The following is a 223,876-nucleotide window of genomic DNA, read 5'->3' as shown; positions in this document are numbered from 1 at the left end:
TCTTATCAGCAGCCAGGCTTTGGCAGGGCCAAGGTGTCAGTCCCCCTGCCTGGGGAGGGCAGCTGCCCGAAGGTTTGGGTGTTTGTGCAGCCTTGCTCCTGCTCTGAGCACCTTTCACTGCTCTCCTGTAATTTCACCATCCTGCTTCTTGGATTTCACCATCCTGCCTTTGCCCTAAGAGGGAGGGAGGTGGTGGGGAAAGCCAAGAGCAGATTTATCCAGGGCTGCTGGGGTTGTTCTCTGCTTGTTAGCAGTGCTTGGCAAAGCACAAGGTCTTACTACCTTGTGAGATGCTCGCTGAGCAATTCGCAATGCCTTTGCAATCATCTGCGTCTGTTCTGAGCTTATTGCACCCCTGATTTTCCCACTCGTGTGCAAAATTCCCCTTGCCATAAGATTGCATCTGCAGGAATGGATTGTGAACTTTTTATTCCAGCTTTGCACAGCATGGGCTGCTTTGCAGCTTTTTCCCTTAACTTGGTTTCCTGGGAAATCTCCAGTGCACATTAGAAATAACATCTCATAGAGGTGACCAAAAACTTGAAGCATGGAGGTCAGAATATTGTTCTTTGTTATTATCTAGCTATGTTCCACTAAGTGGCATCATATCCCTTGTTTCTGTTCACTCATCTTAACTCTGTCTCCAAATATTGAAAAATTTCTTGATCAAACAGGAAATAATAAGGGAGGAAACACAGTTGCCAGCTGAATGGGAGCACATTCTTGGAAAAGAAATCTCAGTCTTTGGCTGAAATTGGAGAGAATTAAAAAAAAAAAAAAAAAAAAAAGGAGAAAAAAAGATTACTTTGGAAAAGAGGAGAGAAATATTTTGTGTAAACTCTCCCCAGATCTGAGCCGTCTTTAAGTGGGGAAGGAGCCCACAGCCTGCTGATGCTGCAGGTTCTCCCCTGTTCCCCTCTTGGCACGGGGTTGGTGCCGTTCTGGAGGTGGCAGAGCCCAAAGTGTCGTTTGGGTGCCAGCACCGAGACCTTCCTAATTTGTGGAAAATGGTTTCAAAATGAAATTTTCACAGCAAGCAGGACTTGGCACCAGGAAGCTGGCAAAGGACAGTTGTATGTTTTGGGGGCAAGAGCCTTAAATGACATAACGTAAAGATGTCCCAGTGGCCACTGATGGCTCTGTTTTGCAATGTGACCCTCTCTGTCCAATCCAGAGAGCACCAAAATGTTGCAAAAGGATCTGTAAGGCAAGGGGTCATGAGAAATGTCTGTCTGGCACCAGCCCCCTCATTAATCTCATACCATGCTCTTCCCTTTCACCCCGTTGGTTTAATGTTCACATGTGAACAGTAATTACACCCTCTGGCTAACGAAGTCCTGGAGTCAGGGCGTGAGCCCAAGCTTCTGGGCGGCCAATGAAAGTCTTGGGACTCCTGCTAGGTGAGAAAGGAGGGGGCAAGATAGCAAAAACACATCATTTCTTCCTTATTTCTGACAGTGGAAAAAATGCAAAGAGAATCAAGATTTGGACAGAGTTGATCCGAGCAAGACAAGGAGCTAAAAATACTCTTCCAGAGAGGTATTTTGCATGTGCGATGAAGGCAAATTTGCATCAGCTGAGCTAGGGCTGCTGCTGATTTGATCTTTGTTATCCAGGTATGTCAGGAAGGGCAGATTTGTATGGCAAGGTGTAGCTGCTGGTGGGTGGTTTAGGATGGGACCAAGGAGGATCCAGTTGTGCTGTCCCCACCTTGGTTGCATGCCATGGTAGAGGGCTGGTAGACCTGCCCCGTTGGGTTGGGTGCAGCCCTTGGGCCATACCCATCCCTGGGCCATGGCGTTGGTAATAATGTGAGGAGACATTTCAGACAGACATCTGTCTATAAACGGGGTTTCATCCTGTTCACTTCTCCCTGAGCACCCTGGGATGTGCAGGATGAATCCAGCTCCTTGCCTGCTCGAGGGACCGGCCGTGGGCTCCCGATGGAGGCGAGGGATTGTGGCAGCAGCTCTGTAGCCTTCTCATGCAGAGCGTGGTTGAGAAAGTAATTTTCATTGTAATCTTTTATTTTGCTTGTGAAGCCTTCCAGACTCAGGGAGTCTCTTGGCTCTAAAGCCGGGAGCTAGTTTTTGGGTTATTTTTTTGTTTTATTTTTTTATAAAGCACTCAGCAGGAATCCAGGATTTAAGAGACGAGAGAGAATTGCTCACTCTGCAGATATTGGCAGCGAGCCGCTTTTCCAGTTTATTTCCCTGGAAAGAGGGAATGAATACATGGAAATAAAGCACAGGCAGTATTTTAAAATCCTCCAGACCAGCACCTTCACCTAACGCAGGTCCGGGCTGTTTTTTTGGGCATGCAGCCTTCCTCTCCTGGCAGACCCTAAGCAGGGGGCAGGCAGGGAAATCCACGGCTGCTTTGGAGACCTGTGCAGTGAGGTGTGTTGGAAGGACAACGTGTCTGTCAGGAGGGAACCCCACCCCAAATCATCCAGGTGGGGCTGAATTCACCCCAGCCACTCCGAAGGTAACACCGAGTTGTTCTTGCTGCCAAAAAACACGATTCTCTTGGAGTTTGCAATTTTCCAGTCTACAGGGGATGGCCACTGGACATGGGTTACCCATTGATCCACCTAATTTAAAAGCCACAGACCAAAATCTGCCCTCTTTGTGGGTCAGGACCGTCTTGTGGTTCTGTTTGTACAGCACATCAAGTGTTGGGGTTAGTGTCTATGTGATGCTGCTCACGTCTAGGAAGTTTACAGCAGTCCCAGCCTGGGAAGGCTTTGTGTTCTGGGGTGGCCTCTAAGAACACGAGATGTAAATAAGCAAGAGCGACAAACAGGTGATGCTTCAGCATGTCTTCCGACGTGGAGATCTCTCTAACACTAAGATTTACATGAAGGCAAGACGTCAGGGTGAAAAAAGGAAGAGAAAACTGGGATTCTGACTTCCCAGCTGGGTCTGTGAGTTAAATCACAGAGATCTGGCATCTCCTGACCTGATAGGGAGCTGGGGGGATGATGCCCGTGTTTCTTGGATGCTCTCATTGCAGGGACTTGGCCTCACAAGGCTTTACCTGCTCTCAGGTGAACCCTTTCCATGGGGCAGCACCGGGAACAGCCGTGACGTGTTGTGGGAAGACTTCCCGACGGGCAGGAGCTCTGGTGTGGCAGAGCTCTGGCGGAGTTGCTGTGGTGCAAAGGTACATTTTAAGAGTAATACAGGAAATAATACATCAGACCTGTCAGTCACTGAGTTGTTTCACCTTATGTACCACTGTATTTGATGACGTTTTCCAAGTGCTTTCTTTTAATGAATTATTATTTTTTGCAGACTGAGAAAGAAACAGGGCTTTCAACAGGTTCATTACACCATAACGCCCTTCTCCTCTTTTTTTTTTTTTCTTTTTTCTTTTAGTATTCCTTTCAGGTGAACACTTGAACCAGAAATGAGTCAAAAGCACAAAATACCCCGCAGGGACTGGGCATGTTCTGCTTCACAAGCTCACAGCAACGACGATGTGTTTGATGAGCTGGGAAGAGCTGTCCCCTCTTGGAGCCCGCCTCCTGGCACCGAGCTGCCACCAAAAACCTTTGAAGCCTGGACAAGTATTTAATTGACATCACTGAGTATTGTCGTGCTGAAGACGCCAGGCTGCCACGAAGCGAAGGGACAAACAATGTAAGGGACCTTTTGTCTTTGGGGAGGCTGGAGTAGCACAGCCAAGGATGAGAGCATGCTTGGTCTTGGGTACGCTTCCATGCTTTGCTGCCCTGGTGTATGTCTGAGCTCCTCACTCATGGCCCCTGGAATTTCCCAAATGTCTGTTAAAGGTCTTTACATCTTGAAGGTCTTTACCCAGCAATAAAGTCATTTTTGGTGCTTTTTTTTTTTTTTTTTTTTTTTGTCTGGTGATATAGAAAGTCACCGCAGCATCACAGAACACCTTGATTTTGAAGGTAACCACAAGGACCATCGAGTCCAACTCCTGTCCAGCCAGGGGTTGGCTGATGCACAGGGTGCCACTAAAGTGGCCTGCAGGTCTACTGGGGAGAATGACTGGTTCCCATCTCCAGCTGCAGGTCCCAGTCTGGAACTGGTGCAACGTGAAAGACTTAGCAGTGCTTATCTCGAAAGATATGAGATGTTCTGGGTATCTAGTAAGGCGCTCAGTGTGGGATAAATTTCCAAAAATGAGTCTCGGGGAAAAGGTGGGGAAAATTTTGGACAAAACCTCTGAGTCCTTGAGATCTGTTTCCCAGAGAAAGGCATATTGTCCATGGGGTCCACGCGGATGCCACGGCAGTTTCCAGACACAGCGCTGGGTGTGAGAATGCAAAACAGATTTGCTTGTGCTGTTGCCTGCAGATCTGTCAGCAGAAGAGGCCAGATAATAACTGCAGGTGTAAAATGGGAAATAAGCATCCCAACCTGCAGGAGCAATGTTCTTCGTGTCATGTCTTCTAGTCTTGCACTTGTTCTTGTCTCCTTTTCACCCGCTGTAGGTCACGTCTGAGTCGGAGCGGACAGGGCAGGCTGTTACAGGAGGTGTACTCCCAGAAACATGCTGCTCGTGTCTATTTTCACTCGTCCCTGCTTTGTGGGTGGGAAGAACAAATGATCTATCCTTGCAGATTCAAAGGAAGGGAGAAAATAAACAATATTTTAATGTAGGATCTTGCTTGAAAACTAAAACTCCTGGATTTTGAGCTCAGAGGTGGCTTTGCAAGGAGAACACGTGGCTTCCAGACCTGGTACAACCACCAGGCAGGGGATAGCTCTGAGACGAGTTCCCATCCCACCTCCAGGAGTTTCAATGTACGATTTGCCCTCCACAGGAGCTCGCCCATCGACATGACAGGCTTGGGCTGTGCCTGGGCTGTGCTGCTGACTTTGCTTTGTGGCCTGGTGGTCCCAAAATAACAGAGAAGGGACCACGGATGCCATCTATTGGAGAGGTGTAGGAAGGGAGAAGACAGGCTGGCTTCATTTGTGTGGGTGATATGCTACTGCAAACAGACTGGCTGTTTCGGCTCAAAAACTCACTTCCATCTCGAGTGGGTAGATAACCAAGTGTCGTGTCTCCATTGCAGAGCAGAGAGGCACGGTCTGTAGCATGGGCTGTTCAACGGAAACATCGTCTCAGTCAAACCCTCTTGGGAAACAGAGCAAAAAAAACAGGACAACTTTTTAGCAGTGAGCGGTTGGTGATGCTGTGTCTGGGCAGAGGAGGAGGGCGAAGGCCACGGCTGGCTGGTTCTGCTCATCAGCTCTGGGGCCGTGAAACCAGAGGCTTGTTCCTCTCCTGGTGTGGGGACCCAGACAGCACATGTATGCTACTGACACTGTGGGACTGAGACGCAGGACCGAGATGTGTCCAAAGCACTCTTCTCCTGGTGGCCCCCATCAGTGTGGAACAGAACTACCGGCCGTTTAGCTGAGCAGAGAGGTGTTTTTACTGTTCATTTAAAATCCAGTTTTTGTAGTGCCTTGTTCTTTCCCTCTTGGGTTGTTCAGGGTTTCTGGGGACCCGTGGGTGCTGCTTAGTTTTTCCAGGGTGTTTGGCCCTTTCAGAAGGGCAATGCGCATACTTCATGCTTGAAGGCAATAGTCTGATTCCAGCTGGCATCAGCTGGGGATCCAATACACACACCCCAGAACTATTTTCATTTGGCTAATTTTTGTTGCTGGTGTAACAAGCAACTCTGTGATCATAACTCTTATTCTTCATGGATCTTCACGTACCCATTAAACCCCATTGTAATCTGCGGGATCCCTGGAGAACAAGAAAATTAATAGCAGTGCCTATGTATTGCAGTTACCACTGGGCAAAACCCAGAAATTCCTTTTTGCTGAAAAGCCTGGTTCTCTGGAATACAGTGATTCAGAATTACCAACTCTTAGAAAAATAGGAATCCTGAAAGAAAAGTTCAGAAATTATCCTCCTTGGCTACTTCGAGAACTGTCTGGGTGTTGAGCTTCTCTTAGAGAGATCAGACTCTCCTTCTCCTTTAATTTACTCTCGGTGTTATTAAAAACACACACACAGACAAACAAACAAAAAACCCAGCTGCTACTCTAATTAGTATTGAGCGAAACAGCTTCTTTTACCGTCTAATTCAATGTGTCAAACAATTCCCTTCCAGCAGCAAGACACACCTCAGACAAGCAGATAAGATGTTTCATTAGAACAGTAGCTGCTTTCAATATTGTGGAAAACTGATCACAGGCTAAAAGAAAAGCAGAAAAATACCGAGCCGGGCTGTCAGACAGGCAGGAGAAACCCTAGATGAAGTCAGCAGCCAGCCATTTTTCCAGACAGACTATTAGGTGTACTTCTTTTTTTTTTTTTTCTGGCAAGTTGATTGATTTCCAGGAGAAATTGCAGTCTTGCCGAAACTTCACTTTCCTGAGCAGCTGCAGCCCTGATAATGCTGCAGCCGAACAGGGAAGCTCAGTTTGCAGTGAAGCAGAGTGGAGCTCCTCTGCAGAGACCCAGGAGCTTTCAACTTTTCAGTTTTTCAAAACAATCAATTTTCTGCCCATTTTACAGATCAAGAAACTGAGGTGTGATTGACTGGTGTTTAATCACTGACCCATAGGAAATATATATTTCAAATAACCCAAGACAACTTACTCTAAAATAATAAAAAAATAATAATAAATCACAGTTTAAGTTTGAACATAACTAAGGATTAAATCGAGAGCAATTTCTGTACAAAACAACATTGTTCCTGTGTACAAATGAATGGATACTCCAAGGATACTCCTGAAAATCCTGAGGTAGGTGTGCCAGTGGCTCTCCAAGCCTTGCATGCAGTCCCTAAGGGGACAAGGAGGACAACATCCTTGCAGGGACACAGATGTAGAAAATGGCTAAAATAGGATAATACAGCAAATACTCTGTTGAAACACTAATTTCGGTGTGTGTTCACTATGGTGGACCTGGTCCTCTGCTTGGTTTTGGAGGTAGGGCTTGAACCTTGGTGTTTGGTGGTGTTTCCAGCATCAGAGGTGGCCACGGCTTGGGCCGGGAGAGGGATGATGGCTTCCACTTCTGGCTTGGACCAGAAACACTCCCACAGCCTGACAACCTTTCTGCTCAGCACTGTACTTTCCCAGCTTATTTTTTCCTTTTTTTTGACAAGTCAAGGTTTTCTTAAAATAATAAAAAAAAAAGGGGGATGGATTCTTGATCTCCTCCAACCTGTGATAGCTCCTACCCACTCGTGCGAAGGATGTGGGCAGTAAGGGTCGGAGGGTTTTGGGGACCAGACTGAGGAGAAAAAAACAAAGGTAGGAGGAAGCAGCGCAGACATGTTTTACCTGGCTGGGAGGTATGGGAGAAGCTGGGATACCATCCGGAGAGCTCTTCCCTATAGGAAGGAGGTGCAGAGTTTTCCAGCATCCCTCATGTAGGGCTGTTTTACAGCCCCTGCAGGTCTGACGGACACACACACATTTGCTGCTGGCTCCTGAGCCCACAGTGCTGGTGTCTGCAGGATAGCTGGTGGCTCTGGAGTGCTCTGTGTCCCCCTGCCGGGTCAGCAATGGCCACAAATCACCGTGCAACCACTACGGTCATCCCCATCCCTGCTCGGTTTTGTCCCCACGGGACAGCTGGGGACCTGAGGACAGCGGGGTGCACACCTCACATAAATCAGGGCAGCTCTGTGTTGCTGCGAGGAGCGAAGAGAAGTGTCTCTATATTGTCTGAGTAACAAACAGAGGAAATATCTGTAATCTCTCTTCCCCGCCACTCCTAGGGAACTATCTTGTTGCTTTTCCTGTGGAGTCCTCTGCTGCTGTCCTGCCTGTGAGAACGGCTACCCAGATGGATTATTTAAGCCTGAACTGCTCTTCCAGGGGTTTTACAGGATTCCCCTTTTTGGCATCTATCTTTCCTAGCAGGAGGAAAAAAATTTTAGTGATCTCTAGTTTGTGTCATTTTCGCGAGGTGGGGGTGAACTGGCAGCTCCTCTCCTGCAAGAGCTCAACTCGTAAAAACAAACAAACAAACAAACAAGAAAAAAAAACACAACAAAAACACAAATTAACCACCCCTAGACCCTAAACTGCGAAGTTCATCACTACTTAACCTTAGTTACTAGCACCTTGTTCAAGAAATGAACAAATTCTCGTTCAATAAATTGCACAAATGGGGACAGAGGGAAAAGCCTTGCTGTGGTGGAGATGGGCACAGCAGCTCGAAACGGCGCTGTTTGCATGGGAATGGGGGTAGGCCTCTGCAAAGCACCACTAAAAAGCCTTGTTTTGGGAGCCAGCCCTACAGACCATCTGCAGAGTAGATGAAGCCCTAGAAAGAAGACATTATTGGCCCCGTTACAGCTTCACAACTCAAGGCAGCAGGGAGCAATCCCATACTCGTGCCCTGGCAGAGGGACTATTGGTTTATGTAGGTCTGGGTGAGACCCTGCTGTCACGGCTGTGCCAGACATGCTTAATGCATCACGCCATAGCTGCAGGCAACCTAACCCATGCTTAAGCCATGGAGCCTGCAGGACTGCCAAGCAGCCTCGCTCCTCCTGGGGTAAGACCCCAGTTCACTTCCAGCCCATACTGGAAGTTTCCCTCAAATAGATTCCCCCCCTGTGAGCACTCTGCTCTCCTGAGCTAAACAAGCCCTCATCCCAGCTAAAACAGAGCTGCTTCCCTGTCCGGTTTTGGGAAAGCACGGTCCTTTCTAAGTGTCTCCTAGGGAGGTTTGGGATGACCCATGGTCATCCAGGCTGAACCCTTGCAGCCTCTCCCAGCCAAACTGCTTCACTGCTCTTCCAGCAGCACGCACCTGGGTGACAGATACCCTGGGAAGGAGGGGGAACACGTCTGTGCTGTGCTGCAGATTTGGATTTTGCTTTTCCTGCTCACTCTAGTACCACTACAGCATGTCTTTCCTCCACACGTGGTGGTTTGGGTTCACTCTTTTAAAATAACTATAATCAGAACTACTCAGGATGCTTCAGTCATGTTCTCACAAGTGTCTAACACAACAGCATTAAGGTTTCCATACCAGCATTGAAAGTACTTACCCAGTACGTCCTAGGATGATGATTTTCCACAGTTACTCAGTTACTCGTGTTATAGATTCCCCATATCTTTCTTCTCTTCCATTATTTCCAAACTGTATTTTCTACTCTTTCAGTGAAACTCTTTATCCCCTCACTGCACATTCCTGTACCTTGTTTCGTTAATTTCCACCCTCTTTAACTCTTAAACTCAGGCATTTTTTCATTTATTGATAATTATGAATTCTTCCTTCTGCAGTGTCTTTATCTCTTGTATCCACAGCAATCATCAACTCCCTGCTCTTCCTTTAGCCAAAGCTGTTACTGAAAATGTATATTTTTAGAAAGAGGCCCAATGGCTCACCTTTGAACTCCATTAGCAACTTTATTCCTATCCATCAGTTCTTCTCCCATCAAAACCTGGTGTGGTCTCCACCCATCCTCAGCTTGCTGCTTACTCACCTTTACAGTTTGCAGGCAAATCCTCTTTTTCAGGACATTACTGGGTAAATAAGGTGCCTGGCATGATGTCAGCAAATAGATCAGTGAGGTTCTGAAATAAAGGTTTCTCGCATTTCACTTTTCCAGTAAAAAACCTGTTTTCTGGCAATGGGTGAGGGGAGGAGGTACAGGAGGAAAATAGCCACAGCAGCTCCTGCTGTCAGGTAGCAGAGGACAGTTTTGAGTGATGACTGGACCCGCAACAGGGTTCATCCTGCTTGGTTTTCAACACCCATGGTGCAGACTGAAGACCCAACAGAGCTGCCTTGAAACCCTGGTGCCTGAGAACCCCTCAGCCCCCCATGGAGACCACCTTCCCCCTCTGCAGGCTTTGCCATGGCTCTGCACAGCAGGCCTGACATCGAGCTGCAGGATGGCCATCTATCCAGAGATCTTCCCAGAGCAAAGTCCTCAAGGGCTCGGGTCTGGACCCAGTGTGTCACTTGCTGGTTTTATTGATGTGACGCCAGAGATTAGTCCGTTCCCCGCAGCGTGAGCACCACAGCTGCAGCTGCTGGGAAGAACTGCTCCAGGCTATCTTGGCAAATATCTTGGCCGGTGAACGTTTCAAAGCTGACTTAATAACTCCGAGAAAACAAAAAACAAAAGCCACAACAATCGGCCAGACGTTGCTTATTTACAGGACGTGGGATGGGAGATGGCCAGCACAAGGCGTCTGCTGCCTGCTAGGTGTGCACAGCCTGGGCTGGCTGCGTGGCAGGTACCCCCAGCTGGGGATTCAGCAAATAAAACAGAACTGAAACAGAAAAAAATCGAAATATTGTGAGGTTACGGGCAGAGAAACTCATAGCCTAGCTCATCCAGTGTCACTGCCCTGATCTGAATTCAGCCTTATCTGTAACCTCGGTGATGTTTCACACCAGCTAATTCCCATTTTTTTGGTTAGGAAAATGATCGTATCATCCAATTCTTCAAATTCATCCTCCAATCCCTCCCTCTGAATGAGGGAGTTGAAAACCCTGCGGGTTTTATTGGTGCCCCTTATAAATGAACACAATGCCTATAAAACATGCTTTGTAGTTTCACATTTTCAACATCCCCACAGCACGTCAGTGTTATGCAGAAGCATGTTGTCTGTGTCTTCCTACTGCAAATTCAGACTTACTCTGGGCTCCAGATAAACTTTCCCACAAGGCTCTGTAGTCCCAGAAAGAGAAGAAAAGGCTAATGTGTGTCTGTCAAATGCAAGTAAAATGCTTGCTGGGGAGTGAACTAATTTGTAGGGTCAGAAACCCCTTGCTAAAGGTAAGATGAAATTTAGGAAAGTCTTGCTGGATTCCTCAGGACACCTTTTATTATTATTATTGTTATTATTATTCATTTTCTCTGCATTTACATGTTTCTGAGGGCTCCTAGGACAAAATAACCTTTCTAAATTTCTAGTCTTTTGTACTGAAAAGTCTTTCAGACAGAAGCTGAGGTGTGTTTTCTCACCGCAGGTGGAAAGGATGCAGACACCAGGGTAAGAATTTGTATTTTCTATTTCCTTGGATGTTTTCCTTCCAGGGCTGGCTTCTAAGCATTGCATTAACGAAGCCCACTCCCAGGCAGAATTGCCTCACCAGCCTCATTTGTGTGCTGCAAGATAAGGGAACGAATTTGGCTGGTTGTCAGTTAATTAACGCGCCGCTGATGAATTCGTGCCACCGGCAGCAGGGTGTTGGCACTCTCCTGGGCACCTGCTGTCAACAGGAGGTGGAGGACAGAGAGTTTCTGCAACATCCGTGCTACGGAGCAAGCAGCCCCTGGGGTCCATGCAAATCTGCTGAGGGCAAGCACTGTTGCTGCTCCCAGATACCACTAGGCAATGGATATTTCTAAAGGGAAAAAAAAAAAAAAAAAGAAGAAAAAAGAAAAAGAAAAAGAAAAAGAAAAAGAAAAAGAAAAAGAAAAAGAAAAAGAAAAAGAAAAAGAAAAAGAAAAAGAAAAAGAAAAAGAAAAAGAAAAAGAAAAAGAAAAAGAAAAAGAAAAAGAAAAAGAAAAAGAAAAAGAAAAAGAAAAAAAGAAAAAGAAAAAGAAAAAAGAAAAAGAAAAAGAAAAAGAAAAAGAAAAAGAAAAAGAAAAAGAAAAAGAAAAAGAAAAAGAAAAAGAAAAAGAAAAAGTAAAAGTAAAAGTAAAAGTAAAAGAAAAAGAAAAAGAAAAAGAAAAAGAAAAAGAAAAAGAAAAAGAAAAAGAAAAAGAAAAAGAAAAAGAAAAAGAAAAAGAAAAAGAAAAAGAAAAAGAAAAAGAAAAAGAAAAAGAAAAAGAAAAAGAAAAAGAAAAAGAAAAAGAAAAAAAAGAAAGCCCAGGGTGTGATGTCCCCATGTTCTCCACCCAGGACAGGACAGCCTGTGTGTACACCAGAGCTGTAATTATTCAGGTTGAACGCTTGCAAGAGAATAACCTTTTAATGTTCTTTTTTTTTTTTCCTCTTTTTTTTTTTTTTTTTCTGTGAACAGATGACCAAAAAATCCAGCAAGTGGAATTTGGAGTGCTCCCTTTCCTCCATCCCCAGCTGCCACAGGGGGTTTGAACATTTCAGATGGGGAAATAAATGAATGGATTTCTCCAGACCTCACTCCTTGTGCAATCCTTTCACTCTTCTGGGGTACCGAAATGAGCTCAGCCCAAGGGTCAGGGTGGGTTTCATTGAAAATAGGCAGCATCTCCCAGGGCTTGGCAGTAAGAGCCCATTGGCAGTGTGAGACACAGGACCTCACTGTGAACAGATGTGGTTTTGGGGAAATCTCTTTCTGGCTGCATGTTTTGGGGACGGAAAATCTTTTGTTTTGTCCTTGTTGAGCAGGAGGTAGATCTGCTTGCAGATGAGCAAAGAGAAAACACATGGAAGGGGAAGGCAATGTGAGCATGTCCAGAGGTTGATCTGAAATCAGGTATAAAAGTAGCAATAGACTTGATTTTTTTTTTTTTTTAGAAAACAACCCTTAATTCATCGAATACACTCAAAGAACATATTTTTGTTCTGTTTTTTCTCCTTTACTTCTACCCAAGAAAGAAAGAATCAGAAGAAATATATAAGAATCCTGAGTCATTTGGGGCTTCCATAGCATCTGTGTAGTGGTCCTACTCTTCCCAGCAGGTGCTTACACCAGCCCAAGAAGGTGTTTGCTATGAAGGGAGTGAAAAAGTTCTTCAGCAGAGGGTTTGGTGCCCTGCAAAGCAGAGCAGAGGGGGCTCAAGGCACCTTCTGAACTGGGCACAGGGTTAACCCTCAAAATGAAGTCAATTCTCCTCTGGTGCAGATTCTAATGGCAACCTCCAAGAACAGAGCCTGATGCTTCATACGAGTCCAAGCAAGATCCTCCAAGCATGTTGTCTTAGCCACTTCCCAAACTGTGATGTCTCTATGCATTAGCAATTCTCAATTTCTCCTCCATTAATTTGTCCAGGCTCCCTATGAGCCTACACCAAATGCCAGCATCTGCATGACCCTGTGGCAAGGAGATACATGGCTCAGATGTGAAGAGCCGTCTCTACGTGGTCCCTCACCGTCAGCCTTCTCTGCATCTCCTCCAGACATCCCAAGAGCTTCCTGGCAATGCTATGCCTGTTTCTAGCCAGGTCTGTGTCTGCAATAGACCTGGCAATGCAGGCAGAAAGCATCTCCATCACAAAAGTGTCCTTCAAAGCCACTCTTCCCATCCCACGCGGATGCCACCTGTACCTCCCCAGGGTACCAGAGCACAGGTAAGAGATGGGGTCATCGTGGCTGTGGGGTCAGATGGATCCCCAGCATCCCTCCTGCAGCCCCTGTTCGTCCCCCAGCACACAAGGCTGTCTGGCACCCAGCCCTTTCAGCTTGCTCAGCACCCTCTCTGCGGGGCTGTTCTCCTTCCTCAGCCTCCCAGCAGCAGGCTCAGCTGGAGCAGATTCACCGTGCAAAGCATTATTAAGCCCAACAGTTGTGTTAGCTTTATCTGGAGTCACAAATTCCAAGAAAAAGCAGGGCCTATGGTTTCAGCGTTGGTGCAACGTTAGTGCTGTGTTGCTAAACAGGAATTTAGCGGAGCCACAAGAAGGCTGAGAGAACAAAAACCCTGGGATTTCAGCAAAGGGTAAGTGTCTTACTCTTGTGGGAAACAAGTGGCTTTGCTCTCTAATTTGTTTCACCCCCTAAGCTAGGTGAAAGAGTGCATTACATCATGCAAGGCGGGGAATATTTCTGCAGGTCTCCCTCCACTCAGAAGATAATCCTCAGCCCTGTCTGGTCTGTTGTTTACTTTTAATCCCTCTTTAATTGAAGCTCTTCTGTAAAGAATTAAAAGCAAGTTTTTTTGAAGAAGAGATACGTAAGTGAACCCACACAAACCCTGCCCACCCCATTTGGGACTGCTCAGGGCTCTGGGATGAACTGCTGTGTCTTTTCATGTATTGAATTGCTTTATTAGCAATTTGCTCTTTGCTCTCCTGTCTCCTAAATGCATCTGCAGCCCTCGCTTCCGTGAGCTCTCTGCCAGGCTTGGAAATGCACCAGCTATGATGAAGAACCCATGGAAGAGAGAGCAGGAGATGGACAGGAGGCTCCCTGCCTCGGTGTGGGACCAGGCACCACGGATGAGCAATGAAATGAGGCAGGACTGACAAGGAGGCAGAGGTAAGGAGGTGGGAGGATGCTGTTACATTTGGGTAGGAAGATCTGGGGTTCAATGGAGGAGGAGAGGCCAAGAGAAGGGGAGCCGTCAGGGATCACAGCTAGTCAGCAACTCCCTTTAGCCCAGGGTCATCCGTAGTTCCAGCTCGTGGGCTCGGTGTGGGGGCAAACATCTGAAATTGTGAAATCCCCTCCTGTGCTGCCACCCGCGTGGACAGACCGAAGAGCCTTGGGGAGGCAATCTGTCCTGCACAGCCAAACATGAGAATAAATCAGGCTGCAGCATGGGCCAGGAGGCGCCTGGCATTGCTTGGAAAGAGATCTTCAAAAGCTGCCCGGACATGGTCCTGGGCTACCTGCTCTTGGTGACCCTGCTTAAGGAGGGGTCTTGGACAAGATGACCTTCAGAGGTCCCTTTGAGGCCAACCACAAGCATTCTGTGATTCTGTAAAACCTGGAAGGGGTCAGCCCCCACCGCTTCAAAGATGGGACAGCTCTTCCACCGACAGGCATTTGGTGCCTCCGCTGGTTTAGTTTCAGTTTATATCTAATAAAGCCTCTCATCAAGGTTTTAACTGCGTCGGAGAATCCAACCCCAGGCACCAGAAAGAGACGAAGGGCAATTCCTGCCTATGGCAAGGAGGGAAGAGCAGCCCTTGCAAGAGGAGGATGTGCAAGAACAGCCATAGAGCAGAGCAATTTGGCATCAATGTCTCCTCGGTTCGCATTATTGGGGTATCGATAGCAAGGCTAATAGCCCTATGGTTCCGGATTCGATGTGCAAGACTGTTTATAGCGTCTGCTGAGAGGCGGTTACTTTTACTCTCGTTGGCAAATCATTGTTTACGTCTCGTGTTTCGAAATGCAGCTGGGTTCCAGCCTTTCCTCACCAACTGGCGGAGCCGAGTGAATCCATGCCCATGTGCTGCTCTTTAGCAACACAAACAGCACAGCCAGATTCCACTTAGCGGGCTTTGCTAACCCTCCAAACACGCAAGGCTTGGCCACGAGCACGCCAGCTTGTTTCTGACGGCTCCTCAAGCTGAGAGCACAGCCGTGGGAGAGTCACAAGCAGGTTAAAGAGTGGTTGAGTGCTTGTGAAGTATCCCAAAATAAGAACGGGCTTGATTCTTGCATCAAAGTTGGGGTGTAATTTATCTTCCTGGCATGATCAACTTCCCTTCCGCTTGTGATTCTGAAGGCATCTGTTGACTCTTGTGGAGCCCGTTTCATTCTGGCCTTCTCTCTGCCTTTTCTGGGTCTATCAGCAACACCAGGTTGCTTTTGTCCAACCTAGAGATCGGTATGTTGCAAAAAAGACCCTGAGAGCCCAAATGGGATATCAATTTATGAAGGTGGAGATAAAAGGTTATAGCCCTGAGAAGATCTACGCAGATAATTATGGTCAGCTCGAAGGGATCACAATTCATCCATTTTGAGCTGCACTAAATCATAGAATCACCATAGAATCAGAGAATGTCCCAACCTGAAAGGAACCCACAAGGATCATGGATTCCAATTCCTGGTTCCACATGGGACCACCCAAAAATAAAACCATAAGTCCGAGAGCCCTATCCAAACACTTTTTGAACTCCGGCAGGCTTGGTGTTGTGATCACTTCCCAGGGGAGCCTAAAAAGCTTGAGTGGTGCACCACAGCTTGAGTGGTGCCCTAAAGCCACCCTTGCTGTGCTGCTTGTCCCAGCTTGGGTGCATTCTCGTTCCCCTTGAAGTTCAGTCCTCAGCGATGGGAAGAAGGGACAAAAGACATCATTCAGAGCTTTGGGAAAAAGGGACAAGGTACCAGTAGCCGTTATTGCTGGACTTCACATACTCAAGTCCTGCACTGCCTAGATAAGCCTTAGGTGCCTTTTTAGGCTGGGAGATCTTCCTTGCAGAACTCCAACAGTGACATTTCTGTATGTGCATTGGGACTTATGGTCCAACCAATGCTTCAGACGTTATCTTTAAGGTCTTTTACTCAGTTAAACTCCAAGGCTTAGACACACCTTAGAGGTGAAGACCAAGCTGAGAGCAATGCCCTGTTTATTGGTGTGAGAAGCAAATGAGGTGAGGGTGTGTGGAAACCAGAAGAATTGTAGCAGAGGTGTTACAATGACAGGTAAATGTTATATTTTACCCAAATAGGCATGAAGAGATCTGACAAACATGGGGCAATGTTTGAATTTTAAACAGAGAGAAATAAAGGTAAAGGAAGAAAATTAGAGGAAGCAAGGGCAGAGCACTAGGACAGCCCAAATCTTCTTGGATTATCTTATACAGGTGGGAAATTTGAGGTCTGGTGGCAATGCTTAGATCCAACTCCCAAGAAAGTGCATTTTGAGAGCTGGAGCTGCCTGGGGAAGAGTTTCCCCCTGCGGGGAGGCGGAAGGGCTCAGAGGAGAGGGAAGGGCCTGGGAGAAGCCTCTTCTTGTTTTGCAGTCTGGTCCCAGGTTCGGGCTGCTGATGGAGCGGCGAGGGGTGGCTGACTCATCAGGCTTTGTGCCGTTTCGCAGAAGCCGTGCAAAGCTCCTGACACCCTCTGATTTTGTGTTACATAAAGTAGATACACCCTAGTGCCAGATGTGCTATATCACATTCCTCTTTAACAGAATCCTTCCGCTCTCCAAACCATGTCATGTTTATGTAGACTCCCAAGCACCAATTATGCAATCTTTTCCCATTCTCTCTCGCCAACAAACATCCAATTAAAATGAGCGGTTGCCATGGTTTCCTCCTCACCAACCTAGGTAGTGATGAGACGAGAAGTTTGGCTTTGTGAAAAAAAAAATGTATTTTCTGGTTAGGAAATGTACTCATTAGGCTGGTGGTCTTAAAATGTTCTGTTCAGCCCACTTGGTGTTTGGGTGTTTTAATGGCATTCTTTTGTTGTTTTTTTGTTTGTTTGTTTGTTTGTTTGAGTACTCAAATCCATGGAAAGGGAAGAGCTTGGGAATGGTTTACTATGACAAATACATTGTTTTCAGAGTAAATTTAAGCAGCCAGAGACGAGGACTGGAGCTGGGGAATGTTTGCTGGAGTATATGAACGTGCTGTTGGAAATAGCTCGTTGTTAGTAAAAGCTGGGTTTAATTGTAGTCTCTTAAAATCCCCAAATGTCATATAAAGAAAAGATTTTTACAACAAAACATGTCTTTTAGAATGGAGCTGAAAATGAATGTGGAGCTTAGAAACAAACGGGAGTTGCCTGAACTGTGTTACAAACCCATTCTCCAGCGCATGCCTTTTGTCATGTCCCACTGTCCTGCCTCTCAGGATCCCTTCACCATGGCAGGAAATTGGACCCAAAGCCCTGGCTCCATGCAATACCGTAGGGATCAGGCAACATAGCACAACTAATTTCTCCAATTTTCCCCACAGGGAGAGCAAGAGGATGCTGCAAGCAGGTCACAGCATCTGCAGGGATGGGAAGAAGAATGTGTCAGTGATTTGGTGAAGTGGAGCTCACCTGTGGCTCTTGAGCCAGTGCAAAACTTCCTGAGCTCTGATGGAGACCAACAGCATGGTTCACAGCTCTCCAAGCCGTTGGCTCAGACCTTCCTTTTAAACCTAAGGGAAGGCACAGGGGGAAAGGACCCACAGAAACATTAGTAGGTCTGCAGAGACTAGCAATTGACCATAAATAATTGCCAGCAAATACGTGATAATAATGGCTGACCATGCCAAGCAAAGAAGTTGGCTAGGCCCTGGAGATTTCATCTAGATAGATTAATCAGATTTGGCTTCCTTTTTTTTCTTTCCCCCTCCATGATTAAGGAAGATGAACCAAAATGATTAGAGGCACAGAAAGGAAGTAATACAATAACATTAAAGGGAGACCATTCTTAAGAAACAGAAGAAAGAAAAAAATAAAAGACAAGAACCTGTCCTGACCAACATAAATCCATGAGAGTCTCCTGGAGAAGCTGGCTCTTCTACAAGGTGTGCTGCACCACTAAGTAGAGGTAATGGTTACTTCTGTTGTAGTAAAAAAAAAAAAAAAAAAAAAGGATGGAGAATGGGTTCAAAAGCTGTCAAATGGTCATCAGAATGGTTTCATCTCCTCAGGAGGTTTTGGTCTGGTTTGTGCAAATGAATGGTCTCCCTAATGAAGCCAGGGAATGCTGCAGGGGTGCATGCCAGATTCTCCCCAGTTTTCCAAGCTACTGCCTGGCTTTCCCCTGCTCCCTCCAAAGGGAAAAGCTTTGCAGTGCCATTCCTCATCCGACACTTTTCATCAGGGTTTGACCTTGAGTGGCGGGTCTTTGGTTAACCTGCAAGATGCAGAATGGCTCCCGGTGCAATCAGCCTGTGGCTACTTCCTGAGTGCATTTATTATATTTTATTATTATTTATTCCCTTCTGTGCTGGATTTTGCAGAAGGGAAACCTGGGCATGGAAACCAGAAAGGAGCTGTACTGGGTTATCACAGGCAAGACCTGGGTGCCCAGCCCAACGTGGGCACGGACCTGATGCTTAATGGAGACTGTCTGACGGGACACGGTGCTGTTATGCTCCAGGGCACCACTGCTGTGGGATTGAAGCCAAACCTTGCAATGATGCTGCCAGCAGACTGCACTGATCCTCTGGTTTTATTCCGGTGCAGAGTGGAAGCTGGCTTCCCTGATGTCCCAGGCTAGGGAAAAACCAAGAGGAACAGCTAGAAATCTGCACCCTAGCACATGTATCTGGGACTGAGGAAGCTCCTTCAGAGGGCAAGGCATATCAGGGTCTTCCAGGGGAAAGGAACTGGAGCTATCAGCAATCCCATTTCGATAGGCTCTCTGGTGAGCTTGGCCCCTGCAGTTTCAGCTCATGAGATCATCCGCTTCCCGAAGGTTAGGTTGGAACAACATTTCACCACTGATGGAAACCTCAAAGCAAAGCAAACCCACTGAAGCCATAATTATGTCTTTATTGTCCAGGGCCAAGCTGTGTGCGGCCTGGCAGCGTGCCTTTCATTCTGCAGAGACGATTACATTTATACTACATTACACATTGTGGGTTGGGGTTGGTAGTGCCGTTGTAATTCAGCGAGGGGCATCTCCATTCAGATCACTCGCTTGGCACTGCTCGCCACAGCGCTGTGAAGGCCATGTGTATGCAGATCCCATAAAGAAGGACTTTGTTGCCTTTCTCCCAAGCAAGTCCCTCCTGGCCACCACATGGGGTGATGTGAAAGGGCTTTGTGTTGCCTGTCAGCACCAACGCTCCAGCTGAGACTGAAAAGGGCATGGACGAGGTGGGTGCACACACAGAGACGAGGCAGCAGAGAGGGAGCAGTGCAGAGGTGGTTGATATTTAGGTGAGGAAGCGTGGGGCTGGGTCGTGTCTTGTGAAAAAGAAGTTTTGGAAGTGGTAAGGTGTACAGAGGAAGGTGCAAGAGCTGGAGGATGGAAGATGGATTTCCTGAGGAGAAAGCCTGATGGAGAGATTAAGGCCATGTGGGTGGTATGATGGCAGCAGAAGTGGAGATAGATACGGGGTGTGAGCCAAGGACAGATGAGTGATTGGGACTGAGGTGAAGGGTTCTGATGCACAGGCCCTCAGAAAAAAAGAGAGAGGCTGAATGAGAGATGCCTGTGGAGACTGCAGGGAAAGTGATGAGGAACAGGCAGACCTGGGAGTTATAGGGGCTAAGATAACAGAGTGAGAAGAAGAGGGAGCCAGGGGAGTGTGTGTGTTTGACGTGGTCAGCATGGGATGGGATACCAGGAGAGCAGATGGTTTGCCGCAGAAACCCCATGAACGTGGTGCCTCCAGGCTCTCTCCCTCCTGCAGAACTGAGTAGAGTGGTCCTTCCCTTGGGGCAGGGGTTTTCTTTCTGCTCCACTCTAGAGCAGTTCCTCTGGCACCTAACAGGGCTTCCTACTATGCCTACCCTACTTCCTTCCTCTCCTGAAGATTCCTCCAAAGCCAGGAGAATGCCAAGGGACTCTTGAATTGCTTGGCACTTACCTGCCCAAACCCATCCCTCACCCACCCACCAGAAGATGTGTGTTTCAAAACGCCAGAACAAGTAAATCCCAGGCTCTTTTTTTTTTTTGGAAACCAGCTCAACATCTCTTAAAAAATGATTTTTATGTTGGCCAACGAGTGGTGACGAGTGTGACAAGGTACAGTAATTAGCCAAGGGTATTCACAACCGCAAGGAACCCCATCTAATTTGTGGAGTGGCAAAGGACCACCTTTCAGCAGGGGATCTGTGGTTTGCCGTGGCTAGAGGAAAAGTCCAAGATTTGGTGAATTTGATGGGATTTGACAGTTCTCCTGTGTCTTGGTTCTGGTCAGGAGGTTGGTAGCAGTGGGTGGATCTCCTAACAGCAGATGTTGGGCTGCACTAGCAAGGGAAGGCTGACAAATTGGAACAGGCTTTGTGAGGGGAATACACAAGGTTTGGTGCCATGAACTGCTGGGCTGTGGACACGTGTCTGTCTCTATGCATTGAATAAATACTGGAATTCCAAAGTAAATGTTGACCTAAGCTAAAAATAGGACGTCAGCCCAATCCTCAGACACCAATGGTGAAGGGAAGGAGAACACCACACAAACCACACCGAATATTTAGAGTGGACGAGACCTCTGCTAATAACCACATATTATCGTGCCAATTCTGCAAAATGTGTTTCCTTCCCACAGCGAAGGCTGTGCCAACCTTCTGCCTCAGGAGGGGTGAACAGAAGCTGAATCAACTCTATGGGGCAGCAGTAACCCACCAAAGTCCCCAGGCTCCTCGGTGCTTCTTGGCCATATTTTGACTTCATGTCAGGAGACAGTGCCTTGTCATCTGCATTTGTAAGGAAGATCTGGATATGCAGGTATGGGAGGAGATAAAGTGCACTGTAATTCATCCTCCAGTGGGGTGTGTTAGGGGAAGGACCTAGGATGTGCTCTAAAGGACACTTGGGACACGGCTGGGACATGCTTCCATCTTCTAACATAGACACAACTGGAATGGTAGGAGTAGGGGAAAGCCCTTCACAGGAAGATGATGGAGACAGAAAGAAAGCTTAGGATGAAGGTGTGATGGGAAGCTTGTTGGGACCAAGACAACACATGGGTCAATGGCAAATTATATTTAGACAGCACAAGGCTAGCTCACTCACCAGGCTGGGACTCAGAGGCTCTGCCAAAGTTCCTTCATGATTTCCCTTGGAGAAATCATTCTCCCTTGGAGAAACCATTTCACTGCATGTCAGCTCAGTGGAATAGGGACTTTACTGCCTCCTTCAGCAACATTGCCGGTATTTCTACGTGTACATGTATTTCTATGTGGTCCTGTGAACCATAAGGTCACGGCAGCAGTGATGGAAAGCAATGGATCATTTGATGGAATTGAAAGGTGGCAGACCTAAATCAAATGAAAGGAAACGTAGGCACTGTAGCGTGTTTTTTTCAGGATATACCTGAGCTGAGGAGAAAACACCCACTGCAAAATCCTCAGAATAACTCAGTGTGAGGCAAAAGCCAGGGAGAAGTTCCATGTGGAATTGTCCCATGCTATCCTCCATAAGATATTTGGGTCTTCCTGGAGGCCTCTCCAACCAGTCCTGGAGGAAAGGTAAAGAATGAAGCAGCCTCACTCCTCCAGGCCATTCCACATCACCTAATCCGTGGGCAAGCACCCTTCCCATCCCCAGCTCTGCCTGCCTGCCATGGCAGGGAGGCCCCTCTGGTAAGAAAAATGCTTTATGCAACACAAATTCATTTTGTCACATTAAGGGCAGACTATTTCTGAGTATCTTGGCTCTTCCACATTTAAGGAAAAGATAGATTAGCATCCTGAGTTGCCATGGTAAATAATACAGCAGCACCTTTGCGTAATGCCACTCTGCAAATACTTTAATATTGAAGGACTGTAATTTTGCTTTGGAGCCTGGAAAATAGATTCTGAGACCAACTGAACAGTAGCTGATGAAAGTAATTTTGCAGCGGTCTCTTAAGCATCCCCTAACCTAGCCAGTGAGGCACAAACCAGAAAAATAAGAAACCTTATACTTTGATTTTTTAAAAGTATCTTGAAGCAGAAATTGGATTCAAGATGTGCTATCAATGCACTTACTGGGGATGTGGGTTTGCTAGTGATTAATGGCAGCAATGCCTTCAGTATACATCTCCGTTATTTATTAAGTATTGACAGTGTGTTTAGAGCAGCACATAGCAGAGGAGTTCCAGTTCTTAGTGCAGTCATTTCAGTAGCTCCTAGGAGTGATGCTGCCTTTTTTTTTTTCTTTTCCTTTTTTTTTTTTTAGGTTTGCAAAAACTGTTCCTCCAGGACCCCTCTTTCTTTCCCTGATGTTGTCTTCCTGCCTTCTCCTCCATCATCCTCTCCCAGCAGCCTGAACAAAAGCTCTGTGGTAACAGGAGAGCATAAAGTGTCCTCTCTGTGGCACAGAAGAACACAGTGTTGCAGCTCCATAAATTAGCCCTTGCTTGGTGTGCAATCTGTCTGTGCTTGCCCAGGCTTCTCGCCAGTGAAGATTCTTCATGCCTTGACTGCAGTGGAGAAGAAGGATGTCTCTAGCAGACCTTGCTGAACAAGGAGTCAAGGAGCTGGGCTCTGCCCTGTGCTCTGCCACTGATGTCCTGTCTCTCCATGGTCAGGAGAGACCTTTCAGTCATATCTTTGGGCAAGGAAGCTCTGCATGAATCCACTGTCCTACATCCAGAGATGCTGGTCTTTCCTGGCTTCACTACATCCCATGGCAGAACCTTAATAACAGAGCAGCTTCCCCACGGTCATTCTTCCAGCCTTCTCAGCACAGCACCTTTCATCATTGCTAAATGCGCCATGAAGATAAAACGCTTCAAATTGTCCCACTAAGACTCAGTTCAGCTGAAACTGTACCTTCTCCACCTGCCTGAACTTAGGCTGTGTGAATGAGAAAGTGCTAGGGACAGCAGAAAACCCTCAAAGACATTCATCCTGAAGAAGAGGCCATCTGCTTTCCTTCATCTAGAATGAGTTTGCACCATCAGAGCTGGAGGTGATGGCAGGGGAGGAGCAGAAGTGGGGACCACCTGCACAAGGCTATAGGACAGTAGGATCAGTTTCGGGTTGCTACCTCTGATCTGGTAGAAAGAGAAAAGCTTTGGGAAGGCAAAAAGGAAAGGAGCATCCGACTCCTCTCAGGACCAAGCAGAATCAGTCACTGCAGAGCTGGGCTGAAGTTTCCTAGCACCCTTTACACTGTGGAGGAGAAGACACCAGCCTCAGCTGGCTCCTCAGGCTGTGCTCTGGACTAAGTGGGGACCATAAATGCACTGGAAGGAATGGACCTAGTCTTTGCCAAAGATATTGGTCAGCCAACCAGCAGCCTGAAATGGTGGATTCTGGATTATACTCATATTCACTGGGCAGCATTAACAAAGCGAAATGCAGGAACCCTTCGTGAAATCTTCCAGCTCCCCATTGGATTAGACTCCTTGGAAAGTTTATGTTTGGGCACTGAATATCCCAGTCCCAAAGCCCAATGCATTTGAAATATATGGCATCTTGTCACATTGCTGAAATCAGCATCTCACAATAGGATAAAGGAGAAGCAGGTGCTGGCTTTTTGTCTCCTGCCTTTTCGCTTGCAGTCTTCATGATTTCAGCAGAGCACCCACCCATTTTCCTCATGCTCAGACATGAGCTGGGGTCTAAATAAACTGCATAAACACCCTCCTGAAACAAGAAAGTTCCTCTCCTGTACCCTGGTGTTGATAAAAGATGACAGATTTTTTTCCCTTGACACAACACCAGTGGTAGGTCTCAGAACAGCATGTTGGGACACCAGTTTCTCCATGAGATTTCTCATTCATTCACAGGGCCAAAATACATGGTGTGCTTCAACCACCAGGCAGGCTTGTGCTGTTGAGTTTTCATTCCTCCCTGTGGTTTTGGTGGCTGAGGGAGCTGGAAATCAGGATTACTAGATATTCTCCTACACAGCTCCAAATCTTCCTTCTCTTTTCCTGCATCAATCACTTCCTTTAAGAAAGCACCACCACCAAGCAGAGACACCAGTCTTCTTACAAACCTCAGAGCTGTCCAGAGACAGATCAGAAACAGGGACTTCAGTGGTGCCTGGAGCACTTGTGTGAAGGAGAAGACCTCATCTATGCACCTTGGGTGAAGACTTTAACAGCAGTAAGAGAATGAATTTATTTCTTCCTGAGCATCTTGTTGAATTTCCATACAACACAGCCTGACTCTTTGAAGGAGATGGCCTGTCATTAGATTGTACTTTAATGAGTTAATCAGTCTCCAGAAGACTGGGATGGACTCTCCATGTCGTCAGGACCATTTCCTATTATGTGAGTGTCCACAGCCCTTTAAAAGCACCAGAGCTGCTCATCTGCACCCTTCCTTCTGCAGAGGAACACTTTCCAAGAAAAGGGCACAGCCTTAAAGTTGGGTGTTTGGGACAGGAAGGGTCCTGGGGGAAGAAATAGAAAGCTTTCAGCTGCCCCTTCACAAGGGCACCCGCTGAGATGGAGGCTTTGGCAAGCTCAATGTGGGTCCCAGGAGTGTTGTTTCTGACATCTCTGATCCAAATGCTGGGCTGCCATGACTCCCAAACCTATGCAAATCTCACCGCTTCAGCGGGCTGCAGCGTTACACTCCCCATCCCTGCCCTCCCTCAGCCTCCGCCATCACTTGCAATATATTTCATGGCTTGGCCTTGACGATGTCACTCATGTCCTATGGAAAGGGGTTCCTCTTCTTCTCTTGGAGCAGCAGACTGCTCTCTGGGTTGTGGCTTGCACACAAAATCTCTCTGAGATTTCTTGAGTTGGCAAAACCTTCTCTCCTCCCGCAGCCCTCATCCCCCTTACTTCAAAGCCATCCCTCCAAGGTGAAATATGTCGAGAAGAGAAGGCTGTCACAGCTGCAGATAGCAATCCAGCAGCCCCTGCTTACAGGGGACATTTGCTGCAGGGATGGCTTTTAGGGCAGGTTTTCATTATGTGGAAAGTGTGTATCCGAGCCGTCCTGCAGGGTGGCGTGGTGCCTGTATTTACAGTGCTGGCAGCTTTCAATAGCAATCTATTTTTAATGAAACCAAGCTGGAATGTGGTGCCTAAACCCTTGATTTAAGGCAGATTTCTAAAGGGAAGATTTACGCAAATTTGCTTGATTGGAAATTAATTATTGCAACAGTCAAGTTTAGCTCAAATGATCTTGCAGAGACGGCCGCAGGAGTCAGATAATTCATGCTGGAGAGAAGACATCAATTTACATTCCTTACATTTCCATTTGGAGGGTTTCCTAATGCTGGAGTGAGCGGGAGGCATCGCAAAGGGAGAGCAAAGGGCCAGGGGGACTGGCAGAGGATTGATTCGTTCCCTGAAGCCCTCCTGTGCGAGGCACCGTGTGTGAATTATGGCAATCCCAATTTCACGAGATCCTGCAGAGCCATTCATTGTGCCAGCACTGCCGGATCCTCCCGTGAAGCCAAAGGGACGTCCGGGGGCCCAGGTGCGAGAGGAAAGATGCGTGTCAGCCTTGGTGAGTGACGGGCTTTCATTTGCAAGGTTTTATTGGTTTGTTCACTTTTGCATTGATTTATTCTGTTTTAACTTTGCTGTGGGGAGCCCTTATCAAGAGCAGGTTGGCTCCCAAAGTGGAGGGCAGGTGGGTGGGTGTTGTGGGGACGGGGAGGCTCTGCTGGGCACCAGCACGGTGCCGGACCCGCTGGCATTTCACAGTTCTCCCATTTCTTGACCCATTAGCCAAATTCAGGGAATGGGACAGGAACTGAGCCACCTCCAGGAGACAACATATGATGGGCATATGCAATGTTTCCTTATGTCACTGTGTTTCTGAGTTGTCCTTAGCAGCTTAAGCTCATTATTTCCCATTTAATTGCGTTCCAGTGCTTAAAGTATAATGGGAAATCAGCAGCCTGTATGCCTTCAGAGACATGAGTCCTCACCCTCCCAGGTAGGGCATGCCAACGTGCTATTACATTTATTTATGGCAGGATGGAGACGTGTGTCTCTCTCTCCTCCATCTGCATGTTTCACAATGGGCATGGTGCCTTCCTCTCACCTCCTCACCATGACCAGGAGCCCCCAGCACTCACTGGACCACTGGACTGCGTGCTCATAGCATCACCTCTGGGACAGGTTTAATTAATAGTGAGCATCTTCAGAAAGCTTGGAGGATATATTATCTCACATCCTGACGGGGGAAGACTTTGGTTTAAATTTCTGTGAGGTGCAAAATCTGCCTCTATTTGCAATGTCCGGATTTGAGCATCATTGCATCGGGGGCTGAGGCAGGAGGGAGGCAGCAGGGAGCAAAGGGTGGGCAGAATGGCATCAGGTCGGGAAACCCAGTGACGGCCCGGCGGGCTGCCTGCTCTCAGCCCGTCTCTCACAGTTGGGAGTGATTAACGAGATGAAGTTCTCCTCCTTCCCCTGCTGCGTCCTGCTGGGCTGTCCGGGTTGGCGGAGACTGTGGTTTGGGTTTCTCTTGTTCCCTCAGCTGAAATGCAGCCCTGGTGACGAAGAGTGAGGCTCTCGACAGATTACTTATTTTCAGCAATGTCTCTACCTCTGCAGCTCCTCCGCTTCCTCGTGGGCTCCCAGTCCAGTTTCCCTGCCTTCAGCACCCTGCTGAGCTTCAGGAAACAGACCGAAGATAGGAAGGATGCTCCAAATCTCTGGAATGTTGAAGGCTACTTTTTCTCTTTGAAGCTGGCTTCTTTTTCCAGCCCTTTCTAGTTTTCTTTTGGTCAATGTTACAGGATTTTCTCTGATCATTTCCTTAGCCCAAGAGGGAAGCAGGACATGTCATTCCTTCTCAAAAATGCAGAGACTTCTAACAGAGCTCTTGCTTGAAAATGACATACGAAATAGCCATTTTGGCTGGACTTCACCTTGCCCATTCTCTGCCAGTGGACTACGGGGAAGCTATGAGAAGAATTTAAGGCTGCAGTGAAAATCTCCCAAATACTCTCCCAACATCTAACAATTTGTCTAGGGATGTCCCAAACCACATTTTTTTTAATATTTAATACCCTGCAATGGATTCTTCTTCCCTGAATTTCTCCCATTGTGTTTTGAATACATGTAAAGCACTGCCAGGATCTGGCTTTAGGAAGCTTTGCGTCTTAACTGCGTGCTTGAACCTGTCATGAGGCAGTTTCAAAGGACAGTCCCTCATTCTTGTACCGTTATTCCTAGTTGCCCTTCCCCAAGCCCCTCCTGATTTTATAGGTATTTTCATCTCTTTTCCGTGTTGAAGAATTCTTGCGAGCAAAAAGACCACCATTTTAGCCAAAAGTTGAATGCTCAAAAGTGAGACTTAAGGTTGTCTGTACAATGTGAACCCAGCACTGCGAGGGTCGAGCTCTCTTAATTTAGGCTGGAGACACAAATTCTGCCATAGGCTTCCTTAGTGATGCTGGGCAAGTCAGCCCAAACTTTACCAAGAGAGCCACAAATTCTTGTTTTCAGTGAACGTGGCTTGAGCTGCTGAGGTCTCATCCACCATGGTGCTGAGGAGTCAACAGCACCTGGGCTTTTCTGGAAGATAACGTGGAATTTAATCAGAGCTAGCTCTCCCCCTGTTTCTTAGAATTGACAAGTGGCTTCAAAACACATTGGGGGGGCAAACAGATGGAGCATACCATCGAGCATAAACTACACCTCCTAAGGAGATCTGGATAAAAATAAAATAAGACTAAATAGTGGTAATATTAAGAATGATGAGTAGACAAGCACTTTGTTTTCCTACCATGGGATGCTATATGTACAATGAATAACACAGAGTATTAAATCTGCTGTGAGAAAGTGGCTGACAGCATCCTTTTAAGCTAATTAAAGTAATTCTGGGTAGCTTTTTCTTGCTTGAAATTAGTCAGGGTAATTTTATAGATATTTAGGTCACTCTTAGTGCACATACTGTATTTAGCAATGCAGGCTTTCTGACTAATGTGGCTGTCTTTGTCTGCATTTATGAATATCTACCAATTTTTCTTTGTAGATAAATTTATCCCTGAACGAAAGATGAAAGATGAAATATTGAAGATTGCTGCTGGTTGTTCTAGTCAATGAATATACACCCTCCTTTGAGCTTGAGGAAGGAAAGGATGGCCTATATTTTTAAGGGTGATCATAAATAGTTTTACACAAATGTAAAGATTTTTTTTAAGTTTTTTTGTTTTGTTGTTGTTGTTGTTCACCATGCTCTAATTAGTTCAGCATTAATGGGAATTAAATGTCCTACTTATCTGGAGTAGGTGCCCATGCTAATGTTATTAGTGCAGTCGGCTGTATTTGATATTTCTGAGCACGAGGTCCTGAGGAAAGAGCACTTTGGAGTGATTCTCTCCTTGCTGAGGAGTCCAGAGTTTCATGTCGAAGTGGACTTCCATGCAGGCACCAGAGGATTTCACGGGACTTTGCCTTCTCATTTAAGTGGCAGTGTGAGCCCTGGGAAAACGAAAGGCTATAAAAGAGGACGGGCTTTTCGGCAGGCTCATGACACTTGGCTTTACATCAAAGTTTTGGGGAGAAGTGGAAAGAATGACTCAGTGTGTGGGGAAGGTTGCAGCAAAGAGGGAAAGCAAACAGGCCCTTACGTGATGTGAAAAAAAAAAGCACTACCTATGCCTGAGAAATTCCTGACTAGCACAAACAAGGGGACAGGGGAAAAAAGGGACATCAAAATTTGGTCATCTGAAGTCCTAACTGGTTCGGTATGTTCAGAGTCAAGGAGGGGATGACTTGAAAAATGGTGGAAGAAAGACGACCAGTGCAGACTGAGCCATTCCCCTTTGCACAGGTCAGCAGGTTAGAGCTCCTGGATCAGGGAGGACAGCTGGAACATCGCATTTCACCGTCCTCCAGCAATTTGGAAATCCCCCACATTTATCAATAGGAAGCTATAGATTATTTTGTCCTACTCGAAATTCAAGATGTCAAGTTCCACAGGGCTGCAGCACATTTTCTGTAAAAATAGTGTTTGTTTGTGCCTGTTTGCTCATGGCTGCACCTTTGGCATCTTCGGTTTAAATTAAATCAGCATTTTCCCACTTTGTCACGGGCTTGCACCTTGGATGGATGGATCATGGTGAAAACTCTTGGTGTTCGACAAGCCGTACTCGTTTATTGTAACACTATTAGGTGTCCATAAACTTGTTTTTGTTTTTGTTTTGGTAGAGTATGTAGGATCTTTGTACTCACTGCTTCATTTTTGTCATTATGGTCCCAGAACTGTGTATTTATGTGTTTTCCCCTTCGGTATGAGGTGATACGGGTTCACAGTTAAGGATCCATTGAAGCCCTGGTAGTGGGCCTGCTGTGTTGCTCCAGATCTGTGTTCTCACTTACATTTAAGTAAAAAGAAGATCAATTCCATGAGATGTAGTTTTGTGACAACTGGGTTCAATAACACCATGAGGCAGCTTTGGTCCATGGGTACATCTGTTAAAAATAAATAAATAAATAAATAAAGCAAGGGCAGTAGCAACTTGTTCATGACTTACCATGAAACTTTTCCTCTTGGAAAACTTGATTTTTCAATTGAAAAGGTAAAACCTGAATATTTCAGTTAAAAAAAAAAAAAAAAAAAAAAAAAAAAAAAACTAAGTTTGGGCAATATCACTGAAAGCTGTCCCTTTGTAGGCCTTCTGCACCATTCAACTGCAAGAGCTCATGGTAGTTCCCATCCCAACTCAGGTTCTCCCCTCAGGGTGTACAACGAGTTCCTGTGGCCAGGGTACATCAGGGAATCTTTTGTCTAGCTGAGGACCTTTACATGAGAAGTGAAGCTTTTTTTCCAGGAAACGAGAGGAAAAAAAAAAATCATAATTTCTTTTGTCTGGTTTTATTATCCGTATTAGTGCAGAAACTCAAAGTACCAGTTGTGGACCCGGCTTGAGCTAAGTGCTGTGTATAGGATGGAAAGACAGTCCCTGTCCCAAATTGCTTACAATTGATGGGCAAGACAAGAGACACTAAAATGGTTTCCAGGAAGGTTCCTGACCGCTACCACTGCTAATGGAACTAACACCTTTGTTGGTGGATGTCACCGGCTCTTTTATCCAATTTATAGGGCTGTTACGGCCGGGAAAACAAAAAGATCGTCACAGTTCCTTATATTTATGACTAAGAGCAACCTCTCTCTTCTGCTGTCAGATTGCTCCCTTGGGTTAAAATCCTCTCGAGTTGTAATCACTATATCGTTTTGTCACCAAGGCAACCACAGCAGTCACTCTGGGAATCCGAGCACACATAGCTCTGGCTCTGCCTTTTGGCGCTGAAACGTTTCCTAAAACTGCCTTCTGTCTACTTCCACACTATACGAGGGTCCCACATATTTCAGAGGGCCTGTTTTTTTCCAGGGATAAGCCTTTGGAGAATGCAATTTTCCTTTCTGCACCCAGATGGGAAGTCCCTAAATAATACGAGAATGATTTAACTCTGTCCTGGCCTGCCGAAATCCTCTGAGGTTTAATTACTCGGTGACACAAAAACTGCCCAAGCGTGCCAGAACCAGTGGCCAATCTTCCTCCAGATCTTGCTTTTGACATTAATCATTTCCAGCTGTTTCAAAGAAAGATGTAAGAAACGCTACACTTGATAAATTATGCAATTTTCCCACAGGGGAAGTTTCATCCTAATGGGCTGTTGGTAGCTTGTTTGTGCTCTGCAGTACGAGAATTGATATCCTTTTCAGACCAATCTAACATAGCTGAAGATGCTCCATTAGCCAGATAAATGCCAATTTCTTTCCATCTCTTTTTTCTTTTCTTTTCTTTTTTTTTATTTCAATCTTGCTAACCCCTGAGCTTGCATAATATCTCTTGGTGATGAGTTCCACAGCTTAATTAAGCATTGTAATAACACATTTTAAATTGATGAGGTGTTCTATTTGCCTTTTGACTGAGTTGGGTGTTTTTTTTTTTTCCCCTCCCTTTTTCTAGATATGATGAAAACAGGGAAGGAAGGGATTCCCAGCCTGCCCTCCCAGAGACGTCCAGCAATTTATGCACTTCTTTCATGTCACCTCTCCTCCCAGCCAGCTGTGAATCCCCTAAGGCAGGAGGAAGCCTCCCTCTATTTTCTGATCCAAAATCCTTTCAAAACACGGGCAGAAAAAAGCCACCTTTCTCATTAGGGATATGAAGGCTGGCAAGAGCCAGAGGAAATATTGGAAGTGTGCTCCAGCAGAAGGGCTGGTGGCTCCAGGGGGAGTCCTGCAGGAGCAGCGCGGCTTCACGGGGGCATGTAGGGTCCGACTGCATTCGTCACGAAGGAAGATGAAGGCTTTCCTTTCAACATTTCCATTGGGAAGAGGGAGGAGTGAGGGGGAAGCTGCATTCAGACTTTGTCATCCCATTTTGTTTTGACTTCTGTGCTAAACCGAGTCAAAACAGGATGAAGCAAGACACTGTGAAGTAAAAATCGTTATTTTTTAAAAAATCTCGATATGCTGAAATTAAAACAATAAAATATCTGTGATAGATTTCAAACTTGTTGCTTGGAATTCCTAGTCCTTGAAAGAAATTTTAATATTTTTTTTTTTGAGGACCAAAAATGTGTCTTGCCCAGGAAGTCCAAACTAAAGCCTCCAAATGTCCCTATTGGGAGACAGGATGAATTATATTGTGGTTAAGAAAACTTGTTGGGGCTCAGGGAATGTGGATTTATTTCCTGGCATGGTTACAAATCCCCTCTGTAGCTCTGAATAAGACATTTGGAAATAAATCTTACCAAGGATTTAAACATTACAGTCCTGAGCACTTCATTACCCCTTTTTGAGGTGTTTAGTGCCTGGAATGGGACCGAAGTCCCCAAAGAGCGGGAACGGAGGCCAGGGAAAATGTCCATATGGGAACGGCAGATTTGGAGCATGCCAGATTTTCTCATTCAATATTTTTCATCTGTTCTAAGCTGGCAACCCTTTCCTGAAAAATGAACGAGCTCCCAGTCCCCCTGCAACTCACAGTGCAGGGCAAAATGCTAAGAAATACATCATTTCTTCATGCTCGGAGATTTGAGATGCTGGGAGAGGGTTTTTTGTTGTATTTTTTTTCTTCCTGTTTTTTTTTTTATTATTATTATTTTTTTTCCCTGCAGTCCTCATGGGATTTACAATATAGGAAATCCTGGGATCCCCTTGCTTTAGATTATTGGCGTTCTTAGTTTGGGAAGATATTTGACTTCCTTTCACGATGCCTCAAAAAATTACAAACTCTTCTTTGCTCTACAATTGCAAGATATTCCCTGCACTATTTTCTCACTGGTACGGGTCCCACCTTTCCCCAGACTGTTTTCAGACCTGATTCCCAAGGGGAGGTTATGCTTAGTTATAGGATGGCATGCACGAGATCACTCCCACAGCTCACTCCACTGAAATAGCAGATGGGGCTCTAAATACCAACAGAATTTTTTAAGGCTGATTTTTTTTCCCACTGAAAAATGTTCTTGGGCAGAAAGATGACCTGCAATGTCAGGTAGAAGAGGACAACCTGTGGCATGCCTGGCTCCTTCGTGCTCTCCGTGGAGGGACGCCACGGCCAAACCTGGGCAAGGCATGCCGGAGAACACCTCGGTCCTGCTCCCATCTGCGACCCAACATGCGATGGGGTCTGTAAGGAGGCAGTTCTTGGGCTGGGGACATGCGACCTGACTTTGCAGTCAAGGCAGGACCTCGGGCAGCTGTTTCTCCTGAAATCTGTAATGTGAACCAGAGGGACAGGTCCACACTCTTCCATGCCTCGGCCTGAGCAATGCATCTTGTTAGCAGCCGAGAGCTGCTGGGGGCTGCCCCTCTTGCTGAAGGGTCATTTAATTCAAAACTTGCTGCTCCGTCAGGACCTAGAGCCACCGATCCCCTGGGCATGGTGAGACCCATCTGTTTACCGAGCTCTGCACGTCCAGGGCATGACAAGGAACTTGGCCAGGCCAGGCTGAGGAGGCTGTTTTGAATCTCGCCTCTTTCTTGTGGGATTGCGTCGGGGGGGAGAAGTGAATCCAGAGACGGGCTTTGATGCTGCCACTTGCTGGCAGCGCGCTGCAAATGTGGACGGGTGGTTCCCGAGCCGCGAATGTGCTGAGGGCATGGGCAGTGGGCACAGCGACACTAAAATAAATTACATATTTCTCAGGAATGGGGTGGGGACATCAACAAAACCTCGGCCTTATGCAATTGCCGCCAGCATTACAACAGATTTAAAGCAGCTGCTGCTGGCTTTCCCTCTTTGCTTTCATAAAGGGGCTGTTTGTCTGCTTGCTGGATCCTGGTGGACACGGTGGTGGGGGAGGGAAAAGTGGGACGTGTGGGGGTAGCACGGGGTTGGTTGGGTGAGGGGACTGTGCCCAAATCTGCCATCTTTGGCCAAAAACTTCTGGACAGCTTGAGGGTCGGCCAACATTAAAGGGAGAGTAGTCTTCTAGTGGTCCGAGGCAAGGAGCGGGAGCTTAGGAGGTCCCTGGGGGGCCATAAAGAGGGAGTAGCAGGGCTGAGCCCAAAGGATGTTCCTGGAAACACCTCCTGGAGGATGGCAAGATGTTGCTGTTGAGGCCAGTTCCTATCCTCTGAGACACAGGAGGAGATGGGGGGCAAACCTTTGACTTTGAATATCTTTGAAGGTCTTTGACTTCCTTCTCAAACAGAAAGGGGAGGCTGATTCTTGAGGTTGCAAGTAGCAGAAGTGGTAAGATCTGGACACAGCCTGAGTGTGGGGTTGGGAGGAGAGGACCAGGTCTAGGGTGATGTTGGGGTGATGGGCTCAGGATGCAGAGAGGTGCCTGACCCCAATGAGCTTGGGTTTGGCCGTGCTGGAGGCTGAGCAGCTCAACAAGCAGTGAGGAAGAGGACGGGGAGGTGTGAGATCTGCTTGTGGCAAGGAGGGAGGACATGGCTTACTTGTATTCGATGCTGAGAGGAGCAAGAGATGGGACCAGAGAAAGCAGGAAAATAAAAGAGGGGGAGCAGGTGACATGGGGGCATCTATAACTGAGCACTCGAGTCCCTTCTTGTCCCTGTCAGCAGGAAAATTCCCCAATTTCAGATGCAGCAAGGCTTTAGATTCACTGGTTTGAGCAGCCTGCCTGAAACTCTCTGTAGGACAAGAGAAACCCCCATGCACCAACCACAGGCAGTACCTAAACTGAGAGCACCTGCCTGTGGGTATGGCTCTGCTTTCGTGCCCCACAGGGAAGGCCAGGGTGCACTTTCCGTCTCGCCTCAGAGACACACAGCACTGTAACAACACCCTGGGTTGTGAATTTAAACCTTTAAAATGAAAAGGAATAGATACCTCCTAGTCGGGCCCTTCCCCAACCCAAATCTACTTGCCTTCAGCCATGTATTGTTGCATTTATTCAGCCCTAGTATTCTCCAGTTTCTTTCTATTCAAATAATACTAAAGTATGCTCGTATGAGGGTGAGCATGCCTTACTTAGCATATAACTGGTGTTTCAGCAAAACCCCAGGAGCAACCAAATCATCACTCAAATAGAAGCACTCCAGCCAGATATCCACAAAGAAGTCTTTTCCATCATTCCAGGAAACCATCCCTCAGCTGTCTCCAGCAATCCTATTGTGAATAGATGTCTTTTGCCACTTTCCCAGAACATCCACAAATGCAGGGGGTTCAGATCCAGGGAGGACAGCGCAGGAAAACCAAGATTTAGTGTCTCAATGGAGGCAAAGAAGTTGCCCTGCCAGCCGTTTCTCCCTCCAAACTGAGGTGGAATGAGCTCCAGCCCCACCAACGAGGCAGAGAAAATGTAGTCCTGAGTTTCTTCTGGCCTTGACCAGCCTTTAAACATATAAATGGTGCAGTTTAAGTGCTGCTTGGCTTGACAAAGAGTCTCAGAGTCCTGTCCACGATGAGATTTGGAGACAGAGTGGCTGTCAAACACTGCAAAGGGGTTTGAACATTTATTTTCTTCGCGTTTGTTTCAAACACTGAGGTGGGTAAGGGGCTTATCACGGAGTGATTGCAGCAGAGAACACCTCCCAGCACCTCAGCTCCACATTTCCAGAAGCTGGGTTTTATCTGCAGGTCTTGTTCGGGACTCTTTGGGCTGGTAGCCACATGTGTAAGGTCTCCCAGTTTTGCACATTGCTCTAAGCCACCGGCTCATTACGGAGCTGCATGTTTCCAGGCTCACCACCATCACTGCATGCTAACAGAGGAGCAAACACCTGCACAGCCGCCGTTTCATTTCACTCTTCGAGCTTCCCTGCTGGGAAGTCGAAAGGAGGAAATGTTTGCTCTGTACACTGGGTTTCTTACCCGCCTGGTATTTGTTTCTGACTTTTCCTCGTTAGAAAAGCTTTGTGCAGGGAGCTTGTGCCTGCCAAGTGCTGAATCCTCCCCCGCCCAGCTGAGCCCCCCTTCCTCCCCACAATCCGGTGACCTTTCCTTTAGGAGCTGCAGGATAAAAGCCCAGGAGGATACTGCTCGCCCTCACCACGGTCCTCCCGAACCCACAAGGCACTCTTTCCCCAGGTCAGGATGTTAAACCAGGCGGGGATTCCTCCGCAGAGCTCAGTGGAGGTGTCCCCTCCATCTCTCTTCCTCCCTGCTGCCTGGTGCGGACGCGTTCAACAGACTCCCCACCAAATTCCCTCCAGGATTTGCAGTGATAGCTGTGCCAGAAAACAGGAACCTTCTCCTGGATCTACCTCCTCCCAGGGAGAATCTTTCCTGTCTGTTCCTCCCCATCAGCAAGACGTCCTGGCAGGGTGCCCCATCTCCTCAACCTGCCCTATAACTTTATTTTTTTTTTTTTGGTCGGGGTGAACAACTAGGAAAATTAAGATAATAAAAATGCCCTTGAAGACTTAAAACCCAAGACCTCACTTTTGGCTCAGGATGTCTTTGAGCTGCTGTTTTCTCTTTTGTTCTCCTTGGTTTTGTATGGTGCACCTTCCCCTCTGTTTTTTGTTAACATTAGAAACAGAAGCAGTGATATTTCTAGCCACGGTCTGGCTTTGATGTGAACGGAAAGTTTTCTTGTCCCTAAGGTGAAAGGAGAGCTATGCTAATTAAAAAAAATAAAAATAAAAAAAAAAATAAAAAAGCTTCCTTCTGCTAAAGGGGACTTCTGAATAAATGAAGATTTAGCTGAAACAAAGATTTATAAATACTCTGAATAGAAATTGATTCTTTTTATGGCAGTTTCATTCTTGCTTTAGTTCTAATTTTGCAGATGTCCTAATTGTAAGAAACTATGGCAAAACCCAAGGCTGAGGAGCCCTGTATTTCATGTACTTCATGTTAACAACATCGAGAGCAGCAACTGCAACAAAACTTAGAAAATCACATAAAAAGGTAAAATACGTTATACACATCCAAATTCTGGTGTGCTGGTCAACTCGAGGGTTGTAGGAAATATTCTGGCAGCCAACTGCTTCTTCAGCAAAGCAACGGTACAAGAGCTCTTAGTGTGACTTTGTCTTAGGCCATTGTTTTGTTCTCTGTTCATTTAGCATCTCTTTCCTTCATGTTCACAAAAGCCAGGGTTGAGGGATGCTGCAAGGGGAGGCTCTGGACTGCTTTAATGGGAGCCAGAGAGGGGCCGAGCCGTCTGAAGGGTTGTGCAAGAGGCGAGGCAGCTCTACACACTTCACCTGGGCTTTAAAGGGCTCAGAAAAAGAAAAAAAAAAATCAAACAGGAGCCTGCAGTGCCTTTTCCCTTGCAATAATATTGTGAGAGTTTTAAGGAGTTCTAATATAAATGAAGAATAGGGCTTTCCACATATTACCCACAGTAATTCATTACATATATATATGTAATATATAAATATATATAAAAAGAAATGGACTTTATATAAATAGATGGACATATATATAAAAGAGATGGAGTAAGAAAGCCCAGATACTTTTTACTCACAGCAGCCATTATTTGAGAACAGTGCCTACATATAAAAAGATTTTTACTTCAAATGTTCCCAGGGCCTTTGAAGCTAATTTGGTTGCTGGCTTGATCAAATATTCCTCGAACAGAAATAAACCCTTCCTTTTAACATCCAAGGTCTTACCTTGTGTACTCATAACACGCCTACTTGAGTGTTGAACACTGAGCGTGAATCAGTTCCATTTTTTCCCAGCACAGCGTTTGTATTTCTTTTGGATATATCATTTTCCAAATTGGAGTGTGAAAAATATATCAGCGGAAGATATTTACCCTGGGCATATACTGCAGGTCCGGGACACACTGAGAGTGAGCAGCCAGAAGGTCAGGGCTCCAGCAGGTAGCACTGGTCCATAGGAGGTGTTCAGTGAGGTGCCTCCATCAGAGCAGGACCACCACGGGGACATACCGCTCTCCTGCCTCCAGCAACTTGCAACCAATTTCTTTACCCTTAAAGAATGGGTAAAATTTTTTCTTTGTATTTAATAATGCATAATGGAGCTTCTCCCATTAAGCTGCCCAATTGCTGCTGGAGCTCTGGTAGTCTCTTTATGATTTATGGCAAAAAAAGTCCCTTCCCAGATGTGCCTTCTCAATTCCTCAGTGAGGATGGTTCTTCTGACCACCTGCTGGATGGCTCTGGGACTGCCTGCAAAGCTTCTTACACCCATGGCCCTGTAGGTCCTTGTGCAGGATGGTGTTTGTATGGCCACTGGTGCAGAGGCAGAGAGCCAAAAGCGACCCTACAAGAGCTCAGAGGTGAAAGGTGCAGTGATATCCCCGGGGGGAACAGATCAGCAGATCACCTTCTGCAGGTCCATGGAGCACCTTACGTGTCTTGTGGGGGAAACTGAGGAAGCCCCGTGGTCACAGAGAGAAAGGATGTGCGGAGAGATCGACAGCCGGGAGGGCTGAGGACAACGGGGAGTCTTTAAATGACATTGAAAGCCAAAATAAGTTAGCAATTGCATTTAGAATGGAAAAAAAGTGTTAATAATAATGAAGGCAGAAAAGTTCCATAAATATTTCTGCTCTGTACTTGGGAATAGCCAGATAATGTAATCACTGCCGAGATGGTGAAATGCTTTCCATTCCAACAGTAACCCCCTAAGGGGGGCTTGGGCAGCAGCTATTAATTCTTGACACGGCTGCATCTAGATAACTGCACCCAAGAGTTTTATAAGGGCCGCCTGAGGAGGTCTCTGGAACATTAATGATGTGTTTTTTCAGTTGTTTTGGGTGGTTCTGAAAGATGAGAGTCCGGCTAATGTTGTAACTGTGTTTTTCAAAACGTAAATGGGATATCCTAGGAAAGAGTAAGTCTGTTAGCCTGGCACCGGTCCCAGGCAAAATAATACAGAATATCACACAGGACGCAATAAATTAAAGGAGGATAATTAATAGAGGAAGGAAATTAAAGGAGGGTAGCAAAACTAAGGCCAAGTAGTAATACCATCAAGTGAATTTTGTGTCTTTTTTAAAAAATAAGATTGCTGATTTTTTAAAGAACTGTAACAGAGTTGATCTTATAGGTTTTGTCAACATTTTTCAGAAAATGGTGCTTCAAATTAGTCCTGTTTTTAATTTGAATAAGAGTTAGAATGTAAAGTGTGCAGAATTTGTTAAATGGTTTGCAAACTAGCTAATTAATAGGATTCAGAGGGTAATTATAAATGCAGTAACAAATACAGTTGCTGTGTTTCCACTGGGGTTGGGCAGAAAGCATTTCCATGCTATTTAACATTTGGATTAACGACCTGAAGAAAACATACATTCACCACCGATAAAACCTTTCAGATGACCCAAAGAGCAAGGAAGTCATAAAGGACAAAGGAAGGAATTCTGCAATAGAGAAAAACTATTGCTTCTTTTATTGCCATGCAGTGAGGATGCATCTGAAGGGGCCAAGCGTGCAGGCAGACGGCAGCGACATATGGGCATGGGCTGGCCCCACGGAGAGGGGCACTGGGGAAGGCTTTGGGAACGGGGGAGGCGGTGGGAAACGTGTGAACCCGGGCTCCCGCTGCCTTTTGGTGACCAGAGGGCTGATGTGATCATGGGGGTGAGGGAAATGGAAAGTAGGAAAGGGAAGACTGAGCTGAAAGCAGCACTGGAGGATGGCGGGCAGTTTGGGGAGTCACCAACTGGGGAGTCACCCAATGCTGGCTAAAAGCATTGACGGCTGGAGAGGGCTGGGGGAGTCAGGAGCTGTCACAAACTGAAGGCTTTCCTGGCAGCCAGAGACTGCAGGACTTCATCTACAAGTGAACAAACACGGCAGCTTCATGTTTTTGGCACTTGAAGCAGTCAGCAGATACGGGCCACTAAGTGGGCTCTCCTGTGCACCCTGCATTCTCTGCTGGTTGCAGAGCCTGAGCCTCCTAGACTAGGTACCCCCATCATTCCCAAATTTAAGAAACGGGAACACCCCCTTCACCCCAAGATGCGTGTTAAGATGCAATTCCATCCTAATCTCTGAGCGTCCCATGGGGCAGCCAAGGGAGACCTGACAGCAGCAGTCTCCTGGGTACACAACCATTGCAAAATGCAGTGGCTGGAGGGCAGGCAGGCTCGGACCAGAAGCCAGGGACATGCAGTAGGCTGCTGAGTCCTGGGTGAAAGATGGCAATACAGATCACTTGGCCAGCTCCTGCTGGGCATGGATTTTTTTTTTTTTCCATTGATGCCAGGGAGATGTTGACCATCAGGAGCCTGCAGCCCTGGCACCTTCTGCTGCTCCGCGAGGCTGAGGAGCTCCATGGCGAGGGCCAGCAAAAGGGAGGACTTGTCACCCTCTTCTTCATCAGGGCTCTGGTTGCTGCTGCCAAGGCTGCACAAGCTTTCCTGAAGGTTGCTGTTTTGCTTCGGAGAGGTAATGGATGAACGAGGGACATGTTGTGTTTTCTCTGACACATTGTGCTCTCGTCTGGGCTCTCCCTGACCTGAGCTCGCATCACAGCACTTTTGCTGTGAAATTCGTCTGATTCCATGAATTTCCAAAACTGCTGACATGCTGCCCAGGCCCTCTGGGAGTTGACCATTACACATCTATTTTCAACAAAAAAACAAACTGGCAACCTTTTTTTTTTTCCAGATGCAGCTATGATGTGGTTCCTAAATGTACCCCTTTGATATCTGATAATCTGTCTGTCTGCTTCCCTCCTTTCTGTGGACCTCCTGTCCACTCTGCTTCTGCCCAAACACCACCTTTCCTGAGAAGTCCAGAGGGCTTCTTGCCTTTCCAACACTCCCAGCCTTCCCCTAGAGGCCAGCTCCACCAAAGGTAAGTTCTCCCAACCCATTTTATTTTTTATTTATTTTATTTTATTTTATTTTATTTTATTTTATTTTATTTTATTTTATTTTATTTTATTTTATTTTATTTTATTTTATTATTTTATTTTATTTTATTATTTTATTTTATTTTATTTTATTTTATTTTATTTTATTTTATTTTATTTTATTTTATTTTATTTTATTTCATTTTATATTTTATTCTAGCCTGCAGTGCTGAATGGCTTTTTAGGTCACCCTTTCTTTGAGGTAGCTGTGGTGGTGGAAACCTGAAGCAAACTTGTGAGGAAACCCTTTTCAAACCCTCCTCTATGAGTCTGAGTGCAAGGTTTGGCATCCTTTCCCTTTTCTCATCTGATGTTTACCTTGGGAGGAGCTGTAACTCCAATACCCTAGCAGACAGATCCTTTGGGATTGGAAGAGGCCGAGTCCATCTTGGCAGGACTTTGGTGCGTTACCTCATCTTCCAAAACCTCGTACCTGCGGGCTTGCCCCTGAGCTATGTGGTCTTCATAAAACTTTGTCCAAATCTGCGAGTACAAACAAGATCTGAAAGGCAAGAAGCAGGTCCCCAGAGCCCATTGCAAGCCTGCACACAAAAGAGTAGTCTTCCCTGTTTTTATTGTGTTCCTGATTTTTTTGTTGGTTTGTTTTATTTCTTTTTAAAGATGGTATTTTTCATGAACGAAAATTAACCTTCAGACCAATTTGTGGGACAGTGTCAGGAAACAAGCTGCTTACATGTTCTTTGCTGCTTTCCTTAAATCAATAAAATCATAACCTTAAAGCTAGACAAAACTATTAAATTAGGAAGACCTGAACTCCTGTATAGCCCAGACCTTTCCATTTCACCCTGTTAGCCCTGCAAGGAGGCTGATAGCTTGCGTTTGTCTGGGGCACCTCTTGCAGAAAGACATTCAGCTTTGATCTCAAGAAGTGAAGCGAGAGAGGACTCCACTGCCCTCGGAGAATTTCATATTCACTGTGAAAAACTGAGGCTTCATTTCCCATTCCACTTTGCCTGGCTTTAATTACTGCTGGGAGAATAGCAAAGTGACCCGTGGAGCCCCAGAAAAAAATCCCCTTTCCTGCGTTCAACTCCATGCACAAGGCACGGTGTGCCGTGCTGCCATGCCCTGCTGCTCTGGCTCTTGTCATCCTCCCTGGAGAAGAACCGAAAAATCATCTTCCAAGCAAGCCCTTGCTCAGGCCATTAGCACAAAACAGCATCATTAGCATGGAAAACTTCTCTGCAAGGAAGCCTGATCCCAGCTTCTTTGTCCGGAGAAGCATGTCTTCTTCAGCTCTGGGTTAAACAAAGGCAGGAGTGACAGGGAACAGAATTTCAGAGATGGCATTAAATTCACCCTAATGATTGGACTAATTAACCAGCAGTGGAGCCTGCCTCCGCTGGGAGCTTTCCTCAGCCCTGTGGTTATTCATTATGGCATTTGTGATTTTCCATCCGAGATGGCCTCAGAATTAGGGGGTGGAGATACCATTTCCTAGACACAGCGTGGTTCCTGCGGGGCTTCAGAGGCAGTGGGGTGGGACCTGCGTCGCACGCTGTGACCTCCAGCCACATGTGAGTCAGGACAGAAATCCCTCTCTTCCTCAAGAGGAGAGCTTTGCCCTGCACAAAACAAGGCCAGGCTCACGAGGGCCACGAACAAAAACCTATGCTTTGCTCTTTTGGAATGCCAGGCAGGAGGAATGCAACTGTTCTGCAAACAACAGGGACGCCCCACTTTCAAGGGACAGGATATGCTGCTAAGTAAAGTATTTTCCCTTCAGCTTAAATTGTTTTTAGTCATTTTTTGTCCTGTTACTTTGGGATAAGGGAGACAGCTCTTTGCTACTAGGTGTTTCCTACCAGAGCTAGTACGGAGCAAGAAAAAGAGAAGTCAAAAATTAAGTATTTCAGCCTAGCATCCTCCCACATCAGCACAAATCTACAGAAACCCTGTTTATTGAAAAGATGCACATCAAAACGGCAAGATAACTACAGGATGAGGTTCGGTCCCATGCTTTCAAGCAGGTAATGGGCATTGAACTCCAGAAAATGACTTAACTCCAGTAAATCACCGAGAAACCTCAAGATTTACCCAAGATCAGGTTGCAGCCATGAGGGCTGGTTGCTGCGGATTAGTTCAGATGGGCATTCAGACGGGGGATTTGTTGCCAGGTTGCTTGATTATGTAAAGCAAAGACAAACTCGGTCGTTTGGCCTAAGACAATGTTTTCACTCCTCTAACTCACCGGGCGATCAGGTGTCACCGAGCAGTTATTCTTCATTTTCCTGAGGCCTCCCTAAAAGCACGCCAAAGTCTATAGAAAGACTTTGTGGGGTGTGGTAGCCTTCAGACCTGGTTGTGCTATGTGCTAGGAGATCACTGGAGCATGTGCTGGAGATGTTCTCTGCGGTCCTCCATCCCCCCGGGACAGCACTTCCTTTTGTTTGCTTATCAGATTGATATGTGTTATTTCAGAAATAAATTGGAAAGATAAGGCCATCGTAAGAGCCTTAATAGAGACAGAAAAGCAGTGGAGAGAAATGGAATGTGATTATTGTTTGCGAGAAGATTAATAAGCCATCAAACAGAAATGCTGTCAGATTTCTCAACCTTATGTAACATTTTTTGTGGTCACTGCTTTCTGGGACATCACAAAAGAGCTTTTGTCGTTGCCACCTGAAGGGCTTTTAGCTGCCTCCTTGAGCATTTCTCAAGTAAGGACTGTAATGGCAGGTCCAAATTTGCTTGACAAATTCTTTCTTGTGCTTCATTTTTTCTACGTGTTTTCTTTTAATAATGCTGAATAACATTCATCCAGCACGAGAGAGGGAGCAGGCAAACAGAGCACACAGCCGCAGGGCTGAGGTTGGAAGTTCAGCTCCAGCCGTGTCCCCGATTCACTCCAGCATGGGACAAGTGCGGTGGGGCGAGATGCATGTGATACTTGCCGAATTTCCATGAAATTTACGTTTTTGCCTCCAACAGCTACCCTGTGACACCCTCTGAGATGAGAGCCTTCACCTTTCCAGTACCTTCTCCAGTACGAACATTTCAAACAGCCCCATTGAATTCAGGGACAGAATTATCACAGAGCTATTCACAGCACTTGCTGACTGTTGTCTCCTTGTAAATTATTTTGTCTTCCCTAAAATATATGTGGGGAAAAGGGAAGCTCTTAAGATGTACAAGTTAAATAACGTTATTCGTTCAAAAAGAAACACTGCTGAAATTGCTCAGGTAGGATGACGTTGCAAGGACTTTGCAGTTAATAACTGCAGCTATCTCTCTCATTTTTTTTTTCAGAAACAAATCTCTTGGCCCCCGAGAATACGAAGACTTTTTGGCTGAATTCAGATAAAAAAACACCCCGCACTTTGTGTTTTAACCTTGATTCGCAATCAACTAACAATGCTAGGGCATCCTGAATTTGCACACTGCCGCAGACGGCAGCTCATCCTTCACTTCGTGAACCCTTGCAGGTGACACCAGGAGAGGGTTACACCCTCTTGTGTAGCAGACATCTGCAAATGTTGTCAGGAATGTTTTCACTGTGACTTCCTCCCTTTGATTTTTTTTTCTTTTCCCTATTGTATGCAGCTTTGGGATTATATGCTTAAATCTAATCACGGAATTAAGAGAACAGTTATCCTAATTGAAAGTTGATGACAAATCTACATACAGCCTCATGTGACCTCCTCTCCCACTGCCAGCGGAGGCTGGCATGGGGAGACGTCCGCACTGACGCATTCAGTCAGCAGCCTCGATGTGTGAGCAAACGTCTATTCCGGTTAACATAACAAAAGCAAATTCATTTTACTCTTGGGAGAAGGTACGAGTTTACAAGAAGAGCTGAAAGGCGGGTGTCTTCACTCACGGGCTGGACCAGGCTGCTAAGTGGGACAAATGTTGTTGGAATATAGTCGTACTAAAAGTTGGTGAAAGGAGGAGTTCGGGAGCCGCAGATGTTTCTGACATTCACTGTTTCTCCAAACCACATGGAGAGATGGTTTCTGTACTCCAAAGTCAGGGCACGTGTCTCCTGTGCTCCTTGCCAGTTGTTAGCCTTGTAGCTTTTGTTTTCCTCAGCTGTTTTCTTCAAGTGGGGGTGGTCAGCTGCCTAAAAGTATCTATCTACCACCAGCAGTGCAAATTCACCTGCATGGCCCCGGTCTTTCAGCACAAGTGTCGGCTTGGCCTCTTGATAACATTGGTGAAATCAAGTCTCAGCACTGACCTGGTTGTCTTATCGAGGGCCATGAATTGATCCCACGCCAGGGGGACGTGTTGAGCTGCTCTTATGGGCTTTCTGTTCTGCTTCCCAGTTGCTTTTTCTCATCTTTCACCCCGCTGGGCTCACGCTGGTGGAGCAACAGATGCCCAATGTACCTGCTGGTGCGGTCCAGCTCCAGCCAACCAAGATCTCAGGCTCTCACTGGGACCAGCAGGAGGGAAAAGTTATCAGATCTGTTTCAATATGCTTCACCGTCCGTTCTTTGTTATTGTTGTATGCCTCCCTGATTTCGGTTTACATTTCCACACCGCACAGCAGACCTCCCCGTGAAATAACTCCCAGCAGGGCGAAGATGTGGACAGATGCCAGCACTGTCACACTGCGGCATCCCTACAGCTGGAGATTTTCTGTGCATTTTATGCGGTTCGCAGAGAATGCACTCTACAAATCTGAAAATATGCTCTAGGAAAATGCCTCTGTTGACACGGAATGTTTCAGATGATGCAGTGTACTCAGCACGTCCCATTTCTGGTGGTCCCGAGCCAGCCTGCTTGTGTACATCGTGCTCCTCTCCCACCTCCAGCCTTAAGCCCACGTTGCCACCACGTCGACCAGGAAGGTATATATATGTCATGCAGGGTGTCCTGAGAGGCACACAGCCACAAAATGTCCTGGGAGACACAAACTACCTGTGGGCCGGGCAGCAGGTGAATGGGTCGAGGACACGGTGCAGCCATGGAGCAGGACATCAATATCAAACCATGCCACAACAGCACTGCTTCCCAAGCAATGAAGCAAGTGATCTCTGAGCTTTGACCCAGTCTGACATCCCTCCATAAACCCTGGCTCAAAACCAAAACTTGCCCAAAATGTCAGGCACAGGCCCTGTGTTCCCATTCAAGTCTTGCTCCAGGCAGCCAAGACATCCTGCTTACTGCACAAGCACAATTCAATAGCTGTAGGACTGCAATACAGCATGTAACTAACTTCCAGAGAGGCTGTAGCTTGCAACTCTGTCTTTAAAAACATATTTTACAGCTCAACATCCTTGATTTCCAGGAACTCATGAATAGAGAAGATATATTGTTCTTGGTAACTAAATAATATCATTAAAACCATTATGAATCCTGCAAAAATTATTCCTGTCTACCTAATTTAATCATGTAACAATGACTATTATTAACTTGTCTTCTGCTGCTGCCGTTTGAGATTATGGCCTTGGATGCATGGGTAGCTATTATATGATTCAGTTATTGTAAATGTGCATTGCTCTTAAGTGCTCGAGTGCTTATCCTTCAGTTATCTACCTGAATTTACTCATTCCAGGGCTGGATGGTGAAACTGAAGATGAAAATGAGGAGCTCAGGGAAGAGCAGAAAGATTAACACCTGTCCTCATCATATGGGTTAGTGTCCCATGGCTGACTTCTCATGTCCAATGATTCAAGGGATCCAGTGGAAACTTTTCCTATAACTCACAGTGAGGTTGCTCTGTATGGGTTCTCTATAAAAGGTTTGAGGTCCTCAGCATTTTGTTCACCCCCATGGGGCTGTAAGGAATGATACATGTTTGAAGCTATAAGTTTATATATATATATATATGTTTATATAATATAAGCCCACTTGGGCTCTATATCCTCAGGCTTTATCCTCCAAGTCTTCAACTGCAAGGGGGAGAAAATGAACCCCTGTCTGCTCCCATCCTCAGATCTTGGTTGTATGCTCCCAGCCTTCACTACAAACATGTGGCATGTTGCACAGAGGTCATTCCCTAGCAGTGTGACTGTCTGACCTCCCCCTCCACACACGGCTAATGTAATAGGCCTCATTTCCTTAGGAAAATCACTTTTAGGAAAGTAATAGTAATTAAAAAATAAATAAATCTCTACTTGTTTCTCCCCTTCCTTGGTAATAAAGAAAAAATGTATTGTTTCCCTGATCATGGATTTGAACTGAACTGGCCAAATACATTGAAAAAAAAAAAAAGAATAATGAACATAAACTCTGCCTTACTTTTGGATTCAATCTCTGTGAGGACAGTACCAGCCTCTGCATGAAGGCAAAGTCCCTGCAGAGAGGAGGATCTGAGCTGTGTCTGTAAGGTGACTGCCAAAGGTGCCAAACATGTCTCCACCTAACCCATTTCTGGGCTGCCAGCGTATTTCTCCTCCGTGTTACAGAAGCAAATAATGATATTTCCCACAGGCAGTGGGAAACATTGCTGTTTCTGGCCTCGAAAATGGAAAACAGGAAACGTTATTAGCCCTCTTTTCTAATGGGGTGGGATACACAGGAGCATCCTGTGTGTGCGTGTTACTCCTTCCCCCTCCCCTTGGTGTAACTTTTTACACCCTTGGCCAATTCCAACCTGACAGAGCCACAAAACTATTAATTAATTCCCTGCTGGTCTGACGGAAACAGAGAGCTGAGAAGAGGCGAGGGACTTCTCCCTCTCCCATCCATCCTTACTCCTACAGCAATTCTCATGTCCAGGTGGAGAGGACCCCCTGCAAAAATAGGAAAGCAGACATCTCTGTCCAGCTATGTTTAATTTTAATTTTTTTTTCACTCTGGTTTATGTAATCAGGTGGGATGAAGGATGCCAGATGCTGCTCATGCACGAGCAGCTCAGGTTCTCAGCTAGTGGGATGCGTGACTGTGCCATCCTGAGACACCACATTGAGGAGGTTCTCAAAAGAAGGATGCTCCCTCCTTGGTGTTAATAACCTCTTGGGAAAGTTACTGATGTCTCACCAGGAATGGCAAGGCAGATCCCAATCAGTGCTTGTAAACGAGGCCAGCCAGAGGAAATCCCTCTTGATGGGTGAGCTGATCTCTGATCCGAGCCCAATCACACCGCTGCGAAACGCTGGCACCAGTTTTGATGTATAGTACAACCTAGCTGTCAGGGCAGCATGTTTGAGAGCTGAGGTAATTTCCATGCTGGGTGGAAACTATTTTCACAGCAGAACGCTTGCATTTCATTAATTAGGCGTTATTTTGCAAAGCAAATGGGTTGGAGGATATCCCCTCTTCATTCCCGGGTAGCTGGGTAGGGACCTGGTCAGGGCACGGTGCCTGTCAAGGCAGGGGTGCAACGTGCCCCAAAGAGGAGTCACCTGCAGAAATCAGGGGCTCCTTTCAGCTCCCAGGCTCACTGCAGCAGCTGTACCAAGGAGTAATAAAATTAGCCCCTCATTTCATAGCCTCTTGCAAGTCTGGATGCACTTCTGTATAAAAACCATCGTACAGTTTGCTCTACAAAAAAGTCACGTCATCTTCAGAGCAAAACATGAACGATGAGCTTTGAGTAAGACCACCAACCTCACAGCAAGCATGGAGGAATTAAAAGAAATAGAAAATTACTTCCCATCTCGTGAAAGACCCCACTGGGAGGAGGAATCCCCGAGAGCTGTAATTGAGCAGATCAAAATGAAAAGACAGAATAAAATACAGTTGTGGCAAAGCCCATAACTTTCCAACTTTAAGATTTTTTTTCCAGCTTTAAGGATGTTTTTTCCAACTTGAAGGATGTTTTTCACTTATTTTTCCAGACCCAATATAAGGAACAGGTGATGAACATTTGCACCTGGTAACACGAGGGTTGTGTGACACAGCCTTAAGTCATATAACACGACAGAACAAGATCAAGTGTCATTTATTGTTAGTAGGTGTTTGGATATATATTTTTTTCTTGTCTCAGAAATTTGGATTAAAGCCTCAAATCTACCTGAGATATGGAATCTGTAATAACACTAACCAGCCAGTAATTTTTTTTCCCCAGATGTCTTCTTGCCATTTTCTACCTTAGTTACCAGGAGCCCAGTAATGTGACAAAGTATAAAGCAAAGTGCTCTGACACCAGGACAAGCAATTATTTTGAAGAAGTGGGGGATTGTGTCAGAAACCCTGGTTGCCTCCCACTAAAACACACCTTAGGGATATCGGTGAAAAAGCAGGGGAGCAAATAAAAACCAAACCAAGATGCTTTGGTTTGACCTTATGCTCCAAGCTCTCCCTATCAAACAGTCCCCAGAACTAATCACAGACACAAATTCCAATTTTTTTTTTGGAGACTTTTCTCCTTGCTTGTCCCTCAACCTGACTTCTCTAAGTCTCACCAACCCTTGGGAGATGCTCTTGGGAGGAGCTGTTGGGAAAGAGCCCTTTCCTGCCAGGGATGCAGCCCCTCTCTGCAGGTGAACCAGGTTCCCATCAGGCTGCCCAACATCACCTGTGCAACCCATCCCCATCCCCACCCCCAGCTGTGTTTTTAAAATCAGGAAAATTCCAGGAAACAGTAGCTAAAACTTCACCGCTTTCCCTGCCATCAACAGGCCACCAAGTTGTGCATCTCCATTTACACCTCCTTGACCAGTTTTGGAGGAGAAATATCACCTAGTGGGCTGGGCAAATAGTTCTTGGTTTGCCAGGTGGGTCAAGCTGGGTTGTTGGACCCCTGGGCTTTAACCCAGGGAGCTGAGGGGTGCCCCCAAGTGTAAATGAGCCTATAGGAAACAGCTGGGAGCAAAGGCTAGCGTGGGTGGGGAGGTCGTCTTCCTCCCCACCCTCATTAGAGGACCTGGTCTCCCCACTGTGTGCCCTCTTCTGGTCCTGGTGGTGGAGAGAAGCTTTTCCTCCAGGGCTTTGTGGTGGGGGTAATGAATGGAGCTAACCCCTGTGAGAGCCGCCAGGACGGGAGGAGAGGGAGAGAGTTATGCCCTCCATCCCCTGCGTCCTAGGAAGATGAAAGATGAGCCAAAGAAGACTGAGAACAATGGGAATGTGCTTTCTGTCCAGGAAGGTAAGCTGTGGTTTTCTGCTTTTTCTGTTTATTTATGTTTGTAGTTGTGAATGCTTGAAGCGAAGGTAATCAATGTAGGAAAAGCAAAGGGTGGTAGGGGTCTGTATGGGCATGTAAAGTGAATGAAGCAGAAAGCTCAGACCTTCAGCAGCTAAGAGGCATCTGGCTTATGAAGATCTTGGGTTTAGGATTTCTATTTTTTTTTGAAGGTTTTGGATTTTTTTTAATCTGTTCTTGAGGAGGTCTGGCCCTCTGTTTTCTTTCCTGAGGGAAAAATGATGCTTGGTGGTGATGACTGTAGAGAGGATAGACAAGCAAAGCTGTGGGGCTATGAGAAACCTTGGAAAGGACAAAGGTGAAAAATAAACCTTTTTTCCCTTTAATATAAAGGCTTATGTATGGTGGATACTGCTTGAAAAGTCTTCTAATACCAAGTTGTCTGCTGGTTTGTTATTATAAGAAACAACAAGAACAAAAAAACACACAACCAACGACAACTTTCATGCATGCTGCAGATTTTACTCTTAGATCTTAGAAGGCATTAGCAGAGAGACTGAATCACAGACTGGGGAGCGGGGAAGCCGAAGTGATGAAAGGAGGCATCTCTTCTCCCTTGAGCAGCGGTATCTTCAGGAGGAACAGGAGCTACTGCCAACAGCTGCTAGGAAGAAATTTTTTTCCTGTTGCTCATGGGAAGAGCTAAGAAATCTCTTGGTGCCTCCTGTGGTAGTGTAAGCTCACAGACAGGGTGATATGAGTTACTTAAGCTAATGCAGTGAGATCTTCCTCCCCAGGAGAAGTTGTGTATGGGTAGGAGATTAGGCAGTGATGGTGCCTATGTGCCTTTATTGAATTCCTGATGAGAGCCTGTGCTGGAGAAGGGTGAAGTAAGTCGTGTGTGGAAGGAGCTGTGAGCCCTTTGCCAGCAGGGGCAAGGCCATGAGCTGTGTGATGCTGCATGGGGTCTGTGGAGGGCTGACCCATACAATGGTGGCTCTCTCATCCAGTTGTGAGAGCAGCCTTTGGGTCACACACGTTACTTCTGGCTTTGAATGACTGCTGGTGGTGGAGCAGTGGGGAGACTTCTCCAGTTGCCCCAGAAATAAATTATCTTCCTGTATTTGCTGTTTCTCCTAGACAGACCTTGATGGACTAGGTTTCTCCTAAAGGGAAGGAATGAGGGTAGCAAGTGGGAATTTGTGTGTAAGAGGCATGAAGGGGGTTGGATGTTTGGTCCCTTTTTCAACCAAGACATTAAGCATGAGATATAAGTAGCAGAGATAAGCTCAATGGAAAATGTCCCTGGGTGTGAAACTAGATGTCTAGGAAAATCCCCTCCAGTTTCTGAGGCTGTGAGGAAATGGGAAGAGCCTTTTGGGTGGCAAACTTCTCTTCTGAGATGTCCTGCTGGACAGGAATAGGTGGAACAGTAACATCTTCCCTTTATCCTCCCACCAAGGGGTGAGGTGTTTCTGTATAGGTGAAAGGGCTTTGCCCTGTGTCTAACTCTTATGTTGAGGCACGATTTTTGTGGGGAGAGAGGGTGACTCAGCTGTGGGGTGTGCTCCTGTATAAAAGGATGCTTTGGGGCTGGTAGGCTGCTGTTTGGGAGAGCCTCAGTGTGGTTATTGGCAGGAGGTAATTCAGTTGTCTGCTGCTTGCTGCTGTATGTCACTCTTGCTCTGATCAGATATATTCTGCAAACTAGCCATCCCTTACCTGTTTCTGCTGCTTAGGACTTAAATCAAGTGAATCAAGGACACCTGCTGTGAAAAGTGGCACTGGATATGTCCCTGGGTCCCCTGCTCCTGCTGGGGAGAGGCTCCAGAAAGAGCTATCAGTCTGTCCTCTGTAAATCTTCTCTCTGCATGGCCCTGGGAGGAAAAAGTGGAAAGGAACTTCCCTACAGTTTAATCTTCAAAGCAATAACCTAATTTGCTGAGCAGCTGGGAGATATGGAACTGACCCAGAATATTAAGTTGCCTCCCAGTGAATGGGAGCTATGGTTCAAAAGCCAGTGGCCCCTGCCATCCCCTGGGAAGGAAGCTCCCTCCTGATATATGCCTCCTGTGATGATCTGTGGGGACAGCAGCTGGCAAGTGGTGGGTGGGAATTGCAGGGGAGCCCACAAGAGAATCTGGGGAGCAAAGGAGAGATTTTTTGCTTTCATCAGTCAATTGGTTGTTACAGGAGAGCCCCCCTTGGGGAAGGAATCTTCTCATTACTGTGCCCAGCTGGGCTTCTCTTCCTGAAGAGGCAGGAAGGGTGTTAAAAAGTGGTTTTGTTCTTTTTTTTTCCCCAAGTGGTGTTTCTTATAAAAAAGGGGAATTGAAACTCAGACCTTAAAATAATTCTTGCCTTTTCAAAGGGATAAAACCTGTGCATCATCTGAGTGTTCCAGTCCTGTTTCCTGGTTGCCCTCTGTCCCCTTCTCCCACCAAAATGCACTCCAAATCCTCTGTTTTTTTTACTCATTGACCAATCTTAAAACTCTATTCGGCAGGAGTTCATGTCTCAAAGGCATTCAGGTTCCATCTTATCCAGTGATGACTTAGTAGAAATAATAATTACAGAAGTGTTTGGAATAAGAGAAAATTTTAATCCCTGAGACTGAGGTTTTCTGCAGAACTTGTCAGTGAAGTGGGGAAATTGGAGCTGGCTTGACTTTATCCTGGATTGCAAACCCAGGAAAGGATTCCCCTGGCAGACCTGGGGGTGGGTGCTGTGAACCCTCTAATCTGCCCTGCCCTGCAATCAGGCCTTCAACACTTCACCCCAGCACTGAATCCAAAATACTGCTCCCTAGTTAGTGCCTTAGAGAATTCGGCAGCTGCGGTCACCTGCCAAAAGCTTCTACTTCATGCACACCCATGCATGTATGACTTGGCTAAAGCCTTGCCCAGAGAGCTGGAGCAGGCTGCTTTGCCAAGCCCTTCTGCAGTCCCATAACTCGCTGGTATTGGTGTGGAACCGACTGCTCAGGCTTTGCTCTCCCAGCAGAGAACGGGGTCAAAAGTAGGTGAAGTAGTGCATAACAATTATTCCAGCTGTGTTCATGGCAGGAATAGAGGTAAGGGACATGCTGATAGCCTCAGCCATAAAATATGTGAATATAGGACTCCAGCAGGGGAAATATGTGAATATAGGAGTCCACAAGGGGACAGGATGGGGAGATGAGATCAACTTCAGCAAGCCTAGTGGGCAGGGGAGAGAACTCTTCTCATACAGGAGACAGGCAGGACTCCCACTGTGTGGAAACTGTGCCTAGGACTACTCATTTATGTCCTCCTCATGCCTCCTTTCAGCCAAGCTGACCTGATGTCTGTTTGACATCTGCAGTTATCCCTTGAGCTGATGTGCGGTAGTTTGGCATCAGCTTGGGAAGAACTGGAACAGGATGGGAGGCACCTGCCTATGGTCTGGGACCTCAGTGGCCTCTCTGGGTAAAGGTGGATGATGTCGCTCTCATGAGAGCCCGAATAGATGGTTTCTGGGGGAAAAACAAGCCATGTGCTACTCCTCAACACTAAGAGGAGTTCAATTATACCCCACTGCTTTCTTTTTTTTAAAGTGGAGTATTCTAAAGGAGGAAGGCATTGTTTTTTTTGGAAGGAAGGTTGCTGTGTTGTAGGCTGCTGCATCTGGCACCTGCTGAGCTCTGCCAACCTACTGAGCAGTGAGAAGGACTCAGCATTGTGGCTGAGCAGCTCCAGTGTGTGGGTTCCTCCTCAGTGAGGAAGAAATATGGGTGTGGGAGCCTCCAGCCACACGCCTGGTGTGTAGACAAGATGATGTAGTGCTATTGGGAATTGAGTCTGCTGTGTAAATGCTATGGCAGAGCAGCTTGAAAGGTCTGCTGTAGCTTGGAGAGAGTCCTCTGCGCATCTCCCCCTAAGCCCTGGCAAGGGGCTGAATCATTCTCATGTCTGGGGCTTTCTGATCTTTGTGTGGCTCTCTAAAAGTTCTGTGTAGTTGGAACAAATGGATGTATGTTCCCAGAACAAAAAAATGACATCAGCTGTTCCCATAAATGGAATTAAGGCCAAAGCCTCCAGATGTCACGCATTGTTTTTATCTCCCTTTGACTATAGGAGTGCTTCCTTAACAATTTGCAGCTAATGAATAGCACCAAAAGCAGAAATCTGCACTGGGTTACAGGGAAATGAATGTGTTTTTAAAAACGTAATGCATGTTGACATGGGTGTGTTAAGGCTTGTGGCTGTATCCATCTAGGCAAGGGGTATATTAATAACACATGGTGGCTACAAGTGGTGCCTGTAAGACCAATCTAAAACAGCCTATAGGTATCCGGGCTTAAACATCCCTTCTCAGCATGTGCAGCATATGGTGACCCTCCTCCTCTGTGCAGCGCTCGTGCTGCCTTGCTCTTGTTCCTGCAGTGGCGATGCGATGTGTGCCGGAGCCCCTTAGCTGAAGGGCTGCTCAGGACCCACTGCTCCTGCTGTGAGAGCATCTTGATTGCTGACTTCCTGGTGCTAATCGAATCAGGCTTGTTGCTTAATTTAATTGAAACAAAGAGGGGATCTGATATGTGGCATCTGTCAGCAACCTCAGAAGGAGGTAGGGATGCGATTCGTGTGGTAGGCAAGAGCATCTGAAGCATTTCCTAGAATCCAATATTTCATGGGAAATGCCTTCAATTAGATTTGGATATTTCCACACTTCCTTGCCAGACTGGGAGCGGGTAGCTCAGCTCGATGCCAGTAAGGAATATCTTCTTTTCCGAGTTAAGAAAAGCTACCTGGCCAGGCCTTCTGTGTTCACAGTTGGTTTCATGGTATCTTTAAAGCGCAACACATTCATAACTGGTAATGAAAAAAAGTCCCCGTAGTCCCCATATAAAGAGGATTTTTGAGTAGGAGGGGATGAGGGGTGATTTTCCTTCCCATACAGAGTGTTGGCCAAAATGAGAAGCAGTGATATAAGGAGGCTGAAGGCTGTGGAACCTCGGTATCCCAGCTGATGTCTCTCTGGATCCAACCTCTGCCAGCTGAGTGTGGAGCTGACTCTTGCACTGAACTGTTGGCAACCAGCTCAGATTGCCTTCCTGGTTTTGCTGGCTTTGTCTTCCCCCAGTCTTTCAAAAGCCCGGAATTAATTATCTATTTCACAGCAAGAGAAATGCTGCTTCTGTGTCTATGTAACCTCCTGTTCTTGGACAGATGGATGAGAGGCTTGAGAGCTGAGCAACCTGCAGCTCTTGCAGCAGGGGCAAATGTGTTAGCGGCTGCGGTGTGTCTGTCCCACGGGCTTGAACTCGTGTGAGCTGTGGTGTGTGCTGGCTTCCCTGAGTCATTAAATACCAGCTGAAATTGAACTTGCATGAACCTGCTTTGAACTGAAGCTGGTGCAATGACACATGCCAGAGTTTAACTGGATGTGGGATTCTTCATCAAGTTGGTTCAAGCGTTGCTTTCCTCATGTGCTTCGTGGCTCCTGGTGTGGGGCTGGAGGATGCTGGTGGTTATCTGAGGATGGCAGGGCAGATGGATGCCTGAAAAAAAAAGTGCTGCTCTCAGCTGCCTGGCACACAGACCAATGTCTTGGGGCATTGTGGCAGCGTGGCTTAAAATGGTGCAGGGACCAGAGGCTGGTGTGACTGGGGCTTGGGAGGCTGTGAAGGAGCCACCAGGGCTGTGTGGAGCTGACTTGCTGCTGCTTGGTCCACTTGCACCAGCAGGTCTTTATCTTCCACATGCTTTGTAATGTCTGTGCTGTCTTCCATGTGTTTTGTACTGTCTGCATACCACTCCAATACCATGGTGATGGCACAGGCTTTTCCACTTTGATCTAAACTATCAAAAGGAAAGCTTCAAATTTGTACTCTAGTGGCTGAGTAGTAAGAAGAACTGACTGGGAGCAGCTCTGTCTTGTTTTATTCCTTCAGGAGGGTATTGCAGCCTGAAAGCTGAGGCTGCCCAATGTTTGAGATCGCTTGCATGCCAGAACAATGCATGAACTCACTGTTGTTTGTACTGAGATCCAGGCTGACTTGTTGGAGCTCCTGTTTCTTCTCTTCCCTGTGTAAATGTTTTATGAAGTGAGCACAGAGTCAATAAACGCTTCCTGTTTAACGTCTGCCCTGCTGCCTTGTGAAAGATGCTTTACAAAAACATCAGATCTCTCACCCGGCACATGGCTTATCTCTGGTTCCCTGCTAAGCATGATATCAAAACTCATCTCGTAAGAAAATATATTCCCAGCTCCAAGAGAAAATAAACTCATGTCTTCCTCTTAATGATGCTGCACAGATTATACAGCAGCACAGCATATTGAAATTGTTCTGAAATTGGATTTTGGAGCCAGCTGTGCATCAAATCCTGCTGGGAAGGCTCATGGGGAAAGCTGGTCTGCACCTAGTGTGGAGAGCAAGCACCCAGCTTGTTTCTTTTCTTGCTGCTTTTCAGCATGACAAATGAAATTTGAATAATTGTTATGTAAACTGAGAGCAGTTGTTGAATCTGAGAGGGCTGAAGAAAATGTGTGCTTTACAGCTTTGTTTGCTCTGTTGCTGCTGTCAACTCACTTTAATCGTGGCTGAAATTTTAATACTGTGGGATACGGCAAGCATCTCTGTTACAAAATTAAAAGGTACGTAGAATTAAGTTTTCCATGGTTTTATGAAGTTGCACTTAAAGTCAAACTGGGGAGAGGCTTGTGGCTGGTATCAGCAAGAGCTTCGTATTGCTAGCTCCTGTTTTCTGTTGGCCAAGGCAGTCTGTAGGCCAAAAATGGGTGCAAAGACCGGTGGAATGAGGCTCCTAACCTTGTCTCTGCTCTTCCTTACATGTGGTTGGCAAGTGTGTAGCAGGCAGTGGGCTCTGGGTTTGCTCTGCTTGCTCCTCTTGGCTTCTTAGCTAGCAGGGAGAATATACATTTCTCTTGTTTCCAGACCTCAGCAATGCTTTTCTCTCACTAGTTGAGAGTAATGGACCCTGCTAGATGTTATACCTACCCTTGCTCTGCTCCATCATCTGATGTGCCACCTAAAGGCTCCAGCTAAGGCACAAGTTACGAAGCAGGGAAGATGACTTAGTGAAGAAAAACAGACTTATTTTTTTCCTTAATGGTTGTTGAACAGTGCATGTGTCTGCATCCCATCTTAAGATGGTGATAACCCCCAAGCTTTCTGGTCCTCTGGAAGAAGTTTCCTGCCAATAGCAGTGCAGCTGCTGTCTTGCTGGGAGCCACCTCCTCAGCCTTTGAGGTGGACAGGCCGATGTATCTGTACTCCAGCACAAGAACCACTGTTGATGGGGTCAAAGGAAGTATCAGTAAGCTTCTAGAGACCTTCTGCCTTTGTTCCGCCTTTCTAAAAAGAAAAGCTCAGCCACCACTGTGGATGGCAGGATCTGTTGTGTGCTCTGAGGGAGGAAGTGCTAAACCTGGAATCTACTTAACAAAAAGTATCTTCCCCGTTACATTTTTTCTATCAGATTTCTTGCTGATCCCCTCAGTTCTGGGAGCCCCAGTGTAGGTGGCACGCTGAACTGCGTGTTTGCTGAATGTCTAAAGCAAAAGCCCCTCGCTGAGCTAAATGGTGCCCAGTGGAAGTGAGCTGGGATGTGGACTTGAGTTTTACAAGTTTTTTTAGCCCAAATATTACTGACAAATTTAGTGATTTTAAAAATCTAGTTTATTCTCCCCATGATCATGAGCCTTTCTATATCTCAAGACATTCAGTTGTCATTTCCAAGCTTATGCTCCTATTCTAGCATGGGCTGATGAAGCATTTTTTTTTGCTTGAAAAGCTTTGCTAGGCCAAATCCTGGTCTTCCCATGCTTTTTGATACTCCGCCTGCTCCTTTAGTGGATGACTGCATGGGATGCCCCTTGCAGGGGAGCCCCTGCTGCTCAGCCACGATGGCTGTTCTGATCTTACCTTACAGGTAAGGACCTGGGTGTTTTGCCCTGTGGGGGAAAGGTGGAGTCAAGCTGAATTTACCAGGTAATGTGTAACATAGATGGCATTTTATTTCTCTGAGGGTCCTTTGTAGTGTTATAGCTAAAATTAAGGGATGGACTTCAAGTAATGCCTTCCCCTCTGAATGCACTTTAAATGCCTTTTAAAAAAGGGGATGTTCTGTGAACAGACAGCAGCAAAGCACTCAGACATTGAGCTGTCAGGGTATGGCTGAGCATGCATGACTGCCTGCTAGCTTGTGCAGATCTGAACTGGAATGGAGCTGGGCTCTCTTGGTTCGGAGGATATCTGTTCGATAGCCTCTCAGATCAATTGGAGACAGCTTCCTATCTCTGAAGGGCACATGGAGGCTGGAGATAGGAGGTGCTGACAGCATCCCATCCCTTGCCAGGATAGCTCTGTGCAGCCATGGCAGGTCTGAGGAGATAAAATCTGATCCCCATTTGGATGTGGTGAGGTCATGTTGAGATGAGAATAGGCACCTGTTGACAGCAGAGGTGCTGTTTCACAACTCCTGTCTCATCAGCTCCCCATCTGAAGGCTGGGTGATCACACCAGGATGTGTGATAGCTGGAGCCTGGAGAGGTCTTGCTGCTGTGTCTCTGTGCAGATGCAATCTGCTGTTGCTTCTTGAAATGGCTGTGTGATGGTAGGGAAATGGCTTGGTCCCTTTCCCACCTGGAGGGAGGGAGCAAGCTGATGTGTTTAATACTTCATCCACCTGGAGCCAGTCTCCCTTGATGCCTCTGGGTGATAAGATCTGATAGGAAGGCTCCAGAAACCCTACAGCATGCCCTAGCTAGCTGCTCTTGCTGGCACTGGGTTAGCAAACTGCAGTGCTCCAAACTAATGCCCAAGAGACCAGTCAAGTGTGGCTCCAGGACAGAAAACAAGCCACAGTCTAGCCCATAGTTAACACTTTTCTGTTTCATGTCTGTGTTTATAGCAGCCCTCAACTGGGTGGCTGCTTGTGATCTTTGATCTGAAGTTGTGACACTCCCAGTGTGACTGTGCCCATTTTCAGAGGGCAGTTCATCTCTTGTTTCATAGGGCTGCTGAAATCTCAACTGACTTTTTTTTGGCTGGGATGGGGGGTTTATCTTGTCAGTGCTACTGAGTTTGGTGGCTATGGCATCTCCTGTTGGTAGGGACTTGGTAAAAACAGGTCATAAAAAGGCAGCTCAAAGGAAAAATATTAACTTGTGGGTAGCTCTTTCATTGAAAGACCTATTTCATTTGTGTTTTGGGACTATTATAAATCTCTCTCATTTGTCCTCAGCCTCACCTCTAGGCTTTTAACTCTTGGTGCAAACACATGGTCACAGTGGCAGTAAGAAAGTAAATGGTTCTTGTTAATTAGCCTAGTATGGCAAGGGAAGCTGCTCAAATGCTTCCTGAGCTCTTCTTTGGAAGCCACTGCTGTGCAGCCAGTCTGTTTCAATGGTCTACCTTGACTTGAGTTGCTCAAGTGAGCAGAGGCATTTGCTCCTGATTCATGTTTCCTTGCTTAGCAGTGCTCATCTCTTCCCAAAATTTCTTAGTCTAAGCAGAAACAATGTCTCAGGCTATGGAAGGTGACAAGACAAAGTGAATACACTTCCCTGCTGTCAGTATTGCTTCTTGGAGACTTGCATCTTGTTGTGCAACTTGTGAGTGGAGGATTTGCAGCCTGGAGTGCAAGAAAAAAATAAAACAGAGCCCACCAAAAAAAAAAACAAAGCCAAGAACCCACAACTTTGTTCCCGAAGTGGACTGTCTCTTCTTCCTCATGTACTCTTGGAGGATTGTGCTTTGTGTCTCTGATCGTTATCTCCTGGCCGGTGAGTCAGGGTTTGCTTTGATTTGGCTGCATTTAGAAATCGTAGTTCTGCAAGGAACGCTTGTGATCTGCAGCTGTCAGGAGTGCCTCTGCTCCGAGTGCCCAGAGCACAGAAGCTGGCATGGGAAGGCGCACAGGCTGCTGTGGCTGTTTGTAGCCCTCTTAAAAGCGGCTGGGAGGACAGGAATGGGACCAAACAGAGGGTGTTTGGCAGGGTTTGGATAGAATTGATATTCCTTTTCAGACAAACATAGCTATTTTTATGTGGGACTAGCTATTGCTATGTGACTGGGGAGGGATGTTAAAGTTGCAGGAGAAAAAAGGTGAAGCCTCTGAATTACTGAGGCCAGCTCATGCTGACCCAGCCTGACAAAGCCAACACAGTAGAGTGCTGTGGGTTTCTTCTGGGTGTGCTGACCTCCAGAAACATGCTGCTGGAGCCGTGGGTTAGACAGGAGTGAATGAGAAGTGGTCCTGCTGGGTTCTGAATCCTTTGAATTGTGCTAGGTCATGTATATCCACAACCAAGGCTGTCCAGAGGACAGCCAGAGCGCACAAAAACGTGGTGTTGGTGCTCTGTGGAGCTGTGCCAAAAGCTGGCAGGAGGCTTTGCACCCAAGCAGACCTCTGCTTTAGCAGTGTTTCACCTGATGACCTCTGGCGTTGAGACTCAGCTGAGGTGCCCAAATGGCCTTAGATGGAGCAAGCATGCACATAAATTTCTCATTCCAGTCTCACCTCAAGGGTTACCCAACCAGGCCAGCTTTCTTGTAGTGCCAATGCTAAGGGAGCAAGTATGTGAGATCTTTGTCTTGGCCATCTTGATACTGAAAGCCAAAAACCCGATGATGCCACCCCTGTAGCCCTGTTCTGCATAGAAGTACCTGCCTTGAGGTCAGTCTAGGTAAACTTTCAGGGCTGTTTTTAAGCCTCCCTCAGGAAAAGGAACAGTTTGGTCTCATTCTGTGGCATGACTCACAGGTGCTTCCAGCAGCAAGCATGGCAGAAATAGGTAATGCTTCTTTCAATGTCATCATTCTTGATTTGTTTGGGATTGCGAATTCTGGAGTGGAATTGTGCTTTACCTGTGTGTGTGGCTGCTGTCCTGGAGAGAAAGTGCTTTTAATTTCTTCAGTTGCTTGAGCACAAAACTAGAAGTCTTGGGTTGGTTTCAAAAAAGAATAGATTGGAATTTCTTCAGTCCGCCCCCTCACTTCAAGCTCAGCAACCTTTACAGCTCATGCAGGTTTATAACAGCTCTGTCCAGCCAAGCTTTGAGTACTTCCAAGGGTGGAAGACTATCCCACCTGATCTAGTGCTTAAAGACTGTCTCTAGGAAGTAAATACTCAACACTGAGTTCAAACTTGTAATTCTATAGCTAATGGTTGTTGTTCATCATCCCTTTGCTGTGTACCTGTGAAGTCTGCCTTCAATATCACCAGGTCAGGATGGATGTCTTGTCCAGCAGGTGATGGTTGAGATGTTGAGTAGCAAATCTGAATTTGGTTCTTGCTGTTGACTTCTAAGGACAGAGCTGCTTCTTTTAAGGTGGGGGTTAAAAGCCTTTTGGCACTGTGCAAGGGCAGTGTAGCTTTATAGGTTGGTTATCTGTTCAAATGTTTCTACTGATTTTTTTCGAGTATTGTGTGACCTAAAGAGCCTAAACCTTGCTATGTATATACAAAGGAAAGATAGTGACAACACTCTGCCTTGACCCAGAGGTAAGCACCTTGGGCTCTTGGTTGTCCAAGGGACAATGTCTCTATTGCATCTTGGTTCATACATCCATGTCAAATGGAGATGTTCACTGAGAGCTCTCACCCGTGATGAGCAAGCCTACAGTTTTAGCTTCTTCCCTGGATCACGTAGGATGAAGAAAGTAGCTGATGGCATCCTCTTGGATTTCAAGAACAACCAATAACAACCCCACATCTCTGGCATCAGTATGTTCTTTCAATAGTTTCAAATATTGGCATTTCCCCAAATAACTTCCTCCCGCGTTCCTTTAGGAGAGATGACGCACTTGCTTGTGAGGGAGGTGACCTGATGCTCAGGCTTGTTCTTGTCTTGCATTAAGGTGATAAACAAAAGGTTTAAGCCTACAGCAAGCAGGCTGCAGCTTGGTATCAGCTCTCAGCTTAGTCATAATTGTAAAGGCATAAAATTTTATGTACCAGCTGCTGCTTTAGCACTAAAACAATGGGCTTCTGCAGACAATTAGCCTGTTGACTCTTGAGTTGAAGGCTTTCACCTGTGCAGGCACTGAGACCCAAGGATTCCTCAGGTGATTTCCTGGATTCCTTTGTGTGTGGCTGGGCTCCTTAATGTGGCAACTGCTTCACTTGGCCCTGCTTCATTTCCTGATTTGGTGGTAACACTGGCATGACAGACACTTCTTTCAAGCAGCAGTGTCTGTATCTGAGATCTCATCAGGATTGCAGCAATGTTATGCAAATGCTTGTTATTGTCCTAGCATCGTGTCTGAACCCATGAACAAGGTCTCTTTTTTTTAAGCTTGCTTGTGCTTATTTTTGTCAGGAAGGCAGATTTCTTGCTCCAGGTCCAGCTCAGCTTTGATAGCAGTGGTTCAGGCATTTGTCTGACTTTTTTTTTAAAGAAAACAAAAAACAGGTCTATGTTGTCTTACTAAATTACCCTAGGCAGCTAAATGCAAAATAGCACTAGGATTGTCCTTTCATCTAACTTATGGAGTTGGGGTGGTCTTATCCTTGCAGATCACAAAGGACCCTGATGCACAAAGCTGCTTCTGGTTTCTCCTGATGTTTACCTAACACTGCTGCAGGCTCAGACTTTTTCCTGTCCCTCATCCATAGGTTTAGCCACAGTTCCCTTCTGTTCCTGGGAACTTAGAGCTGGTCCCTGGGGCAGAAGTGATGAGAGATGCCAGTCTCACCTTCCAACACATCTGAGTCTGCTGTTGACGATATCCCTTTGCAATAAGGTCTTGCATTGGAGCTTGACATCCAAATAACCACAGCCTCCATGTACCTACCCAAATGTACTTGTACACCAATATCTTTGAATGCCCACTTGTGCAAAATGATCCTTGGACTAATGCTAGGGCCTGTTGGTTAATTACTCTCTGGGTCCTTGTGTTCTCAAGGTTATGGCTCCATTCAGACAGCCATATTGTCCTCTTGAAAAGCAGAAAGATCTCTCTGTAGGAGAGTTGGGTCTGTACCCCCTCAACTTCATTTGAGAAACAAGTCCTGATCCATGTAACTGGTGTGTCATGTTGGCCGTCCTTCAGAGATGGCTGTCCTGGGACTGGTCTCCTGTCAGTATGATTATGTGACCATGTATGACTGCACGTGGGTAGCTTTGTGCCTGCTGCCATGTGAGGAGAACACAGGGCTGGTAAATAACATGCCTCCTAGGAGGGCCATTCAGGCCCCATCAGCTCGCTGGTATTTCCCCCCCTTCCCTGGGATGGGGGAATTAAGGAGTGTGTTTGTAATAACCCAACAGCACAGCGATGCCCTGTGCAGCAGAGATGAAATGGCTGCTTTGTGTGCTGGAGGCTTGTAGCTGACAGCTTGCTCAGCCTGGGGATGCCTTTTATTTTTTTGAACTGAAATAAAAAATAAATGTCAATCTCTTCACAAACTGTTGTTGTGACTGAATGAGGTACTTTGTCCTTAGCAATGTTCTCCTGGACTTATGTGCTGTGAGCTGTCACAGTCCTTGAAGAATTAAACTTGATTGAGCCCCCAGCCTTCTCTGCATCCAAATCTTGTCACTCCAAGATCTATTGTAGTTTCTGTGCTGGGTATTTGCAGGAGGCTAATAATGATGTAGGTGGTGCTCCTAGCTTTTCTTCTCACCCAGAGTAAGCTAGGCTTTATGTAATGGCACCACGTGTGTCTTCCTTCCAGCAGCCAGCTACAGCCAAGCTTGACAGGTATTCTCAAAGATCTTAAGCCTTTTACAGGACTAAGGAACAGGGTGTGTGGAGAGAAATACCCAACCAGCATCCATGCTAAAGGAGTTTCCTTGAACTATATTGAGAAATTTATTTTTTTAAATCCAGGGATAACTAAGTCATTTGGCTTTATTCTGCTCTCAAGGAGATGCATTTTTTCCCACCTGTCATTAGCTGCAAATGCTAGAGTCCTCTCCCAACTCATAGCCACATTTAGCTAGTCCACCTCTTACTAGTCCTTGGTGCAGGAGAGGGTTGGAGGCCTCCCTCTGAGTGTTCAACATGTTGCAGTCTTGTTACATATAGATAAATGCTGGAGGGATGTTGGCTAGATAGAACTTTTTGTTGAACTGCTTAATCTTTTATGGCTGGACTTTTTCTCCTTGGTTGGTGTATTTCCTGTCTTTGGGACCCTGTTTTTGGAATGCATTTACAAAGCAGTTGTGGAGACGTGTTAAGGGGTGCTGGCTGGCAGGAAAGCAAGCTGTTTGGAAGAAGGGTATTTTGGTGGGCACCACGATCCGGTTTCATGAAAACAGGGTACATCCAGGCTTTCTGAGCTCTGAGGGTGGGTGGATAACCCCAAGAGACTTTCCAGGTTTGAGAGGGCTGGCTGAAGCTTCCTGAAGCAAAGCCTTTGTGTGCACACAAGTACATGTAAAACCAAAGTAATGTGTGGCTGGGCTGAGAGCTGAACCTTCCCCCAAGACTGGTGCCGACTGTTTGCTCAACTTTGTGTAAGAAAAGCTGGAAGTGGATGTGGGTGAGGTTGTTCTCAACACTGAGACAACTTCCGATGATTAGGACACTGAGACGGGTGGCATTGCACTTCTAAGAAACAGGAAGGCAAAGGAAGAGCTCTGCAGCTGTCTACCCTGCAAGACAATGTGCAGTTAGGAGCTTGCACAAGCACAGAGGAAGTCATAGCTGGTTTAGTGAGTCTATTCATAAACCTCTGCAGCTCACACTCAGTTAATGAGGTGATGCTAAACAAAATGCAGCTGGAGGGAAAGGACCTGATGCCTGCTTCTCACTCCCTTATTGTAAAATAAGAAATGCAGTAGTGAGCTGCAGCGATCCTCATGGTGCTGAGGGGATGGAGGTAGGGTTGTTCATGTTGAATATGAAGCTATGAGTGCTCTGTGCATGTGAACTTGATCTGTACTTGAGGTGGGGGAAGGGAAATGTGACAAATGCAGGGAACCTATGCTAGGCTCCTTGAAGCTTGCTTAGAAGGCTGATTCTGAGGAACTGATATTTTCCTTGAGGATAGATTGGGATTTTTTAAGAAACAGAAGCTGATGTAGGGTTTGGGGATCTGCTGAGCAAAAATATTTGTGGAAGATGCCTATGGACTGAAACTGATACCCCAGCTACTGTCAGTGGCTGGAAGGCAAAGAGATCATCTTAACTGGATGCAATGTACTCTCAGCATCATCAGAGGGGGGTTCTTTTAACCTTTCTGCTAGGCTTACTAATTTCAAACTTACGAAGCTGGTTTTTAAAGCGTTTTGCCGAGGATCTTGCAGAACCAATCTATGTTGTTTGACTTTGGGTCTGAGCTGAGACCTCCTAGCAAGCAGACTGGGAGGACGATTGTTCTAACCTACCCTGCACTAAAAGCACAGCTGTCTAAAACACAGGATTACGGAACTGCTAATGAGGGCTGCCTAGTTTGGGGATCCAAAAGCCTCATTTAGGAAAGTAATTCCATTGGAAACAAGCTTTTAAGTGTCAGTAAATAGTCACTAAGCTTTCTGAACTTGAAAATGGTGAAACTGAACTGCAAGGGGTAAAATTTAGGGGTAGACTCCTATTCTGCAGAGGCTTCATTACCTTTCTGCAGGCTGTTAATTCAATAAAGCACTGTAACCGATCCATTTCTGCCTCACTTTCAGATGGTATCACATGCTTTTATTGCCTCCTGAATAAGGTATGGAAACCTGTGAATGGAAAGCTGGCAAGGGCTAGAAAACAAGATAAAAGCACAAATTTGGCCTTAAGAGTGTGGGCTGATGGAGGGGGAAGAAAGCTACTGGGGTCAGAACTGAAGGTGAATTTGCATAATATGTGCACCTCCAGTTACACTGAACTTTAAAAAAAAAAAAAACAACTTGGTAAAATTCTTCTTGTTTATTCAATCTCATTTTGGAGCTAAACTGAGGAAACCCAGTCTCTACAGCTCGTGGTATGTTACTCCTGGTCAAGGGTAGACATTCTGCTTTAAAGATCTGATGGCCACTGATTTAGAGGTGGGTATGCTCATCTCTCACCAACAAATTGTGAAGCCATCAAATATAGTAAATAAGCCTTTGCAGTCACATTAGCAGAGCTTCATTTTAAGCATGGGGTATTGCCCATGTTAACGCTTTCTAATTTGAAGCTGCTTTGAAGGAAGAGGATGAGATCACATACTGACTTCTCATACAGCCTTGATCATACAAGTGATGGCAGATTACTTGAAATGTGCGTGTATTATTGATATCTCCTTAGGACTGGAGATGCATCCTTTATCTGAGTGCTGTAGACCTCAGCTGGACAGGCATTTAATGGACAGACACTTAACTGTGTAGCTGTACTAATAACCTTTGCATCCTGCATAGCGTGTGTACAACCAATTTCAATTTCTTGGTACTATGTACATTACTCACTAGAGCTGGAAATCTCTGGCACAGTCTAACTGGTGGCAGAATCTGCTGTGGCTGACTTAATTCGGGAAGATGCAGCTATAACTCATTTTTCTTCCAAAATATAGGGAAGAACTGAATAACAATCTGATATAAGGTTATACAGAAGTTAAGTCTGACTCAGCAAGCACTGGTGTTTCAGATAGGTTTCCCTTGAGCACAATGCCCAAGACACAACTTCATACTAAGCTGTTAAAACGCACAGGCCACAAAGAGCAGCGCTCTAAAGCACAGAATAATGGAGCTAATGCTGACTGTTTTATGGTCAAATAATTAAAGACTGACTTATACTCTTTCACTCACAAAATAGGAAAAACTTGCAGAAGCTAATTCCTGCCTGCTACTGTGAAAGTGTTTCCCCATGTGCCTCTGGTGCCTGTGTTGTCCATCAGCAGGTTTGCGTTTCCAGAGCTGCTGGGCAGACTCTGCACCTTAAAATGATGACCTCCGAGAGAAAGTGACTTCTCCACTTGAGCAGCTCTAGAGATTCAAAATATGCTTTGGCCAGCAGAGCTTTCCTGACAAGGAGAGTGGGTGAAACAAGGTTTCCCCAAGATAATGTCTTCTACTGGTTCCACTGCAGAACAAGACTTTTCATGGTCTGTCTTGACATCTTGTTACAACTCCTGGGTCTTCCTAAGCTGCTAAGCCTACTGGCTCAAATGTGGGTTTTGAATCTTCTTCATTTACCAGCCCTCTTGGTAGCTTTCTCCTGCTGCTGCCAGTTGTTTGTTGGCTCCTGTTCCTTGTTACCTCCTGCCTGCCCTGTACCTGCTTCTAATTTTGCTTAGCAAAGCCAAAACCCTTGAGTCTTAAATTCTAAAGTCGAAGGGTTGTTGAGCATATGCAATTTAGTTGCTTTTTCTCCTCCCCTCAAAAGGCTTATAATTTGCCTAAATTTTTGGCGATGACAAAAATTAAATTTGACACAAAAAGCTACCCCCTGCTCATTAAAGTCCCAGTTCTAAATCATGGGTCCGAGGCTGTTCAAAAAAAAGTCACCAGAAATTGAACAAAACAATGTGTTTATTCCCATGCTGCTTTCTGAGAAGCAGTTCAACTCACATGTTCCAAAACAACTCTGCCTGAGGCAGAGCCGGCTAGCATGCAAACTCCTATCTTGAACAGCCAGGACTTGGTGAATTTATAAGCAACTGAAAACAGTACTGGGAAGGGTTAGGCAGCCTTAATAACATTGTCCAAAGATGCAGTCTTGGAAGGAATATTATCTCTTTAAAGTCTCCCAAAAAATCAAGCCCTGCTGAATTCCCCTAAGAACACGATGGATTTAATTCAGACTTGCCACACTCTTGCGCAGACCTCCACAGACCCCACATCATTCCTGTTTAAATAGCCCAGTATTCTTGAATCTACCACAATAGCACAAAAGACAAATGGAAGTGATTGTGTGCTTGCGAGTCTATTTTCTTTAATGGATGCGTTTCAGGGGTCATGGGCCATGTGGCCCTCCCTTAGATATACAATCAGACCCTGAAAGAACATTGTCTGCTGGAGAACTTCCTCTGACACACCACCCTGCTGAAACAGCATGACAACAGCCGTGTTTCATTTTTCAAAGAGCTGCATTCAGCCAACTTTGTAATTAGGACAATGAGGAGTACGTATCTCTAAAGCAGTGTGTCTTTTAATAGTTGATTTATTTTTAAGAATGGGTGTGATTCAACAACTTTTTAAAAACTTCATCTCCTACTGTCTGTATCTTAAGGAATAAGCCTGGTGTTGATCTAGTGGTTCCTTAAATGGAAGGCCACAGTTGGCTGACTTCACTGTTTTGGAAGTATTTTTATCAGTGTTATACCAGTGTCTGGGTTCTCAAGACTTGCTCCTTGGCCTCTCTATTACCGGCACTTTTGCAGTGTGTTCGTCTGACCTATTAAAGCGAGCGCCTTGTAATGGAGATGTTTCCTGTGAGAGGTTAGTGACATTTGTCTGGTCTGACAACTGTGCGCGAGCTCTGCGGTTGTCAGCACGAGTGCATGTTTTTGGGCTAGCCCAAGGGGGCTGTTGGCCCTTACCTTAATTTGGGGGGGGGGTGAGGGGAGGAGAGGTGGAGTGCTCTGCGGCTTCTGCTGCCTGCCCACCCCAGGTAGGGGTATGGTGCGTTGCTGGGAGCTTCACAATGTGCTTTCCAAGAGAACGCTTATAAAGTGTATTTTTTGTCCCTTTGGCCATCATTTGTGTAAGGGATGTAGCATGTTAATAACTTCAGTAGTCCAAACTCCACACAGGCATTGGAGGATCCTTGTTATCCCTTCCCTTGGAAAGAAAAGGGGGAAGGATGAAGAAATAAGTGGCTGTTGTGATGCTCATGTGGTGTCCCCCCATACAAGGGGTTCTGCCCTTGCTGCTTTTTAATGCTGTATCTCTAGTGCTGGAGCAAGAGGGCCTCCTGCACAGATTCTCTCCTACACTAGAGCTTTCTATCCTCCTGTTTCCCTTCTAGGAGGTGCTGACATGAGTAATTCTTTCTAAGCAGCAACTATAGACTCCTTTTCCCAGGAGCACGCAGCTGGCTGATGCTGGAAAGCAAGGCATAGTGCTGCCAATGGAGCTGGGCTTTGGGTTTTGCAAGAGGGAAGGCTGCCCACTGCAGTGCTGTATCTACTAAAAAGGTCTCTGTTTTGTCACTTCTCTCCCCATCAGAAGTGTCCATCGATGCTCCCTGAAATTTTGGTAGTTTGCGTATAGTGATCAGGCTATTGTTATAGGCAACTGCTATCTTTAAGAGTGAAGTCCTATATCTTGCAAGTGCACAATGTCATACTCTGCCTTATGCTTTTTCACTCATAGATGCCCTGAGCCTTAAGGGCTGTTGGACGTTTATTATGCAACGTAGGCTGAATGTGGGTGTCAAATACTGAGATGAAAAAATTTACTTTCCCCTCTCTGCTCCTTGCTACCTGGTCTCTTCAAGTAGAAGCCACATTTACTGATGGAAATTTCAGTTGCTCTTGGCATCTTGGGTGGGCTGAGTATCTCCCTGATAAGCCCTTGAAGGGTCTTGCTTGTAATAATGTTCCTCAGTGCATGGCGTGGGCGAGCAGCACTGAACTCATGACAGAGCTCCATGGTAACAAGCAACGAGATTAACAAGCAAAATAGCCAGTTCTCCTGCTTGCTAGCTCTTATAAAATAGCCTTGCAGCTGGATGAGCACATGCCTGGACCAGGTGTCAACCGGGTTCAAACTGAAGCTGTTACTGCCATCAGTTCATTGTGGACCTACAACTAAGTCTTGTTCTTCAAACATCCTCTCAGCCTGGGCTGGGTGGGGGATGCTCTCTGTTTTGCAAGGCTGCTGTGGAGCCTGAATAAGCTCAGCAGGTCAGGGAGGGGCCAAGAAAGAGCATGTTGTGTGAGAGAACAATGATGGGCATCCTGAGAACAGTGATGGGTGTCTATTTTATGTCTGCTCCAGGCATTGCTGACACCTGTTGGTGCTTTTGCTGATCTCCTTTTCAGCATGACCATCTTGAGGGGCTCACTACTAGCGTGGGATGAGAAGCAAGCAGAAATGAGTGTAAGGAAACCACGTTTTCTCAAAACCATTGTATTCCCATCCCTCATTATGGGGTGGCGATTCCTGACAAATGCTGGACAGTTTATCCTCCACTTTCAACAGTGTATCTTGCACTTGGAAGCTAGTTGCTTTCGCGGTAGTCCAAGTTCATGTTTCTTAGTGCTCTTGGTTTTTCCTCCTAGAAATGCTTAATTTCTGTATGGGAAGATTTAAAGATTTCCTTTATATGTGGGCAGACCACCTTGTCTACTGAAGATGCCTTTCCTTTCCCCAAACGAAAGGGATGTCATCCCTTACATTGTATACAAGGGTTAATGAATAATGTGAAAACAAGTAGGGTCGCAAAATACACCAAATAGCAGGTTTAGGTGCTGAAATCTGAGAGTGGATTTGTCCTGGGTTCAGGGTAAGCAATGTAGCTCAAGAGGAGTTTAGGCATTGGTTTCCATTACTGTCAGGTGTTAAATATGGGAACCTGCAGCCCCCTGAAAGAGGCAGCTCCTGTAACTCTGCAGTTACTGAGAAACACTAGCTTAAATTTCAGTCAGGAGTGAGTGTGGGCAAGGAAAGAACTATTGAGGCTTCCACAACATGAGGAGGGGGAATTATTCTGCACATTGAATTCCTATCAGAAAGATGGAATTCAGTAGCTAGTCACTAATTTGTTGTGCAGAGTAGAGAAACAGCTAACCTGAACGGTGGTAACTGACAAAATATTAAATCTTTGCTTCTGGCAAGCTAAGAGATGTTTTTTTCTAGTAATAAGGCTGACCGAGGAGCTACAATGTGCAATAAGAGTGCTCCCCACTGCATTTTGTTTAAATGTACATATGACTACCATCTTGATGCTAGCGATGAAAATTGTACAGATAAGATGGCCCTTCTGGAAAGGCACTTGAAGAGAGAACCTTTCTTTATGGGAAACTTGAATGGTTTTCCATGCTGAATTATCTGAACTTTTCTTAAAATGGCTTTTTTGTGTGCTTCATGATGGCACTTAAATAACATTTCATCTCAGAAGTACTGAGTATGCACTAAATTCTACTATAACTCTTAAGAAATAAAAGTTCTGGTGATCAGCAGAAAATGAATGCGATGTTTCTGTATTTGAGTCATTGCATCTAAAATAGTAAAAGATAGGGGTCTGAAAGGCAATTATGTAGCCTAAGTGTGACACACTTATCTACTAAGGAGACCAGTATAGGCACAGGCAACTTGAAATGATGAGCAGTAATTATCTGAGGCAGGTTTCTATTAACATGACTATTTCTTGAGTAATTTTCAGCTGTAGCTCTTGTCTGAGAATCTTTTACATGGATATATTAAATAGCACATAGTGTACCGGAGACAGAGAAATGTACTGGGGGACCGGCCATAACCACACTGAGCTGTGTGTTCTTCCCCCAGCAGACAAGGGTTTATAACCCAATTGCCAAAATGCAGCTGGAGACTAGCTGTGTGAGGATGCTACCTGTCTTGTTCAAGTTGCTTTTAAACAAAAGACCTCTTCCTTCCTTTCGCAGAGGGGAGTGAGGTATTTCTTTAAATGTTAAGGTTTTAGTTTAATTGGCATCCTCACAGTTCATCAGCACTGTATCTGTGGGTGACAGTGCCCTTCTCCTGAAGGAAGGATAGTGTGGGTAGTGGTTACAAACATGTTTGTTTTTCTTCATTCCTGTGATTTTAACCTCTTTTGACAGCTGATAGTCATGTCTTGTTAGCTTGCTTTATCTTTTTGAAAACACTATTTTTCAGCTGCTCTAGCAAACTTAAAGGATTCAGCATTAATTTGTGTATTTTTTTTGTTGATGCTTACTGATTCCCACATCTCAAGGGGGACTGATTTTCATTGCTGATTTCTTTGTAGGTACTACAGTGCTACAAGTCCTTTTCCATTTTTTGAGGTACTATTAGTTGAAAATATGAATTCACTCTCCTCATGCTGACAGATACATCAGTAAGTTGTCACTTTACTGCAGAACTAAAAACCTGTGCAATGCAAACCAGCAACCTAAGCTCAGCAGAGCTCAGTCTTTCTGTGGCACTCTTTACCACTGAATGCCTATACTCGGCTGGGTGCCCTGCTGTTCAACTCTTCCAGAGTTTTCTGTGTGCTGTAAGATCTCCTGTACCTTGTTTGTGGTCTCAAGATGTGGCCTTTGTCTGCTACCATTTCCTCCTAGAAAATGGATTGTTTACTTATCTAGATGTGTTGTTTAATATGCGGATGCCCTATGATGTTTCTCCCTTGCTATATGTGCACCTTGCCTTGGAGGCTGGTTAATTATGAAGTAAGCCAGTTCCTTTAAAATCTGATGGTGTCCCTTGGGAATGAGAACCCATGGGCGCATGGCTCAGAAAACAAAGCAGTTGGAAGCTGAGCCTCTTAAAGCCCAAGTGCTTAGAAATTAGCTTTGCTTTCACCTTTGAAAGGCAATAGGTGACAGCTTTGCTGGAAATGGTGTAGAACATCAGGAAACTGAAGACCGCAATGCTGCAGTGTCCTGGTGAGATGCTCTAAACTCAGTGTTCTTTCTATTGCCATGCTGATGTTGTGCAGTTGAAGTTCAGCAGAATGTCTTTAGAGGACTGGGGTTTGTGCAACATGACTTTTCCCCTTTGAGGTAGAAGTAGAGTCCCTTAGTAAAAAGGGTTTGCAAGACCTCTGCTAGAGGTCCTGTGGCTTGCTCAGGAAGACAACTGACTTAGTCCTTGGTCAAATTCCAGCTGAGTGTTGCCTGCTGGCAAGCTGCGAAGGCTCAGTCAGAAAATAGCTGTTCATCCTACACCACACGAATGGCTAGGTGTGTCTTAATGTGTTGATGTGGGACCAAAAATAGTGGAAGGCATGATGTAGGTTCTGTGGGCAGCATTTCAAGGACCCTTGGTGGAACAAAGGACTGTGTTTAACTCTGACCCTGTCTTAAAATTCTAATGCAGATAAAGATTAACTGGAGAATATTAAAATATCATGAATGTGCCACGGTCACTTGGTCTCTCCAGCTTTACAGATGAGCGAATGTGAGAATGACATGTTTTTGGAGGAGTCTTAAAGGATAGACTGCTTTGATATTTAAATATGTATCCAGGGAGGCGGGTAGTTGTGTGTGTTGGAGAGGAATGCAAGCTTGCTTGCTTGCTTGCTTGCTTGGATGATTGTTCAACCCACCACTTGTAGCGTGAAATATGAATTTGGAGAGCAACTAATAGAACGGCTCCAGAGACTGCAGGCAGATGTGGGGTGGGGTGTGCGGTCTTCAATGTGTATTTAACAAGCTCTGTTTTAAAGACTGGATATAGAAACACAGCTCTGCGTGTGTATCCTCTGTAACCCTTATGAGACCTTTGACTGTTGGATCCTTAATTGTGACTTTATACTGAGAAGGTTCGTGTGAAGGAATTGAGGGGAACCTTAAACTGTGCTGGATGGGAGGTCCTGGGGAGCAGTACTGCCAGTCTGGCCCTACTCCTCATTTCTCATCAGCTTTGGAGGCTTTTAAGCCTTATCTGTTGCTTGAATGGAAGCAAGGAGTATTGCTTTTACCTCCTTGGGGTGAGATGAAACAACCTTTTCCTTGGGGACAGCCATCCAGCAGTCCTTCACTCGGATGTTTCTGAGATGGGTTGATAGGATCTGCTCTACTTGACACTGGGCTGGAGGACCTTGTGGAAGTGCACCTTGAAATAGATCTGTAGCACCATCTCAGATGGAATATACTGTGTACGTGCAGTTTTAGCTGCCTTTAGAGTCCAGCTAAGAGCCAGTCTGGCAATGACAGCTTAAAAATCTGATGGATTTTTCTGTGCTATCTTATTGTGAACAAATACAACTTGTTTTCTCTATCCAAGTACTAGAAAAAGCAGAGTAGAAGATTAAAAGAACAAAGCTGCAAAGCTGTCTCCCACTGTATGTTGTCCAAAAACCTCTTACCAAAATAAATGGTACTGGGTGACAGCCTGAACTATCTGCAAATCTATTTCCACTATGGAGAAGATTGGATAGGAAGGAACATCTTTAGCCTTTGTTTGACTTCTGCAAAAACTGTGGACAGGGTAGAGAACTCAGCTGTGGATCCATCAGGGCCCTCAAGATGAAAGGCCAATGTCCACCAGTAGTCCCTCTGCCTAAAACCAACTCATGGCTTGTAGGTCAGTCCGTAAGGGTAGATTTAGAAGATTGAAAGCAAAAATATTCTGGTTGCTGTGGTCACTCGTATCTGAGGTAACAGCACTTCCAAAATTAGGAGATGTTTGCTCCTGAGGTTGGTTACTGTGATACTGGATGTCAGTGAAGTTTGTATTAAATGACAGATAGTGATGATCTTAATAAGTATGGTTGAAATTGCCAGTGGAAAAGTTTGAGGCAGTTAACATTTAAAACAATAACACTAATGCCAGCTTATATTACCAGGCATTATCTTAATATAAAAATGTTGGCATTATCTGAGCACTTAAAAATAAATTTTACCTCAGGGTCCCCACAGGGGAAGGCCATGTATCTATTACCTAGCACTTAAAGTAACTTAGGTATGTGAAATTCCCTGTGGGTAGATGAACCTTTGGTTCAACCCATGGAGTAATGGCAGTAAGAACTTGCCAACCAAAATTTGTGCTGATCCACCTTAACTAGCTTTTCTCTCAGTATCATCAGCCATCTGGCCTCTGGGGATATCTTGAGCAGATGCTTCCTTCTGGTCCTTCATCTTCTGGGGAGGCTGAGGGAGAAGGGACCAGCATAGTGGCTTGTGCGCTGTAGGTGTTCTACTGCTGTAGATCGGAGTTGTTCCTTGTTCTCCTCTCCTCTAGTGGTGCTGATGTGGCTTTGGGATGCTCTGTTCTGCCTGTGAACCTTTCTCAGAACCTTCCTCACCTGCAAAATGAGAGGGGCTGACTGCATTAATGAAGACTTTCTGTTACAGGGCATCCCTTTTGCAGAGAAGAGGGATGAGCTGTGGTTGTATAACTTGCAGGATCCCTCAGCTAACTAATGCACCTATTCTTGGTAGCCTAAAGCATTTCTTCTATCTTTGCTGGCAATGGCATTTCTTTCAATCCAAATGAACCTTGAGATGAAATGCAAAATAAGTCTTTGAAATAAAAGCTTCTTAGGCTTAAAGCACTGCAAAATTCATACTGGATTGTAAGATAGGGGGTTTTGCAGGTGCAGAATTGATGGCTTCCATGCAAGTAATTCCTGTTGATTTTAAAAAAAAAAAGTAAAATTAACACTTGGTATAAACATCCCATGAACTGGAAAGCGAACGTGTTTTTTTTCAGAGGTACCAAGTGTTTAATCCCTGAAGATTCTCACCCTCAAAACACAACTTGGCAATTTATAGCAGATCTGAGATTTGTTTGAACTTGGGCTCTGGCAATACTTCTTGGCTAAACATCCAGATTCACATCTGATGGCCTTTCAACTTGGAGTGTGTGAAAATAAATTCAGTACTTGCCCATCTGCAATCCAAAAGGGTAAGAGTTCAGGCCTGCTCGAGGGCTTTCTGTCAAGCCATCCTGCTTGTGGGTTCGATGGCCAATTCATACCGCAAGTCTGTAGGCTAAGGTGGTGGTGTAGAGGCAGCATGAGAAGTGTCTATGATAATGATGTGTGAGGTTGGCAAGGTTGCTATGGCTAAATTGTGTGTAATGTTGCAGGAGATTTCTCTATGAAACAACAGATGTCATAGCAAGGCCAAGAGGAATGCTGGCCAGAACTGAGCAGAGTAGACTGTGCATACCTATTCTGGACTTCATTTGGTTGGCTTATATAAAAGCATAGTTGTTGCATGGTGGTTGGGGTTCTTCCTTGTGCTGTCCTTGGCTTTGCTGGCTGTGCAAATCTGATGTCCCCAGAAAGGCCTCTGAAACTCAAAGGCTCTCGTGCTGGGAGATGTCAGCTCTCTAAAATATTCTTTTAGGGGAAAAAAAGCAGAACTCTGCAATTGAATTCAGTCAAATTCAAGATGTGCAGAACAGGAATCCTACAGTGTGGGACAAAGCAGGACATGCTGTGCTGTATATTCTGCTGGGGTTTCCTTTCTTATTAAATGACTTAACAGAAGGAAGTCATAACCCAAATGTTCCCTCTTTTGTCTGGAAGAGTTAACTCTGCTGCACAAAAACAATCCAGCACAGCAGTGATCGCACTGAGTGCAACACAAATCCATTTACTAAATGGTGGCTTTCTTGAGGGTTTTGCAGAGTGCCTCTCTGAAGAGAAACTCTTACGCTACTATGGCTTTTTTGATATAGCAGAGTCCATTTTGACAAATGCAAGATGCTTATAATGTGTGGCCTTGCTATAGCCTGCATTACATTGCAGCTACCTACTGAAATAGCCTTGGACACCAGCTTGGCTTCAGCTGCCTTAGGTTGTGTGAGGATGGTGTGGGCAGGGGGAGCTGGGTGTAAAACTGCTCACTAATGAAGTGAGCAAAACAGGCTGCACACTTTCCCCCAAAATCTAGGGAAAAAGCATTCTTAGGCTGTCTAGGCCTGATGGCTTTCCTTAGAGATCTCACCGAGAGGAAAATAACTAGAGTAACTGGATCTGGAGCAGAGCTGTAGCAGCAGTGGAGGCTGAGTACCCTAGAGGCAAGGCTAAAACCAGGACCCCAGAAAGGTGTTTGGCCCTGGCTGTGCAGGAGAAGAGAAACCCATGTGGCTTCTCCACAGCCAGCTGCTGTAGTGATGCTGAGCTGCTTTTTAAAGCCTCAGAAACTGGGGGAGATCTGGAGGACAACTCTGAAGAGGAATTGGTGGAAGAGGCCTCTCCGTAGAGAGGCTGTCTATGACAGATCAGGTTTCTTTTAGCTCAAAAATGTTTTTTCTTTGCCCAGGCAACTTTTTGGGCACCTAGAGAAAGTCTGTTACGGATGTAGATGCTTAGAAGTTGCAAATATTTTTTTGCTTTGTATGCCTCTGCTTTCCTTTGGAGAGTTGAAAACCTAGAGAGCAGGCTTCAAAGGTCTAAGGCCTACTCCCAGGCCTGCCTCTGTTTCTAAGAATTGAGTGTTGTGACCAGGCTGTGTCTGCACTGGGAATATTGTGACACTCAGAAGCGACGCCCTTAATTGGGTTCTGCCTTATGGACAGACTTGTTCAATAATAAAACACGGTGTTTCTTGCACACAATTCCTGATTTTTTTTTCACCCCCACCCCAGGCCAGGAAGCTTCAAGCGAATGTGCTGTTCTCAGCTGTGGCTTTGCTCCCTGCTGCTGCTGGCAGGGATGGGTTTTGTCCCAGCAGCAGCCCCTCTGTGGGTGACAAAGGACCAGGGACGGGGGTGTCAGGCTTGTCTGAGGGAGGAAGGATCACCCAGACACATAGCTGGGACAGAGGAGACTGAACTGTGCTCTCATTGCTCTATTCACCTCTTGAACTTGGACTAGCAGCTCTCTCTCTACCTCTGTCTCCAACCCTTTTGCCTTTCAGGCTGGGAGAAGGGAGGGTAGGGGGGGAAAAAACTTAATGCAGGAGCTGGGGCACCTCCCTGGGAGATGCTGAAAGGCCAAGCCGCTCTTTCGAGCATTGTTACTGCTCTCGTGGCTTCGCTGTGCTGCATGAGCACAGCCCCTGGGGCCATCCCTGCAATGGGTAATTGTTGCAAGCTGAGCCGAAATGCTGCGGCATCCCCCCGGCCGGGGCTGCCAGCACAAACAGCTTCCCCGGCTGGCCAGGAAGCCGCTGTGGGAGCGCTTCCCCTCAGAGATGTTTCCGGAGGCAGGGGGTCTTCCTGCACGGGGACGCCGGCCCTTTCCCGGCTACAGCTGGAGGAGCTGTGCAGCCCAGCCCTGTGTGATTCCTGCAGCATGGGTCCATGTTTGGGCTATAGGGGGTGTGGGGGGGGAACCCACCTCTGGGTTGGGATGAAGCAATGGGTCTGCTGGGGGTGAGGTGGTTGCAAGGTGGTGGAGTTGGCATGTGGTTTTGGTCTGTCTCCTCCCAAGCAGGGCTGATAAACCACCCTGACCTCAAGTGGTGAGGCTGGAGGCAAGGCTAGCCATGGGGAGTCCGCTTGGTTTGTGTCTTTCTGCATTCCCCTTGGGGTGAGAGGTTCTGAGAGGGCTAGGAGGCAGATGGTGTAAGCTTGTCCTAGTGCAAGTTTTGCACCTGCTTTGCAACTTGATATTAGTGTGCCATGCTATTGAAGATTAAAAAACAAGATTTATCTGTGCAGTGAGTGGGTTGGGTATAAGGTGCTAGTGATAGTGCATGTGGTCAGGGATCCTCTGGTGTCTGCACTATGGAGAAGTAGAAGGGATGGGAGGAGGACTTTGGGGATACCCTGGAGAGCTCCTGCACTTGTTGGTCCTGTAGTGGCTCCAAGGGAGTCATAACTTCATGCTCGTAGCACAGCTGCATGTGAAGCAGCCTGTGTCAGCAATGCCTGGGACTCCCAGCCCTCATCACCTCAGGAGCTGCTTGTGGAGAGTTCCTGGAACACACTCAAAAGCTTCTGGTCTCAAATTTATCAAGAGCTTCCAGCTCTGAGGAGCTGGCTCCAAAGGACACAGGTATAAGAAAGTTGCACATTAAAAAGTTTCCTGTGATTGTGCCAACAAACCATATTCTGAGAAAACAATCATTGCTTCTCCTAGTCTGGGTCTACCAGTCTGTTCTGTCTGTCCAGTCTGTTCTCAGGAAGGGCTGTGTGGAAGTGTCTGTGCATCTCCCTCTAGGGAAGCATTTAGCTGCAGGAGGCCACCTCAAAGTGTCTCAGGTACTTCCCCAGAGCTCCCAGTACTGTTCTTTTTGGCTGTCGTGCTTTCTGCCTTCCAAACCATGCTACTGAGTGACTGCAGTCACTGTGTGAGTGAATCTTGCTTGGGAGCACAGGTGCTATGCTTTAAGAATCAGACTTTCAGAAATCTTTCATGTTAGCAACAACTGTTCTGTTAGGATAATCAGTGGACAATTACTTAACCCCTTGAACTTTTGATTCTGTGGTGTTCCCATTCACACTGTTAATCAAATCAGTCTTCATTAAATCGGTGCTCCAGTGTCATTACTAGAGCATAATTCACAAAGGGAAGTGGAATGTAAACATGTTACGGAGTCCAGTTTGCTTAACCTACCTAAAATAACCTATCAAATTAGCCTGTGTTCCTCCAGGCCATGGCTAATTCTGTTTCAAAGCTGCTGAAGATCTGAATGACTTCACGTGATAGGATCTTTATGTGACTTAGGGCTTCTTGGTTACTGGAAATGGAGTGAAAAATTTGTGGCTTACCCAGATGATAGGGGAGGGAAAAAGCACTCTCCTCTGGGAGCCAAGGAGAGGTGTCCTCATCTCTTTGCTCCCCCTGTTCCATGAACCTGGCTTGTCTGCCTGTAACATGCAGTGCTCCAAAATGGAGATGTCTGTGCTGCTCTTCCAGCAGCCCTAGGCACCTCTGGGGGGTCAGAAAGGCAACAAAAAGGATCACAACCAGCTAGGAATAATAAAAACTTAGCTTTTTTTCCAAGGTAGAAAAGGTCACAGGGGAAGAGATCAAAGAGTGCAGTCAATGGTGGGAAATTAAAGGGTGTTATGCAGGTTATTGATTCAAAATCTATCAGAAGACAAGCTGTTCCCATGCTGCGGGATTTTGGAGGTGCTGAAATGCAGGTGACATCAGAATGACTCCTCCTGTGGAAGGGATGTCTGCTATGGAGCATGGAGGCCCACCTCTAACACTGGAAGTCCTTGGTCTTCAGACCTGCTAGAGGCCTAGGATACCCTGTGGGGCCTCTCTAGTATGGGTTGCTGGTGCTAAAGCTCTCTTTAGGTATTTGTTGGTAGCAGTTATCCAGGCAAGTGCCCTAATTTGGGTACAGGTTTTGTTGGTCAATGGAAGGAGCTGTTCTTAAGTTCTCAAGATGCTTTTGTGTTCTGCACCATGCCCATCACCAGCAATTCCCATTACATTCAAAGCTAGCGTATGAGCAGCAATAGAGCCCTAGGCTTCACCTAGCTTTCTCTGCAGGACCAAAACCTTGATGCTGTGTTTGTGGGGGAAGTGTGGCCAGAAACCCTCTGGAGTGGTAAGGAGGTGGGCTGTGACTTTAACTGTCTGCAAGCTGCTCTCTTCCCAAGTTCTTACTAATCTGTTCCTTATGTTTTTCACAAGACTTGCTAAACTGTTTTGTCATCATTTCTATTGCTTGTCAGTGATCTTAACCTTTCTTAGGGTGGAAGTGTACCAGGTGACTTCCTTTACCTTACAAAGTCAGATAATAGCCTTGAATCTGGCTAGGATGGTGTTCTCAGCGCTTCAATGTGCTCTTTGGAATTGGGACACTGGTGGTTAGTGACTTCAACCTTTCCATGAGCAAGGTTGAAAGCAATCTGGTGACTCAACCCACACCAGATCTAGGCAGTGATAAGTCTGATATAGACTGAAATCAACAGCAAATTGTTAAATAGTTCTGAGCTGGAGCAAGTACCTTGGGCAATAGGGATAAGACAACAGGTTTTGAACTTCTCAAGGGCTGTCAGATATCACTTATCTGGCTTGAGGTAGTTTGAAATCTAAATTGTTTTTGCTGTTGAGACAGAACCAAACTGTTTGAGGTGTGGACAGGCACAAATTTGTCTGGACACAAACTGCCTCTCCAGTCTCCTGCTGAGAAACAGAAACCAGATGTGTGGTGTGTAGGCAGGCTGTCTGGTGGAGGATTGCTCACAGTGAAGATATTTGAAGCTGGGTAGCAAGCTCAGGTCAGCCCTTCAGTGAAGATACCTTGCTAAAACTAACAGGAGGTTTTAATTTAGAAGTGTGGACCGAGAGGGATATCTTACTCCTAACCTGTTGGGCATTGAGTCCAATATCCTAAGGAGGTGGCAAAAGGCCTGGGAAGATGGCATTGTTCAACCAAATATGACCACAACAAGGCTATCAGTGCTCAGTAATCTATGTAGCATTGCTTCAGAGTAAAGTGTTTTGACTGATACTTTCTTGATTACTGGAACTAGCCTAACCAAGCTGTAGCACACCTTGACAGAAGATGGCTTGCAGTTACCTGATGTTTTGTTTTCTGGTATATAGCTGAAAAACAACAAAAACCTTGTAATGGTAGGCAAGCCCTCTATTCAAATGCACTCCAGGTATCTGCTTTTTGCTTCCAGGCTGTAAACAGGGCTGCAAAAGCAGCAGTCTCCCCAGATCTTTCACTCTAAATGCTGCTTTGATTTGCTCCCGTTTTTGCCAGCTGACAGCAGCACAGAGCCTGTAGCTTGGGCTGAAAGTGGGAGAAATATCTGAAGGAATAAAGCTATTGTTGACTGCCCCCCAGCTGGGGGAGTGATGGACAACCAACAACCACCTTGAATTGTGTGGCCAAGGAGGTGGTATATTTGCAATGTCTCACTTAAATATGTTTCCCTTTCTTTTAGGGAAGCGCAGAGCTAGTTATTTAACATATAACACGAGTGCTTGGCATGTGGTGTATGAAGGCAAATATACTTTTTAGAATTACTGTGGTGTTTTTGAGGTGTTTTGCAGATCAGCATATTGGGTACCTGGAAGGAGGTGGGATGTCACTCTTGTTGCTCTGCAGGAGGGATGCTCTGGGAAAGGCATTACTGGACCTCCCCTTCCCTAAAGCCTTGAGCAAGATGGTGTTACGGTAAACTTGATCACTTAAGGACTTCCTCTGCTCAGCAGCATGTGCATTAGTTGGTTTAATGATATCAGCTCCATGACCCTGATTCTAGTTACTTATTTGGTTCCCAGCAGGTCTCGAGTTCAAGATCTCAATGTTCAGAGACAAAATGATCCAAGGCTGGCACTGTCTCAGAGAAAGATGGGAAGCGATTAGCAGGTTTTCAGGAGGAATGAAATGCTGTGAACAGAGGAGCTGTTCCTAGCTCTGAACTAAAATGCTTCCAAAATGAAACTGCTGTCTGGCTTATGAGGGTGTAAAAAATACACTCTTGTGGGAATAGCAATTCTGGGATGGTCTAAGCTGAATCCAGCTACCTGCCCTCATATCATCTGTTGGATTTTCTCAGGTGGTAGTGGAGTTGTTCAGGAGGTTTAAGGTGTGTGATTTCTCTAGTATTTTTTATTAAGGGAGCAAGCAAAAACCTTTAGACTACCAACAGTATTGGGTGATGCAGTGAGGCCAAATGGTGGTTCTGCATCTCTAGCGAAGACAGTACAAAGGAAAACCCTCTGTGAGCAGAGCCCTAGATTTGGCTGTCTTGGTGTTGAGATCAGAAAGCCACTGAGCCTTCTACAGACCCGTCTTTGTGGTAGTTTGAACTGCTTGAACTCTCGTGGACTGGTTGCATAAGTGTCTGCTCCAGACACTTTACTCAGGCCCTTGGTGTAATTTCTTGTTCTGTGCTAGGTCTTCAGGACCTTCTCACTGGAAGGCTGGTAAAAGGGCAGGGCATGTGGGAGCTCCCCAGAGAAGGAAATTACTGTCAAGTTGCTCTCTGCTTTAATTTCAGTCTTTTCTATCTACTTCCTCAGCGCTCTTAGCCAGGAGCCAGCCTGTCTGCAACAGGAAACCATCTGAATGGGTGACAGCGTGCCAGCATTTCTGGGGGTGGCTTTTGAAGTCTTCTCGCTATCTTCAGCCAGGACACCCAAAAACCTGGAAGCAAAGGACAGGGGATAGGTGTTGTAATCGTAGCTGTCTGCAGAACAGGCTCCGCAGCTTGGCATACACAGGTCTGCCGTGTTGCACATCTCTGAACGCACTTCTCAAATAGGCAAGTAAGAGGTGGTGTCTTTCAGTCTGGATAAAACTCATTTCTGCTCACTGTTGGGGTGAATATTGTTACAGTAAGGCATTTAAAGGCACTTCACATACTTCTGCGACCTTGAGTGAAGAATGAGGCAAGGGCAGGGAGAATTGTGGAGTATGGCTGGGCATCTCAAAAAAAAAAAAAAAAGGCATCTCAAAATAAATGAAAGCTAAGTGGCAGAGTCCCAGAAACATTAGCCAAGTTTGAAAGTCACAACCTAGATGTCTTGTGGGTTAAGCCTTGTGCACTGAGGATGAATGTGGCCTATTCAACATGTAAGATGTGAAATGATCCAGGTGGGTTACAAACTCTTGACTAGGCAAGAAAAGCTCTTACCAGTAGAGCTTGTAATTGCCTTGAAGTGTTAGTGCACTTAAAAGTGATTATATAGCACTGTACAGACACAAGGTTTCGGAGATGAATCCTACACTGAATATCTTGCATCCTTTTACATATAAAGCTTTTTTCTGCCATGAGGAAGTAACTTTATATTCCTCTGGCACAGAAATAGAGGTAAGACACTGAATCCAGAGATAAGAACCACTTGTTTTCCTTCCAGATCTGTTTCTTCAAAAAAAAAAAAAAGCTCTTGTTTGCTGTATGGCAACCTTTGGGTTTTTCCAGTTTGTGCAGGAATAATAGTCTCCTGGGAGAGGATGGCTAGATTGCAGTCTAACTGGATTAACAGTTGAAAACTTTCCTGCCAGTCAGCCAAAATTACCTTGCTTGGTTTTTGTTCTGTTCTTTTCCAGTTCCTCAGTCTTGAAGCCTATCCGCAATTGCTTTCCTCACAGGTCAGTTTTCCGAGAAACTGTAATCATTTTATTGTTTGCTCTCAGGATTTCGTTAAGCTCTGCCAACAACGTTGGAGCGAGCATTTCCAACTGCAGTCCAAACCTACCTGCCCAATGCTTAATGCCAAACCGCGGATATCTAATGCCAAAAAAACCATGGATCTCAATTACTTAGGATGGTGACTATTAATATTCAGCTGCTTAATTATGAATATGAAGGGGACAAATGTAAGCCACAAAGTAGCTGTAAAAGTCTGGTGGTCTGTCTGCAAGTTTTCATGGAACTGCTTTTCCTTGAGCCCTTTGTAGACTGGCTGGTGACTTCAAGCTTGTTATTTGGGTACTAAATGCTTAGAAGTTTCCCCTTCTGCCTTACAAAGACTTAAAAGAAAGCTAGAAACCCTAGATAGCTCTGAAACAGCTTCTTCCTTTCATAAAAGGAAAAAGCAGGCTTAATCATCTCAAGAATGGCTTGTCTAACTGCGTGTCCTCCTTGAGAACAGCCCTCCCATGGAAAACAGAGCTGCATGGCTGGTGTTAGAAGGGGGAAAAAGCAGCTAGTGTGATGGTGGGGAAGGTGCAGGTAGGTAGGATCCAGCCTCAGCCAGGTAGATCAGTGACCTGTTGGCTGCAAAGCCTCTGAGCTCCTACAAGAAGGGCTTTTATGAAAGTTAGTTTGTCCTTGCTGGCAAGAAGCCTTGCTCAAAGCTTAGGAAAGCCCTGGCTGAAAATTGGTTGGGTCAATGTGAGCCATGGGTAACTTTCTGTAGAACAAACCACGGACTGAAAACCAGGCCAAGGAAGAAGGCCCTGAGCTTTGAGTTGACTCCCACCTACCCTTAAGACATAGTTTTGCAGCATGATTATTTGCGTTTTTCTTCTGGTACTTAATAAAAGTGTACATTCAAATGAAGTCTAAAAGTGTTGCAAATAGCCGTCTTTCCTGCTCACCCCTGAGCTTTGTTGCTACTCATAGAGGGAGTAGATAAACCCTTGGTGGTATCAATAACTAATAGCTTTTACTGCAAAAATATAATTATACTGGTATTGAGGAGCTTCCTAATGGCATTAAGGGCTTTATTTATCCAGTTCTCCAGGCAGTGAGACTGCTACTGGTCTAAACTAGTTTTAAAGAACAAGTACTACCTAATAGCTTGCATATTTGTGTCAGCTGGGCTTTTAACATCAGAAGAGCTTGGTTTTGTTTAATCCGGCAGTAGGGAGGGTAACTTTGGGAGCTGGGTTTCAAAATCTTGGGTTTGCTGTTGAGAGGTGCTACTAGTGTTTATGCCAGAGTGATGGTGAGGGCTAAATGTTGTAAACCACAGTTGGTGATGGTCTGCAACCACATCTCCTGCCTGGGCATGGAGATGAGGCAAAGCTGTGACTGTGTCTTCAGGCAGTGGCTTCTGCAGTCTATTATGCCACTGATCTTCCAGCAGCTGATTAAGTCTTTGATTAATGAGTACTATTTTAATGGCCTGTGCTTCAGTGTGTGCATACCCAGCTACTGCTTTCATGCTCTAATTAGCTCTGAAAGGCTCACTTGTAAGTGGGAGAATTCCTATCCCACATCCGTAGGGCTGGAATGGGGTGGATTTTTAATTAAGCACAAGCAGCTCTTAAGGAGATGAATGCTACCTAACTGCTCTGTGCTAGTGTTTCTTCCTGAGGAAGGTGGTGAAGGTGGCTAAGACATCCTTAGACCTGCCTTGTAGGTGACGAAAGCATGCCTCCATTTCCTAGTGGGAGTAGAGGGCTGCAAACTAAACAGCTATAGACTTTTCCTTTGTGTCCCAACCAAATTAAGTAGGACTAAACCCTTTTAGCAGCTATCTGTGCCATTGAGGTGCCTTAGTAACCCCTGTGGACTTTGCTTAACAGTGGGGAAAACTGATCCCTGTGTTTCCTTATTGCAGCCTGTAGGTTATGTTGGTGTTAATGGTGGGGAGGCAGAGCCCCAAAATGGTCTGTCCAGGGCTGAGACTGAGCTCCCCAGTTAGCTTGGCTTCATCTGGTGGCTTATGCATAAACTGTTTTAACAGTGCTTTATATCTGCTCACCTTAAACTCCTGGGTACGGCTGGCCAAGAGGCTCTCCAGTCTTTGCAGGGGCCAGGAATTAGCGTCTGTGTTCCCTTCCTAATAATTGAGCTGAGTCCCGGATTGTCACTACTACTTGGGTTGTGGTGGTGTGTCAACTTTTACTTTCATTTTACTGGCTTTTGAAGGTGTGTGTCTTGTTTAAGATTGTCCTGTTGAAGTGGAGGGCTCACAAACATGAGCAGATGCAATAGCTGATGGATACGTGGAAAGCCTCTGCTCTTAATCCCTGGGAATCCCCCTGTGGAAAACAGCGATGCCCCTTTGCAGGAAGGACTGCAGCAGGGATGCTGCATTTCACTTGCTTGGCTCAAACTCTGGCTTCTTGTACTTGATGTGTTTCTTAAAACGTCTCTACTACTGCACTGCTTTACCAAATATCCAGTTCTGAATCCAATCTGTGCAGTGTCAAAGCTGGAGGTGCCAAATTGTAGTTGCTTAAGTCAGAAAAGCAGAGCATGCCTGCTACTTGTGCCCTGCTGTCACACTGCTGGGGGGATGGTGGCACCTCAAGGAGAAGCAAGAGGCTTTTCATGCAACTCAAATTTAATTAAACAAGCATAGCAGACTGCAAATCTGTTTTAGCAGTGAGTAAAACACTATGGGGCTTCGAAGCCTGTTGTGGAACTTGAGTTTTTTTTCTGTCCTTGTGTGTTTGCTGCCAGCAATTGTATCTGCTCAGGGAGATGAAAGCCTTCATCCCAAAGTGTGAAGAATCTTCAGAACCGCATCCCAGCATATGATCCTTTTTCATGTCAGAAGTGGGGGTTTTAGCCTGTTTAAAAATGGTCCCAGTTGCTCTTGACTACCAGTTGCTTTGTGCCGCGAGCCCTCGTGAACCTGCTGCTGAGTCTGTTAAAAGTGACTTTGCCTGGGAAATGTTGGGCTTAATCTGTCTTGTTTTCTTCTCTACTGCTTCCTGTGTGCTTTTGCTTGGTATGAAACTGCACCAGTGCCTGGTACCCTCCTCTTCCTGGCCTTGAAGGTGTCAGGTAAATATTTACGTCCGTAGATGTAGTGTGATCTAAGTGGATGTTAGGCAAGGGGCTTTGCAAGTGTGCATAGCTAAGATTTAAGGCTATTCTTCGTTAAGCCTTTAGATGTTGCTGAGTGTTCCTGTTTTTTATCTGTTGCCTTCAGTTGTGTAATTCTTTGTTGCTCTATTACATGACATCATCTGGATCTGCTGCTCTACTCTGTTCTTTGAGCTTCATAACATGTTCAGCTGAGTCTTGGGTAAGGACCATCATTTATTTCTAAATCCATTAGTGTTCTGAAAATAACTAAATAAACGCCACGCTAAACTCCTTATCACCAGCACGTTGCCTCCAGCAGTAGTGAAAATATTCACATTGAGTTGCTGCTCAGTGCAAGAGGGAGGCTGGGTTGCCAGTGGCTGGACTAGTTACTGAGGGTTTCTTCTTTAATTTGTGCTCTTGCACCAAAAAAAAAAAGGCTGGCAAGTGTCTTCTCTACTGGAATCAACAATCTCCTAATGCTCTGAGGCTAAACTAAGGCTGAACTCAGCTATTCAGCTGTGGCTCTGTATGAAGCTATTGTGTTTATCTCTGCCTGAGACCTACTTAGGTCTAGCCTACTTAGGCTAGCAGGACTCGTTGCATAGCTGTAATGTTTAAGAGGGTATCACTTTCCCACAGTCTTCCCCAGGTAGAAAGCAAAGAATGAAAAAAACATCATTGTCACCTCTTATGTGAGTTGAGTGGCTGGATCTCGGCAGTCCTGCTGTGCTGGTGTATGCCATGTCCTGTAAGGATGGGATGTGTCTGTTCTCCTGCCTGTGCTGGCTGGAGGGAGATGGAGCCCAGGCTGGCCCCTGCTGGTAACTCACTCTGGTCTCTGCTTGCTGCCTGCTTTGGGGTCTGGGGAGCAATGGTCCAGGTAGAGATGTGGTGTCCTGTTGTTAATGAGCCATGAAACGGAGATGTGCTTCAACAAGCTCTGTGGAGATGCTCTTTAATTGTCATAGAAAGGTAAAGTGACTCTCAGGTGCCAGTGGCAGGCTGGAGTTAAATCCAACTCCCCACCAGTAGCTTACAGCATCACCCTTCCTTAGGGTGTAGTGCTGGTTTTGAATAGCAGTCAGCACCATTCCTTCAAATGCTGCCTCCAGTCCTTCCCTCGGGTGGAACCTGCTCAGGTGCTGGAGGACAGCCTATAGCTGTAGGAGCAATGGGTTCTGCAAGTGCATGTGCTGTTGCTCCTATCCTGAGTTGCTCTTCTCACATCCTCCTTTGCCCTCTTGAGCCTCCCTACTGACTAAAGGGTTGTGTTCCTGCAAGAGGTGGAAAGCCTTGAGATGGTGTTAGGCTTTCAGGTTAGGTGTTTTCTTGGCATTTCCCTGGGGAAAGCCTCTCCTGCTTTCCATGCGTATTTTGCAGGGAGATTGGGAGTCCTAGTGTTGAGGTCTGTTTTGGAGGATACTTTAACCAGATACTTCGATAGCCAAGAGGAGAGTGCTTGAGGCTAAATTGTCCAGTAGAAGCTTTCAGTGGCCAAAAGTCCATGGCAAACTTGCATTTTACAGGTGGCTCCCTGGGGAGAGATCCAGATAAATTGTCTGCTTCCTAGAGGGGACCACTAAATGTTCCTCTGGCTCCTTTCATTTCCCTGTGAATTCCCTGTGAAGCCTGACTAATGTGGATATGAATCTGACCAAGTCTTTCCTTAGTGCTGGGACCCCATCCTTCCAGTAAGGAAGGAGCTTGGCCAGTCTCAGACTGCTTGAGCAAGTGTTGCTTGTGAAATGTCTTGGGGAAATAGGTGGCTGGGCGAGGAGCCAATCTTTGATGTCCTGGCTATGGGGAAGACCTGAGTGTCCCCAGTTCATGGGAAGAGATGTTATTCTTGCGCTGTACTCTAGGCAGCTTCCAGGTATTGCTAAGTAGTTCCTAGCTAATGTTTTGGCCCTTAAGCCCCAGGCAAGGAGAACAGGGTTTGTTCAGTCCCTGCTGACTGAGGAGGCAGGATCCTGGCAGGATCCTGGCAGTGTTGGTGTCCACCACATGAACCAAACCTTAGTGTCACAGGTTTCCAGACCCACCGGCCCTACACTCTGCTGACAAATGGGATCTCCATGCTTACAGGACCTTCCAGTCCTTATTCCTGCTGTTCCTGCAGAGGTGAGACATAACTGGAAAATTCCTCCACAGAGGATAAGTTTTGTGTTTTTTTCCTTGCCCTAAATCTGCCCTCCTTAGAAGGGTTGGGGCAATGGCTTTGCAGCCAGCTCCTCTCCATCCTGCAGTCCCTTCCTGTGACACTCAGCCCCCTGCCAAGAAGGCAGTGGCTGGGAGACTTGTTCCCATTACTTGCTTGCAAGAGAACCCCAGACTTTCTCCTGGAAGTGAGAGCATCTTTCTCTTAAACTAAGGAACTGCATTTAACCTGAGTTCAGGTTAAGGGCTGTGCAGCAAATAGTTGTTTGAGGGCTCTGTCCTGCTTTCATCTCTCTGCTCTGCTTAGTGGTAACACAAGTTGGCTGCATGGTGCTGGCCTAATAAAACCTGCATGCTGGCATGACTTTTGCCAGGGAGTCTCTGGTTCTGGCAGAGCCTGCTGGTGAGGCTGGCTGCTTTCCCCAGCTCCTACTGGTGCCAGGAGGAAATCACCATCTGGGTGCAATCTGCATTACAGGAGCCTGACCTTCCCAGCAGCCGCTGGCCTCAGTGCCAGCCCTGGTCATTGCTGGCCCTGCATAGCTTTGAGTGCCTGCAGAAGAGAGCTAGCAGTGCTCGAGGAGCTGTGGGGAGCTGTAAGAAAACAGATCTGCAGGAGGGAGACAAAGCAATGAGCATTTATGTGCCTCTTCATCAAAGATAACTAGTTTCTCCTCTTGTTGGACTCTGCCAGCTCTCCCCTTCTTAGCTGTGAACATGAGCCCGGAGAGGTGCCACCTGTAAGGAGCAGAGTGCTGTGTCTTTCTTGCCTTTACAGCATCAGTTGCATCAGTTTTCTGGGTCAGCTCCTTGTGCTGCTGCTTTAGGAGCTTCCCTGGCCCCCTACTGCTAAAGGGACTGCTGTGCCTTTCCTTGGGCTTGTTTTGTGACTGCTCCTGTGGTCTTGTCTCCTGTTTGGGTGAGCCTCCCCTGGGTGGAGAGGTGCAGAACAACCCTAGGAGTAAAAGATTTGACTCTTAAGGTACACATCAAGCTACTTTTTCAAACTTGGAGGGACTGAATCAGTCCTGCCTAAGGCTTGTTTGCCTTTGCTGTGGGCTGGAGGACAGGCACCAAGCAGTGGTGACAGCTGGGCAGCTTTCCCCAGTGCCTCAACCTGCAGCTGCTCGAAACTGCAAGGCCGCTTGGCCTCCAATACTGAATTTCCTTGAGTTCTAAAAACAAATCTGGTGCCCCAAACCACCCTGGGTTGCTCACACCGGCATGCTAGAGCAACTACAAACACATGCAGTGAAATGGATCTTTTAGTGCTGTGGTTGAGACCTGTGGCACTCCAGGGGTGAGACTTAAGGGCATTTGAATCAAATGGTGGTGGGATAAACCCTTAAACACCCTTCCTAAGGACAAGAGCTGATGTTCCCACCTGGCTGCTGCTCCCCCAGAGGGGGATCCCAGCAGGACCCTGTGCTCCCTCTGCTGTGCTGCAGCATTTATTGCACTGCCCTGCAAGCAGAGCTGCTCCCCTGCAGCTGCCTGCACAGCCCACTTGTGGAGCAAACTCATTTCCCTTGAGTCGCAGTCAAAGCTGCGGGAGGGGTTTAAGGACTTCAGGGCATGATTTAAAAAGGATAAAACAACTCTAGCTGCAGGTTATGGTAGTGCTTAAATTTTTTTTGATCCCATGAGCAACTCTGTTTTTTTAGTCTTGGCTGGGTCGGGTGCATGGGAATCCCTGCACTATTTTCTGCGTGAGTATTGGATAGGAGTTTGTCTGCAATGCTAGGGTCCACCTAGTGTTTCTTTCTGGGCTCCGAGCTCTGTCTCCAGTACTAGCCCACCAGAAAAATCATGGTCTTGGCGTAAGTGTCCAACTAAAAAGCAAATATGCCTGGTATCCGTCCCTGACTTGGAGGAAACCCAGGAATCTTCTGCTCAGCTGTGTGGCTGATCCTGCTGCACCAGGGAGTCGGGTCCTATATGATTTGGTCGTAAAGACAAGGAAAAATACCACTTCCAGCTGGATTCAGCCTCAAGCGAGCCTAGGTACAAAGAGCTGCTTCATGCCAATCAGACACTGAAGAAATAACTTGCTGAGAGGATCACAAACATCCTCCTTCGGGGAGGCTGTCTTTGTTCATCAAGTTATTTTCCTGCTGGAGGCAATTCTCAGATGAGGCTCCTCAGAGGCTGGTGGGCTCGGGGTAGGGTGTAATGTGTGCTCCTTGGAGGCAGCTCCCTCTGGGTGACTGTGCTCAGCTGGGCTTGTGGGGACTGCAGAGACCAGGTCTGGAGCCACTGGGGTAGACCAGATAGCGCCAGACAGAAGATATCTGGTATCTTCTCTGGTGCCTCACATCAAATCAGATAAGCTGATATCTGTGTTCATCTTCTAGAGAGCTATACTGGTGGTGGGGCTAATATTTCCAGCAAGGGATACCTGCTGCTGAATAATTCTTCATAGGGGAGTGTGGTTTGGCTTGAGGTTTGAAAGGAAATGAATATGGGGCCCTGTTCTCCATCAGTAGCTTTGTGCCTTTAGGATAGAGGTCTTGAAGGAATTGTACAAACCTCTGCAGGAGACTTATGTGAAATACAACCCTGTGAAGTTGTCTGTGTGCTTTGCATTGCCCTACCACTCTGGTTAACTCACGTCCAGAGATGGGTCTTGGTGGAGCCATGGGATGGGTGTTACGCAGCACCAATGTCTGTTAGTGTTGATCTTCAAGAACTGTAAGTGCCTCTGTATGTACTGCTTATTCTAGCCCTTTTCCTCCATACCTTGAATTTCTGTTGTGTGTAGCACAGGCTATTGCCTGCTCAGCTGCCAAGGAGCTGGAGGAAGAGCTGTTGGCCCTATATAAAACACTAGGCTCCCACTTCTAGAAATGCATCCCACTTGCTGGGGGAAAAACTAATCATCTCCAGATTGGGATCAAAAGGCAGGAATTGGATTTGAGCATTTTGCCCTCCTGGCAAGGCGACAGCTTGGGAGACTGGGCTCCTGATCACCTGATATAACTGAAAGCAATGCATTCACCTTGTGCGAGGGGTTAATGGTTTAAACTGGCAACCTTTAACATAACATTTAAAATGCCAGATGAATTCTGCAGCATTATCAGAACTTCAGCAGAACCACAAATCACTTAAAAACTTTAAAATATGCCCTTCCTCCAAAACAAAATAATTGAATGAGAAGTAGATCTCCCCCCACTCTTCTTCCTAGGATGATTTATGGGTGGGAGCGGGCATTTCTTGTGGGCTTAAGGTTGCACTTAGCATTTGAAACAGGAAAGAAGGTGAGTTGCTTTCTACAAATTAATCTAGGTACTAAATAAGCATGAACTTCTTACTCTAGTATTTGTTACCTTGATCTGTACAGTCTCATAAGCCTTTAAAGGGGGGGCAGGTGAGAATTCTAGGTATCTTTTTGTCTGGGTGTAGTTTGGTATTTAGAGGATGGAGAAGGCTTAGTCTGGATAACACTGCCTTGAGACCAAGATTTGTAGCAATCAAAAGCTAAGATGTTTTAAGATTTCTTTACCATCCAGCCGGGAGACTCTTCTAGAGGAAGGAAAGATGGGGGAAACAAAACCAAAACATCCTGAGTCAGCCTTCATGGCAGTATAGCTATTCGTCCTAACCATGTCATGGTATACCTCCTGGTGACAATGCAAGTGTCCTCTTGCCAGTTTCTAATTGCCACCTCACTTTTGTTTCAGCACAAGTGTTAAGTTTCAGTTGCTGCCTTTCTCTGTGAGAAGTTACACCATGAACATGCAATGGGCTCCTAGCTGAGCCCCTGTTCTCCAGCTCCTCTGTCAGCTCCTGGTGCTGGCACCCCCCTGCTCCCTTGAAGAGGGGTTTGAGCAAGGAAGCCAAAACCACCAGGTTGTGAGCAAAGGAGGTATCAGCAACTAGAAAAAAACTCATATTCCAGTTTTTTTCCTTAAAGCAGAGGCTTGTAGGCTGGGGAGCAGTGCTATATGGTGTGTAGCTGCTTGGGTTTTGTGGAGACACTTGTAAATCACTGCAGTGCTCCAGGGATTTGCTTGGAAACCTGGCTAGCTGCTTTGGACTCAAACTCACCTGTGTCAGGCTATCTCTGGGGGGCAGGAAAAAAAACTGTTCGAAGGGAAGGGACTTGATGTGCATTGTCCCCTGATGTGGGGTCTTTTCTTGGTGTTCTGCCCTGCTTTGGGGTTACCAACAGCATCGCACCTGGCGATGCTCCGGCTGCATCGCGCCCCTGGAAAAACAAAAACCCATTCTGTAACAAATCTCAGCCTTAGAGTTAAGTGTGGGGAAGGGGGGGGAAAAAGGAAACGGCATGAGATGTTGGTGTTTTGAAAGCGGCTGGGAGGGCGCTAGGACCCGGCGGGGTGTGCCTGCTCCGTCCCTTCCCCTTGCAGCCGCCCGGGGACTTTCAGTTTTGGCTGCGCTGCCTCTTTTTTGGGGGGGGGGCGAGCAAATAAAAAAAACACAAACAACAACAAAACAAGGCCGAAGCCGCGAGAAAAGTTCCCCCCGAAGTGTGTCAAGATGGTGAAGACGGGATGAGAGGAAAAAGCGAGGCAGCCATGGCAGCGAGAAGGGTTTTTCACCTCCAGCCCTGCGGTGAGCAGCCAAGGTGGCAGGAGCGGGGGCAGGCACCAGGGGATGGATGAGTTCCTACAGCTGGGGGCTGCGGGGGGGTCCCTGCTTGTGTCCCTGCTTTGCTTTCGACTTTTTTCCCCTCCCCACAGCGGTGGTTGCATTCGCAATGGGATGCGATGGGGAGGGTGGGCTGGGGATGCGTGTGCTGCTGTCCTGGGGGCTTGCTGTCCCTTTTCTCCTGAGGGTTGGGGGACAGGGAGGGTCGGTGGTCCCATTGCTGCCTGGGGGGCTTGTATGGGGTCGCCTGTTAGCTGTGAGGTGGGATGAGATGCTGTGGGTCGGGGCTCGTTGGGCAGCTTCAGCCCAGTGGGCACGAGTACGGGGCAAAGGGACTAGAGGAGGAGAAGGGAGCAAAAGGGACTAAAGGAGGAGAAAGGAGCCATCCCAGTTCGGGGCTATTTTTGCTCTGGGGAGTTCTTCCGACCCCTTTTGGTATCGGGTCGGTGGCTGGTTTGGGGAAGGAGGGCACAGCGCAGTGTTGGCTCTGCTTGGGTGTGTCGCTCGCGGATGCGGTTGCTTGACTTTGTGCTGGTAATGGGGCAAAGACTGCGACAAAAAGGTGAAATCGCACAGCTGAACCAGCAAAAAGGGCTCGGGCAGCCACGTGTGTTGGCAGGACCCCAGCCATGTGTCTTGGAAATGCAGCTTTGGAAGGCTGGGAGAGGGGGGGATTTACGTGAACTGCAAAACGCGCTCGCTTCTTGGCTCTGGCTGAACTTTTAGGTTATCTTGTAAAGTGCCTCCCCCCGCTGCCCTACCGAAGGAAGCACTTCCTTCATCAGCATGGCTGCGGTCGTGCTGGCTTTACGCTGAATTAAGGGACAGGGACTTGAGTTTGTGCGTGGGGAAGTTTGTTCGGGAGTAAAAGCAACTGTAGGTGGCACACCAGCTTTGCCTGCGAAGCAGCTGGTGGGAGAGCGGTCCTCGGGATTTGTGCTGGGATCTTGTCTTGGGGAGGATTGTGTGTCACCCACCCCAGCTTGAACTGAAGCAAACTTTCCTTTTCCTTATATTCTTCCTCAAAACTCTTCTCTAGTGCTATTTTTCATGTCCCAGACTATCGTTCCTAAGACCTGATGGTGCAGGCTGCCTGACCACCAGCAGTGTGCACACGAACAGTGCCTGCTGGGAGCATACAGATTCCTTTCCAAGCTGCTGCAAGGTCTGATGTGTGCAGGATTTCTCTCTAAACCTGTAAGCTTTCTCTAGGTGTAAGCACAGCCTTGTCCCTCCTGTGCAGTTACTGCCTGCCAGACTGCAGCTGGAGCATGGGATAAATTATTTGAGTGGGGAAATCCCGTGGTATCTCACCTGGGCTGCTGCTGGAGTTGGTTTTTATCACCATTTTCTTGAAAACTAGAAGGAAACAGTGATGCAAGGCTTTTAGTCCTGTCTACACTGCGACCTCAGGCATTGCCACCACCCCGTGCGCTGCACGCTGCTGCCTCCCTGCCATAACCGAGGCACGTTGGCTAACCCAGCTCAGGCAGAGCCCTCTAGTTCTGAAATATCTGTGGCTTTTACGCAGTTGCCACTCCGTAAGAGTTATGTACCACAGAGGAAGTTCCTTGCCAGCTCTCGTGTCGTTCCTTGGCACTTTGAACGTTTCAGCTTGTTTAAATGAGCGTAGCCAGAAGTAGGAGTCGGGATTTTAGATGCTGTGCTTGCTTGACTCCCACAGTGGTATAAGATCTATATGGAAGCTCAGAGCCTGGACTTCTGGTAAAGCTGGACTTCTGGTAAAGCTGCAGGGAATCAGTCGAGGCTGTAAATAGTCCTTAAAGCAAGCTTCATTTTTCTGTTGAGTCAATGGGGAGACGAGAGGGCTTTAAAAACAAAGGAATCCAAACCAGAAGCATTGTGTTGTCTCAAAAGTAGGCTTTGGCGGAAAAGTTTGATATTTTTTGCTAACAGGAGCTTGAGCTTAGCTGTGAAGTTTGATTTTAGTCCTGAGTTATCAGATTTTTTGGTGGGTGCCCTGTTGCTTGCCTGGTTGACCCGATGTAACACAAACCTCAAACCTTGTCCTTGCAGAAGTGTGGTGATGCTTTGTGTGTGCGCTTCATGCCTCAAGACAGGTGTGAAATCAAAACGAAGGGGAAAGCTGTTTTTCTCTGGTTATTCCAATGTTGTGCTGTGATTTAGGTGTCCCTAGGAAGCCCCAGTGGTTGCAATCCAAAAGCTTTCTATTTCTGCACCTTGGGTGACACTTCAGCTACCAAGAATCCCCCTTGTGCAAAACCACCTCTTAGAAAAACCTCTTAGAAAAGTCCTATTTCTGTCTGTAGGGCTTCTCTGGAAGTAAACAGCTCCGGGACGCCTTAATGACTTGTCATCGTGAAGCTGTCATCCACCCTCTAAACGCACAAACTGCTGCCAAGTGCTCCAGCAGATATCCAGCATGTGTTAAATCCAAGCTACCTTTGCGGCTGCTGCTAGAAGCAGCTGGGGTGCGGTGTGATGCCATTGCTGCTGGGGTTAGGGAGTGTGCTGTGAAGGGTGAACCACGCTAAGGGTGAAAATCAGGAGTGCTGAGCCTGTTCCTCCAAGCTCATCCAGGTCTGAGCGGTGTTTTGTGACCCTGAGGTCTGCAAAGCAGCTCCTTCAGGAGTTAGCGCTGGGACCTGGTGAAATGGGATTTTTTTAATTTATTTTTTCCTAGTGTGATAGAACTTTCTAAATATGATCTAGCATAAGCTCCCTGTAAAGCCTTGTCACCGAGCACGGTGCCATGCTGGCCCGGGAGCAGAGCGCTGCAGGCTTCGGCATCTGTCGGTGCTGGCTTTGATATCAAAGCGCTTAGCTGTCACTTGTAACTTCATGGGTTTTTCTGTTCCCCCTTTCTAAATTCATCCTTGGCTCTGACTTGCAATTAAATAAAGGCTGTATGAAGGGCTTCAATCTAATTCTGCCTGCCTGTTACTGAAGAAGGGTCTGCTGGACGGACCGGTGGGAGCTGTGCCTTGGGTAGGACACCAAAGGAACAGAGGCCACTTTGATTTATTATAGATGCTGTGCAGAGAAACTGCAAGAAGGGGGGGGATAAAAGCATAAAAACATGACATAAGCCACTGGATGGGGTAACACTGATGCTCTTTATACTGGGGCAGGAGCTTTCTTCCCTGTGGGTGTTTTTTTTGGCTGCTCAGGTTTGGGGGACCTGATGCAAATTGCAGCAGAGGGGCTCCCAGGGCTGGAGCTGTGCACCTCTGTGGCTGTTCCACGGTGGGAAGGGTAGGGGCTAGGGAAAATTAACAAATTTGAAGCTGGTGGAGGGAAGATCTCAGCTGGGCAGCTTTTGTTTTGAGATGCTGTGAACAGCGAAGGTGATGGGGTGGCTTATTGGGGGTGCTACCCACTGGTGAGGGCGGAGGAGTGGAAAGGAGGGGCTGAAGCTGAGAAGCCCACCAAGATTTGGGGGGGCTCTAAAAATGGGGTGGTGAGGACGGAGGCAGTGCACATAAGATTTGGTTGGATGTGTGTTGGCGTGCTCTCCCCTCTGGACTTCTTGGTGTCGGGGCAGGTGCTGGCACCCCACAGCAGTGGGGGCTGCTGCTTGGGCTCACCCCCGGGGGGGGAAAAAAATCACCAAACCCACCCCATGGGGTGCTGTGTCAGGCTTATTCTTCATCTCACCCGCTGCCATCTCCTTCTCCAGGAGTTAAATGCCTCCTCTCCCTGCTCCGAGCCTAATTGCGTCCCCAGGGTTTAGCACGCGTGTGTTTGTTTTATTCAACGCGCTGGCTGTTCCCACCGGAACAGGCAGATTTTTTTCAGGGATTGGGATTTTTTTTGCTTATTGTGCACAACAAGCTACAGCCCAAGATATTCATTGGGGGTGGGGGGTGGAGGGAAGGAATTGTAGTAATGCCAATACTTCTTGAATATTATAAACCTGGCTTATCAGCCCGACGCAGGGCTGGAATTTGTCTCTTCCTGTGCTGCATCTCTGCTTTCTGAGAGACGCGTTTAAATACGGGCTGGAGACGCAGCCTTTCCAGTGTGCTCTGCTAGGCTGTGACAGCAGGAACGGAGCTTCTTGAGAGGCTCTCCTCTTTTTCTTCTCGCATTAATTCCTCTCCGTAAAGGAACTTCTCGGGGAGAAGGCTCTGAGACTGCATGTCCCAACAGTACCAGCTGCAGGAGGTGAAGGGAGACGCGGTTTGCTTTGTACCTGGCTCTCCTCTCTTCTCCGTCCTCATGGAGCCAGCTTCTTTCTGCTACCCCCGGCTCACCTTCCTCCGCTCGCCCTACGGCCAGTTTGGGGCGAGCGCTGACTCTTCGCAGGATTTGGCCCCGTGGCCGCAGCGCCTGGTGACCCAGAGATGGACCGGGGCAGTGGACGGTGCGTGAAGGGCTTGGGGACCAGAGGAGGGTGGTGTGGGGAAGCTGAGAAGCCCACCACGATTTAGGGGGGGCTCTAAAAATGAGGGTGGTGAGGAGGGAGGCAGCACATGTAGGATTTGGAGGATGTGTTGATGGGGTTGTGTTGGTGCGCTCTGTTTGCTGGGCTTCTCCTGGTGGTGCTCGCTCGGCTGCTGTCACCTCCACCAGGGAGCAGCTCCGGTCCCTGCTGCACCCTTGTCCCGGCAGGCTGGCCAGGGGTGCTGATAAACAACCTCAGTGCAGAAAAAAATTAAAAATAGAAAGCAATCATAGCCAGCCTTTTGTTTCATAAGCTTGTTTGCTCGCCGAAATGAATCGGGCAGCGTTTGAAACCTGAAATACCTGCTGGAGGCTAGGCGGGCTCGTCTCACCTTTAGGACTGCGATGCTTTAAGCTCTGGCTTCTTAAACTGTTAGTGAAGGTATCAGGTGTGGGGACAGGTGATTAAGCTCTTTTATTGCAAATTTTTTTTGTTACAAGAAAGTGCATTAGGTGTATTAGCTTGGTTCAGAGCTGTACATGTTGCATTATTGTGAATAATCTATATGGGGAACTCAGAAAATCCTGCTGTGTTAGGAGCTGAGACCACTTTAACTGTTGATCCTGAGGGTTTATGTTCTGCAAAAACTTTTCTGGGGAAGGCATCGCTCGGATATCACCCAGATCGCTCTGAGATGAGGTCCTGAGCAGCCTGGTGCAGCTTTGAAGGTAGCATTGCCTGGAGCAAGCAGCTGGGCTGGGGACCTCTTGGGTCTCTTCCACCCTCAAATCCAACTTCCCTTACATCTTAATAACGAGCTGACTGCGATGCTCCTTACCTGGAGAACCTTGTCAGGTGGCATGCAAAAAAAAAATAAAGAAATAAAAATGGAGGAGTCTGGATGAGCAGTCTCAGCAGAGAGAATGCGTGGGAGGTGTTTAAAAACATGCACTGCCTGTGGTTTTGTGCAGCGGAAACAAGTCTGTAGCAGGGACCGAGGACGGGCGATGTGGCTCTGAATCCCGCTGCGGAAAGCGATGCCTCTTCCCCAGCTGTGCCCTGTCTCGCCTTGCTTCACACTGGGAAGGGTTTGCTGCCTCCTGGTAAATATATGATCGCTGGGAATTTTTATTTAAATCATGCTAATCAGAGTTGCTGTAAGGGATTCGGAGATGGAAGTGACCCAGGCGTGCCAGTGTTTGGAGAACTTGCTGTTTATTTTTTTAGGGCTCTGCCTTTTCTAAGGTTGGCTTGATATTGCTTTAGGGAGTTGATTTATTCCCCCCCTCTTTTTCCTTTTTTTGGCCAGAATAGACCATTCCCCTGTGGGCTTTAAGTATCCAGCTGGGGGAGACTTGGCTTATTGTTATGAAAATGTTGAATTGTGAGGAAAGTGAAGCAGTAGAATAGACTGGAGAGGGGGGGGAGAGGTGGTGGCATCTTCCCTCCAAAGCTTTTTAGGCACTGCTCAGCTGAATGCTGGGCTGACAGGCTCGGGTATAAACCTCCTCGGATGAGGTGAGGTCTCTCCAGCTCTATCTTCTGCAACTTGCTGTTACAGACTCACTGCCCTGGTTCTCATTCCCTAATGAAGGCTCCTCGTTTGCTTCTGTATGCCTGCATTAACCCTTGCCTGTGCTGGTGAGCTGTTATTCTGGATAGCTTGGGGGGGGGGTAAGAAACCCATTGGAGCCCAGCTGTGCAGTCGGGCATGCAGCGTGGTCAGAGCACAGCAGCTATGTCTTTAAGAGATTTCCTATATCTACCTCTCGGCAGCATTTTTTCCCCCCACCTCTTCATCCTGCATCTTCGCATCCTCTTGTTTCCCCTGCGCTGCTGTCTGTAAGGTGCAGTATCTTCTGTCTTCTCCCTTCGCTTGAGCCTGGTTGCCACAAAGCCTCACTTAAGGAGGCGCACGGGCTTTCTCCGCACAGCATCCAGCAAAAAGCACCGGCTCCGGAGCGCAGGCTGGCTTTAATCCTTGGCTTTCCTCCTTGCTCCCAGAGGCAAACAGCTCGGAGAGGCGGCGGATCGGGGTGGCTGGAGGAGGAAAACCGAAGCCCAGCGTGGCTGCGTTGGCATGAAGTGAAGGCGTGAAGTTAGCGGCTTGCCGGCATCTCCACCCTGCTCGGGGAGCAGGGCTTGGAGGTGCCCGGCTGGGAGCTAATGGGTCGCCCTCTCACTCCACCCATCCGCCGCTCGCCAATTGGAAGTGAGGGAGAAAGATGCTCCGGATGGATTAATATTGGAGCCGTTGAACAAGCACGAGCCATTGCCGCCTCGGCCACCTGAGCAAGTGGGGTGTGGGATCGAGATTTGGGATCGAGCGTGGTGCTGGCTCGGGGGGGAGAGCAGCGAGGAGAGGAGCGGGGGCTGTTTGAGTGTGAACAGCATCTCTGCTGCAGAAGTAGTGCAGGTAAGTTGTGGTCTGAACGAACGCTGAAGCCTTGCTGCTGCCGGGTGATGCGTTTGGACAGGAAATCCAGAAAAGCAGCCCTGCCAGCTCTTTAATTATTTAATTTGCTAAAGTAAGGCAGTACTTGATGTATTTTCAGCGGGCTTTGCTGCTTGGTGATGCTATCTGTTGCCAGTGCTGGATATCTCTGTATTGCTGTGCTTAAGGATGGAGAATACCTTTTGAATTCAATTTACATTAACCAGAGCGCTGCCTTCCAGGGTTTGAGTTCAGTTTCAAGATATGCATGGGGAGATGAGTGAAGATATCTTACCTGTTCTTTTTTTCCTCTGAAGTTAATGCTAAAACATCCTAACAGCCTGTCAGAAGGGCTTTACATACTGATGGCTCACGTGGGGAAAGTGCAGCGCTGAGTGAAAACAACGTGCATGTATGTAATCTGTCTGAAATGCTAGCAAGCATCGTCCCTGTTGTTGTAGCCATGGAAGCCGTGTAGACGAACCGTAAACAGTGTCCTACTGAATAACACCCTACGTGCATTGTCAGTCGGCAATGATTTCATCTCTGGACCAGTGTGTTTTTATTTTGGGTTGATAATACAGGGCAAAAACCAAGCTGGTGCTGCTGGATTCCCCCTGCTCATGTTTGCTGTTTTGTGGCTCTTTGATATAGAAACTGTTCGGGGTGATTCGTGCCATCCTACCAAGCCTGTCGTGATTTGAAATCCCTGCCTCTGTGGAGAGGGCTGAGGCTGCAGAGGGCACCTCTACCACCTTTTCTATATCCCTTAGGCTGTTTCTGCTTTTAATCCTGGAGGTTTTTACTTTCAGCATCTTGTCTGGCACCACAACTGAAAATACTGAAGTTTTTGGTGACCAGGTGGCTGATCACTGCTCTGCTTCTGTGTCTTTCCATGTACAAGCACAGACCTCGGTTTTGATCCTGTGGCTTTGAGGTGGAGAGGGTCTCCTGTCCTGTCCACGTATCCTTTGGGTGCTGGAGGTGGGAAGAGGTGCAGGATTAACTTTGGTGCAAAGCACTATTTTCTATCTTGGTGGCAATGAGATGGAAGATAAAAACTTTGTGGTAATGCACGTTGTGTTCCAAAACATGATCCTGGTCCCCTGGGGGGATGCTGCACCTGCTCCGGGAGCAGCTCTTCCACTTGAGGAAGGTGGAACCGGAGGTGTCTGTAGTTACTTGTTTACATCTTGTAGCTGCTGAATTGTTGCGGTATTTAATGCAGACGAAATATTGCAGGGAAACGTCTCTGTTCCTCTGAATAGCTCTGAGCGGGTGAAATTTTATGGGCTCTTAACCAAGTTTGTGTTTTATGTGGTACTGCTGTGGGTATGTGGCAGGTGGTGGCCTCTGGAAGGAGCCTGTCCAGGGAAAGCGTTTCAGCAAAAACGTCAAAAACACCTATTTTCAACCCATATCCAGCCCTGAACAAGACTTGGGGCTGTTGCTGTATCTCCTCCGATTATAAGTTATGAGATTCTTCTGATAGGGCCCTGTAAGCGAAAGAGCTGTCTGGAAAGCTGTCAGTAAGAGTTAAAGCTTTCTAAATTATTTAAATGCTTCAGGAAAAGTGTACTGAAGCCTCCGCTGCTCTGTCCTTGGGTCTTTGCCAACTTGTGGGATCTCCGGAGGTATTTGCTTTCACTCCTCTCCGTGTAGCACTCCTGCAAGAAATCCTTGCGAGTCTTTAAATCATTGTTCTAGAGGGCCCAGCAAAACAAAACCTTGGAGGGGGAAAAAAATGATAATAGCCCAAATTCTTCATCTGGCAGCCAAATCCCAAAGTGTCCTTGTTCCCTGGCTCTTCGGCTTGTCCTGCTCACCTGCTAAATGCTGGCCAAGAAACCTGGCTGAGGAGGGGGAAGAGATCCCATCAGCAAAGCAGCTGCAGGGCTCTCAGTTTACGGGGCTGTTTCCTCTTGCAGCTCACCTCTGGGAGGCACCCTTGGATATTGATTGCTTGGGGTGGGTTAAATTGTGATGAGCCAACCTGGACAGCCTGGTGCTGCTGGTAAATCCAAGCACCACTGACACCAACCTTGTGCTTTTTGGGGGGAGGAGGTCTCATAGCTGTCACTGCTGCAGCCGGCAATTTTTCTGGCAATTTTTCTGGTTAGGTGGCTTTATTGCCATGGGTGCTCTGGAGGAAGCTGGGAAGGGGATGAAGAGGGGAATTTTTCAGTGCAGCGAGGAAAATGCTTTGCTTTGAAAGCAGACTTGTCTGATCCCCAAGCTCGTGTGTGGGTGTGTGTTTGCCTGGGAGTGAGCAGGCAGGAGGGATGCTTCCTGCTCTATCCTTTCAATATCATGTTTTCTATTTCCACAGCCAGCAACTGTGAAAATGAATCCTGAGGTTTTGTTTACTGGAGCGACTGCAGTATGATTTAAGACCTCCTCACACCACTTTCTGTATCAGAAGAATGTCCAGCTCCTTGCATATCACCCCTGACTAAGTGCTTTAGTGCTCCCTGAGCTGTGAAGCCGTAAAGTCCTTTCCTGTCTGGATCAGGACCAGCATCCTGGGGTGGCTGTCCTGTGCTGGGCACTGCAGCTAGACCCAAAATACTCCCGCACCATGGGTTAGTCTGGATGTCAGAGGGCTGGTGGTGTCCTCCAAAACCCAATGAAATTGTTTTCTAAGGGGATTTAGAGCTATTAGCTCAGGTAATATAAACCTCATGGACTGTATGGAGTTTGAGGGGTATAGGACTCATGTAGGGAAGCAAAGAGGAGGGTGCAAATCCTTTAGGGATGCTTCTTTTTGGGATGAGTGGTGCATCTACATACTTTGTGACAAGAGGAGTATATTAAACATCTGTGCTTTTTTAAAGTGCCCCTGACTCCCTATGTGTATGCATAGGGAAACCAAAGTGGCTGTCCTTGCAGGTCCAAATTTCTTGGCTCGAGAAGCAATTGGCCAGTAGATCAGGCTGCTTAAGAACAGCATCCTCCTTGGTGCCTGCTCTGACCAACATTGTCTTTTAAAAGCTAACCAAGGTGAAGGGGTTTGGAGTATAGGTAAATAGCTCTGGGTAATGGTTGTCTTCTAGACTGTCTTCAAGAGTTCAAGTTGACTTCTTGTAGGTGTTTGCGTGCAGATGCTGTGCTGAACAACCTGCTTAGGTAAAAGTCTCCAAAGAAAACCCCTGCTCTGTTGCCAAGCCATGCCAACTCCTGCCATACCATACCAGCACCTGCTTTAAACCTCTGGGTGTGCCGTGTGGGGTGAAGTCCCCCAGACTGGGTGTGCTTGGTGTGTTGTGGCCACCCTGCAGCACCCAGTTGTGCTTTGGGGCTCTGCTTTGCCCTTCTCCCTGCTGATGCCACCAAGACAAGTAGAGGACCAGGAGAGGAGGGGCAGGGCACCTGCATGCCTTCTTCTAGAAGGGTTTATCCCTGTCAGTCTCTGCTTGGGATGAGATGCTGACGGGTGCATCTGCAGCGAAGAAGCATGCATGGTGCTTTCAGTGGAAGGGAAGCTGTAAAGAGGTCTTTAGTTGATTTTTGGCTTCCATCCCTTCAAGGTAAAACATCCTAGAAGGCAGTCAAGTGTTGATATTGTCCATTTGATGAATCACAATGTCTTTTTACCCCTATTAAGTGTTTTCTATTATGTTGTCCTGTGTTTTTATTGTGGCAAACCAGTGCTTTCTGGGGAGAGGTCTGTGTTTGGGCTTGTCACAGGCAGCGGTGCTCCTATGCTGTACTTAAGAGCTGCTTTCCTGCCCAAGTATTAACAAGCATGCCTTACTCATCTTACAGTTCCTTGAATTATGGTGATTAGCTCTGAAACCCAGACTTGTGTGTTTTTTTCTGGCCTTTGTCACACCTCTCAGGTGTAGAGAAAACAGGTAAAATTTCAAGCTTTTGTCCTGTATGTTGATCATTATTCTTGGAAAAGCAGCATATTGGCGTGTTTCTTGTCTCTGTCTGCCAATGAGATGAGTTCTCACCAGCCTTTCCCAGCTGAGGTATTAAGGGCTGTGGGAAGGGATCAGCTACTTAATGTGTAGATAGAAATGAGAAGTGGTAACTTCAGGCAAAACAGCTTTTCACATGCTGCTGTCCATCCGTTCTTGCTGACTTGAATGGCTTTAAATAACCTGCAGCAGATGTCTCCACCGGGAGACCTCGCTGCTTGGTTCTTCCACGAAAACTGCGAAGATCTTGTTCTGTAAGCATGAGTGATGCTATGCAGGGGAATCCTGCATTATTGATACCTTGGAGTGTGATCAGGGTTGCAGCCTGTTGAGCTGGTTTTCTATTCCTCTGCAGTGATGCAGTTGGGTTACAAAAGGAGTTTGAAGCTTCCTCTTCCTCCAGCTGTTGTTGAAGGTCTCTGCATGCAGCTAGAGCTCAGACTCTCAGTTGCAGGTTCCTTTCACTCGATGCTCCCCATAATTAAAAGAAGTCCCCTCCTGAAGGTTTCTCTTCAGATATTCCTTTTTTTCTGACATCTGTTTAGTTTTCTGCTGATGTTGGGTGGAGGAGGGAAGCAGTGTAACTTGGTTAGTAGGCAGGTGAAGCAAATGCTCTCCCTCTGCCCCAAATCCCATAAACCCTGTGAACCTTCATGCAGCTCCCTGGTTACCTGTGAAGCTGCAGCTGTCTTGTGGTGTTAAAACATGGTGAGGTGTAGAGAATCAAAGAATAATGCTTGAGCTCACAGTTGATATTAAAATATGAGGTTTGGTTTGCTGGAGCCCTGGTTGGGGTAGCTTTGTATTGTCAGAATTAGGTAACACTGTACATGTCTAAATTAAAGCTTAGGCTTGTCCTCAGATCTCAGTTATAGGTAGGGAACCAACTGCAAACTTCCTCATCATGCAGGGGAGCTGGCTCAACTATTTAGTAGTGGTAATGGATGCTTTTAGCCAAACACCTTCATGGAAGGAAGCCTGAAGTGGCCAATGACCTTCTCAAAGCTAAAGCCCTGCATGCCTTCTGGAAAGAGCATTTATTTCCAGGTAAATGTGATGTTTAGGGTGGGTGTCATGCTGAGAATTGGTAATTCCTCCTGGGAGAAAACTGGGAAACTTTGAAGGTTTTTCAGCTGACCCTTTAAGTGAGAAGTTAAAACAAAAACTGAAGTGATTTGCTTTTCTTTGAAATTTTCAAGGCAAGAGATGCACGTACTAATGAGTTTCAGAAATGTCCAAAGAGCAGCAGCAAAATAGTATTGGAAGAAGGCTTGAAAGTGGTGGGAACTGGGGTATTGGAGCACACCCTGGGTTGAAGGGTGATGAAGGGACCTAGGACTTTCTCATCAGTACTTACTGAGTAACTAAATACTCCAGATGGGTTGTGCATGCTACTTGTGTTGACAGACCTAAGAGGTGCTATCATTAAAAGGCTCAAAAGTGATTTTTTTGGTTACTGTTTAAGAATTGTGTTGCTTCAAAATGAGTTCCGGTTAAATACCAAGACACCAGGATGTGGAGAGCTTTACTGGAGGGAAATCATAAATGCTGAAGTCTGTAGTCAAAATTCCCATGCTACCAGCTTGTTAGAAAGCTACAATTTGCTTCAATAGAAGGCTTGAGCTGCAGAGCTGTTTACTTGGAAGACGCCAGCAGCAGAACATTTTAATCGAGTTATCGAAGTATCCAGAGAATGTGTTTTTATTTATAATCTGCTAGTATTGCAAGGCTCAAGAGAGCTTATTACTAACCTTAAAACAAGAGAGTTAAAACGGGTTATTAGGAGATCTGAGATGCATCCCCTGCAGGAATTTAATAATGGAGGATGGCATGGCAGGGTTTTGTCTGTTCTTTTTGTTGTTAAATGCAAATGTAAAAATGGTAAGAATGTAAGAAATCAGGAAGCGCATCCACTTTTTGTCTGATGCTTCCCCCTGTGGATCCCTTGAGTCCTAAGACTGAGCACCTTAAGCTACAGCAAACTCGAATGTCCTACCAGTTAAAAGTATTCTGAGCTTCATATACCTCCCCCCAGTGGCTCTTTCCATGTGATTACAGTGGCTTCGAGTCAAAGGGCAGTGGCTTCCTTTTGAAATCTAAGCTGTATCCCAGAGTCTAGAAAAATAAGCTTTGCTTTCCACTTTGCAGCACTTCAGTGAATTTTGCCTTTAAATTCAGTGCTCACAAAGAGATGAGAAAACAAGCCTTCATATGAAGGAGAAACTATGTGGTGACACCCTTAATGCCTGTCCAATTTATTTAATGGACGTCTTTGCAGGGAGTAAGGTGGGGTGGCAGTAGAAATTTATCGGAGTAAATTAACTCTTAAAAATACTTAAGTTATCAAAAGAGCTATACCCCGAGCTTATGGGCAGATAGGAGGTGGCATCTTTGTTCTACCTTTGGATAAGGAAAGCAATTGAAGAGTGTGGCTGTCCTTGTAGGTGCTGGATGAAAAAGCAGAGCCTGCAGAGTGAAGACATAGCTCTCTCCATCAGGTATTGAAGGCATGAGAGGCAATTTGCTGTGGTGTGTATCTTAGCTCCTCAGGGTAATCTGTTCCAGCTTTGTCTATAGAAGCCTGTTCTTATGTCTTGCTGAAATTGCTTGGTTTGGGTTTTAATTGCTGAAATCTAAACAAAAAAAAAACAAACCTGGGGGAAAGAAACTATCGGTATGGTTTTGGATCTGATGGAAGTGACATGGGGAGAAAAATCCTGCCCTGCAATGACAAAGTGCTCACCAGCATGTAGGTCTGTTCCTCCAGCCTGCAAAGGTGCAGGGGCTGATTATACTTCATGGAAACAAGTCTGCAACTCCAGGCACACCCTGGAGCATTTTAAAATTGATCTCTAATGTACCTGAAGACTTGTCCTAGGCCAGGCTTCCCTAAGCTAAGCAAATGAATTAATTACTGCAGTGTTTCATAACTATCTCATGGATGGGCTTTTGAATTTTAAGGACTGGAGGTGAGATGGGGAGAAATGCTGTTTTGTCTCAGGCTTTGGGTATGTACCTTATTGCTAGAGAAAAGATAACTGCTGTGTTGTCCGTTCTGTGCGACTGAAACCCATTACTTCAGTCTTCGGGAAAACACGGCTAAGGAGCCAAAACCTCATTAAAATCCCATAAGCCTTGTGGAAGGAGAAGCACTGGAGCTTGCTGGTGTGTTTGCCTTGCTGACTGCTGCTGAGCATCTACTGGAGTACAGTCTAGCTGGTGTTGCTCTTAGTATGCTGTAAATATAAGCTAGGCTTGCTTGTGCCAAATAACTTGGAGAAACATGGGGTTGAAAGGGGAAGGTGATGTATGAGGAGAGTTGTCCTCCTCTCCCTGAAATGCCTCCTTTATTCTGTGTGGTTAAATTGGATGGATCTGGGGATGGCTCTCGCTTTCTATAGATCGTCTGAGATGCAGATGGTGTAGCCCCCAATTTACCCCTTCCTACCTCGACTTCTGTGAGCACATTGACTTTTAAGCTAGTTCCATAGCTCCATGTGTGTCTGTTTACACTTGTGTAAACACCCCATTGCCTTTTACCTCTTGGGCACATTCCCTACCATTTTTGATGTCAATGTGCGTAGCCCCTTCCGTGGGGGTTGCAGCAACTTCTGAAAAGGCTCCACCACCACTGTTTTGAAGCCCAAATCCCGTTGGCACTCTGGGACGATATTACGTAGGGAGAAGGCAAATTACCAGGGCTGAACTTTAGCCAGGACATAGTAGGGTGAACGCCCGACTTTTTTTTCCCAAATGTGCCATTGCATCTTTAATTATAAGGTTAAGACCTTTATTTTATGACTCATCTGAAAAAAAACAGCACCTCAAAATAGTTGCCTGAGCATGTTGCCTAGGGGACTACTGCTCGTTTGTGACTCAGAGGAGCGAGTGCCACCTAATGAAATGGCACTGGTGCTGTAACACTCAAACCTTGCTCTTTTCATGCCGAGTCCAAGCAGTGACCTGGCCAGTCTCCTGTGAAGGCACCAGGTCAACCCAGGCAATGCTGCAGTTAGGTGTTTCTGATGAAGAAAGCACTGGGCACTATGTGACCTGTAGAAATAAGTGTGTTCAGCTAAAAGAAAACTAAATGGCCTCGTTCTGCCTAGTGAAGGATGAGCATGTTGCTTCAGGCTCCCTCAGAAGCCACAGTAGATGTGAGGAATTGATATACCATCCTGGGGGAGCGCTGGCCTCTGTTCCTTGAGTAATCCGTCTGCCTAGGCGGACTTTGTTTGTTTCTCTGAAATACGTAAATGCAATCATTACACAATAAGAGCCTCTTTAAAAACCTTCCTTTGATCATTAGCATGCTAATCAGCCTGGATGGATCTTCTCCTTCCCTTCCAGGTGGAGGGAAACAATTGACTCGTGTAATGGGTGCCCCTTGGCCACGGTGCGTTTGTTCCTCCGGCCCATTGTTCTGGGATGAACTTGGAACATTGTGTTTCTCTCTTGGACCAGACACTTGAATTGCCCTCGGATTTGTGTGTGTTTTTTCAAATGGTCATCAGGGTGTCCCTCCAGGAACCTGTGCAGCTAATGCTGTCTGCTCTGAAATGTCTGAGCCATGCTGAGCTGTGACAAGTGTTAGGGCTGGAAGATGCTGTCGTCAGGGGTGTGACTCGTATCCGTCTGGTGCACAAAGGCTCCCGGTGGACCAGGATGAATTGTAATGCTTGAAAATGCGACACCCTAAAGGGAGAGGGGAAAACAAGTGCGTATAACCTGTAAGCCAAAAGTTATGGGGTAGAGAAAGGGTCTTTGGGAAATAATCTCATACCTCAAACGAAAAGCAGGAAACCTAATCTGTAAAACAATAAAACAGGCGAGACCTCTTTCCTTGTTGGCCCAAATTCATCCCAGGCTTGCGTAGGTAATGTTTGATTAGCCTAATGAAGTGGGGAAAGACAGAGCAAACCTATTCCTCTTTCTGATTGCATTTTGGCTGGGAAGCTGTGTATAGAGAGGCAGCATGCAGGAACTGCCTCTGCAAGGGACTGCTCAGGTGACCTGTAAGGCTTGAAATAGACCTTTATCAACTGGCTGTTAAAACAGGGCATGCACCTGTAGAGAGGAGTTGGTGTTCCCAGCCCACACAGTCTGAGATGTCAAATACTGCTAGTGTTATAATCAGGCTGGGTTTGGCTACCAGACTTTGATCACACCAGAAAGCAGGTGCTCCTGTGCTGTGTGAACATCGTGGTAGATACCAAACTTCCCAGCAGTAATTGCAGAACTGACTTGCTAACAAATAAAATGTTCTGCAGTGAATTACATGGACTTGGTCCTGGTGCTGCTGTGTTTGTGGATTTGCTCTTGGTCAGTCCTCTCCCACTTGTGGCTTCCTTGCAAGACTCTCTTGGTGCAAGTGGTGCTTCCTGCAGGACCCCAGCTCAGAAAGCACGCAAAGGAAGGCTGCAGGGTTTTGGTGCTTATCTTCAAGTGCCAAGAGCTGTTTGGGGGATGTCCTAATGATTAAGAGCAGTAGGATAGGATGTGAAAACCTGTTCTTATCTGAATCAAGTTGTTTTTCCTACACAAAACTCGTTCTTTTTATCAGAGTGTAAGATACAACCTGGACTTCATTATTGCTTATATTTTTAAAAGGATTCTCTTGGATGCTTAGCATCTATTATTTCTGCATGCATTTGTTTAGGTTCAATAAGTCACTGTGATACAATCAGGCTTGTCCTGATCTTTAGTCTTGCTGTTTTGTGGTCCCAGCCCAGGATGCCTGAGACAGCCTAACTGTTTTCATGTAGTAATTGCAACTGTATGGGATATTCTGGTAAATGCTAAAGTCAATAAACAAAAGGTTAAAGTTGCCACATCCAGGAAAATTTTCTGCGTGTGGTATTTTGGGGCTGTAATCCAGGCTTACAGTGAACTTAGCAGCGAGGTGAAGATGTTCAGCATCGTAGTGATTCTTACACTTCCTTTTTCTCTTTTTAGAGTCTCCACCAGCAGCGATGTCAAGAAATGGATACTTCTTTGAAGAGAGTGGCAAGTATTATTTGACTTACTTATACGTTGTCACCTTATTGGGGCGAGAGCTGTGCTACGGGGTTAGCTGAGAACTCGAAACGGGTGATACAAAATTCATGTAGCTTAAGCAGCATGAGAACACAGGCTTGCATCATAGTTGTGTAATCTAGTACTGGAAGCAGACTCTGCATTTTTATATCCTGTAGATGGTCTAGATATTCAAAGCAGTAAATAATCACCTTGTGTTGTCAATGCTGACTATTCTGGGTGGCTCCTTGCTTTTCCAGTTCTTTCAGGATGTTTTCCTGTAATGCAACCTGGCAAGTGCACTTTTTTCCCACTTTTTGGAATGGAGATCAAATGTAGGTGTCAGATCCCTTCGGAGACAGGCTGCTAAGAGCATCAGGCAAACGCTGCATGGTTCCAGTAAATGTATCTTTTAATGCAGAATGCTCTCAAGGATTTCTTTTGAACTGTGGTTCAAGTGAGCATTTGGAAGCTTGTATCATCTGCCTGAGCAAAGGTGGCTGAGCTCTTAAAGACGTGGTACTGATAAGGGCAGAAATAGCATACAGCCAAACCTGAAGTGCAGGGAAGTTCCAACTTTTCTGGTTTTGGAGAAATATGTGCACGAGGTTGTTAGGGAGAGATCACTTTGAGATGTAAACCCAAGACCAGTCCCTGTGGGATGTGCTATCTGGAGGCATGGGGTTTCTTGCCTGTGAGGAGGTGTGGTGCTTGGAGTGTTCAGGATTTCCAAAGGGTGAGAGCACAGGACTGAAACGCTCCAGTTATTTGGGTCTGCAGATGCTCCTAGCTGTCACAACACTCATCTCTCTTGTTCCAGAGGGCCAAGCCTTTAGGTGAACATCTGGGAAGGGGAGGCTGAATATCTGCCAGGTGCAGCTGCAGTAGATCCAGTGTTACTATTGACAGTCCTTCCTCTGGCACTGGCTCACTCATCTTCTGTCTTCTCTGAAAGCACTACATAAGCCAATTTCTCAGAGGAAAAAGATGAAACTGGGAGCAAGTCCTGTCAGCTCTAGCAAGAGGTCTTTTGAAAAGGCTGGGTGAAGTAACAGAAGGGCAGAAACTAGTGCTTGAACTCCAGAAGGCTTTATTTCCTTGGTATTTGTGGGTTTCCTGAAGGCATGTGGGGTATGAGGTTTGGGTAGCCCTGCTCCTACCCTCCTTGGATTGCTTGTGTCCCCTTGGGATGTGGCTGGTGCTTTCTTGTGAAGGGGAATGTAAGAGAGGGTGATCTGGGCTGGAGCCTGGCGAGATGACAAAGCCTCCAGTTTCTGGCTGAGTTGTGTAGGGGCTTGCTGAGGGCTAAGGGAAAAACACAGCTGCATTTGTCCTTCCCAATTATGCAATGATCTCCTAGATCCACCTATTTCATCCCAAGCCTTCCTGCCACAGAACACCAGGGCAGCTATCTGTCCTAGCATCTTATGCTGGGAAGCTGCTGAGTGTCCATTTTCGGGATGTAGCTGCCTCTAGCAGATGAACTCACTATCTTCTCTTCCTCTTGTTAAAGAAAAATATCAAACCCCCAAGCCCCAGCAGATTTCTGGATGTTCTTAGAGCACATGGTTTTGGCATATTCTGTGCAAAGCTCTCCTTTGAGCTCTGCTGCTTTTTTTTCAACTTGGTGCTATGGCAGTGAGAATTCATTTTTTGTCCCAGTTGTATTATCCAGCTTTTGCTTAGTCTTAGAGACAGCACCTTAGAACTACCAGTAAGGGCTTGATGAAACTGTGCCTGCTTTTTTCATGTTATGCTTCTGCATGGATCGGGGGAAAAAAGGGAATGTTGCTTGCAAGTTCATTTTCAGCCTGTGTGGTATCGAACCATACTGTGATTGAAAATATGGTGTATTTTCCTCACCCTCAAATCTATCATTCGTGTTCCTCAGAGCCTTCTAGTCATTACGAACTGACCTTTTTTGAAAGTTCACTTGGTGTTGGGTGATGAGTCACCTTACACTGCCTGGTTGAGCTGAGGGTTTGTGTTTCTGCACAGAATATGCGGGCAGTGCATCTCAGGACTTGCTAATGCGAATACTCGCATCCCTCTGCAAGGCAGCACCTTGGCTCTCTGCAGAAATCTAATGTGGATTCTCAAGGAGTTGCCCAGAAACTTAATCAGGCCTAGAGGAAACCGCAGAGGAAGAAGTTACCTTTTCATGTAGTTTCAAAACAGCTTGTTTTGAAATGGGGCTACGTAATCATTGAGCTCTTTCTTTGCACCACTTGTTTGGATCAGCCAGTTCAGTACTGAGACCAGTACATGCTTTAAATTTGAAGAAAATCCTAATCTGTTTTTAAAAAAAAAAAAGCAACCCTTCCTTTGGTTTCCTTAGCACTTTCTTCCCTCACCTCTCAGCTGAGAAATCTCTCCTGATACTATTGCTCTTTGCACAGCTGGGCTCTTTCCTTATCTCCTCCTGAGATCTCTCATACATATGGTTTTCAGTATCCTTAGTAATTAGGATGTTTTTGTTCCAGGCCATATCTGAGGCTCTGTTTGAAGACTGTCTTGCCAGCTAACTTTTTTTCTTATTCTTGTTGTTCTCAGTAACAGCTGCAGCAATGTCAGACCTTAAAAGTTGAGATTTCAATTTTAGCTTAAATCATTATCAGGGTAATTGCTGCACCAACACAATGCGTTGTAAGACTCGCCTGGATATTTGCTGTTCATAAAAACTTACTGTGGCATTTAATAACTTGTAGCTCTGTTTATTAGTCACTGAGGAGCTGGGAAAAGCCCAGGAAGGATTTTCTAGCGAACGGATGCTAATATGACTATTCCGAAAGCTCAGAGGGGTTTTTATAGTCTTCTGTCTGATGACTTCTTAAACGGCTAAAAATCTGGGAAGTTGATCAAAGGAGCCCATGTATTTAGTCACAAGTTACAAGTTTCTGGTGTCCTCCAGTTCTTTGCTACTGCTGGAAGAACTAAGCTGAAAGCCATGGCTGTGTTCTTCAGTGCATTGCAGAAAGTAAATGCGTGTGATACGGCTGGCAGGAAAAAAACCTGCCTAACATCTTTCTGTAGAGGCAATATTAGGATGAAAAATGAGGAAATTAGTTCATGTCTGCCCAGTTAGAAGTTTCCGATGTGAAGCGTGGCGACAGCAGGTATGCGTGGCAGTTGTTGGCCACATTTGGTTTTGATTCATGTATTTCATCAGACTTAATAGTTGTCTTCTGACAACAATATCTCACTGGAAATCTGTGTGTTCTACCCATTCTTTTATGTCTGGATTGAGCCTTTTTCCACAAACAAATGAACAAAATCTGGCATTGTGCAGTAGTGCTTGTTGGTGCGGACTGTGCATTTAAGTCACTTGAATCATCAGCAAGGTTTCCTCAAATGAGGTTTGTTCTTGGCAAATTTAGGTGATTAATGAGATTTTGTAGACCCAATCCAAAGGTGAAGAATACTGGGAATCCAGATGAAATGCGGCTCCACAATCCACATTGAGAATAACTCACCAAACCCTGAACTGGCCCGTCAACCTCCTGCGCCTTCTTTGAGAGAATGGGGAGGGTGAGCAGCCAGTGCTCACTACAAGTCTATTAGCTCTAAGGGCATTGCGATTACCTGCAAATGATTAAATTCTGCCAGTGTGTGATGAGCTGCTTAATTGGCACAAGAACTTTCTCTGATAAGGCACAAAACCGGAGGCTTTCTAGTTCCTCTTGCAAAATCCCACGGATGGAGTCGCAGTGTAGCGTTGGGGATATCTGAATTGCTGCATTGTTCTTAAAGCTGGCTCAACAGATATTGCATCATAAATTTTGTCTTCCAGAGCAAATCCCCTTACTGCTTGGTCTCCCCTGACTTATTAATTGGTTTTGCTGGCACAATAAATTGCAGTTGTGCTGAAGGGCCCCAAGGCCCCAGTCTGGCTTGGGATGTTTGGATATATTTTATCTACTTGTTTTTGTTTTTCAGTTCGGTTTGGTATGTGTGGTGTTTTTGTGTATTTTTTTAAACTTGTCTCTATCTGTCTTGGAATTGTTTGCCCAACCAGGGGATTAATCTAAATGTCTTTGTGGGACAAATTCTTTCGCAGTGGGTTTCCCTGATGAGATGCCCAGTTTAACAGCAGATGATACACTACTGCTACCTATGGAGGGGGAGGCTGAGAGGGTCTCTGGCAGATGTATTTCTGAGAACTGTCTACAGGGAGGCCTATAATAAAATGAACACTCCTGATTTCTGTGGGTTCTGGTACAGAACTGAAATTCCACGTGCTGCTGTGCTTTTTAAAAACAAAACAAAACAAAGCCCCACTGAATTACTTGGATTATTCACAACATTTCCTAGAAATCTGGCTGCAAAATACAATACTGGAATTAATTCAAAAGTGCCTGGGTGCTTTTTTTTTGTAGCAGATCAGTTCTTTCAGTTCTGTTATGAATTATTACTGAAGTGGCAGGGGAAAGTTTATATTTCCATCTGGCTCTTCATGACAAAAGACGGACTCAAAATAGGGTTGGAAACACGCAGCTGAAGTTATGGCTGACTGGTAGTGGAGGGATCTGTTACCTCGAAGATGTGGATCTTGTCTTGGTGACTCACCTGCTAGATACTTGCTACTTTTTTTAACCAGACGAAATTGTGGTTTAATTTGTGGCCTTGAAGCATTCTGAAAGCTGAGGGAATGGGTTGACACATTCACAGCAGGTGGCCATTACTGCACAAAGCTATATCTGATGGGCTCCCAATAGCTTCTCTAGATCCGAGAAGCATCGCCAACACATCCCCAGCTATTCTGCTTCTCACAAGCTACCTGTGGAGGGGCTGGACTTGGAAGACGCTTTCTAAATCTCACCTAAATGATCCAGAAAAGCCACCTGTATACCTGTGCCAATAAGCATTCAGCTTAATAAAGGAGGCTGTCTAACACAAGCATGGGAGGGAACATTTGGATGCATCTTGCCAATTTGTTGTCAGCAAGCCTTGAGCAGTCCAACAACACAGCCTGTGGACAACCCCTAGCCCCCAGTAGCCTTCTCCTGCCTTCTGAGCTGGCATAAACCATCTGTGTGGCTGCCTGCCACGGGGTAGGTAAATCTCCCTAGGCTGAAAATAGTGTGCCTTGCCAAGGAATATCTCAACTGTGAACCAAAGGAAAAAGGTTAAAATTCTAGCAAGCATCCAGCTGTATACAGAACTGCTTTATTTAATCAACGTGGCTTAAATTTTTAATTTGGAGACAGCCTCGCAAAAAGTGATGTGATAGCTTTTGGAGAATGTTTCTCTGTGGCTACAGCACTAATTTGTCTTGTCGATGGCATGGAGTAATTTGTTAGGAAGGAGGAAATCTTTCGTGTTTTGCTTCTCAGACTCTCATGAGTTACCAAAAAATCTGAAAACAAACTTTGAAGTTTAACCTCAGCATGAAGATGTAAAATCTAGGCAAATGTTTACCTAAAAGCTGCTCTCCTACCTCTGTAGTTGTTCTTGTCTCAAATGACTTTTTGATAAGTAATTATGCTGAAATCAGCCTGTGATGTGTGACCAGAAGCTTGCATTGGTTAGTGTGTATGTATAGGATGCTATATAAATTCTTGTTTCTGGAGTACTGTGCAGACTGGAGAACTGGTAATGCTTGTGCAAAGTGCTTCTAACTTCCCTTGCATTTCTTGATGGCTTTGTTCCTGCCAATATTAACCAACTGTAAGGTTGTCTACCCTTTGGAGGCAATACAAGTCCACGCTTTAGTGCATTGTGTAAAGGTCAACATGGAGTTTGAGGCTCCGTTATTAATTGAATTTACTTTTGCACTCAACACAGGGAATTTAGGTGTTTTCTGAGAGGTGTAATGAATCCACAAGCCTGCAGTGCTCAGGGAACAAGGCAAGCCCTCTAACTTTCAGCTCAGGCTGATCATTTTAGGCTAATTAAAACCTCATGCTTTTCTTGAAAATTATTCTTGAAAACGAGTGTCTATTGTTAAACAAGTTGAAAATCCAAAGGATTGGAAAAATCATACGAAGCTCACTTAAATTCAGTCTGAGACCCCTAACACTGCATTACAGCTGAGCACTGGGATGCTTGAAGAACCAGACCTGATTTTAGGGTAATGTCTGTATCAAAGTTGATGTCCCCTTATTTTTAAAAGCTGTGTAATATATATTACTGCTCCTGATCATCCTTCTGTAATTAACATCCTATAATTATTCTGCATTTCTTTGGAGAAATTGGGTCCACATAGCACTTGGGATTCTTTGAAACAAGAACTTGCAAACTCCTGTGCTTGATCGAATCCAACTGCAGCAGAGCTGGCCATTTGGCTTATGTGAAGCTTATGGTTTGAAACACCAAGGGTGAGGCCAACTGTTGGGTTTCAGTTCTGAATGGATTAGGATCGGTGACAAAAACATCTAAAGCAGTGGAGTTAGAAGGCAAGTTTTTGTTTTTCCTGGGTAAAATGAGCGAGGCTGGATCTGACAGGAGCACAGTGCATGCTGCTACTCTGCCACTCTGGTGGGGTGACCAGTGCTGCTTTGCAGAAAGGACTGTCCTGTGACTCGATACCTTCTGTGCCTGGAAATTAAATTCGCTTAAGGAATCTGAGATGATTTAATGTGACTGCCTCATCTTGTTGAACTGCCAATTGTGTGAACCCAAAAGTACCCTTTTAATGCAACTTTCTGGCTTTTTGAAGAGATTTCATGGGCAGGAACAACTACCACTTCCGGAGGAGAGATGCCATCCCAGTTTTCTGGAAGCTGGGGTTTGATTTGGGTGAAGGAATTGACATTGCTGTGCAAACAGGTGCTTGCCTGCTTTTCCAGGCTTGTAGCGTAGACTACCTTGGAAGTTGAGGATAAAAATCAGTCTTTCCAGAAAAGCTGCTTTGAGAGTTTTTCAGTCTTAAGGATCACATATGGCGTATTCAGAAATAAAACCTGCAATTTTTGCAGAGATTTGGCAGAAGTTAGCAACTCTTGATAAGCTTTGATCTTAGCTGGATTAGTAGAGTAAAACAGAAAAACTGTGGATGTGTATCTTACTTTCATCTATGCAACTGCTGTCTAAACAGTAGCAGCAATCTATACTGAAACAAAAAATTCCTCCTGTGTAGTACACACACGCCTAGACTGTGCAATGTTTGGGTAACAGTAAAGCAAAAATTCCTGATCTCCCCATAGAAAACTCTTCCTTAGCACAGGAAGGCAGGTGAAGCATCTAAACCGAGTCTGCAGTGAAGTGTGAACAGATGCATTTGTACTAACCTCCTGGTTAGTGTGCATGCTTGCAGATGTTGATTTAAAATAACATGATTGGCTTTGTCTCTCCTTTGAGGCATACCGAAAGGTTATGCTGGGGCTGTGTCTGGCATGAGTCTCGTAGCCTGGCATGTGGGATGATGTCATTAGGAACATAGCTGGTTTTTTCCCAGGAGAATTTTTTGATTAGGACTTTCAGCTTCCTTGGAGAAGTCTGCAGCCCCTGGGCTGTGAGCGCTGCTCCCACGGAGCAATTAAGCTTTTCTAGGGAACGTGTATGGGATTGGAGTTGTACTTCCTGATAACTATTCTTCCACTGTTTTTTTATTGCTGCAGCTGCCAGGTGCTGCTAAGACAGTGGTGGGAGAGGTAATGCCACCTCTGCTTGCTGCAGCTTAATTCATGGCTCTTCCAGTTCAAAGCCCAGGGCTCTTAAAGGCCAGATCCAAATCAAAATACCTGCAGGGTAAGCACTTTGTGTTGTGAGAGGGTTGATAGGAGCAGAACTGGGGTGGTGATGGGAGTGAAGGGGAGGCTGGGGATTGGTATCGAGATGGTCCTGGACCAGGCATGATTTCAGGGAGACTGCTTTAGAGGAGAATGTCTAGAAAAACTGCATTTCTTCCTAGCCACCCCATAAAATGTGGGGTGTGGCTTATTTTCCTATCCCAAGTGATGGGCTGGGATGCAGAAGGACTTAAGGTCAAAGCTGCTTCTGGCTGCCCCCTGTGAGGGGCAGATTTTGTTTCGTTAGGATGGTGCCTGCTGTGCTTGGCCATGTGTACTTGTTGTGACTTCCCATTTCTGTCCCCTGTGAGATGGGTCCTGTAGGGCTGAGGGAAATCGTCCTGTTGACCATAAGGTGCTCTTCAAGGTACAGGAGGACTGTGCTGATCTTCTCAGCCAGCCTTAACTTGGTTCCTAACTCTAGCCTCAGGCTCAGCAAAATTTCTTTACTGTAGTGCTTTTAGACCCTATTTCAGGCTGGAGTGGCCTTTCCTGTGCTCAGGGGTCTGACTCACCCTGTCATGTAACTCCTGGCACTTCAGCAAGTGCTGTCTTCCTATAAAGATAGCAATCTGCAGGGATAGAGATATAGGGTGTTGAGGTGCTGCTTTGGAGGTCTTTAACTCTGCCCCAGCCAATTTGAGGCACAAAAGGTGTTTAACCACATCCCCCAAGCAACTACTCCTAGCACAAGCTGTAAAGCACTGGAGTTCTTCCATATGGAAACGCGATCAATATTTTCACAAATTATGCAATGGACACATCAGATCCTGCTCCAAACTTCTGCAAAGCACTGCTGAAGATTTAAGAGAAACAGAACAGCTTCTGCTATTGCTCGTGGAATCTGCAGCCCCTCAGGAAGCAGGGGTGGCACTTGGCAGTCCTCAGGGTGATGGGAAAGCAGCTGCCGGGGCTGGAGGCGGCTCTCAAGCTGTGTCCACAGGGAAGGTGCATCTGTCATGCACGCTGCTCATCTCCTTACCTCGAGGTGACGCTGTGCTTGACAGGTATAAGTTGCTTGCATTTTAAAATACCTGGTAGGCTTAAGCAGATGGATTCAAAACAGCCTGTGTTGAAGCCTTGAGGTGGTTTAGTGATAAAGCAGACACCTGCCTGGGAGTGCAGTTCCTGTACAGCCCAGGTTCGGGATTATTTGCAAGCAGTGTGTTTTGTCCGTCCCTTGCCCAAGGGACACGAGACTCGGCTGCCTTTTGTTTTGCTCTTTCCTCCCCTAAGGAGGGAGGAACTGAGGATGCTTCCCTTGCCAGAGTCCTCACTGACCTCTGCCCAGCCCTGTGATCTTACTCCACCCTTGCCCTTCTTCCAGCTCCTGCACAGTTTCTCTCCCATCTCCAGCCCTCTCTGCTTTCAGGGCTTACCACTACTGCTCTCCTATCGAGCCAGTTGCACTGGGATTGGGAAACAAATGTAGAAGTTTGTATGCTTGGCTCTTACCTATCTGTCTTAATTTGCGTTGGGATAGGGTGGTGGGAAAACTCAATCTCATGCTCTGTACAGTGTGTTCAAACGACCCTGTGTGCCTGTAGTCTGACCCACTCCCCAGGAAAGATGAGGTGCAGACCTGTTGTGACATCTTCTCTGGGGTTGCCATTCTGGATATAGCGGAGATGGAAAAGCCAGAATCGTGGATTTTGGCCCACCTGTGGCTGGTTTTTTTGCTTTGCAGGGCTGCCTAAGGTTTCTTGGCATCAGGGGTGTGTCAACACTAGTGGGTGCTCAGCATGGGTGAGGAGAGGTTATGGTGTCCACCAACTGTTTTGGAGGAGCTAAACCCCAGGTTTTGCACGTTGCTTGGGGCTGAGATGCTTGCACAGGAGTTTGCAGTGCTGGCAGGCAGCCTGTCTGCACCTCCAGGGTACAGACTGCCCCTCAGTCCTGGTATGTCTGCCAACCCTATTTCATACCTGGAGTGTTTAATTGTTTCCTATACTCTCCTTGTCCCTCTTTTTCTGGCTGTTTTGTGCAAATTTCCATCGTGCAGGGATGGAAACAGCTGCCTGAGCTCCAGCAGCAGCAGAGGACAGCACCCTTGGTGTGTATTGCTGGCTGGCTGACAGGCTGGATGGGGACAGCAGGAGCTTGAATGCTTTCTTGAAGCCTTGAGAGCCGTTCAGATGGGACCGGTTCATGCTTTCTACTGCTGAGCAGGCAGATGGAGGCAGAGGTGGAGAGGGATAATTAATTTGATTTTTTTGATAGGTTTCTAACACCTCAGAGAAGTGGGCTTAGAAGTCATGTGAAAGTTTGAGCCCCTTTTGCTCCTTGAGCCTTCCTTGGGAGATGCAGAGCAGTCGGGACGAGCCCGTGTCGGTGCAGTGCTCGCGGCAGGAAGCGCTGCAGCCCCTGTCCTGCCTCACAGTTCCTGTTTGTGGCTTCCCCGCTCACAGCTTGTTTTTTGCAGTGGTGAGCTGTTGGCTCGAGATCCCTCAGACTGTGTGCACTGCTTTTAGCTGCTCCTCTTGGTGCTGCTGCACCTACATTTGCTCACGTGAAGCTTTAAAAAAGCCATCAGTATTTTAGAGTTTCTATTCAGGCTCCTGCCTTGAAGCTCACCCTTTTCATTCTGCTATAATGCCTAAAGCAAGCTAATGAAATATATCCCTCCTGCTCAAATTAGGCATAAAAGACTTGTCAGAAGATGGGTAGGAGCTGCTGAATAATCCTGGTAATGTAAAAAATTGATGTTCTATAATGTCCCTAATTCTTCTAATTATACATGATACATGAGCTCACCACAAGAGTTTTCCAGCTGCTTCATAATAAAATGTTGCAGTGAACCAGCTTGCTGTTGAATGTGACTAGGTTAAACTCTAATTAGAAATGTTGCGAAAGGGTAAGGAGTTGTCTGCTGTAATTAAGAAACTTGTCTCTCGGTGCTGCCACCTCCTGTGACCTACTGCTTGGCTCTGTGGGGAGTGACAAGTCTGTCTGTCCATCTGCATTGGGTGTCTCCTTGGAAACCATTTTTTCCCCTCTCTGTTTTAAATTGCTAAAATGCAAGCACACCAACCACCCTGCCAGTGGGGTGAACACAGGGTTTGGCTGGGGAGGGCTGTGGCACTGCCTTTGCTTCAGGGTCACTGAAAACTACAAGTGTTTTGGACCCCAGTCTGTTTTCATACTGGTTTTTGACCTGAGTGAGGTGGTGCTTAATGGATTTGGAGCTGATTTACTGCATGTGGGGCCTTAATTTCCGCAAACAACAAAAATAACTGCTCAGTGGTGCACCTGGAGACTTGTGTGCCAGCCCCACCAGCAGGGTCATACAGAACCCATCTGAAACTGCTTGCTTCAGGTGCAGGGTGCTGAGGAGGTTCAGTTGGTGGCATCCAGCCCCTGGTGATACTGCCTGGTGACAGGGCTGCCACTTGCCCTGACCCCACACCCAAAGCAGGCCCACGTTTACATGCCAAGCTGGATTGTGGAGCGGCCATTTTGAACACAGGCCTCAGCATCACTGACAGACCCTTGCGGGAGCTGATTCTCGCTTCCCTGTGGCAGTTGCCAGTTGAAGGCTCAAAGAAGGCCCTCGTGAGGCCCTGGTGCCTCCACAGCTGCCTGGCTCTGGCCCTTAGTGGCAATGATCAGTGCGTATGTATGCCCCCATGGCTCCGGCACAGCGCACAGCGTGGCTAACTGCATGTCCTTCTTGTTGGCAGGGTACCTCAAGTGCGACACGGATGATGGCTGCGAGGCCAAGGAGGAGGCAGGGGGAGAGGAGCTCTTCGATGCTGTGAACTCCTCCATCGTTTCAGGGGACAGCATCAGGTTCTTCGTCAACGTCAACCTGGAGGTGCCGCCTAATGCCGCTGGTGAGTGTCACCCTGCTGCTGGAGCTTGGGAGGACAAAAGCAGAGATGAAATGGCTGACCCTGCTCTGCCCTCCTTCCAGGCTGCACCATGAGCATGTTGGATTTCAGCTTAGAGATTTTTTTTGGAGAGAGATTTGGAAAACCCAGTAAAAATTGGTCTCTGGGTGCTAGTTTTCAGCCATCTGTATGAAGTGTCCTGATTCCTTTTTCCCCCTTCCCCCCTCCCCCCCCAAACAAAAAGAAGTACCACACAATGAATGCTTACCCATCTGATAAAGTCACCTGGGCTGTATAGCACAAGGTTGTACAGTGTTGTGCTGGGTGACTTTGCACCCACCCTTGCAAAATTAAGATTTTTTTGAAAACAAAACAATGTATGCGAGCCTAGGACAGGTTCAGTGAGACTCTGTTCTGCATTTAGGGCCCGAGGACTTGCAGTTGCTTTTGGTGCTGTAGGCTGATCGCTGGAGGAGAGATCTCCTAATGAGAAATCTTTATTGTGAGAAATCTTTATTGTGAGAAATCAGTTGGGGTTTTTTTGGTGCGTGTACTGTCTCCAAGTAACTTCAGTGTGGCTCTGGGTTTTCCTAAGATGCAGGGGTTTTGAAGCTTTTCTTGATGTTTTATGTTGATTCAAAATGCTGGAGGTGAGTCAGAGCCATGGTTTGTACAGGTCAGTTGCTGTTCTCCAGCAGTTGCTGGTGGTAAAAAGTGTGCGGAGGGACTTTTGGTGTCACATATGTGCCTCTCGGGTTTAACTGTGCTGTCTGGAATCAATCCCCATGCTCATTGCACTGAGGTAGACTGGAAATGAAGGGGAAAACACAGCCTTGTTAGTCTTCTGATAGAGGTCAGGTCCCTGCAGAGTAAAACCAGTGATTCACCTGGAGCAAGTGTAGCTTTGCAATCAGCAAATGAAATCAATGTTCTTGTTCCCCTTGCTGTGCCGGGCTGGGTAAGCATGTGCATGCAGGACTACAGCCCTGTGTTGTTTTTTGCTTGATAAGCTTTTTGAGGTAGGCTAGTCTCTGTTCCTGGCTCCTGGAGGAGCAGCAAGCCACAGGACAACATGGTGTTGGTGAAACCTGGTTGTTTTTTGGTCTTAGCCAAGAGTATGCTTGTTGAAAAACTGGCCCACTGATTGATAGGGAAGTGCAAACAAAGCATCAGTTGTGCATGGGCATCCAGTGTTGTATTTAAATTATTCCCAATCTACCCACAACATAGGGGAATACTGTTGCGTGCCAAGCTCTGACACTCGGGCCCTGGAGTAGGTAGCTCTATATTTATAAACTCCCCTAAGCCTGCTTCAGCAATATTCATACCTGCTATGAGGCAGCTTCACGAAGGGGAGGAGGACCTGTAGGACAGCTGCGTTGGTGCAGAGTGAGCAGTGAAATGCACCCATGGGACTTCTACCCTTATTGAGCTGTGGTGTCTGCTTTAAGTGGTGGCTTGACTTGTATAGGACAAGTGTTTTGGGAGGGGGAGAGGAGAGCTGCTCAAAAAGGAAGTGCACAGAGCTCTGGAGTTGAGTGCAGGGATTTCAGCTCAACCTGATTCTCCTGGCACTAGTGCTGTGCTGCTCCTCAGGGGGAGAAGGCTGACAAAGAGGTGGTTGGGCAGCTGTGTTGCAGGGGGATATGCCTGCCTGAAGCTATGCTCTTTGTACCCCCTGCCAAGCTGACATTGTTTAGAAATTTTGCCTGACATGGAGAGTGATGTAGAGGGGGCTTCCAACCAGCCTAGCTAGCACTGAACAGTGAAGGTATCTAAAATGCTTGCTATCATTAAAATCCTTAGGTTTTAATTTTTTTCTACAGGTTGTTTTTGCCCTAGTACACAATTTCAATGCACTCTGCAATGCATATGCTAAATGTAAAGGAAAAGGGTTATCAAACCTGGCTTTTGTGCTATGTGCTTAGGAAAAGGTGGGTTCTGGAACATGGCAGTGACCTGGCTTTCATCCTGGCAGCTGGAGGAAGCCTGGAGCCTGCCTGTGTGGATGCTGACTGTTCTGGGGGTTAAATGCAAGGGCTCTGGATTATGCTTGGCATCACAGTTTCAGTTTGTAAGTTTGCTCGAAGTGATTTTTGGATTACAAGCAAGTCCTGATTGATCTATAGCGTGTGGTTACTGGAAATGGTGATGCAGAATAGACATAGCACAGCACTCTGCTTGACTTTAGAAAAGCCTGCTTTCTGAATCTGAGTGGTGACTTTAAGAATAATATCTAGCAATTCTCAAGCCTGCAATTTTACAAATGCCATCTCAATTGGAAGACTTAAGGGGGACTGTACTCTGCTATGACAAGTCTGGGCTTAATGCCGTGGGGTGCATTGTTCGGGGATGAGGAATGTGAGTGCTGTGGATTCCTCTGTATCTGAGGAAGCTTGACTTTCCCTGTGTGTCCTCCTGGGCTTTTCTGTATTTTCACTTCCATTTGAAAAAGGACAAAAAAGACTTCCTTATCTGCCTCAAGCAGTGATGTTTGTGACAGTGGTGTTAGTTGTGTCCCTTTTCTTCAGCTGAGATGTTTGGAATGCTTAAGGAAAAATGGACTTCTGATGTGCTAGAGTCCCCTTCCCAAACACATGGATGGAGGTTTTAAAAACAGGCTTCAGGCAGAACTGGAATTGAGAATTTCAAGAAAGATAGGTGTGAAGTGAGATGTTCATGCTGTCAAGGGGAAAAAAAGTGGGACAAGCAGCAAAAATCCGGGTCCTTTGAGTATCAGCAATAGGATTCATCAGACCCCAGGTGTTCATTATCTAGGCTGCCAGCCCTTTCTCAGAGGTGGCTTTGAAGTGTTTTCCAGAGTTGATTTTACACATAGCACATTGGTCCCTGGCTGTAGAAGAAGCATAACTGACTTCTCAGGTGGTTGAACGTAGCCAAGATGAGCCCTGTAAGCTCTTCTGCTGATGGAAGTAGCCTGAACTTGGGGGAGGAGAGACGCTCTCTTCATGATCTAAGTTCTTTCCAGAAATGTTTAACTATGCCAGTGCTCTTTAAACACAGTGGGAAAGTGAATTTGGCAATGATGTCCTGCCATCCTTATCTCATTTCGTTGCTTTCTTGAAGCTGGGTGAAGCCTTTGAGCCCCAAAACCTCTTTGTGCCAAAGGGTTCAGTGTTGCTTTCATGTTATGAATCCTATTGAGGGATCCCGACCATGGGCCATCTTCTGAAGAAAGTTCTCCAGCACTGTCTGTATTGACTTGGTCCCTAGCATTTGATGCACTCACTGCTTAAAATACTTTTTCAGTCTCCTGCAGGAAAAACCTAAGGTGACTTGAAAAGAAATATCTGTAAGCCTCTGGATGCTTCTTCTGGTCATCAGTTTGGTCTCTTGGTTAAGTGTGGTGTCCAGATCCTCTCTTGTTGGCACCTTTTCTGGCAAGCTGCTGCAAGGTTCCTGCCTACCTTAGCACAGGGCTAACAAAATCCAAAAATCTCCCTTGGGGAGGGGATGAGTTGGTACCCCAGGGGCTGGGTGCTGGCAGGCACCGTAAGTCGAATCACAGACATGGTGACAGCTCTGCCATCATCCTGTCGAGCTGTTAATCTCTGCATGATGGATGTACAGCTTGCTACAAGCATAATTGGATGCACTTTAATACTGTTTTTAAAAAGAGCACTGCGTGGGATTAAACATTGAGCCAACAAAACATAGCACGGCCCATAAAACTCTGACAATTAACCATTGCCATAAAATGCTGGGCGGTGTGCACAGATGTGTATAAACCAGGAAAGCCTGAAGAAATTTAGGGGGTAAGGTACGGGCTGTCTCATTTTTTATTAATACTGGCTGCTGTTGCATTTGAATATTGAGCCCAGACCGGTGCAGTTTCACAGCTACTAAAATGCTTCTCCGTCTCTTGACACTTGGGTCCTTTCTCCTGGGTGTTTTATTGCTTCCTTGTGGAAGCTGATGAAAAGCTTTATTCTCTTCTGCCTCTGAGCCTTCCAGCTTTGGGTTTGGTGATAAGGGGACATCAGTTTCCAGCAAACGCTGGCAGCTCCACCATGAAGGTGGGTCTCATCTGAAGCTGGTTGGTCTTGGATTTGGGATCTGTGTTTTTTTGGGAAGGTCAAGATCCTTTTTAAAGAGATTAAGACGTGTGCTGAGGTAGCAATAAACACGTACAAATAAAATGTTAGGTCTGTACCCTGTCGTGTGTAATCTTTCAGGAGTTGGTGCTGCAGTCCTGCCCTGAATGAAGTACCTCTTCCCTGACATCCCTGCCCCAGGCCAGAGGGAATCCCCACTGCAGGAGCAGAGGGATATTTCCTGTGCTGCAGGTGGAAAATCCATCAAGCTTGGTGCTTGAGTCCCTGGGAATTCCTACCAGAGGATGGGGGCATCAGCGAGTTAGTGTGCAGGCTGTGGGGGAACCTCTTTCTTCTCCAGACCTGTGCTACAAGCCCTGCATATTTCATAACTACCAGGCTAGCAGTGTGCTGTCTTGCAGGCTCCCTCGCCTGGCTTTAAAACTGCTTTCCTATTCTCACCTACCCAGAGGTGCGTTAAGCCTTCTGTATTAGTGCTATCTGGATGTGAATTTCATTTTTTTTCCTGGAGCCTGGGCTGCAGCTGTTTCAGCCTGTTGCAGAAACATCAGACTAGGGGGTAGCTTCATCCGCAGCATCCTTGGAAATAAATCCCTGCAAACAAATACAGAAATTTGGTTTAGGCGTAGCCTGAAAGCTGGCGGACAAGCAGTGCGAGGCTGGTGTGCTGCGGTGGGTTTGCAACAGGCACAGGGAGGCTGCTTTGCAGGCAGCCGTGGTACACCCTGATCTGCTTGGCAGCTCCCTGAAGTCAGCCAAGTGAATATTTTCATACTTCGGACCTTATTCTGGCAGCTTAGGGTCTTCAAACAGCTTGGAGTTCGCCTTCCCTTCCTTCCCCAGATTTCAGTAGTGGCTTGCACGTTTTTTCCAGGGCGTGGTTTGCCACGGATTTGCAGAGCTGTCATTGCTGAACTTTTTGCAGTATGCGTTGCTACTTGCAGCCGATGCTCGTCCTGGTGGCTTCAGCTGTAGAGGGGGGGTGCCTGGAGCACGATTTTTGGGGTGGAGAGAAGACAAAATCCCGCTGGCAGCGCGAAGCCAATCCGCGGCCAGGCTGGGGCTTTGCTGGACAGGGAGGGGGGAAGTAGCGGAACACGGTTTACGCTTCACGAGAAATTAAAGCCTGTTCCACCCCTCCGGACAATTGATCCTTCCTAGATATGGAGAATCAACAGTTTCCTGTAATCCGCTCCAGCGGCACGCACGTGCACGCCCGCCACCGCCGCAGCAAAACACGGTGCTTCAGCTCCCGGCCCCTGCCGAGATGTTTTTTTTTTAAGGGGACGAGGAGAAAAGCTAGATGCTGGCGCCAAGGATATTCCAGAGAGAGTAGTGTCCAGAGACAAGTGGTCTGGGCCTGAATGGGTATCATTCTGCACACAATAGTCACATTTCCTCACATTAATACCAAGGTCCTTTTTATGTCTCACGGCACAATGCTGACCCACGCGTTCCATCTGATAAACTCCTGTTTTAGCAGTTTGATGTCAGCCTGGGATGTCGGACTCCCGAAGCTTCCTATACCCTGATGGAAAGTGGATGCACCGATTGTGCTGGGGGGGGCCGGCCGGCCTCCCTCCGAATTTCCTGACCGGGGTGGTTTCAAAGCGGTGCTTACGGAGCCGAGGGAGGCGGGGGAGTTGTAGTGCACGAAGGCGGCATTCGTCTTTCTAGGTGCTTCACCTTGTGTTTGCTTCAGGGCAGCTCCCCCAGGATTTTTGGTTGCCTTCTCCCTTCAGTTGGCACAAGAAAAGAAAACACCTTTCCCCTGTTCCTTCCCCTGTTTCTAATCTAATAACAAAACCTGCTGCAGCTTTTTCTTTAAAAACTCACTTTTGTGGCCAGTGCATGTCTGAGTTAACGGGTGTGGTGAGTGATGCTGCTGAGCTCCTGTCCTTGGCTCTATGCAAAAGCCCTGGTCGGTCTGTCTGTCTTTCCAATCCCTCTGCAGGAAAGCAGTGTGAGGGAACAGACCTTCACCTGCCCAGCTTACAATGCCTGTGCTGAGCATTATTCAGGTGAGGTTTTCCTCTGTGCCCTACCGGCCCCTTTCCAGCCTGCTCCAAACACCAGCAGCTATTGCCGAGTCCCCCTGCTTTTAACCCATGTGTCAGTTTAAGGATGAGCCCAGCTGGTTTTAGGCTCTCTGCTGCACCTCAGCTCACTGCCCTGTTGTGGGAATGTGGGATAGTAGGGGTATAATTACTTAGCTAACAATTATATCTAACCAAAATTACTCAAGCCGGTTGGGAGTGAGTCCAGAGTCAGCACAGCAATGGCAGGACAGCAAAGCAAAGGCCTCCCCCTTGAGATCCTGCTTGTGCAATACCTCGGTGCCAGAAAAGAGCTGGTAGTACCTCTGTAGCTTCTTTGTGAGCTCTTCTTGTACTATGTGTTGATGGGCTTTAATTTTCTTAGGCGAGAAATTCAAAGACCAAAACAGTTTTTGTTGCTTGCGATGTTCTTCAGTGCCAAGTGATTGAGGCTTAGATTTGCTCAGGGCCCTGGAGAAATCACCCCTGCCTAGGCAAAATAGCTGTTTTAGAATAAATACTTCCACTTACGTCAGATCCTTGTTTGTTGAGGAAAAACATGAAAATGCTAATGTCGCATTCTGCTCTGATTTATTAGTCTATTTACTGTGCAGGCGTGCTGGGGAGTGCAAGTAGATCTAAAGCAATGTGCGCTAACACCTGCACAGCCAAAAAATTCCTGCTCTCCAATTTGCACTCCTATTTATAGGAGAGATGCTATCAATATCCAGAGCTGCTTTGGTCCAAAGGCTTTTGGTCTTGGGTGTTAAGGGCAGCACTGGGGACCTGTGCAAGGAAGAGGCAGTGGAAAAGTGATCTGAAGTGAAAAGGGATCTAAGGTAGAAGGTGAAAAGCCTTGAATTTTGCAGCATGACTTCCATGGGTTTGTTTTTGTGTTTTCAGGGCTGCTTTTGCATAGGAAATATAATCCGAAGAGGGAAAGGGGGGGCAGGGAGACAAGTAGGAAGCTTCACTGCTAGCAATGCAGAGAAATGAAGTTACATAAAGGGAAGCTAGGGTGGAATCCCTTTTAGGTGCAGCAAATGCATTTTTTGCCTCCAAGTATTAAGTTGCCTTCTTCAAATCTAGAAGCTGGTCGGGTCCTGTTCTTCCCCAAGTGATGGGAAAGAAAAAATGGAGGCATGCCACGGTGTCCCTCCAGGGCTCTGAGTGTGCTGACACGAGGCCATGAGAGCAAGTCTAATGTTGGCAATTCATCACTGTTGCTAACATAGATGTTAACTCCCAGGGAGCTGCTTGCAGCATATTTGGTAATGCTGTGTGCTCGCCTGCGTGTGCCCTAGAAATTTGGGATGCGTGCGTTCCTTGGTGTGGCTTCCAGGGGATGTCAGAGATGGGTTGCTGACTTTTTGGTTGTCCCTTGGGCAGGACCTGGAGCGCAGCCTAACAGATAAGGCTGGCCAGCCCTGCCAGCTCTCCTTTAACTGTGTGTGGGGACAAAGACAACGAAATGCCCATAACTAGCCTACGTGCTTAAAATAAACTTCTGCAGCCTTTGTCCGTCCAGTGAAGCAGAACCACAAAAATAGAAACGGGAATGTTTATGTGACCCTGATCTCTTTCTAGTTAAGTGTGCTTCATCCTGACACTCAGGTGTGAAATCTGGCTATTACTCCTGGTAGTAAGGCATGATTGATGGTGGTTGGGTAGGATCTTTCTTGCTGTTAGAGGCTGAACCTATGGCTTTCTGTATCCTACTTGCCTCTAATCAAGGGCTGCTCCATGAGACTGCAAGGATCAAAGGTATCGCGTCTTTCCAGCTCCTCCAAAATGGGAGGGAAGTAATGACAGTGCCAGGAGGAAGAGGAGAAGTGGCAGGCACATCTCTTGTAGGTTTTAGCTTCATCCCAGCCAGCCTCTAATAGTGATTCCATAGGCAACCTCCTGCATGGCTTTATCCTGGGTTTGCTTAGCAGGTTCCCCTGCAGTAGGTAAACGCCTGGCTCATAAGCCAGGCAAAAACACACTTGAGGTGTGTGTTTCCATTTTTCATGTTCCAGTTAACTTGCTACTCTCCTTTTGTGATGCTGTTGTGCTCCAATGGGCCCTAAAGGTGACAGCCCAGAACTGGTGATATCCATCAGTCTCCTTTCCCTGGGTTGAGCCTAAGCAGCGTGTCGCTTAGCTGAAATGATGAATGAGGCTCAGCCTTCCAAAACATCACCTCCCTACCCAGAACGGCTTTTCTGAGAAGTCTTCAGACTTCTCTTCTTTCAAGATCCCTGTTCGAGGGACGTAATGAGATGTTTTTGCTCGCTTTGATAAAGCAGCGCTCGGCGCTCACCTGAGATGAGAACCCGAGAGCTGTCAGTGGAGAGGATTGATACGCACTTAAAACTGGTACAAGGAGCCGAGAGATGCTGCGTGATAAAAGGACAACACGAATTTCTGCTGCCTTCGTGCATCCCAAAGGGTGGTGTGAAGGACAGATCGCAGATCTGCAGATATCGGCCTCAACGCATGTCCGCTATTGTTCGGGGTTGTGGGTGTTTTTGTCTATCTGGAGCTATTTCACGCGAAAGCTGCAAGAACCAAAACGTGTTTTCTCTCAATGAATATTTATGGCCTCCAAATCTTCCAGCATACTTTTGCATGTGTAATTAGGCTGTAAATTGGGTAAGCGAGCATTGGAGAACTACAAATGTAAAAGCCTGGGGAAAATGCTTGATGTTTCTGGTTTAGTTGGGTGCTTGCTTTTTAATAATAAATAGCATTTTCAAGATAAAAACAGCTTGTGCTTTCCAAATGATGTGTCAAAAGCAGTAATAATTGGGACTGTTGCGCCAGCAGACTTGTCTTAAGTGATGCTTTTAATCACATGCACAGCATCCAAGTGAACTTTGGAAGAAGTTGGGTGATGTAACCAAAGCCTCTGAACTGTCTTATTTTGTTTAGAGATAAAGACAACCCTCTCCCTCTCTTGCTCTACTGCAGTCAACTCTGTTCCCAGTTTGAGTCCCAGCATTTTAACCTTTTAAGTGAGAACATGACTTGAATTCCTGGTTGATCGGGGATGGTTTAGGATAAAGCAGCTTTGTGTGTAATAAATCAGTCACTTTTTGGAGTTCTGGTGTTTTCACTCTGTATGCAACTTAATTGTGTTCTCGGTCATCTCTTTCTGGAGGGCAGCAGGGCTGAGCTTGTAGGTGCTTTCATGCTGGGGTCAGCCTGTGAAATGGGATCGGAGCAGTTCATGTTGGTCGGGACTTAGAAATCCAGTTATGTGGAAGAAACAATCTCCTCTGAATATCTCTAACACCGTGTTGCATCTCTGTACTTTTCCACAGCTTGGCTTCTGGAAAGGTTTTTGGTTTTCAGTGGGGGTTTTTCCATGCTGTCACTACACTCATTTGAATGAAAACTGTTCATGTGTTTCCTGTGTAATATTGGTAGCAGCACAATCTTGGGGCTTTTTTTTCCCCAAGTGTGAAGATGGGGGAGAAGAACAAACAAGCACTACCTGCAGTGTATTAGGGATGTTGCAGAGAAACTACCTTGGATGCAAGCGGTACAGAGGGGGCTGTAGCAAAAACAGCTGGATTTTGTTTGTGGCTTTTCAGCTCATACAAAAAAAAAAACTGCTTCGTAGATGCTCTAAGAAAATGTTAATGTTGCTGCTTGGAAGTCTGCACCGGGAACTTCTGGGGTACCCCTGTCCCTGTAACTCAACCGCATAGTGACATTTAATAGCCTCTAAACAGCGGTTTTCTTTCTCAAGAGCTCTGTTGCTTTATGCTTAGATTTATGGAGGCAGAGTGGTGAGTTGACAGGACATTAATGTGCTCATCTTCAAGTCACTGTGTGTGATCTGTCACAGCCCGCTCCTTTGGAAGTGCCTGGGTGTTATTGTTGACTGTTTAACGAGGACAAGAATGGTTTCCAAGCGAGCGTGACTCATGCAATCTTAGCCTCAATCTATCAAACAACGATGCATGGGATTAAATGATTACCTAAAGTATTTGGAATTAGATTTTATGGAAGGGGGGGGAGTGAAGGATAAAAATACATAGGGAATCTGAAAAACAAAAAAAAAGCTGCAAGGCAAACCCAAGCTGATCAGATAATGATAAAGGATGCTTCTGTACTTGGTTTATATTTCCTAAATGGGAAATGTTGTAAAAATTGAATCTCTGCTTTTCTCTAGAGAGGGTTCTCTGCCAAGAGTGATACTTCACCTTGTTCTGAGCCTCCTGTTGCCTGTCATGTACCTGTAATAGTAACAACCTGTTGCAGTAATGCTGTCTACATAACTTTTCTTCTTGTTTTCCAGCTGAAAATGAAAGTGCTGGCTGCGTGTTACTACACACATCAAGGAAGGTAAGCAGGAATTGTGATAAACTTGTTCCTCGTAAACTTATTTTTCATAATCTAGAAACAGAGAAAAGGATCTTGCGCTCTGTGGGGATCGGAAGGAGGCTTTTACTGGCCTAAACAGGCCTTATTAATGCCTCTTTCCCTGAATTCCTCTGTCTTCATTTAAACCTAAAGAGCCATGTGCTGCTTGTTCTCCAAACAATTTCTATGTAATTCTGATTGTTTCACTGTTTTTTGTCCCAGACAATTCCTTGACATGTTAATTCATCATTTTCTTTCTGCAGCTGCCTGCAAAGGGATCCAAATGTACACCATAGAGATTCAGGCTGCTTAGCTGCTCTCTAGCCGAAAGCAGAAACACCCAAAAGACATTGCTGTGATTTGGTTTCCTGTTTATTCCAGCTAATCAGATCTGCCTTCACGAGGTTCAGCAGGAGTGAATTCCCTGGAAACATGCGGTCTAGGAGGACGATTGGGAAATGTTTAGTTTACGCTTGCGTTTGAGACGGTAACTCGATAAGGTGGAAACACACAAAACCTCGTATAGGCTGGAGTAGTGCAGACCTCCATCTATGCAAGTACAAAGTTTGCAGGGAGGAAATGAGTTGATATTTAATATCACTTTCAATCTTTAGGGCTGTGAGGCATGACTCATGATGCTCGGAGTTGTTTCAACTCTTGTCCTACCTGCAGGTTGGAGGGACTGCTGATGTGTAAACTGTAGGCATCGCTGAAGCTGGCAAATCAAATATTGCAGGCTTCGTTGAAGGCTATAATGTGGGCATTTAAATTTCTGCACTGAAGCCCTAAGGGCCTTTTAGGGAATCCCAAAACTTCTTTGACTTTTTAGGCCTCAAGCTCAAATCCTGAAAGGTATTTCAGCAGGCTGAATTATTATGGGGAAGAAAATGTGTAAATACCTGTAGCAGAAAAATTTTTCCTCTACTCCCCAAGTTTAAAAGTACAACATCAAAAAAGACTAAATATTGCTTGATAACAAGGTATGGAAGTTAAAATCAGCTATTCTGTGCTCAAGAACGGAAATGTCTGTTAATAATTTGTCTTGCCTAATACTACTGCCCAAGCTGTTTGAGTTCTTGATACTTGACTGAAAGTAACCTAAGAACTTGGTCACTTAAAGTGCAAATTCTAAGCCTGAATGCAGGATCAGCTTCTGATAAGAAATAGCTGGAAGCTGCTAACATGTAAGTGGCTTGTCTTCTGCTCTTTTCTTTTTCAGAGCTGTAGGAGTCCTGCTTTTCTGGCCTATAGTTCATGCTTGAGCACTTTAGCCTGTTGTTGAGCAACAAATACCAGAGGGATAGCATGCTTTCTCAAGGCTTGAGAAAATATACTAATTGCCAGTTTTTGTGTCTGTGGAGGACAAGTAAAATTGTTGTGCTTCAAATATTAAGGAAATTGGGTCCTGGGTCACAGGAGAAGTGGCTCCAAGTGCCTGGGAAGAGAGAACTGCTAGAATAAAAGTGGTTGGGTCACAAGCTTTATCTATAGGTGCTTCCCATGGTTTGTCCCTGCCTCATGTGGTAGTCCGTGGTTCCTGTGCCACTTCTGGAGTTTCTGAAGGGCAATCCATGTGTTGGGCAAGTTTGTCTGGCATGGTCCTTGGTAGGCATAAGGAGGAGCTGCTGACAGCTCCAACTACTCAATCACTATCCCAGTGTGTTTCTGAGCAAAGTGCTACCTCTGCTGTGGCAGCAGCACAGACAGGGCTGTGCTCAGGTCAATATGTATTTTGGGAGCACCTTCTCCTATGGTTCTTGCAGTGTATCTAAGTGGGGTTGGTTTCCAGAGCAACAGCCAGGTTGATAACTTCCATTTTGGACCTTCCTGATGAGTGTTGAGAGCTTTGTTTTGCATGGATTGAATGTGCAGCTTTGTCTTAGAGTGGTTGGCTGAGAGTCCTGCCTGCCTGATGTCAGGAGAGGTTGCTTCAACATGATTTTGTTGCACAACAGCTTCTCTTCATACCACAATGTACTGTATGGCTTTGCTTTTGAGGATACTTGAAGCTATTAAAATGAGTATTGGGTATCTGTCTTGTTTCTTGCTCGGCAGCTTCCAGTATCCTGGTGTGACTTGACGATCTAGCTAAAAATATTTCTGAAGGAGTAGTCATTAATTTCTGCTCAAAGCAGTGGGTGTCCTGACTGGAGTAGGTTCTGTTTGAGCTATCTCTGAGGTGTTGCTGTACCAGCAATCCAACTAATTTGCTCTTGGTTTGTCTCAGCTAGGCTGTGATATATTTATTTCCTCTCACGGTGTTTTACGTGTGTATCTTACCCAATGTTATGGGAGTAATAATGACTGTTATTGCCCCTATTTCCTCTAAAGGACCAGGAGAAGGAGGATAAAGTGTGATTTACAGAAGGCATTGCCGGGAGCTTGTGGCAGAGCTGGAGCTGAACCCTTATGACTTGTATTAAGCAGCTGACAGAGCTGTCCTGCCGCAGCAAGCAAATGGTGCTGTCTCGTGCAGATCACTGGAGAAGTCAGTGTTGATTGAGGTGATGTGGGCAGATAACAGCCCTCTGAATGCCTCTGATTCATTTTTCCTCTCCATCAGCCAACTTTTTGCTTCCACAGTTCTCCTTCTGGTGGCTTCTCTCAAGTGTTGGGAGCATGATGACACGAAGCCCCTTTTGCTTGCTTAAAAGCTCCTTGATGCTGTGGCACTCGAGTTGCTCTTGACCTTCCCAATACTTCCTTTGCTACCTCCTCTGCCATCCACCTCAAGTCCTCTCTAGGTTTAGTCCCTTTGCTGTTTGAACCTACAACCTATATGGGGCTCTGCATGCTGGATGAGCTGAAAGAAGTTACCTCTGAGAAACAGTTGCTGGTCACCAGGTGATCCCATGAACATTAACAGGTGGTGATAAGTAATTTAACTTGATCTCATACAGGGAAGATGGATCTATTGATCTAAGGTTGATTGGCCTTTTGCAGTTATACACCTCTTTTATGTGGGGTGATAATATAGCTGTGTCACCCTCTCCTCTCCTAAAAGCAGATGGCAATAATAAAGCCTTGGGATGGTGGTAAAAGCCTTCAGAGAATCCTCAGTCCCAATCCTCCAAGGCTCTGTAAGAAGTGATTGATGCAAAGTAAAACAGTGTTAATTGCAATGGATGTGTACTGACAACTTGATCGTTGCTGTGATAATTACAGTAATTAGTGAGATGTTAGCATTTTTCCCTGTGTCTAGGCTATAAATGGAAAAGGTAGAAAGGGTACGTGTGAGAGGAGGGGATCTGTGACTCAGGCTGTGGGGCGGCCCCATACCATGGGGAAATGTGCCAAGGTCCTGCTTGTGGAGGCAACTTGGTGGCAGATCTGTAAAAGCAATCCAGAGCGTGCTTCTCGCTGAGCTTAATAGGAGCTGAAGGCTTAAATGCATCTCCGAAATCTCGTCCTTGCCCTCGTGAATTCAAGCTTGGCTGGCCTCCTGTGGGATGGGAGATCTGTGTAACAGTGTGATTCCTGGATTCCCACTTCCTTGCTTGGTCTCAAGCTGTTGAAGGACAGGACTGTCAGCCGCTCTTGACTCACTACCATGAGTGTTAACTGCGTGCACGGATTTCTAAGAACTGTGAAATGGGAACGACGCATCTGTAGTTTGATAATTCAATTAACAAATGTCATAGCTGACAAACGCAGAAAAGGTTTGAGGTTCTGCAATACAGCATGGCTGTTCCTTCCATATCAAGGCCCGTGAGTCTGACTGCAGCAGCAGAGAGTTGAGACAGTACCAGCCTTTGTCTGCCATCTGTTTTTCCTCCTGTCACACATTGATTCAAAGCTAAATGTTATGCAGAAAGAAAACTTCCTTGGGAGTAGGAACAATAGGAATTTAAGTGCAAAAAGGTGGTGGGCTGGATGGGAATCCATCTCCCCCTTCAAGCTCCTGAACTAGGAGGACAGAGATGGCTCTTGGAGAGCTGGTTTAGATGCACTGAGATGCACGCTGACAATTCTTCATGCTTCTGAGCTGAGAGTTCATTTCTTCCTAGTAACTTTGCCCATGTTGTTACAAACATCTTGAATTGTTTAGACCAAAAGAGGCTCTTAAATGCTCCTTAGGCGTTTATGCTTTTAGACTTACTTCTGCGCTTTATCCTTGGCAATGAAATTGATTTATTTTTTCAGTACTGCTTTCAACATCAGGGTGTAAAACTGTGCCTAGGCATTCACCCATGGTTACTAAATTAGCATAAGCCTTGAAATTGCAGGCCTTCAATGCATTAATAACATAAAACAACTCCTCTTCGATAGCGGGATTTGGAAAGTGATTCCAAAATCACTGGTTTCATGGCAGTAACGTAACTGTCTTGTGAACTACAAAGTTCCTAGTCCTTTGTTAGGTATTATGTACAACTGTCTAACACTCTGACCTCTTCTTAACACAGTACCTGAAGTTAAAGAATTTTGAGGAGGAAGTCAGAGCCCACAGAGACCTCGATGGGTTCCTGGCCAGAGCCAGCATCATCCTTGATGAAACAGCCACCTCCTTGGACGATGTTCTTAGAGAGATGCTGAAACATTTTGCTGAGGATCCAGAGAACACAGAGCCAAGCTGCAACTTTGAAAAAATCATGAGCACTTTATTCACAGATTCAGGGACCCCACGAGAAGGGAATGGTAATTAATTCTTTGTTTGCAACTACTGTTATGTCATCCTTTCTATTGGGGGGCGTGTTGAATACTCACTACTGCATGATCCCCAGGTTTGCATGTTGCATGTGACACTAGGGTTTTATTTTTTTGTGACCTAGACAGAAGGGACTCATGTCTCCAAGGTTTTGCGTTGGTGGAGTCTTGTCCCTATTTCATTAAGATGAGATGTACTGGTGTGTTGGGGGGAGGAGTCTCCAGCACTGGGGTGTCTTGTCTGGACCCATCAGGTGTGATTGTCCATAAAGTGTCAGATCTGGTTTTGCGAAGAGATGCTTGCTGGTGTCCCTTCTGAAGTGGCTCCTTTGCCTTGTGATTCTCCATCTGAATTCACACAGGCTGGGAGAGTTTGACTGCTTTGAATGAGTAGCTGGCTGGGGAGGGCTAAGCCTTTGTGTTGCTCCCAGCCTACTGGAAGGGGCGATAAGCTCCTTGTTTTACTTCATAAATTCAAAACTGGGGTAGCCCCAGCCAACTTTAGCTTACGTGTCACTATAAGCTACCACTGAATGTCATAGCATAGTCTAAAACACTGCGTTTTAGCCCAAGATGTGAAGAAGCTTAACTAAGCGTTGTTTCTCTGTAGGCACCCATGACGTTTCAGAGCCAACAGGAATGAATATACAAACATGTACATCGCATCTCAAATGTAACTGTCACAGCCTGAGTGAATTTGTTTAACAGATATGTCAAGTCCTGAGCATGTAGTAAGCATGTTCATGCTTTGGTTACTTCTTGCTGCCTGTCTTAGAGCTTTGCATTTATAATCTCTTTAATTTAGGCTTTCTGCCAATAAAGACAAATTAAGCAGTGCCATAAAATGATCTGAGAGAACAGTAATTACAAAGAGGGGAGAGAGGGCAGGGGAGTTGGAAGATGAAGTCTCTTCTAGTCCTGTGTGTGTTGAATAATGCTAATCTAATGACCTAATATTGCAGTAGGCTGCTGTTAGGGGGAGAAAACAGCTGCCTTCTCAAACTGAATAGTTTAGGGACAGAATTCAAAAGCATCAGGTCAAATGCTTCTACTTTCTCCTATTGTCATCCCCAACCCCTGCATCAATCCAGTATGCAGTTAAATAAGTATGCTTGGTATTAGCATTTAGCTTCAATTTGAAAGGAAATGTAATTTGCAGTGGCAAAACAAATGTAGACAAACCTGTAATGTTCCTATTTTTCTTCTAGTTCACCTTTTATCAGATACAATTCAAGGGGTCACAGCAACAGTCACAGGGGTGCAGTATCAGCAATCCTGGCTCTGTATCATGTAAGTACCTGGGTTATAAACTATAAGAATACACAAGCTTCTTGAAACTTGCAGCCCTTTCTGCTGCTGGAAGGACCAGCAGATCAGAACACACCCTTGTAAATTTGGGTGGTGATGCCTTCTTTGACCATCTGTCCTGGCCTGTGGGTTCTCTGAGCATTGTGCTGCTCCTCCCTGCAGAAGGGCAAGCAGCAGCCTGGGTAGAGAGTGCCACAGTCTCTACAAGGCGTTAAGTTGCTGGATACTGTCTAAAACTGGGGTTAACAAACTAAGAATGCTGAAAAAATCTGAGCCAAGAAATGCTAATTACTGAAAATGTTAATCAGGAACTCCTGAAAAGGACGAGTGAACTTGATCATGGACTACTTTGGCAAAGCCTGAAACCTTATACCGAAAGACTTCTTAGACCCTTTGAAAACGTCCAGACTTTGCAACTGAAATTGAAGTCAGAAATTCACACTATTCAGACAGTGATTGTTGTCTGGCAATTAATTCAGACCCTGTCAACACTGTTAAATGTTGGATCAGTAAGGACTCTGTCACCTGGGATTTATGAGGCATGGTGGCTTCGCCCCAGCTTCCACTTGACTAAAACTGGATTGCTGGGTTTTGAAATCGCTGTCCCAGAGTCAAGCATGCTGGGTGAGCCAAACTGTCCCTTCACAGAAGAAAGCCAAAGCCTGAGTCACTGAACCAACCAAAACAATGCAATTTGACTTCTTTCTGTCACTGTATGCAGATGTAATCTCTAAGTCAAGTTGTCAAGAAATATCCCAGTAATTTCTCTGGGAATTAATCTATGTTGGATAGGTGCCTAAAGGCTCTGAGTAAATGCACATATTGTAGCAAAATTCACAACTGGTTTGCTACAACTGTCATAATAGCTTTCCTTCTCGTAGCTGTGCTTTTCCTATTTTCTGATTATGGCTGGAAAAAAAAAAGATTATTCTGCCTTGGAAATGGATTGTTTTAAACTACTTTCTAATCTCTTATGAAAGAGAAGGGTATGCTTTCTATGTAAAAAGGTAACTATCTATTTCACTTCTTTCATAGAACAGGAACCTGACATGCAATAATGTTTAAGTGCTACTGTCAGCCTCTACTCTTATGCCTGGATGTACAGAGCAGCTTGTACGAATGAGAAAATGAGTTCCTACAGGAAAATTGTCTTTCTGTGCTAATCAAGCAGGAGGGCTTCTGAGTGTTTTTTCCCCTTTGTATGCCACGGGTATGACGGGCAGTAAGGGAATGTGTGTCCTGCTCTAGGAAGTGCAGACGATGGGAGCTTCCACGATGGTATATGACGTGGCTCTATAGAGGGCTTTACAGAGCACTGACTTAATAACAAAGCACTTCTAGAGGTCATGATACAAATGCTGTGGTTATATACGTGAAGCTGAAAAGGGTAGGTTCAGCCTTTCTGCAGAAAGTGAGCCAAAACTTTGAATGCATCCATGTGAGTAATACTAGCTTCCATGACAAGACATGATTTGAAGAATAAGCTTACAGCCTAAAGGTGTCTTGTGCAAAACTTTTCTTGTTTCCTCCCTTTTGTTACTCTGAAGAGGGAGAAGAAAGTGGTGGGAAAGCAGTGATGAGTTATTAACTATAATTATATAATTATTGCACTGTATTTCTGCTGCAGCTATTGTGCAACAGATTGAGAACCATATTTTTAGACCTTACGTTTTTCTTGAAGATTGCAAAACAACTTCCAAAACTCTGAAGTAGAAGGAATTTGTTGATGATTTTTTCCTGTATGAGTGGGAAGAACCTTTAAGATATCTCTTTACTGTTCTTTCTCCTTACACTTAATCTATACTCTTAGTTAAATTCTAAATCAGTGCTGCTGTTTTCTGTGCACCTTAACTAACTTGTTATCCCTAGCAAATGAGATAGGCTCAAGTATCATATTATATTAATGAGGAATAGCAGCTCAGGGATGGCTTTGGTGGTTCTGCTTCTGCATTGATTTTGAGGAGAAATATTAAAGCCTAAATTAGCTTAGAAAGAAAAACATACTTGTGTGTAGGGTCTTCACTGAGTTTTTTACAGAGCCTATCTGAGGAGGAGCGTTCCTGAAGGACACACAAATTTGTTTCCATCCCTCTTCTGTGCTGGAAAGAGCCCGTTTATCACTCAACCCCAGTGAGAAGAGCAGAGGGTAAAACCTAAGGTGAAGCAGATATTCTGCTTCTGCTGGAATTTGCACTCTGACAGTTTCGGGTCTGTTGAACCACTAGCAAGGTCAGAGATACCATGTGCATCTGGGCTACATCCACAGGACAGAATAAGCTTCCTGGGGAAAAAGATCTCAAGATTTGCATGTTCTGCTGAAGTCCAGGAAAGCTGGTTTCTGACTCACGATAGACTTCAGGGTTAGGTTTTGCCAATTCCTGACAAAAATGATTTTTCTGAAGCCATTACGAGGGTACATAAGCATAAGAAAGCCTTGAGATTCCTTCATTAAAATGCTGCTTAGCGGAGAGCAGTGCAGTGCTGATGTCCCACTACCAAGTGAGTAGTGGGCACTTGCTACCCTTCAGCTGCAGAGGTGTGAGGATTGCTTTTCTAACCAGAAAGCAGATCGTCAGAGTTACAGCTTAGCTTCATCAGTCAAGGGTGCGATCACATAGCTCAGAAACCATGGGCACAGCTTTCTTTTTTCTTTCCCCTGTTCATAGCATTTGCCAGAAGAGCAAGACACAAAATGGTATGGACACCTCTTATCTCTTTGGTGTGAAGCTGATTCGTTAGAGAGCTTGGGACAACGGGTAGCCAAGACTTGTTTGAGAGTAGGGAGTGCCAGGAGTGCTGAACTGTCATCCGCAGGTTTAATTGATCATTTAGTGTGAGGAAGCTCAGATTTTAGTTTATAGATGTACTGCGGTACCCCTCCAGCATGTAATGATTGCAGCAGGTACATGTACTGCTGGGAAGGTGCTCTGAGTTCCCCAAGGATCCCTGAGATCCACCATGATCCAGAGCCTGGAGGGGGTAAATTGAGTACTTCGGGTATCTGGATTCAGAAAGCTGGGGAAGAAGCTGATATAAGAGTTATTGGTTTTGGTCTTGCCCAGCTCTGTGGCTCAAAAAGCCCAAGGATAGTCCCCCTTGTCCAGTGGAGAGCATGAGGAGGAATGGTTTTCATCACAGTTAAGTCCTATCAAATCCAATTGGTTCTTTCACCATGTGACAAATGGGGATGCAAATGCCAGACTTTCTTGTTCCTGGGATGTGGTGAAGAATCCCTAATTCTAAGGGTGCTAAAGTTACTGTCAGTTGACTGCTGGTATATTTCTTTACTTGATGTCCTCTAGGAGAAACACCAGCTGTGTGGGTTATTGAACAAATGTTGCCTGTGCTGAGTGGAAGTCCTCAGGCAGTACCACCTCCAGGCTATGCTCTCCTTGCCAGGAGATGGGTATGATTTGTTTTCCAGAGTTGAGCACTTAAAAGAACACGGAAGCAAGCTGCTTCGTAGTCTGCATTCAGTAATTGAAGAGCTGTTTCCTTTGGTTGGATTGATAAGGCACAGAAATTGGTGAAGGATTTACTTTCAGTGCATTCAACTCATTTGCGAAAGCTGTTCTAACAGGTAAAGCAGAGGAAAAAACCTCTGCAGGTAAAGAGGGTGGTTCAGAGGCTTGTGTCATCCATGTTGCTGTAAAACTGGTTATTTTCATAGTATGTCATTGCAAAAATTCACGTGGAGGAGGGTAGTTCAAAAATGCCAGTAGCCTTTCAAAAATTAGTGGTGTGAGGTGACTCTAAGCAGCAGTTTGGCTTGATATCCAAAAAGAGTAGCATTTAGGAATATTAGTAGCATTTTAAGAATATTAACTTCGTGTTTCTAGTGTAAAACCATTGGTTGTGTGAATCCGTGTTACTTAGGCATCTCTGAACAAAAGGGAAGCCTATTGCGCATTTAAAAATTTGCCCAGTCCCAGGGGCATGTAGGTCTACAGAAGAGCCACGCTGCTGCTGGTTAAGGTGTTGAAAAGGCTTCAAAGAATACTTAGATTTCAAAGAATTCTTAGTTACTGTGTATCCTTCAGAACAGTGCCCTTCTTTCAAATGTCTAAATAGGATGCTGTGGGGAATTGAATGGTTCAACTCTTCAAAACAAAACGACAAAAAACATTAAAGGAATGATTCCAAGACTTGAAGTTTGCAAAACAAGCCTATTCTCCACACTTTGCAGCAGTCATCTTTCAAGTGTTATTTGGGTTCAAAGAACTTTAAGTACGTAAAGGCACCCTGGGTGGACTGTCCCAGGTAATGTCAGTCAAAGCTCTTGCAGATGCTGTGTTACGGGAGGGAGTTTAAAATCCAAATCCTTCACTGGAAGTTTGAGTCCCAAAAGAGAGCTGTTGGCAAGGAGGGTGAGTCACTCCAGTGCCCACAATGTGTGCAGGGCTGTCCCCTTGTGCACTGGCCCATAGGAAATACTTTCTCCCTAACTCCCCTAGAGAGGATTTGTCTTCCTAGAGCTCCAAGTGCGTTTACTGCTCCAAGACGATACTCATCCTGGAGCAATTTTTCTCTGTACTGCTGAAACAACCCTGTGCCAAACTGCTGGTGATCTGGCCTGCTGGTCGCAGCTTCATTCCTCGCTTGTAAATTCTGGTTTCTGAAAGCGTGTGCCTGGAGCTGGTTCACGGAAGATTTATTTGCAGTGGATGCGAACAAGCAGTGTCATTGTTGTTCTGTACTGGGACAGGAAAAGGCTGGCTAGCTGATTACCTCTACTGGGCATTTTTTCTTACTGCAGGGGATAATTTGTTTCTGAATTGACTTCCTTTCCTGCCCTGCTTCAAGGTGGCTTCTGTTTTTCTTGGTCTGTGCAGTTTGACCCTTTTTAGGATTTGTATGAGAAATGTGTTATTGATCCGATAACATCTTGGATGCGGGGCAGACCAGCAGCACATGTGACTTGGGGTACCGGTGATTTTGGGGGGAGTGTTGCCAGTTCTCACCATCCAAGTGCCATGCTGGATGCTTGCAGGATAAGCAGCCTGGAAGGAGGAGGACAGCGAAGCAGGAATGTGTGCTATATAATTCAAACAGCCTTTTTTATGAGGTCCGTTATTGGAGAATAATGATAAAATTGCTGAGAACGCAACCTGGCATCTTGTTAAATCATAACCCAGTATTTCCTTATGTGAGTAATACTGGGTGAAAATAGATTTTTCAGCTTGCTGCCCAAACCAGACAAGAATCAAATTTAGCTCAACCCAGACCAAAAGGGAACTTGGAGCCTTTGGCCAAACCAGACTGAGTTTAGTCAGCTGAAAATGTCTTGCTAGCCCTCAGGTTTCTGGAGGGGTTTTGGCTATTTACCCTTCGGATATTTTCAAGTGGGAGTTTAAGTGCTGCTTGAAGTTGTTTTGTTTTGAAAGTGCCTCTTTTGGTCAGAACTGTGCAGTTTTACCTATATATCTGCGTGGCTTTGGGTTTCTCTATGTGAACCAAACAGATTTTTTGTTGTTGTTTACTAGACTTGTGCAAATATTTGTAAAGTAAGGGCTTCAGTATGAGTTTCTTATATTTGTATCTAGCTTCTGGAATTAAAACAAAATGGAGCAGTAAGTGCTAGACCAGGAAATAGCTGGACATAGGTCAGTTAAGTAACATCTGAGATTGTGAGTTGCTGACGGACACATGGGCAGAAGGGACTTGGCCTTGCGTTGAAAGTACTGAGAACAGGTTTTTGTCCAAATAAATGGATATAGCAGTAAAACCAAGCTTGGTGTGGATGAGGCTGCACTCAGTGGACAGTCACTGTTCCTCCACTCCATGTAGCAGTGCTCGGGCACATCAGACCACCTCTGTGGCACCTGTTTAAATCTGGTTTTGATCAGTTTTACCCTCACTAAACCAACTCAGCCTGATATGGACACAGGCTATAATACCTGTCCAATAGTTGACCGTAAGTTTAGTTGTCTACCCCCAGTTTTACAGGTGTAAGTGGTTTTGGGATTTAGCTGCATGTGTCAGTGCATCAGTGTCAGTTGACCTCTTTACAGAAGAGTTGAAAGAAACTGTCTCAGGTGTGAAAGCCTCAAATTCCAAATCTGTATCTAAAATTGTTCCAGATAAAGACATGTAATGATGACAACAGGTTTGTCAGTGTCTTGTGAACATGTTCAGTGTTGTTAAATCTTTAGTACGGCCTAAGCACTGTAAGTTCCTCTTAGTGCATACTTTCCCAGTCCTTCAAGGTAAGAAAACATCAGACTCCTGACTTAGAGAAATGCAAAGCTTTGGGGTGGCTGTTTAAAAAAACAAAACAAAAAAAAAACTCAGGACACCTCTAGAGAGGATCAGCAGGCTTTGTGGCTTGTATGTGAAAGTGAGCTGCCTTTGTAGAGTTCAGTTTATCTCTCTGTGCTGAAGAAGCTCTCACATCGACATGATATTGTAGTCTTGTGGACTGTCACTGTTAGTAGGACTGTCATCTCAAAAACAACACAACCTTAGAGACAAGTTACCGGAGCTCAAGCATGTCCCTGTCACTTCAGGAAGAAAGCTGGCTGCAGCATTTAACCTGAAGAAGAGGTAGCTTGCTTAATTATATCCCTACATAATTTTTTCTTCAAGTAACTTGCTATATTAGGGGAGCAGGGCTCCTGCACCTTGGCTTTCCTGCCTCAGGTAGGAGCTGAAATTATTTGGGGTTTCCTTGAGGTTCTTGGATTCACTCCAACATGGTGGGATCAGGCAAGCAGGTACTGCTGAGAGGTGGCTGATGAGTTTGTACGTGGTGCGTAGGTACGAGTTATATTCACATGAATGCTTTGGTATCCTGCCCCACCTCTGGCACTGGGGCACGTGCTGGTGTGATCATTGCTTGACCTGTAATAAGGCCATGCTTTGTGCTTCAATCGCTTTTTGCTATGTCAGGAACTGGCTGATAGACACGGTAGGAAAGGAATGATGTCTGGAAAGTGTTGGTACAGCACTGTGAGCAACAGGTATCTAATATCTCTTTCTGGCCATCTCCAGAGTAGAATTATGTTCAGAATGACCAGAAATCCTTCATTTTCAAAGCAAACTTTTAGTGAGCTTGACAGCTGAGGTATGAACCTCAGGCAAAGCTTGCACTCTATTTCAATTACTTTAGAGAAGACTTATTCCTAACCTTAGGACCTGCCTTGGTTTTTCTCTCTTCCAATGCTAATTCAAATGACCTGAGCAGAAGGAAGCTGAGACCCCATGGTGGAGGGGAGGTAGGAAATATGAAATGCTGTCTTGTTACTCATAACCTATTTTACAGCTTCACTTCATTACAGTGAAGCTGTTTGGTTGCTTTCAGACAAGTGCCTTTGTCAGACTAATTTGTGTAAGTAGCTTGACTTCCTGATGACAGATTGGAAGCAAACTCACTAAGAAAATATTTGGTGGGGTGACTTGGTATGCAAGTTTCTGGGAACTTCATGAAAAATGTCGTGCTCCTAGCTAGTATGTCTCCAGCCAAGGATCTTCGGCAGCCATTACTGGAAGTGACCTTCAGGTTATGTGAGCGTGAGAATAGATCTTCAAAAGAAAGATGGGTTAGAATGATGGAAGAGATGATCTGAGGACTGTGATAGGTGATTGCTGGATGAATAAAAGGCAGCAAGCAGTCTAAATGACTGAACCAGAAAAAAAAAAAAAAAAAAACAAATTCGAATTGGGAAAGCAGACTCTTTCAGTGTTGATATGCAAAAACCATGTGTCTCCCTGTGCTTTCTAGGAGACTATTAGAAACAGGAGAGCTGCAGTCAAGGCTGGTGATAACCTACTGCAACTATTCCGTGCCAGTTTGTTGCTTTTTCAGAATTTCCCAGCAGGAAAATTGATAACCTAGCTCAGAGCTCTGTTTAAATATCTCAGTGTGGAGATGGACCTGGTCTTTCCTGGCCTCCAAAGATGCTCTGTGTTTATTTCAAACAACTTGTTGCTAGTCTAGGCTGTAGTGGTCAAACAGTCAGTGGGGCTGGCCCCAAGCGGTAATCCTGTCTGCTACAGCCTCTGCAGATCCCGAGCATGGAGATCAGCTTGGTTTCTGTAACACACCTGTACCAGCAAGGGGAAAACAACAGCTGAGAGCAAATTAGGAAATCCATTCAAACAGACCTGCCCAAGGCAAAAGAAGTGGAAATATGTTGGTTTGGCATCTTGCCTTAATGTTTCCAAAAGCGTTTTAGAAGATCAGATGAAGTGAAGTGTAAACTGCTTTCCCTTAATGTAGGTGTTATTTTTAAGAGGTCTATTTTGCAGGAGCTTCTGCAAATACAAAGTATGTTGCTATCTTTTGATTTGTATTGGTTTTAAAAAGCTAAAAAGCAGATGGGGGGGAAGAAAGGGAGAATAAGCCTTGTAATTTTGAAAGTGATTTCCTTCTAAGAAAATGCGTATAAAATCTATAAAACTAGCAGAATCGGGCTGAATGTAGCTTAAAGTCACTGTTAAAGACTTCAGAAAAGAACCTTTCATAACCAGCAGCACTTTGTTTTTAGAACCAAAATGTGTTTTATAAACTCTCACACCAGGAGAGCACAGCATGTTTCGTAGTGCCGTGTATAACCATGCCATCTTTCTCCACAGTTGCACTATAAAGTCCCTTCAGCGACGTCATGTTTGCATCAGCCGCCTCGAGAGGCCTCAGAACTGGGGTGAAAACTCCTGTGAAGTGAGATTTGTGATATTAGTCCTGGCTCCTCCTAAAATGGTGAGTGCTGCTCTCTTGTTTCCTTTGTTACTTCAGGGGATTCTCCAGAGATACTTTTCTTGGTCTCCTCCTAGAGTTAATGACAACACATTCATTTTGAGACATAATGGGACATGAAAAGGCCTGAGATTTTTCCCAGCCCTTGTCAAGATGGCTTATTCTAACTGTGTGAAGGGTAGATTACAATTCTGTGTCCTCAACTTATTCTGGGAATGGCCTCTCGCCTGACATGGGAGAACGCTGCAGGTCAAGTGTCTGCAGTCCCCATACACTTAATTTTTGCTAGAGGTACAACCATGATGTGTGCAATGCTCCACAGGTTCAGCTTTACCAGTTTAGCTACCTGGTTTTGGAGGGAAAGGCCATTCCTAGGTAAAATCATGCTTGTGAATGGCTCTTGTGAGTCTGCAAAGGTCTGGGCTGCTTCCCAGCAAACTCTTGATGGGACAGAGTTATGCTGCAGCAGTGGTAGATGGAACTACATCTCGGTTACATCAGTCCGTGAGTTCTCCTGCAGTACAGGTGAGACTATTCAGAGCCTGGAGTGCTGTGTAAAGTCAGACTGTGCCAAAGTGTTCTTATAGCTTTTGGAACTTGAAACAGTAAGGTTACAGCTTGCTTCGGTGTACTTACTGTTTCTCCAGTGTAGACAAGGCCAACAAATGACCTTGTAACATGCTCATTCATTGCAATATCAGGAGAGGCATCAAGGCCAATTAGGGATCAACATCTTCCCTTCCTAGAAAGCAGTGGCTTAATCAACTTGGTGTGTCCTGCTAACTAATGGTTGAAAGGTTCAAGTGAAAGACCTTTTCACACTTAAGTTGGCTCTTAACACCTTGGGGTTACTAGGTCTGTGCTCCTGGGAGGTCTTGGAGAGGTAGGGGACCTTGTCTGGAGCAAGACAGATCCAGATTAAATTTCCTGCCCTTCATTGCTATCTGTGTGACCCTGGGACCTTCTAGGCTGGTCTGTCTCCTCCCCCTTCCACCATCACTGTTGTTTAAATGGAAATACTGGTGTTTCCTTATTTCTGTCAGATTTTTCCCAACTGAGCAGTTCAACACTTTTGGCATAGATCTCAAACCCAGCAGGCTGAAAACAAATTGATGTTCCCTGTGAGAAGCAGCAGGCAAACAACTGAACCTGCTCACAATTGCATTGATCTCTCATTGTATGGCAGCTCACTTATCTCCAGCCAGCTACGTGCAAAGCGCCCAACAAACAGCTCTGCATCCGCTTGTATCCTGAAAGCTTGCAATTCCAATGGACAGCATCAAATTAAGGAAAGGGAGTGGAGGCCAAGCAGAGCTGGAGTTGCCAATATGCTTTATTTTAAATGAGTTTATCTAGCCAGCTCTAAGTACGCATTTCTGGTACAGCAGTTAAAATAATTAACCTGCTGACATTAACAGATTAAATGAGTCTTGGTTGGGGGGAGGGAAAAAAAAGTCCAGAAAGTAGGCATCTGTTGCACTGAGGAATCTAGTTCCTTATCCTTCTCTAACATGGAAAATGGAAAAACTAGAGTACTCTTGCAAATCTGTCTCTCCAAACTGTTCCTCTGTCTCTGGGAAAGACAGGTTAGAGAGAGGAAAATAAGAGCAGTGTTGGGTAGCCTGAAGTAACCCACTCTAACACCAAGCCCAAGGAGACTGCTCTTAGGTAAGGAGAAGCCTTGCCTGCAATGGCAAATCTAGGCTGGCTTGGTCTGAATGGACCAAGATTACAAACTCTAAAGCAAACCCCAGAGCAGACTATCTTCTCTTAAATCCAGACTCTTCTCTAGAAACTTAAAATGAGCATGTCCTAGCAAGCGCGTCTGAAGGGAACTTCCCTGCGATGGATGGAGGAGAACAGAGGAAAGGGGGAGGCAGGACAATGAGTAATAGAGCAAGCAGAGTGTTAGTGATAACAGTGCTACCTGCGTATCCATGCCTCTGTGTTAAGCAGCACTGAATTACTCAGCAGTGTTCATGAAGAAATTGTTCATCTGCTTTGTTATGAATCATAAGAACTTAGATCAGTCACATATGCTCACTACTACCTTGTACAGTAATGCAAGGAGTTTGGAGGCTGCCCAAAAGAGGGTGGTGTTTGGGTATCTGTAGCAGTGGCTACATGATGGCTGTTGAGTAGTATAGCTAAGAGAAGGGGAGTTAAAACATTTCATCAAAAGGGGCCTTTTAAAGAGCTCTGATTCTGTAAAACTTGGAAACTGCCTTGGTAAGCATCTTTCCTGCCTTGATCCATGTATGCAAGCAGATGAGCAGGTCTGGGTTTGGTAGGTTTGTGTAGATTTGAAGAGCTCAGTCTCCTTTATTTGTCCCATTTGTACCTAATTTCTGAGGTGCTCGGAGCAACAGGAGGGCAGGCTTTGGGTACTGTTGAAGGTGGACCCTGAAAAACTGGCTGTGGCTCACAGAAATGTTAGATTGAATAGGCACCTGTTCTTTTTCCATGGCTGTGGGTCTTCTGCCCCTTCCAGGTATTTGGTGAAGATGGCCAGTGCTGCTTGTGTGCGCTCGCTGCTTATTTTCCCCCTCTGCTTTTTTCAGTGCCAGTAGTTGCTTTAGCTGAGAGCTCTAAATCTCTACTTGTGCTGCCAGAACTGCCCCAGGGAAGCCAACAGGATTGATTTTTATTTTAATGCCCAGAAAACAGGAAGCTGAAGCAGATATGCACAATTGATCTCTCAGAAAAGATATCTGTACTGCAGGAGCCTTTACTACAGTGTCTTTTCAGTAGCAGTAGTGTTGAGATGTTGCAGGGCTAGCAAAGACTGACTTATTTAGTTTTAGCAGCCCTGAAGAGGGACTAGGGGATAAAATGCATGCTCAGCTTGATTCAGACTTGGCTCAAGTCCTGGGGTGCTGGAAGATGATGCCTAATGGGGCAAATCTTTCATTTTATATTCTGGCGGTGAAAGGAAATAGTTTAAGTTTTTCGTCTTTTTTTTCTCCATTCAGAAAAGCACCAAAACTGCCACGGAAGTGGGCCGGACCTTTGCCACGATGTTTTCAGACATAACCTTTCGCCAGAAACTCCTAGAAACCAAAACCGAAGAGGAGTTCAAGGAAGCCTTAGTCCACCAGCGCCACTTGTTGACGGTGGTGAATCAGAGACCCTCGGCAATGAATGATGGGCACAAGTCACACGGTCCTAAGCCCCTCAAGGTAAGGCTGGCCAACCTTTCCCAACAGTTTGGTGTCCAAATGAGTAAATGCAAAGGTTTTGGGGTAAGGATTTGAAGAGCTTGTGGTGCTTACATCCATTAGGCTTGTCTAGCTAGCACTCAGAACTGAGGTTTCTACAAACAGCTCCCATATGTATGTCCACTTTCCTCAGCTCCTGCTGTAAATCTAAAGAAAACACTTCAAAGGTGCAGGTGCTGAAGGGACACAGAACAGTAGGGGGGTTGAACTGGTTGCAGGACTTTGAATCCAGATGCATAGTTGAGTGTGGGACTAATGGATCACTGTGTCAGTCCAAGGTACTTAATCCTTACAATCAGGAGAAGTCTCTGAAGGAAGCTGCTGCTTGTCTTTCCTACAGCTGAGAGACTTCTTGGCTGTCCCTGCTCAGTAACTTCGCTTAAAGGTTGCCTGTCAGTACTTGGCCTGACTTCTCCCTGTTTGATCTGTAGCTGTGTAAAAATGTTACTTGCTTTGTACTCAAGTTTGAGGGAAATGCTGTAACTCCGCTTTCTTTTCTGGAATTTCCTGTGTATTGGTCACTGCTTTGCCTTTCCGTTCAGAAATTCATTCTTTAACCAAGCAGCATACCTGAAAAACAAACTGTTTGTACCATCCCTAGTCATCTGCTCCTGCCCCTGAATTGCAGATAACCTTAAAGGACAACCTTTGGGTTGTCTATAGTGCAGAAGCTGGCAAATTCACCATTTTTTTTCTTACTGAAGTAGACTTAAGGAGTTTTGATCTGCACGTCTGGAAACAAGTAATGCTCATGTTTTTCCAGCATTCTCCCCTTGTTTATAGGTAGCGCTTTGAACTTTGGTAGACCCCATACCTGCTCTTATGTGGTGGTTTCTACCTGCATCGCAGGGACAGCAGCCTTGGCCAGCCAGAGCTTTAACAGCTCTGAGCCAATGCAGTACATAGTCACAATTCGTGTTTTCAATGCTTCATCTTGACATTGGTTGTTCTTGGTCTGGATTTGGTAAATCGTGGGGTTTGAAGGTGTTTTATCCTTCAGCTCTCAAGGGATGCAGGCTGTGCAGTAGTAAATCTGCTTTATGTCTCTCGAAAGAAGCTGCCCATGCCTTGCCCAAAGTGGGACTTGCCAGGATTGATTTTAGGAGCTGGGCTGGAGACTTCTTTCCATGTTCCTGGCAAGCAAAACTTTGCCTGGAGAAGAAGGGTTGATTTAAGGTCGTAGCCTGCATTCGTCATTTCTGATGAAAGCCATCTCCAGAAGCCCTTCTCCTCTGCCTGCCCTGTGTGACAGTCCTCTGGATCCTCTGGAATGAAACCATTTAATATGAGGAGAAACTGCTATGAGACCAGAGGTGTAATTTCAACCTGTGAGCCACCCCTGAGTGAAATAAATACCCTAATCTGGAGCTGCTGTATTATTACAAACAAGCCTGCAGGAGGGTCAAATCTCTTGGTTGTATCTGCCTCCCACCTCCCTTTTTCCCTTGATCCTGCAGTGACAGGAGAAAAATGGACCTCAAATGCTGTGTGAGTGGGATTTTAGCAATTGCTCATTTCTATCTGTGCTAAAATACTGAAGGGGGCATGGCAATTCTGTACCATGCTGTGCCCGCAGCACAGTCAGTTTGCTTTGCCTCATCTCAGGATTGTTTAGACAAAACAGCATCCTCACAGCTATAATCAAGTCAGCCTGAAATCCTTTTGTTTACTGAGGCATCTAATTGTGATTTTGTTCATGGAGGAGGCCCTAACGGTTTTGATGTTTTCTAGCTGTGACCATGTCCGTTTCATACTAGTGTGTGTGATGGAGGGGTTTGTTTTCCAAAAGGCCTGGGCTGTGCCTGCTCAGCAGTGGCAGGATGGAGGATGGTCTCTGACACATGAACTTAATTTGAATAGCTCTGGGAAAGAAAGGCCTTCTGAGTAAGGCTACCTGGTATCAGTACGTCAAATCAAAAATATAGCAGGGCCAAGAGAAGTACCACCACAAATGGGAGTAGAAAGAAGGACCAGCCAAACATCCCCTACTGAAGGGGAAAGAAGCAGGGGATGGCAGGCCAAGAGGTTGCTGGCTCCTGAAGGTGTGGGGAAGCACAAAAAGGGGTGAGGATGGAGTGCCAGCATTGTCCTTCCCAAGATTTTTGTAAAACCTTGGGTGGTGCAAAGTCAGAAGATGGCAGGAAGCAAAAGCCAGATTGAAACCTGTTTGGAGTAGAGCAACATGATGATGATGCGCAGTGGACAAAAGTACTGCCCAAAAATGGCTTTAACTTGAGAGATCAGTAAACTTGACTGTGTCTCTCCTCAATGTAACCCAAGCTGAGTATGAGGTTAGAGCAAAGAAGAAGGTAAGAGGGAGGATTAGCCATGCAGGAGAAACAGCTTTCCCTGTATTTAGCCACAGATTTGATATCAGTGATCCCTATAGAAACACCACTGATCTTGATGGCCCCACCCCAAGCTAAACTTGCCCACTGGCAAGAAATAAAATGCACAAAGGGATGAGGAGTCTCGAATGTAACCCGTTGCCTCCCCTTTTCTCAAATCCGCTTCAATGAGCGTTATGGGGCAAGAAGTTTGGTGCTTTTTCTGCTCGTCCACTGCTGCCTACAATCAGGCAGTGTGCATGAGTGCCCCTTCCATCCCCACCCTGTGCTCAGCCCCAGGAAAGCAGCAGGCGTGTGGATTCTTCCCCCGAAGGTGAGCTGCACTGAGCATCCCTTTCTCATATTTGCTGCCGTGAGACAAGTAAACATATTAGTCATTAAAGCTATTGTGATTCTCTGGCTGACTTGTGCCTTCAGGAATGTCTTTCTGGGGGGCAAAATTAAATTGCTTTTCAAGTGCGCATGGCTTTGATGTCCAAATATGCCTGTTGGGTGAAGTTCATAGTTCTCAGAAGTGCTTAAAATGCAGATATGCTGTTGTCTGTTTTCCTTTCCTCCTGATTTTTCAGGGTACAGATTTGAAACTGTCCTGAAATAATACAGGTGTATTAGCAAAATACAACAATTTACTTAGCTGAAATATAAAATGTGATAATGACTGATAAAGGAGTTGGTCCTTTGAGGGATCTCTTACGCTTGGAGGTTTTGGGTGTGTGCTGTGGAGTGTTCTCTTTACAGGCGGTGTTTTTATTTTGTTATATCTTGTGATGTAACCCTGAAATTCCAGACGCTGCAAGGCAGATAAGCCCCATGAGAAAAAGCAAAGCTGCATATGGTCTGTTAAATGAGCACTGTAGGGCTGAGTCCCTTCTAAAGTAGTAATTTCTATCAGTTTCTACAAAAGAAAAGGCAGCCAAAAAACAAGGAAGATGTCCTCCTCCATGCTGTTTGAGGTGGCCTGTTTGGGTAGATTTGATCTGTGACTTTCTTTTCCCCTTATACCCCACAGCAGAGGTCGTGCATCTTGTGTGCCTTGTCCTTCAGGAACACCTGCAGTGCTTAATGTGAGGCAGCTGGGGTAATTAGCGCTGTGTAAAGGTGATGTTTGGAGTAGTATGTTGTGGTTTTACCCTCCTGGGCAGCTGAGGTCCACCACAACTGCTCTCACTTCCACCCTCCTCAGAAGAAGAGGGGGAGAAGAAAGTATGCTGGAAAGAAAAAAGGGGGGGGGGGTTTATGGGTTGAAATAAGGATAATTAAAGGGAAAAAGGAGGCAAGAAAAGAGGAGGGTACAAGCAAAGGCCATGCAGAAGCACAAAGGGAAGGAAAAAAAACTCCTGTAGAGCTTAGTGATATGGTTTAGTGGAGGGCTTGTTAGTGTTGGGTCAGAGGTTGGACTGGGTGATCTTGGAGGTCTCTTCCAACCTAGACGATTTGGTGATTCTGTGATCAATGAGCAATGTTTGGCCACATCCTGGGAATCAGGGCTTCAATATGCCTGGCAGTTTTTTGGGAGGACTTCATGATGCCTTCATAACAGGGCCCCCCCTTCTCCTTTCCCACCTTTTATTGCTGAATGTGACCCCCTATGGTAAGGAATATCCCTCTGGTTGCTTTAGGTCAGCTGCCCTGGTGATGTCCCCTCCTTGCCTGTTGGCTTTTGTGGGGGCTTGGAGGGAGTCTTGGTGCTGTGCCAGCACTGCTCAGCAATAGACACAACACTGGTGTGATACCAATGCTGTTCTAGCTCCAAGTGCAGAGCACAGCACTGTATGGGCTGCTGTAGGGAAAGTTAACTCCAGCCCAGCCAGACCCTGTACTCTGAGTTGAGGATAACAGGAAAAAAAACCTGACAGGTGCCTCATTTGCAAGTGTTGCCTGCTTTGATGCTTTCCATGTGCTTTCTGTAAGGATGTGGTTGAGAACTAGGAGGCTGTAAGTCAACAGCAGCTGTCGTGTGTTCCTAAAAAGCTCCTCCTTGCCTGTGCTGTGTGTCAGCTCATATAAGCAGACATACTGCACCTCGCAGGCCCCCAGACCAGAAGTAAAAGGAACACATCAGAGTTTTGGAACACTTTCACAATGATCTTATTGACTTTTCGTGGGCAGAAGCTACAGTTTGGCTGTGAAGCTACTCCAACTTGTTCCCTTGGGGTAGAGTCTGGGATGTAGATGGCCTTACTTCCCTTACTATACCAATTTGAGGTCTCTTCTGTAGTGATGCCAAGGAAAAGAGCACTTTCCAGGGATCCCCTTTTGGAGGCTTCACATGAATTTGGGGAAGAGTTCCTGATACAATACATAAGTTGGCTGAAGCAGTGGGAGGGCATCCCTGACCTCATGTTAATCCAGTGGGTACCCAGGTATTACCCAGTGCCCTAAGGTCTAATCCTGCTGTTGGCCGGGGTGTCTTCAGCAGGTCACTTCGATGCTGTACATCAGCTCCCCCACCTGCAAATCAGGGATGCGGATATGGATGGGAGTGGAAAGAGGGAAGGAAGGGAGGAAAACAGGGTGGTCTGGGGGTTTTTTCTCTTTTACAATGCTTTTGAGGATACAATTTGAAGTGTGAAGGGTTTATTTTTATTATCATTACAAAATCCAATTTGAATGCCCTATTCAAAATGACCAGTTTTGCTCCTATCAGTATTGAATAAGGAGGTTAATCTCTTTAACAATACATGAGCCTTTAAACTGACACAGCATTTCCTTCCTTTCTTTAGTTGCACGAGTTTCTCAATGTTGGCAAGGGGATTTCTGATGACATTGCACGAAGATTTCCAGTGTACGCTTTGGACTTCACTGACGGTATGTTGGCCAATGTTTATGGAAGCATTGGCCTGATTTTAAATTTTTGTGATACAATGTCCTGTTTACAGTGTGCACTGAATGTTCTTTGGTATGTGTAATGGCTCTTATTTCTTATTCAAAAGAATATGTTGATAAAAGCCGGTGAATAGGTGGTGTGGCACATCGTAGATGAGAAGCTTGCGGTGTTCCCTTAATGAAGGTGCTAGCTTTATGTAGATTTTGTTTTTTATTAAACAATGAGGGAGTTAAATAGATTGATTATGGGTGTGTGCAAACACAGATCAACTCATAGAGACCTAATTAGTCAGTGGTGGCCTAATAGATCCTTTCTGCTGTCCTGGTAAGCCAGAATCAGTAGCAATTATGATGATGCTGTTGGAGTTGAGAATGCTTAAAGAAAATCCAAGCAATGCTAACTTTGGCTCTGTACCCCTTAAAAACTGGATATAGCTTGTCTGCTGTAGTCAGATCACTGGAACAGTAGTATAATGTTTATACTGAGCTTCATGTTTTGGGCTTTATATAGCTCCTGTCATGGCCTTCTTGGAGTCTTCAGAGTGACTTCTTCAGAGTCACTTTCTCCCTTTCTACTTCGGGCTTTCAGAGGTTCTTAAAGGCCATGAAAATCTTTACCAACAGGGTTACACAGCTTCAGCCTGATATGGAAGCATGTTCAGTTTCTTACAGCTTTTTGGGAGACTTATTTAATATCTTCAAATATCTGGAATCAAACCCAAAAGGTTCGCATGAAATACAGATGCAGAGTGTAGACAAGGAGAATCCAGGGGCTCTATCAAGCACCTTTCTGCTGTTAAACTCCTTATCTCAAGGCACAACTGTCCCAACACGCACCTCTGCCGAAGGCTGTCACCCTCGGAGCTGGTATAAGAAGGCAAGATGCCCACCCAAGCCCCATTTTACAGAGAAGTATTTTAGTGCAAAGCCACTAAAGTCTAGCTAACACTACATTTTTCTGGGGGTCAAGGGCACGTTGAGGAGGAAGAGGGATCAATTATTTTCAGGGTAACAGCAAGGAGCCTGATGCAAAACAAAATAGTTTCTTGGCAAGTGTATCGTTAGTACCAGGTCTGTCAGAGGACATAAGCTCCTGATCTGGACACCTCTGGAGTAGTTTCAGGATACTTCATCTCCATGGCTGTTGCTTTCTGGGGCTGTCAAAGTCCAGCAGTTCATTGTAAAGGAGAAACAAAGCACTTCAGAAGGGATTTGCTGCAAGACTGCTGTTCAAGGAGAAGCATCCTGTGGTGAACACTGAAACATGGCTGTCTGCTTGCTCCTACCTGTGGCTGTCTGCATCCTGAGTTCAGCAAACAATTCACAAAGTGCACTATTTGATGGTCCCCCAGCCAACATTGGCTCTCAGCAGATCCTGGAGTTCATTTCAGGGTCTGTGCTCTGGCATTGCATGCATACAGAATAACCCGTATGTGCTGCTTCTTGGCCCTGGGTCTGTCAGCTATAGCAGAGTGAAACTTAAACTATTGCAGCTCAAATGTGAAGTTCACCTTAAGAGCTGTTGTGCTTTCATGTATGAGATGGGGGAGAGGAGGATTTTCAAAAACCTATATATGTTAGCATGTGCCACTTCTTCCCAGAAACCAGAAATTAAGATAAATTCTTTAAGGATCTGCATGGAATGAAAACCAGATGGAGCTTAAAGCATCTGCCATAAACCACCAAGACTGAAGGTGATCAGGAATGTGAAATTCCTGGACCATCTCAAAGCAGCAGTGTACCAAAACTTCAGGGATTTGAGCTATCCAAATATCTGTGCTCCAGACAATCACATGTACATCATCAAAGAGCTTTGAATTGCAAAGATGCTTCTCTTTTTGAATGGTTGGAGTCTCTAAATCCTTAATCTGAGAAGCATCCTGGGATTTTGGTTTAGACAGATAAACCGATTAAGAGCAGGGTGATAAATAATAAGGCTTTTGTAGGGCCAGCAAGTGTTTTGTCAGTTGGACTTCTTGTGCGATTGATCTCATTCACATGCTGTGCAAAGCTGGCCTTTAAATTATCCTTAACCATCGTGATTTGAAAGAAGGCAGAAAGGAGTCATCTTCCTCTTTTTTTCCTCCAGATTAGGAATTTAAGTCTGTATTGGATTGTAGAAGTCTTGTCTGTTTAGTGCAGCTTGACTTCAACTACTGAACACTCAAGAATCAAGGAAGAGGGAAGAGTTTTCTCAACTTTTCCTCCAGAACTGGTGGTATGGGGGACTTCTAATAGGTCATCTGTTAGCAGGAGCATCTGGAGATGAGCAATTGGATTATGCTGAGTCTAGGAACACCTGTAATTTTTCTTTAAAATTAGGATTAAGACAACCCTTGTTTATGGGATTCTGCTTTCCTTTAAAAAGCTTGTACAGATCTGACCTTGTCAATAGGTTCAAAGCACTTGTGCTATCAATATTACACGCACATTCAGTAGAACCATAGGAGCTTCTTGATTTTTTTTTATTGGGACAGGTTTGAATGAAAGAGGGAATTGTCCCTGGGCTCACCTATAAGTTTCCCACAACCCCTTAAAGTTGTAACCCTTATTCTTTGGTGTATATTCTCTGGTACAGCAGAGGAAAAAAGACTTGCAGTGTGTGGTGTGCTCATGGGGGAATTTGAGGTGTCTGAGGCTTTTATAGTGAGCTTTGATGCTGTTTTCTGCTGTATCCCTTCACCTCTCACGAAAGGAAGGTGAATGGAAGAGATTATTCTGAACCCTGTTCTCCCTGACCTGTGTCCTCAGCCTACAGCAATGGGTGGGGGAATAGTTTGGAGATGTGGATTTCTCCCTGTCCTTGGTCCTGCAAAGGGCGTCCCCAACCAGCTCCCACAAGGAACACGAGCTCATCTGCCAGCAGTATCCTCAGGACCTGGTGGTGACACTTTGCAGGAGGGAGAGTTCCCAAAGCTCCCTGTAATGTGGATATGCTTAGAAGGAAGGCTTGAAGGCCCTGGCTAAATGTGATTTGAGAGGGAAGTTGTGTTGCTGGCTGCCGAAGATAGCACAGAGCTCAAACCTAGTAAAATCTTGACTGTGGTATGTGCTAAACCTTCACTCACTATCCCACCTGGCTGCTCTGGCTAGCCTTCTTGGCAGGATTGTGTCCTTTACAGAGGAGGAAAAATAGCAATTGCAGATAGGCCTTTTCCCTTAGTGCTTCTCCTGCCCTAGGTTAGATGTTGGGGTAGCTCCTGCATCGCTCTGCAGCCCTTCATTCAGGGCTGGATGCAAGAGTTCAAAGCCCAGTTGAGGTCTGGCTTTCTGGCACCGTGACCTGGGTTCGCAGCTCTGATTTGTTGCAGGTCTTTTCCAGTGGTTGGATGGGGACCTATAAAAGCATCTTGTTTTCTGTGTGAATGTTTCTCCAATAGGCTGGAAGAAATGAGAAGTTTAAGCTTTGAATCTTTGATTTGTTTCATTGAGCTTCCCTAGTCTGAGCATATGCTTGGCTTCTCTGCCACAAGATCAGCTGGATTTCCTTTTCCAGCAAAGTTCTTGGTCTCACTTGTGATGTGATTTACTCTTCCTAGGACTTCAGGGAAGATTTGTTTTCTGTCCATCTTCAGAAAACTGAGCAGAGTCCAGCACTCACTAACATAAGTGAAAGTCCAGCTTGAGGGCTTCAGCAGAAGTTTGTTTTGCATTTTATGACTAAACTTATGACAACCTACAGATATCTTCAATGTTTTTACTGTTGAAAGGTGACTTTTTTAATCCAGGTTTAATAGGCACATCATTGCTGATGCAAATGTGTATAATTAAACTTGCTTTGCATTAGAGATTTCAGAGAATTGGGAAGGAACGTTAATAGTCAAACACTTCACAATGTCCATCTGTCTCAGGCTTGGTTCAGTCAATCTACAATTAGTAGACTTCAGGAGCTCAAGTCCCAGCCTCTGGGTCTGTTGCTCTTCATTTATTGGTGCATAATACCAGGCAAAGTGAGGCCAGTAATGCTGCAGAACTCTCTGAAACTCTAACCTTGTAATTTAAAAAGAGACATTTCAGAAATTCAAGCAAGTAAAATAGAACTGTCACGTTGATGAACATAATTGCTTCCTCTTTCAGTGTGTAGATGTACCTTAATTTCAAGGGATTGCTTCTGTAATAGTCAGCTACTCAAATCTCACAGCTGGACTGAGTTGATTTTCAGCTATAAATTTACATGGTGCAGTTGGAGTGACACACTCCTTGATGGTTTTATGAGCCTGCTGCAGATGAAATGGCACCATAATGCAGCCCACCTTCTTTTAAATGAAGTAATGTCAGTCCCCGGGTTGCAAATAAACCCTGAAAATATTTAGCCAGATGTTGATTTTAAAAGGTAAGTTGTGATTAATGCTGGAATTTGGTGCTCGTCTCATCTGAGTCTGTATAAGGAGACAGTACTTGAGCATGATTTTAACTGCAATTGAAGAGTGATGATTTGTGTGAAAGGGTATGTCAAATTTGTTGTTATTGTCTCCATTATGAGGTAAGTTTTGCTGCCCACCAGAAAGGATTCTTTGCTCTTTAGATCTCTTGTGGCTGAAAACAGACTTCCCTTCTACTGGAAATCTTGAACCCAACCATGGTGTGGCATAAGGTTCTCTGTGGTCAGCATGGACTCCTGCTTTAACTCCTGCTTTGCAAGCATTGAAGCTGAAGCCAAAAGCCACACAAGCTTTTATGATGCCCTTCAACACTTCTCCCTTCCTTCCCCTGCCTTATGCTGTGGTTTATTTAACTGAAAGCTTTTTAAAAGGAGCCTCACCTCTTACAAAGCTTTCTCTGCTCAGAAAATGAGCACTTTTTGATTTATTTCTCTTGCCTGTTGCTTTACGAATGCTTTCAAATGGTGCTGCTTCTCTCCTTTCATGTTGAAGAGACTCATTTGTCCAAAACTGCTTGCTGAAGCCACACAGAGTCCCCAGAACAAGAAGTGACAATCTCTACTTGTAAAACTACCACTTGGTCACTACTTGCCTTGCCGAGCCTTTCATTTTTTCTAGGCAAAAATGTCTAGAAATGTCTCAGGCACTTGCAGCTGTGAGGTAAGAGCCTGTAGCTGTTTGACTTGATCACATGAGAAGACTTCATCTGCAAAAAAAAGACATTTTAGGCCCTGTGGTTGCCAAGAGTGGTCAGGAATGTGGTTTGTGGTTTCTGAATCTTCACAATAAGCTGAAAAGAATCTGCCTCAAAGTGGCTGGTCCCATGACTCCTGGAAGGTCAGGCTTACGTTTGCACGTTTGAGATGTCTCCCGTTAAGTTTCAGCACTGCCTGTTTTTCTCTTTTTTCAAGGATGCGGAGTATCAGAAGTCCTGTTTGTGTCTGTCTTGTCTGCGAGCAGGAGCCATCACAAGGTGTCCTTTACTCAGGTGTCTGCCTGATCATTACACACCATCTCTGTTTTTTGGCTCTTGCATCCTCCTTCTGTCCTTATCTCTGCAGTGCAAGCGGTGCAGAAAACAGATGTTTGATAAGATCTCAAAGTCATTGAGTGATTGCTTTTCACTCCAGTGATAGTTAATCTGTTGTGGCAATGCTCAAATTTTCTCTGTTTGGCACCAGCAGCCTAAGACGCAAGGTCCTCAAGTCCTCCCTTCTGATTCAGCTCATAGGCTTGTAGCTCCCTCAGCAAGAGACTGATGCTAGCGTGGTATTTTGGGAGGCTTACGTGGGATTTTGGGAGCTTAGGGGCAGATGCGTGTGTGGGAGTTCACTGTTTGGGTGGCTTCCACAAAAGGTGATTTGGGTGACTCCAAGCCTGTACAGGTGTCTGCAGGGGCATCATCAAGGATGGTGGCACAGGCAGGTCGAAGGTTGTTGCAAGAGTGGGTTTTCTTTGGAAGAGGCTCTCTGAGGCTGCTCAATGGAAAAAAAAAAATGTTCTCATTGAACAATATCAGATGTTGTCATCTTGTGTCCTTTCTCTTATGGGGTGATATGAGCACACTGAGGATGGACATCAGCCTGAAAACTGGAAAGGGGAAGATAAACTACTTTAGAGGTCCTTAAAGTCACAATATGACACTTGAATTCTCTTTCTGGCTGCTTTTGTTGTGGCCTGGCATATGTTTTCCGATGGAGATGAGAGGGGGTGAGTGGATGGAAAGAAAAGAAAAGCCATTCTTTCAGAAGGCTTTTTTTAAAGCAAAACTCTCTTAATGTACGCATTCCTGACCTCTTGTGCTATTTGTTTTTGTAAGTCTGCTAGCACTAATTGGCTCAGCATAGCACATTATTGATTCAAGCCTGTAACTCAGATTTCTGCCTAGGGGAAAGTGAAGTGCTTCATGTTTTCTTGCCCAAAGCATTGTGAGTTGGGAAGATCATCATGAAACTTGTTAGGGCCATAGCAGAGATTGCCTACAAAAAAAAAGTTGGTATTAAAAAGGCAGGCGATAGGGATTTCTGAGCCCTACATTTCTGGCTTCTGCTTTGATCCTCTTCAGAACTTCTTGGGCTGGCAAAACCGAACAAACTGCTTCTGGCGTTCCCTGTTTTTGATGATGCCAGAGGTGTCTGTTGAAGCAGTCAGTCTGGTGGCATGTTGGTGCTTCTAGTTTGGGTCTCAGCTGAATAAAAATATGGTTGTGCAAAAGCAAGTGTCAAAGACCACCTATATGTTTAAGAGCAAAGTGTGGAAAATTTCTACTTCTGCCTTTCAGTATTAAAAGGGTTAACGGTACATGTGGCTGTTGTGAAGAGGGTTTGAATGCTTTCCAAGTGGGCACCACTAACATTACTTTTTGGGTTTACACTAGGTATTATTGGAAACAACAAGGCTATAGGAAAATACATCACAACTATGATCTTTCTGTATTTTGCCTGCCTCCTTCCATCTATTGCATTTGGGTCCCTCAACGATGAAAACACCCGAGGAGCTATTGGTAAGTTTATCCTTTTTGTGCAGCTCTTTTTAGGATCCCGTATATTCCAGTTGGGTGGCTCTGGTCACTCAAAGTTTTGATTGCTTTTCTTTGCAGACTAAAACACCACTGGAGGTTTGTTTTTTTAAATTAGGCTCAGGAGTTTTTCCTCACAAGACAAGCAGTTGAACACTTTAGGCAGTATCATCAGACTCTGATGGACAGAGATGTATTCTACCATATTTTTAAATAATGCTTGCTTTATAACTATGCCATTACCTGCACATCCTTCCCCTAGGACAAGCTCCCATGCTTTTGATCTGAATTTGATTGCCAGTATCCAAACCACTGGTATAGTGGATGATGATTTGCTTTGTTCCAGCTGGGGCCCTGAAGCAGTTCCTGCTGCTTTTGCAGTTCATTAAATTCGTAGCTGAAATCTTGTCCTGAAGGTCTCCTCCTGAATGAAACTTGATGGCATCCTAAATTATTGTGCAGTTGGACTCAATCTTTGTAGGTCCCTTCTTGAACTATTTTATTAATACAAGCTTGCCAGCAAAGGGTCTTTTCATATTTTCACAAAGTCTTACCTCTATATGTTCTAAATATTGTTCTCTGTGAATTCAGTGTTCATTGGTTAGAAAAAATGTTTTTCCATCCTTCCCAATTCTTCATAGATGTGCAGAAGACAATCGTTGGCCAGTGTATCGGAGGGCTGCTTTATGCACTCTTTTCGGGGCAACCTCTAGTTGTACTCCTAACTACGGCTCCTTTAGCACTCTACATTAATGGTAAGCCTATTAAATGTGTATGTTGGGGCCTGATGTGATTGCAGTTGGTGGAAAGGGACTTTGTATGAGAACCTTGCAAACTCTGTTAGTGCTCTCGTTGTGTTTTTCTTAATCCAGTTTTAAAGGGGTGCTGTTGGTGCTGAGAGAAAAGGAATTTGATTCGTGTTTAGTTAAAGAAACTTGGTTTCTGATGGAACCATCTTGCACAGAAAACATTTTGAGAGTAAGCATTTCTGCTCCAAGGAGGAAATCTTTTTGTCAGGTGGTTTTCTCAGGGAGCCACGTTTAATCGTGTTGAAGCTAAGAGGCCAGTAGCAAGGGTTTGTTGTTGGTCTGAAAGTGTGATAAGTAGCTTTCCAGTTACAGCTGTGAGATATTACTGAGCTAGAGGTGTAAAGGAGCAAACTCAATCTGCATCTTTAGATGTGATCAGATGGGCTCCAACTAGCTTGAAAAGTTTAAGACATTTAAAGGTTTGAGGTTTTAGTTCATTGAGGTGACTGATTAAGCATGGCACAAAAACATGAGTTCCCTTGCTCAACAGTACCTGAAGTGTCAGTGAGAGCAAATTCCAAGGGCTGATTCTGTGGCCTTGATTCTTAGGGGAAAGATGCTTTGAGCAGTGTGGGAGAACGTTTTTCATGTGCTTCTCCCTGTTTATAGTGGAGGGGGAGATGGTAAGAAATTTAGTTTGCCCAAAGTTTGTATGGGGAGTGTAAGAACAGGGTTTTAATGGCGTCCACTGTAGGTGTGGTTAGGCTATCTTGAAAAGGGTTCTCTTTCTCATCAAGCAGATGAGAATCTTGGGGTGGTGATGACAGGAGCTTAATCTGACATGTAAATGCTTCAATTCTGCAGTCATCCGAGGAATCTGTGATGACTACAACTTGGATTTCAGTGCTTTCTATGCCTGGATTGGACTGTGGAACAGCTTTTTCCTCGTGATGTACTCCCTCTTTAATTTCAGTCTTCTGATGAAGCTCTTTAAAAGGTAGCTATTTTCAAGAAGTCATGTTTTGATCAGATTATTCAGAAAATGGAAAAATTATACATTCTACAAGCTCCTTAATTACAAACTTGCTGCAAAATGTATTTCGTGAGATGAGGCTAGTATCATTTCGGCTTATTGTTCCAGCTTGAAAGAAGCTTTTAAAGATTCACTGTTTTTTTCCTGAGTTGGAGTCTAACTAAAATTGGTATATTTTCATGTAAATGCATGAATATGCTTATTTCTTTTGAATGAAGTTGAATGCAGACTCTGGTAATGTCTATATTAATTCATGGGGTTTTTTCCACAGGTCAACAGAAGAAATAATCGCACTTTTTATATCCATCACGTTTGTGCTTGATGCCTTCAAAGGCATTATTAAAGGTAAGTCTTGCAATGATACTCTTCAGTCCAGGTCTCTGCTTTGCTTCATTGTCAAAGGGGAATATGAGGCTGCAAATATGCATGACGCTTGTTCCGTGTTCTTTCAGGGTCTTCAGGAAAAGATCAAAGTGCTTGAGACAAGCAGCTCTGTGTCAGCAATTTATATGGATATGCAGAATTTCGATTGTCTCTAGTTTCAGTTAGCTGAGATAGGATTAGTTTTTTAACTTAGCAAAAGGAGAAACCATTATTAATGTTGCTGTCAGTCTTCCCCTGATATCACTCTTCTTGAATGATCCTAGCAAAAAAGTGATTTACATGCAGTGCATCTAGACCTTTTCTGTCCATGTTATTAAACTACATGGATGGAAGTAGTAAAAAAAAGTGTCCATTCTTATGAGCTGACACCCTTCTCCCTTAATGGCAACTTAAAAACTGCAGTGCATTCTAGAATGCTGCTAAAGCTATATTCTGCCTTTTCCACACGTGCTCCCCATTCTGGGTTAACTCCTGGATGTGGACCCGTGAGTAGCCTTCAGGTTTAACACATTTCTCTAGCACCTTTCTTTCCGACCAGGATTGGCAGGAGGTTTTTGTGAAGGTAAAAGTCATTAACAGAAATTACACATGGATGACAGCCTTTCTGTTCATCCCAACAAGGAACTGAACAAGTCTAGATTCAATGTGTGTTTTGATTGATTGTCCAGTGGCCCCAGATTTGGGCCTATCCCCTTGAAATCCTTCAAGATGAGCCTAACCATGCTAAGCACATGACGTGATTTCAAGGTCCTTATGCTTGGCTCCTCATGGTATCTTGTGTGTGAGGAGAACACCTTCAAAGAAGAGTCTTGATACTGCAAAGGAATTTGGAGCAAGACATTTCCTGGCTTTATTGGGAATCCTTAATTTGGCTCCATGGGCACATGCTTTGATTGTGCAATCAGTGTTTTTTTCTCTGCAGAACACCTGCCTCTTTCAAATATCCTGCACAGGCAAAGCCTGGTGAAAGAGAAGCTGCTCTGGCGTGCTTTGCTTTCTCCTTGCTGAATATGCAGCTGTGTTTTACTCGAAGTGTCTTGTTAGTGCCCTGTTTTAGAGATGTGGAACAGCCTCCCTGTGGCACTGAGCAGTTGAATACTGTTGAATAACTAGAAAATGTTTGCAGTGTTTCTGTAGCAGAGCGCTGATTCCCTGTAACAAGGGCATGGGATGCAAGTTAAAGGTGCAGAAAGCATCCTTTCATCTTTGCTGCCAAACTTTCAGGAATATATAAGTAGTACTTCAGTGGGGACAGCAGAGGAGGCTGGAAGCTAATCAGTGTAATTGGTAAATTACAGTAATTCTCCCTTGAACTTGGGAAGGGCTGAGTTTATAGGAAAATGGCAATAAAATCAAGCCAGTGCTCTGCTCATTTACCAGCTCCTATTGGCTTGAGCTGCATCTGAGGGTGTTTAGTACACCAACAAAAGGGATCTCATGTCCAGCCAGGTTCCCAGGTGTAGAAGGGCAGTGATGCTGGCAGTCACAGACTTTATCTTTAATCCTCTCAGTACTCATATTTAAACAGATGACACCAGCACAGCTCAGCCACAGGCTTGTCTTTTCCTCTTCTGCTCCCATTTTGTAGCAGGCAGCAATGCTGCTGCCATCCACCCTTCACACTCAAAACTTGGGTTGAACAGTTAGGTAGGAGGAAGAAGCTGGTCCTGGTAATGGCTAGCTAGCTGACAGGGACTTTTGGGCATGCTTAGAGTTGAAGGATATGTTCCTTTTGCTCAGATATGTTTTCCTCGGTCAGTTCATAGCCTTGTTTTTTGCAAGGTACCTATACATACGCAGGAAAGAAGGGGGGAGGGATGTGATACTGTACAGAGAGGAATTGGGCTGCGTGTTAGAGCCATCCCGGTGACACTTTGTTTTCGGCGTGTGGCCCAGCCACCGAAGCTGTATTTGTTTGATCTTGACATCTGCACTCTGCAGGAAACAGCGACAAACTGGCTGAAGCAAATAACACAAGTTAATGTTGTTGGAAGGAACTTGAGCGTGTGCTAGGCTTCGGGATGGCTCTGTTTCAGCAAGAGCACCACCTGCTTTGCTCTGAGCAGGGGCAGCAAGATTCACTTAGCTTTTTGTTATCTAAACAAACCAATGCCAAAATCTGCAGCAGTTCAGTATTTTATAACAAATCATGGTACAGGACAAAGGCCTCCCACTACTGTATTAACACATTCTGAGCGTAGTAAACAAAATATGTCAAAAGTTTTTCCTATGTATCAGGGTTGAGATTTCGTCAGCCCTTAAAATATTACTGCGGTTGTAGCTATGTGTGGTGAACTGAGAAAATCCCCAAGACCCAACACAAAATAACTTGGATCTTGACTCCAAACCTAATTAGAGGTGTTCAAATGCATCCTGTGCAGTTGCAGAGCTGTATGTGCTTTTTATGCTTAGTAATTGTGCATGTTTCTGGGACTTAGTAATGGTTAGGATCAGCTGAGACAGACAACAGGCTTGTAGCCCTGGTCAGCTGCTGATCCCCAGGAAATACCCCCATAATTCTTTTTATGACAAGAGTGTCCTTTAATGTTCAGAGCCGGAAACAGCGAGTCCTCCAGCAACCTGTTTGATGCTGGCGTGCGGGTCGTGGCAGTGTCCTGTGCCTCAGTTTACCTATTTGCAAAGCAGGTGTGGGTGTCCTGCCTGGGCTGGACACAGCTGCGAGGATGGAGAGAGGAAATGACAGCAGAGCCTCTTCCGCAGCACGCGATGCACAAGTACAGGGTGCTGATGGAGGTCGTAACGGGATCACTCCTTGGGGGAAGCTTTCTCATGCTTAAAAGTGCAATGATCTCCTCATTTCTGGCTGATGCTGGGAGCAGTTTGAAAGGTTAAAGCTTGAACTGCAAGCTTTTTTTCTGTGATGTTTACACTTACAAATGTTTTGAATGTGAAGTAACCGGGCTTTTCTCCTGTGGCCTTCGTGTCCTGTTGGACCCTGCTGTTGAATGCCTGCCTCAGTTCTTTTTTAAAAATAAAAGTGGTACAAAGAAGGCTGTAACTGCTGTTCGAGTGGCAGCACGGCTAAACGTGAGGCATCTTAGATTGAGACGAGCTCTAAACCAGCAGTAACCCAAACTGCTTCAGCCAAATCCAAGGTGGTTGCAAATACCAGTTGTGCTTCGCAAGAATGCTTAAGGGTTGTTTTGGTCTCCTTTCAAAAGCTTAGTATTTGTTTTGCCTGTTTTCCCTGTAGCTGCTGCAGATGGAAAAGCTGAGCTGCTTGGGGTTTTCAGAAATTGGATTTTTATTATTTGAGGGGGTGCGGGGTGGAGAATGTTATGAAGAACATTATAGCCTGAGTTTCATTGCGGTGTTTCTGTTTAAAGGGGATGGTCTTGCCCTGAATCTTTTGAGTTTCCTTCTGCAAAGCCTGAAGGAATATTTTTGTTTAAAGTAAAGAAAGGCAGAGGGTGTAAATTTCTGACATGGTGGTTTCCATCCTCCTGTATCTCCCTGTTGGTGTGGGGAAGAGTGGGTGTTGCCTTGCAGTCACACAACATGGGAGTAGCAAGGCTGCAAAACCTAACTTCTAGTAACTCCTACTTCATGGTTTTACATGTTCCTTGTGACACCTCAGGTTCTAGCTCCAAAAAGAGGTGAAACCATCCCAACACCACATTTGTGTGCTTGGAGCCAGCCAGTGCCATAGGAATGGCAACATGACTTGTCTAAATGCTCAAAAGCAGGAGTGCATTTACAATGGTTAATTACTTGTATAAATGACTCTTAACTGAGCTAATCTAATACATTTATGGACAATTCCAGAGGCATTACCGTTCCACTTGTACAGGTTTACTTCAGATGCTCTATAACTCTATTTCAATTTGCAGTGTGAATTTAAATGTTCTGCCAGATTTTGCATATTGTCAACACTTATCTTTAAATCTGGACCAGCCCTGGAGGAAAAGTAATTACTGTGCATTGTGCAGTCCTTTTAAGGATCCAGGCAGTCTGTCTGCTCTTAATTTTTTCAGAGATCCTGATGTAATTTTCTAGCAGCCTGCTGAAAGTAGGTGTCTGTTTTATGCTTAAGAGCAGTGATTCCAATGCTAGGAATAAAATATAATTAGCACTATAAGCACTTACATACTTCCATACCTGTTGATTTAGATCAGTGTAATTTTTGTCTGGCAAAAGAAGTGAAAATTTTGTGAAGTGCTGGCTTCATGAGAGAAGTAGCTCTCCTGATTTCTTTTCACTGGTTTGAGGGGTAGAGCTATAAACCTGGTGAAGCGTAATGTTAATGCTGCATGATCAAGCAAGAAAGAACCACATTATTTTACTTGCTTTGATTGTCACAAACCTATCCTAATGCTTGCCTGTTGGTTGTTTGTACAGTTTTTAAGAAATATTACTACCATGGGCGCACAGGAGACAGTTACTTGGAAAAAGCACGAACTGATGCTATTCCAAGCCTCGGCATCAATACCACCTTCTTGATGAATTCATCAGTGAGCAGATCCATGTCCCTAGAGAATCAAACAGGCACGCATGATGTGCATTATGGACGTGAAACTGCCGTCCTTAGTCTCATGTTGATGTTGGGTACCCTTTGGCTTGGTCATACGCTCTATCAGTTTAAGAAAAGGTGAGTTACTTTAGTCTTAGAGCTCAGACTATTGATTATTTCATATTATCTATGAGGAATTGCTAATGATTTTGTGACCCAGGGAAATCAGGTGGAACTCTTCCATTAGCAGCTGTGGAAGCCAAAGCCAGAGACGAGCTTGGCTGGCCACCTGGAAAATGTTAGAGCGGAACAAAATGTTCGGTCACTGGATGATGCCCTTCCGTATTTGGTTTGGCGTCGCAAGTGATTTTTTGGAAAGCTTTGGGTGAATCATGTATTTTGTGTTTGGAACTCTTGTAACTCATCAAATAAGCATTGAACCATTTTGGGGGGGCAAAATCCCAAATCCCTGATGGTGTAGGACAGCCTACTGGGAAGGTACCTTCAGTGTAGTCTTGGAAGTCAAATGGCCACCTCTAACATGGGTTTTAATTCCATTGCCTTTAAAGACTCTTGGAAATGCTTGAGTAAGCAATTAAACTGATGTGGAAATTAGATACCAATTGGTGCTGCAGGACTGCCTTGTATCTTAGTTTCTTGTTTCCTTCTGGGTTTTGCTCGTATATTCATCAACCATCAAAGGCGATAGATTCCAGAGGATTTAGGTTGAATTGAAGACTAATTCTTTGCTCCAAACATCTCTGTAGAATGGCAAGATTGGACTGAATTTCCATTTGTTAGTGTTAATGCTATCTGGATCGAGCAATTGTCCCTTCAGTGTGGTGTTGATAGAAGTATTTTTGTCTTTAAATTGCAGCCCATATTTGCATGCGAGAGTCCGTGAAATTCTGTCCGACTGTGCCTTACCGATTTCAGTTCTGACTTTTTCTGTTGTGGGTTCCTATATCTTCAAGGAAATTGAAAGTAAGTTATATTTTTTATTCTCTGAAATACTGGGGGAAGCTTTTTAGGGTGTGTAAGAGGAATTAAATCCCGGGAAGGCTTTGCCATTTAAAAAAGGCAGATTTCCCATGTAATGTTACGAATCCTGTGTGCTGCTAACCCAGCAGCTCTGATTTCATCAATATCAATTTAATTCATTCAAAACAGGGCTGAGTAAAGTTTTTTCTCCAGATAAATTACTTCAGCCTGTCTTTTCATCTCAATGTAATTTAAAGTGTGTATCTCTTACAATAAAGGGAATCAACAATTTCTGGCAAAGAACAAAGGACAGTAATTAGCAGGCAGGAACTGTTGTTGCCAGTTGTGCAGACGTAGAGTTGATGATCCCAGTCTGTCCTCTTTGTCTCCACTTTACGTTTTCCTAATTTAGGTGAAATGGTGCAGAGCATCTGGGCAGTTTTAAGTTACATGAGGAAATCTAAAAATGATACACCATTCATTGGCCAAAGAGATCAGCTTTTCCATATCAGGAAGTGATAATGGGGACAGGAATTGCATTGTCCTGTGGTGACGTGAATGGGTGATGTGAGGAAATGTATGGAAACAAATAAGAAATGACTTTTCTGTGATGACCATTCCATCCAGTTGTGGCCATGTGTAATTTATCCCTACCGATGGATTACTTCTACTGGCAGAAAGTAGGGGCACAGCTTGTTGTATGTGGGAAAGTTTTTTAAAATGCTTGCTCAATTGATTAACTGAGCAGGAGGAATCTACAGTTAGAAATGAGGATTTCTAATCTAAAAATGCTTCACATCTTTGGAAAATAAGCCTCCCTTTTTTGTTTCAAACATAATGTCTCCCTAGAACTAGCCATAACCCATCAAGTAGGATGGTGGCCAAGCTTTGAGGAGGGAAGAAAAACTGAAGTAGCTAGATGGACCTTCTGGCTCCAACATGCCGGTGTGTCACAACCAGTTCTTTGTTGGTTCCCTGTAGTGGGGGTAAAAAAAAAAAAATAAAATGACTTGAGTCCTTGTAGATGGTTGGTCAAGAAAGTGCATCCTAACATCGCTCCCCTCCTCTTTCCAGTGTCTAAATTTAACTACAACCCATCTGAGAGCTTGTTTGTGCTGGCCCCAGTCCAGTCCCTCTCCATTGGGTCGGTGATGAGTGCAATGGGGCTGGGGTTCCTCCTCTCAATGCTCTTCTTCATAGAGCAGAACATCGTGGCATCGCTCACAAATGCCCCGGAGAACAGGTAATGCTTTCAGCGTGCCTCTCCCGTTACGGAGGTGCGTTCTCAAGCCTCTTCCTAGCACTGCTGTAGGTCAATGGGATCTCAGCTAACGAGCTGTTATTTGTTGTTGTAGCACTATGTTCTCCACCTTGCTGTTCAAGTAAACTCCTCTCCGTTCTGGTAGCTTTCCCAAAGATAGCCTGAATATTGGAAAAGATATTCAGGGAATGTTCCGACAGAACTTGTCATCACCGTCCCCAAAACCCAATATTGGAGTGGTGAATCAAAAATTCAAAGCATCAGTGACCTTACCACTTCAGGCCATTTCTTCTTTGCTCTGTGAACATTATATAGATATTTAGTATGTTTTGAAATTTATGGATGTACCAACAGCTGTTTAGGGAGCATCTGACCCTCGTGGAAATGTACGCTGCTCTTGCAGTAGAGGGAACTCCTTGAAAAGGAAGAGTGAGTGACCTGGACAAATGTCATAGTACCATACGCTGCAGTTGAACATAGGAGAAGAAGCGTTTGAAGCTATTAAACTCTATTAGAGAATGTAGAAGCGAGGTAAAACATACCTATTGTGGTTTCATTTTTATCTGGTAGGTCTGATTTATGCATAAACTTGAGTAGAGATGTTACATTATTAAAATATTCCCTTTGTTTTTTCTGCAAACTGCAATCAGATGATATCAAGAGTGAATGTGTATGACTTCCTTTTCAGGGAAACTACCATGGATTTTTCTGCTAATGTAGTGTGTGGGAGGGTTTTCTCCTTGCACGGCACATTAGCATTCTCCATGTTACAGCTGGAGTGGCACTGAATTGGGGCAGGCAGAAAAGACAAGCTCAAATTCAGTTATGCTAATCTGATTTTCTTTGACCATTTCTTTTTCCTCATCTTGATTACATCCCCTTTTAGTTAGATATCCCCTTTTAGTTAGTGTTGCATAAATCTGTAATGTAAGTGGGTCATCTTTTTCCTAGAATGGGTTTTTCTGAAGTTTTGGTGTTTTCCTCTACAGTGTCTTTGAGGAGTGTAAAACATTCTTTGTAGTTCTTGAGTGTTTTTCATAGCATTGTATATAAGGCAGAGTTTATGCTGATCAGGTATCAGGGCATGGGTTTGTAGAGGGAGAAAAAATAGAACTTGACAGCTTGTGTTTGTGGTACCATCACAGAATAAAAATTCCATCGCTTATCCCAGCCAAACAGAGAACATGTTTTTGGTGTCTTACCAAATGTAGTGATTTCTTCCTGTAGAATAAACAGGGAAAATATGCTTTCCTGAAAGTACACTGATGTGCTTTGCCAAAGAATAATCAAAGCAATCGTATGGGACAGTCTAAGGGATAATGGGCTGTTTGGGCAGTGTGAAGATAACCCAGGATAAGGCACCTAGAGCTGTTGTGTGCATCTTGACCTAGACAGACGCTCAGTGGAGCCCATCCATTGCTCAGAGCGTACATATACCATGTAGTGCTGCAAGACTGAGACAAGTATTCCAAGGGGACTAAAATGATGCTGGTACTAGACATTTGGCCTTTGTACATAGAAAATCCTCTGAAAACAGCAGCCAGGACAATCAAATGATAGCCCTGGGGAAGCTGGGAGATGCCTTTTCTCTGAGAAATTTGCACATGGGCAGGGGCCATGCTTTCCAAGTGTAAGCTGAAGCAGGAAGCGTGTACAACCCTACTGAATCCCACCCTTCCTGCCAGCACCTTCCAGCTTCAGAGGCAGTGTAGACATCCATCTGACCTAGTCACCCCGTGGCCTCAGTCTGTGGAGGGGAGCACTTTCAGTGAGACAAGTCTTTGTTCCAAAACTGATCCCCACCCAAGATTTCTGCTGCTCAAAGGTTGGCATCTGCTGCTGTTTTGAGACAAGGCATGACCCAACAAGGCATGAATCTTCTTGATGTGCTGGGTGGTTTGCTGGCTGCAGGTGCCTACTCTCCTAGAGTTCCAAGTCTGTTAGGTACTGAACTGAGCCTTACTGGGCTGCCTTAAGACACTTAAAAGGTGTTTGAGCTCATTCTTCCAGATTCTGGTGTCTGGAGATTGATTCAGCTGATCCTTTGTGTTGTGTAAGGGTGAGTTCAGTTGCTGTCTGTGCCCTGGTTCAGCCTAGGGACAGAAACATGGCTATAGACCTTTAACTTGGGTATCAAAGTTTGAGACCTTTCCCCAGCCTTCATCTAAAATTACTAAAAGTATCTGAGAAATTCATACCAGATGAGTATGTTCATGAAGGGGACAAACCTTGCAAAAATTGTGAGGTTAAATGAGGTGCACATTCACTGTTAGCAGCTGCTCTCTTTGAAGTCCTTGCAAAGTGAATGATGTGGCTGACTCCTTGGTGGAGGCTGCAAATTTCACCCTCACCTAACAAAACTGGTGAACGCAAGGTAGCATCCCCAAGTTAGGAGCATGTCTACTTGGCTGACTACTGAGGAACAGCTGAAGTTTAATACATTTCTCCTGTTTTCTTATGCAGTAGTGATAATTGTGGGGGATTACTGTAGTGTACCAAGTATGTGTTCAGCTCCTGGGTCTGCTTGTGGGGAAGGAAGGAAGGAGATCAGGGTTAGAAGCAAGACAGGTGGGAAACTTCAGCATTGCTAGTTTGGCAGCTGGTGCCCAGGTTTCAAACCACTGCCCCTGAGGACTCTGCTAGCAGGTATACTTTATATCTTGAGTGGACTCAGTAATAAATGTAATGGCAAAATGCTGATGTAATTTTTGTGGGCTCTTACTTTAGTGGGTTGCCTTTCTGCTCCTTGTTTTTTCCAGAAGATGATTGCTTTGAGAGAAAGCTAGCAAGTTTCATTACCATTCATGTTCAAGTAATGCCTGCTGTAAAGCAGGAGGCGTGTGAAATCACTCTGTGCATGGAAGTGCACTTCGATGTTTAGTGTTCCAGCTCAGATTCAGCCAGAGCAGCCCTGTTACTGTTAGCACCAGGTGTAACATGTCAACACAAACCCATTTCAGGTTGGTGAAGGGAACAGCCTACCACTGGGACCTCCTGCTCGTTGCACTGATCAACACGGGGCTGTCTGTCTTTGGTCTCCCATGGATCCACGCCGCCTTCCCTCACTCCCCGATGCATGTCCGTGCTCTGGCCTACGTAGAGGAGAGGGTTGAAAATGGACACATCTATGAGACGTAAGTAGGAACCACAGAATTATCTTGGATCACTTCACTTTGATTTGTGGTCTCCTTATCCTTTGGGTACAGCAAGATGCATGGTTGGGGAGCTAGCTCTTGTCTTGAGGGTCTTCCAAGATGAGGGTGGAAAGAAAAATGAACCAAATGAAGCCACTTCAGGCACCATGGCTTTGTACTGTTTCATTCCCCTTCACTAAAGCACTTGTTTTAGGAGAGCCGCAAATATGTGCTCCTATCAGTGGCTGGAAGTAGCCTGAAAGGATTCAGCCTACTCTGGTGTAGATTGTCCTGTGAAAGAGTCAGCCAAGGCCTTTTTTGGCTTTATCCTGTAGAAAGCTGAGGAGATGCTCTGGCCAGACTTTTCCAGATGTCTTCACCAGAAAAAATCCAGTCTGATTCATTGCATTAGACCTGTCTGGTGGTTATTACAAGGGGTGGGAAAAATGCAGTGTTATTTGAGAGCTCCCATAGAGTCTTCCACCATCTTTTGGAAAGGCTTATTAAATTATATTGTTTTTTAAGCAAAAACAGCAATGAAACCATGCCTGGGTCATGCCTTTTTCTTTAAGGCAAGTTTTTTTGTCTGAAGTTGTCAAATGCTTTCTTATCAGACACCTATTTAAAAAAAATCAAAAATCCAAATTCTTATGAAACCTCCTCCAAAACAGAGATTATCTGGTCTGCTTGATCTCAGTACATTACACTTGAGTGCTTTTACCTCAGAAGTGGTAATTTCTACTCACATGCCATTAGTTTTAATTATCTCATCTTGGTTTCCATTTTTGGAGTTACTGCTTACCAAAAGTGAGGCTAAGTGGTCATTTACTTCAAGAGATGGAGTGGGTCTGCCTTTTAATTTCCATTTTGCCTTTATGCTGTTCTTGGTGTCTTCTGGCCCAGCCCCACCTGGCATTGGCTGCCTTTCAGATTGCTGATTTCACATGCCACATCCGGAAACTGCTGAGTCCAGCTGCTCCCTGCCGTGCTTTTGCAGTCCTTTCATGGTATATCAGTTCCTGGGATCCCATTTCCATTAGTATTAGTTGCTTCCACGACTATACCTTTTGTCTTGAATCAATGCTAAGCCCTACCTCAGGGGAAAAAAAAATATAAAATTTGAGTTGCTTAAAACAGCTCTGTAGGGTTTTAATCCATTCTGGTGCTCGTGGTGTCCATGTTCTGTTCTGTAATGCCTCTGCTCTACATTTCTGAGATGCAGAAATTATCCTTGGAAACCTATGAGCCAAGCTTCCCTTTTGTCCTTTATTGCTGATTTTTAATACCTGGTGTTTTTTTCTTTTGCCACCCACTGTCTTTATTCTTCACTCTGGCTTTTCCCTGACAAAACCCAGTTACCTGTCTGAATTAAGGACTACCTGCTGTCTTTGTCCCATGCTTTGTCACCCAGTTTCCCCAAAAGACCATGGGAGAACCCTCTCTGGCCATGCTAATGTGAATATGGCTCCAGCGATTACCCTAAAAAGGGCTGAGGGATGAACTAGTCTCAGAGTGCTCTTGCTCTGCTGGAGGCAAATTGATACATAAATGAGTGCAATGAACTGGATATAGGGAGTGAAGACAGGAACAAGAGTTTCCTAATCATCTGAACTGCCTTTGAGACCAAAGCTGCTGCTTCTCTGAAAAGCAATGAGCTATGAACAGGAGGATCTGTGCAACGTTGTCGTATTTTTCGTAGTCAGCTCTGCTGGAAAAGCAAATGTACTGAAGTTCAATTAGAAATCAGGAGTTCTTTGTGCTGGCTCCCCTAGCAGGTTCTTCTCCTCACTGGAATCAAAGCTCTCAGTGAGGATGATATAAACAAGAATAAAGATTTATCAAAATGAAAGCAAACTTTTCTTGTCCACTGTAGAGTAACCACTTGAGCCTGTGAGCTGATCTGGCAATCTGCAAATAGGCTCTCATCCGGCACATGGAGACTGGAAATGGTTAATCCTATGCTAGCCATATTAAAGGATTCTAGGGAAATGAGCTTGGATTATGCTCTTTAATCTCCATTAATGACTTCATTTCCATTGCAGTGCAGGCTTTCTGGAACTCTTTCCTCAAGAGCCAAACCAGATTCTGAACGCACAGGAGCTGCAGGGTTGCTCCTGTTACTTTAACATGATTGTGTAGATGTCCTTATGCTGGAAATAAGAGAGGTGCCAAAGTTAGCAAAAGACCAGCTTGAGGCTCTGAAGTTGAGCTTTAAAGATTTCAAATTTGATAAATTATGAGCAACTTAATCTTCTGATAAGGAGTTCCAGACTACTTTAGCAAGAGGTGACAGGAGTAGTTGCAGAACTTGTATGTGATCAAACACTCCAGTGCTGATTGCTCCATCCCCAAGAGAAGACAGAGGTTCATGACCTTCAAAAATCCATTACCAAAGGGCTGCTACTCTGGGCTGTTCTGTTCCTGTCCTTTCAGGCTTGCATCTGATTGCAATGTCATGGTTTTGGACTTAACATTGATCCCGAGCACTTCAGTTTCCATTGCTTCACTCGCAAGGAACCCAGCAGACGTATGAGTGCTCTGTTTGCAGGTCACAAGCATCCCCAGAAGTGGGGTTAATTTTTTTCTGAAATAATTCCTCTGTAGCTTGCCCGAAGAGAGAAAAAAAAAAAGTCAGGGGAACTCTTGCTGTACCTGGATGGGCTAAATCAGTTAGTGCATCCCTTCCGTTCTGTTTTATGGTGGCACTTGAGAGGCTTATAGTGGTTCTGATAGTGCTAAAGTGGTCTGCCTGCTCCTTATTGTGTTATCAGATTAGTCTGAATTAGCCCCTGCAGTTGCACTTAAACCTTGCTTTGCTCTCTCATCTCGAGACTTCTGTTCTGTGGCAAAACAGGCCTGGAGGCTGTGAAAATGATGCCAAATTATATCCACCTTGCTGATGTCCCAGTTCTTCCAAAGCTGGCGAGAGCAGTTTGCAGATAACAGAAGAAAGAAGTGCTCTGCAGTCCTCTCGCTTCTCTAGGCATGGGCAAGGATGTCTAGACATAGGAGACTTGTAAGAACATCTGAACAAGTGTGTTTGGAAGGAGGAAACCTGTGGTTTCTGCTGTATAAATATAGCTAGGGAGGAGGAAGAGGGGTTACTTAGAGGTTAATACCTTCTGTGTCTTCTGTGCATCTTTTGACAATCCTGGATAATGTGTACAATCTGCCCCATTACTCACTAAGGAATTCAAGCGTTGTCCTCGTGACTTTGCTTTGTTAACAATATCTGTTATTCCTTAGGTCTCATGTTAATTCTCCTATGTTATCCAAATGCTAAGAGCAAACCCTAGGCTGTTATTTCCCTCTGTCTCTAAATACAGGTGTGGAAGACTCCTCCTTCCATCCCCTCACAACTTCATTGCATTCTTAAATATATAAACAGTTTGACCTGACCTTACTTAGACGGAAGACTCAAACTTAATATTGAAAGAATTCACTGTGAAGCAATCTTCTTTAGGACAGAAGGGATTATGAAGTGCCAGCAGTACATATGTAAAAAAGGGAAATGTGTTTTCATAGATCTTGAGGCTGGCTCTTATGTTAATCCTCAGAGTACTTTGTGTAGGGGGTTAATTCAGAAGGAGGTCTTGCATGCAGGGAATGAGGCCAGTAGATGACACCAAAACAGCCTGTGACAAGAATTTCACCTGATAATAGGGGATTTACTCACTAGCTTATCCACTGAATTGGTGGATTTATCTTCTCAAAAAAAATTACTTAAAGAATCTCCGTTTTCTCTATTTAAGCACTCTTGAGAGATGAGAACTTTATTTCCTCCTATTGTTTCTAGTAATTTTTTTCAAACTAAACTGAAATGCTCATAGGTTTACTTGGAGTGCAAACAAAACCTTCCCTCACTCCTAAGGCTCTGAAAGTTGCTGCATGCTTTCCTGTCAGTCTTTTATTCCCATAGAAAAAATCAATCTGTGCTCTGTCAACTCCAGAAAATTTGCATTAATTAATTACATGTTTTGCATGGTAATAGGCAATTTGCAGCACAACTGCTATAATTCACAGCAGAATTAAACTTCTAGCTCCCTGCATAGTGCTCTCAATATTCCCCTCCATATAAACAAGGAGATCCTCATGTACATCAAAAGTGCTGACTCTCAGGCAGAGTGCAGACCCACTTTTTCTTTCTTACAGGAGGTTCGTTAGTTCCTGTAGAAGTCAATGAGTTTTCTTTTTGGATGGAAGCCAATTGCATATCCATTGGGTAAATCAAGGGAAGGATTAGTGCCCAGAAAGAGGATTCTTGCCTGTTTTCTCACAATGTGCTAAACAGAATTAGCTTAGAGGGCAATTTAGTTCAGGATAGGATCTGTTGGAGCTTTGGAGAAGGGGAATTTGGCGTTTTTCCAGGTGCTCTGTTTGAGTTGTGGATTAAGTGCCTGGCCCGGATCCAGCAGAGCTCTGCCTTCTCAGTGTCAGCACAGGGCCAGAAGCGCTGATCTCAGTGCGCTGGAGATGAGTTTCCCTTTCCCGAGTGGCACGTGTCCTGTGGTTAAGCTGAGCTGTGAGCCCAAGTAATAAGCTTATGTGGGTATCGGGGTATTATCCTTCTCCCCTAATTCCTGTTTTCATGCTTCTAGGATTGTGAGTGTGAAGGAGACCCGGCTGACAAGTCTAGTGGCCAACTTCTTGGTTGGCCTTTCGCTCCTGCTCCTCCCTTTTCCTCTCCAATGGATCCCGAAACCAGTCCTCTACGGCCTCTTCCTCTATATCGCTTTGACTTCCATTGATGGGAACCAGCTCTTTGAGAGGGTGGCTCTCCTGCTCAAAGAACAGGTACACAAAGTGGAACACCAGCCCTATGGGGAGGAGAAATCATATTTACAGTCCTGGGACCAAGCACTGTCAGGAGCTAACATGGCATGAGAAGCTGATGGTGTTGGGAATGGGGTTACCTCCAAAGCTCAGGAGGCTGGCTTCCATCTTCAGCCTGCACCTTGCATATTCATTTCATCTTTCTCTGCAAAAAGGGAGTGAAAATTGATGGGTCTGGCTGCCACTGAGATGTGAGCAAGAGGAATCTTTTGCATTGAAGCAGATAAACAAGCAAGAGAATAACACAGTGTCAAACAACAAAAGCGGCAAGGTTTTTGTTGAGTAGAAAAAGGTGGTAGCTAAATTGTTCCTAGAATTGTTCTGCATCTCATGTGTCTCTCAAATTCTGCATAATTTTTCTGCATTTTTCCCTGCTGTAAAGGCATTTAAGCTTTCCAGTTCAGAGCACTGTCCCAGGTAATCCTGCTCTTCTTAATCTGCTCCAGAATTGCACTGGAGCACCTTTCTTCAGGAGGCAAAAATGAGTGCACGGATGCAGCTGGGAGAGCTGCTACCTGGGAAGACACCCCCTAAACTCTCTGTATAGAGCACAAACAACACTACATTCAAATGTTACCTTCAAAATAAAGCTGCATGAATTATTGCCCACTGTATGCATGGTGTTTAAGTCTTAACCTCCTGTGGTGTCTGTCAGCTACAGAGTATGTTCAGCTTAAAAAAAAAAAAAGATACATAATGATGACTCTTGATTTCTACAACAAAGCTTCAGGAAAGGTCATTTTTGCCTCATTTTACACTTTTGTTTTGACCTGTGTGAAGCACCACGAGGTAGGTTTTTAGACTCGAAATGAAATGACTTGCATTATTGAAATGCTTCTGATGTGGGATGAAAACAAATCTGGGAGATCTGCTTTCAAGCCATCTGTATTACAAGTGCAAAGAAGGCACCCGTTTGCAGTGTAGGCGCTACCTGGAGCAATAATGAATTTCCAGCTCACCTTATGTAACAAGGGTCAAGGGCTTAATAAGCCCAACATTTGGCTCTGTACTTCTGCTAATCTTTCTTGATCTGATATTACATCTCAGGTTAAAACTGTGAAATCTGGGTAAAGATTACGATTGTCATGTTGATTTTTGAGTGGAGATTGAATAGTTACTGATGTACGTGGAATATTACTTCTGGTTTTAATACAAATTATGTGTGGAATTTTCCAAGCTTCAGTTTGGAAAATTAAAAAATATTCTCAAATATGGATCTCCCCCCTCTTCTGGAAACCTTTTAATGAGTCATGGCATAATCTGAAATCCATTGAGTCTGTATCAGTGCCAGCAGACAGTCGCTCATATTCTTCATTGATGTATAGACAGTGAGTCAAAGCTTGTGCTCAGACATGAGCAAGTAACTGTCAGAGGAAACCACGAGTGATATTTAGCCTATTAATGTCACTTTTCCTCTTTCTCAAAAATGAATAGTTGATATCAGTTGAGAAAATCATTACAGTCTGAGTACAGCTTCTTCCAGCACCTCCACAATCTCATCTCCTGCTGTTCCCCTACCAGGGTTCAGCTGGAAAATGGGACCACCAGGGCAAGCGTAGTCTGGTCAGGAGAAAAGTTATAAAATGATGAGGAGCTGGATTTCAGGTGGAGAAACCATCCAGCAGTACCAACACTTGAACGTATCTGTTTACCATCACCCTCTGCACACCCCCACAGGCACTTCACATGTTGCTGCAAAGCCCTGATAATCCTACTCAGGGGAATCTCATTACTGTACTTATCGAGATATTTTTCTTGCACTCCAGATGCTCCCCAAGGCAATCTTAGTTGTGTGGCGTGTTTTCTCCTCCAGGTTTCTAGTGCCCAGTCATCTGCATGTTGTTGCCAATGCTGTAGTTCATTATGTGCTTTAACCCTACAAACCCAGTGTTCAGCTGTTGAACGTATTAAGGACTGTTGGTGCAGTGTATGTAAACTGACCTCCTTAAAAGCTTGTGCTGTGTGCTATATTATTGAGTCCAGGTTGCTTTGTGTCTAAGATGCTATTCTTCTATTTGCAGACTGCTTATCCTCCGACACATTACATCCGCAGAGTGCCCCAGAGGAAGATCCACTATTTCACAGGCTTGCAGGTCCTGCAGCTCCTTATTCTCTGTGGTTTTGGCATGTCACCATTGCCCTACATGAAGATGATCTTCCCACTCATCATGATAGGAATGATCCCAATCAGGTATGAAACTTTTCCAAGCAAAGTTTGGCTGTATTTTTGTCTCCCATGCACTTTGCTTTCTGCCTTGGACTGCTGGAAATCTGAATGATCTAGAAGGACATCCAGTACTCTCCACATCCAGTACTCTCCTGAGCAGCCAGACCTTGGAAGTTGATAATGGTGATCTCTTCTCCACCTGCAAGAGGAGGAATAGTCCAGAATGACTTGAGGAGGAATAGCACAGAGCCTGTGATTTTACCTGGCTGTTGTGCAGAGGGAGGTGGGCTGACAGGTACATATCTAGCTGGTGAAGAGGCAAATGGCTCTCCTTTTGTAGTGCCTGTGAGATGTCTTCCTGAGAAGCTGTGGTCTGAGCCTTTCATCTATTGCTATTGGTAATGTTCCTTCTTTCTTTGTAGTCTGATTTCCTAAGACCTGTGCTCAGAGAGGGCAGAGCTGGGAACTTTCCCTTGCACAATATGAATGCAAAGAGGAATCCATATCATTTATTTAGTGCTGTGATGCTGTGCAGGTCATCTATAAGATCACTGCTGAATGCCATTGTAAATAATCAGGTCAAATAGACCACGTATAATCTTAAAATGTGTCTAATGTAAAACTGGGAGGACCGTGCACTATCTTGCAATTGAGAGAGAATTACTGAGGAGTTGAACTCGTTCCCTAATGTTCATTAAACAGTGACTGCCCATCATTCTTCAGTCAAATCATTCATGCTGTCTTCTCCATTATTTGGATGTAATTAGAAGCCCTAATAAGATCTTGGGGAGAACAGATGTGTTTCCAGTCCACTTGATTATTTTTAGACCTGTGTGGCATCCAGTGCTATCTGATTGTCTTTGAGCTTGCAGTGTTGGAGGTTTTCCATTTGATCTGAAAGTTCAGGGCTACCAATGTGATAATCTGCAAAGGCAGCTGCTGTGGCATTTTCCTTGGGTGGGGAAGATGGATCCAGTTTTTCTAAAACAAAAGCAAATGTCAGAGCTCCCCAGGCTTTTGACAGGCTCCTGTCGGAGCTATTTGGGTGTGGTTTTATAAATGGACAAAATTGTAGAGAACACTGAAATGATTGTTCTTATGGTAGGAGTGTCTCACCCACCCTTCACATAGGTGGTACTTTAGATGCCTAGTTAAATGGCGGGCAGATACTTTATGATGCTGGATGATTGAGCCTTGTGGGAATTACAAGTCTGCATTGAGCAGCTCAGTATAGCAAATAAAACCTGAGATGCTTTTTGCCAAATGTTCAGGTAACTGATTGTAATGTTACTGTGGAGAGCGCTGTGTCAAAGAACTGGATTTTGTGATGACAGATAATTTAGTCATGCAAATGTATCTTTTTTCAGTAAATACGATACTGTCATCCTATCTTATCTCTGTTGCTGACTTGTTTCTCTTTCCAGAGCAGCTTTTCCTAATAGCCTTTTTAATTAGCCCTGCTGCTAAGGGGAACATGGTACTGCTACCTGGTACAATACAGAAATTTGTCCTCTGCTTCCCTTTTCTGAATTCTGCTGCCTTCATGGGCAGCATGAAGCTGGAGTCTGGGCTCCAGCTGAGAAGGCAGCACCATGATGCATAGCTCTGTAGCTAATGATGACTTTTTCATGAAGATTTGGTGCTCTAAATAGATGAGGCAGAGTAGGAAAAGTGAAATCTTTTTAAAGTGGAGGGAGGAGGACGTGATGGGAGAATAGCCAGGGGTCAAAGTAAAGAAACAAACCCAGATGAATGAGTTATGGCTCAGTGTCCCATCCAGAAAACCAGCCATATTTGTCTGCCTCAAGGACGCATTTCTATGTCCTACTGCATTAAACACATGACTTGCATCATCATCAGCTAGGGGACCAACCTTTTTCCAGTGGGATAGTCACTAAAATCTCTTACCTTTCATACTGACTTACTGCAGTGGAACAGCCAGTTGGGAGAAAATGATTTTTGTTTGGTATCCCAAATTTCTGGGTTTGATTCAAAGCTTTGGGGTTGACTAGTTTTTGGCTACACTCTAATCCCTGCTCTGGGGCATACTTAAGGTTTCTCAAGAATCTTTTTTTTTCCCAAGTTCTCTGTAATGTTTATCTGTGCTTCCACAGCTCTCAAGCATTTCATTTCATGGCAGGCTGATCTAAGCAGATACTGGTGTTTCTCAGTAGTAAGTGCTCTTTGGGATCTCTGTCTAGCTATTGAAAATGCCCTCCCAGCTCTTAAATGGGCTTTCTAGCACTTTGTGCCCTCTTTTAACAGCTGAAGAATAGCTTCCTTGTTAAGTAAGAGGTGTCAAACTACAACTATGCAGTAGCATTTAACAAGAGCGACTTCATACTATACTGTTACAGTGGCTTTCCTTTCTCACCCAAATACATTAATTCATGAGGACGTTCATGCAAACAAACCACTACAAAAACAAAGGAACCAGTACTTCCATGACCCAGTGGAAAACAGACACCAGGTAGGGATGGAGCTGGAGAGGAGTGAATGTCACAGCCCTGCTCAGCCTCTCACCTTGGTCTCAAGTCTTGCTGATATATTTAGTGCTTTTCAAAAGACTTCTGAGTTGCCAGGAAAGCTGCATTGTGAGAAGAGCTGGAAGGAGTGACCTGGGGTACTTGCAGGACTGGGGAAGTGCAAGACAAATAAGCTTTGTACCCTGGTCTTTGAGCCAGCCCTATAAATTTTCAGGGGTTTCTCCTGTGAGCTCTCAATGAATGGCGTTTGCACTGTTGTAATGGATTTAAGGCTGCATCAGGTGGGGTTTTATGTTGGGAAACTGTAGGAAGAGTGCTGAAGAAAGTGTAAATCAAATATAAATGGTGATTCTTGGCAAGTAAGCATCTGCTAGCAAACTGGGGAAGCAGGAAGCTACTGCCTGCCACCCCAGCACAAACCAAGAGCACAGCCATGGGAAAATCAGACAGACTTGGGACAGACAAAATGTTACGCAGTGGTAAAAAAAAAAAAAAAACTAATTCTCTCTATTGTTCAATCTTAGGTATAACCTGCTCCCTAGAATCATCGAAGCCAAGTACTTGGATGCTATGGATGCAGAACATTAAACGGGGTCTGCCACACACGGAGCAGTGAGGATGGCTCTTTCAGAGTTGGAAGAATGGGGCGGCTTTGCCGAGGCATAGAACAATCTATCTGCAATTCTTTCTTTCACCACTTTCTTTCTGCTCTAATATGGTATTGGTAATGCACATATCAAAGACCAATTGAGCATTGAAGTGTCAGACCAAAACAGCCTTGGATTTGAGAGGCTAACGCTCTTTGGAGCTGTGAGGCAAGCAAGCTCTATGGAAATGCTACTTTCCACATCCCAAAACTGGAATCCCCAAAGATCAGCATGCCCATACAGTTGGAGTATGCATTCAGAGCTGTCATGTGTTCCCTTGTCTGAGGGGTGGGGGAAGAAATCCCTTTTTTATGTACCACATCCCTTTTTTCCAACACACTCTAAGGACAACAACTGACCTTTCTCTTACAGAATGACAGTCCTGTTCTGGCCTTTGAATAATATTTCCCATGAATCCAGTATTCCCGAATTAGTATTCCAGGTAGGATGGCCTCATGGTAAACCACTGTCAGGAGAGATGTCTGGCTGTCTCTTCAGACTGACTAGCAGAAGGGTTAGAAGCAGATTTAATTCGTACCGATACAGTCCACAGCTTTGGATGAATATTTCATTCCTACAGATGAGCTGGAAATGTTCAGAGGTTCCGCTCGCACGGTGATATTGGTGAAACTGCATCTGGGTCTAAGCTACTTGGGAATTATTTTGGTTCTTTCTACCACTGCCACTCGGTAATCAAATACAGACGTGTAGTTTTGCACAACTGCAATGTTCTTGCTTGCACCCGGAGTCAAATGCTGAAACTTGTCAAAGGGCAGTTGTGTTAATGATTGCATATACATATGTACAGTAGTGCCTATGTGTACATATATACATATGGATTTGTGTATATATTTTGCATAGATATACAAATAGGCCTGATTCTTTCAAAATATCGAGTGTTTTGTGCAATCAGTGTTACCCGTGATGTCTTGACCATATACTTGTTCTCTGCTTCAGTGCTGCTTTTTCTTGTTGGAGATATGGTCACTTATTTTTTTCCTTCTAAAGCTGCTCATTTACTGTTTTTGTTCATGTGTTGCTTTATTCAAGCTGTTCCTTTGCTTTCTTCTTCCCATGGCTTGAGACCTTCATTCTGTCTTGATGCTCTGATGTGTGAATTTTGCATTTAATTTTAATGTACAGCATGCAATGAAAATTTTCCTCTTTTGCCTAATCAATATTTGTTGGTCATTTCATTATTTCTGTTCTGTAGCTAATCTCCATTTTTCCCCCACTCCTAGTCATTATATTTCTGGATGGATTTAACTTCTGTCTTTTACAGTTCAGTTTATTTAATTTTGCTTGTACTATGGTCAGTTTTCTTATTTGAAGTACTGTGAAACCAGCTGCCCTTTAGTTCAGTGCTCGCCCATTGCTGCAAGTTACAGATCACAGGTAAAGTGTTAAGGAAAATGTGGAGCTCTGAAGATAATGAACTTTCAAAACAGCAAAAATGAGGGAAGGGGAACATAAAATGAAATATGCATATACTGTAGATTAGCACAGAGAAGTTTCTTACCAATTGCTTGCTCAGTCAATGGTGTAGGGTTTTTATCAGCGTGTTCCCTACAGATTGGATGTTTCTCTGTGTGAGGAAGGCCAGCTTTGTGATGAGGGAGAAAGGCTTTGGGGAAAACGTTTGTATGCTGAAACAGTCAGACTCAAGCCCCTGAAGATTTGGTGTATTTGCACTAAACGTCAGATGGTATTGCATCATAATGTAGTTGCCTACAGTTTTAAAACATGTTTGAAAAAGTTTTCACTTTCTTATGGAAACTCTTCATCCTTGTATTAATACTTAATGGAAGAGAGCAGAAAACGTTCCTGAGAATGTGTCCTTGTGAGCATGGCCAGGAAGTCCTACAGCTGTCCCAGGGGAAAGCCCCCAGCTTTTTTAGAAAGCAAAGCAGCAGCACGAACGACCTGCAGGTCACACCAGCCAATTGTTGTGGGAATGCTGAGAAGGCTCTAAGTCGGGGTGACCGCCCTGGTACACCAAAGCAGGTAAACACATTTGGTTTTCAGTTGGTCTTGAAGGCAGCAGGGGCAACTCATGCCATGTCTGGCCATAGTATGACAGCAGGTGCAAATCTGTGCCTGGTTTCTGACTGCCTTGGTCAATATTTTCTAGCTTTGAGTCATTCTATGGTGAGATCACGGATGGCTCTTACCAAGGTCTGCATGTAGAAACAGGACGAGCAGGCAGCAAACAGGATTTTGGGGCAGCGTGAAGGCGGAGGTGGTAAAAGCATGTCTGATCTCCAGTCAACGGAAAAAGAGCAGGTGACAGCAAACAACAGTTCAGTGCATGTTGTAAGACAGCGATTGTACAGGCCTGATGGTGCTTAAATAATGTGCTTCTCCCATGGATGTCAGATTGACCAAAACTACAATGAGAAGTGTCATCTTATGGTTAAGCTATTAAATGCAGGTGTCCAAAGGGTGCGTTTGTGGTGTCTCAGCTCTTGGCTGGGAAAAGTCACCCTTTGGGGTGGCTTGAACCATGTTGTGGATGCTGTAGCTGGAGGAAAGAGGATGTGCCTGATGGAGAGTAGCTCTGGTCCTCTTTGAGGAAGAGTGGAGGCCCTGGGTAAAATTCCCTCCAGAACAGAGCACGTTGAGATGAACTGCACGTGGGTCTTGTCAGAGAAAGAAATAGTTGTCAGAAATAGTTCTCAGATGTGCCCTCCATCCCCCCAACTCACGAGGACCAAAAAATGTCTTCTATTTAAAGCCACTTGAAAACATCAGTTTCAGATAGTGTCAAATGTTGTTAAATGAGATCATTCAAAACCTAGGTAACTGGGGGGTGTTTAGATAGCAATCACAATTCTTGGGGTGGGTGTTTTTGTTCATTGCTGTTGCTTTACCAGTATGACTTCGGTGTTTGTATTTTTCTTAGCGTCAATAGAATCTGTTTTCCAGAGTTTTTTTTCTACGGAAGTCACGGGCCAAAGAACCAAATGATGGGAGAGCGGCACGACTCCCGAAGTGAAGCTGTGCTGGCTTAAACAGCTTGCATGTTTTGGACCCGTGCCTAGATGTAGGGGTAGGAGGGGTTGTGAGATTCAAGGCCTCTTGGCTGTTAAGGGGTCGCGATGATCCCACGGAGGATTTTTTCATACCTTTTCTCTTGTTTGCTTCTGGTTTTGCTGACAAAAGTGCAGGCGCTTCCAGGAGGTAGGCTAACTAGGGAAGGAGAGGTGGTTCAGAGTTGATCGAGCACTTTAATACTTCTGTGAAGGTTAAGACAATTAGAATGTACAAAGTTTTATTATAAGCTCTTTATATACGCACAATGCTATGTATAACTTGCCAAAGAAATGGGTTCGAAGGATGTCGATAGCTTTTTGACAGTCCACGATGTTCACCTGGAGCCACGAGGTGGTGGAGCACTTCTGAAATGGGTGGGTTTGGGAAGCTACCTTTTGACAGTTGCCAAAATGATCAGAAATGGGGAATAGAATAAATTTCTACTCTCAAACCTGTAGGTTTTGATCCTTGCACTGAATGTAGGAGCTAGAAATTAGCTTGACAATTAAAATTGGATTTATACCTGAATAGTTTTGTTGGTCTGAGACTTATTTTGTTGCCTTCAAAGATGTTGACACACTAATGTATGGAAATAGATGTTTCTTCATGTAAATTAAGGGAAGTTGGTGAAACCTGGACTGCTGAACAGGCGATATAGTGCTTTCTGGATTGCTTAGAAAGCAGATCTGACAACTTCACTAGCAACAGCCTCCCAGATTCTCTGGCATCAACATTTGGAGCTATTAATAAATGTCAAACTCGAGTTGGATGATGTGTGTCGGTGCATCACTGCAAAAGGATATAGGGCTGGGGTAAAATCCAACTGGTTTGCTTCAGAGCTGCTGTCCGGTGAAATGTTTCAAGAGGAATCCAGCGACTGTGGGACGTGGCATACACTTCCTGATGACCTGCATGAAGCAGGATGCCCTGAAAAATAATTGGTAGATGGTCACATACCTGTATGCTGTAGATCAAACAATTCATCCTGAAAGGTTCCCCCTGTTCCCAGCTGTACCAAAAGACAAACTTTGTAAAATTTTGCATATTGTATTTCTCTGCTTTAAAAGATGCTGCTGGACTGTTCTCTGGGCGCTTTTTGGAGGAAAAACAAAAGGAAACATGAAGTTGGTTGAAGTTGGATATACCTGGAGAACACTTGGGGGGGTTGTGGGGTTCTCAGAAACATAAACATGAAAGGGACCTGAAATGTGCCATGTCACAATGTTCCTGTTTTCCAGCCTGTGTCCCACTAAGCATGCATCTTTTACCCTATCTGTTGGCACACGTTCATGTTATTCCCTGATCAAGCTTTTTTCTTGTTCACTGTTCTGTATCTGTTCTTTGTGCTTCTACCTGCCTCGAAGGTTAACAGGCAAAACTGGGATTAGCTGAAAATCATCGCTTGCGTCTGTTCCCCCAAAACTTCAGTGCAAGCCCCTTCCTCTGTAATTTCTTGACTTAACTCTCATCCTCCCCAGCCCTTCTCTGAAGGTTGTCTCTGGTGTCCCCACTGTGAAAATGCTGCCAAAATGCTGAGTGGGTATTTTTATCTGGAGAGCTCGAGCCTGTGTCTGAGCAGCAGCGTGGCAGCAGCCGCTCTCTTGGGGCTCGCTTTGCCATAATAGGCAATTACGAAGGATTCATAATTGTCCTACAGTTGCACTGTCTTCTGCATCTCGTTAGATGATTACTTTATGGCACAGTGTTCCAGTTGGGCTGTCCTCTTTTCATCTGTCAGGCTTCCAAAACAACTTAAATAGACATTATGGGATGGGCTTGCCCCATTTTCTATCTGTGCTGAGGCGTGTGGATGTTAGAAGAGAATAGTCTTCTCTAATTGTTTTCATATCTAATTAAGGCATTTAAGGACCAAACCCTGTCCATTACACTGGTGGCTCCAGATCTGGTCACAAAGAGCGAGCCATCAATATTTTGTAAAGAGCAGACAGACGAGGGAGTTGCCCGAGTACATACTTTAGAAATACAAATTAGCACTTTCCTCTTCAGCTTGTGTGTGTTTTCCTTTCAAACTAGGACAATCCTTGGCTGTGTCTCCTTTTCTTGTAGAAAACTCTGCATGAGCTTGGATCACTTGGCATGATCCCGATGCCACGTTAAATATTAAGAGCGCGTCCTGGGGGACGTGCTGCCTTCTGCTCCCCATCTGCATCTCTGCTGCGAAGATCTGCTTGCTTGGAGAGCTGAAGTCCCCTGAGTGGAAGAGGGGGATGCGTGTAGCATCTCAGTCATCCATGTGGCCAATTCTTGCTGCTGCTCCAAAGGCCATCAGTGTCCCTTGCTTGGCTGCGGGTGGGAGACCCAAATGTTAACAAAATGGCAGAGTTTGGGGAAAAAAGTTTACTGTTTTCTCCCTTTTTAATTGAGCTATGCTGCATTAAAAAAAAAAAAAAAGCTCTGGCAGTAATGTATTTGTTATGTGATCAGGGTTTTGCAGAAAATCCGCATATCAAATTCAGCAGCTGGAGCATCAGTTGCAGCACCCGGGAGGCTTGCCAAAGGGCTGAGCTCTGTCGCTGGGTCTATCAGCAGCAGTCGGTGTCTCAGCGTGCTTTTTTCCAGGCATCACATTAAGATAAGTTTCACGTGACTGGACGACTTGGACAGTTTCTGCAAGGGTCCGTATTAGCAACAGCAGCACAACGGGGCTTGTCCTGCCATGTGGGGCTGGAGCAGAGGATGTAGCCCATGGTGCAGGTGTGTGGGGACCTGTTTGGCAGGTAATCAATCGATCCAATTTCACAAGGACGTGGGAAGGGTTGGTGGATATCTGGGTGACACAGCTGAGCTCAGGCTGTGTCCTTCTCTCCATGAACTGCTTACCTTAGGAGCAGTGTTAGCCACTTGTTTTTCAAAGCATAGATCCATAGCATCAAGTAGGTCTGAGTTCCTCAAATTTGGGAGCAGCACCATCAATTTCTAAGGCGCACAGAGCCCCAGCCTGCACAAATAGGCTTTGGAGAGACTCACATCACTGTTGAACATCCTTTGCCTGCCCAGGTGTTAGCAGGTACCTCCCTTCTCTAATGCTTGTGATGCCAAAGTGTGATTAGCAGCTCAGGTTTAAGTGCCCCTGTCTGGAAGCTGTGGCTGTGGGGATGTGTGCAGGATACGGCCATCCTCAGCAGGTGCCTGGCTGTCATCTCCGAAGGGCCTGGCGGGTTTAAGTGGATCACTTCACAGGGGAGAAAGCGTGATTCAGCTGTCAAGCATGGCAGCCTCTGGGAAGCGAGAAGCCTGTTGTGCTGTTGACCCTTTGAGGGGTTCAGCCTCTTGCATTTATTTGGCAGAGCTGCTCTGATGCAGTGAGGGGGGCTCGGTGCTCTGCTGTTTCCAGAAGCGGTTCTCTTCTGCTTCTCCCCCATCCTCTTCACTGATGTGAAGCTCTACCTTGTTCCCAGGTATTACCCCCCAAAAATGGGAATTATCAGAGTTCAGCCCTTGAAAACCCTCCCTTCTCCTGAAATACGTGCTCCTGTATCAGTGTAAATCAAACCCCTTCCCCTTGGTCCAACCGAAGAAAGAGGCTGCAACTCAAATACTCTCATTTTCCCCTTAGGCTTTCTGTAGAGGGAGCAAAAATGCAGAATGAGCTCTGAGGGGGGTGATCAAGAGGAGAGACCTTCATGGGACGGATCTGGCTTCAAACCCTGCTTCTGCACAGGCAAATGTTAGCGGAGCCGCTTGGCTCGGGCAGCCTGCGGTGTGCTGGGTTTATCCTGCTGCATGTCGCATGGTGTGGAACTGGTTAAACGCTTCTGCGTTCGGTGACCAGGAGCTTTCCGTCACAGGCTGCTCAGGAACTATTTAAAGCGAAGGGAAAGCACGTGTTCCTATTTATGGAGACGGCCTATAGATACTGCACTTGCTAAATACGCTCCCAAAGCGCATGCCCCTACCTAGTGTCGGTTTTGCAGTGGGTGATTTCTTTTGATAAGAGTTGCTCGGGGGGGAGGAGGGAGAGGGAATTCCTTTATTGTATAAGGAAGCTCTGTATTTAAAAAGAAAATAAAAAAGAAATGTACTGTTTATATATTTCTACTTTGTGCCTAATCGGTGTCCTTTATTTCACCTTTAGCTCCCTACACAGCTTGGACTTGTCCCAGTGCAGGTGTACGAGTTTCTTTGGTGGCTTGGGGGCTCCCTGTGGCTGAGATATTTCTGTAATCCCCAGCACTGGTGGCATGTGAGCATCTCAACTGTGTGCGCAAGGAGATGTGCTGGCTTAGGAGTTGGACTCGATGACCCTTGTGGGTCCCTTCCACCTTGGGGTATTCTGTGATTCTTACAGGTGGGAGCCTGGATTGCCAAAACTGGGATTGCTTCATGCTTTAATGGGGAAGAATGAGAAATAACTGTACCTTAACAGTGCACTGAGTGGGTCTAGGCTGGGCTAGCACTGCCCCATGCCTCTGGCTTCCTTGGAAGATGAGCCAAATCTGCAAATGCTCCTTACTTCCAGCCACTGCCTCTCTGCAGGTCTCAGCATTCCCCCTCCAGGCAGAGGACCAGGGCTGGCCACCTTTGGTATGAACGGCCCTACAAGCCTGGTGGCTGACCATTTTCAAATATATTGATGTATACATGTACACAAACTATTGGGGAGGGATGTGTGGGGAAAGGGGGTGTAAGAAGTGACTTCAAATGAACTGTACTCAGTAAGAGGCTCAGGCTTTACCCGTGGGAGCCCTTACTTCTGAGAGCAGCACGTGGCATACGCAGGAGCCGCTCAGCCCCTGCCTTGCACGTAGCTGAAAGCTCTTCCCAAGGACTCCAGCTTTCTATGACCCTTTCAGCCGAGAACTCAGGACTAAATCTCTTTGGAGGAAGCTTGAGGTGCGAGTGCCCTGCTGCCTGGGTCCTAGAACCACTTCTCATGCCTCTTACTGGCTGAGGGCTGTTGAGTGTGAGAGCAGACTGAAGTCTGGGGGCCTTGGTGTGTTTTGGGATCAGTGGGGGGCTGCCTGGAGCCCTTTGAGGTGCGGGGAACACCCTGGAGAGATGGGGAGAGCTGGGTCCTGTGTGAACAAAGGCAGCGTGATGCTGCAGGAAGCTTCTCCTGGGCTGCCAAAGCCAAAAGCCCCGGGGCGCTCCGAAGGTCTGGCATGATGAGGAGGAGGCTTTGCCACATGCAAGGCTTTGGTGGAGGCTGGGAGGGAGGTCAGGCCCTACAAACTCTGAACAGGTGGGCTCCAGGGGGAAGGCAAAGCCAGCTGCCACCCAGCCTTGCAGAGTTTTGGGGCACTTTGCTAATTCAGCAGCCCCCAAGGGAAAGCCGCAATGTCCTTTTGCTCTCCCAGCTGTCTTCCTCCAGTGGTGGTGCCCAGGACAGCCCCAGGTCCCTGCGGGGGGCACAGGAGCAGCCTGGAGAAGCCGGGGAGGGGACACAGGGTGGGCAGGACGTCTCTGTCACCTCTGGCTGTCACTGCGGGGACCTTCAGCTGCTGGGCACCCGCTTGCGACCTCAGGCAGCCTGGCAGGGCCGTACCCTGCGAGGTGCAAGGTGCCCTGGTAAAGCAAAGCCTAATAATAATCTGCTGGCACGTCAGCACCGTTTGGTGCAGGTCCCAGCTCAGGAAGGAAGGGGTCAGATGGGGACGTGTCCTCCCCCCACACACCTCATCTATCCTTCACCACCAGGACACACATACACTGTGCTGCCAGCAGCTTTTCAGGAGGGGATTAAACACCCTTTGGCCAAAAATGCCGTGGATAAAGGGCTCAGAGAGGCGCCAGGTCCTACGGATGCAGTCTTTGGGACCCTCAGCACTGGTTTTTCCCTATAGCAGGTCTTGGCATGGGGAGCACAGAGACGGGGAGCTTTTAGGGTGGCTGCATCTGGGCTTTCCTCGCTGACCCGAGGAGCGTGTCAGCACGATTCCCCTCCTGATGTCCTGATTTGATTTTAAATGAAAACATAGTTGGCGCGTTCCTCCCTTTCTGTGCTTCCCATCCCTGTAAAGGATAAAAATATTTCCCTGGGGTGAGCCAGGTCTGCAGGGGGGTCCATTGCTGCCCCCAGTTGGAGCAAAGCTGCCGAGAAAGGGCTCATCTCCTGTCGGTGGCATTTGAGCACCCAGAGATGCACCCAGAGGGAAAAGCAGATGAAAAAAATGCAGGGGTCAGGTAGCTCAAGTTCCAGCTGTAAGAGACAAAAGAGCCTCCAATTCTAGATTATTATTATTATTATTTTGTGTTTGGGGTGTTTCTTGTTCGTTTATTTTTCCTGTTTTGTTGTTGTTTGCATTTCTTTCCCTCCCAGGCACCCAAACCCGCTGTTTTTCATCAGGGATTTAATCTGCTGCGAGCAGCTGCCATCTAGGGGACGGACAGAAGAAGACAAGGGGTGGTTTTGCTGTCAAAGCTGCCAGGTTTGCTCCAGCACACGAGGCTCCCACCGCCTCCAGCCCACCCCCGGGGGGCTCTCCTGGGCACCAAGCTCAAGGGGGGAGCATCCCCGGGAGCCTTCCTGCTGCTCCCCCCGGGCCTCATCCTGCTGATGCTTGGAAGAGGCTGGGCCAGGAGCACTTTTTCTGCACCACCTGCTGCTCTCCAGCTCAAATTCGGGTAGGACGGAGGCGTAATGTCAGCACTCTCGCTGAGGAGGGATGTATGTTGTCTTTATCTCGGCCCCAAAAAATGAAATCAGTACCCACCTGGCTGCGGATACCTAAAACCGGGCTCTGCCCAAGCCCTTGGAGATGAGAGAGCAGCAGGTGGAGACGGAGCTTGTCCCCCACTTGGCCATCACTTGGAGTAAGAAATGAGCTCTAACGACAGCAGCTTGCTAATGAGAAGTTGGCAAATGGGTGCCTGGGGCTGCGAGCCAGAGCTGTGGGGCTGAAGGATTTGTGCTGGAAACCCCAGCTAAGTGCTCATTTCTCACCCTTTCCTCTTCAATTTTAGGCTTTTCGCTTCCTCTCTGCTTGCTTCATCAGCCCCACCAGGATTTAGCCCCCCCATAGGCACCTTCTGCCCCCCAAAACTCCTCAGGGCGGCTTTCAGAGCCCTGGGGGCTCTCCCAAGGGTGCAGGCAGCCTCAGGCTTTGCAGGCTCCAGCAGAGGGAGCGTGGCCACGACCGATGCCAGCCCCTCTCCTGCTCAGCAAAAAATGTGCTTTTCTGAGATGAGTTATGTGCTCTGGATGGTGTTTTCCTGCGAGCTTCCCAACTGCACCCCAGCTGCTCGGACAGCACCATACATGGATGCCTTTAGCATAGCCAAAAGGTTTTTTTTTCTTTTTTTTTTTTTTTTCTGACTATTCTGGGGAAGGTCCAGTGGGGAAAAAAAAAATAAATCAGACACCCAACTCTGAGTATTTTAAGTCACTATTAGGTCATTAGCTTCCCAAATCTACTTTGTCTTTTCCTTTGGTGGAAAAAGGATTTTATGCAGAAAGCATAAAAAGGTCTGCATAAAACGGACCATAAAATGGTCAGGTTGCTGGCCAGCCCACCGTGACAGTGGGTTTAGCCCCTCTGGTTCCAAATCAGAGAGGGTTTGGATGCTCCCTGGGGTCTCTGGAGGCAAGAGCCGCCTGTACTGATGCTCCTTGAAGGCATCAAGTGATTAATTTCATCCATCTGGGCAGGCTCTGCGTGCTCGGAGGGAGAAATGTCAACACCTGCGATGCCTGCCTTGGGATGCCAATCCCACAGACTTTGAGAGCTCGAGGACCTGGGAGTTAATGAGATTTCTCAACATTTGCATATTAATAACTGTGCCTATCACCTTGTCATTAGAGTTAATAGGAATTAATGTGAACAATTAATAGTTAAAATAGCCTCTCGTAGAAGATGGAGGAAGACATCTGGGCAAAGATTTGGGCACTGCCTTCGTGTGGCACGGAGAAGCTGAACCCGGACTTGCTTCTCCAAACCCTTGCCTTGCTCTCCAAGCAGGGCGTTGGACCCTGGCTACCCGGCATCTTCAGCTTTATTTTCTGCTGGGTTCATCCATCGCTCTCTAGCAGCAGCCCAGCTCCCCCAGCCCTCTGCTCCCTGCCCAGCCAAAGCTGCAGTTAGCAGCTAAAGGTGCCCTGCCCACTTCCTCCCCTAATTGCCATTAAATGCAATTAGTGCTTCCCAGAGTGCCCCAGAAGCAAGTGTCTTAGCAAGGTCACCACGGCCTGCAGTTAGAGAAATGTTGCGCTAAGGCTTTCAGCGAGGAGAAAGTTTAATTATTACTATTATTATTTTTAATCCTTCCTTCACACAACGATTGGCTTTTTCCCTCCTGTTTTCCCCCAAATCAGCTGTCAGTCCCCATGCAGGGAAGATGCCCCCAGATGCTCGCTGCGTGTCCTTTTCCAGGGCTTTTGCCGCTTACCAAATTGTCAGAGCAGCTCATTCCCCCTGGGAAAGGGATAAAATCCCTTCTTTTGGAGTTCCCCCGAGCTGCACGAATGTTGGAAGGGATAAAATGTAGGCTGTATCCTACAAAAATGGGACTGGGAGGGGAAAGAGGGATGTTAATCCTGCTCCCTGAAGCTGTTGCAGGCTCCCTACCGTAGGGAGCATATAGGGGCGTGAGCCAGAGCAGAGGGGCCACGATGTTCATCTGCTTTAAAAGCGCTTCCAGGGAAGCTGGAAAAACCTCTCCCAGCTGGATGGGCTTATTTTGGGGTGAATTCGTGTATTTTTCGAGACAGCAAAACCTTTCCGTCCCACGGCAGGGAGCTCTGCAGCCCTGCCTTTCTCTCTGGAAACGCAGGGCGAGTTTTTCCACCAGGTGTCAGGATGGGGACGGCAGGTTGTCTGGGCGTCAGGCACATCCCGTGCTATCCCCTACCCAAACAGCAGGAGGGAAATCCACCCCTAGCGCAAAACTCATCCCCAGCTCGGAGAGCGAGGAAGAGGAAGGCGCAGCTTCAGCGCAGCCTGCCCCGGAGGCAGCTGCTTCAGGCGATGCTCGTCGTGTTCCCCAGGTGCTCAGCACACGGAAACACGTCCCAGGTGTGCAAGCAGCTCGTGTGATCCTCTCCTGAGGGGTGCAGGATGGGACCCGCGCTGTCATCCCCCCCACCCAGAGGAGACTCCTTTCCCCTGCTTTTGCCCCCTGGTTTAAAAACCGGAGCGATCCCGGCACCAAAGCACCCACGAAGCATTTAGCAAGGGGAGCTGGTGGAGTAATCTGCCAGCTCCTGCCTGGTTTGGTTTTCCTCTCCGCTTCCATTTCACCGGGGTAAGGAGAAGGCTCATCCCCCAGCCAGGCGAACGCAGGACCTCCTACCAGCAGGGTGGGGGAAAAAAAAAGGCATGGAGCGGGGAAAGAACCCCCCTCCTGCAAAATAATCCCCTTGGCAATCCTGGAAAAAAAAAAAAAAAAAGCAGGGAAGGCTGCTCCCGGTCCTGCGCGCCCCCAGAGCCTGATCTCACTCGCACAGGCTTCTCCTCGCCGCAGGATCGCATCCAGGGGCAGCTGCCCAAATTCCAGCCCTCCCCTCCGGGTCCCCAGGCTCCTGCAGGGTGCAAGGACCCGGCTTTTGCTCTCTGCCCCCCCCCCCCCCCATCCCTCCCTGGTCCTTGCTCTCCCCTGGGGCTCGGGCAGAGCCTGGAGCATCGGGGTCCCTGCCTGGGAGGGGCGGTGGGAGGGACCGGGGAGGGAAGGAGGATGCTCCGGGGGTGGCTCTTCGCTTTCTCTCCTGCCCGGAGCTCGCAGGGGCTCGCTTGGAGGATGTCTCACCCCCTCGGCACAGGTAACGGGATCCCCATCGCCCTGGGAGGGGAGAACGTGAAGGGGAGGAGGGGGCTGCGGTATGGTTCGGGTTTATTAAAGCTCCCTTCGAGGGGAAAAGGGGCTCTGAAGAAGCAAGATGCGGGTTGTGCGTGATGCTCCGAGCCCTGCGCTGGGTGAGCCCTGCACCGGGCGAGCCCTACCCCAAAGTTTCCCCACCGATGGCTGGGAAATACTCACAGGGGTGAGTAAAAGAGTGGGAGTGTGGCTGTGCTCGTGGGGGCTCTCGTATGCTCGGGGGGATGCCCAGGGCTCTGGGAAGCCCTGACCTGCGTGGTACCCGGGGCAGTGATGCTACGCGTGCCCTGTGTACGGCATCGTGTGCGGCTGTGACACCCCCCGTGCATGGGTTTGCAGCCTTGGGGCTGAAGTTTGTGTGCTGACACCCGCAGGAGATGTGTGGGCACGGGTTTTGCAGCTGTGGCTGTGCTGTCACCCCCCTCTCCTGTGTTCACACCGGGGAACACGCCCGTAGGTGCAGGGCGTTTGCCGGGATTTACGCCTTAAAGAGGAGCAGCAGCACGGCTCGGCAGCAAGGCGAGGCAACACGAGCAAGCACAATTATCTGCTGGTGTCTGTCCTTCTGGAAAAGCAGGCAATTAGGCAGCCATTGCAGACGGAGCGGGCAGCCTGTGCTGCTTGAATAGTGGGGGCGAGCTCTCCCCGAGCATCCTCCCGCAAACCGCGCGCCTTCACGCAGACTTGGGAAGCGGCTCCTTGCCGAGCACGTGAGACCCAGCCGCAGCTCTGGGGGAAAAGAGAGAGGGCTGGGGAGGGGAGGGAGAGGGGGGGGTGTTTTATTTTCGTTGCCTGATTGCGATAAAATGTTCTGGTTTGTCGCTGGAGGTGTCACTGCTGGGAGAACGCCGCTGCCCGCCGCGGTGAGCTCAGAGCATGCTGCTGAGGGCTGGCCCCAGGAGGTTTCTGGAGCAGCACCTTCTCTTCGTGGGGAACGCAGAGCAGCAGCACCCGGCTCGGAAAGCTCTCCCGAATCCCTTCATGCCTGAGGAACCCTCCTCAGCCGAGCCAGAGCTGCCCTCCTCCAACCTCACCAACGCCACGGACTGCGGCGAGGAGATCCTGCTCTATGGGGACACCGAGAAGATCGTCATCGGAGCCGTGCTCTCCATCATCATCCTCACCACCATCGCGGGCAACGGGCTGGTCATCATCTCCGTCTGCATCGTCAAAAAGCTCCGGCAGCCCTCCAACTACCTGGTGGTGTCCCTGGCGGCCGCCGACCTGTCGGTGGCCTTCGCTGTCATGCCTTTCGTGACCATCACGGACCTGCTGGGGGGAGAGTGGCTCTTCGGGAAGGTGTTTTGCAACGTCTTTATCGCCATGGACGTGATGTGCTGCACTGCCTCCATCATGACCTTGTGCATCATCAGCGTGGACAGGTAAGGGGGGAGGCGGATGCCATGCAGGCTTTACTATTTGGTTGGGGGCCACCAGGATTTTGTTCGTCCACCAGAATCGTGTTCGTCTTGGGTCGGTGCTGCTGCCTGTGTTTTCTGGGTGTGCAAGGTGGGTGAGGGCTTTCTGTATGGATTAGGTGCCCTTTGGAGGAGCTGAGCTTAAGGTGCTTTCTTGGGTAACTTCTCTAAGTCCTTGCTTAGTCCTCCCCCTCCGTGCAGCTGCTTCGTGTTCTTCCCTGGCTGGTGGAACAGAGCCTAGGGGATAGACTTTGCCCATCCACAGCTCCACGGAAGGAGGTTGGGCCATAAAAGCATTCAACAAAACAACAAAAAAAAAGTGCATATGCTGTGAAAATCCAGGTATGGAGCATCAGGAGCCCAGTCCTGTGCGATGCTCTGTTGCTCCCTAGGCTCGTGCCTTGGCCAAGGGTGCCGGCAGCTCCCCCAGCCCACCCCAAACCCAGAAACCCCTGGTACCCCAAATCCAGAAACCCCTGGTGTAGCTCAAGGTGTGCATTTGTGGGGTGTTGCTGGCTTCAGCTCCCACACCTGGAGCGGAGAGGGAAAGGCCGAGCCCGTCTGGCAAACTGGCGAGACTCGGGCAAGCCAGCACCCCCGTGGGGCTAATTATAGCAGCTGCGTCATTAGGGACATTGTGCTGACGAGCCGGTGGGATGGATCCAGATCTGACGCGCACGCTGGCTTCCTTGGGGGGGGTTGGTTTGGTTTATGCTGGCACCGCGAGCCAGGCTGGTTGGTGATAAGAGCCTGCGTGCCTCCAGCTGTGAGCTGGTGTTTGTAGCCACCCGTGCCCGTGTCCTGGCCACGGTGGCCATGCCACCACCCTGGTAGCTTGCCATTCCAGTGTGGCACCCGCTGACAAAGCAGAAAGGCCAGAGAAAACCGGGCTGCTGCAGCAGCGAGCAGCATCTCACGCTCCCAAGCCCTCTCCCCTGCCAGCCGCTGCTCCCACAGCAGGTTTTTCTGACCAGGTGCTGCTGGTCGGAGAGCAAAATCCCCGGCCGACCGCACGGAGAGGTCCTGCTCTGCTGCTGAACTTGCTGTGCTTCCGTAAACAGCCTGTTCCTAAAAAGCAGGTGTAGCCAGAGCTGTCCGGAGAAAAGTCTGCCTTGGTGAGAGGGAAGGGAGCAAATGCAGCAATGGGATATGTGAACGTCTCCTCTGGATGAGTGAGAAGCAAAGCAGCAGCTATGTATGAATCAGACTGGCTTTGCTTTCCAAATTTTCCTTTCCAAATTTTCCTTTCCAAATTCTCCTTTCCAAATTTTCCTTTCCTTTCCTTTCCAAATTTCCCTTCCCTTCCCTTCCCTTCCCTTCCCTTCCCTTCCCTTCCCTTCCCTTCCCTTCCCTTCCCTTCCCTTCCCTTCCCTTCCCTTCCCTTCCCTTCCCTTCCCTTCCCTTCCCTTCCCTTCCCTTCCCTTCCCTTCCCTTCCCTTCCCTTCCCTTCCCTTCCCTTCCCTTCCCTTCCCTTCCCTTCCCTTCCCTTCCCTTCCCTTCCCTTCTTCCCCATCCCCTTCCTCATCTTCATTCCCCATCCCTCCTTCGGAGACCCCCGCCCCAAACACACCACCCAGGACAGACCCTTTAGGACAACCATTACAACCCATTCGTGCAGACCGCGGCACAAACTCCTTCCACAGGAAAATGATGGAGGTGCTTGTGGGCACCCGACTTTTTGAAGGCACATCCCTTCCCAGCACATCCAGACGAGCTTTGGAGGGTTCCGAGGAGCCCCGAAGAAGGGCAGCATCCTACAGCATCCCAAAAATGCTTCCAGCACCCCTGCACCCATCTCTGATCCCTGCTGCAGCATCGCCGGTGCTGGCTGTGCAAGACCCGCTGTCCTTTTTGGGTGAGGAAAAGGGAGCTGCAGCAAAGGAACCAGCACAGGTTTTGGTGTTTTAGACAAATCTTGACCCTTCTGGGCTTCAGACCTCAACAGGGTGATGGAGGAAGGAGCTGGGAGGGCAGGAGGCTGCTGCAGAGCCCGGCTCTCCTAGCACGGGCTCGCTCCTTGTGTGCATCCATGCAGGGACTGTTCCATGACGCGAGGCATTTGCTCGCAGACCTTCATCCCCCCCCCCCCAAAAAAATGTTGAAGTTGAGCAGTGTGAGAGGAGTTTTCAGAGATGCAGGGGACAAGAGAAAAAGAGTAAAAGGCTGTAATTTCAGCCAAGGGAGGGCCAGTGGGGCAGCAGAACGGGGTGGATGTCCCCATGGCTGCACCCACCTCAGGCTTGGACAGCTGGATGGGCTCAGTCCATCCCATGCTCAAGGAGGGAAGGGGAATATTTGGGATGTCCTCTGATGCCCTTGAGGACGAGCAGGTGGCTGGGGCATTATCCCGCTGCTTTCTGCCCCAAGGGTCCCCAGGAACAGGCTGCGAGCTGCAGGGATTGCCCTGAGCACCCCAAAAGTCATCATTGCTCCTCGTCAACCCACCAGCCTCACTCCCCCAGGCAGTCGATGGAGGTGGGTGGAGGGATCCAGGACCATGCCTGTATGGTCACCTCCTCCTGACCTTGGGATGGGCAGGATCTGGGGCTTAACCCCTGCCGGAAACATCTCCAAAATCAGACATTTCAGCTTCTGTGCTGAGACAAAGCAGAGCTAAAACAAAAGGGTTGCTGAGCTTGCACAGAACCTGCAATTCTTGCTCCAAAAGAGGTGAAAAGGCTGTTCGACGGGGGGCTTACTGAAATTTCCACCAGTTTCCAATTTCTCCTGCCTTGCAAGAAAGAAGAGGGACAGCACCGGTACTTCCTTCCCTCGGCATATCCTGGGATGCACAGAATCATCGAACCACAGATGGTTTGGGTTGGAAGGGACCTTAAAGATCATTTAATGACCTTAAAGATCATCTGATAGCATCAATGCTTCCTCTAGTCCTGTCCTGATGGCGATGTGGTCCGCACCGTCAGGCAGCTGCCTGCTCCTACCAGAGAGGAGGTCATAATTTTTATCGATGGCCAAAGTGTCCTCACACTTTGGTTAGCTTAGGTATAAAAGATGCTCGGTTTGCCCAAGATGACAGGTACTATTAAAACGTAGGCTGCTACTATTGATTATTAATGCAGAGCGCTTTCTAAAAGCCTCTTGATTGAAGCTGGTAGAACGAGTCTTGTCTGAAGGGGAGTTTGATTGATTTTCTTTTAAATCAGAAAAAAATATATGCTGGAAACGTCTATCTTTCTCTTACATTTTTCTTATATAAAAGCCTGCCAAAGTTATAGATTCTTTATTGCCAAAAAAAAAAAAAAAAGGAAAAAAAAAAAAAACGTTCGGATGTTCAGCTTTTGATGAAGCTCTGTAAAAATGCCAAGCCACTGATAAAAGTAGCCCCTCAAAGTGTTTAAAATTTTCTTGGTGGAGGAAAAAGTCTCTGCCCATTTCCCAGGCAGAGACTGGAGCTCTTCCTTCTCCCTGGTGAGTGTTTCCTACCCGAAATCAGATAGTAGGCTCCAGACTGATGTTGTCCCCAGTAGAAGGGATGCCTCCTGAAAGAGTCAGGGGATGAAACCTGCACTTTTCTGGTTTGCCTCTCCTTTGTCCTTCGTCTGAGTGTGTCCCAGGCCATGTGGGTCCCTGTGCTATAACTCCAGCTGGACGACTAGCTCCCGTGGGTGCTCCCACCACCCCTGGCTTTGGGCATGGGTACTTGACCCCCAGCTTCCCACCGTCCTCCACCTGGAGGTCTCTTCTCCTTCAGCAGGATGAAGCCTGGAAGCAGATACGGAGCTTAAACATGACCAAAAAAAAGGCCAAATGGGGTGTAACGAAAGAGTGGGTTTCAGGAAACCTCAGCTCTGGGTTCGTTTGGTCTCAGCTGACCTGCATGGGTGTGAGTTGGTCCTCTCCCAGCTCACCGGCTGCAGCACGGAGATGGGAGCACCTTGGAGAGGTTTTGCTTCCCTTTATTATTTAATCCCTGATGTAAGGATTCAGTGGTTGCCGTTCAGCTTGGAATAAATGTCCTGAATCTGTTGGTCCAGGGGGCTGGGGCAGGGCTCGGGCTGCACCAGTGGAGCAGGGATGTGGAACATCCCTTTTTTTTTTTTTTATTATTTTTTTGATGGAACAGCAAAAATTGGTCACCATCAGCTCGGCGTGGCACGGTCCCGCAAAGTCGCACAAATCTCCAGCAAATCACTGTTCCAGGAACTGGCTTTTGTTACCTGATTACCGCTAAACTTGATTAACAACAACACACACACACAAATGAATCAGAGCGAGGGAATTCGATTTGCATCCCAGTGCCTGCCCGTGCAAGCGCACCTCCCGCACTGCTGTGGATGTTGGTCTCTCATCACAACTATAGTCAGAGACCCCAAAACGGCCCCATGTCCTCCAGCAGTGACGGCACAGGGCACCCGCGGATGAATTGTGTCAGCTCTGCCTGCCTTTTAAATCTCGTCACTGTGCGTTTTGCTGGGCTAGCCTGTAAATTCCTTGAAGTTTCAGCAAATCCCGAGTGGATCGGCTTCTAAAGAAACCTCGGTGATGGCATAACAAAGGACATCACAAAGCGCAGCAGATATTAGCGAGCAAAGTTCTTGGCCTGGATTTGTGATTTTTGGGTACTGAATTTGGAGATGCACCAGTGGGGCATGGGTCCCTCCCAGCTCAAAGGCCACCAAGCCTGCAGCAGGAGGGATTTGGGGCAGCATCTCTCCACCCCAATCCTTCAGCCCCATTCTCACCGAGCTCAGAACAGGCAAGAAGGACGAGGTGGTATTTTTTGGAAGTACAGCACTAAAACCATCCCCGTTGCCCATCGCCATCCCACCAGGTCTCATCCTTCCCAATGCAGACAGGTTTTCCAAGGGGTTATGGGGTTAAAAGCCGTTTCTTGAGAGATTGCATTGCCTTCACACCCACGAACATCATCCTGCTGTCTGTGCCACCTCTGGGTGTTCAAACAACATCGGTGGGTGTGTAGAGTTGTGCTTGGTTTGTATTTTTTGTTTGTTTGTTTGTTTGTTTTGTGACTTAGACCAGCTGAAGAAAATACAGACAAAAATAGAAAAAGAATAATTCATCGAATGAAGTAAAATTCATTTTATTTGGGATTCAGGTGAGAATAGTTTGGGCTTTGAATTTATTTGGCACTGGGGAGGGAACAGAGACTTGGATAATGTTTTTAATTTCTGTCTTTTTCCACTCCTGGGGGAGGATTTGGAGAAGGAAAAAAAAATCAGGGAAGAAAAATCTGCTAACACCTACAGTGAGATGGTTTGAGCGTTGGAAAAAAAAAAATAATGATACAGCAGGAGTACAATTCTCCGCAGAAATTTTCCTTTTGGGAGAAAAGTCCGTTCTTCCCCAGAAATGCTTTTAGCAAAAAAACTGTCCATACAGCTGCTGTTCTCACTTCCCCTCCGGCCTGACCCAGTTTATCCCAGGCAATTCAGAGGTGACTTGATCCTGCCTAAAAATGCCTACAAATTCCTGACAGCGGCCAGGGTTTGAGGCAAAGAGGCTGTAACCTAAAACCACGCAACAGCTGGAGGGTTTTTTTGCAGTCGTTGAGATGGAATAGGAGGTTTTCCAGTGGGAACACGGGCTGGCAGTGGCCAAATCCCTGCTGATTTATTAGTGTACAATTGCAACTTATCAACTAACAGTTGACACAATGTCTAAGTCATACAAATCCTCCCAAGCCTGGGGATGTTTCAAAAATCACATGCTGTAGTCTAACCAGGAGCTGATGTAGTAGCTGATGTTGTCTCCATCCCCCTTCAATCAGACTAACAAGATTAATAACTCCAGGCATCAAAATTTATGAATCCATGGGTCACCACAGGCGTTTGGCATCTCCCACTGGGACTTCCATCCATTTAACTCCCCAGGGACACCACCTCTTCAGGAGCAAACAGCCATCCATGGGAGCAGCCTGCTCCAGATGTTTGCAATAGGCACTTGATCCGGTCTTGGTTTCCAAAGATCATTTCCAGCAGATGTTGCAGGAACATTTGGGTTTGCCCTAATATTGCAGGCTGGATGGAGAGGGGGATAATGTGTTGTACTGAATGCGGTGTGCAAGCATTAGTCTGTGGACCACCCCTCTCCTTCCTGGGGGTTTCCCTGGGTGGGCAATAGGCTGGAGTGATCTACGTGCCATCACTGGAATTTGTTGTGAGTTCTCTGTACAAACTAGTTCTGGTAGAAAACTAAGCTTTTCTTAAGATTTTTTAATCCCAAGGAAGCCACGTGGAGCCCAGACTGACCTCAGCAATTCAATGGCATCTTGTGTCATGCACAGATTGGCTGCAAGAAAGCAGGGAAAAAACTGAAATGGGATTTTAGGCTAGAGAGCTGAAGTGTGTGAAGTTGGGGAATTCCCTTCTTGTGAATTTCATGTGGGGAATTCACTTCTTTTTCCCTCTCCAAGGCTGAAATCCTCCTGTGATGGAGCATGGAAAGCTGATGAGGAATGAAAATCACCCAGCACCAACCAAATGCAGTCATATCTTGCAACCCTCCTAAGCTCTGCAACACTTCTCCTAAGCTTTGCAACTCTTCTTTTTCCAGGTATCTGGGGATCACCCGGCCGCTGACGTACCCCGTGAGACAAAACGGGAAGCTGATGGCCAAGATGGTCTTCATCGTTTGGCTCCTGTCCGCCTCCATCACGCTTCCTCCTCTCTTCGGCTGGGCCAAGAACGTCACGGTGGAGAGGGTCTGTCTCATCAGCCAGGACTTCGGGTACACGGTCTACTCCACGGGGGTTGCCTTCTACATCCCCATGGCGGTCATGCTCGTCATGTACAGCCGGATCTACAAAGCCGCCAAGGTGAGCGCCGAGAAGCACCGCTTCATGAACTTCCCCAAGCACTATGAAGAGGAGGGTGTCTACTGCCTGGAGGCCTCCAGCCGGGGCCACCACAGCTCCAAGCGCACCAAGGCGGTGGAGGAATGCGCCACCCTCTCCAAACTGCTCCGGCAAGACCGAAAGAACATTTCCATCTTCAAACGGGAGCAGAAAGCGGCCAGGACCCTCGGTATCATCGTTGGGGCCTTCACGTTTTGCTGGCTCCCGTTCTTCCTGATGTCGACGGCTCGGCCTTTTATCTGCGGCATCCACTGCAGCTGCATGCCGCTGCGGTTGGAGAGGACTCTGCTCTGGCTGGGGTACACCAACTCCCTCATCAACCCCTTGATTTACGCTTTCTTTAACCGAGACTTGAGGACTACTTTCTGGAACCTCCTGAGGTGTAGGTACAGGAACATCAACAGGAGACTCTCCGCCGCCAGCATGCACGAGGCCCTGAAAGCCACAGAGAGGCACGAATGCATCCTGTAGAGCCGTGTCCTCTAGCTCAGTGCCTGACCGATGAACTCCTGCCCCTCCATTTCAGGTTCCTTGCTTTCCCCCCCCCTCGGGGCTGGAAGAAACCACGCGTGCCGTTGCCCCCGTCAGATGTCGCTGCTGAGAGCGGCACCCTTCCCTCACCCCAGGAGGAGACGCCGCTCTCCTTGCCCTGCGGGGGAACGAGCGGGCAGCCTTCCCTTCTCACCATGCCCAAGGTGGGAGCTGAGACCGGGAGGGATCCAAGGTCTACCACCAACTGTGGGCAAGTCACACCACCTCTCTGTGCCTCGGTTTTCCCATCTGTTAAAAAAAAATAAAAAAATAAAAAAATAAAGGAAAAGCAACTCCTCCCCTCCCCCAACCAACCAAAACAAAACAAAACAAACAAAACAACAAAAAAAAACCTTGATAAACTATGGCTCTCCACCTTCAAAAAGGGCTCTAAGGTCAGTGGAGAGCACAGGACGTACTGTGTAAAGATGATGCTGGCTGCACTTCTCTCATCAGCTACAACAGCAGCTACAGGCTCCATCATAGATCCAGGCACTCATGACATCCCAGCTTATAGGAACTCTTCCCACCGATGTAATTGCGTTCTGCACACTGAGCTCGTGTCCAGGTTTGCACGTCAGAGCCGTTATACCAATGACCCTCCTTCCCCTCACACTGTAGCACTGCGGCACTTGAAAGAGGCGCGCTCGCGGGATGCAACACAACTGAACACCAAGTTCCCTCTGTGGTTGGATAGGACAATCTGATGGCGTCCTCATCAGGGAGATGGCCAGTGAGCAAAGGATGGATGTGTTCATTGGGGTGTACTCTAATTCATTTTCAGACAAGTGATGTGTGTTCATAATTTGTGGCTAATTGACGCTATAAAAGCACGCTTTGGTTGACAACAGAAAAAAGTATATAATTTCTCTGACAGCTTTACAGTGCTTCAGTATGATGTCCAGCAAGCTTGAAAAAATACACTAAAAGTGATGTATCTTTTTTTAAAAAATACAGACTGGTTTCTTTATTTCTGTGTATTTTCTTTGGGCATTTGGGTTTATGTTCATGTGATGATAGGGCTTGTCTTCCTGCAGCCCCCTTTGCTTTTGACCTTGTTTTTCTTCAACAGGGTGTCCAGTTTAGACTGGTGATCCACAAGTTTCCAAATGAGCAGGGCAACTGGCTCAAGCTCACTGGGAATGTCCCAAGGGGCCAAGAGGTTGGGCACAGCAAGGTGTCCAGTTGTTCTTCTGCTTCACATTCAGAGCCTAGCCCCTTCGGCTCAGAGGCTGCTGTGCAACTCCACAGTCACATAGTCCTGTCCAGAACCAGCATGAAACCCAGCCTCATTGAACTGCCTAGTTATATGCCAGTATTTAGGATGTGTCCTGCAATGTTCTGCCAAGGAGGGATGTCATTGCCCAGGAAAACCTGAGCGGTGTCCCTGTGATGACCTGTGGCCTTACATCCTGCAAAACAGAGATCCCAGGGACACAACAAGGCAGGACAAGGCGTGCGCGTACCCTCACTGTCCTTCTTCCACATTGCTCCCACATGAATGTGTGCTAAACTTCTTTCCCATGTCAGTGCCTGGCCACCTTGGTGCACTTTGCTACTCATCACCTTTCCCCAGCTTGACTGCAGTTTCTCCTGATGTCTCTGCTTCCAGGTCCCTACAACAGGTCCCCCCATACCATGTCTCTAGGGCACACTTTGCCTGAGATGGCTCAGAACCAGCTTATCAAAGACAAACCCTCTCCTTCCAGAAAACACCGCAGGCAGCATCAGCTCTATCACAATATTTTAGCAGCAGCTGGTCACTGGATCTGGCCAGCCACAGGGACATGAATTTGCTTCAGGGTCTGGTTTCCTCCCTGGGCTCCCCACCTCCTTCCCTGCCACAGAGCTAGCAGTGCCCTTTTGACTGCTCCGTCTGGATTAAAACTAACCAGCTGCTAATTCAGAACGTCTCATCCGGATGTGAAGGTCCCAAGACAACCCACTTCACATTCGGCACATAGCAAGTCTGGTTGTTCTGCTGTTGTGTGTATATATATATATATATGCATAAGGTCATAGTGACATGGTTTTACTCATTTTCCACATTATGGGTTCTTAAACTGCCTTCAAAATTCATAATCTTATTTAATTCCACTGAATATCCTTGTTCTGGTGGCATGTCTAGCGCTGCTTAAAAATAGACTGTAGAAGAGCCTTGAAAAAGTGTTTGATTCTTTTAAATGAAGTCATATGGATAGTGGAGGTTTTTTGTTTGATGGTTCTTCTGGAGGAAAAAGAGAAGAGGAAAGAATATGATTCTGGATGGTCCAAAGCAAAACTTCTTGTAAGTTAGGGATCAAGAAAAATGTTGTTTTTGTTTTTGTTTTTGTTTTAATCTAAAAATCAACGCTTATTCTGGAATTGAACGTTTTATTTTGGTCTACAGTTATCTGTCTGATCATACTATTATTATTATTATTATTATTATTGTTACTACTACTACTATTATTTCATTTTTAGCTATAGTTCCGCTTGAATGAATAGCTTTGTTCCCAGAAACTATTGGAAAAGCTTACATCCAAAACCATTTAAATGTGACAAGATAGATTCATCGAAACAAAACATTTTGCGCACAAATAATGAGGTGACTTGCTTGATCTTTCCAGCACTTACTGTCCCAAACTGTATTGACTTCAGCTTAAACTCTTGTCTTTTAACTCTCCAAGATGAGATTGTGCTTAGATTAAACAAAATAGCGTGCATCCAAAGACAGCAAAGCCTTCTCCATGCACGAGTGAGCACCAACCGTTTAGTTAAGCCAGTCAAGACCCTTGTAGATGTGCTGCTAAATCGTGCTGAAAATACTCCGTGTTTTGTTGTGTATTATTTTAATCAGACAGGAATCAATGCATTTAGCATCTGTAAAAAAAAAAAATGCTTAAAAAAAATCAGAGCCATTTTGAAACCAAGGTAAGTGTGCATGCAAGTGTCCAACCAAACCATGTAAGATTTAAGAGGCAAAAATCGAAGTTCCTTGAGAAAAGTATCAATTTAAGAGGGCAAGAGAAACTTTCACAGGCAATGAGAGATTCCCAGAAGACTAGTAGCAATGCAGTCAGAAAGAATGAGGAGCCTCGGGCAGAGAAAATTGGAGTAATTCAGGCATAAAATGAGTAGGTCTCAAGTCAGCTCTTTATTCCACTCTGTGTGCAGGGGAAATATGTACAGAAATGCACGCAAAAGTGATCTGGAGAGCAAAGACAATTCTGACAAACCCCTAGGGCTGCCCCAGCTGGGGTTTGGAAAATGTTGATAACGACGTTGAGCAAAGGCAGCGGAGATCAGCTCGAGATGTAACGACAAGCCCAAGGTGGTGAAAGCCCGCGTGTCTCTGCTCAAAGAGCACCAGACCTCCCAGATCCTCTGAAGTCAGCACTTTTGTGGATGGGAAACGTGTGCTGGAGAGCCGCGAGGACAGCTCAGCAAAATCCCCACGTTTCTCACCTCCGCTCGGGTCCTGCCGCTGCTGCCATCTCCTGACGGTCACACATTATTAGGAGAGCTTCTCCACGTCAGACTGGTGCTAATCTATCCCTGGACCCCACCCCTGTAAATGGTGGATGCTTACAGAGAGAGACTGAAGCCCGGCAAAGCTGCTGTGCTACCTCTAGTGCATCCTCCTCTGCCCCAGCAATCAAAGGTTCAGTAACTTCCTGAGCCAGAAGCGCTCTTGTTTAATAACTTCCCATGGATGCTTCTCTTCTAACCTATTTATGTTTTTCCTACTCTGACATCCTGAGTTCCACAATCTAATTATTTTTGCAGGTGAAGAACTATCTCCTTTCCCTCATTTTGAACCTGCTGTCTGTTGAGCTCATTAGGCCGGCTAACCTTTGCATTAGAAAGGAGAATGAGGGATCATTCTCCCCATTCACCTTCCCCAGGCCAGTTATGGATTGTAGACCTCTGCCATATTCCCTCCCCAGCAGCTGGGGTTCCCAGCTGTAGTAGTGCCCACAGGAGAGGGACAGGACACCCCAGCTCTCCCAAGGGATGCACAGTGTAAAGGTAGGGCCAGTACCACTATCAGGGAGATGCTACACACCATAAGTGTGTTATAAAAGCCCCCAACAAGGGGGGGTACAAATGTTTTACAATTTGTACAATTTTAGAGTACAAAAAAGCCCCCAGCTCCTTCTGTTTGCAGCTTTCTTTGCTCCTGAATGAAAACAAAAATTGCTTGTGAAGTTCCTCCAGACCTGCTGGAGCTGCTTCTCACCCCAAGTTCATCAAGGACTGAAGGTTGGATTTTTTGAATGGCTTTGGATCAGATCAAAGCACATAAATCCCCCAGGCACCAGGACTATCAGGGTTTCTGTGTCTCTCAGACATCTTTCAGCTTTGAAAAGTGGGGCTGTGCAGTAGTTCTGTGTATCCAGGGGTTAGCATAAAGAATGGTTGCAGTGGGGGGAAAAAAAAAATGTAGCCAGGAGCACTTCCCCAGCAGGTGACATAAGGAGAAGCCTGGGGAAGAACACTGAAACAAGGTGAGTGTGGATCATACGCCCTCACACTCTCCACTACTGTCAAAGCATCCATCTATTTTAGTTCAGAAAATTTCCTGCTTCGACATGGTTTCTGGGCAAGCTTCCCTGTAACCACCACGGCCTCTTTTTCCAAAGATACATGTGAGCTCTTGCCTCTGGACTAGGAGAACCCCATGTAGCAGCCCAGGCTGGGGCACCCAGCAGCTCGGGGCATGGCCAGGAGGTGAAGGGAAGGACAGATTGTGGCCAGCCACTGCCTTGAGTGGGATTAGAGGAAAGATGTGGGAAACGTCCTTCTTCAGAGGCATTCAAGCCTCATCTGGACCAGGACTTGAGCAGCCTGATCTACCTTTGAAGCTGTCTTTCCTTTGAGCGGGACCAGAGATATCAAACTTTCCCTTCCGACCTAGTTATTCTACAAATTGGATGATTTCTCTAGTCTCCCACTCAAGCTCATGTAAATATTTAGTACCACATTCTTTGGCAAGACAATTTACAGATCTCCTACCTGTCATGTGCAACAGCTCCTTCCGTTTTGAATGTTATATTCAAGTTGCATTTCCAATATAACCATCAGCTACTTGACACTTTTCACTTGTCTTCTTACATAAGAAATGGTTTTCCTTTTGTTTGCCATTTTTATCTGCAAACATTTCATATTCAGCACACAAGATCTGCAGTTCCCTGACTCTGTTCCTCCTCTCCATCTTGTGCACTATTCTGAGATAGAGCTTGAACAACACCCCAGGCAACGGGTGGCTATTTCCAGCCCTTCTCCACGCTGGCATGCAGCAAAGGAAACAGACTGTGTTATGTGGTCCCGCTTTCTTTCAATGACCACAGCATCTTTCACACAGAACATACAATTCTGAGAGAAACCAAGAACAAAGCTCAAATTGAAAGATGATGTTACACGAATGCCTTATTCTGGGAGGAGCAGAATATATCTTCCAGACAGTTGTCTTTAGCTCTCTTTGGTAGCATCACTACTTCTCCCTGGGTGAGCCTTGGGCTTGGCCCCTTGGTCACCCAGGTGGGCACCTGTTTGCACCATAGGAAAACTCTTGTTTGGGTTGCTTCCATGTGTTTCCTATCTGAGATATCTGCTTCTCCATGATAAGAGCATCACAGCTCTCCTAAAAAGGAGGAAAAGGCAGCATCTCCTGTGGAAACGTGGCCCAGGGAAGGTGGTGGTGCAGCACAGAGTGGTGTCCCAGTCCAGGTGGCTCTCCCTGCATGCCAAACTAGAAAAAGGTCTGACATCCAACCTGAAGGAGGACAGTGCTCATAAACTGGTTGGGCTCCATGTCCTTCGACTGCTGGAGATCAAGAAGCATTTGGATAACGCTCTCAGACACGTGGTCTGTTTTTTTGGTGGTTCTGTGCGGAGCCAGACGTTGGGCTCCTGTGGGTCCTTTCCAGCTGGGGTTATCCTATGATTCTGTATTCATGCCGTTACACCTAGCTCAGCCCCTGGGATTTACGTGCTAACTCTGCCATGTCTCCCCCACCCAATCCACGAGTTCAAGCACTGAACCCGAGCCTCTCCAAGGCAGCCACATCCCAGCTATTTCAGAAACACCCAGGCTCAGATCCAGGCAGCCTGCATGCGCTGTTCCTTTTCCTGCTCCCGCTGCCAAGCTCACGGACCTTGGACAGCAGCAGGACTCGTCTGCTGCTGCACCACTTGCCAAAGAGCTGCTCTAGCAGTGAAAAAAAAAAAAAAAAAGGAAAATCTTTATAGGCTGCAGTGTGTGTGTGTGATGTGTGTGTGTCATGTTGGTAGCTAGCTGGAAACCTGCAGTACTCCAGCCCATGCAAAAGACAAAGAAAATTAACTCTTTCCAGGTGATAAGAAAGGTTGCCTAAAAACTGCATTATTATCCACTTCTGCAGCCTCTCTGCAATTTCTAGCTTCATATCTCTGAACCTTTGAACACAGTCAATGGTCTGTTAACACAGCAATTAGGAGAAGAGGGAGGAAGAGGGTGGCCAAGAGCCAGACGCTTGGTGACATTACGTGACAACACAGCCATGTGCTTGTGAATGATTAGCACAGCTCACAGGGACTCTGCTCTAAGCCCGTGATTTTTCTATTCGAATGCAGACAATCTGAATGCCAAATGAACATTTTTAGATTCTGAAATGCCTCAGCCATTTGACTCACAGACCAAAGCTTTGGGCAGCAGTTTGCGTCATGTGCCTGCTACGAACCGACCCAGATGAACCGTGGCCACGTGCCTAGCAGAAGCTCTCCTGAAATGAGAAGCAATAAAAGGTTGTGGGCATGGTCCTGCAATGCCCTAGCAAGGCCACGTGTGGGTTACCTGTGGTTTCCACCAGTCTTTAACTTCATATCGCCATGTTCCTTCTCTTCCATTTCATGACTGAGTGCAGATCTCCAAGCTGAGGATTTTGGTAGTTCTCAGGTGTGATTGGATGGGACAGTTACCTCTTAATTACTTTGGAAAGGATATTCTGGGATTTTTAAAAAGGGCTTTGGAGTTTTTTCATCTTTTCTTAAAGGCTGAAGGAGAGACAGTCTTCATAACAAGCCGTGCTCTTTCCAAACACCACATTTCTACAGCATTGTCAGAAAATCTGAGCTACATATGGAAATCGATGCAGTTTGAAGAAAATGGTTCTGGTTGACTATCTAGGTCCTTGGAGGCATTACTCAGAGCTTAGTGCTGTCATTTCTCAGGATTCTTTTCTCTGTTATATCTTCAAAAGACATCAGAATGCCAACAGCCTTTAGCAAGAACAAATCCAACATGCAAACAGGCTGATATGTGTAATGGTGCCTGCAGACACCTTGTCCCCGGGGTGAATTCCAAATACCCAGCACCTTGGAGATCCCTGACGGCTCACCCTGAGCTCCTGCCCCACCTGGGCATGGCCTCCATGGACCTGCCAACACAACAGTCAGTGGGGAAATAGCTCAAACAGATCAGGTGTGGGGCTGTCCCAGCTCTCAGAGCCATAATCTCCTCTGGGTATTGTGGAAGACTGCTGGGAGAAGAAGGGTGCAGAGAATCTCTGAGTCTTCAAGGTTGCCAAACCTTGGCAACACAAACCCAGGGCTGTAGGGTCTGCACAACAGCAGTATAAATAACTAACTACACCATCCAAATTAAGAGTAATTAGCATGGGGCTCGGGACTGCAAGATCAAACCAGGGGATGAAATTGCCTTCCAAATAGCTGGGCAGCAGATGGTTTCAGGCAATGCCTTTCTCTGTAAGGAGCTGCTCATGGCACATTGGGAAAAAGAAGAGTGTTTCTGGCATAGTCACCAAAGAGGCATCTGTCTCCAGTAGCTACAGACTTCATTGTCCACCACCCATATATGTGCCTTGATGCCAAAATAACAATTTACTTACAAATCCCATTGGGAAGCAGATCTCCGAAAGTTCAGCTCACTGTTTTTCCTCACTTCCTTCTTTATGTTTTTCCACTAGCAATTAAATGAAAACTGATGAGAAATGTCTAATGATGATGAGTCCTTTGTTTAACAACAGAAACATTAAAAAACATTAAAGAGTGCTGGAAATAAGAAGCTCTCTCTGGGGCACCCAATAAAGTTTTGAAAACTGGCGCTAACTATAATAATAATCATGTTTTAGCCCAAAGACCCTTCAAGAATGAATTCAGACTTTTTCTGCCTCACCATTTTATAATGTAAGGTTGTTTTCTAATAGGCAATTGCCTATAATACCCCTTTTAGAACGAATCTAAGGTTGCATCTGTGGTTGGAAAAATGTTAGCAGGAGTAATAGAAACATTACAGAGAAAGCAAAAACATTGTTGTGAGAAAATGCTGCAAGAACCAAAGATCAGGGAAAGAAAATGAAATAAATAGCAATCCAGGATGTGTTGCTTTTGGAAATCAGCATGATGTAGCACCTTTCCGCCTCTGTATTTTTTTGTAGCATGTACATTTTATGAAGCTCACTAATACATTTTTTAGAAAAGCTTCAAGGAAAGACATATCATTGAAGATGAACTACAGGTAATACTACTGAGCCCAGAGAGGAATAAAGCAGTGCAACCATCAGATGTAGAGTAAATCAATACATCAACGCAATCCCATTATTAGGTTTGAATTCTATCACCCGGTCTCCTAAATCACCAAACAGAATTGCAAGAGGAGGCAGAAAAAGGGATGGAGAGGGGGACCGTGCCTTCCCCTACTCCAGAGAGACTTGGCAACAAGTGACCAAAAAGGGCTCAGCTCAAACCTAAAGGCTAGTGACTCTTGGGCATGGCCACTTCCATACACTGGTTACTATCCAAAACAGCCTGGGCTCTAAAGGATAATTTTGTACGACAATATTGAGGGCACCTCTAGCCTGGGGAAATATTCCTCTGGCAACCTCTCCACGTGAGAACTGGCACACACGTGTTGTCCATCCAAGTAGGTTACTCTCATACCATGACTTGCCCGGAGAGCAGCCACAGTTGCTCTTCAGCTCACAGCTCTTGTGGCTGAGTCTGCTCCCACATTGCAGAATTCAGGTACTCAGTTCAGGCGATCCAAACGGGCTTTGTTAGCATAGCAGTAATAATTCAGCAGAGTAAAATGGAGCTAAAGGGCATGAGCTGCAGTTCTTTGAAGAGGGTGTACTCTTTTTCTTCCTCTGGGTCACGGCACAGCCATGCCTTCCCACAGCCTATTCCCAGGAGAGCATTTTAGGATCTAATCTTTATAGGGGACTGTCTCTAGACTTTAAAGGCTAGATGTTTCCTTGAATTTCTTTCAGGAAATACTTCAAAAGGATATGAACAAGACTGGCTAGAAAACACATTTCTTTTACCTTTCACAGGCTGCACCAATGATGGATTCCCAAAGCCTTGCAGTGTCAAGGCACACTGGCCTCTCTGGTACCCAGAATCACCAAAACACTTCTCTTCATCTAGGTTTAATTTAGAACTCTCCGCAGCCCAGGGAAACATGGACACATGTCACTTGCCCATGTTTAAGGTAGTGACACAATGCTCCCATTGCCATTCATGCGAAGAAATAAACACTTTAAAGGAACTGATTTTTTTGACCAAATTTAGGCTGTCTGCTGCGGATGAGATGAATTCTGTCCTACACTGAGTGTTTGTTTCCAGGTGCTATAAAGAGCTCCCACAGGGATTTGTTCAGAGCAGCTGTCTCTACCGGAGGTATCTGAATTTGAATGGATAAATCCTGTCCTGCCTGCGTATCTCTCTGCCACAGCTAGTGCTGTAGCTGTGTCTTGGAAAGCTGGGTCAAAACACTTGGCATAAGTGGCTGGTGATGATTCAGAAATCCCACATATCCGAGGACAACTACAGTCTGTGTCAATGATGTCATTAAAATCGGACAGCAAAATGGGTTAGAAAACTTCCAGCTAGTAAATAACACAGAAAAATATAGAGAAATAACTAAGATGGGTCTTTAACTTAATGGGAAAATTGCGAGTACATCAGTGCTAGCTGGAAACTCTCAGTCAGACCTGGGATGAAACCAATGCACCAGATTATAGTGTCCATCCTGCAACAGCTGGGTCTCCTGTGGGTGCATCTCCACCTAAATGTGAGACGTACATGGGGGGTCCTGGCCCAGCACGAGGGCTTTCCCCTTCCTCTTTGCCCAGCTCAAGATTTTGGGCTGAAGTGGCCCCTTAGAGCAGTCTCGTGGTTCAATTTGAATGTGACTGATGTGCAAATGCTTAGCTGGCCATGTAAATGTACCCAGAGGGGCTGTGGGATGTCAGCCTTCCCTTCAATGATGCATTGACCCAAAAGATGTGGCTGCTGGATTTTTAAGTCTCATTGCTTGCAAATTCAGCTTACTCAGCCTTGCTAACCTGACAAATCAAGGTCAAAGCTGGCCCAGGAGGGTCCAACCAGATTCAAACAAGGTCATCCTAAATCGGGGACGAATCTTACCTTAAGTCAGTGATTAAAAATACACGCACACAACATTTTGCATGCCACAAAGAATATAACGCTGTGACACTTTAAAAATATCACAGCTTTTAGAAAGCTGACAAGACATTATTTGGGATTTAACAAAAAAAAATATAAATCCGACTGACAAAATGACACCAGCTGATGGAAAGTTCAATTCTCTCCCCCCACCAATGTCCTATAAAAATAAGTGATAGAAAAAAAGAGAAGATAGTGACAAGTCTCTCAACTGTCAAACCATCCATCAAAAAAATGAAAAACAATGTGGACGTCTTATGCTTAGTACTTTTGTTCTTACTGCCAAAGCGAAGACAGAAATGTTCTAGTTTAGGACCTGGACAATAAATCAAACAGCCAGCCTTGGAAGATATCATCTTTGTACAAAAAATATCGTTACCTTGATACCCATGGAGATGAGACCCACTTAAATTTCTCCCAAGTCTTTATTAAGGCTCTCTTTGCACATGTGCTATTTTTTCCTCACAATATCTCACGGCAGGTGGGAACAAGAAAAAAATAGTCTGCAGCCTAGTAATTAAATAGGCTTGTTTTTAATACTGCAAATTACAGCTAGATGCAACTGTCTCAGGTATATATAATGCTCCAATCACTGTCACACCTCGGTACTCTTCCGTCTGTAATGTGCTCAGTTTCTCATCCCCCTGCAAGGCTTGAAGTGCTATTAGCTTCATTATGGAGGCAGGGGTGGAGGACTGGAGGGACCTCCTGGGTCCTCTCAGACACCTTGCTGTACGAACTTTTTCAGGGTTTTATCCAGGCTGATCTGAAGAACAAGATCCCCCAAGCTTTCCCCCAATGTTTTGCCATTTCAAGAGCCTTTCAGACACTCACATCTGCAATGTCAAGGTCTCCACTCTCCTTCCCAGCCTTGATGTCTTCACAGCCGAGGTCTGGGCAGTTTCCAGCTCGGCAGTGAGACCTTTTTTGGAATGGCTCTTTGTTTCCAGCGCTTACCCATCACACTCCCTGCTCAGGATATTTATACGGAGCAATCTTAGGATGTCAGCTTTCGCTGTCTGGGTGGGATGAGCCAAGGGCTTTTTGTTTCTTTTTATAATCACAGAATCATGGAATGGTTTGGCTTGAAAGGGACCTCAGAGGCCCCTCAGCCCCCTGCCCCCAGCCCAGGCTGCCCCCAGCCCCATCCAGCCTGGCCTTGGGCACTGCCAGGGATGGGGCAGCCACAGCTCCTCGGGGCAGCCTGGGCCGGGCCTCACTGCCCTCATAGCAAAGAATTTCTGCCTTATATCTAACCTCAATCCGCCCTTTTTTAGTTTAAAACCATTCCCTTTATCCTATCACTACATGCCCTTACAAAGAGTCCCTCTCCAGCTTTCCTGCAGACCCCTGCAGGCCCTGGCAGGCCTCTGCCAGCTCTCCCCGGGGCCTTCTCTTCCCCAGGCCGAACACCCCCAGGTCTCAGCCTGGCTCCACATCAGAGCTGCTCCAGCCTCTGAGCACCCTCACAGCCTCCTCTGGACTTGTTCCAATACATCCATGTCCTTCTTGGGCTGGGGGACCCAGAGCTTAGCACAGGGTCCCATGAGAGCAGAGCAGAGGGGGAGAATCACTTCCTTCAACCCCCAGCTACACTTCTTTTGATGTAGCCCAGGGTATGGTTGATTTTGGGGCTGCAAATGCACCTTGCTGGCTCATGTCAAGCTTCTCAACCAACACCCCCAGGTCCTTCTCCTCAGGGCTGCTCTCAACCATTCTCCTTCCAGCCTGTATTTGTGCTTAGGGTTGCCCCAGCCCAGGTGCAGGACCTTGTGCTTGTTGAACCTCATGAGGTTAATGTAAACCCTTTGTTCCCCTCCCAGTTCCAGTTTGGACAATTTGCTGGACACAGGTGACAAGATGAGCATGGAAACCAGCATTCGTGGCCTTCTCAAGATCCTGAGCAAGGCACCAGGAGGGAAAAGAGTAGTGTGGTCTTGCACCTATGCTTCCATGTGAGCTTCCAGCCAACTCACACACAAACCCTCATTGTCCCTGACAGTTCGCTGTGGCTGGGCAAGCCAAGGGGACTGGGAAACCTCAGGCTACATCTATATGGACAAAACTTGCTCCTGGAAGACATCTTGAGCCACCTGGCCAAGTGGTGCAGAGCTCTGAAAAGCTGCTCTCCCTTCCAACAGACCTCCAGCTCAAGTTAAATACCTGCTGCTGGTTACTGATGGGAATGAGGTGTGCAAATGTGTTGGAAGGACAGATGGGTTCTCTACCAAGCTCCAGGTACAACTTCCAGCTTGGCCAAGTCATTAGACTCCCTGAGCTATTGACTCTCCAACTCTAAGCCTGTTTAGTCTCTGTTTCATCCACACTGGTGTAAGAACAAGGAATAGAAGATCATATTCAGCACCTGGGCTCACATTCATCTGCAGGTAAATCACCCCACGAGACATTTCTTCTGACCATAAATTTGTTACAATCAGGCATGTGAGATGGTCCCCGTCATTCACAACGCAGCTCGAGCAATGACTCGCTCTCTGTAGCTGTGTTTCACCTAGGGCCAAAGGACAGTCATCATTTGTCGAAAATATATCATGAACACAGTCAGCATTCTGGGATTACGGCCCAGAGCGGCTGTAAAAAAGGAAAGAAAATAAAAATTAAAAAAAAAATAAAAAATCCTTAAGAGCAAATAAACATGTTGCATGAAATGACAGGAAGAATAATCTAATTGCTGAGTTTTAAAAACAAAAGAAAAATCTGTTACATGCTTAAAAACAAAAGACATCCCTCAGATCTGATATTAGCCAGTTTAAGTGTCTCTTTGGTCAGTTTTCTTGTCTGTTTGACTGTTTGTTTGCTGTGTAGCCTGCTGGAGCTACCCCATCTCCAGCTCAAATTGCATTTGTGTCTCTACATGAGCATGGCACATGTCACTTGGGAAGAAGCACAGCAGAAAAATTTAAAATAAATAAATAAATAAATAAATAAATCTTTGAACAGTAACTGAGGAACTAAACCCAACTCCAAGTCAATGTGCTCACTCCGTAGGCCAAAAAAATGTTCCTTTTTGGGGATTAAAGCCGCTCTCCTAAATGAGGCTGGCTATGATTGATGCTTTAATTGACTGGCACAATTTCATGCCTTAATAACTCTGGGCTCCTCAGTTTAGCCATGAATAAATTTAACAGTTAAGTCCTTGCGTATAAATCCTCTTGCCTGGAAGTTCCTGTTCTCCGTTTAAAATGTAAACTTGGATTAAGGAGACTCACTGACATGTCAGGAGCTGGATGCAGTAACCTGCAACATCCCCTGGCCAATGTGCTCATCAGTTCCCCCAGCTGGGATGTCTCTGGCCCTCAGCTGGAGATGTCCTCCTGCATCCTGGTAGCTCAGCATCACACTGACACCTGGCCAGAAATTAGTGGGATAATCAACTTGTGCAGAGGCTCGTGACTGACAGAAGAGCAGGAAAACATTTCCTTTTCAAGCAGCATTATGTGTGACTTCGGTACATGCCCTCCAGCAAGGATAACATTTTTTTGGGGTGCCTCAAGAAATCCATTTTAATTTGGTAGGTGTAAGAGCTGGTCCTGTGAGACAGCAGGAGCTAGTGGCTTTGTGCAGACCCTCTTACATACACCCATTATCCAAGATATGATATGCTCATGATTGTAATTGTTGCAAAAGCTTGGGTACAATACCTACAGGGAGAACTTGGGAGTACTACAGGGGAGAACTTGGGAGAACTACAGGGAGAAGCTCTGGCTTCCTTGCTTCTTTCTTGTGTCTTTTGGGTAGGTATTAACATTGTAGATCTGGTCTGTGGTCACGGTGTCCTTCTTCCATGGGTAAGATGGGCCCACAGTAATGAAGCTCAAATACAGCTCTTGAGCAGACCCTGTGTTTGGGACTGTATTTTTAGTTTTTCAGTCAGCCTCTTTTCTTTTTTTCTTTTTTTCTTCTTTCTTTTTTTCTTCTTTCTTCTTTCTTCTTTCTTCTTTCTTCTTTCTTCTTTCTTCTTTCTTCTTTCTTCTTTCTTCTTTCTTCTTTCTTCTTTCTTTTCTTCTTTCTTCTTTCTTCTTTCTTCTTTCTTCTTTTTTCTTTTTTCTTTTCTTTTTTCCTTTTTCTTTTTTCTTTTTTCTTTTTTCTTTTTTCTTTTTTTTTCTTTTTTTTTTTTCCCCTATGTGTCTTAAGTCTTCTAATTTAGTAATCACAGCTGGTTCCTGGACCAAGCAATTCTTTTCCAGAAATGTCCTCCTCCTCCAGCACCCAAAGTAGGGATATTTAGATTCATTTGAGGTTGCAGAGAGAAGAAAGCTGCAGCTGACAATTCAAGCAAAGTTCAGCATTGACTCAATATGCTGTGAATCTGTCAGTCCTGAGAGGTTTTTGGTTTCCTATCCCCACATCACCCCATGCAATGGGATCACTCTGGCTTCTGAGAGTGTGTTGGAGTGCTGGTGGCTTAGAAGAGTCCATTTCCTCCAAAAATATCTATGATTAGGAAAGAAACCTTCATTTCCAAGACCTTCCTTCCAGATGCCCACCTGACTCCTTTGGGTTGTCCCTTCCCCTCCAGGGAAACACTGCTCAGAAATTGGGATGCCTGCAAATACCGTGAGTTCAGTGTGTCCAGAACATGGCAGATGCATCGAAGATGCTCATGGGTGTTTATCTGGGGATAGTCCCACCAGAGTGACTGATCCAGCTGGACTCCTGTTTGCTCCCAGATGATCTGGAGGAAAGTAGAGGAGGTGATTAGGTAAAATCCATTAATGGGCCAATTCTGCACTGCTAACCTGGGTCTTTGAAGTCCTCCCTGGGAGGAGACAGCCTCACATTCACCCAACAGCCATGGCATGACCAAAAACCCTACCAGACACAAAACTCCCCAATCAACATGCTTGCCTAATTAGTGGATCTTGCTGGATCACATTTTCTTGCTCCTCTTGTCAGAGCCTTGCAGCCAAAACCTGGCTGCAATGCTCAGCTTGATGGTGTTGATTTGCTAACATAAACCTTCAGCAAGCTTTCTCCCCAGTGTGTGTTGGAGCACCAGTGGATGTTGGTAAAACAGATGGTTGGTTCCTGTAAAATAATATACATATATCATGAGTGCTTGCCAATATATATATATATATATATATATATATACATATTATAGGAATGGGCTCCCTGAGGAAAACTCGAGGCCCATTGGCTAGGTTAGACTGGGTTCAAGGAAAGGGGCTGTGGTTTTCTCAGGCAGCATGTCTGCTGCCCATTAAATCACACCGACAAAAAGCAAGACCCCCATCTGTTGGCTATTTGTCTGTCTGGCAGGAATTTGGCCTTGCAGTGGTGTAGGAGGCAGACAGAAAGCACTCCGGTTTTGCTGTTTTGTTATCACCAGCTGGACCGCATTGCTTTGTTTCTTTTGGGAGCAGGTCCTGGGGGTGTGGGGAAGCTGCAGCTCAAACCTGATCTTTGACCATGCCTGTATTTAGTCCTTGTCCCTTTTGTTAATAAAACAAGAAGCTGGACATGGAATAAATAGGAAAAAATCTTGGTATTTATGTAGTGTCTTTTGCCTAGTATCTTGCAACAATTTTTATAACCTTCGATTTCACGTCAGCCTCTGGCAAATATAGAAATCACCAGGATAAAGACTGAGCCAGAGGAGACTGAGCTCCATATGGACCAATTTCATGGTCACAGTGAGGGGCCCCTGTGACAGAGAGGGAACTGGCGGGGCCGAATAAATGGTTCAGATAGGCTGGCTGCAGCCCAGAGAGCACTGGTCACCCAGCCGATACGGGCACAAGCCTGTAAATCTCCTTTAGTTTGTGTCTGTGGCTGGCAGCTATATTCAACATGAATTCCCCTGCATGTACAGAGGAGTTCTGCTCTTTTCTGATAAGGATAGGTTTGCTCTAAACAGGACCTAGGACCACTCATTGCTCCTTGGAAGCCCCATCCCAGGGTTGGGACATGCCAAGGGGGGCTTGGTGGCTCCACGACTCAGATCCAGCAGGATCCTGAGCAGCACGTCTGGGTGTCTGCACCAACCCTCACCTTTCTTCCAAAGGAAAAGGCTGTTTCAGCTTCAGCCTGCTACAAATACTGAAAATCCTGACCTTTGCCTTCACCTGTCCTGAGGCTCCCCTGTTAGTAAACAACAATCTGTTGGTGGCATTGGGAAAATTTCAGCCAAGCAGGTGAAAATGTCTACTTCAAGGATAAGCAAACAGGGGCTGAATAGCCCCTGGCTGCTCAAAGGAAAAATATTGGGAGGTGGCACAACGGCATTGCAACTTGGTGAGGTGCTTCGGCAGCATTTTGTGATAAAAGGGTTTTTTAAATCACTTGTTTTCAAGCGAAACTGGCAACAGAAACAGACTCTTTTTGTTGGGAATGGTGGGAGGAAGTTAAAAAATAACAGTGGTGGAAAGCTGCACCATCTCTTTTTCTACGCCTCATCTGCTGCTTTATTAGTGCTCCTAAATCTGTTTTGCTAAATATAAACATACCCAAATTTACATAAACTTCATTAAAAGCTTGTGTCTCAACTCTGCTGCTCGTGTAGCACACCCAGGAAATGGAGAACTTCAAAACCCTCTGCAGTGAAACAAGGAACTGCAAGAGATCTAACCAACATGTTAAGGGTGTTTTTGTCTATTTTCCCTTGCTTTGCTTCTGCATATATCTGCCTGTGCCTCCAAGGTTTGTGGGTGACTTGTCCTTGGCATTCACATCCACAGGGTCCTTTCTGCCCAATCCTGGAACCGTGTTTCTCATCTCCCAGTACTGGATTAAAGAAATAGAAGTGGAAACCTGATAAAATACTGAATGTAATGGACATTTCTCTTCCAACAGCTTTTATTTCCCTGCTGGTCCTGCCTTTCCTTTCATCCCCAGTGGGGCTGACCAGAGAAGCCCAGGGGACTGCTGGTAACACTGGTGCAGGAGGGCTCCTCTGAGAGATGCTGTGGGACTCAGGCGTATGCCAGGGAGGAAGAAGAGGACCATATCTCTGGTTGGTTAGGACTTAACTAAAACCTAAAGGAGGGTGTCTGGCTGGCTGTGCTCGCTGGAGCCACGGTGGCTGGTTTCTGTTTGGGACCTCCTAAAGGTTTACTGGGATTTGGGGCCACCCAGTGCCTCAGTTTCCCTTGGGAGTCTGTTTTTTGTGACATGTCAGATTTGTGCAGTTATATTGCACACCTTCTGCAGGTACTTACACCTGAGCATTTTCTCTCTGTACCACGGATAATCTAGTGGTGAAGAGTGGAGGCAATACGGGGATCTGGAGGTGGGAGCAAGGCAAGCCCAGCTGCACCAGGCCACCAGGCTCACCCAGCACCCCGCATGCCCTCCTTTGGGGCTCTCCTGGCCATCATCCAAAACCTGCCACCTCCATCCTGCAGCACAGCCAGTGCTTTGAAAGGAGGTGACCAGGAGGCTGGCAGTTCAGTTTGGCTTTTAATTTCTGCCCAGTATCCCTCTACCGGACAGCCCCAGGACGGCTGCTTTCCCACCCACCCCCCCTGCATCAGTGCCAGAGCAAAACTAGGGAGGGGACCTGGGGAAGTGTGGTGGGAAGAAAGCTGAGTGCACCTACATTTCCTGCAAGATTGTCTAGAAAACAGACAGATTAGACAATTTTTTCATTCTGTAGTGAGGCACAAGGAAAGAGGTGAGGATAGGTGGTTTGGTTGTGAACTATTCTATCATCAAAACACGTCCACCTTGCTCTTACCCTTCCCAGATATCTCAAATGCTTTTAGGAACAAAGCTGCCCCCTCCAACGTGCTCATCAGCAATAGCTGCTCACGGTGGACCTTCCACAGCTATTCCAGCTCGTGCCCACGCTTCTCCCACCTATTTCAAACACTCGTGACAGCTTGAAGAAGAAGGTGGGTTGCTGTTGCTGCAGCTCCACCGTATGTCCTCCGCCACGCTCCTTCCCCAGCTGCCTCTCCGTATCTGGGCCCTCATCCAAGGCAACCTCCTGGTAAGAAACTGCTGATCCGTGCAAGCCTGAGCCTCTTGTGTAAACCTCAGACCTGGTTTCTGGCCAGAAACCCCCTCCTGGACAATGGCAGAGAGACTCTCACACATGCAAATGTTCCTAGAATAATTCTGAGCCCTGTTCTTGGGACACTTCCAAGAGCTACATCTACAGCAAGGAGGGCCCTTAACTCTCGTTGTCTCCACCTTCAGCTCTCAGGCCATCAGGTGTTTTAATGAGATGGATTTATTTAACGAGATGGATTTAATAGATGGGTTCAATGAGGTGATCTTGTCCCTACAACGCAGATAATATTTCCTGCAACGTTGAGGCAGGAAACGACCAAGATGCAGCTCCTTGTAT

At 46.1% G+C, this 223,876-nt stretch overlaps 2 protein-coding genes and 1 long non-coding RNA gene across 9 annotated transcripts; all 3 read left to right on the top strand.

Annotated features, from left to right (window-relative positions):
* The first annotated feature begins 13,591 nt into the window (after window positions 1–13,591).
* LOC308194038 lies at window positions 13,592–25,184 on the top strand. Its single transcript, XR_013950195.1, has 5 exons — window positions 13,592–13,800; window positions 13,942–14,105; window positions 17,483–18,066; window positions 20,741–20,919; window positions 22,354–25,184. It is a non-coding gene; the product is annotated as an uncharacterized lncRNA (long non-coding RNA).
* A 23,844-nt stretch (window positions 25,185–49,028) lies between these two features.
* Window positions 49,029–187,330, top strand: SLC4A11 (solute carrier family 4 member 11). 6 transcript variants are annotated; one of them, XM_080588815.1, is made up of 21 exons: window positions 49,029–49,315; window positions 109,356–109,406; window positions 120,826–120,978; window positions 131,379–131,425; window positions 135,847–136,078; window positions 136,698–136,760; window positions 137,296–137,377; window positions 145,970–146,093; window positions 149,063–149,269; window positions 154,380–154,464; window positions 161,242–161,367; window positions 162,024–162,137; window positions 162,996–163,128; window positions 163,436–163,509; window positions 167,908–168,157; window positions 168,897–169,003; window positions 170,075–170,243; window positions 173,222–173,395; window positions 177,994–178,189; window positions 180,250–180,419; window positions 183,406–187,330. In XM_080588815.1, exons 1-21 carry the CDS (start codon window positions 49,177–49,179, stop codon window positions 183,467–183,469), a joined length of 2,760 nt encoding a protein of 919 aa, XP_080444941.1. In that variant the 5' UTR covers window positions 49,029–49,176; the 3' UTR covers window positions 183,470–187,330. The 6 variants fall into 6 exon arrangements, with proteins under 6 accessions (XP_080444941.1, XP_080444942.1, XP_080444939.1 ...); XM_080588816.1 differs by lacking the exon at window positions 49,029–49,315 and adding an exon at window positions 92,422–92,638; XM_080588813.1 differs by lacking the exon at window positions 49,029–49,315 and adding an exon at window positions 96,615–97,022.
* An 8,376-nt stretch (window positions 187,331–195,706) lies between these two features.
* Window positions 195,707–206,030, top strand: LOC308193767 (5-hydroxytryptamine receptor 7-like). Of its 2 annotated transcripts, none has more exons than XM_080588796.1 (3): window positions 195,707–195,762; window positions 197,161–197,714; window positions 204,285–206,030. In XM_080588796.1, exons 2-3 carry the CDS (start codon window positions 197,209–197,211, stop codon window positions 205,054–205,056), a joined length of 1,278 nt encoding a protein of 425 aa, XP_080444922.1. In that variant the 5' UTR covers window positions 195,707–195,762; window positions 197,161–197,208; the 3' UTR covers window positions 205,057–206,030. The 2 variants fall into 2 exon arrangements, with proteins under 2 accessions (XP_080444922.1, XP_080444921.1); XM_080588795.1 differs by lacking the exon at window positions 195,707–195,762 and adding an exon at window positions 195,881–196,276.
* The last annotated feature ends 17,846 nt before the right edge of the window (window positions 206,031–223,876 follow it).

The sequence above is a fragment of the Anser brachyrhynchus genome, assembly GCF_964034855.1.
Source record: "Anser brachyrhynchus genome assembly, chromosome: 4".
NCBI classification, from domain to species: domain Eukaryota; kingdom Metazoa; phylum Chordata; class Aves; order Anseriformes; family Anatidae; genus Anser; species Anser brachyrhynchus.
Note: the sequence above shows the minus strand (reverse complement) of the source record. Positions and strands in the feature narration are given on the sequence as shown.

Excerpts from the sequence above, each read along its gene's own strand:
- SLC4A11 (XM_080588813.1), top strand. The coding sequence starts at position 96,797 with ATGTCCCAACAGTACCAGCTGCAGGAGGTGAAGGGAGACGCGGTTTGC. Across the intron at positions 163,129-163,435 it reads CTGATGAAGCTCTTTAAAAG|GTCAACAGAAGAAATAATCG; the intron begins GTAGCTATTTTC and ends TTTTTTCCACAG. Across the intron at positions 170,244-173,221 it reads ACAAATGCCCCGGAGAACAG|GTTGGTGAAGGGAACAGCCT; the intron begins GTAATGCTTTCA and ends AACCCATTTCAG.
- LOC308193767 (XM_080588796.1), top strand. The coding sequence starts at position 197,209 with ATGCTGCTGAGGGCTGGCCCCAGGAGGTTTCTGGAGCAGCACCTTCTC. Across the intron at positions 197,715-204,284 it reads TGCATCATCAGCGTGGACAG|GTATCTGGGGATCACCCGGC; the intron begins GTAAGGGGGGAG and ends TTCTTTTTCCAG.